This window comes from Poeciliopsis prolifica, unplaced genomic scaffold, assembly GCF_027474105.1.
Source record: "Poeciliopsis prolifica strain line A6 unplaced genomic scaffold, Auburn_PproV2 SCAFFOLD010, whole genome shotgun sequence".
NCBI lineage: Eukaryota > Metazoa > Chordata > Actinopteri > Cyprinodontiformes > Poeciliidae > Poeciliopsis > Poeciliopsis prolifica.
The window spans coordinates 11,634,538-11,849,993 of record NW_026562385.1 but is presented as its reverse complement, the minus strand read 5'-3'; the positions used below and the strand labels follow the sequence as shown (position 1 = coordinate 11,849,993).

The window sequence follows — 215,456 nt, the reverse complement described above, 5'->3', positions numbered from 1 at the left end:
AGGGGTTACTTTTACTATCCTGCGACTGTAATAAAAAAATATGTGACCCTCATTTTGTCTCCAAGTTTGTGAGAAACGTGGGACGACGAATGTCACGTGTCTTGTTTTGTCCTCACTTTTAGGAAACTTGTCCAAGGTCATAGCTGATGTCTTTCCATCACTTCTGGAAGAACTGGGTGACGTGTAATTTTTGCTGATGCACTAGCATTTCACTCTTGAGGTTGACTTGTCCTTACAAGCCTTTCCAGATTGATGGGCAGCAATAATTGATCCTTTGAAGTGATTGCTGATCTCTTCCCATCCTGACTCTGTCATCTATGGGAGGACTGGCTGACTGCATCTCATTTTTGCTTTAGTTAAAATTACATCGTAACATTTTTCACATCGTCTTGTACGTCTATTTTAAGCAGGTTGGTTTTGAAAGGGAGATTGTGACTCAGTGACATTTATCTGCATAATAACGCTGAAAACATTAAATTTCTGATCTCCAGAAAAGCAAACTTTCTACTTGTATTAGATTACAATTAAAGGCAGAAAAGTGAGTTTTTCCCCAGACTTTACTAAATAATAATAACACTTTGCTGTATGTTTTGTTTAACTGATGTTGTATTTTCTATATTTCTTTATATCATCAGACCAGGTGATAATTTGTGGTCATATGGAATAAATTAAGCTAAGACTATGTTTCTGTTGTAAAAATGTTTGTTTTCATTGCTCTGATGTCATGTTCGCTTTAACTGAAAAACCAAAAGTCAGAATTAACAGAAATAAAATCTTTCATCTGTGTGTACTTAATCTGAAATGAATAAACGTCTTGATGATATTCTAAGTCAGGTGGGCCCCGGAGGGCCCGGCATCCTGCGTGTTTTAGTTCTCTCCCTGGTTTAGTGTGCCTGGATCAAATGATGGCTCATTAGAGGACCTCAGAAGAACATCGACTCACTGAGGAGGTTGTTTCTACCACCAGAGGATTTCGGCCCTCGAGGGCCGACTTTGGGCTCCCCTGTTCTAAGTTATTGAATGTCTGAATTCTTTTATTTTGACTGCTGATGAATTTGCCAATCAGGATTACTTTCCCCCATGTCTTTAAGCTTTAAATCATAGCACAGCGCTAATGTATTCCAAGCCAGCGTTAGAATTTAAACCTCCACCTTTATTCATCGTGTAAATGTTCGCAGGCGATACACAAAATGTTGGACTTGAAGTTCAGAAAATATCGATCATTTGGGAGATCTGTAAAACGTGACGGTGCTTCTTTGTGTTTGCTATAGTCCCATGTGGTGAAAATGTATCTGTTCATGCCCAGGCTACAAAAAAATAAAAATAACTTCCCCCAAGCACTTCTCAGTGGTGAGCATCGGCTCTCTTCTCTTCGCGCGTCGACCAGAGGGAGATCTGCTGCTGATGAACCGAGTGAAAACAAACCAAAGTCGTTTTCTCCTGCGGTGTAAACAGTTAGCCGTCTCACATGAGGACGGCATTATTGTGGATTTGTATTTAGTTCTGCCTGTTATAGAAAATAAAAAGGGACCTCTGAGAGGAAAATTGGGTCTGCCCCCTTTGTTTGAGTTCTGGACTCGGTCCAGCGGGACGGCAGATTTTATCTGTCGGTCTGTTTACAGCCGACATGTGATGCCGTCGTTCTCTTGTCTGTCTCTGTGGGTCTGAGCTCGCCGTCTTTGCCGTCTGCGTGTGTTTAGTCTCCGCCGTCCTGTTTGTCTGCAGCTTCGCTGAGAGGCGCTGATAGCTCGTCCAGGCGGGAGCCGTCGGCGCCGCCGCTCACCGTGGCGACCGTTGGAGAGGGTTCTGCTTGAGCCTTCGGAATCAATCCTGTTACATTACAAACGCAAACTTTCACGTGTTTCCGATTGACGTTTTAGATTTCAGGTCAACGGAAGGCAATGTATAATTGTTAAGTGGAAAAATCTGAAAAGTGTGGCGTGGATTCGTCTTCATCACGACCGGCTTTGCACATCTCCAGACTGAGATTTTTCCGCTTTTTGCTTTTTTTCCCCCGACTTTGCAACAATAACATCAGTCAGATCAGATTAAAAGTGGCTGCAAAGATTGTTTTTCCAAGTGTTGTTGCAAATTTTCAATTCGTTTAGACTTTGACTGGGCCATCTCAACACATGAAGATTCTGTAATGTAAACTAATTACAGCTCTGGCTGTACGTTTTGTGAGGTGAACCTCTGTGAAAGTCTTTTGCAGCTTCAGAAAGGCTTTCTTTCACTTTTTTTCTTCTTTTGCTCTTTCATTTATTTTGTCACTTGCTCTTCTCTTCTTTGACTCTGTCACTCTTTCCTTCTTTCCTTTGCTCTTGCAGAAAACGTTTGTGACTGGCTGTAATATGGCTGATAGTGTGAGATCCAGGCAAGACTGACAAGAGTTCCTAAAGTTTAAAAGCACTAGATGGGGGACTCCACAGAATGACCCCAGCTCTATACCTCCTCCTCTTTCTCCCTCCATCATCATCATCATCATCATCATCAGCAGCAGCAGCAGCAGCAGCAGCAGCAGCAGCAGCAGCAGCTTCCAGCCATAAGCACAGGTACCAGATGCCGTACCTGGACAAACTGCAGGGATAGCGGAGTGGACATAACAAACTGCACTATTACACACACACAACAAAACTTCAGATTTTTGTGGAGGAGCTCTTCATCTGTATCTTTCTGCCAACATTGCAAAGGGGCAGCACTAGTTTGTATTTTCCAGGCACATAGAAAGGTTTCATTGCGCAATAAAATGATTGTGCTCTGAATCGCACAGTCATTTCATAGCGCTGAAGGTGACAAAGGTTTTATAAAAAAAATTATGTTTATATCAAACATAATTTAAAAAAACTTGGACTTCCTAATTTGACTCCTTGAAATCGGGCTTTAAAAACTCCTGTTTCTGAAGCTCCGCCTACAGGAAGTCGTCACAACATGGCTCCTCTATTAACCCTTGAAGAACATTTTGAACAGCCTTGTACTGAGAAGTAGCTCCGATATTGAGATCAGCTGATGCTAACTGCTGCAGGCTAGTCTGAAGGAGCCGGGTTTGGGAGGGCTGCTCTGTGATGGAGAAGCTCGGAGCCTGCAGCTCAGAGGAGGAGCTGCGTCTCTCAGGTGGGCCGAGGTCCACTCGGGCGGGCCGAGGTCCACTCGGGCGGGCCGAGGTCCACTCGGGCGGGCCGAGGTCCACTCGGGCGGGCCGAGGTCCACTCGGGCGGGCCGAGGTCCACTCGGGCGGGCCGAGGTCCACTCGGGCGGGCCGAGGTCCACTCGGGCGGGCCGAGGTCCACTCGGGCGGGCCGAGGTCCACTCGGGCGGGCCGAGGTCCACTCACGCATTTTACACAGCAGAATGGTTGCCATGGGAGATTAAAGGATTTCTCAAACATGCATAACAGAAACAAAGCAACACTCCAGGTACGTTTCTGATGAGGGAATAACATTATAACATGATGTGAAGCTCATAAAAGTCGATTGTACGTAATACCGGCCCTTTAAAAACCACCTCTACTTTAGCAGAACAGGCACTGTTAGCCGCTGGCTATCGCTCATAACTGAGAAAAGTTTCTGTTCCTTCGGTCTTGTTGCAATGAAGTCGACTGCAAGAACTCCAACTCTTCATATCTGAGACAAAACCGCGGTTACAGTGGAGAAATTCTGATCATGACTCCCCCAACTCCAAACCGAGACAGGATACGCTAAAATGTTTACTTTCTCCCCCAGGCCCTCTCCTTTCTTTTTCTCTCTCTCACACACACACACACACACACACACACACACACACACACACACACACACACACACACACACACACAAACACACACACACACACACACACACACACACACACACGCTCTCCCGTCGTAATTTGTCTGCCCACTGGTTTCACTTATTAGGTTTCAAAAGGTTTCTGGGCAACGTGGTTTGAGGAGAGGGTGGGGGTTGAGGTGGGAGCAAAAGAACTGGCATTTTTTTGGCACGCTGCTCTGCCCGCCTTGCCCAGAACGAAGGGGGTTACCATGGCATCGGTGGGCACCTCATAAAGCAGACCATTGTTGCAGCCTGTGTGTGTGTGTGTGTGTGTGTGTGTGTGTGTGTGTGTGTGTGTGTGTGTGTGTGTGTGTGTGTGTGTGTGTGTGTCAGAGAGACACATTGAGTTGCATGGCAACAACCTCTGGGCGCCACCAACACGAACGAGACGCTGAAATCTTCACGGGGCAGTGCCATCCTGCAGCGACACGTAAACGCCAACTTTCCTTCTTCCTTTATTTGTTTTATTTCCCCTCGGCACCTTTTGTCTTTATCGGCCCGCCGTTTCCTTTGGATGAGCGCTAGGGCGGACTTTTTTTCCCCCAAAGACAGTAAAAAGTCTGTCAGCACCAAAACTTACAACCGGAGGTCCGATCACAGAGCACAAAGGATGCAAGACTGGCACTGGGCTGCAAATCAGAAATCATGTGCTGAATAATTTGGGTTGGGGTTTTTTTGCCTGTTAACGTAATGATGGGAGTATATACTTATTAAGGCAAGGAGATGATGAAGAAGGAAGAGAAATAAACCAGAAAGAAATCAAGAATATCCTCTCAGATCCATTATCTGATCAGATCAGAACATGATGCATTTCACTTAGAAGAAGGAGCTAAAATCTAAACATAGATTCTGGTTCAATGTTTATGAAACAATTATTTTCACAAAGTGTGAATGAGGGAGGGGAGTGCACCTTTAATGCACGTGGCGCTCCAAAGACTGGAAAATGTGACGTGGCAGATGCGTGTCCTCTGGCACCCTCTACTGACGTGATTGTGAATTACATTAAAAAAAAATTATATGCAGAAGCAAATGGTTGATTTCTTTTTCAGAAATAAAGTACACTCATCATCAAATATGAAAAACCAAATGAAAAAAAGAGGAAATCTATTCATAGACTGTTCATTAATTAGCTGAGCGCTAAAGACAAAGCTAAACTGGCTAGCAATCAATTCTTGTTTTCTTCTTAATTTTAACAGTAGAAGAAGCCAGGTTAAAAAAAAACTAACTTTTTTAAAGATTGATAAAACTAAATGATTCATTTAACATTTGTATCATAAATACAGATCAGGATGGATCCAGTTGAAGCAATTTTGACGTCAACCGTGTTGATTAAACTTCCACTTTCAGTTTGGGAGTCAGATTATTTGAAATTAATTCAGCAACTTTAGTTTAAAAGCTATTAGTTAAATTTAATAAGGCTTTTCTGGTCAAGCTAGCCATTCAAAGCTCTTTGCAACAGAGTTATTCACCCACCCGTATTCAGACCAGTAGGCAACCAGCGCCTTGCTCAGGGGCACAAGGTTTTAAACTGCTGTTTCGGGAAGTACAAACTGTTAAAAAAAAAAAAGAAAAAGAAAAGCATTAATTGATTCAAGCATGATCTACTTTACAAAATTTGATAAAAATGTAAGTGAAGCTTTTAGCCAGACCTATTTTCACTCACCACAAGGAGAAAAGAGACGTTTTAAATTTGTGGCAGATGGGGCTGAAACAAACACGCAAACATGACCAATCTAAGGAGCCAGCCGGCACAGCCATTAACAGAGACTGGGCCAAATTCTTCTTCTGTGGTTGCGTTTGTCGTGTCGAGAACGAACAGTGCCTTTCTGACCGTGGCGTTTCAGCTGCGGGACACGTTTCGCTTTCAGAGCGGCCTTTTCCCCCAGCGGTCCGCCCCGTTTCTCCTCCACAGCTGCGCCTGTGGCCGACGCGCCGCAAACAAAGGCTCTGGAGTCGGGCGGCAAAAACAGCTCGCCGTCCATTTGGACGAGGACCGAAAGCTTCGCGTTGCTGTGACTGTGCTTCAGAGACTCATTTGTCCCAATCTTACGAAAATGTCGCGAAGACGCCATAACTTCTTAATTGGGAGGAATGTTTTAAAAGGGAAACATTTTTCAGGGTTAATTTCTTTTGTGGACAAATCACAGAAATAAAAACAATGAAGGAAAAAAAAATCCCAAAAAAAAATCCCAGCAATCGTTTGGGTTTCTTTAGAAAAACCTGAGTTTGAATGACAAACTGAAACTGTATCGCTCCATAGCTGTGTGAAAACACCTGAATCCGTCAGTATGAGGGGACTGAGCTGACTGCGTGTTTTTTGTTTTTTGAGACATTTGTTGTGAATCGAACAAACCGCACTGAGACGAACTGAGATTAAAACAGCCTAGTTACAGCTTTGAATAAAGCCCATTTTATGCTGTAGTCTGTCAGACAACCTGATTAAAGGCCTCTAAGTCACTAATTTCATTTTAGTTTTTTTACACACATACATCAACGGAAATCACCTTCTGTCTCTCGGCAAATCTGCTGACTCTCCCCTCCTCGCCCTGCTCCCTCCTTCCTTCACTGGATCTACAGTAGCTGCTCTGTTTGTGATGGGAAGTGCCTGTGATTGGCCGCAAACAGCCTGAGACATGTAAAAACACCAGAAGGGTCCTGGTGGATGAGAGTGACCTAAGAGGGTTCAAACTGATTGCAACTTCTGTATGCAGCCACCTGGAACCGAGTTCGTCTCTTGCCAAACACATGCCATGTTTAGACCCGGGTCGGCCTGGCAGCTCAGAGACACAGAGAGAGAGAGTGTGAGTGTGTGTGTGTGTGTGAGCCTCTGCCGTCGTCGAGCATGTGGCCCGCAGATTAAGGCTTTAAATGAGACTCTCTCCTGTTCTGAATGCGCCCTCTGTTTGCTTACAAGGCCCGGGTGAAGCGGCGTGGAAGGATCTGAGAGCGGCTCCTCCCGTTCACAGGGGGCGTCCCATTATGGCCGACAAGCTAAAAGGGAGGGCACAGTCACAAAGGGTTAAAACCAGAGAGTGTCTTTTTCTGGCACGCCGTGCAGAATTGGCTCTTTTTTTCCTCTCTCTCTCCTTTTAAGACATGTGGAAAACAGCTCCAAACAGATTTCAGAGGAAGACAGGTGCCAGCTCCGCCATCTGCTTTCAGTTTTACCTCCCTCACTACTGTCTGCTCTCATCTTTCTGCTCCCCTCCCCTCCCTCGCCGCAGTTCATCCATCCATCTTTTCTCTTTCCGCCGATCGGATTGGATCGGCGCTCTCCCCGTCGCGGCCCGGCACCGTTTAGTGTTCCTGGAAGGATTTGAAAGTGGTGAGATGTCGAATGAAACCGATATTTGTGAGGCTGCGACGCTAAATCTCACGGAAACGGGTCGAAGACGGGTCCGAGTGGATCAACTCCAGAGGCAAGGGCGTTACGCTCAGACCCGAAAGTCACTCACACTTTCAACGGGACTTGGGATAAAAGAAGTGGCGCGTTTCCAATGTCATATGGTCATGGTCAGTCACACAATTGAGCCAATTAATTCTGTGAAATGACAAAAGTACAGAGAAGGAAAGAAAGAAACAGAAAAAGAAGCAAAGAAAGACAGGAAGAAAGAATGGAAAAAAATAAAAATAAAAAGAATTGACAGAAAAAGAAAGATTGAGCAGAAACAAGCAAGCAAATAAAAGAATAAATATGAATTATTTATTCGTTCTTGAAGCAGAAGGGGTGTGTTGCTATGGTCAAAGTCAAATATAAAGTTGTTTATCATCAGCGTAATGAGACGCAACATTAGTCATCACACTGTTACCAGTGCAACAGTGTGATGATAGTTGATTATAAAGTCAACGACTTTATTATATTTAGCAACATTTCAGACAAAAAAAAATTGTATTGGCCAAAATCGGTATCGGCAGGTCAGGCTTGGTACAGATCAGTAATCGCTGACCGGCCAGAAAAGCGCAATTGGTGCACCAGTTGCCAAAAAAATAAAATAAATAAATAAATAAAAATTGAGAGCAAATCAGGTAATTTTTTAAGCTGCCATACAAAAATAGGAAAAAAATGTCAAGCTAAAGTATGGCTCTTTCCATGCTACTATCACCTTGGTGACGATTTTATTAATATTGATATGTTTTGTAGCTTTGGTGCTGCAAAATGAAGCTGTAGGCTGAGGTTCCACTAAAACCACGGGGTCCAATCAGGTCTAAGGACGATTGCTGCAAATTTTCTCATTTTTAGATTAAGAAGTTTGTCCTCCATTTTTTTCTCTCCATTGATTTATTTTGTAGTTTACAAGTGCTGACTTCAAGTGTTTTAAGAAAAAGTCTTTATAGAAATGAGCAATAAAGCAAATTTTAATCAACTTTTGAAATTAATATACGTTTTAAGATACAGCTGATTTTTCAGAGCGTAGTAATTGAACAGAAAGGCAAAACCAAAACTTGGGTTTGACGCTAAAGTCTTTATATGTGTCACTTTTGTATCGCATGGAGCTGCTGCCGTGTTTTCCTTCGCTCTGTTCCAGGACTTTCTCTCTCTCGACCCAACGTGCCAGATGTGGAAGCATCTGGATCTTTTAAAATGATATTCTATGACCCGGTCCTGCTGCTGGATGATTGTTAAGCTTACATTGAGAATGAGCTGAAACCCTCAAAAGGAGGGGGAAAAAAGATCAGACAAGACAAAGCATTTCTACTGACTTTTTGAAAAAATACATTTTCTTTAAAAAATAAAAAAAGAAGTAATATTTTATAAAATCCAACTAAGTGACTGGTTCCTCTCCCTGCAGATTGGCGAGCCTGATTTAAAGGCTGGCGTCGGATCCGCGTGGCTCCGTTCAGAAATGTGTGGCTCTAACCTGCTGATGTAGGATTTTTTTTTTATTTCACTGGAACGTGGCTGCTTGCTGATGAGCCCATTAGGACAAAGGTGACTTCTAGGGGAGAAGAGAGGAGCTTAAACAAGCCAGGCGATGAACTGCAAGCGGTGGAGATGGCGATCCCGTGAACAAATACAAAGTCAGAATAAAACGGGCGGAGGCCGTCTTTGTGTTTGGCGGGAGTCTCGTCGCGCGCAGGTGTTCTTTTCAGAAGCCAGGCCTCTCAAGCAACCAGCTTCCACTTACTGTCGTCTGATTGTTGTGTTTGTTTGGGTTTTAGGTCCTGTTGAGAGTTCAGAGAAAAAGTATTCATGCTCCTGTTTTGAGCCTCCCACACAATTCTATGCATTTGAATGGGATTTTATGGAAAAGTAATGCCTAATGGTGAAGTGACAGCATATAATGCATGATTTTCAAGAATTTAGTAAAAAAATTTTTTAAAAATCTCAACTTCAGCGTTCACTGCATTCAGCTTTACATTTTGCTTTAATCACTCATTTGTAGCTTCGATGGTTTCTTCACATTTGTCTTCGTAAAATAACTCGGGGTTCAGTCAGGCTCATGGAGAGAGACAGACAGACAGTGTTAAAATTGGTTTTCAAGATTCTGAATCAGATTTGGTTGGACACTGACTGGACCACTCCAACACATTTGTATGCTTTGATCGAAACAATGTGTCTTCGGGTTTGTCCAACCAGAAAGTTCTCCACTCCAACTTCAAGACCCGTTCACCTTAAAAAAATCTTCTGCCTGGTTTTCCTGGTGCGTAGCCACATCCATTCTCAAAATCTTCATTTTTGTTGTTGTTCCTGCTTAAAATAAACAAACAAACAAATAAAAAAAATTGCAGAGCCATATCTAGAAAAATAAGGGCCCCTGGGGTGGAGTCAATTTTGGTGCCCTCTGCCAGAAGAATTTTTAAAAAAAATCATGACAGAAAATTGACAGAAAATTAATAGGTAGGCCCAGACATATGCAGTTACAAATTGATGTAGTTGGTTTAAAACATGGCAGATGTTTGTGGTTCTAATGTTTTAAATGGGCAGCATTATGTGCTCTACAGCCACAAAGTCCCATTTTACAGTACAATTGAGTAACTATGTTACCCTCTGATTTTATAAAAATGAAACAAATTTTACTTTGTAATTTAACTCCTTGAAATTGGGTCTCTGTCTCTTTAAAAACTGCTGCTCTTTATGAAACTCTGCCTTAAGGAAGTCATCACAACATGGCTCCTCCCGTAACCCTTTAACAATGTTTTTACACAGAGGACTAGCTCCTCTAACGAACAAACTCACGTTTCACCAGGTGTTTGCTAATTGCTGCTGGCTAGTCTGAAGGAGCTGAGAGGGGGAGTTGCTGAGGAGGGGCGCTCCATGTGGTGGAAGCAGATCCATCTCTGAGGAGGATCTGCTTCTTAAAGGCGGGTCGAGGTCCGTTCATCTGAATGGTTGCCACGGAAGAGTCAAGGATTTCTCAGACATTCATGAAAGAATTGAGACAACACTCAAAGTATGTTTTGATGAAAGGGTAATGTATAATGATGTACAGCTAAAAAAATAAAATAAAATCCCCTTTAAAATGTGAAAAATATATTCGTAAATTGAAACGATGAGAAGTATTTCAAATCTGGAGTCACCCAACATCAGAATGACCTCCTCTGCATCGGAACAGAAGTTTCAGCTTTTCCGCCATGTTGAAACATGTTCCATGACTTTTTTTTTTTGTTGTTGGCCCGCAAGCGTCCGTCGCCTCTGTGTGTGTGTGTGTGTGTGTGTGTGTGTGTGTGTGTGTGTGTGTGTGTGTGTGTGTGTGTGTGTGTGAATTCATTAGTGTGTCAGATGGAGCCCGTGGTGCCAGGCAGCCAGGCAGCAGCGGTGGCCCTCTGTGTGCTCAGGGCACACTGTGTCCTCTCAGCTGCTGTTTTTGGGATCCGCGGCTAACTTTTTAACAGCAGCATCCTTCGCTCTCTTCCACGCGGCAGATGGCACCGAGCTCGCCTGTGTTCGCCCGCTTTCTTTCGGCACGGCAGCTGCAGGGGAGGCAGAGCTCTGTCCAGAAACAAAGATGGGAAACGACAAGCAACGCGAACTCTGGAGAGAAAGAGAGAGAGAGAGAGAGAGAGAGAGGGGGGGGGGGGGGGGGAGGGAGAGAGAGAGAGAAAAAAGGGACGCTTCTTGTTAAAGCTTGCGGAAAATCTCCTGCATCATCCAGAGAGGCTTGCAGCCGGTTTCCTCCAAAGGGTGATCCTTGAGATTACGTCCCCGCACGCTGGACAATGAGCATATTGTTGTCATCTTGCTGTTGTACTCCAGCTCAGCGCCATATGCAGATAGCAACGCTTTCTGCTGCGAAAAAAGAAAAGCTCGTCCAGCTTGTCTGTTAGCGGGTTTTCCTGAGTGTGAAAACATCCCAATGTGCAACAGCCACGCAAAAATCCCACAACAGCAAAAAATAAACTAAATAAAAATATTGTTCCCCAATCTGTATTTGTTCATGTTTCATTCAGCGCAAGCCACTAATTAGACCAGACCGTCCAAAATCTCCTGTAGCCTGAAACAAATCTGATCTCGTTTGTTTTGTTGGTTTTTTTTTTTTTCTGGTCATAACAGCAAGAAGCGGGGAGAGACGGTAGAGATTAAAAACAAGCGAGCCATCTGTTTTGTGGTAGGATCAGACAGATAGAAGAAGAGCAAAAAGAAGAAGAAATAGAAGAAGAAGAATTAGAAGAGTGCCAAAGCTCATAAAGAAGCGGCAGATTCGGGGGCCAAATCGCCAGGCAGTTAGTAGATGAGATGTCATGCAAGCCAAAACATGCTAGACAGGCAGGCGGCGTAGCCTGAGGAGGAATCCTGGGCGACCCAGCTGATTCACCACTCCACCATCCAGTCTAATAGGTTTTGTTCTGGTGAATCACTCCAGGTTTCCTTAATGGAAAAGCCAAACATCCTGCTCTAACATTGGGCGACAAGGGCACCTTGGGTTTGCAGATGTTCGCCCAGATGACAGATGGTGCCGGCGCAGCGAAGGGAGCAACGGGAACGATGTCTGCGCCAGGCTGGTGCCACAAACAAACCCCTCCCTCGTCCCCCCCGATTTTAAATTTCCTCTCCGTAGCAAGCCTCGATTGATAAAATCTAAATGAGAGGACCGGTGAGTGACTGGCTGTGGACCTACTGGTGAGCATCTGAGCGCGCAGTGAGTCAGCATCGAGGCCGCGATTCAAAAATGCTCAGAATTTGTTCCATTATTGATTTTCTGTTGGCTACAGGAACCTTTGGAAAGCGACCGATTGATCAAACCCCATTCAGACTTTGCCTGAATTCATGCCACATGATTTATACCACAATCACAAACAATGTTTCCTCTTACACCGGAGCAGACATACAGGTGTTCAAAAGTCTAGGTGTCAACCAGATTTTTTGTTTTTTCTTATTTTTTTGTCGGCATGAAGGTGGGGTACTTTCTGCATGGTTACGAATAAATCGATGTGAACCTTCTCCACAATGCAATATTTGATTTCATCTTAGTAATTTTACTTATGAAGCATATGGACATTCACTTTCATACTTTGTTAAAAGTGTTCATTAGAAACACGTGATCATCGGTTATTAATATCAACCCAGTTTTAGTTGTGGGACTGACACCAATTTCAAATATTTTTTTTTGAAAACACGTTTAATTTCACTCGCGCAAGAACGCTAACTCATTTCAGTATTGGGCAGCGGAAAGAATCCAGTTGAAATCGCTGAATGAAACCCGACTGACACGTGAATTCCTGTAAGAACGGGTCAGCCATTGTTCAGAAAACCGATGTATGAATCACATTTTCCTCTCCAGCAGCAGTTTTGGCCACGACTCTTGGCCATTTCAGCGACAAATAGAAAGTAAAACAATGAAAACCTTTTCGGTCTGGAAAACTCTCCAGTGAATCTGGACACAAACGTGGCGTTCTTTCGACGGCTGAGAAATAAGACGGATGGGTTCACCAAAGACGTGACGAATCATTTCCCACGTCAAGATGATGAATTATATATATATATATATATATATATATATATATATATAATATATATATATATATATATATAGGAGCCGAAAAACATTTAATGGAGGTGTTTCATGGTGGGGAACCTTTGACCCGAATCGTTCAGGATGTGTGTAAGATGGAAGAAACAAAGACTTACATCACATCCTTCCTTATGATGACGCGTTGCCATGTAAACACTCGACAGTAAGCACACTGTTGCTCTTTTTGTTCTGTTATTTGAATATTCCTGGTGCTTCTCATGCGCTCATGCAGTCATGCGGCACCAGTTTATATGAATCTCTCGTTTGACAATAAAAACTCACCACAAACTCGAGTTCATAAAACTTGTTTATTTGCTCGGAGGGGACAAACACGCTGCCTCTCAAAAGTATTCACACACCTCGAACTCTTTTCTTTTTTCAAATTCTGCCCCGTCGTAAAGTTTTATGTGAAGCAGTGTGGTCGTATCGTCTTTTGCTTTTTTCACTAATAAAGGTCCTAAAAGTGTGGCAGGCACTCGCTCCTGACGCATTGGTGTTGACTGAGATTTCACAAAAGCCTTTGTGAACGGTTGACTCACACTGACTCACGACAGTCTCTTAGAAAATGTTTCCTTTTGTGTGTGTGTGTGTGTGTGTGTGTGTTTGAGGTCCGGCCTTTGACTGGGCCGCTCTAGCAGATCCACCTTGTTGTCTTCGGACCAAGCCGGATGCTTCGGCCGTTGTCTTGGTGGGAAATAAATGTTCTCTGAAGCCGTGGAAAATAATCGCCGCTTATTTCCTGTCAGTTTTATCTTAGTAAAACACTTTAAAAAAAACATGGGCAGCCTCTGACAAAAAATGTTGGAGTAAAACACAGTACTAAGGACTTTTAAGGGACAAATTCAAAATTTTCCATTTTAAGGATGACTGGAACGCATCCCCACAGCATGATGACACCACCACCGTATATTTCACCCCACCATGTTGTGTTCCTGGTCAAACCAAAGGCTATACTTGCGATACTGTGCAGTGGAGCAAAAGCTGGTTATGCTCTATGCGACTCATACACTGAAAAAAAGAGAGAATGGAGCTCCAACTTTTTTTCTTTTTTTTAAATTTGTTGCATGTAATCAAATTAACGTTTGTCAAATTGGACTTATTTACGTTTGTTCATCACGACAACTTAATAAACTTACTTGGATAAACTTGATTTGATGAATTGTAACAAATTAACTTTTTTAAAATTATTATTATTATTTTTTAAATATGTTGAATCACCTGTTTTCTTTTTTTCTGTTTCACACACACTGGAGGCTCCAGTGGAGATGCGTCTTATGATGCGTGCGTGTTTGCAACTCAGAAAGAAAAACAAAAAACACACATTTGTGCTCCTTTTCCTCTTAGTGGAGGAGAAAACGATACATTCTGAGCTGCTTTCTGTCTGTCTGTCTGAAGGGTCCAGTTCTTCGGGGCCCCTCTCTCCCGAAGCACCTCTGCTTGGCCCCCAAAAGTGGAGAGGACTCTAAAGGTGGTTCTGAAAAAGAAATAAAACTGTCAGACTATCTCTAACTGCTCTACCAGGGCTCGGTACTCTGCTAATTTGGCAGCACACTCGGCGCCTCTGGGAAGAGATTTCATGGAAATCGCAGACATTTTCAGCACTGCCAACTGGATGTGCAAACAGTAATAGCCTTGTTAATAGCACTAGTGCTTACAGTGCGACTACATCAAGGCCTGGTGATGACTTCACTCGGTGCCAGTGTGCCGAAGAGAGGCATTCGTCGGGGCACTTTTGTGTCACATGATTGCCACAATACGGCTGCATTAGTATAATGCGAGGTAATCACCCTTCAGACTCAGGCTGAGAGAGAGAAAGAGAGAGAGAGAGAGAGAGAGAGAAGTCGATGCAAAACAAACGCGTTGAAAGTCCTGCAGCTCCGGGACCCGGACAGGTAGAGCCGATAATTACCGCCATTCATCTTCACCGGACCCCGGCTCCGCTTTACGAGGGCCGCATCCGGGTGCCGGCCCCCACGTTTGATGGATCTCCCCCCTTAAATGAGCAGTCACCAGTGGATAGAGGGCCTCCATCAGTCCGTATTTTGCTCCCATCCATCATCTCATTAGGATCCTGGGGCGGGCAGTAAAAAAAAAAAAAAAAAAAAAAAAGGCAGAGAACTGGAAGAAAACCACTTTTTTCACAGCTCAACACTTTGGGGATGTTTGATCGTTGCTGATGACAATCTTTTTTTTTTTTTTTTTTCAAATTGGACACGTGCACATTTGTCACGAGCTGCAATCTGTTCACTCCCCACAACTATTTTATCACTGGCTAACAAGAAAAACATAATAATAAAAGTAAGAGAAAAAAACAAGCAGAAATTTCTCAGGGACAGTTGTTTACCACCAGGGGAATCCCCTGCGCCATTAGAGACTGGGAACATGTGCCCAAAAAAAATCCTTATGCGAACCTGTCGTGTGTGTATGTGTATATATAATGATGGTTTTCTGCTCAGCTGTAAAGAAATGCGATGCAAAAAGAAAAGAAAAAAAAAAACTGCCCCACAGCAGCGGAGGGAGCCCCAGCTTGCCGCTTGCGCCGCGCTCTTTGCCGCAAAGTGAACAGAAATAAAAGCTGACCTCTGCGGCCGGGGTCATCAATCTCCCTGAAAGCCAGCGCTTAAGACAGCAGCTCGGGACACCAATATCTCCTTCTTTCTCTGCGCTCTGCTCTCCTTAAAGGGACAGCAAAAGCCGCGGTGTATAACTGGGACAAATGCTTTTGTTACTTTACTTGCTAAAACGTTCATGGTGTGGTGACAGCAGGACGGCCTGTTTTTCCAACAATGTCCTTGGAAAACAAGAAACTTAGAAACTCAAAAATGGCTGAATCTTTTCTGGGAAATGTCTGAATTTTCAACTTTTCAAACTCTGCAATTTTATTGTTTGTTTGTTTTTGTAGAAAATGTCTTAGATTAATCAAACAATTTATTCCTCCTTTTTCCTATCGACTCCAAAGTCCCGTCACAAAAATGAGACAGGATCTCTACCTCCACCTGCAGCTCTGATAAAAAACAACCAATCAGAACCAGGAGGAGGATGTTAGCGATGTCAATCAACCTCACGCACTTGCTGCTGAATGTGCTAATCAGGGAGAAACTACTTACTGTTACAGAAACAAACGTTTATTCGCATCCGTCTTTGATAGCCATGCTAGCTAGCTTCAGCATTCATGAGAGTGTGCAGGGAGGGGTGACTGACAGAACAAAGACCCGCCTCCTGGCTCTGATTGGTTGTTTCTTAGTTAGCGGCAGGGAAGGCAAAAGATGTTGAATTGTTGCATAGTGCAACTGTTAAAGCTTCATGTGACAGTTTACAGAAATCCCTCTGAAATGTTGACTCCAGAGTTGTTTTAGGATTGTAGAAGTCCAGTTTGGTGTTTATTTAATCAGGAAAACCTCTTTAAAAAAATAATTATGAATATCCTTTTAGAGAGCAGATGTGTCTCCACACCTGCCCAAAAACCCAGAAACTCCTCCAAACCAGACTGCTGTAAAACTGCTTACTCAGTTGGGAAGAATCCAAAGAAACGAAATCAGCACAGATGATCACAGGCGTGAAGAAGTGGGGGAAAAAATCTATGAACTATTCTACTTAGAGCATAAGGATGGCAAATGAAAAAAACACAGCAATATGGGGATTTAAAAAGATGTTCAAGGCCAAAGATCAAACCGTCTTTTGGCAACGAATACCCCTGCTGCCAAGGACAACAGTAGTTACCTTTGGATTATTAATTTCAGTGTGACGCTCCGGCAGATCGCTGCAATTCATCACCAGCACCGTGGAGATTTGTCCCACCAGCGAGGCCCGCCCCAACCCGTCCAGGTGCTGATGCAACAGGAAACGGAGACGCTACTTTAAGGCACTGTTGACTTTTCCTACGGATCTGGATCCTGATCAGTTGTGGAGAAATGCTTACAGATCTGAATTCTGGGCAAAATCCTCTGCTGCTGTTTAGGGCCAACAAAGACAGGCTCATTAAGCCCAGTTAGGGAGCCATTATGGGTTCTTAGTTTCAACGCATAGTAACGCTGGATTGGCAAATTTGCTTTTAATGAAAGAGTGCAAAGAAACCTTGGCTGTGCCGAACTGTGTGCATGTGCAGTCATGTAAATAATAATAATAATAACAACAATAATAATAAAGACAACTGCCCTGGTAGAAATTGATTTTTTGACAAACCGGGACATTAGTTGCTCTCTGAAATGGTCAGTACCGGCAACTTTAGCATATGAAACACAAAAGTAATTATTATTTTGTCGTGTCGACTTCTAAATAGGGGAGAAAACTTTAAATTTGGCCGCATGGGGATGACACAAGCGGGCAATTGGCATCTATATTGTTTATTTTGTGGCCACAATTAAAACGTTCATCCATGAATTGTCCGGTCAGGGTCAGAGCTGGCAGCTGGCAGTTGATTGGGTGAGAGGGGGCGGACACTCCGGACAGATCGCCAAACGCGAATGACAAGCAGTCACGCAGACGCACTCTGAAGACTTAAAATGGTTTTACAGACACCAGCTGACCTAAAGGTCATGGCTCTCAATCTGCACCTTTCTGTTTTAAAACAGGCAGTTGGACTGATGATTTGGGCCTGGTCGGTTTCCTATGAGGGCCAGAACAAGCTAGCAGCGCCAGGTGGGTTATGGTGTCTGAAGAAACTCGGGTTCTGCTTTCATGTCTCACAGTGGACAATGAGCTGAGCCCAAAAGCGTCGCTTTAAAGTGTCCTCAGAGTTAAGGACTAGACCACCGTGCCTCGTGTGTGAACAACATCTCAGTGTAGTCAAAACCGACAAAAACAAAAAGCTACTTTGTTCAAAAAGACCTGTTGTTGACATGTTGATGTCCAAGACTTTTATATTGAGACACTTTTTGATGTCCGATGATTTTAAAAGTTCTTGTCGCTATTAGGGCAGAACCACATTAAACACTTTAATCCCAACCTCTCCATCTTTGATTTGGGTGAATCGGCTCAGACATTTGGCCTAAACAAAACCTAATTTGGACATATAAATTGTGGGAGCCGAGGAGACGTCACACTGTGTGTGACACGGCGCCGCAAATGGAGATTTTTGTTGCTACTTCTCAATGACGACAGAAAAACTCAACACAGTTAAGTTTTAAACCGTCTTCGACATCTTATATATGCAATCATAAATTAGCGGTTTAACTGTAAACATTACCTGTTGAGTTAGTCAACCTTCACCTTTAATTGCTAGACCGCCAATCTTTCCTAAACCAGCAGCAGATCAGTGACCAATAGACTTTACAAAACAATAAGACTCGGCGAATTTGTCAGAACACATTACGCTTCCTTTCATTTGTAAAAATCTGATCTCCAGCAGCTTTCTTTCTAGAAGATTCTTTCAGGTTTTGATGCCGGAAATGACCAACTTTTAGTCCACAGTAACAACGTCCCTGAAGGCTGTAGTTATGGCCACCCGTTAGCTCTTGGAGTTAGTATGTGGAGGAACCAAAGATTTGGATACTGGTGCGTTGCAGCCAAACCTCCCAGTGAAAACATGCAAAGAGTCCTGCAATAAGAAATAGCTTGATAATAATAATAATGCAAATTAATGTTGTTGTTTTTTAATTGATTAGTGAGAAGGACAACCAACATCTTTCTCTTTGTCATGTCATTTTTGTGAAAATGTTTGTTAAAAAGATGTTTTCCTTTACCTGGTGCCTCTGTGTCCCATTAATAAAATCTAAAGTTGCAGAAGGTTTGACTGAATCAGAAAAATAGATTACGTTTGAGCTTTTCGACAGACCGATGAAAACCATTCGCTCATTTCTGGTTTATTGTTTATTAAAGCATTTCTGCTGGAACATCCTTGAACCATAGCTTTTTTTTTCTTCCCTAAAATGTTGTAAATAAATAAACAAGTAGAGTTGTTGATCATTTACCAAGAAAACTAATTCAGACAAACTCCATCCACCACTTGTCATGCTGGACTCTCTACATAACCACAGAAATTTCAACACTTCGATACCACTGGGAGAAACTCCAAATTAATATTACAAAAAAAAAAAAAATTAAAAAAGAGATAAGGTCCAAGAAAACTTTTAAGATTTTTTTTTTCAAATTAAATTTTTTTTTTAAGCTTTGAATGAACGACGTGTTCCGGCCAAAACGTGGCTGTGGTTGGCTCGCGCGCCGAGCCTAATGAGTGGAACCGAAACCCGTCAGCGGGGTTCCCGCAACCAGAACACCCGGGAACAAGCAGCTGGAAACACGTGCGACACAACCGAGTCGCGCTTCCGGTGCTCCACATAACCTCCTTTAAAACGCGTCTCGACGCCTCATCCCTCCCTGCCTCCCACGCCCGCGCGCGCGCTCCCACTCAGAAATAGACCTGTCAACGCGCCACCGTCCCTTATCGCCGAACTGTTAACAAGCCTATTTGCCTGTGACTGACGTTGACGCGATCCCTAAAGCCCCGGCTTGGCACCGCATCGCTCCTAAGCCAAATTAAGCCTCCGTCATGCCCACCCCCACCTTCAGTCTCGAGCTCGGCGCCCTCCTCCTCCACCATCACCACCACCACCAGCAGCAGCAGCAGCAGCAGCAGCCCTCGTGCCATGGGAACCCTAAATCTTTAATGACGACGGAGAGCTCCGCGCGCTCCCACGATACAAAAGCGGTGACATCTGTCTCTGTGAGTGCCGCACTCCAGAGCAACTCCATTTGTTCTCGCCTGAAAGTCCTCCGAAGAAACCAAATGCAGAAGCTGAGAGAGAGAGAGTGGAGACATCTTTCGTCCCCCAAACGCTTCAGTGCGCTAAAAGCTTTTTGTTCCGACGCTCCGACCGCAGCCCACCTGCTCACGGCTACTTCCGGCTCAGCTCGCCGGCACTTACAATTATAATGTAACCGCACCGCTGACCGTCTGATAGAGCCCCCGTGCTTTGGTTTGAGACTGGAATTGTGATGAAAATAATCGTCATAATAATCATAAAAACATCGACTTTTATGAGAGCGGGTTTGCTCAGTGCAACAAAGCAAAGCAACAAGGAAAATGATTGTGATAAACATTTTGCCCTTCCTTCGTTTTTTCCCCCCTTTTTTCTTTTTTTACGTGACATTGAAATGCTTCATATCAAACAAGAAGAAGAAATATCGCTTCGGATCGTAATCGTGATCAAGGCTTTATCACAATATTTTTGTGGTTCCATTGTGATAACGATAAAAGCCATGACAAGAACTACTCGCTTCTTTTTATATCCATTTGTAATTCGCCTCTTTAGAAAACCAGTCACATCAAGAAGTGATTTGCCTCGCAAAACTGCATGCGGCATTTAATCATGTTTTCAAATTTATTGATACTCAAAGTTAATATGTTCCCTAAAGGTTCTGAAAATCATTCATATGTTTTTTTGTTTTTGTTTTTGTTTTTTTTGGCAAGTATATTTTGTTTTTGGTCCATGCAAGCAGTTTTTGACCAGTCATTTGGAGGCCTGTGGAGTTTTAGAGGTTGTTCTGGGTTCTTCCGGGGCCCATCGGGGTCCGTTGTAGGTGTGCTCCTGGAGTTTATGCAGATGAAACGGTTGTTGAGTCATTTTAACAAAACATTAAGTCAAAAACCGCAACTCGGTTTGTTTTGGTCAGAGACAAGAGTGAAGAAGAAGCCACGCCTATCTTTACAGGAAAGAATATGATCTGGTAAAATGATGCTCAAGTTCTCTGAGCATCATTAAGAGTTTAATATCTATCTATCTATCTATCTATCTATCTATCTATCTATCTATCTATCTATCTATCTATCTATCTATCTATCTATCTATCTATCTATCTATCTATCTATCTATCTATCTATCTATCTATCTATCTATCTATCTATCTATCTATCTATCTATCTATCTATCTCTTATATATATTCTTTATCAATATTATCATATATTATTATTATTTTATTATTATTTATGTAAAGCAACCCAGAAACTAGTATTTTGAATACTTCATTCGTTTAGTTTTTTTTCTTTTCTTGTAATATTATTCCAAGTTGCGTGGTTGTGTGTCCTGTCTGTCTCTGTGTTGGTGACCTGTCCAGGTGACCCCTCCTCTCTCCGGACCGTTAGCTGGAGAGGCACCAGCACCTCCTGACCTCGCGAGAGACAAGACCAGGGTGATAGAAAATGGATGGATGGATTATTCCCAGCAGTTGGCGCCATCTTGCTCCAGTCCACTAGGCGGCGGCAAAACGCTGGAAAAAAACCAAACAAATTAAACGTAATAGCGTTTTGGAACCAGAAGAAGAGACCAGAAGAAAAGATGGCGGCGTCCATGCTGGGGCAGAGGACGGCGGCGTTATGTGGGGCTTTAAAGAGAGCGTCCCTGTCCAAAGCCGTCCTTCTTGCGAGCTGTCGCAGCGGGTTTGTGTTGCAGGCTGCGAGCTACAACCCCAAACCGCTGAAGCTGAACCTCCGGGACCCCTACATCCCCGACAAGGAGAGCAACAAAACCCCGGAGTGGCAGAAGACGTCTCGGTATGACAGGAAGCTGTTCGGCCGCCACGGCTCAGCCTCGGGCGTCGCGCCCGCGTCTCTGTGGCCGTCTCCCGAGGAGCTGGAGAGGCTCATAGCGGAGGAGGCAGAGTGGCATCCGCCTTTGGAAGTTATGCTGAAGAACATAAAGACCAGAGAGAAGGAGGAAACCCAGATGCGGCTCGCGAAGTAAGTCACACTACGCCTGCTCTGATTGGTCAGTTTCTCTCCTTCATGTTTATTCTTCACTTTGTGCAGCTTTTGCAGGTTACAGATTCATACTTCATGAATCTTTTCATCCTTCGTGGTTCGGGTTTTATGATGGTACAACCATTCATAAAACCCGAACTTTTAGTTTTGTTTCAGGATACTGTGTGTGAAGTTTGAAATATTAGTTAATAAGTAAAAACAACAACTAAATGAAATAAAATGCCAGTAATCCTTGTTCTGGATTAGTAATCGGACCCTGCGGAGTAGGAAAAACCGATGCAAACAGATCAATTTCTTTTGATATATTTGACACATTAATCTGTGGTGTATCTCGGTGCATTTTTTTTATAATTCGAAACTGGAAATGGAAGCTGGAAAGCTCTTCTCCAAACCTACCCATTGGGGAAGCACGGTGGTGGCAGCATCATGGTGTTGACCAATGCGCGCCACAGTTTTCAGATATGTAATGATGAAAGCAGAACTTCCATTGATGTTTGCGGTTGTGATGTGACAACAATGAAAAGTCAAATATAATTTAAATATACGTTTGTCGGTGTTGCGTGACGAAAGATTTGAAGGGAAGAGAAATAAAAAGTCCGCTCTAGTTCTGATGTTGGCTCCAGCTGTGTTTATTGGGCGGCGCCGGCTGATTTCTGTCATGTTTTCAACACAGGGAGAAGCTCATAGCGGCGAACATGGCCAAGATGCCCAAAATGGTGGAGGACTGGCGCAGGGAAAAGCGCGAGGCCAAGCAGAAGCTGAAGGAGGAGAAGGAGCGGAAAGCCAAGCTCCTGGCCGAGGCGCGGGAGCGCTTCGGTTACAACATGGACCCTCGCAGCCCAAAGTTCCTGGAGATGGTCGCCGAGATAGAGAAGGAAGAGAAGAAGAAACGGAAATTGCTGAGGCGCAGAGAGAAGGCGGAGCAGGCTGCAGTTCCCCCTGCTGCGCCCCCTGCTGCCCAGTCCTAGAACTGGAGTTTTCAGCAAAATCCTGTCAGTAGAAACAACAAAACTAAATTCTTGCTTAATCAGTCGTAGCAGGAATTGTGTTTTTACAAATGTATATAATAAACTGCCGACATGTTGCTATGTTTGTATTTAATGCGCTGGAAAGTGGACTTTTAAGCCAGTGCAGTCCTTCCTCTGTCACCCAATATCATCTTCGATGATGGAAAATAACTTTTTCTTTCTGTTTCTATGTATTTTCACCATCTTCTCATGTGTACAGACTGTAGAACAAAATATAATTCTTCCAAAACACCACTTTGTTACAACTTAAAAAAAAAATGAACAGAAGTATGTCAAATATTCTAATAAAACTTTCTGGTTTTGGGACAGTATTCAAACTCTTATAGCCTCATCACATTTTCTGACAAACTTCAAATTTTTGCATTATTGTGAAGCTGGAGGATTTTTTTTGCCTTTAAAAACATCTAAAAAATGTGGCGTGGATTTGTATTCATCCTCTTGAGTCAATATTTGATAGAACCATCAAGTAGAGCAGCTCTGTAGGAAACCTCTACGAATGATGAAATCGTATGATTTTTTTTTCTCATCTGACCAGAGAAAACCTTTTTCCACATGTTTGCACTGGATTTTATTAAGGCGTATCAACAGTTTCCCCACAATGCATCACACTATTAAAAATAACATGGTCACTTCAGTGGTGCCTACTAGAGTTTACAGAAGCGGATGTTCCCCACCGATTCCTCCCTTCTCTTCAAGATGGACGCAGCACATTTGTTTGAATAAATCTTACAAAGCGTTTGGTTTCTCTACAATAAGCTCGATTGGTGAAGATTCATTGTCATTCTGAACCGCGTAACCTCCTCCGTTGAATAAAATAACTTGCATATATGTACACTCAGGTGTGTGTTCGCCTGTGGAAGGTAGTGAAAACCCCAGCTCTGCTGCGCTCCTCTTTAAGTCACGGTGACGGCACGAAACGCCTTCTTGTATCGACATGTCAAAGTTTGTTGCAAGCGCGCTGCGGGTCAAAACGGCCCGTGACGAGCGGTCTGCTGGGTTCCGTCACATCTGGCTGTCTTCCTCCTCAGGGTCGGCCTTGAGTTTGGCCAGAGCAGCGTGGATCCTGAACAGAGTCCTGGACTCCATGGAGTAGTCCTTGTAGTTGTGCCTGAGGGACACAGTTTAACCAAATATTTTCAGTGCTTAATGTGTTTTTTTTTTTTAATGGTAAAGGAAAAGCCTGACTTGTTTTATGAGGTCATTCTTATGTCCAATATTTGCAGTAACATCATGGAACCATGATGTTATTTTACTTACTTGGCTTTATGGAGTATCTTGATAGCCGCGTCTCTTTTGCCTTGATCGATGTAAAGCAGACTGAGCTCCACCAGAGCGTTGGGAACCAGGTAGTGATCAAACTTAATCTTCTTCTCACTAAAAGCACAGAGAGCAGCAGACAATCTGTGGTAAACAAGAGACTCTCGGCTGCAGGGATTAAAGACATCAGTGGTCATGTTATGTTATGATGGCAGAAGTTTCCATGCATTCAGATATGTCGAACTTTGTCGCATTTTATGACGTTACCGCTGCAAAATTCAATGCAAATGATGTACTTTATGGGCTCAGGAAGTTGGTCAGAGTTGATAGGAAGATAATAGAGGTTGAGAAAAGACTAAAGACTCAGAGAGTCAACTTCCAGCAGGACAATGACCCGAAACATACGACAGGAGACGTCAAAGTCCTGCCTGAGATTCTGGGGCCAGACTCAAGATTTGATGTGACTGGACCCTTTCCAGCCAGTTTAGTCTATTTTTTAGAATGAAAAAAGAAAAAAAGCCTCTTTTTCTACGGTTTGTTTCGTACAGAGGATCCAAACTCCGTACTTTTGAGAAACGATTGCTTCGTGGAGGCATACACTCTGTTGGGAGTTTTAAATCTTACCCAGTGATGCATGCGGCGGCCAGTTCTTTGCTTACAAAGAAGCTCATCAAAAATAGCCTGCACTGTAAACAACAATCCTTCACTGCAAAGAGTGAAGTGCACAGCTGAACCAGACGACTGTTCATGCTAATCCAATGTTCGAAAACGTGGCTGACGCGAGCCGAACGGTTTCACTTCAGAAAATCAACATCAGCGTTCACAACTTCTTCTGTTCGCTGATCAGCTCTGTTGGAATTATGCCAGAGGATCAATGGGAGAAGTGAAGAAAAATAGAGACACACTTTACCGATTTTTATTTCTCGGACAAAAAAAATATAAAAAAATTAAGAGCTTCTTTGAGTTGGTCAACATAAAATCCCAACAAAATAGGTTCAAGTCAGTAACTTGCACGAGATCAAAATGCCTTTGCAAGGCAGTGCTGCTTTTGAAAGCACGAGCCGTCCACGTCAGACATTGACGCCGGGCTAATATTTGCCGGGCAAATATTTACAGTGTGAGAAAATTCAAGCAGGGAAAAAGCTGCTTTCGTTTCTTAGGAGTTCTCTTATCAAATCTGTGAAGTTTCCAAAGGAAGTTGCTCTTGTTCGCACAGTGAGGATCCGAACTGAGCCCACCTGGAGCAGACCTTGTTGAGGCACTCCTCAGCCGCCTGCAGGTTTCCCTGGTTCTTAAAGCACAAACCCTTCAGCATGTGGATCAGGCAGCGGTCGTCCATCAGGTACTCGCTCTCTGCAGAATAAACCAAAAGCGCTACTCAAGTAAGAGCAGCACGTCTTCAACACATTTTTGCTCAAGTGAAAGTAAAAAGTAGCCCTATAAAAAATGAGAAAAAGTGTTTGGCGAAACGTCTGCTCAAGTTCTGAGTGGCCGATCAAATTGTCAGTCGTTTAATGTTTAAAAATTACATCATCAGGTGGAACAAAATATAAGGCTTAGTGGAAATTTAGTTTGTTTTTTTTTTAAGGACGAATATGGTAACAATTCTTAAAATGGAAAAAATAAATTAGGCAGATAAATTTATTTCCAAATCAGTTCAGTTCTTTTGATAAATAAAAAAAAATTTATAAAACTTGAATAAATTTTACTCAAGTAAGAGTGAAGATACTTCATAATAAAATAACTTAAGTAAAAGTAAAAACACACAGTGTAGTAAATTACTCCTAAAAGTACTTTAAAATAAAGTAAATAAATAAATAATTTTTTTAAAGTTACCAAAGTCAATGTAATAGAGTAAATGCAACAAGTTTAATAGAGTAAATGCAACAAGTTTCTCCCCAAACTAAAACCCCAAGCTGCAGTACCTGGAGATTCCAGCAGGGTGCGCTCTGCCTCCACCAGAGTCTGCATCATCCCCTCGGTCAGCTCTGGCCGCTTGCTGATCATGCTGAAGCCGTTCCACATGTACATCATCTCCTGTGGTTGCGCAGGCGTGATGTGAGCCAAACAGAACTCTCCATGTGGGTTTCTCTGATCCTTTTCTGACTCACCAGAACCGGCACCGGCAGCCTGACCGGGTCGGAAGACTTGTAGCGTCGGGCTTTGCGGATGGCAAACTTTTCAGTCGGGGGAGACTTTCCTGCTATCTTCTGCTTGAGGGTGGGAACTTGTCTGAAGAAGAGGGAGGGAGGTTGAAACAGATCGAGAATCAAAGTGTTACTTTAGGTTGGGGGGAAGAAAATACATCTATAGGCCTGTCCTGCCATGAAAGAAAAGCAATGAAAGCCCAACAGGAAGTCATCATTTCGACTTTCAGGGTCATGACGACGAGATTCAGAGTCATAATTTTGAGATTTAAACTCATAATCGCCAGAAAGAAAAATCCTAACTTGAATTCTCAAGGTCATTATTATAAGGTTGAAGATCATCACTTTGAGAAGAAAAGTTTCTCTAAGGAGGAATTCTGCAGGTTCTCATAATCAGAACTTTGATTATACCAACCTCATAATTATGACTTTAAAACTGCAGCAGTGATTACAGAGAAAGATGGTCGTTTTGACTCAGGGGGGCTGAAAACTACGGAGTCCCATAGGGGACATGGAGCATTCTTTTTTTCATTTCTATTTCCTTGCAAAAACGTTTGTGTTCCCTGACAGAAGGTTTTGCGTTCTGCTTCGTTCATGGGGCATAATTAAATATTGAAAGTTTGTTTTGGTGGTCATAGCACTTTCTGTTGTAATGTCAGGCTTTTGTGAGGTTTTTCCATGTATGTTCATATCTCCTTGTGCAATATCTAAGGTTTTATATCCTTTTCTTTAGTATAGAAATGCACCACAAACCTATAAGAAACTTTACGCAAGTAGAAAGAATTATTTATTAGTTATTTAAAAAAGAAAATTCTCACTCATTTCAGTACATGCCATTTCTGTCAGAGCTCTCTGATTGAACGCTCACTGATCACTCTTCCCAACAACAACAACAAAAACAACAACAACAACAAAAACAAAAAACGCAACGCCGACCTGAAGAGCTCCACCTCGTCCTCTCCAAAAGGCCGCGCCTCTTCCTCCGGCAGCATGCTGAGGTAAGCAGCTTTCATGTACACATACATGGCCTGGAGGAGCAGCACAGGAAAATAGATGAAAAATAATATGTATAAATAAAATGATTTGTTTCTCAACAAACGTTTTCAGCCAGAGTCAGACACCTTGGACCAGCGGCTCTCCTGGCTCAGCAGGTCTGCGTAGAAGTAGGCCATCTTCCAGGCGCGCTTGAAGGTGAAGCACCACATCAGCTCCCAGTAGCACATGTGGTGGAACTGCTTCCACGCCTGCTGGGCCTTGCAGCCGTCCTCGAACAGCGCCACCGCCTGGCGAGACGGCGCCACAGAGGAGGACAACGAGGAAGCGGGAAACAATCGAACTCGTCAAACATTAACGTCGAGGCTCGGCGAACAGGACGTCGCCGTAGTTACCGTGTGAAAAGGGCTGCGTTCACACGCCGTGTGACCAGCTGAGAAAACAGGAAGTTAGAAACAAACCTCATCGATGTTTCCTTTGATCTCCTCCGTTCTGCCGGCAAAAAAGAGGAATATTGCACCCTGCGAACAGAGAAAGAGGGGGAAAGAAAACAAATGACACGTGATGCGACTTTAGCTGCCGGTTTGTTTGACCGTTGGCGTCACATCAGTCCTGAAGGATGCGACAATCTTTCTCGGCCGTGTTTGATCAAGACGTCTCCACTCAGCCACGGCACTAACTGCGTCACAGTTCAGTTTGCTCTGTGGGATGGGCTGCCAGGCAGGTGGAGTGGGAAACACAGCTTGTGAATTTACAAGTCAGAGAGAGACAGAGAGAGAGATGGAATGGTTTTGGATTTGTCGTCATGGTTCAGGTTTATTTCATTGTGACTTTTCGTTTGTCTGATTCAGTTTGTTTCAATGAGTTTTCACCCGCTTGCTGGTTGTTTTTAGTTAAATGTTGCTCGGTTTCAGTTTGGTTAGGAGGATACGTTTTAGGTGGAGAATTCAAAAAAGTCAAAGTATTGTATTGTGGTGTGTATAACGAATACTCAACAGAAGACAAGATGATCAAAACATGGATTCAGTTCTTGTCGAACAACCATCTGACTCTGGTGTTTCATCCCAACTTTTGCCGTCAGAGTACGGAGTACTGTAATTTGTCGACAGCTGACACAAGATGCTTGTGTGGAAAGAAAAATCTGATTAATAGATCCATAAAGGTACAAGCCGCTCACAAAATGGAAGACGGTGGAAAAACCTGCGTTGCAGTCAGCAGTGAAGTGAGTCTCACTCTCAGCGTGGAATGAAAAAGTGCAGACTGAGAAAGAAGCGCCTTCTACTCTTGCAGAAATTTGCATCTCCTCACATGAACAAGCCACGTTTCCTCTGGAGAAAATGAACATGGTCGCCTGTGACAGAGATGAGCAGTTTGGTCATAATGACCAGAATTTATGTTTGGAGGAGTTGAGGTGAGAACAGTTCTGCATGCTAGCGTCAGTATCAGGCTACAAGTCCATTCCGCTGCGCATTAGGTATGATTCTGATTAGAAATTTGAATGCTTTTGACATCAGAGGTGGTGGAGTTAATGAAATGAGCTCATTTTCAACTTGTAAGCATCGTTCACAGTTTCAAAGTCCTTGGGGTGGGAGCCAGTCCAGCATTAGCCTGGTCACCAAGCACAGCAATTCGCCACTGGATTTCCAGCTTCCAATTGGAACACAGTGAGAACAGGGAAAACATTTCAAATTTTTTGTTCCAACTTTTCAAGGTGAATGGATCACTGTCTTTTAACTCAATTAAAAGGAAGCCAATCCTTTAGCACAGATTCTCACCCGTGGGTATCGGAGCCGGAAAGGTTTCAGCAGTCGCTCAGCCTCAGAAACTTCTCCCTCTCCCGTCCCTGAGCAGACAAAAACAGGAAAATGGTGCCAAACGGAAAGTCTGACGTTTAATGAAACCGCCGCAGAAATCCAGGCGGCAAAAACCTACCGAGGACGAACGTGAGGAAGGTGTGGTAGCAGAGCAGCAGCAGGGCGCACAGCATGGAGCGCAGGTTCATTCCTGTGGCTCCGTCACAGAGCAGAGAGAGGCCGTGTTCCTGCCACAGAACGCACCAGGAAAACATCGGTCAGATTCTCCCGAGTCAATGGAGCCATGGCAGAAACGGCAAACGTCACACCTTGTCGCCGGAAAAACCCGCAAACTCCAACATTTTAAGAATACGAGGAGGAAACAGAGACAGCGTCTGAAAGTAAAGGAAATCTGATTAGCATTAGAGCACAATAAATGTATTGACATTATAAGTAAAATCCTTGTAAAAATAAATAGGCCATTAATTATTTTTAGCATTATATATTTTAAAACTGGAGTGTTCTTAAACACATTCTTAAAGGGCCAGTTAGAGAATATATTGATAAAACTACATGTTAACAAATTATTATATCTTTCTTTGCATTCGATGAGTACTTCCAATTTACTAATATTTCACGTTTTTACACTGATGCAATTTGGCAGAATAAAAAAATTTGATGTGACTGATAAAATAACGTGAGCACACAAGTGATGCCTTGAAGCTTTATTTCACCAGAAATATTTATGGAGGGTTAGATTTGGAACAATCTCCTGCACAGTTGATAGGAAAGCACTTCATTAATTTTTGCAGCAATGTTTTGATCTATTTATATTTGACCAAGTGTAATGGATAGACGTCAAGGAGGATTTTAAGTAAAAGTTACATTTTAGTCATCTGCGCAAATGTTTTTAGTCCTGCTTGCTAATAATTCAAAGTGACGACAGAAAGCATGGCTAATTAGGCTTCCCAGTTTCAGAAATAATTCATTTGTCTGTAATCAAAGTTCACCAGGACATCAACATGATAACATTCAGGAAGCCAGCGACGAGATTTCAGGCCTGGAGTCTTGGGCTCGTGCTTTATTGTTGCAGCTGAAGACGTCGAAAAGATTTGCATGTGTCATCTGTGAATTATGTCCAAACGTCTTGATTTTGTCTCGACTGTCTGAAGAAGATCGCGCCCTAGTCAAACAATGTGGCTTGTTTGAGAGGAGGTGGAGTTTCGAAAGCCTGGTCGTTGTTTGTTTCATCTGAAAACACTTATGAACGAGGAAACTGATTACGAACGAGGAAACTGATTCGTGACTCTTCACAGATTGATGGGCAGCAAGACGGCCTCTCGCTGAGATCAGTGTGGAAGTTTTTCTGCCTCAGCATTTTAACATGCAAATGAAGGCTGTCAACAAACAATCAAAACACCAAAGTGTCAACAATTAGTTCATGATCATCAACTGGATTAGTTAATAATTAAATAACAATGACTACTTATTAGTTAAATAGTTAACTAATGATGACTAGTTAATGGTTAACAAATCATGAATTAATAAGTGGAACTAAATGACTAGATTAAATAATCATTAACTAATCATAACTTAATGATCAGACTAACTAATCATTAGATTAGCTAATCATTGACTCATCATTCCTTAATGATGAGTTAATCCAGTGAATGTGGTGAGCCAGCATCAGCCAGCAGGTACATGTGCTGATCTTAGCCGTCCGTCTAAGGGGAAAATGTCGCGTTCTGTTTTCTTATCTGAAGTCGTGGCTTCATTTAAAGAACAACTTGAGACCAGATTTTGTTAAATGGTGGAGGGTTCCAAAAGAAAAAAGCCCATAACAATATTCTTTTTTTTTTTTTTTCTCATCCGTGCGTCCTTTGCGCCGTACCAGGTTAAACGCTCCCACTCCGAAAGAAATGCCTCCCTCCAGGTGAATGTGGCTCGGTCCTTTGACGCAGCTGTAAGATTTGATGAAGTTGTGCAGGTCTCTGGGTCATGACAGAGAGGAGAAAGAACTGCTTAGCAACAAACATCTGTATGAATCAGTTACACATCTGTGTTACAAAGCGTATCTCTGTATTTAAATCAGCACTTTAAAAAAAGGCAATGCATTAAAAACAACGTATAATAAATGCAGCTTTTAGTTCACTTGTTTTTTTCAAGCTGTTTAATTCTAATTTCTTCTTCTCTGTCTAAAACCTTCAGTCTACAATGCAGAGGAAGAGGAGCTCACAGTGGCTGAAAGCTGACCTCTGACCTTCGTACGTAACATAAACCGACACATATCAACGCAATATGGTGACAAAAGTATTCAACTTTTATTCTTTCAGTCTTTATGTGATGAAACAACACAAATGAATGAGGAATTGTAAAATGGAAGCAAAATGAAATTTATTTGCTAAATATTGTGTTATTGTGAATCTAAATCCTGAAACAGACTCGGTCAGATTTAGAGCAACGTAATCATGTTTAGAGTTTGATCCGTAAAAAGACAACATATAGATTTATGTACAGTTTATAATGACACTCTTTGTGTCGATCTGTTGCTGCTTTTACTTGTAAAACGATCAAATCTGAAAACAGCTCCACAGTGTGATCACACAATGCAATGCAGCAGCCATGCTGATGAAATACATGTTTAGTATGTCTGTCTTCAACAAGCATATGCTTGTTTGTCAACAACAACAGAAATTAACTTTAGAAAGCATATAGGGTAAAAACATTTTCCGTTTTAAATAAGCACTTACTTGTAAATCATGTAGCTGTTTCTTACTTTCATCCCTCCTTTGATAAAACTCACCATGCTCTCATCCTGAAGGGACACAAAGAGGAGACATTTTATAAAATATAAGCGCACACGTTTACATTAAACTAAACGTATTAAATCTGGTTTCTGGCTTTAACTTCAGCTGCCATGTTTGTATTTATTGTCTGTTTTGATAATTGAGGCACCTTTAGTTTACCTGGAGGAACGTGAGAGCAGCTCTTTGGAGTTGGCACTCTGCATAACACACCTCTGCATGGAGCTGCACTGCAAAAACACACACCAGCACACACACCCGGCATCGTGTGAGACAACTGCTCTCCCTCCGTTAAGCTGCGCTCCCAAAAACCGGACGAGTCGTTTTCTCCTCTGACGACTTGAAATATTCAAACCGCGCTAAAAACGTGTCAGTGAACGTGACGCGGTGAACAAATCTTCCTCCGTAATGTGAAACAGCTGGGAGTTCCTGCATCTCTCACCTTCAGAAAGAGACTCGCCGACCGACTTGTTTGACAAACCCTGGGATTTCCGTCGAAACCTGTGAAGTCATTAAAAAGACACACACACACAAAAAAAGAGCGAATATTCAGCGTACAGAAATGCTACATCATGAAGGATTCAAAGCAAATATGAGCTTATATATTCTCCATCAATCTTTAAAATCAGGGTCAGGTTGTATAATTTTATTTTTTTTTAATATTTGTTAAAATTGTGACAACATGAGATAATCTGTGAAAAGTTCAATCTTTTCCACCTTCTCCCTCAGCTGCTATTGCCATCTGAAGAAAAGCAGCACCGCACCTGGTCAAAAACAACCAATCAGAGCAGGGAGGAGGGACTTAGCGCTGTCAATCCACATCGTGTACATGCTGCTCAATGTGCCTGACAGCATAGAGAAGCAGTGTTCTGGGCTATGCTAATTAGCGTGAGCAGTCACAACATGCTATGCTGGCTGCAGCGTAGCAGAGAGGAAGGAGGAGGGATGAACAGCGCTACGCGGAGGGTGATTGACAGCGATAAGCCGCTCCTCCTGGCTCTGACTGGCAGACGACATAGGAGCTCAGTTTTTTCCAGATTATCTGTCTCACTGGACTGAAACAAATATGCAGGCGACATTGTGTGTCAAGGTAAAAATGCTGGTCTGAAGAGGAGCAAAAATGACAAAGAGCCTGAATGCAGGTTCAGGTTCAGAGCTGTGAGGCATTTCTCTCTCCTCACTGGACAAACTACTGATAATGTTTCAGTTTAAATACAGTTCTATGAATAGATACAACATTTACCTCTGCTCCTCTGTATTTTATTTTATTTTATTTTTTGCTAGTAACTTCTTACTTTTTCTGACAGAACGATTATCCAACAATTTACGCTTATCTCAACAGGGATAAGCACGAATGCAAATACAAGTTTGCATGCACGGTCAAAGCAAAGCAATAAATGTAATTGCACCTCTGCATTACATTGCAGCTTTGACCAAAAGCAGAAACATGAAAGAAGCACCGTAGCGGCGCGAATGTGTGACGAGTGACCCAGGCTGACCTCTGACAGACCTCCTGGGCGCTCTTCATGGTGTTCCCGGCGTTGGTTATGTCGTCGTGCTGAAAGGTCATCATGGCCTGCATCTCCAGCACCGTGGCGTAGATCAGAGCGTGGTACATGCTCTCCTGGACTCTAAAGAAACGGGAGCAGCAGAGGACCGAGAGGATCAGCGGCTCGGCTCGGACGCGGCTCGGCCAGGCGCATTTTCCTGCCGAGGCCTGATAAGAGGCCAGGTGGTTGATCCTCTCCACCCGCTCCGTCTTGTGCAACGTGTTTGCATTGCACGGCTGACGCTCCGCGGCCTTGTTGAGTCAGGCGGGCCTTGGGCGTCAGCTTCAGCAAACACTCCATATCCTGGAGACCTGAGGCCTGTCGGCCGGGCCCCTGAGTGTGACAGGCTCACGCCACAAAGAAAGTAAAAGAAAGACGGCAAGAGAAGCTGAATACTTGCTGACATCATGCTGTCAACACCACCACCACCACAGACGTGGCTTCTTTTTTTTTTTTTAAACGATGAGAGCCGGCCGGCGGGGACCTGACTGATCAGCGTTACCTCGGCCGCAGCCTCTCCAGGCTCTCGTTGAAGTGGTTGTTGAGGAAGAGATCCAGGGCCTCCATGCACTCATCCAGACATGCTTTCAGGGTCATCTCGGAGGAGCTGCAGCACAAACGAGGTGCAAAGATGAACAAGAGAGATATGACTGAAGTGAGACGGGGGAGGAGAGGAGGGGTGGAGCAGCGTATGCACTCATGATGCAGGTCAGCATGGTTATTTAGAACTGTCACAATATGCAATAAATAAATCCATCGCATAATCAATTAAATCGAGAGAAATAATAATAATTATTATTATTTTTACAACAATTGTCAATACCGTTGAAAAACTTTATACTGTTAGCTTAGCCTTTCAGAGGTATGATAGTCACTTCAATTAAAAAAATATTGTTGATTTTGAAGTTCATATTTGATCATATTTGATCATCAACAGTTGATGTTGCCAATGTTGATAGATGTGGGCAGGGAGGAGCTCCTGCAGCAGTCAGTGTTACGGAGGATCCGAAGGAGCCTCTGACTGAAGGCGCGGTCATTTCCTCCTAATTTCCTTGTATGAACGTCTTAGCTTTGGTCATCAGGGAAACGGTGGCCAGGACACTTTGTCAGGAAAGATTCAAAAGGTTCAGAACTGTGTTACAAAATGTTTTGGGCTTTAATTGCAATTTTAATTCAGATTTGTTTGTTGTTTTGTATTTTTGAACATGGGGGCACAAACCAAAGAAGTAACATGACCTGAACAATGAGGATTAAACCAGGATTGAACCATTTTATTCAATTTCACATCAAAAGCGTTGATATCTACGTACCAAAAATGAAATAATTATGACAATTTTAAATTGTAAAAAATATTCCCTCTGTGTCATCGTTCAATTTCTGAAATCTTTGGAGACGATTTAAAAATAGCTTTTGAAAAATCTTGTCACCTTCAGCTTTTACATCCACATTCAGAGTCAAATTTCAGACCTTTGAGCCACTTTAGCCTCAGGAGCCTTTAGCTGCACCTTTTGATCGATCATATCGAATAAAACTGAATCGAAGACTCGCGTGCATTGAAGTACCGCATGACAACAAAACTGCAGGGTCGCGTGCAAATAAAGGAATCACGTTTTAAAACACATCCATCATCTATTCTCTCCAACTTGGTTCTCTTTCCTGTCTTGTTCCTTTTCGTAAACAGTTTCTGCTCCACTAACTAAAGACGCACAACCAGTTCTTGCTTCCTGGAACAGCAGCTCCGCTTTCTGTCTCGTTTCTAGCACTTTAATGAATCGTTGTGACGCGTTCCCGTAGTTCCCTGGCACAGATGCTAGTAAATATTGTCCCTGCATGTCGTCAAAAATGAGGGTCTCTCCCAAAGCTTGGACACAAGACAAGCTGTCGGAGAACTAGAGAGCAGGAAACGTCAAAAACTACCCCCCAAAAAAAGTTTTTCTTTCCTTCTCCAGTGAAGTCTGAACTTACTTTTGCGCAGCGTTTGGGTCTTTCCCATTGGACATGTTCCCTCTGCGCGCCGCGAACACCTGCAGCAGATCCGGTCCGCGTTCAGGAAGAGCTGCGCCGATCCGACCAGACGCGGAGCCCCGAGGGTGACATGGGAACAGGTTTCCTCTCGACCAAACTCTGGCAGCGCGTGCAGCGGTGAAGGCACGCGCTCATCTGTGCGGACCTCAACTGGTGGAGCGTGCGCGTTAGAGGCGCGCCGACTCCTCCTCCACCTGGCTCCACACACACACACACACACACACACACACACACACACACACACACACACACACACACACACACACACACACTAGTTTAATCCAAACTAATGAGAAATTTTTAACAAAAAAATGGAATTCATTCTTTAATATTAGAATCAACTGTGCAAAAATAAATGCTTTTATGTTTCTTGTATTAAACTAATTTTGCTTTCATTCCTGTTGGAATCATTTCACTGGTTGAAGTGAAGTTATGATAGTTCATGTCACGTATTAAGCTGACGCGGCTTCTGACGCCCGAGTAAACAAGGAGGCGTTCACCGGTTCACATGTAATTTCAAACTGCAACCACTTGAGGGCGATGTTGTCACATCGTTGCGATGAGAGACGGAGCCCGGCGAGGCTCTGATCCTGACTCAGTCGATGCTTTTTCATGTTCGCTTTCTAAACCAGGTGGAATTAAATGATTCACGTTTCTGAAGGCCGTCAAACTCTTTTTTATTGAGGGCCATTTATCAAAAATTTGAATGTTCTTAACGGGTCTGTTGTGCCAAAATGCATTGATTAAACCCATTAAATTGTAAGAATATTAATAAATATGGATTTGTGACTTTTTTGTGATTTTTCTTTTGGTAATCAAACTCCCAGTTTTGATGCTAATTTAGAAATAATTGTAAGGATTTTTTATGATATTTGTGCTAATGTATGATGTTAAATGGGACTTTGTATCACCTGTCATATCAGTGACTATGACTTCACTTCAAGTAAGGCCGAGGCTGCAGTCACTTAAACATAATGTTTTTGACCAACTTTGAGAAAATGTTGCAGTAAGATCAGATAGAAAGGTGGGGATCTGTTGAACTTTGTGGGAATTTTGGGGCCTTTTGGCAAAAATAGAGGGGACGTATTAAATCATGATTTAAGGCGTACCAAATGTACTGAAACATGCTTTTTGGAACAACTTCATCTGTTTGTCTTTATCTAAAAGACAAATGAGGATTTCTCAGATTTCTGTCACTTCTGGAGTTATGGGGGAAGTAATTTGTAGTGTGGCAGGAGGAGAAGTCATTCTTGGAAGGGTGCTAATGTAATTCATTTTGTGGTGAATTTCCTGTTACATAATTTGTGATACTATGTTGATTATTAACTGAAAATAAATGAATTATTAAAATGTCAAATCTCTCTTTCTCACTCTCTCTGTCTCTCTGTCGTTCCCCTCAAAAAAAAAAAAAATATATATATATATATATATGTAAATATAAATAGAGGGACGTGTTGAAGAAAGTTGGACTCTAGACTCTAGTGAAAGTAGGTTTGCATACTTGAAGGCACGCTAATCATCAGTATACTTAAAGTGTGTTATTTTGGAACAACTAATTTTGTAGTTAGTGTGCAAAGTGAGCCATATTCACCTGGAAGGAGTTGGATAACCAGTCCCGCTTCCCTGCCGCTGCTACCTGTGATCTGTCTGGGGTTAGGGTTAGTCCCGGGCTTCAACCGCTCAGCTTCCTCTTTATTACCAGCTTCCCAGTCTGCACGCTACAGGGGGCGTGTCCGGGTATGAGTGGCATCGTCACATTAAAAGCGAAACACAATCAGGAAAACATACGACAACAAACCAAAAACGAACCCAAACTAAATATAACAGGAAAAGTAAATTACTTCAAAATATAACAAGCGAATCCAAAACAGCAATGTAAAGAGCATAAACTCAACAAATTAACTCAAAAAAGAAAAAACGAGGCCACATTATCACATATGGACATATGGGTGCTAGTTTCACCCAGAAAGATGGTTTAGGCTGTAAATCTGTGCTTCCTAAACATGTTGTGTTGCAGAGAAGGAAGGTATTTATGATCCTTAAAGACACAGCTAATGAGCTTCACCTGTCCTTTAATTTCAAAATAGATATTTTTAATAATATGATTTTTGCAATGTTTTGGTTGTGGTGCAGAAGGTCATATAATTCAATCGTGCCCAGAAAATCTTAAGATGAATGCTGGCGATGGTGACAGTGCCTCCAAAAATATAGACTACATTTGCTTTGATCCAATTAGATGTAGGGCAATTGATTAATATGAGTTGTTGCTATGTTGTTGTACAGTGTTTTAAGAACTTCTTCAGTCGTGCCCTTTTTTAACTTTGAGCCCCCGCCCCTCCAAAGGTCTCTGCACAGCTCTGCATTTCATTAATATTTTAGACTTAAACATCATTGACTCTGTGTTATTTTGAGGGAAACCACATTTAAAGCAAATGTTTATTAGTTGTTTCCAATGGGGTGATTAATAAAATGCATTATTAGATTTAATATTTATTTATATGCAAGTTGAAACAGGAATTTAAATGTACTAAGTTCAGTGGGCGTCAGTGGGTATGAGTGGCAGCTTTGAACTTTGGTATGTCCCTTTTATGTAAAGATTTGACATAATTCATAGAATTGCATTCCTGCAAACCGGTTATATAATATCCTTTATTACTCTGAATTGGAATTTTTTATAGGTGAAGTCTAAAGTACCAAGTCTTATCATATTGTTTCTGATAAGAGTGTGACAATGCTTAGCAATAAAAATGTCATGATCAACACTGAGGTCCAACAGAACCATTGAACACTTTGACTAGGCCAGTCTCTGTGCTGTGGTGAACCAAACTGGAAGGAGTCAAAGCGGTTGCTTTTAGTAAAATTTCATCGAAGCCATTACTATATTAAAAGCATTTCATCTACATGCTAAATATGTGAGTTTGATAAGACCTATAACTATTTATACATCATCTTTCTTTGGTTTTTCTTCAGCTTCCTATGAAATATTACATCTAATATTTGTTTTTTCTGCAAATTGAAGCAATAAATTAAAACATTTGAACATAAGTTTTTTTTTCACCATATGAACTTTTGAAATAAACATTCAGAAACACGTTTCTATAAACAGGTTATAATATCTTTTTGATCCTAGATTGCATTTTTTTTGTAGGTCGAGTCTAAAGTACCAAGTTTTATATAATTTCTGATAAGAGTCTGACAATGTTTAGCAATAAAAGGTCTGGGCTCTTATTTAAGTGTCAAACATCAGAGTGGACCTCCAGACACACTGAGGATGGAGATGAAAATGTTTTTTCCGTTGCTGCTGCTCGTCTGCTCCGTCTCTACAGCTGAGCTGCAGGCTCAGTCTGACAATGACATCCTGTCACATGTCAGGCAAACTGAGGGCCAAGTGGGAGAAGCAGAGAGTGTGACTGAGCAGCAGACCTGCACACAGGACATCAACGCTGTTCTGAGAGAGATGAGCGCCTGGGTGGCTGCACTGAAGGTGGAGGTGCAGCACCTGCAGAGAGACAATGAAGGTTTGTTCACAGAGAGTTACAGAGTTTGAATCAACTGATCCTGATCAATCAAATGATCCATACGGTTCAGAGTTTTAATTATTTATTATGGTTATCAGTGAAGACGACGGAGCTGCAATCCCTGAACCAACGGTACCAAGGTACTGATTGTATTAGACCAAAAGTTCTAAATAATAATTATTTTGAATATATGACAGATCATAAACTAAAACATTATTTTTGTGTTTACTTTTCTTTAGTACAAGAAACTGAGGTAAAAAAGCTGCAGGATCAGAATCAAGGTATGTAGTTTAAGTTCAATACAAATATTTTCTACAGAGCTTTGCAGAAGTTTTTACCCTCCATGATCTTTACTTATTTTATTACAGTAAAATCACGAATGTAAATTTTTTTAAGTTTTACTTGATAAACTAACTCAGACTAACATTCAATGTGAATTAAAGGAACATTTATTTGGGATTTTAATATTTAATGTGTTTTTTTTAATATCCAAAACAATAATGGAAAATATCTGTGATTATAAACAGTTTTAGAAGCAAGAAAACATTTCTGTTCCAAAACAAATTCAGGTTTTTATTCTAGGAAGCAAAAACTCAGGTTAATTACTGTAAAGAAAAACTTTGAATTGATTTAATCTGTTTAATAATCGTCTTATTTCAGCTCAGGCAGCAGAACTGGCTGCTGTTAAAGTCAAAGCCAACATGACTGGAAACCAAGTGGAGGCTCTGAAGAGAGAAGCAGAAGGTTTGTGAAATCTGAAGGAAACTTGTGATTGCAACACACTTGAGATTAAATAAGTTAACATGAAACTCTTACCTTTAACTCATATCCAGTTTTCTCATGGGAACATAAGACGATCTCCTGAAATGCATTTTCAATCTATTTTATGAAACTGGTTGATCATTGGTTGCTGTGATGCTTCACATATTTAACTATGTCGGAGAAACTCAGGATTCACCTGGGAGCAATTTACAAATTCAGAAAAACAGTCATGTATAAAAAATGTGTTGACATATGATGACAACATGTTCAAGTATTTTGCCTGTTAATATATAAGATGAATTGATGCGTAAATGTTGTTGTGGAGATAATTCAACAAAAAATGGTAAAACACATTTTGAACGACAAGACAAAAGCAAAAGACAATGTAGGGAAAAGCAGAGAAATGTCCATAATCCATAAACTGTAAAATTGAACTAGTAGTTCTGTTCAATTCAGTTCTGTTCAGAGAAATGAATCAGTGACTGAGAAGAACAGCACATTGTTGATACATGTGAATCACTTGGATTTATCAGTCAGTAGAAACATTTAAACAATATGAACTGTGGAAAATATTACAATGTAAAAATCTTTTCTTCTTTTATAACTGCATTTGATGTCCCATGTCTGTCTGTCTGTCTGTCTGTCTTTCTGTCTCTCAGCCAAACGACTGGTTTTCTCTGCCTCTTTGGTGACATCCGGTGCCAGCCACACTGGACCGTTCAACACCCACATAAATCTGATCCTCAGAAATGTTGTTACTAATATTGGAAATGCCTACAACCCAAATACAGGTGCTGCAATTTACTGCAATCATAACTAAAATGTGATAAATTTGTGATAAAAGTGAGAAAAGTGTTTATAATTCTGATAATGATTCTTCTCAGGGCTGTTCACTGCACCAGTGAGAGGAGTTTATCACTTTGAATTCCACATATATGGACATGGAAGTTCTTCTAATCCTACATCTGCTGTGTTGGTCAAGAATGAAGAGCACATCTGTGCATCATACACAAGTCATCCTGCTGGTGGTCAAAAAGCTTCTAATGGCGTCTCACTGCTGTTAGAAATTGGAGATGTTGTATTTTTGCGAATGTGGGCCAATTCAAGGATTTATGACAATACAGATCGTCACACTACATTCAGTGGTCATTTACTTTTCACCATGTAGGCATTTAAAATATATTTTTTTATTACAATATCTGACTGTAGCACAATAAACCGCAAGTACAGCAAAGATTAATCATGAAAACGATTCATTTGTAAAATAAAGTTTATTACAGTTTAGTTCATCCAGCCTGCTGGTTTCTACAGCAGCCATAAGTAACAAATCTGTGCTGGAGATTTGATGTTATTGTTGCTGTAATCTAATTATAAATCACAACTTCAAAACTGAACCAGATCGTCTGAATTAAAGTGTCATTTACAACTTTTATGAAAGCTGGATGAGCAAACTGTCTATTTGAATCACATTGTTTCTTTATTTTCCAAATTAAAAGAATAGTGGAAACAGTAATAAGAGGTTTCTGTCAAATGTGTACAATTCTAGTCTATTACATTAACTGTGTAATAAACGTGTGTGTGTGTGTGTGTGTGTGTGTGTGTGTGTGCGTGTGTGTGTGTGTGTGTGTGTGTGCCTGTGTGTGTGTGTGGGTGTGGTGTGTGTGTGTGTGTGTGTGTGTGTGCGTGTGCGTGTGTGTGTTACCTGAATGAGAATTAGTGTTTCTGAGTTTCACCTTTTAAGTTTAAACAGTTAAAAACATAAATCTTAACAATCATTGGGTTTAATGCTCTGTGGTTTAAATAACTGAGTAAAGTTTGATTTTTGTGCTTCAGTGAGTTTTACTGTTTATTTTTCTCCACAAAAAAAAAAGGTGTTTCTGCTGGACATTTTCATTACATGTAGAAGATTTGAGTAACTTTCACTCTTTGTTCATTTTTATACATTGAATTGTGTGTAAAATATTGCGTCGCTCATTTTCTGGACATAAACAACATTTCTATGTAAGACCCCTGGGGTTCAGTCCAGTGGACTGATTACAAACTAATTAAATCAAAAAACAAACATACCAGTAGGTGGCGCTATCAGTGACAGATTATCATCATTCAGGTTTAGTTTCCTGTTTCCATCCCATAAACTGAAAACAATTAAATTTACAACACCTTCAGTTCAACCCACAAGAAATTTTCTAGAATGAAAATATGATTTGAAAATTGATGAGCTTTTTTGTTTTTTTTAGTTCTAATCTTTAGAGTTTCAAGTTTTTTTCAAATGACTTTGTGGGTTTTGGACTGAATTTCAATCGCAGGTTTATTCTGAAAATATTTATACCTCAACAGAAAAACTATAAAGTTTCATCTGAATCAAGTAAACAACTCATGATTAATGACCTTATTGTAACCATAGATACAGAAAAATCTTTGATATTTTAGCAAAACCTCTTTTAATCCATTTATTATAAATCACTGACACTTGTAACATTAATAGCATTTCATCTACATGCTTAATATGTGACTTTAATAAGACCTATAATTATTTATACTTTGTTTTCTTTTGTTTTTCTTCAGCTTCCTTTGAATTATTAGATCTAATATTTATTTTCATGCAAGTTGAACCAATAAATTAAAACCTTTGAACTTTAACAAGTTTTTTTTCACTATATGAACTTTTGAAATAAACATTCAGAATCACGTTCCTACAAACAGGTTATAATATCCTTTATGATCCTAGATTAGAGTTTTTCCAGGTCAAGTTTAATGTACCAAGTCTTATCATATTGATTCTGATAACAATATGGTAATAATTAATCAGGAATAATAAACTCTATTCCTATTTAAGTGTCAAACATCAGAGTGGACCTCCAGACACACTGAGGATGGAAATGAAAATGTTTTTTCTGTTGCTGCTGCTCGTCTGCTCCGTCTCTACAGCTGAGCTGCAGGCTCAGTCTGACAATGACATCCTGTCACATGTAAGGCAAACTGAGGGCCAAGTGGAGAAGCAGAGAGTCTGACTGAGCAGCAGACCTGCACACAGGACATCAACGCTGTTCTGAGAGAGATGAGCGCCTGGGTGGCTGCACTGAAGGTGGAGGTGCAGCACCTGCAGAGAGACAATGAAGGTTTGTTCACAGAGAGTTACAGAGTTTGGATCAACTGATCCTGATCAATCAAATGATCCATACAGTTCAGAGTTTTAATTATTTATTATGGTTATCAGTGAAGACGACGGAGCTGCAATCCCTTAGCTACATTAATATTGATTTGGATTTCCAAATCGATTCAATTCACGATTCAAATTGATTTTGGATTCATTTAAAGATATCATGCTGTCACAATTTTACTTGGATGTAGAAGATATTCTTAGAACTTAAACTGCAAATATTAGAAGATAATTCAAATTATGGTGGATGAGTAAAAATCAGAATTTTTATATTATAAATTGAACCCAATGAAGTGACATTAATCATTTACTTTTTATTCATCATGACCTGACCAAAAAACTAATAATAATAATTATAAGTTAAATAAATTCAAACCAACAAAAATTTTCAGCATTTTAACCCTTTATATGGGATCTTATTTGTGAAATGTGAGGACAAACAGTTTTTCAGTAACGTTGGGTGAAATATAATGTTTTCACAGTCAATGTTTGTCAGATCAAAGAAGTTCTTCGTAGCCAGAACCATGTAAACAATGAATTTCCAATTTAGAGCACAAAGCGTCCAAAAACAGATGAATTTGTTGCCAAAATAATACAAAGTTGTCTATTTGGTTTCACTTTGGTCTTAAACCAGACAAATGAGGCAAACTGAAGGTTTTCGCCAAAGCGGTTCAATACTTTCAGCAAAGGCCTCAAACATGACGATGTTTTCTGAGCGTTACATTTTCACCACCCAGTGGATTAAACCATGCAAGCGCCAGACATTGCAGCTCCATCGACAAGCTCTGAAAAAGCTTTTTTATAACCAGCAGAAATGGTTGAATTTACAATGCTTTGCTGTAAATATTTCTCAAAGGCAAATTGTTGAGAAATGTTCCCCATTGATGTTACAAATGACAGGAAAATATACCAGACATGCTACATGGATCATTTTGAATCTTCTACTAAAACATTATTTTTGTGGGTTTTTTTCCTTCAGCACAAGAAACTCAGATCAAAGAACTGCAGGATCAGAATCAAGGTATCTCATTATGTTGCAAGAAAAGTTGGATGCAGAGATTTGCAGAAGTATTTACAAATGTTTCTATTTTCTTTTAGATTGTTCTTGATAAACTAACACAAACTAACAAGTCACTGTGAGATAACAGAATATTAACTCAGGATTTATTACTTTTTTGGTTGTAACTGTCATGCATTACTACATTACTGTTATACTTTACTTTCTGTTGAATCAACTAATAAAATCCCACATAAACCTATGGAACATATTTGTGGTTATAATTTGAACAAAGGTGAAAAAACTCAGTTATTGTAAAGCCACTGAAAAAAAACTCATTAATGACTGTATTAAATGAAGCTGATAATAGATAATAGGATTACATTTACCTGAATTATAACAGTTTTAGAAGTAAGAAGAGTTTTGTTTCTCAAAAAAAAAAAAAAAATGTAGGTTTTATTCCACTAAGCAAAACCTCAGATTAATTGCTGTAAAGAAAATTTTTGATTTGATTATTTTCAGCTCAGGCAGCAGAACTGGCTGCTGTTAAAGTCACTGCTGAAAACCAAGTGGAGGCTCTGAAGAGAGAAGCAGAAGGTTTGTTATTATCATTATTCTATAATAAGAATCAGGTTTCAGAATAAATGTGACTATTAATTGTTGAAGTGGAAGTTAACTCATGACTGATATGTGAAAAGGTTCAATTCATTTCCTGTCATGAGACAAGGGCTGGTCCAAAAGGTAAAGAATGTCATGTTCTGTCTGTTTGGGTTTATAAAGTTGGGTAACCCTCCACACATGCATCATATGACCAAAAGTATTTTCTCACCCATTGAAACTGATCAGAATCAGGATCTCTAATCTCTTCCATGGAGACATGTGTATAAAATGAAGCATCTCAGCATGAAGACTGTTTTTATAAACATTTGTGAAAGAATGTTTTGCTCTCAAGAGTTCAGTGAATCAACATTTTCTCTCCATTAGGCAACTAATGACGTCTTGGTGATTCTTTTAGAAAAATTTTTTTCACAACAAATGCTTTGTTTAAATCCAGACAATGAATTTTAGACACGAGAAGACATCAGTAAGGAAACAAAGCAAAACCTCAGAGTAATTTTTATTAATCATGACCTGACCAAAAAATTAATAATAATAATTCCGAGTTAAATTAAACATAGTGTTTAATTTAATATAAATTCTTTGGTAACTTTTTCATTTCAGCTCAGGCAGCAGAACTGGCTGCTGTTAAAGTCAAAGCCAACATGACTGGAAACCAAGTGGAGGCTCTGAAGAGAGAAGCAGAAGGTTTGTGAAATCTGAAATCAACTCTAATGGCAACATTAACATCCAGATCAGTGATTTTCATAACAATCACACTGTTGGGAAAATGTTTGTCATTATGATTATTCTTTGCCATTGACTGAAAATCAAGTTTCAGAATTGTTCTTCAAAAGCAAATGACAACGTAGGGAAAAGCAGCGAAATGTCCATGATCCTTTGCATGTAGAAAAACATTTGCAACTAGTAGTTCTGTTCAATTCAGTTCTGTTCAGAGAAATGAATCAGTGACTGAGAAGAACAGCACATTGTTGGTACATGTGAATCACTTGGATTTATCAGACAGTAGAAACATTTAAACAATATGAACTGTGGAAAATATTACAATGTAAAAATCTTTTCTTCCTTTATAACTGCATTTGATGTCCCATGTCTGTCTGTCTGTCTGTCTGTCTGTCTCTCAGCCAAACGACTGGTTTTCTCTGCCTCTTTATTGGCATCGGGTTATGGACACACTGGACCGTTCAACACCGACATCACTCTGATCTTCAGAAATGTTGTTACTAATATTGGAAATGCCTACAACCCAAATACAGGTGCTGCAATTTACTACTTATATTTTCTTTACAATCATAACTAAAATGTGGTAAATTTGTTATGAAAGTAAAGTGAGAAAAATGTTTATAATTCTGATAATGATTCTTCTCAGGGCTGTTCACTGCACCAGTGAGAGGAGTTTATCACTTTGAGTTCCACATTCATGGACATGGAAGTTCTTCTAATCCTACATCTGCTGTGTTGTACAAAAATGGAGAGCACATCTTTATGGCATGGACAACTCATCCTGCTGGTGATCAAAAAGCTTCTAATGGCGTCTCACTGCTGTTAGAAATTGAAGATGTTGTATTTTTGCGAATGTTGGCCAATTCAAGGATTTATGACAATACAGATCGTCACACTACATTCAGTGGTCATTTACTTTTCACCATCTAAAATAATTATTTTATTACAACATGTGACTGTAGCACAATAAACCCCATCTACAGCAAAGATTAATGATGAAAACGATTCATTTGTAAAATAAAGTTTATTACAGTTTAGTTCATCCAGCCTGCTGGTTTCTACAGCAGCCATAAGTAACAAATCTGTGCTGGAGATTTGATGTTATTGTTGCTGTAATCTAATTATAAATCACAACTTCAAAACTGAACCAGATCGTCTGAATTAAAGTGTCATTTACAACTTTTATGAAAGCTGGATGAGCAAACTGTCTATTTGAATCACATTGTTTCTTTATTTTCCAAATTAAAAGAATAGTGGAAACAGTAATAAGAGGTTTCTGTCAAATGTGTACAATTCTAGTCTATTACATTAACTGTGTGATAAACATATTAAATGGTTTAAAAGATTACATTTTGTGTGTGTGCGTGTGGGGGGAGGGGAGGGGAGGGGGGGGATAGAGAGGGGGGGGGGGTTGTGTGTGTGTGTATCACCTGAATGAGAATTAGTGTGTCTGAGTTTCACCTTTTAAGTTTAAACAATTAAAAACATAAATCTTAACAATCATTGGGTTTAATGCTCTGTGGGTTAAATAACTGAGTAAAGTCAGATTTTTGTGCTTCAGTGAGTTTTACTGTTTATTTTCCTCCACAAAAAGAAAAAAAGTTTTTCTGCTGGACATCTTCATTACATGTAGAAAGTTTGAGTAACTTTCACTCTTTGTTCATTTTTATACATTGAATTGTGTGTAAAATATTGCGTCGCTCATTTATTGACACTTGTAATATTAATATCATTTCATCTACATGCTTAATATGTGAGTTTAATAAGACCTATAATTATTTATACATTGTTTTCTCTTTTTTTTAGCTTCCTTTGAATTATTAGATATAATATTTATTTTCATGCAAGTTGAACCAATAAATTAAAACCTTTGAACTTTAACAAGTTTTGTTTTTTTTTCACTATATGAATTTTAAAATAAACATTCAGAATCACGTTCCTACAAACAGGTTACAATATCCTTTATGATCCTAGATTAGAGTTTTTCCAGGTCAAGTTTAAAGTACCAAGTCTTATCATCTTGTTTCTGATAACAGTATGGTAATAATTAATCAGGAATAATAAACTCTATTCCTATTTAAGTGTCAAACATCAGAGTGGACCTCCAGACACACTGAGGATGGAGATGAAAATGTTTTTTCCGTTGCTGCTGCTCGTCTGCTCCGTCTCTACAGCTGAGCTGCAGGCTCAGTCTGACAATGACATCCTGTCACATGTAAAGCAAACTGAGGGCCAAGTGGGAGAAGCAGAGAGTGTGACTGAGCAGCAGACCTGCACACAGGACATCAACGCTGTTCTGAGAGAGATGAGCGCCTGGGTGGCTGCACTGAAGGTGGAGGTGCAGCACCTGCAGAGAGACAATGAAGGTTTGTTCACAGAGAGTTACAGAGTTTGAATCAACTGATCCTGATCAATCAAATGATCCATACGGTTCAGAGTTTTAATTATTTATTATGGTTATCAGTGAAGACGACGGAGCTGCAATCCCTGAACCAACGGTACCAAGGTACTGATTGTATTAGACCAAAAGCTCTAAATAATAATTCATTTAATAAATTAAGATCATAAACTAAAACATTATTTTTGTATTTACTTTTCTTTAGTACAAGAAACAGAGGTAAAAAAGCTGCAAGATCAGAATCAAGGTATGTAGTTTATTTTTATCACAAGTATTTTCTAAATAATATTTTCTACCCTCCATGATCTTTACTAATTTTATTACTGTAAAATCACCAATCTTAATTTCTTTTGTTTTTTGTTTTTACTTGATAAACTAACTCAGACTAACATTCATTGTGAATTAAAGAAACTTTCATTCAGGATTTTAATATTTTTACGTGTTGTTTTAATAACCCAAATAATTATGGAAAACATTTGTGGTTATAAACAGTTTTAGCAGCAAGAAGACATTCCTGTTTCAATAAAAATTGAGGTTTTTCTTCCACTAAGCAAAACCTCAGATTAATTGCTGTAAAGAAAATTTTTGATTTGATTATTTTCAGCTCAGGCAGCAGAACTGGCTGCTGTTAAAGTCACTGCTGAAAACCAAGTGGAGGCTCTGAAGAGAGAAGCAGAAGGTTTGTTATTATCATTATTCTATAATAAGAATCAAGGTTTCAGAATAAATGTGACTATTAATTGTTGAAGTGGAAGTTAACTCATGACTGATATGTGAAAAGGTTCAATTCATTTCCTGTCATGAGACAAGGGCTGGTCCAAAAGGTAAAGAATGTCATGTTCTGTCTGTTTGGGTTTATAAAGTTGGGTAGCCCTCCACACATGCATCATATGACCAAAAGTATTTTCTCACCCATTGAAACTGATCAGAATCAGGATCTCTAATCTCTTCCATGGAGACGTGTATAAAATGAAGCATCTCAGCATGAAGACTGTTTTTATAAACATTTGTGAAAGAATGTTTTGCTCTCAAGAGTTCAGTGAATCAACATTTTCTCTCCATTAGGCAACTAATGACGTCTTGGTGATTCTTTTAGAAAATTCATTTTCACAAGAAATGCTTTGTTTAAATCCAGACAATGAATTTTAGACACGAGAAGACATCAGTAAGGAAACAAAGCAAAACCTCAAAGTAATTACTGCAGAGACATAATGTTTAATTTAATATAAATTATTTGGTAACTTTTTCATTTCAGCTCAGGCAGCAGAACTGGCTGCTGTTAAAGTCAAAGCCAACATGACTGGAAACCAAGTGGAGGCTCTGAAGAGAGAAGCAGAAGGTTTGTGAAATCTGAAGAAAACCTGTGATTGCAACACACTTGAGATTAAACAAATAAACATGAAACTCCTAACTTTAACCTCTAACTCGCTTTCTCAACCTTCAACCCCCAAAATTTTGCTGTTATATTGGAAACTAAGGCATTATTTTTGTGTTCACTTTTCTTTAGTTCGTGAAACTCAGGTAAAGGTAGAAACATTTACTACAGAAATCTTTGAATTGATTCCTTCTTTTGCAGAAATAAATTGCTAAGAAAAAATCAGCAACATTTGTGGTACAAAATTGAGAAATACCCACAGTTACAAACCATAAAGTCCAAAACTTAATATTACATAAACACATAAGATTACTAAAACTCAAGGAAGCATAATTTTAAGTAAAGTTAGCAATTTTGAACTATCAAAGTGACTGTTGCTAAAATATTTATCATCAAGTCTTGTTCCTACGGCCATATTTACTGCACTAAAATTCTGGCAACCTTAGTTGCAGGCAATTTACTGTAAATTATTCACACTATTTTTACAGTGTTTACATTCCATGAACCTTTACATATTTTGTTACAATACAGTCACAAACTTTAAAACAAATTATTTCTTTTAGGTATTACTTTATAAACGAACACTAATTGATTCAGGATTTTAAATATTTATTTAGTTTTATTTTCCATCCATCCATCCACTTTCTGATTACCCTTCTCCCTAACGGGGTCGGGAGGTGCTGGTGCCTATCTCCAGCTGTGTTCCGGGTGAGAGGCAGGGTCACCCTGGACAGGTCGCCAGTCTGTCGCAGGGCAACACAGAGACAAACAGGACTAACAGCCATGAACCTTTACATATTTTGTTACGATACAGCCACAAACTTTTAAAAAATATATTTTTTTAGGTATTACTTTATAAACAAACACTAATTGAAACAAGATTTAAAATAATTATTTAGTTTTATTTTAATATCCAAAATGCTTCCAACATGGTTATTTAACATTTCCTCTTATATTCAAAATTCACTTTTTAGCTGCTGGACTCATTTTAATTTTCACTTCACTCTTTTCTTTATTATTAAGCAATTATTCACTTTTGTTGCAAAACATAAAACTGCTCCCACATATTCAGATGTTTATATTTTGTAAAATATGACTCAATATGTGCTGGAGATTTACTAGTTAAAAAGAAGGACACAGGATGATGCTGCCACCACCATGTTTCAAAGATGGTCTCCAACAATACATCACATTTTACATGTAACTCAAAAAGTTTTACTTTGAAGCTCCTCACAGAATCATTTATACTGAGATTACACACAGATGAACTTTATTCACTCTTTGTCTTTTTAAAGCAAATGAAAGTTAAGATAAGTCGATAATAATATTTCAATTTGTCAAAACGTATAAAATCCATGACTGATATTGCTCCGCTTGACAATTATACTTCATTGTTGATCTGTCATAAAATTCCTTATAATCCTGTGGAACATGTTTGTGGTGAAAATGTGACAATGTAGAAAAATTCAATTACCGTCAAGCCACTGAAGAAACACTGTTTACCAGTTTAAGAAATAAGAAGACATTTTTGTTTCAAACAAGTTGATTAACTACTACTGTAAAGAAAATCTTTGAATTGATTTAATCTCTTTAATAATCGTCTTATTTCAGCTCAGGCAGCAGAACTGGCTGCTGTTAAAGTCAAAGCCAACATGACTGGAAACCAAGTGGAGGCTCTGAAGAGAGAAGCAGAAGGTTTGTGAAATCTGAAATCAACTCTAATGGCAACATTAACATCCAGATCAGTGATTTTCATAACAATCACACTGTTGGGAAAAGGTTTGTTATTATGATTATTCTTTGCCATTGACTGAAAGTCAAGTTTCAGATTTGTTCATCAAAAGCAAATGACAACGTAGGGAAAAGCAGAGGAATCTCCATGATCCTTTGCATGTATAAAAACATTTGCATCTTTATGAGAAACAGTTTTTTTGATGTGCAGAAGTGACACATTAATTTGAAGATTGAACTAGTAGTTCTGTTCATTTCAGTTCTGTTTAGAGAAATGAATCAGTGACTGAGAAGAACAGCACATTGTTGGTACATGTGAATCACTTGGATTTATCAGACAGTAGAAACATTTAAACATTATGAACTGTGGAAAATATTACAATGTAAAAATCTTTTCTTCTTTTATAACTGCATTTGATGTCCCATGTCTGTCTGTCTGTCTGTCTCTCAGCCAAACAACTGGTTTTCTCTGCCTCTTTATTGGCATCGGGTAGCGGAAACACTGGACCGTTCAACACCCACATCACTCTGATCCTCAGAAATGTTGTTACTAATATTGGAAATGCCTACAACCCAAATACAGGTGCTGCAATTTACTACATATATTTTCTTTACTATCATAACTAAAATGTGGTCAATTTGTCATAAAAGTAAAGTGAGAAAAATGTTTATAATTCTGATAATGATTCTTCTCAGGGCTGTTCACTGCACCAGTGAGAGGAGTTTATCACTTTGAGTTCCACATATATGGACATGGAAGTTCTACTAATCCTACATCTGCTGCATTGATCAAGAATGGAGAGCAAATCTGTATATCATACACAAGTCAGCCTGCTGGTGGTCAAGAAGCTACAAATGGCGTCTCACTGCTGTTAGAAATTGGAGATGTTGTATATTTGCAAATGTATGCCAATTCATGGATTCATGACAACACAAATCGTCTCACAACATTCAGTGGTCATTTACTTTTCACCATCTAAAATAATTTTTTTATTACAACATGTGACTGTAGCACAATAAACCCCATCTATAGCAAAGATTAATCATGAAAACGATTCATTTGTAAAATAAAGTTTATTACAGTTTAGTTCATCCAGCCTGCTGGTTTCTACAGCAGCCATAAGTAACAAATCTGTGCTGGAGATTTGATGTTATTGTTGCTGTAATCTAATTATAAATCACAACTTCAAAACTGAACCAGATCGTCTGAATTAAAGTGTCATTTACAACTTTTATGAAAGCTGGATGAGCAAACTGTCTATTTGAATCACATTGTTTCTTTATTTTCCAAATTAAAAGAATAGTGGAAACAGTAATAAGAGGTTTCTGTCAAATGTGTACAATTCTAGTCTATTACATTAACTGTGTGATAAACATATTAAATGGTTTAAAAGATTACATTTTGTGTGTGTGTTGGGTGGGGGGGGGGGGGGGGGTTGTGTGTGTGTGTGTGTATCACCTGAATGAGAATTAGTGTGTCTGAGTTTCACCTTTTAAGTTTAAACAATTAAAAACATAAATCTTGACAATCATTGGGTTTAATGCTCTGTGGGTTAAATAACTGAGTAAAGTCAGATTTTTGTGCTTCAGTGAGTTTTACTGTTTATTTTTCTCCACAAAAAGAAAAAAGGTGTTTCTGCTGGACATTTTCATTACATGTAGAAGGTTTGAGTAACTTTCACTCTTTGTTCATTTTTATACATTGAATTGTGTGTAAAATATTGCGTCGCTCATTTTCTGGACATAAACAACATTTCTATGTAAGACCCCTGGAGTTCAGTCCAGTGGACTGATTACAAACTAATTAAATCAAAAAACAAACATACCAGTAGGTGGCGCTATCAGTGACAGATTATCATAATTCAGGTTTAGTTTCCTGTTTCCATCCCATAAACTGAAAACAATTAAATTTACAACACCTTAAGTTCAACCCACAAGAGATTTTCTAGAATGAAAATATGATTTGAAAATTGATGAGCTTTGTTTTTTTTAGTTCTAATCTTTAGAGTTTCAAGTTTTTTTCAAATGACTTTTTGGGTTTTTGACTGAATTTCAATCGCAGGTTTATTCTGAAAATATTTATACCTCAACAGAAAAACTATAAAGTTTCATCTGAATCAAGTAAACAACTCATGATTAATGACCTTATTGTAACCATAGAAACAGAAAAATCTTTGATCTTTTAGTAAAACCTCTTTTAATCCATTTATTATAAATTATTGACACTTGTAACATTAATAGCATTTCATTTATATGCGTAATATGTGACTTTAATAAGACCTATAATTATTTATACTTTGTTTTCTTTTGTTTTTCTTCAGCTTCCTTTGAATTATTAGATCTAATATTTATTTTCATGCAAGTTGAACCAATAAATTAAAACCTTTTAACTTTAACAAGTTTTTTTTTTCACTATATGAACTTTTGAAATAAACATTCAGAATCACGTTCCTACAAACAGGTTATAATATCCTTTATGATCCTAGATTAGAGTTTTTCCAGGTCAAGTTTAATGTACCAAGTCTTATCATCTTGCACTGAAGGTGGAGGTGCAGCACCTGCAGAGAGACAATGAAGGTTTGTTCACAGAGAGTTACAGAGTTTGAATCAACTAATCCTGATTGATCAAATGATCCATACGGTTCAGAGTTTTAATTATTTATTATGGTTATCAGTGAAGACGACGGAGCTGCAATCCCTGAACCAACGGTACCAAGGTACTGATTGTAATAGACCAAAAGCTCTAAATAATAATTCATTTAATAAATTAAGATAATAAACTAAAACATTATTTTTGTGTTTACTTTTCTTTAGTACAAGAAACTGAAGTAAAAAAGCTTCAAGATCAGAATCAAGGTATGTAGTTTAATTTCAATACAAATATTTTCTACAGAGCTTTATAAATGTACACGTAAAAGAAAGTCTCCATTATGGAAGTTTATGGAAGAGAAAAAATACCAACAGTTACAGGCTGTAAAATCTACGTTACCATAGAAAATATACAAAATTACCAAAACAGAAATTTCAAGTATTTTTTACATTCCAAATTTCTAATTAAAGATTATTTTTAATGTATGAAAGATAATTGACTAAAACATTATTTGTATGTATTTTTAGTGCAAGAAACTGAAGTAAAAAAGCTGCAGGATCAGAATCAAGGTATGTAGTTTATTTTTACTACAAATATTTTCCACAGAGCTTTGCAGAAGTTTTTACACCCCATTACCTTTACTTATTTTATTACAGTTAAATCATCAAGCTTAAGTTTTTTTTTGGGGGGGGGTTTTACTTGATAAACTAACTCAGACTAATGGAGCTTAGGCGTAAATTCAAGCTGGGAGACAGAACACAGCTGATCTACATCACAGCTGATCCTCTTCAATCACGTCACACCCTGCTGCAGCCAATCAGGATCGGCGCCCTCGCGCGTCCCAGCCAATCAACGTCAAGCGGTCCATTCAAGAAGACGAGCTTCCGGGGATCTGCCTGCTCGTCAGCTGTGCTTCGTCTTTGGTCTGCAGAGCACCGTAGATGTCCTTCCCTTCTTTCACCGCTCAGGTCCAGGAATCATCCCTTGGCCGCCGGCTGCACTTCGTTAATCTTCCAGTGGCTCCTCACAGATCCTACTGCCGCTCCTAGCCTTCCTTCGGCCTCCATCGGCGGCGTCGAAGCGGGACATCTTCCCTTTTCATGTCGTGGTCACATTCCGTCATCCGCCTGGTTCCCTGCTCCGGCTCACGATCGTTCAATTGCTGCGGCTCTCTGACGCTGCCCCGCAGTCGTGCGCAGGTTGTCCCCAAGACCTGCTTTGGTTCCTCCTGCTGTTTCTGCTGTCTCATCATGAACTGGCTCCATTACCTGGACGGTCTCCTCCTGTTCGTCGCCGGGCGTACGCTGCCTCCGGACCACTGCGCTCACTCCGTGTCTTGGCTCCCAGCCGGCTCTTCAGTCTCATCATACCATAACATCTCCCGCCCATCGAGGGCGTTGCCAGGTAAGACGTACCCGCTCCTGTCCGTTCATCAGCCGTTCGCTCAGCTCTCAGTCAGTGCACCAGCACTTCAATGCATGTTCATGTCGCCCCTGGGCGGGTCAATCTGTACGTCTCAGGGACAACCGAACGCTTAGTGCAGTCAGCGAGCTGGGTTCACCTCATCTCAGCCTAATCGGCTCTCAATTCAGCATTTCGTTCCGGCATTCCCCGCCCGGGCCCCGAAGCCCTCGCCTCAGTTGCTGGCTTAGATCGCTCCATTCCGCCAGGAGCCCAGTCGCTCCTCGGCACACCCTGCCCTCTAATCCCAGAGGCCCTCAGGCTGTCTGCCACAGCTTCAGCTTATTTAAACAGGACGTGATTCTTTAAAGTCACGGACGAGTCCGGGTGTTAAGTCTGGTTCGATAAGGGTTTGTTTCTTTGTTGCTTCTTTATATTTAGGGGTTGTGCTGTCTGAGTATCTCGTTTAGCTCCCGTAATTCTGCCTATTTTTCATTTAAATACGCGTAGTTGGTCGATCTCTTGTGCGGCTCTCGCTGGCCACCAGAGAGCGGCGCTTAAGGCAATACATGTTTTCTAAGGCGTCGGGTACGCATCTGCTATTCTACTTCCCGAATTCAGCGCGAACCGGTTTGTCTTAAACTCAAGTTGCCAACAACCTCTGGCGTTAAGAGCCCACGCTCATCGCTAAACAAGCATTTAGCATAATCGCCTAGTCCGAAAATTAATATAAGTCTCACCAGTATTTCAGTAGTTTTTGTATATTCGTGCAATTCGAATGTATTATGGGAATTTAAGTCTCAAGCTCATGATAACGCAGTTCATGGCTTTCTCATGGTCTCCTGCTACCATCTGCTGGACAAATTTAGAAGTGACGATCATGTCAATCAAGATTTATACCTTTCATTCATTTCCTCTTCTGCGTTCCCCGTAGAACTCGCTCAGCCTATGAAAGAAGCCAGGTCTTTGCTGCCTGTCACTACTCACGGCCATTACTCTCCCTGAGCTGATCCATCCTTCTTAGAACCAACGCTCGACTAAATGACACTATATCCCTTCCTGTGTTCAGCACGTAATGGCACAAAATCGGGTTTTGCCCTTCTACTACTTCCTCGTTTACGTCGTCCGGCAATCAGTCACCAAGTCCTGCTCAGTTATGAATCCGTCTCCCTTACTCCTCCAGCTCTCTCAGATACTTTAAGACGTCCAGTTCTCACCTTCATCACTCACCGTCTCGATGATTGTTGATCCAAACTTGTCACGTCCAGTTCTGCCTGTCGGAATTATTTTCTGTGTAGCGCTTCAGCGATCTAGCACATCATCTAGTCTCTCCTCGATCCTTAGTCAAGGTATCTCCGTTACAAAGGGTCGTCTTTCACCAAGCGCCCCCATCATCCGCTTCCTTCCTAGCATCGTTCGAATTTCTTAGTCCGTTCCCAATCCTTCCCTGACCACTACAACCTCCTCATAAGCTTCCCAAACGAAAGGCACTACTATCTTTTCTGCACCCTCAGCCGGTTCAGCATAACCATTGTCCAAGTGTTCCTACAGCTTCTCTCTATCGCTCGGCCATCGGCCATCCCAGCCTTCCATTCCATGTCGGACTGAACTTCAGCTGTGCGTGAAGCTCAACGTTCTTATCCGCTACGTGAGTATCTTTCAAATGCCTGGCGATGGAGCACTGACAGTCTTTAACACATTCTTACCTAGTAATCCGGCAGACCAGCGGCCTTCGGCCTTTAGTTAGCGCTGACACATCATTCACAGCTCAAAACGCGGCTTCCGCCCCTCGGCGGGCCCCCGCCAACGACGCGGCTCGCGCCCCTCGGAGGGCCCCCTCCAACCCCTCCAGCCCCTCGGAGGGCCCCCTCCAACAACGCGGCTCGCGCCCCTCGGAGGGCCACCGCAACAGCAGCGTGGTATTAAAAAAAAAAAAAGTATATACTTTTCTACTTAAGTATTTCGAAGTACAGGGCATTTCAGATACTTTAAGACTTTTAACCAAGTAACATTTCAGTCAGTGACTCCGACTCTACAAAAGTCACATTTTGGAGAGGTTCCTATTCTTTCACCAGAGTGTAGTACTTGTACAACATCGCCCCGCAATATCGCTGCGCCTCAATATTGCAGACAACAGGTCAGCTAGGTCGACCAAGCCCTCTTGCCTAAGCTTCGCCGTACCAACCACCTGCTCGGTGATCCTCAGCCAGGAGCTGTTAATTCTACCTCATACTCTGTCACCATGTCCAACGTCCTCGCCTTCATCACCCACTGTCAACCTTCGTCAGTCAAATCCCCTATATTCTCAGTCGTTCGCAGGAATCAATCTTCACGCAAAACTTTCGCAACCAAGCACAGCACCCAGTCTCCTTTCGAACCCAGCCGCGAAACTTCTACTCTTTGACCTCTAAGCATTCCACCAGGTATCCCAACCGCTGAAGCCTATCACTCTCCCTCTACCCATAAAGCTTATCACCATGCTCCGAGCTTGTACTTTCTCCAACTACGTTAAAGCGCTCCTCTCCTGCGCTCTTCTCCAAGCATCCTATGGTTTCCTCAGGTCGGGCGAGTTCGCCTCAGCTTCTCCAGTCTTCAACCCTCCAAAAGATTTATCAATCTCCGATATCAAATTTTTCCCCGACCATTGCACCCTCCTAATCACGCACTCCAAAATTAAAGGTCTTCGTACTTTTTCTATCGCACGCATAGACGGCCATCTTGCCCCTTCCGTGCCACACTCAAATTCGTGTGCAAAAGGCATCAAATCTATCAGGAAGCTAAACCCCAGTTTATAGCTCCCGTAGGCTTCCCCACGACCGCAGATTCGTTTATCCGCCACCTCCGCCCTATTTTACGAGAAGGCGGCCTTCTCCCCGATCATTATTCAGGAAATCCATTTAGAATAGGCGCTGCTACGTCCGCCCCAGCACAAGGCGTCCCCATCGCTTCCCTCCTCCAGCTTGGCCGCTGGTCATCTTCGGCCTTCACTTCCTACATCAGACCCAATCTCGCAACTGTGCTCGAAGCCCAACGCTCCATGTCATCAGGTGAGCAGTCAGCATGACGATGTAGTTTTTTTTTTTTTGGGCCATTTTTAACCATTAAATTTCAAGGGGAACCGGCCAGACCAGAGATCCTCAGCCTTCAGCCCGGCAGCAACCGGTCCCCCCTCCGCTCCTCATAGCACATCATGCTCATCAGGCCTGTATACGTCTGTCAGTCCCTTGTGGCCCCCGCCAACGATGCGGCTCGTGCCTAGCTGCCCCCGCCAACGATGCGGCTCGTGCCTAGTGGCCCCCGCCAACGATGCGGCTCGCGCCTAACAAGTCTATCAGACTGCAGGCCCCCGCCAACGATGCGGCTCGCGCCTAGTGGCCCCCGCCAACGATGCGGCTCGCGCCTAGTGGCCCCCGCCAACGATGCGGCTCGCGCCTAGTGGCCCCCGCCAATGATGCGGCTCGCGCCTAGTGGCCCCTGCCAATGATGCGGTTCGTGCCTAGTGGCCCCTGCCAACGATGCGGCTCGTGCCTAACAAGTCTATCAGACTGCAGGCCCCGCTTCAGAGCCTGCATACAGTCCGTCGGACTGCAGGCAGCTAGGCCTCGGCCGGCACCCTCTTTTTGGGGGGTAAGACTAGTGAGCTTCGCCGGACTCAGCATCTCCCCCCCGGCGATCTACACTCACTAGTCTTCCGCCGGTTCGAGCGCCAAAGATTTGTTCATTAAAATCCTCTAACTGCTTATTTTTCTCTGTGTGAGTTGATCCAGATTGAAATGGAGCTTAGGCGTAAATTCAAGCTGGGAGACAGAACACAGCTGATCTACATCACAGCTGATCCTCTTCAATCACGTCACACCCTGCTGCAGCCAATCAGGATCGGCGCCCTCGCGCGTCCCAGCCAATCAACGTCAAGCCGGTCCATTCAAGAAGACGAGCTTCCGGGGATCTGCCTGCTCGTCAGCTGTGCTTCGCCCACCTCCTCCCCATCTCCACCTTCAGCCCGATGACCATTCTCCAGGCGCCCTACGCGCTCCTCCATCCAAGGCTCTGCTCCATCATCAGTATTCGGACCGGGGGGGTAAGACTAGTGAGCTTCGCCGGACTCAGCATCTCCCCCCCGGCGATCTACGCTCACTAGTCTTCCGCCGGTTCGAGCGCCAAAGATTTGTTCATTAAAATCCTCTAACTGCTTATTTTTCTCTGTGTGAGTTGATCCAGATTGAAATATTCATTGTGAGATAAACAAACTTTTATTCGGGATTTTAATATTTTTTTCATGTTGTTTTAATATAACAAACAATCATGGAAAATATTTGTGGTTATAAACAGTTTTAGAAGCAAGAAAACATTTGTGTTCCAATATGAATTCAGGTTTTTATTCCACTAAGCAAAATCTCAGATTAATTACCGTAAAGAAAATCTTTGTTTTGATTGTTTTCAGCTCAGGCAGCAGAACTGGCTGCTGTTAAAGTCACTGCTGAAAACCAAGTGGAGGCTCTGAAGAGAGAAGCAGAAGGTTTGTGAAATCTGAAGGAAACTTGTGATTGCAACACACTTGAGATTAAACAAGTAAACATGAAACTCTTAACTTTAACCTCTGACTTGCTTTCTCAACCTTCAACCAACAAATTTACTGTTATATTGGAAACTAAGACATTATTTTTGTGTTCACTTTTCTTTAGTTTGTGAAACTCAGGTAAAGAAACTGCAGCAACTGAACCAAGGTTTGTATTTTATTTGAAGGAGAAACATTTACTACAGAAATCTTTGAATTGATTCCTTCTTTTGCAGAAATAAACTGCAAAGAAAAAATCAGCAACATTTGTGGTACAAAATTGAGAAATACCCACAGTTATAAACCATAAAATCCAAAACTTAATATTTACATAAACATATAAGATTACTAAAACTCAAAGAAACATAATTTTAAGTAAATTTTGACATTTTGAACTATTAAAGTGACTGTTGCCAAAATATTTATCATCAAGTCTTTTACACTACGGCCATATTTACTGCACTAAAATTCTGGCAACCTTAGTTGCAGGCAATTTACTGTAAATCATTCACACTATTTTTACAGTGTTTACATTCCATGAACCTTTACATATTTTGTTACAATACAGCCACACACTTTAAAAAAAGTTTTCTTTTAGGTATTACTTTATAAACGAACACTAATTGATTCAGGATTCTAAATATTTATTTCGTTTTATTTTAATATCCAAAATGCTTCCAACCTGGTTAATTAACATTTCCTTTTATATTCAAAATTCACTTTTTAGCTGCTGGACTCATTTTAATTTTCACTTCACTCTTTTCTTTATTATTAAGCAATTATTAACTTTTATGGCAAAACATAAAACTGCTCCCACATATTCAGATGTTTATATTTTGTAAAATATGACTCAATATGTGCTGGAGATTTACTAGTTAAAAAGAAGGACACAGGATGATGCTGCCACCACCATGTTTCAAAGATGGTCTCCAACAATACATCACATTTTACATGTAACTCAAAAAGTTTTACTTTGAAGCTCCTCACAGAATAATTGATACTGAGATTACACACAGATGAACTTTATTCACTCTTTATCTTATTAAAGCAAATGAAAGTTAAGAGAAATCGGTTGCACTAATATTACAATTTATCAAAACGTATAAAATCCATGACTGATATTGTTCCGCTTGACAATTATACTTCATCGTTGATCTGTAATAAAATTCCTTATAATTCTGTGGAATATGTTTGTGGTGAAAATGTGACAATGTAGAAAAATTCAATTACCATCAAGCCACTGAAGCAACACTGTTTACCAGATTAAGAAATAAGAAGACATTTTTGTTTCAAACATGTTGATTAATTACTGTAAAGAAAATCTTTGAATTGATTTAATCTCTTTAATAATCGTCTTATTTCAGCTCAGGCAGCAGAACTGGCTGCTGTTAAAGTCAAAGCCAACATGACTGGAAACCAAGTGGAGGCTCTGAAGAGAGAAGCAGAAGGTTTGTGAAATCTGAAATCAACTCTAATGGCAACATTAACATCCAGATCAGTGATTTTTATCACAATCACACTGTTGGGAAAATGTTTGTTGTTATGATTATTCTTTGCCATTGACTGAAAGTCAAGTTTCAGAATTGTTCTTCAAAAGCAAATGATAATGTAGGGAAAAGCAGAGAAATGTCCATGATCCTTTGCATGTAGAAAAACATTTTCATCTTTCTGAGAAACAGTTTTTTTGATGTGCAGAAGTGACACATTAATTTGAAGATTGAACTAGTAGTTCTGTTCATTTCAGTTCTGTTTAGAGAAATGAATCAGTGACTGAGAAGAACAGCACATTGTTGGTACATGTGAATCACTTGGATTTATCAGACAGTAGAAACATTTAAACATTATGAACTGTGGAAAATATTACAATGTAAAAATCTTTTCTTCCTTTATAAATGTATTTGATGTCCCATGTCTGTCTGTCTCTCAGCCAAACGACTGGTTTTCTCTGCCTCTTTGGTGACATCTGGTGATGAATACGTTGGACCGTTCAACACCCACATAAATCTGATCTTCAGAAATGTTGTTACTAATATTGGAAATGCCTACAACCCAAATACAGGTGCTGCAAATGACTGGAAATATAATTAAAATGTGGTAAATTTGTTAGAAAAGTAACGTGAGAAAAGTGTTTATAATTTTGATAATGATTCTTCTCAGGGCTGTTCACTGCACCAGTGAGAGGAGTTTATCACTTTGAGTTCCACATATTTGGATTTGGAAGTTCTAATCCTACATCTGCAGCTTTGATCAAGAATGGAGAGAAAATCTGTGTATCATACACACATCAACCTGCTGTTGGTCAAGAAGCTTCTAATGGCGTCTCACTGCTGTTAGACATTGGAGATGTTGTATATTTGCGCATGTATGCCAATTCATGGATTTATGACAATACAGATCGTCACACTACATTCAGTGGCCATTTACTTTTCACCATGTAAAATAATTATTTTATTACAACATGTGACTGTAGCACAATAAACCCCATCTATAGCAAAGATTAATGATGAAAACGATTCATTTGTAAAATAAAGTTTATTACAGTTTAGTTCATCCAGCCTGCTGGTTTCTACAGCAGCCATAAGTAACAAATCTGTGCTGGAGATTTGATGTTATTGTTGCTGTAATCTAATTATAAATCACAACTTCAAAACTGAACCAGATCGTCTGAATTAAAGTGTCATTTACAACTTTTATGAAAGCTGGATGAGCAAACTGTCTATTTGAATCACATTGTTTCTTTATTTTCCAAATTAAAAGAATAGTGGAAACAGTAATAAGAGGTTTCTGTCAAATGTGTACAATTCTAGTCTATTACATTAACTGTGTGATAAACATATTGTGTGTCTGAGTTTCACCTTTTAAGTTTAAACAATTAAAAACATTTAAGAAGTCAGAGATGTTGTATTTTTCCGTTTGCCAAGAAATTCCTAGATTCATTGTTAGGTATTTTCCTCAAACCTACAATAAAATAACCACAGACAACGTATATGAATTAAATATGGTCAGGCTTCTGCAGAAGGAGAAATCCCGATCAACAGCTCCTCCGAGCTGTTCAATAGAGAGTTCTGATCTGCTTTCACGTGAGCTCCCTCTTTATTGTCAAAGACAAACAGTCACATGGTGCAGTCAGGATACAACAGACGTCGTAAAACATTTAACACAAACAGACCAACAACTCAGTTCCAGGTGTGATATCTAATTTACAATCTGAGCCCAGTTCAGCTCTGGGTCAAACTGTCACCTAAGACCGGGTAGATAAACACCAGAGAAGAAGGTCTGAGAACTATAAAGTTTTACTATCTCGCATGAAGACAGTCGTAACCTCCAGGTCAGTTTATACTAAAATCACAATAATACTTTAGACTGAATATAAACTAAAGTAACAACAAAATGATAATATTAAAAAATATCTAACATTCATGATGATCAGAATCATCATACTACATTTAGTGGTCGTCTGCTTTTCACCATTTAGGCAACTGACAGATTTTTATTATGATCTGTGACAGGAGCACAATAAAAAACATCTGCATCAAAGATTTAATTATAAAAATGTTTAGCAGTTGTGGTAAACATGTATTTGACATTTTTGTTGTTGCTGTAGTCTATGACTAATCAGAACATAAAAATTGACCCAGATCATCTGAAACATTTATAACCTTTATGAAAGCTGGATGAGCAAACTGTCGATTTGCACCACATTAGTTCTTTGTTTTCTAGTTAAAAAAATATCGTAGAAACAGTAACAAACGTGTGTGCAATCTATTACATTAACTGTATTACTTGTTAAGAAGTAGAAATGGTGACATTTGTTTTGTTTGTATATATGAAATTGGGTGATTTTAAAGAAACACACAGCAGTGAATCTGCAATAGAGTGATTAAAAATGAGACCAGTCGAGGTTTTGAAAGAGCTAATAGTGGCTGGATCAATTAAAGAGTCTGATATGGGTAAAAAGCATTTTCTCCTCATTATTGAATTGTAATAATCACTGTAGAAACATCAAACAGAACAGTTCTGACTTCTTGCGCCACTGCAGTGCAGAGCTGTGCTGCTGCACCAAGCTGCAGAAATCTACATCTGAAATACCTGAACTACTTAACAAGGAGACGCGCGTCGCCTTTTATGACAGAAAAGAACAAATGCATGTTTATTCTTATACCTGAACAGTTTATCAAACGACTTATAATTTTATGTCGGTATTGTGTGTTTCCCCAGCGGTCGGTGATCAGTTCACACTAACAAGCTGCTCTCTCTCTCAGTGTCTGTGTTCATTCTGTCCTCTGATCTGGGTTCAAGCTGAACTTCCTGCAGTAGGAAGAGTTTATGCACAATATACCACGAATTTGGAACAAACTTCCAGAAAACTGTAAAACAGCTGAAACACTGACTTCCTTTAAATCTTGAATAAAAATGCACCTGTTTAAAGTCTCATTTGAAACGTAATCAATTACAAATTCAATGATTATTGGCTGAAAGTGCTGCAAATATATCTTGTACGGACGGCATTGTCTGCATAAAGTAGGTGAATGTTTATTAACAGAGTTTTTGAAGGGCCCAGTAGGTCAATGTCCATTGGCTGAGCTTTATAGGTTAAATATTAAAAATGTTTTATTTGCATTGTTACGGGACTTGACGTAGTTTTTGATTGTTGATTCTATGTTGCATGACTTTGTGTTCTTGTGTTTATTATGTAAAGCACCAAGGGAGCAGCAGAGAGTGAGGGCAGGAGGTCAGAGTGATGGAGGATCAGTTGATCTGTGACTGAAAACTTCTCTTCCTCCAGCAGCTGCACAATGTGTCGGCGTTATCTGAACGAGAATAAATGTGGTTCAGTTTCACCTTTTAAGTTTAAACAGCTGAAAATTCATATCTGACTGAATGGAGTCAGATTTCGGTGATTCGCTGTTTGTTTTCCTCCACAGAAAAAGTTTGTGTGACAGCAGGACATTTTTCACTGCATGCAGAGAGTTTATAACTTTCACTTCTTGTTCATCTTCATACATTAAATTGTGCGAAGGTTCAGTCGAGTGGACTGTCCTTGCAGTTCACAAACTAATCAGGTCAAGAGTTGGAAGGTAAACAAACATATCAGTGACAGATAATGTGATAATTCAGATGAGTTTGTTTCCTTTTTCAATCCTATAAACTCTAAATAATTAAATTTACACCTTCAGTTTAACATGCAAGAGATTTTCTGTCCATACAGGAATTATTTGTCCAGTTCGTTCAACTAAACATTTTCTCTGGACATTGAGAAGCAGGACAAAGACAACCGAGATTAGATTTTTCACTAGAGGGGAGAAAGAGGACACAGACATCTCCGTCTTAGTCTTTGTCCCCACACTCTAAAGCATTCTCTCTCGAAGTGTCTTTTATTTAATTTATGGTGGTCACTAGTTACATAGACTGACAGCTGCTAATCAGGGGCGGGGCTAAACAGAAACCCAGCTGCCAAACACAGAGTCTCAAGTCTATTCCAATGCAAAGAAAATCCCTGTTGAGGTCTTAAGCTCAGTTCTTGTGCTCCTGGGTCATAAACCAGTGACCCTTAACCTTCCTTCTTCCTGTCAGGAAATCTGGTCCCAATTTGGCACGATCATCGTCTCCTATAAACGTCTTAATCAAAGCACACAAAAAACAGAAATTAATCCTCACAATCCTTAGTATTTATATTTGTAATTCATTTAAACGCATCATCATTGTTATTATTATTATTTATTTATTTGAGAGTTTTGGATTGCATTTAGATTTATTCTAAAAATATTTATGCCTCAACCAAAAGACTATAATATTTCATCTGAATCAAGTAAACAATGTATGATAAGTGACCTGATTCTGACTTTTGAAACAGAAATCTGTGATCTTTAAGTAAAATTTCATCAAAGCCATTTATGGTCAATTACTAAATTAAAAACATTTCATCTACATGCTTAATATGTGAGTTTGATAAGACCTATAACTATTAATACCTCGTCTTTCTTTGGTTTTTCTTCAGCTACTTATGAAATATTACATCTAATATTTGTTTTTTCTGCAAATCGAAGCAATAAATTAAAACCTTTGAACATAAGTTTTTTTTCAATATATGAACTTTTGAAATAAACATTCAGAATCACGTTCCTACAAACAAGTTATAATATCCTTTTTGATCCTAGATTGTAATTTTTTTTATAGGTCAAGTCTAAAGTACCAAGTCTTACATAATTTCTGATAAGAGAATAACAATGCTTAGCAATAAAAGGTCTGGGCTCTTATTTAAGTGTCAAACATCAGAGTGGACCTCCAGACACACTGAGGATGGAGATGAAAATGTTTTTTCCGTTGCTGCTGCTCGTCTGCTCCGTCTCTACAGCTGAGCTGCAGGCTCAGTCTGACAATGACATCCTGTCACATGTAAGGCAAACTGAGGGCCAAGTGGGAGAAGCAGAGAGTGTGACTGAGCAGCAGACCTGCACACAGGACATCAACGCTGTTCTGAGAGAGATGAGCGCCTGGGTGGCTGCACTGAAGGTGGAGGTGCAGCACCTGCAGAGAGACAATGAAGGTTTGTTCACAGAGAGTTACAGAGTTTGAATCAACTGATCCTGATTGATCAAATGATCCATACGGTTCAGAGTTTTAATTATTTATTATGGTTATCAGTGAAGACGACGGAGCTGCAATCCCTGAACCAACGGTACCAAGGTACTGATTGTATTAGACCAAAAGTTCTAAATAAAAATTCATTTCATAAATTAAGATCATAAACTAAAACATTATTTTTGTGTTTACTTTTCTTTAGTACAAGAAACTCAGGTAAAAAAGCTGCAGGATCAGAATCAAGGTATGTAGTTTAATTTCAATAGAAATATTTTCTACAGAACTTTATAAATGAACACGTAAAAGAAAAAATACCAACAGTTACAGGCTGTAAAATCTATATTACCATAGAAAATATACAAAATTACCAAAACAGAAATTTCAAGTATTTTTTACATTCCAAATTTCTAATTAAAGATTATTTTTAATGTATGAAAGATAATTGACTAAAACATTATTTGTATGTATTTTTAGTGCAAGAAACTGAGGTAAAAAAGCTGCAGGATCAGAATCAAGGTATGTAGATTATTTTTACTACAAATATTTTCTACAGAGCTTTGCAGAAGTTTTTACCCTCCATGATCTTTACTTATGTTATTACAGTTAAATCATCAATCTTAAGTTTTTTTGTTTTTTGTTTTGTTTTACTTGATAAACTAACTCAGACTAACATTCATTGTGAGTTAAAGAAACTTTTATTCGGGATTTTAATATTTTTACGTGTTGTTTTAATATAACAAACAATCATGGAAAACATTTGTGGTTATAAACAGTTTTAGCAGCAAGAAAACATTTCTGTTCCAATATAAATTCAGGTTTTTATTCCACTAAGCAAAACCTCAGATTAATTACTTTAAAGAAAATCTTTGATTTGATTCTTTTCAGCTCAGGCAGCAGAACTGGCTGCTGTTAAAGTCACTGCTGAAAACCAAGTGGAGGCTCTAAAGAGAGAAGCAGAAGGTTTGTTATTATCATTATTCTATTATAATAATCAGGTTTCAGAATAAATGTGACTATTAATATTTGAAGTGGAAGTTAACTCATGACTGGTATGTGAAAAGGTTCAATTCATTTTGAATTAAGTTATTTGGGTTTGTAAAGTTGGGTAACCCTCCACACATGCACCATATTTCCAAAATTTATTTTCTCACCCATTGAAACTGATCAGAATCAGGATCTCCAATCATTTCCATGGAGATGTGTATAAAATGAAGCATCTCAGCATGAAAACTGTTTTTATAAACATTTGTGAAAGAATGTTTCGCTCTCAAGAGTTCAGTGAATCAACACTTTCTCTCCATTAGGCAACTAATGACGTCTTGGTGATTCTTTTAGAAAATTCATTTTCACAACAAGTGCTTTGTTTAAATCCAGACAATACATTTTAGACACAAGAAGACATCAGTAAGGAAACAAAGCAAAACCTCAGAGTAATTACTGCAGAGACATAATGTTTAATTTAATATAAATTATTTGGTAACTTTTTCATTTCAGCTCAGGCAGCAGAACTGGCTGCTGTTAAAGTCAAAGCCAACATGACTGGAAACCAAGTGGAGGCTCTGAAGAGAGAAGCAGAAGGTTTGTGAAATCTGAAGGAAACTTGTGATTGCAACACACTTGAGATTAAACAAGTAAACATGAAACTCCTAACTTTAACTCATATCCAGTTTTCTCATGGGAACATGAGACGATCTCCTGAAATGCACTTTGAATCTACTTCAGAAAACTGGTTGATCATTGGTTGCTGTGATGCTTCACATATTTAACTATGTCGGAGAAACTCAGGATTCACCTGGGAACAATTTACAAATTCAGAAAAACAGTCATGTATAAAAAATGTGTTGAGATATGATGACAACATGTTCAAGTATTTTGCCTGTTTATATATGACGAAATTATCCTTAAATGTTGTTGTGGAGATAATTCAACAGAAAATGGTAAAACACATTTTGAACAACAAGACAAAAGCAAATGACAATGTAGGGAAAAGCAGAGAAATGTCCATAATCCATAAACTGTAATAATGAACTAGTAGTTCTGTTCAATTCAGTTCTGTTCAGAGAAATGAATCAGTGACTGAGAAGAACAGCACATTGTTTGGTACTGTGAATCACTTGGATTTATCAGTCAGTAGAAACATTTAAACAATATGAACTGTGGAAAATATTACAATGTAAAAATCTTTTCTTCCTTTATAACTGCATTTGATGTCTCATGTTTGTCTGTCTGTCTGTCTGTCTGTCTGTCTGTCTGTCTCTCAGCCAAACGACTGGTTTTCTCTGCCTCTTTATTGGCATCGGGTTATGGACACACTGGACCGTTCAACACCCACATCACTCTGATCTTCAGAAATGTTGTTACTAATATTGGAAATGCCTACAACCCAAATACAGGTGCTGCAATTTACTACTTATATTTTCTTTACAATCATAACTAAAATGTGGTAAATTTGTTATGAAAGTAAAGTGAGAAAAATGTTTATAATTCTGATAATGATTCTTCTCAGGGCTGTTCACTGCACCAGTGAGAGGAGTTTATCACTTTGAGTTCCACATTCATGGACATGGAAGTTCTACTATCCTACATCTGCTGTGTTGTACAAAAATGGAGAGCACATCTTTTATGGCATGGACAACTCAACCTGCTGGTGATCAAAGCTTCTAATGGCGTCTCACTGCTGTTAGAAATTGGAGATGTTGTATTTTTGCGAATGTTGCCAATTCAAGGATTTATGACAATACAGATCGTCACACTACTTTTAGTGGTCAATTACTTTTCACCATGTAGGCATCTATGCATGCAGTTCTTTTCGTCCGTTAACCATAATTTTCACTCCTCAGCTTTAATATATCTTTTCCTTAATTAAAAACTATCTTTATGTAGACAACAGTTACTGCTTCTTTTTATTTTTAATTATTATTTTAGCTACGCATTAAATTACAGAATTATCAAAGTGATGTGACATCACCTGGTCTGTCCGATGTCGGTGAAAGAATGAAGTTTGAAGAAAAATGACAAAAAAACCTAATAAATCTGACCTTTTCAACTCTCCGTTGCCTTGACTCTCACCCACGTCTCCTGCAGAGAAAATCTTTGGGGAAATCAGGAGTGCTCACTCAGTCCAATAAATACTCTCACGCCTTCTTGTCACACTAATTCAGCGTTCTCAATAAAACAGATTTGTCTTCTGTTCACAACAGACAGTAACTAGTGTTACATAATGTGACATCCTGCATTATGGATGTTTTACTTGAAACATTTTTATTCTTTTGTCAAGGGTTTGAAATTTACTGATCTACTTTCAAAGACAATGGACTGTGTTTTATTTAGACTTTTCTTTTTTTTTTTGCTTCCAATACTTTTAGTTTCATCCAGCACTGATGTGACATTTTTCCTTTAAACAAACTCAACAGCAGCAAAACAATCCGCGCCCTTTACACATAAATATATGATTTTATTGCAAAATACGAATCAATTTACAACAAATAAACAACTATTGCTGGACTATATTTATCAAACAAGAAGCTTGCACACATCATTTGCCCCTAAAACACAACAACCAGCTTTTGCTTCATTATTACAGTAAATTCATCTTGTAATTCCCCAACAGCTGGATATGTGTGAAATGTTTTCGCTCTCTTTCATATGTACACAATGGAAAGTGGGACTTCGTGATGATTTCTCAGACAATGTATATTTTGGATCCATAAATTAAATCTACTTCATAAATCGAGATGTAGTAAAAAAAAAATATCATTCAGCTGTCCTCGATTGCACAAGACCAGACGCTGTGGTCGGTGTTTTCCCCGATGAGGCAGGAAGTAGAAGGACTTCCTGCTCTTCGTCAGGCTCTGGTGGACTTTACTCTGCAGTAGAGCGTCATGGAGACAATCATGGCACAAATCTGAGGAGAGCGGACATAACAATGTGAGTTCACCAACGCTAAATGGATACAATATTAGAGTATTATCGTTACGCTAAGAAAATGTTAAAAAAAAAATAAAGAAATGAAATTACGAGAATGAAGTCAGAAGGTTTTGTGAATAAAGTCATACAACAATAAAGCCGAAATAATATGAGAATAAAGTTTCAGTATTGCAACCTTGTTCTTGTAATATTATGAATTTATTCTCGTAATTTTATTGTTATTACTACTGAGTATGACCCTTATACTACTGAGGGAATAAAAGTACTTAATTAATACTGAATAGATACAACACTGTAGAAGGACCACACTAAGAAAATAATATGTAAAAAATGTAAAGTTATATTTTTCTGACTTTATTCTCGCAATATTGCAACAATTTGCCTATTTATTCTCGTACGAATTTGTTCTCTTATTATCTTTCTTGTCAAAATTCTACAATACCATGACTTTCTTCTCGTAATTTCTTTTTTTTATTATTATTTTTGATTAGCATGGCCCTACTCTGTTGTATGACAGTGAAGTTATCGCCTCTAACCGGTCTTACCTCCAGAGCAGCGATCCCGAGAGCAACGCCCACAATCACCACTGTGTTGCTATCAATCAACTTCTTGATCTTTATGAAGCAGCCATCTGCTTTCTTTTGAAAGTACAACACAGAAGGTTTAATTTACAGCTGACATTGATGAATAGTAACCAAATAACTAAATGTGATATTGTCTCCTAGACTCAAAAGCATTACTTTTGCTTCAGCCGCAGATGCGTTACATGGGGCGTTGTTCACGCAGCAGTGTGGTGGATAGGTATTGTTGGACGCCATATTATACGGGGAACCCGTAAAGTCTGTGTAGTTGTAGAATCCACAACATTTTAACTGCAGAGAGAGACAGAGAGCGGATTAGACGAGCTGATCGGAAACGCCGCGAAGGGGAACTCATCGTGGGTTCAGACGTCTCGTGTACCGCGTCCATGGTGGTATTCCACAGTCCAGTAATGTCAGGATTTCCGCCATAGTCTTTCTGGATGTTCTTAACTGCTGCTGTGCCAACCTCGTCAAACAGTTTATCTGCCTGACAAAGACACGCAATATTAGATGTTACCACCCGTCCACGTTATCTTGTTATGAAGGCCGTTTTGTCTGAACTCCGTCAGTCACTTACCACAGGTCTGAAAACCAGAATGACCACCGCTCCCGCCACCTCAGCGATGAAAACCAGCAAGACGATCATGAAAAACTGGAGAGAAGATCAGATTAAAAGATATAAGCAATGGCAGTTTATTGAAAAATATAGATATACCTATAAGTTAAAACCTGCTTGGAGCAGATATTTTTATGCTGGTAACTTGACTTTTTGAAATAAAATACCCACTCTGGGTTGTAATTGCCTCAGATATTGGAATGACAACATTCCAGTTGAGTTTCATCCAGTTGTGAGTCTGAAATACTGTAGGATTTGCTAATTGTTGTGATGTTAATCACTATTAGTGTAGCTGGCTTACCTTAGCATTAAGATGGAGTTTGGCTGTGTTTTCAAGAACCTAAGCAGCATTGATGACCAGCCTTTTCTGAATTCATTACAATTCTGGTTGTACAACTCAACTAAAACTCAATCTAAATTCTCATTAAGCACTCCAACATTAATTTGCCTGTGCTTTGGTACAAATACAAAATTAAAAAACCCATAATTGATTGTCAATTCTGGTTCTGGTAGGCAGCTGTGAGCAGTTTGGTGGTGCAGATTTGGTACAGTGAAGATACCGGAGTTCTAGTAACAATCACTGCTACCTAAACGTGAGAAAAGGAATATTTGAATCTTAAATTCATTATGTTAATCATGTGTTTGCCTTATTTCCCTGAACTTCATTCGGGTTTTAAACAGACAATACAGAGATTTGTTGAACAGGTGGCTCTAACTTAGTTAAATAGAAGTTTGAGAATGCAAAAAAATAAAATGCAAGAAAGTGGATGTGGAGAGCATATCCGGTGAAAATGTACTGACATATGCAGGTGGTTTAAAAATAATCTCTGTAACTAATTTTTTTTAAATCTAGTAAATATTTAGCAATTATTAAGGCACCTGTGCTTTGTGCCTTAATGTCCGTTTTAAAGCTAGTTTTAAACTTATGCATGCCATTATATCGCCATCTACTGGAAACATTGGTTATTGCATATAGCGATCCACCACATAAAATAAATCAGATGAGGAAATTTCTTGTGAAGGACATCTCTCCTCTAAAGTTTATGAAAGTTGTATATTAATTCTGTAACAACAGGCCAACAAAATGTGTATGAAGGCTACACGGTGGAGAAGTGATTAGCACTGATGCCTCGTAGCCAGAAGGTCCTAAGATCGAATCCTGAACAAAGAGACTTTCTCTTTGGAGAGTCTATCCAATTCTCTTTGCTTCCTGTTACAGTCCAAATACATACATGCCAAAAGTATTTGACTCACTTAATTGCGCTTAGTAATGTGTGTTTGTGTGTGTGCACACGTGTGTGTTTGCGCATCCAATGCTCGACTTTGTTGACCTGGGTGTACCTCTCGACCATTCCCAGTGATGGGCCTGGGTAAGCAGGTATTTGTAATTTGATTTCCTCTACATCTGAAGGGTTTAACTTTCCCCTGTTTAGAATAGGCTAATTATTAACTATTGTTCTTTCTTAGACTGTCAGAGTGAGAAATGAACAGGAAAGTATATCTGAGGCATCATGAGGTAAACTTTACTGAAGAGTTTTATGAAACATAGTTTGAATCTGCCCAAAGCAAAACTGTGCTTATTTTTATGGTTTGAACACTTTTCGACCGCACTTTTTCCTTCCACTAAACCTTCCATTAATATTGTTAGACAAAGAATTCTGTGAAAATCAAGATTTGATTTTTACACAAATCAAAGCTGTACTTATGGAGGCCATCAGTGGCTTTTTGCTGGACAGCTGTGAAGTTACATACTTTACTCATGATTATATTAATATAACTTTTCTATATAAATATTCCACTTTTTATTTGTGTAAAGAAACATGAAGATATTTTAAGAAGCAGAACTTCAGGGCATTGTTAATTGATACGCCAATATCTCAAAGGCAAACACAAAACGTGTCACTTTTTAAATTGTGCTACTGTAATAACAACCTTTTGATGAGATATTAGTTTATCTCATGCACTTGTGTCATTACATTTATCAAATTTCCTCAAATTTGACAAATTTTTACCACTTTTCCGATGGTAAAATTTCACAAATGGGACTTTTGATCTTTTGATTTTTTTGAAACGTCACCATTTCTGAAGTAGTAAAATTTGACCAACGCCTACCAGCAGCAGCATGCACTTGCTCTCCCTGATGGCCCCGCAGCATCCCAGGAAGCCGATCACAACCAGGAGGGCACCGATGGCGATCAGCAGGTATCCCACGTTGAGCACCTGATTAATTTGCGGTGGGACGTTTTCGATTTTTCCGAGGAAGTTGAAAATGGAGCCGCTGTCAACCTTCACCCAGATCCCCACGCCCAGGATGGCGATCCCGGCCAGCTGAACGGGAAAGAAGATGGAGTATTAGAGGAAAACTTAGACCGCCTGAGATAACGAGGGCACAGAAAAAAACAAAACAAAAAAAAAAACATGCAAAATTATTTGAATACTGGAACACTACTGAATGCCCACTGTGTCGTTTAATTTTGTCTGTGAAAACATAAGGGGAATTAAAGTTTCTTACTGTAAGGTGGAGTAATTGTTAGCATCAATTGCCTAAGATCCTAAGCTGCATTGATGACCAGCCTTTTGTGTATTCATTACAACTCTGGTTGTACAACTCAACTAAAACTCAATCTAAATTCTCATTAAGCACTCCAACATTAATTTGCCTGTGCTTTGGTACAAATACAAAATTAAAAAACCCATAATTGATGTATCTTTAAATTGTCTGTATCTTTAAACTTAACATTTTAGATTTAACTCTTTATGTTCTTTGCAAATCATTCTGAATGAACTATCACATCAACGTTATGCACAGTTAAATTCATTAAACCAGAAAATACGTCTGGACGAGTCTCATTTAACAGATCAAAAGTCTCTTTTAAAAATAACGACCTTTCTTCAGATATTAAATATACTTTTCATTTAGCCAAGAGCTATGGTTTTTTAAAATATTTTGTTATCGGTCTGGTGTAATATTCTAATTTAAAATTTCATGTTTTTATTAGCTGTAAGTGGAAAATCATCAGATTTAAGAGGAATGAAAGTTTTCAAACATCCATTTGTGTGCAGTTAATCTACATAATGTGTTTGAATTTGTGATAAAGTCCCCCAAATAAACGGGATTTTCAATAATATTCTAATTTGTTGAAAACATACTGCTAAATGAACAAAGACAAAAAAAACCAAGAAACAAATCCCAAGAATTAAGACATAAACAAAATCCTTTTTTCCACAGAAATAATATCCTGATTAAAAACTAAACTTTTCTGCCACAACACTATTTTTTTCTACATTGGGTAATTTTCCTTACAGTTTTAGTTTCTTTTAATGGATAGAATATGAGATCCATGCATTCTTCAACATGGCCACTAGATATTAGTATTTGCTGCACGCTGCTCCTTTAACTTCCTGGAAACCTGAGAGGATTCGGACCGTAGACACTGTATCTGGCTGACTCAAGCTAAATGTTTGGTTAAAACTCACTAATCCTTTCAGATCCTGTGATGTCCTATTCAAATCCTCGTGGGTGTCTTTCACAAGGAGCTATTGATGAATGCGTGTCAAATATATATGTCCTCTCTCTATATTTGCATAAATTTTTTGTAACAAATAGTTCAGACTGTGGCTTTGTGTGACACCACATGGAGGTCTCACACATGAGGACTTTCCATTGATTTTCATTCACTACAGTTACACTTATCCTATCTTTAAGCAAAACCACACCATAGTCCTAAATAAAACCCCTGACTCAAAAACAGAGTTGCCCAGGCTATGGTCCCCACAATGTAGTATGTGTCTGGGAAGTTGTCCCCACAAGGTATTTAAAAACAAACACACACAGACCTGAGTTTTAGTATGATAAGTCGAAGCTACTTACGAAGATGATGCCATTAAAAGCAATCATCATGGCTTTGAGGAATCCGAAACACCCCATTTTTTCAGCTGATGGTTCCTGTAATGGCAGAAATGAAAGATGTTTTGTCATTACTCAAAGTTTTATTCATAGACTTGTCAGTATTCTCATCACATGACGACAGAATATGAGCATTTCAGTATGAATCATTTCATCTGTGCGCTACATTGTTGAACACTTTGTGATAAAGTGTGTTACATTGTTGAACACTTTAGACTTTGGGAGAGGCTCTTTCTGCTGGGAGGTGGGAGAAACAGAGCAGGGATAGGAAATTATGTCATAATTCTGCTTTTTATACCTTGTTTGTGAGCTTGATAACAATTTTTAGAACTTCAGTCGTTTCTGTAGCGTTTATTACCCTCCCTTACATGTGTGGGGGAGGAAGGATGACGATACAGGAAGTATGCTTCTCTGTTTTCTCATATTTTTTTTAAACAAGATCCTTCAGAAGAAATATATTTTAGTTTTACAGGGTGTTTTTAGTCAATAGGATGGGAAATGTTTGTAACACCATTCTATTTATAGTGATTTAAGTTTTGATCTTTTTAAGCCAGTTAAGTTAGAAATAACAACCTCTTCCTAATACAACCAGATTAGATTACCTTAAGGAAAACAGGAGTTTGTTGTTTGGTCTTTCAGCGGAAAGCCCCGAGTTAATCATGCGTTCACTGGCCGGGTGATGTACAAAATGTAACCGGCTGTTACCTGGACAGCCAGCAACTCCAGCAATGTTTTCCCTGCTCAGGAACCTTTCCTGCTTCCTCGTGGTCAGCATTTGAACTCTGACACCAAGGAATTAGCTAAGTGATTTATTAACAAGTAAAAGTCTCTCAGAGTAGCTCAGCAAAATCTGGAAAGTGACCCACAAGCAGAACCACACACACACACACACACACACACACACACACACGCACACACAACCACACACACACACACACACACACACACACACACACACACACACACACACACACACACACACACACATAGGAGATGCAAAAATGGAGCCGCTTGTGGTTGAACACCTTGAAACGATGTACCAAGAATGAAGCATAGTTTGCAGTTGCTTGTCTTGTATGGGGAAAACCGAACCGTCTCTGACTTCCATCAAAAACAAAGATGGAGAAATCTCAAAGGGCTTCATTCAGAGGCAGGCAGGTCCCTGGAGACAAAGGATCATTGTTGGATGGATCCCTCACCAGGCCACCATACCGACACTGCAAAACCATCGACCGCATGAACCCCGTCCATCCACAAGCCTAAAGTCTCAAAGTTGGGGACTGAGTGACTCACCTGCTGCAGTAGATGTCTGGTGAGAAGCTCTGTGGTTTGCTTCAGTCTCTACCTTCACTACTGAGGCTGGTTGGCTGCTGCTGTGGGAGAACACAGTGAGGTCACAGGAACACAAGATCGCTCTGTCTTCAATAAATGACCCAGAATATGTTCACTGTCTCCTTAGTTTCCCTCTGCCTTTGTCACTCTGTTGCACACAAAAGAGCTTCAGGAGTACTTTCTAAGCAGTATCATGTTATTTGGAGGCTACTGACTGGTTATAGCTACCAGGAAGGGGAGGGTGGGTGCAGTGGGTGTGACCAAAAGCAGCTGAGTAATAACACATCACCATGGAGCTGGACCTTTTTAACTCCTGAGGGAGGGAATGAAGGAGGAAGGGAAAACTCACCTGTGCGCCGCCACACAACGTCACCTGTAGCAGGCAGGCAAATGACCACAGGGCGTGCGAGGGAATGCAAACCATGAAAACATATCTGTCTGCTTTCCAGCTGGTTTCATGAAACACCGCTTTAGTTTCAGTCAGACGTTTTAGGACATTTTAGATTTTGAAAAGAAAAGAGGAGTGTTGGTGGCTGGTGCTCAGTTCCATCTCCACTGGTTGATGAAGTAATGATGTCATAATGGATATTGGATTGGATAGCAAGTTGTCTGTTTTTTTTGTTTTTTTTTTATTACTATTGAATGTACCCACTGTCCTCTGTCTCTTATCTTTTTTTTGTTCAGCTCTCTCAAAACTAGCTAAATCAACTGCCATTTAAAATCCCAATCAAATTGATTTGAATGGAATTTGAATTGAGAATTAAACTTACTGTCCTCAAAAGTGAAAATGGCTTTGGTTTTGAGCTACCGCTATATAAATATTACTTTGAATTCAACATCATGTGTTGCAACAAATACAACATCATCATTGTCTGTATCCAAAACCGAACAGAAGAAACTGGTCAAACCGGTTAAATTAGCAAACACAAGCTGGGATGGGTTTCTCTTTTCACAGTGAGGAAGGGGAGGGGAAAGAAAGAAAGAAAGAAACTGTTTGCCTTAATGACGTTCTGGAGATTTGATAGTACCTCAGGGCAGGAAAAACCTTCTGTTTGATGTTATTATCCACGCCATGAAGAGTTCTGCTCTTTGCTTCAGTGTAATTTTAAATCTGACTGAAAGCTTTCAGAATGATTTAAATTTGCAAAATGCCAAAACAGTGAAACAGTGAGATAAAGAGAGAGAAAGAGAGAGAGACAGAGAGAGTAGATTTGTTTTGGGGATCCTTCAGTGACTTACTGAACTTTAGTCCGTTCCTCCTGACAGAACATGAGTAGCTGAGTTCGGCCGGTCGAGGTTAGAGTTTTGTGACATTGACTTTGTGTAACTAAGACATTTTGATGCCAATTATGAGGGAAACATTTGCGGCCAGTCAGTATCATTACTGCTGGGTTGATGTTCTCCAAAGGGTCATGAAACTTATTTGCATAAACTAAGATTTTTGTTATCTGTGATCTGGCTTTTTTTATTATTATTATTATTATTATTATTATTATTATTATTATTAATGTAATGACTTCTTCATCTCTTCAATCTTTTGTTTTGAATTTACCAAAACATGTTCATGTCTGGAACAAAAAACCCGTTTATTTCTTGGGACAGTTTGGTCACTGGATGCCTCTTGGTTTTTGTGCTTGGATGCGATTGTCGGTACTGATGAAAGTGAAATGTACCTGCATCTGAACCGGTCTCATGGAGGTCCGGCAGCTCTTTGTCTGATTTATTCAGACTTTCTCTTGTCCCATGATGTCACACCAGGAAGCAGCGTTTCACATGTGCCGTCTTAAACACATCAGGCGACTCCCAAGTCGCTTAAAGTCACAGCTGTGTGAAAACGTCTGAATTTGAAGGAAGCAACACATTCAGTCATTTGCAAACTTTTTTTGTGAATCCTAAAATAGAAAAAGATTTAATGGTAGACAATGGGGGGAGGGGGAGGAGTTTGTGTCTAGTTTCATATTTTGAAGTGAACCATCTGGTTTGACTTGGTGAAAAAAAAATAGGCTCTTTAAAAATAACTTTAGCCTCCTGGACTTTAACCTCACTGTTATATTTTAACTTTTTCAACTCACAAATGCCATTGAACTCCATAAACACGACCATTAAACTAAGTGGAAAAAAACCCCCAAAACCTTAAGTTTTATGTCCATGCTTCCTCATCATGTGATGAAGCCAAACAATCAAAACCTGGAGAACGTCACTCACAGAATCATGACTCCTCTTTCAGTGGAGGTGCAGCTGGCCCAGCGCTTCTGTTTTCACACTTCCCTCAATTTAAGGCGTATTTAGAAAGAGCTAATAACAGAAAAGGCTTTTTTTTTTTCTTGGAAGGTATTCCTAGTCCAGCATCTTGTGTTCAGTCGTTTCTCTTTAGCTGATGAGGGCACCGAAGTAGAGCTTACTGTCATCGACTTTCATCCATTTTCCTTCAATAAGTCCCTCCAGTTTCTCACAAAAATTCACGCGAAAAATTCAAAAACAGATCCCCTCATTTTACTGAAATTCTTTCCTCAAAATTGTCCAGAAACATTGGGTTTAAGTGACTGCAGCATCAGCTTTACTTGATGTGAAGTCGTAGTCGTTGATCGATGCAGCTATTAACAAAAAGTCAAAGTGACACCATATATCAGCGCAAATATTGCAAACATTTGTCCCACGCATTTCTAAATTAGCAACACAAAATGTGTGATTTTGATTGCAGAAGAAACACAAAAACAATCAAACCCTGGATGGACTGATCAGTGTGAAAAGATGTTCGATATTTAATTTTAAGGAACGCGTGGTGAATGCTAAATCAACTATTTATCGATAATTTAACAATTTGAATGATTAATACGTTTTGGCACCACTGGCCATTTTGTTGTAAGCTTGCAAAGCATTTTAACTCCAACGTCCACGACTGGTCTTATGATTTCAGGAGTCACAGCAGATTTAATAGTGTTTTTAGTGTCTATAAGGACAAGATGAACACATTCCCAGAAGATTTATGAGATGAGACAGAAGCACACTGCACCATGTAAAGGAAAGGAAAAATATTTAGAGTTAAAACATTTTATACAAAAACTCACAACGTACCGAATTGATGCCAAGAAGCAAAAGTGCATTTATTTAGGTGGTGAAACAGAGAAAGAACAAAACGGATTTTATTGCCGTTTTCCTGAGACGAGTTGCTGAGCTCATAAATTTATGGGATACACCGACGCTGCTCATGTGACCCAGCTCTTCCCTCTAAATAAACATAATGCAACGGTCACAGTGCTGAAATCACAGTCAGGCCCAGAAACAGCCATTGGTTGTTCACCAGACCTTCATCACGCTGCTTTATTGACCAGCCGAAACCTTATCTAGTTGGATATTTAAGAATATTAAAATGATGTTTTAGCTGCTCAAACACAAACAATACGACAAAAAATACAAAATCCTCGAATTTCTAGAAATGCTTAGACCTCACTTCATTTTTGACAATAAGGCATCCCGGCGTGGCCTCAAAAGAAACAATCTGAACCACCCTCCCTGAACGTGATACTTGCTGTCACAGTCAATAAGGTAGTTAGTGGTTATTGAGAACATGTGGAACCTCCTTCACATTTTTTCCTGTGGAGATCCCACAGCGCCTTCTGCTCTGCGACAGCCTGTGTCCCGCACCGCGGCTGGTCCGCCTCATTTCGGCTTCATCCCAGCGATGAGATGCGTTAGCCGTGCGGATCTGAGGAGAGCCTCCGTTTGCCGGCGAGTTGCCACCCCACACAACCCACGATCTCAGGTCGCCTGCTTTTCCGGGTGGCTCTTCAGTTTATGGAACTTAACGCTGTCCAGCTTCTCGAACCTCTTGTCGCAGAACTCGCAGGTGAAGTTGTAAAGCGCCTCGGGTGTGTGCTTCTTCATGTGCCAGTTCAAGGACGCACGCTGGCGGCACTGGTAGCCGCAGATTTCACATCTTCACACAGGAAGGTGGAGGGAAAAGAAAGACAGGACTTATGATCATGTTGGTGGAATCTGAGGTGCTTTAGAAAAGTATTCAACCCCTTCATCTATTCTTTTGACGTTCTGTCACTCTGCTTTAACATTCTGACAGGCTACAACTGTAAACATCCATGTAGTTTATGGAGACACAGAATGTAATAATAGAAACATTATGCTCATTATAAATGTCCCTGTTCAATCATTTTTGGTCTGGATAAAGTAGGAGAGGCAGATTAAGAAACTGAATGAGTATAACAGGAAACATTGAAATATATTGGATCTAAACTTGCAGAAAAACAAAAACCCAAACAAATATCACATCCTCTTTTTGAAGTATGTGTTCCAAATGTTCACTATCCAACACGACTTCAAAGGTCACGTTTCCATATATTGTACAGAGATCGGAGATCAGCCGATGCATCAGAAACTGATAGCTTCAGCCTCGGCTAAGGTCCCTGATTGACCGGCCCGCGTCTGCATGCGAGTGCTTGACTATAGCCACCCAGGTGTTGCCAACTTATTTACTTTGCTATATTTAGTCATTGTGAGACAAAAAGCAATCTGTGTTGGCAAAAATGGGAATCAGCAGGTCAGGCCTTTAGCGACCTGCCAGAGAACCAGCCCTGCCTGGTCGTGTGGCGTTTCAAAGTGTTCACTGTAACAGCAGGATGTGACGTCGGTAACTCACTGGAGCGGCGTTTCTCCTGTGTGTGTCCGCCTATGGACCTCCAGATGATTCTTCCGCTTAAATGACTTCCCACACGTCTCACAGATGAAATCTCTGACCCCTGCAGACACACACACACACGCACACACACACGCACACACACACACACACACACACACACACACACGCACACACACACACACACACACACACACGCACACACACACGCACACACACACACGCACACACAGAAATACATGTGCTGGTCTTTCAGGAAGCAGTTCATCAGGACGTGTCTCTCACGTGTTCACAGCCCACCTGAGTGGATGATCATGTGACGGTGCAGGTGGTTGGACAGGTAGAACTTCTTCCCGCAGCCGGGGTGAGGGCAGACTTTGGTTCTTCCTTTCCTGTGAACTAGATTCACGTGATTCTAGACAACAAATGGTTACTTTTAATCTCCCCAGGGAACTCCAGGTAATCGATAAAGAAACAACGGGTTGTGGCGTTTTACCTGAAAACTGCTGATGGCCACGTAAACTTGACTGCAGCCTTCGTAGGGACAGTGGAACATCTTGAGCATGCCGTCGGCTTCGATGACCGGTCCGCGCCGGTTCCTCTTTGACCTGAAACAGACAAAAAAAACTAAATAAAAAAAACTACAGGGAATCACCTGGACTGTAGGATCCACCAAAGCCAAGAACGTCAGCAGTTTGACCACAACGTACCGGCCGAGACTCCGCTGCAGCTCCCTGCTGCTGCTCAGCTCCAGGTGATCGGAGTTCTGGACCAGCTGCGCTTCACTCAAACCTGCGGAGAATCGGAGGGATTAGAAAACGTTCCACAGAGCCAGAGCGTTCAGCATTTGTCCCGTTCACAAGATTCAGGATTTCACCAACTCAAATCTAAAGTTTTTCTAAGACGTCTAAAAAAAACCGTTATGATATTTAAGACCTGCAAAGAAAAACTGATATTTTATGTAGTAGTGCTTTTGAAAATAATGAATGTAGAATCGTATGGGCTGATAACAGAAGTGAGTCAGAGGTGAAGATGAACGTCAGCCAGCAAATTGCCAATAAATTTACACTTATTTACACTGGACTCCTGTTGGGAGCTAAACAGCTAGCTAGCAAGGGGCTATAAGCTTTCAGAAAACTGCTGAAACACTGAGTTCCTTTAAATCTCCACTAAAAACCCAGCTGTCTGAAGTCGCCTTTGAAGCACAATCGATTAAGAATTTAGCGATGGCGCTTGACTAAATGTAATGTTTTGATTCTTGATTCTATGTTGCATGAGTGTTTATTGTGTTTTTATGACGTACAGCACTGTGTCATATCTTGCTTCAAACTGAAAACATCCCAAAAACTTTGCTTGTCCTTAAAGCATAATAATGTTGCTGATGTGAAAACAGCAATTTGTAGGATACGTCCCTTATTTCTGTCATTCCACCTGCAAGACCTGAAAGCTCACAGAGCCATGATTTGACTACACCGACTGATATGACATAATTAACGTAATGGTGGTTTATGTTTTTGCGTTTATAGTGGAGTCACGATGTGAAAGGGGCAGGAGATTTCTGAGAGGCTTAAATCCGTCGTGTTTCGTGACAGACGGTGGCCGACAGCTCAAATGGAAAATCTGCTGTGATTCGTTCAGCCTTCCTGTTAGCTGTCGAAGGTGTTGATGTCCAACAGCCTGGACAGTTCGGAAAATAAAATGCTTCTTTTAAAACAGCTTCTCACATCTGAGGTTTCTGACTACATTTGGTAACTACTCAGATGAGCTAAAGATGGCTAGCTGGCTCTTCTTTGCTCAGTAATGCCATCCACACTGATGGTTGTTACCATGATTAGATAAGATGCTTTTATCGATCAGAAAAAAAGAAACATCAAAAGGTAGTTTTAAAAACTGAATATTACCAACGTAATGCCATAACGTAGTTTTAATAAAAATACGTTATGGCAAAACTTTGTTTTATTTCAGTCAATCAAGTAATCAATCTATTTGATCGATAAAGCACCCTTCGTGTTGGATTCAGCTCATTGGAAATGCACAATAAAGGGTATTTTTGAGCTCGGTTTGAACCGTCCAAATACCAGAGTTGTGAAGTAAACTGAAACTGGTGGATACTCCTTTTTCCTCCCCTCTTTGTTAGAGGGCTGGTGGATATTAAAAACGTTGTACTTTCTTCTCTTCTTCTCTCCCAGGTTCTGCTGGGAGTCTCAATGGCCATTTTTTTTCTCTGCTTGACCCTCCATTAAAATACAAAGCGTTCGGCGTCATTCTTCATTCGCTTATTAACTGAAACAATGTCTCATATCAAAGTAGGATTCATTTATTTATTCCCTTAACACATCGAGCTGCACTTTCGTCGATTTTGTATTGCGCAAAAACAAATAACTAAATTAATGGCTCAGAAAAAAACTGAACAAACACTGGTCTTTTCCTCAACGGTTTGTAAGGAGCCCAGATTGTAACAACCATGAAGGTATAATTTGCATCCAGTGTTCTGGACCCACCATGAAAGGGGAACCGCTGCACTCTGACCGGCTGGTTCCGGCTGGTTACTCATCTCCAAAGACCCAAAACCAGGATGCTTGCTGCTCCCGGAAAACACGGTGGGGAAAAATCCACACAGATAATTTTTAACCAAAAATTGCAGAGCGCTGGTTAACGGGAAAGAACTGAAACCGTCTGGGCATCGTTCCCCTGATCAAAACCGGAGACTGGCGTTTCATTTTTGTGGACACACTCTTAATTAGAAACTGAGGTAACTGATTTACTAGATGTCGGGAGGGAAGTGCTGAGTCCTCATTCAACAAAATGTAAAACTCTAGATAGAACAATGGATTTTTTTAAGGTCTTTTTGGAAAAACAAAAACACAGAAGCTATTACTTTCTCAAGAGTAATAGTCCAGGCTTAAAACTCCGTAATGTTTTCTTAAAATAAAAGAAATTTCCAGCAAACACTCCATTTTATTTTCTTTACTACCTGTCAGGGAATCTTCCTCCGGCGCGTCTCGGACTTTGAAGTCTGGCGAACACAGCTGGCTGTAGGCGACGCCGCCAATCACAGTGCAGGTGACTTCCTCCATGTTTCCACTGCCCATGTTGAGCTGGACTCCTTCTGACGCCAAAGCCTCATAGCTGGGACCAGTGATGATGATCAGCTGGGAATGGAAGGAGGAAGACAAATCAAAGATGTTCCCACCAACCTACACATTCTGCATTTTATGATCCCACTTTTCCCACTTCACTTTGCAGAGTCATCGGTGTGTTGTATTTATTGGACAAATATCAAATGCTCAAATTTATTTTGATTAATGGAGGATTTGTTTACAGCGGAAAAAGAACGAAAGTCAGAAGGAAATAAATGAGAGAAATGAGAAAACAAGAAAAACAAGACACAAAGAAAGAAGAAGAGGAAGAGAAATAAATAAGAAAAATAAAACATAAAAGAAAGAAACAGAACAAAATTAAAGAAATTGAAAAAAAGACAAACAAGAAAGGAAAAAAAGAATGTGAACAAAGAGGAAAGCAAGAAGGCTCATCGTACGTTGGGGGAAACGCTGCATGGTCCTTAAGTAATAAGCAGTTCCTGACATGAGGTGCAGGCCTACCTGGGAGCTTTCCAACGCCGTCCGCTGGTTGGGAAGTTCGCAGCCGGCCGCCGCCGTCTGCAGAGGCTGAGGCTGGAACCGTTGGGTCTGATCCTGGGCCTGCGCAGGCGGCGGGTCAGACATCCCCAGATGAGAACTCAGAGGGACGGATCCACTCGAGCGTCGATTGGCCTCGATCGCTTCATCGGGTAAAGACGCTTCTGCTGCCGCGCTGCAGGCGTAATCAGGCGCCAAAGTCTTCAGCTTCCCCCCCTCACGTTCTTGCTCCACATCCTCCAGCGCTGCTCCCTCGTCTTCCTCAGCAGAGGCAGAGTGTAAAGACGCCGCGTCCCAGGCAGGCTGTCCTGGCAGCGCAGATGAAGCCTCCATCGTTGGCTGCTGGGTTTGACCTCCATCTTCTTCTGTCTGGTTCGTGGCATCAGCAAGCTCATCTAAACAAAAACGAAACATCAACAGCATTTCCACTAACGATAAAATTGAGCAAATTTAAAGCACCAAAATAAATTTGCTAAATGGAAACATGGCCACTATAATAAAGTGGTTTTTCGCTGTATGGAAATGAATGTATTTCACAAAACTGAGATAGAAACGCTGGATGTTGCTGCTACTGGCGAAACCTCAAGGTCGACGACAGAAAGTGGAAGGAGGATGACGTTTGGTTTTGGCTCTCACCATTCATAAAAAGTCGCGCGTCATCCGAAAGCATTGAATCGGTTTTGCTATTGGCTGAAATATGAAAACGTCTCAACTAATTGCTTACATCCGTCGCTGCCATCATTTTTAAAGTCGTATTTAATGAGGACACCGCAATTCAACATTAGAAGACAGACGGATATTTGCGCACATTTGCAATGGAAGCCAAGCCAATGAGGCAGAGTAGAGTCGATGCACCTTTACACTTTTTGTTGCCTTCCTTTCTTCTCTGTCTGCCTTTAGCCGACGGCGGCTCCGTTTTGTTTGCGGCCTCTCCGTCGCTGTTCCCCCTCTCGTCACTCTCCGAGTCGCTGACCTCCTTCGGCGGGGAGTGGAGGTGCTGCACGAAGGAGTGGTCCGACTCGCAGCGCCACACGGCGGTAGTGGCGAGGTTCGCCTTCGGTTCCAGGGCTCTGAGCTGAGGCTCGTGGGGGCAGGAGGCCGAGTGCTCCCGGTACCAACTCACCAGACCCTGGAGGCTGGAGACGCGCTGCTTCCTACCTGATAGGCAGCAGACACAGCAAAGATAACCACATTTTTCACACCAAAAAAAAAAAAAAAAAAGTTACAAAGTTAAGAAATGTTCTTGTTGGGATAAGATACTTCGACTTCTTCCTACTCCTTTTCAAATTGCAACTGAACTTTTATGTTCTTGTTTTATTATTATTGACTATGACAGGTCAGTTAAAATAAGCAATAAGTCAATTAATTGCATGACGAATATTACTCATTCATCCTTATCAAGGATGAATGACTAATATTTTTTAATGCAATTTCAGTTACAGAGACTTCACAATCTAGTTTAATTATTGTTGTTTTGCTTTTTTTTTTTTGTGGAGATTTACATTTTTCCCCCCAGTTCTAGTGCTTTAGAAATTAGTGTTTTTATCATTTTTGACCAGATATATTTGCATTAATAATATCCCACTATTATTAATATTGTATAAATTGAAAATTGGTTTGTTTATCACAATCCTTTCTGGGATGATTTATCGTCCAGCAACATTTCTTATTGTGTCAGGCCTAATTAAAACACGTTTTTATTTTCTTAGTCATTTTATCATTATTATTCTTTTCCCTCAGACATTTTACTTTTTCAAAATAAAGATTTCATTTTAAACTTGCAAAAATACAAAAGGCAAAGCATAATTGAATTTTTTGTTGTTGTTGTTGTGATATTTAGAGAGAAAAGCAACGGATTTCTGTCTTTTCACTCCAGTTTTATGCAACGCTTTTGAGTCAAATAAATTTAGTTTCCAGTTTTCTGGTCCATCGCTGATCCACTAAAAGTCTGTTCCACATTTCGACTCGGCAGATACCAGTTATTTGGTGTGAAGATTTGCGAAAACGGCAACAAATTTGATAAATTGGCAACAGTGCAGGTGAGTCAGCCCTGTCTCATGGCAGAACAAGAGGGAAGTGGCTTATTTCAGACCTTGCAGAGGTGGATGAGATCGGTGGAAAAGATAAGTTTTTAGATAAAAGTAGCAGATCTTAAAAAAATTTTAAGAAAAAGTGCACCGACGTATTCTTGTACTCCTACATACATTCCAATCAGGTACAATCTGTGCTTGGAATATGACAAAATAGTGGAAGGTAGGGAGGCACCACAATCCCAAAAATAGAAACGTGAAACTAACCTGAAAATATTCCCAGATAAGCAAAGACAACACACACACACACACACACACACACACACATACACACACCACACACACACACACACACACACACACCTCCTTTCTGTTTCCCAGTCATTCCTGCTGTGGTCTTCTTTCTGAAACACAACAACCATCACTTTCATGAGGAATTTAAAAGCAGCCCGCTGTATGTGCGCTCCGTATCCCCGCTCCTACCCGCAGGACTCCTGCCGGTACTTGTCTCCATAAGTGTTGTTGAGCAGGATGAGGTACTCGGCCAGCCCAGCATCACTCAGGCTGGTCCTCCTGCGGAGCTCGCTCCACAGCTTGTGCGACTCTCCGAGGTACACCCTCCTCACGTCGTACTTCTTTCGGGACTCCAGCCGCCTCTGAGCTCGGTCTGAGTCCGTGAGCCTCGGCCGGCCCCGACACCGCCTCGGAACACCTCGGTCCCCGGCTCGGTCGGCCTCAGAAGGACGGTCCGCCGGACAGTGCGCCATCTTGGTATTTAATGCCGACAGCTGATCCTGTGATTACCGGAAGTTGCTTTAAGCCTCACAGGAAGCACGGTATTTTAGTTTTATGTTAATCTTACCATTGAACAGAATCAGCGCTATATATATATAGATACATACGCAAGAGCTCGTGTGAATATAAACCATAGATACCAGAAACAAAATTATTTATATGGTGACAGTTGCTTGTTTTCTATCCGGACCGTTTTCGCTGTAACACCGGTGTGTCATCCGTAAACAGCCGCGGGAAACTTTGAGTGCCAAGTGAATTTTGTTCGGTTTCCGATGACAGACATCCTAACGTTGGTGTTCAGGACCTTGTCGTCACAGACAGGTCAGAACAAGGACCCCGGTGCCGGTCCTCCTTCCCCAGCGGCCCGCTCCAGCACCCTGCTGGTGGGAGAGCACCGCCTCAGCCGCTCCGTGCTGTTGCTGGCGGCCGTCATCGCCGCCTCGGAGCTCGGCATCAGGGTGGCTTTCTTCGCCCGAACTCAGATTCAGAGCCTCCCGGAGTGTCTGCAGAGATGCAGCGCAACCCAGAACCCCGAGGGGCTGAAGGTAAACCAAACTACCCCGGAAAACCACAACGACAGTCGCCGTCTGTTTACGACCTTTGTCACGTTCCAATAAAACCTCTGTGTGTTTTATTGGAATATTTATGTGACACAGATACTGACTTTAAAAAATATCGCACACCCCTAAAAAATAACTCTAGTTCAATGAATTACATCCAAAAGTCCCTGTTTAATAAACGAAACCGGCCTGTGTGTAGTATATTCTCATTTTGAAGCAGTTCCTGAAGGCAGCACACAGTAAAAGCAAGGTGGCAAAACGAACAAGACTTCGGTCTAATTAAAAACAGCGACACCTGGAGGACACCTCAGCTCGTAGCAACCTTCAGGAATAAATAGAAGTACAGAAAGTTGTGGTTTTAATTTGATTGAATCTAGATTAAATCAGTAAAATACCTGAGAAGATTTCAAGCCAACGAGACAAACACATTGGAACAATCGATAAGGTTTGAAGTAAGAATACACTGATCAGCTGTTTGGTTTTTTTTACTTTCGATATCGATATAGGTTTAGTATCGGCTGATGCCGATCTGATGCAGAAAAACAGTGCTCAGTTGACTTAAAACTTTTCTTTAAAAAAGAAAAAGAAAACATTTACATATTTCATACTGAAGTACAAATGTATCTGATAACTCTGCAACAGCGTAGCACACTAAAACCACTGAGAAAAAATGTAGCTTCACGAGTCAAACATGTAAAATCAACACAACTTTAATTTGTTCAGCCAGTGCAATTAGGAGTAGAGCAGATCATGTAAAATAAATTATAAATCATGATGTTTCTCATAGTACAAAACATAGAAATTGACTAAATAGATCTACGCTGATGGACTGGCCACATTATTAACGATACCTGATTTAGATTGTTTTTTAAAATATTGGAGCGATATAGATATCAATATTAGATTGGTGCGTCTTTGGTTGTGATTTGACAAAATGTGGAGAATAAAAAAAGAATGATGTTCGTTGTGGGATTGGATATGTTTGCCAACCTAAAATCAAGAGACTATTAGCAACTTATTCATGACAGCATGTCAGGATTATCTGAGTTACAGTCTCAGCTACTGTGTGACGTTTCACTTTCACTTCATTTGTAACTTTTTCATGATTATTATTATTCTCACTGTTATTTGAAGAAAATCACATTCAGCTACCCCCGGTCCCTGGAGGAGCTACTGCAGCAGGTTGCCAGTCTTCACGAGTCCCCATGCCCGCCCTCCCTCATCATCATCGACAGACTGGACGGCTTCCTGTGGGGCGCCGTCGCCGGCAGCCATGTTGGCTTTCACTCAGGAGACGAGTCTCGCGCTGCCCATCTGGCGGCGCTGCTTTGCGACACCGCTGCCTTTCTCACCGAAGTCCTGGAAAAGAGGGGCTCCAGCTCGGCCCCCTGCCGCGCCATCGCCTCCTTCCTCTCGGACGCGGACAGCAGGCAGGACAGCCGGGACAGCTCGGCAACGGATCCCATTCTGGACGTTCTTGACCGCTACTTCCAAGCTCGCTGCACTTTGGACCAGGACAGAAGCTACGAAGCTGCCGCCGCAGCAGCTCAGGAGGCCTGGCACGTCTACCTGTCTGGAACTAAAATCCCAGATGACTGTGAGGATGGGCCCGCTTGGGCCCAGGAGTGGAAACTCTTCATTTTCCCTGAGGGTTTAATGGAGTTTAAGTTAGTTTGAAAGGCTCCCGATGTTAAAACACTTCATTTTTATGGAGAATTTTTTTTAATGTTTTCTTACATACTAAATACATGTAAGAAAAGCATAGGATTATAATTAACATAATCCTATTTTTAAAGGTGCACCGATCTGCTTTTCCCAGCCAATACTGATTTCCAGTTTCCTTTTACGGTAATGTCTCACCTACAGATTGGATTTAAAAAAAATTAAAAATACTACATGACATAAAAGAGAAGAAAAATATGCACCAGGTTTCTTGAAAGGTCGAGGCATTTCTTCGCAAGCTTTGAGTTTGACTTGACTCCTAAAATGTTCAGGGACGTACACAGTCGATGTGTGCAAAAACAAACACGTGGAAGAAGGTTTGATGAGTTCGATGAACAAGGAAAAAAGATGAAATACTGGCGCAAAATGATGTGTTTTCAACTAAGTACCACTATGAAGTGATCCTTTCTGTCCTCTTCTCCAGATCATCTTGTTTATATCAAAAATAAATGTTGTGCTTTGTAAAGGTTTCTGCGTATCGTTCAAAGTTTCAATTGTTTTATACGAAAGACTTCACAGACAAGTTTTAGGTTGATTTGTTTTTTTTTAATCAAAATATATTCAGAACTTATTTTTAAAGCAAGTATAGCACAAATATCTTTTTGTGAAAATAATGATAAAAAAAAGCTTTTAGGTGTACAAGATGTGTCCAAGTTAGAGAAAATACAAATTTGAATGTTCAAGTCAGTTGTGATTTAAATGCGATCATTGAAAGGGAAACAGTTGCAGATTTCCCCCCCCCCCCCTACAAATCTGCGTCTGTTGCTTCATGCACACTTTTTACAAAAACAATAATGGTTCAGTAATACAATTCAATTTACAATTTCAGCTGCAACATGTTTATCCTTCACAGCAAGCAAATGAGCTTATTAAAAGGTTAATCAGATCTGCAGTCAACTGGAAAATTGTAGTCTGCCAGGTTCTGCTCTTTAGGGGCCAAAGATGTACAACAGAAGGAATTATTAAAATAAGTACAGTTGCCTAAATATAATTATCTTAAAGCAATGCTGCATAGCCTACAGTAATAAGAATTTCACTGAAATATACTTTAAAATTCTGTTTTCGATAAATGATTTTAAAAAATACTATCTGTATCTGAAACAAATTATTTAATATTTCACACAAATATTCTAGATTTAAGATTTAGAAATGACCCGGCAGTGAGCACTATTAATATTATGTAGATTTGGTGTAGTTGGTAAATCACCGTGATGTTAAATGACTCAAAGTGCTTTACACTACAGCCACATTAATTCATTTGGGCTCACAAACTCTTTTTTTACACCGATACCAGATTGGCAAGCAACTGATCAACTTGCCCTTCGCCCACACATCACATCAACGTATGACAGGGGGAAGCTGGAATCCAACCTACAACCTGATTGAACAAAATGAGAGGACAATGTACAAAAATATACAAAATCTCAAGTTGTGATGTAGGCCTACTACAATTCAGCTTAAATGGCCATTTTTGTGTTGCCTTGCTAATGTCAAGATAATTCATGAATATTTCATGAATATTTCGACCACCTTCTTGCGCAGCACCAAATTTCCAAGGGTTGGATGCTGATGACGTTATTCTTTTGAACATGAAAAGGTAAAAACAAAAATTAATTCCAGACTTAACCTCAATTTGTGTTGTGTGCTAATGACAAAATGTTAGCATGCTAACACATTGGATAAACACTGTATGTGAGGTACGTCATAATCTAACAAACTTTAGCATTGTTGGCGGCATAAGCATATTAGCTAACTGGAACTGCTGGCTAGCATTCAATGCAAGCTTTTTAATTCCTAATAAAATGCAAGTGTATAAAACAGAGATTTATAAAAGTATACAGATACAGACTCTCATAACCACTTTAAGGCCCAAAAGTCAGTTAAACAAGTAGAAAAAGACTTGGGGGGGCCAGAGAATGATGCCTGCACCCGGATAGTTCTACAGATTTAGGTTAGGCTACTATAGACAGAATGAAACTGAGGTAATAATAGCTTAATTATGCTTTTCTTAATTAATTTGTTCACAATTAAGTAATTCCAGAGAAACACTTTCTACAGCAGTCTTTCTTTTCACCATGCCTGAGGTGTTGTAGCAATCCTGTCACTGAAGGATAAACAAAAACACAATTATTTCAAATATAAAATCCTGCAAACACTTTTTCCAATCGAATCTGGAAGGTTTGGTGGATAGTGTTGAGTATTCATATGTGCTATGAATCACAGGTGATATTGCTTCATATGGAAGAGTCGTGTCCTTTACAGAATATCCAAAGTGTCATTCTCTTTGAGTCTGTTAGCTGCTGTCTAATAGACTCCATCAGTCTATTAGACAATATTTTCCTAACAGTTGACGAGAGGCCATCATTAGCCTGGAGCGAATATCCATATGCGGTTCTCCAGCCCTCCAATTGAAGTTGGTATCCGCTCAGCCATCATCATGGACAGGGCACTGCCGTACCAGGAAAGGTCTTCTATGAGAGGAAATCTCATTTTCGTAGTCGTTGGCATAGATAACCACTTTGCCAATGTCGTCAGCTCTACTCATTGGGCTGTAATCCATGGAGACCCCAGAGTCTGCAACTGCCATGTAGGTGTATCCAGAATCTTTGGCTATCCAGACATTGTTTGGATACTCAAAGCTGGATTGAGATGAAAGGTTCCCAGAACGAGAGCTTTGCTGCACAGAGCCCAGGTCAGAGTGAGATTCACTCTGGGTTGGCTTTCTGGGGGCAAAAAGCACCCCAAGGGGTAAGGCTTCCTCGAGAGTGTCCACCGTGTGCTCTTCTTCGGTGCGTTTGTTGCCACTGAGGGTGATGTAAGTGTCTTGAGATTCCAGTAGGGAACACTGGGACCTGGGGATGGAGTGTTGTTGGAACTCCCTCAGACGATCCAACAGCCAGTGGTCATGCAGTGGGGTCCTCCATCCGTTTGTTTGAAGGGTATCAACCCTGTCCACCGACTCTCCATCAAGAAGGCCTTTGCTCAAAACCCTGTCCTCATTTTGGACAAGGGTCAAAGCTTTTGAGGCCTTTGGTGGCAAAGGTGGGGAGGACAGCGGAGGACAAAGGTTGAGTTCAGAGAGTACTTCCAATGGAGAAGGGCATTCTTCAGAGAGGATGAAAGGGGAAGTGAGCCATAAGCTTCCACTGGTCTGCCCTAACCACTCCTATGAAAAACAACAGCGAAATTAGAGACCATGGTCATGGTAAGCACACTGCCAAATACCTAAAAAGGTCACAGAACTCTGAGAATTTTAGTCTTGTTCTTACCTTGAAGTCCCCACCATAAACTGTGAAAAGATCTTGGAACTTGCTGTCAGGAGTTGGAATAGCTGGCCAAAGTTTCTTGATGAGGAACCTAAAAAAAAAAAAGAAAAAAAAAAAGAGGTAATACAGTGGTCACTATTGTTTCATCTGATAGCTGTCCATATTTTTAAGAGCAAGCGACATGAATAAGCCACATGATTGTCTTTTCCTAGTGCACCAACCTGTGATGGGACAGAAGCGTGGTGAGACAAAGCAGAACAAGGATGAAGGAGATGATGAAGGTCAGGGACACAATAAGTGGGTCAAGTTCTGTGGGGCACAAAGCAAGATCAGGTTGATTTGTGGGCGACGATGGTAGGAGTTCGTCCTGCAACCGGTGGGTTGTCAGTTCATAAAATGATTGGATTCCTCCTTTTTTTCCCCACCCATCAATAAACCAAGAATATTGATATTCTAATTAAAACAATAACATTGTTATATTCTTATATGTAAGTTATTTTTAAGTCATCTTAAATACAAAACAGAAGGGTTCTGCACATTTTTGGCTTCTTCATTGAAAGGCATCCAATTTTGAAAATATTTTTGGCTCTTATAAAAAAGAAGAACCTGAATTCATTCAACCAAGTTCAATAAATGAAAGCAAACAAACCTGGGTTCATCCAAGACAATTACAACTGATTAATTATTAACAAAAAGTCTCCAAATAGGTAGTTTGTCAAAAAGCCCATCCAGGGGCCACAGAGGCCCCCAGAATGCACTTTGGGCAACTTGTGAATGATGGAAAGATGAAGAACTCCATCCAGCATGATCTTTTTTGGGATTTTCCTAAATATCCTAAAGGCATACAAAACATATTCCATTATAAACACAACACATGTAGATCATCCACCTGCAGGCAAAGTCTCTATGAACACCGGGTCGCTCCAGGCGCTCCAGTACCCGTTATAGGCGACGCCATCCAGGATGGCCCGGACCTGAATCCTGTACTTTGTTCCCGCCTCCAGGCCCCTCAGGATCATCTCGGAGCAGGCTTTTATCGCCTCCACCTGCAGCAGACACAATTCTCCGCTTCAGTACGAAGCCTGAGTCATGCAGTGACAATCCTACAATGTTTTGACCACTGGTGGGGTCACGAAATAGCCGTCATACCTGCCCGACGTGACTGTCTGCCGGAGCGTAGCGAACCTCGTACGTCATGCTGTCGTCCATGTACTTCAGCGTCGGCGCCACCCAGCTCACGTTCAGCTGGCCCGGATGGCCTGTGCTGCTCACCGTCACATTCTCAGGAGGGTCGAGCAGAACTGCCAGGAAAAATCAATAATTCAATGACTTTAATAAATGAAAAGTCAAACTGTTTCAACCGGACAGTTTTTCACTGCTTTGTTGCACACAGAGGGCCTTTGCTATCGCATTCACTCGCCCCGTGAATCTAAAGAGTGCTGTGCCTTTTGGGCCCTACAAGTCGACACTTACATCTGCATGGACAGCAGGGGTCAGGGGGTCAGCGCCTCAAATGATGATACTAAATCGATTTCTGATAACAACGTGACACAGAAGCTGCAGCTAACCGTTCCGTTGGAGCGATTCGGAGTTTTTTTTGTTTTTTTTGTTGTTTTTTTTTACCTTCACTGTTTTACTTTCAACAGTGAATTCAAATTCAAAGTGAATTCAAAAGCTTTCAGTTTTAGCTGAGACGGGATCACATTTTTCATCTGCAGCTCTGCATCTGCACGTGGCTCTGTGGTCTGTGGCTCGCTTAATATGCAAAAAAAAAAGTTTAATATTCCCCTTTAAAAAAAAAATGTTTTCCTTTAGTTCTGTTCCCCTTATGAGACGAACGCTGCCTCCCCTCTTCCCTCTCTTTGTACGTTTGCTCTACATTTGCCACCTGCAGCGCGTTGTTGTGTCTCCGTGCAGCAGCTTTGCAAGACAGTAGATTTAGACTTCGGAGCACCACTTTACACAGATCGGTCAGATTTCATGGAGACGTCACCACTTTTCAAGTTTTGCAACAGGTTCTCTGTTGGATTTGCAGTCTGGGTTTGGACCCGGACACGTGATCTACGCTCAGAGCTGCTCTCCTGCTCAAAAGGAGAACCTTTGTCCCAGTCTCAAGTCCTTCGCTGTTTCCCTTCCGATTTGGAAGGGAAACAAAACTCCATCGAGATGAGAACTGTTACTCAAATTATATTTGTAAAATGTCCCAGGTTTCCAGGGCCGGAATTACAAGGACGCGGGCCCCTGGGCTGCTGGCAGTTTGGGTCCCCTCTCCTCCGGAGGAAAATGTTTCCACTGATGCAAATTACTGCACACGAATAAGTAGATCTATACTGATGCATGGCTTAATATGTCGCAAACAGATCAATATTGAAATCAACTATAACTTAATCAATTTTCAAACACATGAATTTTGTTTTTATTTATAAAAATTCCACAAAAAAAACAAAAAAGTGATCCAGCTCATCAGATACTGGACTTGGAATGTCTTGATCAATAGAAAAACAACAATCAGGTTTCACTCACACAGAAGCTCCACCAGGAGGCTGCGGTTGTGGATCTGGATCCCGTCCCGGTAAACCTGCACGTCCAGCTGGACGAACATCTGGACCCGGTCCAGGCGGCACACGAACAGCCGCTTCCCACCTGCTGACCGCAGGACCCGCAGCGCGCACGTGCTGCTGTTCTCCTTTCTAAGGAAACAAAAAAAAGTGATGAGAGGCCAGAAACCAGACGCATTATTATTATTATTATTATTATTATTATTATTATTATTATTATTATTATTATTATTTGACATCGACTCACTGGTAGGCATATGTGAAGGTGTACTGATCCACGGAACCGGCCCGCTCCTCGTCTTCCTCCCAGAAACACACAAAGTCCTTCTTGCTCTCCGCGAAGCATTTCGGGTCCTTCGGTTCCTCTTTCAGAAGAATAGAAGCTGCAAGACGAGAATCCCGAGTCATTCCTGCGTCCGCCGAGCAGGCAGTGACAACCGCACGAAAGCCGGACTCACCTTTCCGTCTGAAACCCTGACCGTCTCCAGCGGCCGCGGCGGCGCAGAGCGTCAGGTAAAGAGCCAGCAGCCGGACGAGCCGCTCGCACGTCATCCTGCGGTCTGAGGGACTCGGACCGTCCGCCGTCCGGCCTGCATCCCCTGGACAAAGCAACTGTCAGAAACAGGCGGCAGCCAGCAGAGAGGCTTGCGTGTTTTTTTTTGTTTTTTTTCTTCTTCTTCTTTTCCTACTTTTTCTACAGATATGACCGCGATGGCGCAACGCGGCTGCGCGCCTGCTGCGCAGCGATAAGACGGGATGTTTACGTCCCGCAGTCCGGGGGGCCAGAAGGTGGAGCGAAAAACAAAACCGTACGAGAGCAGCTTGATTCAGGTTTTTTTTTTTTTTTTTTTTTTTTTTTTTGCCTCCAATTTTTTGAAGGCGGGATGTCATTGATGTTTACGAGTCTGTGGCCGAGATCCAAACTCAGACGTGGAACGGATGGATGGATGGATGGATGGATGGATGGATGGATGGATGGATGGATGGATGGATGGATGGATGGATGGATGGATGGATGGATGGATGGATGGATGCGAAACTACCGCTAGTCCTTAAGGTTTCATTTAGAATGAGATTTTTACTCGACATGCAAAGTGATCATGGAATTAAAGAGAATGTATTTATTTGTCTTTATTTGTCACAAAAATAAAGACATGTGATCATTATTATTTATTTTTTTATTTTTTTTATCTTGACTCGATTGCCAAGATAAATAAGTAAATAAATAAATAAACACCAGGCGGTTTGCACAGATCGGTGTTTTTGCACCGATCTGTGTAATGACTGAATTGATACAGGCACCGATTATTATTATTATTATTATTTTAGATATAATTTGAAAACAATCTTCCTTTCACTTCACAATGACTTTTGTGTGAAATCTGTCACATGAAAACCAAATGAAATACATAGAAGTTTGGTTTTACAATGTACAAAGAAAGCATGAGCACATAATAGATAGATAGATAGATAGATAGATAGATAGATAGATAGATAGATAGATAGATAGATAGATAGATAGATAGATAGATAGATAGATAGATAGATAGATAGATAGATAGATAGATAGATAGATAGATAGATAGATAGATAGATAGATAGATAGATAGATAGATAGATAGATAGATAGATAGATAGATAGATAGATAGATAGATAGATAGATAGATAGATAGATAATTAGCATACCCTCTGTAGCTTCATGGAGGGGAAATCGCAGCGTGTTCTCAGTCCCAGAAGAGGAACTCTTAAACGGTTCCTTATCTCCTCTCTGCACCCGTATGTTTTCATCGTCTGTGCAGCATTATCAGAGCTGCAGAGAGCCACGTTTCTGCACTTGTGATAGGTGGTTTTGATATGTGTGTGTGTGTGTGTGTGTGTGTGTGTGTGTGTGTGTGTGTGTGTGTGTGTGTGTGTGTGTGTGTGTGTGTGTGTGTGTGTGTGTGAGGGATGGGTGGAGGCGCTGCAGCCCATCCCCATCGAATGCAGGGCATCTTTACATCACCTGATGTAAACAAAAAGCTGAAGCTATTGGAGTCATCAACTTTACACTTAATGCTCATGTCCACATTTTACATGAAATTTAGGTTGAAGTTTTAGAGGAACTCTTTGTTGGAATTGGTTGAAAATGACTCGAGTCCCCGGCTGTGTGTAGGAAAGCCTGGTTGTTTCTGTGCTGACAGGAAGAGGGGACCTGAATTATTGTGGTTTTCTCTGCCATTTCAGATAAAAAAAAATATATGAAAAGGGGGCTTCATGATGTGGACAGAGAGCGAAACAAAAAAATCTGTGGTCATAAATCACATTTGATTTGCTGCCGCCTCGGCGGAAACTGCTGAAGATGGGGGTGATCTGGATTTCCATGTATGATGTGGTGTTTCAAATGTTATTGTTGCATACATATTGCACCAAAGCTCAGTGAATAGGTAACATTTTTATGGTCTGAGCGTTACATCATGCTGATGCAGGACACGTTTGGTCCCAGGCTCATGTTAACAGCAGCATGTGGACTGACCGCTGCTTGAGGGGAAGAGCCCGCTCAAACCAGGGCTTATCATCACACATCTGGTTCATAGTGACAGTTAGCGGCCAGAACATAAGACGGTGATAACAGTTTAGTCACATGGTACGGCACATTGCAACTACTGACCTGAAATGATCCAGGCAAAGGGAAACTGTTTTTTATATATGTATAAAAAATGATCCAGAAACGGGGGGGGAAAAAATCATTGATGCTGCAAAGGATTTTTTTTTTTATTGTGGTAAATATATGGAATGACTGTAGCTAATTTAATTTTCTTCAAACATGAATGAAGTTCTAACAGTAAAAAGGAATTAAGGACACTCACACAGCCTGTTTCACTTTTAGAGGAGAGTAATTATGCCAATAACGACCGAGATCATTTACCGCATTAGTACTCCGTTAATGCAAACACAGACTTGCTTTCCTCAACTCTTTTTAGGGCAGCAGTTTTCACTCGTTGTCACCGTGTGTGGAAGAATATGGTTCCAGTCGAGAACTGGGTCTGCGTGTCACCTCTGATTTGCACCCCAGTGAGACAAGAAGTCCTAAAATCACCAACTGGAAGTTCCTAAGATTAAAGATCAAACTTAAAAATGCAGGTTTGAATTTGAAATCATTTTTCCACTATTTGTTTTAAAGAGAAACTTTGGGAGGCGATTCCTACAACCAGTGTTTTTCTCAAAACTAATCATTTCCCAACGTCTTATTTGTTTTCCAACACTGAAAACATTTTCTTAAAGAGAAGGTTTGAGTTTTGCTGCGATAAAAGATTTTATTTAATTTTTCATACTCAGCTTTACCACAGGTGCCAACAGATTTATCTACATTTGTACAGTTATTGTATTTTCTCCACACTTTTGTAAAAAAAAAAAAAAAAAAAAAAAAAACAGACAAAAAAAAAATCATTGCAAATCTTATATATTGGCAGATGTTAAAATCCACAAGGTAAAGTGACTTTGGTACATGATGAGATTTACATTTTTTTCCTATAAAATACATATTAAATAAAAATGTATAGCAAATATCTCATTGTGGTACAAGTGTTGTTGGATGCATCGATCATTGGATCGGTGTGCAGTGGTTTCCCGATGGTTAGAAAACCAAATCCACAAAGCAGGCACTGGCAGTATTAAATGCTGATTAGCCCAGGATGTTGAAACTTGGAGAAGCTTCAGAACACAGTTATAAGTTATAACACCAAACAAAACAAAAAACAAAAGAAGAGAAAAAGAACAGAGATAGGAAAGAAACGCTTCATTTTAGGGGAAGCGACAGCCCTGTTGGAGAGGCCAAACCAAGATCGTCTCAGGTAGCCACTTAGCCTGTTAGCCATTTAGCTAACTGGCCCTCTAGCACTTTCCACAGTACAGGCACAGAGTGGAAGTTGTTCTTCATATCAGTGTGTGTGTGTGTGTGTGTTTGGAGACGTTCTAGAAAGGCCCGCTGCTTAGCAGGCGCAGGCACCGCCGCTTTCTGAGGAGTCTTTGAAGCCGTGGCTCATGTGGTTGTTTGTGAGGTTGTTCTCTTCCTCCATGGTCTCGTTCATCTTGTCGCAGATGACGTCGACTAGACACTCAAACACCTGCTTGACGTTGATGTTGTCCTTGGCGCTGGCCTCGAAGAAATGGAAGCCTGGAAGCAAACGGCAGAAGTGCCTTCAAAAAAAAAAAAAAAAAAAAAAAAGATTCTACCCATACTAAGTTTTTCACATTCCAGGTGCTCCGTGTTTTTATGTTGTCAATATGTTGCTGCTCATGTCCGGAAAGCACCTCCCACCCTTCTAACCGCGTCCAATGTTTATTTTTGATCCTCACAGGGATGTTGCGTGTGACAGACTGACGCAAAGTAGTGGCGCATCTCTTGCAAATAAAAATGAAGATGTGTGACATGCATGACAATGTTTTTGTAGAACCACCTCCACCTACTCTTGCTGTGTTTCCATTGCAAATGTGCACAAAACCTGATCAATATTCTGATAACATTAAGAGAAAAACTCAACAGGCAGCGACCTCATTGCACAAGCAGAGGATTGTCAAGCCAATGAGACGCTGATGAGGCCAACCTGCACCGTATAAAAGACTCCTGAAAAGGTTTTGTTAAGCTGTCCCCCACCTATTTCCTTTTCACTGCTTTGTGCAATTTTGAGACATTTCTCTTCTTGCTTGTTCTGCTAAACAGTTTGACTTTGGAGAAGTTTGATTTCACAAGCCAGAACCTCATGTTTGGCAGGCTTGGTGCTCCCTTTGTGTGTGTTTTTTCCTCCTTTCCCTTTTGGGTTTTTTAAGTTTACCTCAGACTTATTTGAACATTTTGTAAACTAATATGCACTTAACATTCTTCAGTAGGTTCGAACGTTTTTGTTAAATTGTACTGTGTTTTGGTTTTGTGAAACCATTTGTTTTTTGTAATAAATCTTTTTACATTCCACTTATTTTCTCTGGACACATTTTTATGTTACCGCCCCTGGGGCCCTAGACCGTGGGGGCGTAACAATGCACTACTGCAGCAATTACCGAGCTCCTCAGCCAGCCGCTGGCCGTCCTCTGTGGCTATGACCCTTTCATCCTCCAGGTCACACTTGTTACCAACCAGGATGACCTGAGCGTTGTCCCATGAGTACGTCTTGATCTGTGTCGCCCTGAAAGACAAGATCCCACTAGTCACCAGCCACCGGAGGATTTCAGATGCAAATAAGAAAAGAGGAAGAACATTCAGCAGAGGGACATTTCAGCAAATGCGGGAAATATTAAAGAAACATGAGGATCAGATAAATCCAAAATAAAGGACTGGGAGCTTACATTTACAACAGGTACTAGTCATTCACTTTTGAGAAAGTCGAACAAAAAGGCGAAGATTTAACTTGTTTACTCACCAGTCCTGCACTGCACCGAAAGAGTCCTGGTTAGAGACGTCATACATGAGCAGGAAGCCCATGGCTCCTCTGTAGTACGCTGTAGTGATGGTACGGTAGCGCTCCTGTCCCGCTGTGTCCTGCGGGGACGTAAACACAGAAACACCGTCAGAAACATTCAATCTTCAAAGTCACGCTGTGTTTATTCTGGTCTGAGGTGAAAACAGTACCCAACAGTTATACTCAAGAAAGAGTCCAAGTAAACTACATGTCCAAGTAAAAAGGAGCCAAACAAGAAATGACTCAAGTAAGAGTAATAAAAAGTGCTTTGCAAAAAGGTGACTCAGTTACAATCAGAAAGACCAAAATATTAAGTAAAGTGGAAATATTGGCATGTTCAGGACATTTAAATGACAACATAAGTAACAACAAAAAATGTGGCAAAAGAAAAAAAAATTTCCAAAGCAGTATCTTTCAAAATAAAACTCATAAAACCAACAAACTGCAGGTGTGTGTCTGTGTTTGGTGAATTTTTGGCTAAAACAATCTTGTTCTTCACTCTGTGAAGTTCCTCAGAGTGGGTAGTAACCATAGCTATTCTTCAAAATAAAGTTACTCAATTAAAAGTAAAAACTACAGCGGAGTCAAAATGTCCATCTTTTTTCCAAAAGGTAAATGTAACTAGTTCCTGTACAACTCTGATTCTGGTCAACAAATCAGGAGAATCAATCTTTTCATGTGTGATCAAGTATGTATCAGGTTCAACCACAAGGGGGCAGTGTGGTCAACGTTATAGTTGCCTTTTGTTCCAATAGCAATTTGCCATTGGAAATGCTGGTGCATTTCAACGCGAGTCTTCGAACTATTTAAAACTTGAAATGACCATCTCTGAGAAACTTTCCAAAACACAATTTTTTTGTAAATATTGTGGAAGTATACAGCTATATTTTTCCTAATTTTTCTTTCCTGGAAATTACAAAAAAAAAAAAAAAGAGTCTAATCTTCATCTTCATGCACCTTTCTTCAGAGAAGCCTTTAACCTTTCTATAAAAACTGAACTAAAGTTTTTCTCAGTCGGTAAAACCATCAAGTTGAGTTGAGTTTATCTGCAGATTCAGCATGAAGGCAACTTAAAGTGCTTTACATGATAAAAACAAAACAGTTCAACAAAAAACAACCTGTTTTTACATCTCGTCATGTTACAACCACAAGTTTTCAATGTGTCACAAATAACACTTGAGTTTTGACGAGAGCAGAATTACAGACACATTTTTATTTTTCTATTCTTAGATGTAAAATGTACTTTTGAAAAGTTTTGGCTTAATTACTTTTCTGATTAAGTTGTTCATTCTGCAAGTCAATTTGCCGAATGAACAACATCAATCTATTACTAATTTGGCGATTATTTCAACAATCAATTAATCACAATTCGTCGCAATCAATCATGATTATTCTAGTTAATCACAATTATTCTGATGAATCGCTTTTAATTGTTATCAACCGCAATTAATCTGACTGTCACGATTAATGCTGACTAATCGTTTCAGCCCTAGTAACATTCCAGACTCCTCGGTTTGCAACAGGGCTTTGGTGAGTGTTCCAGTGTTTGTCTGCTGTTTCCCTCGCTTTGAAACCGAGCAGGTCATGTAGGTAACCAGAAACTGAGAAAGGGTTATGAATGTTCTATTACCAGGTGGCGGCCTCACATCTTATCTTTCTACATAATGCATAGGACAGAGCAGCACCTCGTATGGAAACCTTTGAATTCTCCCTTTATTGCTCCAGGATCTGGTTTTAGTGAAACAAGAGTCACTTCAGCTCCCTTGCCATCTCAACCATGCAGAAAGAATCAAATATTAGCCAGCAAGATGTGACAGCTAACCAAACAGAGTGTATTGAGGGTTGCTACAAAACAAACCACAACAGCGGACAGGACCTGCCTCCCTATATGCATGCGTGTGTGTGTGCGTGTGTGTGAAGCAGTTTAAATCAGGCTCCTGCACAGCCGGGTAGTCGGACGTCACTGGGACCCTGCTCCTCAAACATGCGTCACCTGTGTTTAGATTGGCTGCTGACAAAGAAGCAGCAAAGCGCATCCTCTGGGATGACACACACTGACTGCACACTCACCATATGTCTGGGTGTGCTTATGCAAAGTGTATATGAAAGGTGTGTCTGTGTTTACTGTGAGATCAGCGACACGTTTGACGAAAAGACGGGGCCCAAAAGAGAAAACGCTTCGCCTGTTCTGAGGGATATAGTGAAATATTTGCAAGATGAAATTATTAACGGTGAGGACATTTTTACAGAGCTGATGATTAACTGCGCATGAGGACCCGAAAGTAAGACATGCCTGCTGCTTCCACACCCCTTAAACACGCTGCTGCACTGGCACTGCAATGAATCTCCATTGTGTCCTGGTCAGATGCTGATTGGCTACTTCCTCTGCTTCCTGGGCTCAGGAAATACCAGGTTTCTTTGTCATTTAGCAGCACAGTTACTGACTCCACCAAGACCAGGCAGCCACACACAGTTTTATGATGACTTTGGTAAAAGAAAGCTTGTTATATACCAAACAGGGTGTTACACCAAAATACATTAAAGACTTGTTGTCGTTGGAACAGCTTTCCAGACCACTCAGGTCTTCTGATTGTAGTCAACAAGTTGAAGGACTTTACTTCAGCAGACACTCTGTTCTAGATAGCATACTAACATGGCACACAGAGTACGAGAGCCAAATGTTTGGTCAGGCAGGCGACTGGATGTGTGTTTTGGTGTGCTGCTGATTAATGTTGCACACTATTTGTGTAGCATACAGGGGCTCACAGATTGTTAGTTCAAATGAATCATCTGCTGGACTTGCCAATAGGATTGGTTGGTTCCTGTTAGGAGCAGACAGGTGGGTGGAGCAGACATTACCTGAGACTAGTACTGGAGGGGAAAGATGGAAAATTAGTCCAGTCAAAAACAGAAATCTGGACACAACAGGTTCAGAGAAAGGATCATTTTGCTTCTGATTCTTTGTTTTATATGGCGTTTTTCGTTTAAAGGATACTGAAATAATCTGTTTTGGCTGCTGTAGCTAGCTGTCTGTCATGCGAGTATTCTGCTCTGACGTCCATGAAAAGTAGGAACGCGCCCCATAAACCGGTACCAATGTCCTTCATTTTCTCCCAAATTCATCAACTCAAATTTGAGACATTTTAAGACATTTAGGAATTAAATTTCAAAATTCCAAAAATAAAAAACACACAAAATACATTAAAGCAAATCTGCATTTACCCATGATAAACACAAAGAACTAGTTAGCTAGCTGGCAAGGATTTTCAACTAGTCACAGCGCGTAATGAAGACATCTGTGTGTGATTCAAACTTTTTTCTGACAGAAAATTGCACCCAAAGAAAAAGAAAATAAACACAGAATATAGGAGATTAAATAGGCCCTAAGACTAAAATGTAAGACCTGAGATTAACGTATTTAAGGAGAACTTACTTTGTAAATTAATTTAAAATATTTTAAGGTCTTAATGTTAGAAACATAAATTTAAGATGGCAGAAGACCAAAGTACCATCTCAAACCTAGAAAACACAACACACAGTAATGGATGCAAATGCTATTTTATATGAACCTTGGCACTGTCACTGCATTTGCATTAGGTGGTGAAAGAAAAAAACAATAATATATGTAAAAAGTATTGAAAATAAATACTTTTAAGTAAATTTTTACAATCCCTTTGTTTCTTTAAGCTTTTTCACAGGAAGATGATTGGTGTCAGACCTTCTCCTGCCTCCATTCGTCCTGTAAATGACTGATAGATTCTGTATAAATAACCACCCAACACAAACGTGACAATGTCATAAAGGTTTATAAACTCATAAAGTGTTTGCATAAAGTGCTGTGACGTTCTGAGACTCCAGAGCCCTCCTGTAGGTCTGGGTCTCGCTCAAACCTGCCCCTATAATCAGCCCCTGGGGCAAAACCAATCTGGATTTATATCTGGATTTATTCCAAGTCTGAATTTCCCACCGCAAATATGCAAACATGAGCTGGTATGACAATGAAATACCTGAATCCTAATCAAAAAATTGAAAGCGTTATTGTCTTTAGTCTTTGTAAAGTCGTGTTTAAACATGACGTCAAAAACGATTGATTTAAAATAAACCAATAAAAACTTGACAAGTCTTTTAACTCTTTTTAACCTGGGCTTAAGCTGAGCTTTGTCACATGAAGTGCAACTCTGGAAACCTGAAATAGAGCCACACCTCCTTAATCAGCACAACCATCTCCCCAAGCGTCAACCAGGAACTCTCAGCAGATGCCAGGTAAGAGTCGGAAGTAAGTATGTGAAAACTTGAGGAAATCATTCTTCTGCATTTGCATGACTGACGAGAAAAACTTGCTCCAGGGCCAACCCCACAGAGACAAACACAGGCACCCAAAGGTTTCCACTTCTAGTAATCCCTATTGTTAGTGATGTCAGTAACGCGTTACAAAGTAATGCATTACTGACGTCGGGTCACTTTTTCAGTAACGACATGTTATTTCACATCTAGTAATCAGATTACAGTTACTTATCGAAATCACTTTGCGTTAATATCTTCTTTGGGAATTTAATTGCATTTCCTCTATGCGTCTTGTCGAGTGATCGGCGATTGTATGCGACAGTATCAGCAGCGACAAAAATGTAAGCAGTTGAAGGAGGAGAGAGATGTGCATTTTGTTGGTGGAAAAACAGGAATTATTTTGATTTTCTGTTGCCAAATTATTATAAGTGGCTTTGGGCTTGTTTTTATTTTTTTTAAAGTCGCTTGCAAATTTAACGAGTTGCGCGCTGCGCCTTTTTGGGCTCGTTTTTGAACGTGAAGTTACTAATTTGGGCTTGGAAGTAAAGGTGGGGGCTTTAAGATCCTTCTTTGAGTTTTCCAGACAACAGTGGACCACACAAACACACACTAATGTTTTTCTTTTTGTACTGTTGTAACCATTAAACGATCTCCCCTTCAGTTCAACAATATGAGTGGAAATACATTGTTGATGTTACTATTGTAAAATAGTTTGCAATTAAGTATTGGCAAAGCTCAGTGTAATGTTCAGAGGTGGTGGAGTGTTGTTGTTAGCAGAAGCTGAAAGTAACTAAAAGTTACTTTTAAAGTAATTTACTTTCCAAATCAGGTTGTCAATAATTTGGTTAGTTACTTTTTCAAAGTAACTATCCCATCACTGCCTATTACAGACATTCAAATTGCTAGTTGTTCATCCTAAAGTTGGCGTGGCATAACCTCTCAATTCCGGTTTCACTCACTCACCCAAATCTGCAACTTTATCCGCTTGTTGTTGCGGAAGACGGTTTTGACCTTGAAGTCGATGCCCACCGTGCTGACGAAGGCGGGAGTGAAGGAGTCGTCGGCGTAGCGGAACAGGAAGGAGGTCTTTCCGACGCTGCTGTTCCCGATGATCAGCAGCTTGAACATGTAGTCGAAGTTTTGGTCGGCCGCGTCTTTCTGCGAGGGAGGCTGATGGAGCCGTGAGTCGGTAGATGCCATCTGGAACAATATTTAACCGTTCATGAGACGAGAGTCCAAAACATCTGGGAACCGATTCTTAATCCAGATAGAGTTTATCATATATTTCTTCCTAGATTAATCAATCTCCCTGGTTCTACTTTAGAAATATTTGCGGAAAATTTTGTAACATTTTTTCTGATTAAACATCTTCCAAAATATATACATAGATGCAGAAAAAAGTCAATTAACCAGAACTGCTTGTGTATTATCAAATGTCGCAGGGTTTTGATGCTGATCTGAAGGCTTAATTCATAAATTGAAAAAAAAAAAAACACATCAGGAGAGACTGGTTAATTTATGAAAACTAAAACAACAATAAAGAAATGTTCTGGATGACATTATCCAAATTTGAATCATCAATATGTTAGATTAGTTTTGAAGCAGTAAGAATAATTGTTCATTTTCTGTTTTCAAACAGAGCAATTAAATATTTTCATACAACTTTTTTGTTGTATTCTTAGGTCAACGTACCATGAGACTCTCATCCTAGCTAAAGCGTGATACAAAAATGTCACACTAAGTAAGATAGTTTTATCAGCTTTTAAAAGTTTCAACAAGATTACCAACATTGTCAGTAATATTTAGGTTGTTGTAATCTACAACTTGCCAACAGATGTCACTAAAGCCACCATGGAGGCCCTTTAAACCTGTGGTGTCCAAACCCTTTAGCTTGGGGCCACAAATGTTATGAAAGTTACACCAGGGCCACAGAATTTGTAGTATTTTTCTTTTTAACTATAACTGCACTTTAATTCTCACCTGCTAAATAAACTCAATATTTTAATGAAATAAGCAAAGCAGTAAGATTTCTGTAGTCAAGCGATGCATAAATCATTGTAGATTTAAAACAGAGCAAATAAAAAAAAACACACAACCTGGAGGGTAAGACAGATTTAAGAAAGAAACAGCAAACATATCCTACATTTTTCAATACTTTTCTTTGCATCTTTTCAGTAACAAGAACAGGATGTGACTCACTCTTGCTTTACTTTGCTAAGTGTATTAAATGGGCATGTCCAAGTCTGCATTTCAGTAACAGCCACTGGATGTTTTTGGTCCCCATTACTAATAAATAAAGTTCAAGACAAAAACCTGGATGAATGCTTTATGTTGCACCTTGCAGCTTCTTCTTTTTTATATATATATAGATTTTTTTAATTTACCTTAAATTTGTTTTTAAATGTAGATCTGCATCTAGCCCTGTCAATGATACATTTTTTTCTGGACAATAACTTGTCCCAGAAATTATTGAGTTAAATGATAATATTCTTGTTTTGAGATTATTATCAAGTAATAAAATAATGTAATGCTAATGGCACGATAACGCAAGAAAACTTTATTGAGATCAATTCAGGTTAAATTTTAATGAACATTTAGCATTTGAACTGGAAGACATTTTTAATATCCATAGTAAATGAACAAAAACAACAATGCAGAGGCGTCAGAATTCGTTTTTAAACTAAATTGCCCTTCAAAAAAAAAAAAAAAGCGGGTATCTGAGACCAATGAACCAGTCTGAAGACTTTTGTCATGCAGTTTTTGGTAGAAAGAGAGAAAAACGATAAATCATGCAAATGGAACTTATCAAGCCTGTTTAATTCATCATGCGATTAATTAATTTATTGCAACGTCAACTGACCTGGCAAACCAAACTTGGGCTATTTTTGAACTGTGATAAAAGGGCCACATATAATCAATGCAAGTTTGGCAAATGGCACCTGGGTCACACTTCAGATGCCCCTGCTTTAATCGATTCAGAATTTGAGTCCGTTTTCCTGCTTCACGTTGTCCCAGAGGAGGTTTGTGTTTTCAGGAGAAGTGGATAATACACAGTCTCTTACCACACAGTAAAATGTTATTTATAGAAGGAAAAACATACAAAATCAATAGTGGATCAAATAGGAGACAGATGAATATGTGTAAGAGACGACATGTAAAGGTTTGAGAGTGCTGAATAAACAAAGCCCTGCCACCTGCTTTACTAAAAGTGTTAATCTCTGCCATCTCTCCAGAGGGCTGATGTGAGATTACCTGCCATCAGGCCCTTTCATTGTTAGTTGACCAAACAGTGGGAGGAGGGGAGCAGCTGCTCGGCTTTTGGGTATTAAGTGGAGAGCAGTGGGCTGGCCGTCTCTATGCTTTCAAGCACAAGGCTGATCAATCGCCGCAACGCCGCGCCGGCCAACCGAGACCGAGACCCCGTCTCCGTGGAGACCAGAGCACGATTCGGCTGCGTGCAAGACCCATTAGCGGTCAGAGCAGTCAGTTTGTTTGACTTTTAAGTGGCTAAATGGAGGTTTTCAGCATGAGGTGGAGATATAGAGATATGATCTGGTGGCATTATGACGGCAAAGAGATTAAAAAAACAACGCGACTGCACATTTCAGCATGTCACTCAACGCATCAACGCAAGTAGTTGCAAAGTAAGCGCAGGTTATGAGAGGTCGAGTCCCTTCCACACAAGCACCATGAGTCAATTTAAGCTCATGTGACTTTCTATTGAAATGTTAATAATTTTTTCAATTATTTAGCTTAAAAATATCTTGCATATCTGAAAGTGACAAAGCAGGAAGCCAAAGGTTGTCCCCCCCCCAAGTTCATTTTGCTCTCAATTTAAATGTTGGTAGGTTTTACTTTCTACAGTTGTATTCACACCAGCTTAAGAAAAATGTGTAAATTGCACTTACAAAAATAAATTATCCAATTGCAAAAAAAAAAAGAAAATAAAAATTTCCAATTTAAAAAACAAAAAAGTTTCGATGCTAGCATGAGGTGGTTTTTCAGTTATACTGAAATTTGGAAAAAAAAATTTTCGGATTTTAACTGTATTTCTCATTCAGTGGAAACGCGGCAACTGCGAAACTTGGATTGCGTCGACATTATCGGAACACCAACAAATATTGCACACATTTTGCAGCTGTTTGTCTTTCAAACATCTTCTGCTTCTTGTTTAATACGCCCACAGACTTGTGGCGTCCTGTGTGCTGGTTGATGGCGAAACGCTGTTGCTTGTAGTACAAATGACACTCTTTCACAACTTTTGCTCATTATTTAAAAAGGAAGCCAGGCCCATGTTTTCTACAAGCGCAGTCATTTTTCCCCTGAGAAAAGTTTTCTAGGTATTGTGCTGCTGAAAATTAAAAAAAAAAAATGTTACAACTCAACCAATAAAATGAATGTAACAGGCATGCAATTAATCTAACATCACGATTTCAAAATTAAACAAAATGTATTTACTTCAGCTAATACACAGAATTAAATGAAACAGAATATAAAAGTAAACTTTTTAAAATGATTGACAAATTATTTCATCTTCGTTTATAGTATGTTCAGTGTGTTAAAAAAGAGCTTTCTTTGTGATGAAGACATTAGTAACACTTTTAAAATCTATTGTAAGCTAAGACAAGTTAAACTACAATTCTGTTAAAGCAGAAACTTTTAACAAGTTTTATGAGAGTTTTAAAACTTTTAACTGTGTTGAGATACGCTGGACACGTGACACAACTAATGAGAATAACTGGTGTTAATAGGTAATATTAAATAACCTCACATATATCAGTTTTTATGGTGTTGCAAGTTCGACAGCACTGTCACTGAACTAGTTAAATGTTGCTACAAACTTTCAATTTGTATGGCACCTCATGACTTTTACTCAGTTTATATAATATTTAGTCAAAAACTTTTCATGTAAACATCAGGCTTGAATTTCTCTGCTTGAAAGAACAAGTGGAAAAAAGCTCACTGTTTACTTCAAATTCAATGCAATCAAAGTTGTGAATGTTTTACTTAAAAAAACTAACACAAGATTAAAAGTGGAGCAATTTGAATAGCTAAAAATCTAATTCAATTCTGGGATGCATTGATAAGTTGATAATTCCTTAATTTTGGGAGATTGTTCAGTTTCTTTATTGTGCCCCCCTTAAGGGGGAAATTTGTTTTGCAGCCAGGCTTTCGAACATGCAGAACAACAAGCAATGTTAAAGACAGAACGCATATAAGCACCAATTCATAAATATATAAAACGGAATTATACATAGGAAATTTGGCACCAATCGGCAATTGGACAATTGACCACTGGCGACCGCTGTTGCCAACTTAGTCACTAGATTTAACAAATTTAGGACAAAAAAATTAATTAATTAATTTAAAAAAAAACGTCAGCATTGACTAAAATTGGAATGGGCAGGTCAGGCTTTTTTAAAGCTCGGTGATTGGCCAAGAAAAGTGCAGTCGGTGCACCCCTTGCTGAAATGACTTTTGTTTTCATTGTGAGCTGAGGCGTTTCCCCAATCCTCCTCTGTCAGATGCTTAATGTAAACCTGAGGTTAGAAACTGGCTCTGGGATCTTCAGTCACATCATCGCTACGTCAGGGACCCATAGGGGGGAATCTGCATGTACTTACTGCTACAAGTGGACAACTTGAAGTGATCTACTTTTACACTAGGAACCCGAGGAAACATCCCTAGAGAAAGACATTGACCTGATAGATCACCTGGTTGAACAGATCCCACTGTGGTGCAAGGGATGGATGGCTTTGGGAAGGAGTCCCACACCAGCTGTCATATCAGAACAGTGACCTCTCTCCATGCAGCGAAGCTAACTCTGTGCCTCATTACTGTGTTTCAGTGGAACAAACACAGGCCGGTGCTGATGACGGTGCAGCCAGGTCCCTCAGCTGGCACTGTTTGCACAACCAACCAACAGGAAATGGACACTGTTGATTTTCAGCCAGCTGCCTCATCTGTTCCTTGATTAGGAGGAGGGTTCAAACAAGAAGAGAAAGTGATGTTTTCTGTTTGTTTTTTTTTTTTATTTGACAAGGGGAACAGACTCCAAGACGCTTCCGCCTCAATAAATGACGAAACAGTAAAAAATACAAAATATTAAGTGTTGTTGCAAGTAAACAGTGAGAGTCATGCTGCTACACGGTAAGGCGAAAGAAAGAAAAGGAAGAGTGTAGCAAGCAGCCGCCGCCCGGTACGAGACGCTTACCTCTTCAGTGAACGAACCGCCCAACTTGGTTCCCTTTTCGGCTGTTTGGTTCTGCTCTATTCTGCCTGGCCCGGGAGGTACCGGTGTGTTTATCTAGCCGGTGAACTGCTCCTAGAAACCCTCTTCCTGTTCCACTGACAGGAGCGACAGCAGCCGATGTGCTTCCTCTCACAGAACCCTACTTTTATTTTTATTTATTTATTTTTTTTTATCGTCCCTGTGTTGCTGACCCGGAGCCGCCGTCTCTGGATGATGGTCCCGACTGACAGGATGAGTCCACGAGCTGCAGCGCGAGACGCTCTGAGCAACTGAGGGCTGGGCGCGCGCTCGCCTGGGAGTGAGCAGCACGCGCGCACCTTCGACAAAATTCAAGCAACGCTTTATAGTAGGCTATCTCCGCCTTCGAGCGACAGTGAAAGCTCGAAGTACTTTATTCGTGCTTTAAAAGCATTTAGTTCTGAAGTGGAAGAGCATATATACGTCATAAGAAGTCCAACTGTAAACTTTAAGTTCAGTTTACCTAAAGTTAACCTAAAGTTAAGGTAAACTGAACTTGTGACCAGATGGTATGTGACCAGAACTGGACAATGTCAGTTTAAAAAATAAGACTCTGAATATCTGTCAGATGATTTACACTTGGACACATTCAGGGGTTCCAACTGGACATGTTCCTAAACATTGTCCAGTTGGAATGGACAATGTTTCAAACCAAGGTTCAGAAACCAGTCATTTCAAACCAGGATTTAGAAACCTGTCCTGATAAGCAATCAAATATTGAGACAAAATTACCCCTATAGTCTTAAAAATAGTCATTTGATCCCCATGAGTTTTTTTTTTAAACAAGTTTTTTGTGTGTGTTGTTTTAGGAACTGACCGTCTGACGGGACAACGTCCCGCTTTCCCGTTGTCCAACCGTGATACTTTAAGGGCTCCTCCTGAGCGTCCTGCTAAAGCCGTAGGAGAGTTAAAACAGAGCGTCTGATTTTTTGCGGTGGCAAAAAATCCATTTTAAACAGTGAAGAGCACCCTCAGTAGTCTGTTGGAACGGTTAATTTAATTCCTGCTGGTTTTACCGTTTCCTCCTCAGACAAATCAGGCTGCAACTTTTATTTCCTCCCATCTCTGGAATCATGTCACCTCCTGCCAGTCCAACAAACTACCTTCTGGTGCCACATAAACCTTTTTAAGACAGGTTCATGTACTGTCCTAAAACATTTTATGGTCCTTCCGACATACACATTTTTGGAAGTTTTATCAAAATGGTTTCCTTCATGTTTGATCTGCACTGAAGATGGAAACATTTCATCTGAAATCTCTCCTCTGTTCCATCTCAGGTGAGAGGAGTGGATAAACTTGTTCTCTGGCCAAACAAGGTTTACTTCCTGATGGCACTGAGACAGATTAGGGAATGCTTCCCAGAAGGCACAGGATGGGAGGTCAAACTGCTTCCCACAACCAAACCTACCTGTGTAACATGTTACTCTGGTACATAGCGTTGACAAAAACACAATTGTCAGGGAGATTATATATTTACTAGAAAGAAATTTGCGACGCCAAGCTGGAATTAATTCACATTTGCGCAAGCTCATCCTTTTCATAGAAGTCCAACCTTTCAATATTAAGAGGGACTCCATTATAAGCCATTAGTGCTGATAGTGCAATAGGAACAGTGGTTCCCTGTGGCAAGCCTGTAAAGTACTCTCATAACCTGATGTGCATCACATTTCATTAAAAGCCACCAAATGGGATTCCAGTGTGAAAATAAAGGAAAAATAATAATAATACAAGGACAGCATCGTTGTTTAACAGATTCTGCAAGTACACAGGGAAATAATCCATAAATCTATTTATTCTATTATTCACAGTGTTAATTTCAAACTGAAAAACTTCTTACATAATGCAACAATAGAACTGAAATGCAGCATCAACATTGATACGGATTAGGAAATTATGGCTGAGTGTCTCCATCTGCTGGAGAAACAAAGCAACTGCAAAAAGATGCTCGAATTTGTTTCACATTGTTGAAACAGCATGTTCAGCAAACAAGGTATTTGTAATAAAAGCAAAAATATCATCGTATCATTTACAAGAAAAATATCATTTACAAGAAAAATAATGGATTCATAACTTCCTCAGTAAACGTCGGCAACAGGTGCATGTTTGTTCCATAATCTCTGCTCAGATCGACATCGCGCCGTCAGCGCATCTCCGCCCGCCTGTGCTGTGAGTGCAAAAATACATTTCAAATTCTGGATCACTTATGACATAAAGTAGTCTACATCCAAGTATTGTCTCGCTCAGTCTTATTTATACCCTGAACACTTTCACATTCGCGTCATGACACAACCACAAATGTGGCCAACTTTTATGCGGTATGCAGACACAATGTGGTGTGATTGAGAAGTGACAAGAAAAAGAAACATGGTTTTTAATGGAACATCAATACGAGATGCAAATGTTCCACAAACTTCAAAACATTTCTGCATCTTCCTCTCTCTCTACAGAAATAAAACATGATGCTACTACCACCATGTTTCCCTGTGGGGATGATGTGTTCAGGGTGATGCAGTTTAAAAATACTTATATTCCTGAAATTAAACTTACAAGGTCTTTTGGGGCTTTATAAGAAGTTTTGATGTTGACTTTACTATAAAAATTTACTTGCTCCAGTCTCAGACAATAATATAGTGTGGTTGTTATAAATAACTTCTTCTTATTGGAGAAGATTTTGTTTAGACATGCAGGTTCTTTCAATTCAACCCCAACTAAACCATTATTGGAACTTTTCAGTTTAAAAAATAGTTTTCTCCCTTTTTGTTTAATATTTCTGACGGTGGGTTTGTTTTATTAAATGTACTATATTTTATTCTTAAACATCCAAGCGTCTCGCTTGTTTGTTTTTGCATCTTTTTGTTCTATATAGTTAGTTGATGTTTGCATTATGTCCCCCATAGATTTTAAATACCATTTCCCTCTTTAGTACTTTTTTATGTTTGTCGCACTAACATCCCCAATAAGACTTTTTTTCTTTATATAATAAAAAGTGGAAAACTGTGAATACCGCATGAATACCTGCGGACCTGACATGACCGGTGTTTAAATGGTGGACAGCTTGAGAGCGGTGTAGACCAGGTTAGTTGTGACACAGAGGAAGCCGACGAGGTTGCAGAGGCTGGACAGGCCGTGGTACCGCCCAAACGTCTTCCTGTGGGCCCGGTACTTTGGGTCCTGCTCCTTCAGCTTGGCGTAGTCCTCCCTCTGGCTGCCCAGCCCCACCTGGTTCCCCAGACCGTGCTCCTCCTCCACCGCCCTCATCTGGAACATGACCTCGGTGGCCGCTGGGCCGAACCACTGGGCGTTCAGGCCCGCTGTTATCAGCGCCACGAAGAACATCAGCATCTGGGCGACGAGAGGGAGAGAAAACGACGGCAAACCGACAGTATTTATTTATTTTTTTACCGTCAAAGAGGGAGTTATTGATGCTCACCTGCACGCTTTCATGCCAGTCCAGCAGCTCTCTGGGGTGGTACACGGCGTACAAGGCCAGGCTGGTGAAGTTGCTTCCCAGCAGGCAGTAGAAGTAAACAGGAAACAGCTTGCTCTGGACCAAACCGAAGGTATGCAGCGACACCTGCTTCACCAGAGCGAAACCTGAAAACACGGGGGAAGCAGACAGAGTCACCGCCGGAAACGCTTCTGGCGCGCCGGAAACACCCAAACCGGCCTCCTCTGCCGGTTTGGGCCACGCTTACCTCCGATGAAGGAGACCCAGACTTGCATGCCCCAGGTGAAGGCGAGCAGCAGCAGGTGCAGCACTTTGATCGCGTCGGTCGGCTCCCCCTCCGTCGCCATGGCATCGCTACGGACACAAGACGGATAGTGAAAAATGTGGTTCTCACAACCTGAGGAAAGATGCATATTTAAGCAACTTCATCAGGTCCATAACCCGATCATTCCTCCAGCCACTTGGGGTCGCTGTTCTAAAAGGGTTGGCTGTGCATGGCATGACTTTTAGGTCCCAAAACTCGAAAACAAGACATGGATTCAGTGTTTTATCGCCAATATTTGTTTTCAGGTCCCATTTTGTTAATCTTACCAATTCGGAGAACAGAACTCCAGAGTGGAGTTCAGGTATTTTTGTTAAGATTTTGTACAAAACTATTTAACATCCTAAAATAGGACGACTGATTATTTTCAGTTACTGTGTCAAGAGTCCTCAGCAATTCAGGTAAACTGCCATTAACCCATTTATTTATTTGTACGGTGTTTGACAAGCCATTCAGTTATGGGTGCTGAAGTAAACACAAACAACACTTTTTACATTCTAATTTCTAAGTCAGAATAAAATCCAACAATCAATTTATTTTCCTCCTGCCATTTGCCAAGGAATGGAAGCCTCCTGGTCAATTCCTCTGGGAGCTGGGGTCATAGTTCAGGTATCATTTCAGCTTTTGAAATGATAAATAAGCTGCTCCCACCAGTAAAAACAAAACCTTGTAATCGGTTGCAAAATAAATCGTTTTATTTTTATTTTCCCAAACAAGACGTTTGAGCAAAACGAATGGTCTCACAGATAAAAAATGAAAAAAAATTTGGGTGTCACTGACGCTTCAACTTCGCTCATGCAGCAGACAAGATAAGCAACCCAGGTTGAGATAAGAAGAAGGAGGGAGAACAGTAATGTCACTCCATACTTTATTCATGGTAAAATTATATGCAAGCGTAGCAAAGACAATATACTGAGGAGGAAGGTGTAGAAACAATCTAAATTGCAAAGAACAAGAAAAGCTGTTAGCCACTCAGCTAGCACAGTTACACAAGTACAACCACCGAAGCTGCACTGGCTTTATTCTTTATTCTTATTATTTTACTTTTAATAAGTAAGTCGTGGATAAGTAAGTCGCTGAACTTCTTCAGCATGACCCCCCCCCAAAAAAAAACAATGCCTACCTTAGTCCAGAGCGCTTTTAGGAAGGACAACCACCGTTTATCGACGAACCAAAGTTCATAGGGACAGCAACTTCCTCTGTCAAATTTCTGGACTCAATAGCCCCGCCTCTTTCATGGAAAAAGACCAATCACATTATTGGCTAAGCGACCGTTTGGTCGTGACACTGTTTTCAATTGGTTCATTTTCGACATATATTGTCACAGCTTCTCCGCATCTCACGTAGGTGTTTCATTTACTGCAGCACGTGCAGCACAGCACCAGCCTGTTTAAATGACAAACTTCACCACAATATTTTATTTGTGATATTTTATTTATTTTTGCTGAATATAAAACATCGTTCTTTCAGAGTACACGACGCAATTTAATTCACACGTAGCTTAAACTAAAACGCAACCTTCACCTTATATTAAGTAGAGAAATTCTTCATCATTTCATGTATTTCTCTACACAGAAATATCCAAACCAATTCTATTCTATGTTCCGGTAGGAGGCGGGTATTAGAGAAGGAGCGTCACTATTGGACAGTTTGGAGCCAGAGCCCGCGTAATGCCTCGCCTGACCAATGGGCGACGTCCTAACAGATGTTGGCTACGCAACGGGTTGGTAAACGAACTCCTGAGCATCCTCCGCTGCTGTCATCATTTTTGGTGCGATAACGGTAACGATATTAGTCAAATGGTGGAAAGGGAGAGCACGGAGATGAAGGTTCGGCGCGTTTAGAGCCGGACTTTAGTCCGCTTGATAAGCGCTCCAGGCAAACGTCAGTTACCTGTTAGCATATACATGCTAGCATCTGCTAGCTACATCTTTGCAGCATCTCTGTGCCGTTGTTTCTGTCTCAGTCGTTCTGCACTTCGGTCAATAAATGAAGCGTTTGCAAACATTTCAAATGCCGCATTAGCTTTATGTTGGCGTAGAGAACCGTGTCGTAAACTTTAGTAGAAAATATATCCAGTAATTCTGAAATAAACAAAGGTTTTAGGAATGTATTTGCAAAAGTATTGATAGTGTTTGAATTGATTTTAGTCTGAAAAACAAAAACATTATAGGGATAATCTGATTCAGTGTGAAGATTCTCAGTTTTGGAAATCAGATCTTCAAAGTGCGGCGTGCCTGCCTGTGTATTTACTGCAATATAATTTCAGTAAATAAAATGCTGTGGAAGCAGTTATCACTATGTCCAATTGATGAGAACACTGACCTGGTGGTGTTTGTCTCCCCTGCAGGGACGCGATGGGACGCAGGAAGTCCAAGAGAAAGCCACCACCCAAAAAGAAGATGACGGGCAACCTGGACACCCAGTTCACCTGTCCGTTCTGTAACCACGAGAAATCCTGCGACGTCAAGATGTGAGGGTCGCGATGGAGCTGACTTTGCTTTTGAAATGACGCCGATTGCAAAAGAAAAAGGATGTTTACAATATTTTGTGTTTCAGGGAGAGAACTCGGAACACGGGAATCATATCGTGCAGCGTGTGCTTGGAGGAGTTTCAGACTCCTATAACATGTATCCTTTTCGAATGATGAAAGGTGGTAAATCTATTTCAGTTGAACATATTTTACTGAATGAAACGGGGCAATCGCAGGTGCACTGCACAGAACATAAAGTGCAGCAGAGTTCTTCTGGAAGACTAAAGTTCATGATGAAACAACAGAATATTGGAGGAGCTTCCTACTTAAAGCAGATGTCCGTTTTTCAAATAGTTTTTTCCTTATTTCAGACAAAAGCTCTATTGCAAATACATCAACATCACAATGTCAGTGTGTGAGAATATTAATATCATAAAGGACATCTTGGGGCACAGTAACTGTTTTCTCACAGATTCCAAGTTTTATGAACTTGCATTTCACGTGTCTTAGTAATATTTAGCCAGTTGGACAGAGTAATTGGATGCTCACACTGGACACAAACGTCACGGAGTGACCAGTTAACTTTACAGTGAGGTTTTTGCAGTAATCAGTTCTGGGGAGAACATGGAGACTCCATGCAGACAGTTTCCAGACTGATTCCAAAACAGAGCCTTCTCGCTAAAGGGCAACAGTGCCACCAACTGTTCAGATGCATTATTTTATTATATTTCATAGTGAATATTTTGTTGTTTTAATAGAATTGAAATTCAAAAACACTTTGATGTTAAAGTATGCAGAGTGAAAAGAAATGGTGAGAGTACAGTGCCCTGTGGTGCTCCTGTACTGCTAATCACATGTGAAACACAGAAGTGGAAAAACACCAACCGGGATGTCAGGTTTTGAATGGGAAATGCGGCAGAAAATACAAGTTACCTTAGAAAAATCAGCACAAGCAGGATGTTTTTCCTCAGCGGCTCCTCTGCAGATCTTTCTGAACCCGTGGATGTTTACAGCGACTGGATCGACGCCTGCGAAGCGGCCAATCAGTAGTCACATCGACACAACTCACGCCTCCCTCGAATTGTTTTTAGTTCCACTTTTGTTCACCGAGTCACATTCCTCTGGTCGGGTCGGAGTGACTTCCCATTGTAAATAGAAACATGTTTCACGTCTGTACGTAGCCTCCACTTGTTTGGGGTAGATGTTTTATTTTTCCTGTTGATGGACAAAACCGTCTTGGAAATTTTTCCACTGTTAAAGTATTATTTCACCCCCATTTAAATAATCTGCCATTTACTATTTTTAAGTTTTAATTTTCTAAAGTTTGTGTTTTACTGTTTTTATTTTAGTTTTGTTTCTGTAGGACCTGTGTCAGTGATGCACTGAAAAAAAAACAACCCAAAAAAACTTGCCAACTTTTTTATCCCAGCGGTTTTCATAATCGTCTTGTGTTTTCGCGCCACTGTGATGCATTCCACACCGGTGATTAAAGCAATGAAATCACAGTCGCCATTTTCAAGTGGTTTTTTTTTTTATTGCACAAAAGTTTGAATTTTTTTATTTTTCATTTTTAATTTCAGTGAAAGGCGCACAGCGATCCTGGAACAGAATTTTACGGTGAAACCGTTTATTTACAACAAAGCCCACATCAGTGCTGTTGTGGCGACCGGATGAAAACATTCAGTTTAACGCACAATCCAAAAAAAAAAAACCTGTAAATTTAAATCAGTAAATACAAAATAAAAAAAATTTAATTATAAAAGTGGTGGATTGATGTCACGCAAGCGACACTAGATGGCGCACTTCCATTAGTCATACTGCCAATTAATCTGAACTGCAAACTAGTTACAGCTGATTGGATAATATAGCGCAATGATGAGTGGCATCTGCAACCTTACAATAAAGTGACAATGATCATAAACATTTCTTTATTTTGCTGAGTTTTAGCAAGCAGCTTGGCCCAATTTATTTTCCCATTAGTTGCTACTGCTGGTACTCAGCCTTCGTCTATAAGCCAATCAGATTTGAGAATGGTGGCACGTTCTTCCCACTACCTGCTCGTTTTCCTCCAGACATATCCTGACACTGTTGTCCAGCCACTGGCCAATAAACCCTCCAGATTCCACAGAGGACAGCAGGGACAAGACGTCAGTGACTGGGGAAAGTCATCCATCAACACCAAGTTGACTGATCTACGTCTCAAGCAAAACGATGCTTCATAATTATTCATTAGACTGGAGAAACTGTTTTTATGTCATTGGATATTACCAAGGTCTGCGCGCCGGCCTAATCGAGGACCGGTATTCACAGATCCACCCATCAAACAGATTTCTGTTTTCAGGAAACAACCAAATTAATCGGCTACTTGTTGACTTCTTTGTAGAGCACATCTGAGAAATTCAAAATAATATAAGTTATATTTGGTTTTTGAACTATTAAAAAAGGCAGTTAAATTGGGGTGCATTGATAAAGCCGACTGATTTTCAGAATTTTGGGTTATCGGAAGAAAGGTTTGGGTCTTATTTACATCCGTAAAGGCCTAAAAATCAGCCCTTTTCTCCATTTCCCTGCAGTGACAGTGCAGACGGAAATCTGCCCACTCTGTCACATAGGCACTCACGCGCTTACTGTTGCTAACTTAATAACTTTATAGCTACGTTTAGAGGGGGGAAAAAAAGTTGCCAGGCTTCTTAACGGTCGGTGACCGGCCAAAAATATTGCAATCGGTGCGTCCTTGGTGATAAACTTTTGAGAGGAGCCTCAGTTATTCACAGGTTTTAATAAAATGCTAACGGTTGTGGTTCTTTTAACTGCGTTTACCGGGTCGCCACTGTAGTGATACTGAATCATTCGTCATTTCTGAACAATTGTAGCTCGTGACATTCCGTCGCCATTTTCTGCGCAAAACCTCAAGTGCAAGTGAAGCAACAACACCTAAACTAAAACAAAAAGGAAACTTCTGGCAAAAGCACAAAGGGTGACTTAAGTGGACTTGCGTGCAATACAAGAAACTGCTGATAAATTTGTTCTCCACACCTCTGACTACACAACATTACAGACGCGTGTTGCTTTGTGAAAGTGGTGAACAGTCGTGACTGAAAGGCGTTCCGAATGCTTCCCCGGAAGCCGCTGACAAAGCGCACAGGTCCAGCGCCGTTTGACGGCCAACGTCGCTGGATCGGCGTCTGTCGTTTTGCAGCTCAATCCGTGGCGCCGACTTTCACTTCCCAAACTTTCCTTCCAGCCTGCGGAACTTTTAATGTGGCTGGGTCAAAGTTCAACAGCACCGACTTCCTGATTCTACTCCCATCAGTGTTCAAACATGTTTGGAAGGCAACAGCGAGACGTCAAGGGTGTCAAGAGTTAAAATCTGTGAATAAAAATAAAAGCGGTAAAATGAAAAGGAAAAAAAAAAAACTATAAATAGCAAAGATCAATACATCTCAACTTCTTTGTGCGTTGTGGACATTTTCTACAAATAGTAACCACGGCAACAGAAGTCAGCCACAGTATGACCTTTTTTTGTTTTGCGAGGCCAGTGTAAACATTTTATTTTATCTCGTGCTCATGGAAAAGCAAAAATATAAAATCCTTTGCCGTAAAAACATGTTTGGGGAAAAAAAAGAAGAAAGAAACGATCGGGGGAGCTAATGACGCCACGACGTCATTCAGAGTCTGGAGGCTTCGCTCGTCACGGAGACAGCTGTGGAGGGGGCGTGGCTTCTTTAGTCAGAGTACTGGTTGTAGCCGTCGAACTCGACCTCGCTGCCGTTGTTGTAGGTGTCCACGGCGTTGGCGCAGTATTTGGTGTCGTAGACCTGGCGGGGCAGGCCGTAGGTGGTCATGCCCTGCTGGGAGGCCACCTTGTTGGTGCCCATCTGCAGGGAGATGGTGGAGGTGTCGCATTTCTCCAGCTGCAGCTTCTTGTCGAAGATGTGCCGCCTGGTTCCTGGTGCCATCATGCCAGCCTGGAGCGAGTTAGATGAAGGGGTTTGAAAAGAAGCCTTAAGGTTATGAAGCCAAGGCTGAAACATTTCATCAGAATACGTAATCAAAATCAGACTCTTTTTTTTTGTTGTTGTTGCAGATGCATCTACAAATAAAGATGCATCTTAGCTTTAAAAATGCTAATTTGTGAGCATTTTTAATGTATTTCTATTTAATATAAGTTTATTAGGTTATTAGTAATTTGAATGCATTTCTATTGTTGGGGGAAAAAAAGTGGTTAAAAACAAATCTGCAGAAAGTGAAAATTGTCTTCATCAGTAAAATCATGAGAATAATTGACTATTAAAATGAGTTTTTTGTTACTTAGGAAAATCAAGAAATAGTAAAATAAGGAGTTTCCCCCCCTCACCTGACTGGCCCCCTTGTTGGTGCCCATTTGTAGGCTGATGGTGGACTGGTCCACTGGGGTATCCATGGCGATCTTGGCATCGTAAAGATGGCGTCGCGTACCGTAGGAGGTCATGCCCTTTTGGCTAGCGAGCTTGTTGGTGCCCATCTGAAAACACAGAAGCCGTGAGGTCAAACCGTGACGCGTGCAGGACGTGGGCAGAGCGGCGGCGTCCTTCCTGACCTGCAGGCCTATGATGTTCCGTCCTTCCCTGAGCTTCTCGGGAGCAAAGTACCGCTGCTGCTTCTCGGCGTACTTGACGCCCAGATCGTACTTTGAGTGGAAACCTTTGGATTTGGCCTGACAACAAGAGAGACAAGAAACGCAGAGGAAACTTTTAAATGTCTCAACAGTCACACAGTGTCCGTATGGGGCGGAGTCAGCATGCAGACGTACAAGTGCATCCAAAAAAATGTCATCAGAAACGCAATTTATTTCAAAAAGTTAAATTAACTTCCCATTAAAATGCTTGGATTCATAACACATAAAGTGATAGATCTCAAGTATTTATTTATGTTCATTTTGAGGATCATTGCTCAAAATTAATAAAAACTTAAGATGGACTTTCTCAACACATTCGAATATTTCATAAGCCCAATAAAGAGAGGCTTTGTTTCAGTATTACTCTCAACACTGGATTTTCCCGTTAGTTGTGCACCTTTTTCCAACCGCACTTTTTCCTTCCACTTAACTTTAACTTCCCATTAAAATACATGGCTGGAGCTCTCTGAACAGGCAGCTTCTTTAGCGATGAGCTGTGGTGTATCCTCTTTGTGGATGGCTTACATCTGGACAATTGTGATGTTGGGCACATTTTACCCAAAATTTTTCCCTCCACTTAACTTTCTATTAAAATATATAAATTCAGCTTTCTAAACAACCGTTTTTCTTTAAGCAGTGATGACCTTCTGCTTCCTTGTGGAGGGCTTCGATGACTACCATCTGGAAAATTGTAATCTTGTGCACCATTTTTACCGCACTTTTTCCTTCCACTAAACTTTCCATTAAAATGCATGGCCGCAGCTTTTTCAGCGATTACTCGTGGCTGACATGACCACAACAAGCCGAATTGTGGTCGTGTGGTCTCCATTTAACACTTTATTTAAACCTTTTTTCAGCCAGATTAAAATAAACCATTTTTTTTATTATAACATTCTAATTTACCGACATTAATATCGACAGCAGCGTCTCACCATTCCGGCCAGGGCAATGAGGGAGCTCTGAACCTGCGTGTGGTTGACGTTCTCAAACAGATCGTTGGCCTCAAAGATGTCGTGCGGCTTCAGGCCGTATTCCGTGATGGCGCGGACGAAATTCCCAATGTTTTCCAGCTGGTGCCAGTTCTGACTAGAGTGGTTGATCTTCCTCACTGAACCTGGCTGTAGAACATTAATAAGTCTACAAATACAGATGGGGGAAGAAAAAAAAGAAACTTGAGTCAGGAGGAGGACGTTTCCCAGTACGCCTAGGAGAGTTTTGTGCCTCCGAAGCCGGCGGCGCCTCACTCGCACAACAAGACTCCATCCTTCAGACTCTCCATGAAGTTCTCTCCGATTCGTTTGCCGGTCACGTCCTGGATCCACAGCCTCAGCTCCTCCTCCTTGTGTGGGTCGTACTTCCCAGCCAGCTGATGGAGAGAAAGCCGGAAAATCAGTCTCGTAAAATCAGTGAGACTGGAGGTTTACTGTGATCGGTGCTCAGAACACTGAGATCGATGGAATCAATCTGTAATCATGCTACTTTTTGAGACAACTTATTGGTTTTGTTTTGAAATGCATTAAATTTAGGGGTGTGCACCGATTGTAGTTTTCTAGCCAATTACCAATATTTAAAAAGTCTGACCTGCTAATTTTTTTTTCTTTGTTGTTGAAAAGTTGCGTCAAATTTGCCAAGTTAGCAATGGTGGTTTGACTACAACTCTGACTGACCAGAGTTGAAATGTTTCCGTTTCTTGCTGCTCCTGTGAGCAGACTGTAGAGTAGTGGGGGAAAAAAAAAAAAAAAACATTTTATGCCTTTAGAGATTTTTTAATCTTTTTTCATATCACTAATTCATTTTGTTGGTTGGGATTCTATGTGACTGAAGGGGCGGAAACAAAAAAAATAAAATAAAAAAAACAGTTTTTTGCAGTTTTCTGACGGATCAATGACATTTAAAAACAGATCTGCCGATTCTGATTTTAGTCAAATTTGTTTTGGGGTAAAAGTCACTAAATATAGTGAATAAATGCAGCAAATGTAGCCGATTTTCAGACATTTGAGGAGGCAGTTAATATCAGTTTTGCATTTAAATCTCGGCCCATCTCCCAAAATGAAGTAAACTGGTGCCGATTTATCACTATAGCCCTAATTAAGTTACTAACCATTTAAATTCAGGAAGTTGTGTTCGAACCAATAGTTTCTACCTTTTTGCATTTCCTTAAAAAGAAAAGAAAAAAAATTCCCCACCAAACATTCATCAGCTGTTTGCTGCTCTTTTTGTTTTTCCATTTCATTTCACTGGTGACTGAAAATGGAGTCAAAATGAAACAATTTTCAAAGCTGCTCACAGATTGTCAATTGAATTTATGTCTGGACTTTGAGTGGGCCACTCTGCCGCATCATTAAGGTTAAATCTAAAACTTGACCCAATTCAAGTTCCATTGAAAAACATTATTTATTCCAAAATAAAATTCAATTTTGGTCACTGTGCTGCTGCAGGAATCTCTGTTCTTCCCATTTTCAAAGTGTAATTGTTGCGACACGTAACCGTGGCAACAGTGTATTGTTTTTACAACTAGGAGCAGCCAAACGTTTAAAAAAACTCAACCAATACCTGAACTACGATCCCAAAAGGAAGGAGGGCATTAAACCATCTGCCTTTATGGATCATAGCAGATAGCATAGCATAGGCATCTTCCGAAATAAAAGCGTCTCTAACTTTACAGCCAATCAGAGATTTAAAGAGCAGCAGCAGCAAAGGAGGAGGATTAGCAGTATTTGCTAACAGCTGATGGTGTTAACCAGGACATGTTTCTGTGGAATATCCTCTTTTGCATGAGACTGTGGCATTGCAACAGCCTTCAGTCTGAGGCATCCAAAGGCTTGCTGCAACACTGACTGCTGCAGCTTCACCACCCAAAACAACTGGGGACGGTTGTGTGCAGGAACCGTCCTCTGCAGTGGTTTGAGTTGCAGGGATTCCAAAAAAGGTTCTGACTGAGGAACCGCTGCTGTCGTGCTGCAAAATACAGAAAGTTTTTAAGTCCAACAAATGAGGCATTTTCCACACCGTTTGTTTTTTTGTGCTTTGTTAAAAGGGAACTTTTTTTCCAAGACCTGACTTGAGTGTATTTTATTAGGATTTTATGTGTTAGATCAACACACACACAGACAAAAACTGCAAAGTGGAGGGAAAATATTAAATCGCTATCGAAACTCAGCCTTATTTACCCTGCATAAATTCAGAAATACAAGTTTTTCCCTTGTAATCCTCGTTGGCTCCCCCCACTCCGGTTTCCAGGGTTCAGTTCCTAAAATAACTCTGCGTTCGTTCGTTCGTTCATTCGCTCATTCCTGTCCTCCTAACAGACAGCAGACGTCCAGCGTAACTGGAAGTCTTGCAGCGTAATAAGCGCTTTAAAAGCAAGGTGAGGGGCATGACCAGAACAGGAAGTTGAGTGAAAATGAAAAAGGCCTGTGGACATTCCTGCATCCAGAAGCTCTCAGCCTCTCCATGTATTTCCATCCTGGCACAAAAGCTGCTGCAGCCCTAATACTTTGAATTCTGGTATTTGGATTTAGGGCCGTACTCCCCGTGCACGCGCACACACACACACTAAACTGCACACATTTCCTGAATGTTCTGCAGATAAGTCTTCTCAGTGCCGGCCATGCAGCCAACACAAACAAGTATTTCAAAGCAGCAGGGATAGCCGAGCTTCCAGTCCATCACACCAAACTTGGGAGAAACAGCTCTGCTGCTAAACACTCCCCTCCTTTCTGACCCCCACCTCCCCGTCTCCTATTGGCTTTGCTCATATTTCTTCATCTCACACATGCCTTCTCCTCCTCCTCCCCTTCTCTCTGTGGATTTTCCAGAATGTGCCCTTTTACAGTGAAGCGACCAGCCAGGCTGCCCACATCTGACGTGCACAGGCCGCGCCGGGCAGGTTCTGCTTCCAGGAGACGGTTTAACTCCGACTTTTAATTAAAGAGTTGTTGCATCTTTTCATAGCAAAGCTCGGCAGATACATTTGGAACGTTCTCCGGCGTGCAGGCCGCTCCCTCCCCTGAAAGTTTGAACGCAAGGAAATATTGGAGGATTACAAATCGAAAGATACGATTGAAATTTCGCCCTCAGACCAGCTACATGAAGAAAAAAAAAATGATTTGAACTGCGGTCACATTATAATACACTGATCGTAATTTGCACAGGAAGTCACAGTAGGTGATTTTCATGAGTGGAACGTATGAAGTGTTTTCATTTGAAGTAACTGTACAACAGAAAAAGTAAGGGAATATGAAAATTAAATATACAAATTCAGCGAAAAGAAAAACTTAAAAATCAGTGTCCGGGTCCAAATTTGGGTTTATGTGAAATTAAGACTCCGGAATAATTTTCTACTGAACGTATAAAAGCTTCAAAGCCTTTTAAACAAAAAAGCCTCAACATGAAGTCGCTTTAGGCAATTATGTATCTCTGCTGAAAACCGTTCTCTTTTGGTAGTGCAAAAGTTGGCTTCTGCTGATAACATGAAGTCCCTCTAAGGGACTTTCAATGACTTCCTGTTGAAGGTTTGGTCAGATAAAACTCTTCAAGTTACCTGTGATGGGTAAATATTTTCGTCAACCAGATAGTCTGCTCTTAAGCGCCAACATACCAAAGATGATCAGGCAGATTTTTTTTTTCGCCACTGTGCCATCAATAAATATTTGTAAATATAAAATATGATTCAAATAAGTTTCTGTGTGCAATTCAGGGATTCAAGTCACTTTTTGAAGTACGAATTTGAAAAAAAAGTAAAAATGAAGAAGCTCCGTTCAAATCCGAATGTTTTTCCAACAATATTTGTTTGCAGTCGCAGCCATACAATTACCCCCCCCCCCTAAAAAAAGAAAAAAATTTAAATTATTACCACAAAATTTTGCGATTAAAAATAGTCCACATCGCCCACCGGACTCCTAGCTTAAAGCCTAAAGGCCTTTATGGACATAAAGAATCTGTATGATACATATCATAGATGACCATCTTATTTTTGACTCATAGCTGTCAGAGTAAAACTGAACGAAATTCGCCACTCCAGAACGCATGACCAAACCTTCGCTCAAATGTCGTCATAAAAGGAGGCCGTTCTGAAACGTCTCATCATATCCACCCATGAAGTTCAGAATATGTAGCACATAGTTATGCCACACCAAGTAAGGTAAATATCACTCTGAACCCAGAGCAAAAAGTGATTCAGCAGTGGAGATTTACCCCCTCCACATTTTGGATCCAGTGTGGCATTTGCTACAGGCTATCATTCAAAAAAAAAAAGAAAAAGTTACGTTTATTAGAATCTCTCTGATGTTTCTCTTTATCAGCCGACACCAAAACAAGTCAGACCCTTGGAGGACAACCAGACAGCGAGTCTTTCACAATGTTTAACCATTTTATCTGCTCTGTGGTGATTGCTGCACATGCACAGAAACTATTTTATTGGAAGGGAATAAAATGACTAAGCCAAAAATAGAAAGACTGTGGCGCATCTGCTAGCCCACCAGGACGTGGCAGTCCTTTTCCATTCACCTGCTCAGGAATAAATTAAGTACAGAATATTTTAATTAAAGTAGAAAATAAATTCTTGTAGAACCAATCAAGGGTTCCAGATTTTATAGTTTGAATATTAACCTATTGTCAGCAACAAAGATGTGAACTTTCTTTTAAATGTCCTTGCGATATTTTCCACTGAGTTTAAGTTTGCATTTCAGTACCAAAAAAAACAATTCACTGGACATTTAGGACCCTTAGTATGTTAAAATGGAATCAAAACACATAAATAATGAAAGAAAAACACAGTTTTATACCCAACATTTTCCATTTGAGAAGACAAATTTGTTATTAGAGGGACAAACTTGTACCAGTCTCAAACTGTAGTCAAGGGGAGGCCACTTAAAATTATTCACAGGGCCGCAATTGGCTCCAGGACCACGCTTTGGACAGCACTGGCCTAAACTTTAGTCACATTGGTATGACAGATCCAGCCAAAGGCCAATCAGAAGTTAAATTGTATGGACTTAAAAGAAAGTAAGAGATGCTCTTGCTAAAGTTTTTGTATTTTGTAAAAAGGAATTCAATGTGAAGCTTGTAGAGATGTTCCACTATATGGTTGTCTTTCCTCTAATCCATATAAAGCACTTTGAACTGCCTTGTTGCTGCAAAATATGCCATATAAATAAAATGACCTTACAAATGACTGACTCAGGGATTTCTGAATACAAATGTCAACCAAGCTTTTTGTATTTTCATCCATAAAAACCGTCTGAACCCCATGGACATCATTGCCACTATACAATTATGCACCGCTTTGTCTTGGTTCATTATAATATATCCTAATGAGACACATTGAAATGTATATTTATTGAATGGATGTGAATATTTTTGGACACCACTGTACATCGACTGACACCATTTTCCAGATTTGCCTGTGCTTTGCTAAGACGACCCTCTGGTGGCTCGGCTTTTCTTACCTCCTGTGTTCTGTCAGAACATTGTTTTGTCATCCTTGACTCTGATGTAAACTGTTTAGAGAGGGACAGTTTCTCAAATTCCCAGCCAGAGCCTGGCCACTCCTTAAAAGGCCATCAGATGGTTGTGATGTACCCATCACTCTTTTCAGTTGCATCTCTAATCTTCATGTCATCCCGCAGGAACGTAAGCATCACTCTCAGAGCCCATTAACTCCAAACCAAATTGCTGATTCCATTTTAATTCTCAATTACAACTCATGCTACAGAATGGGACACAGGCAGCTGTAAAATGACAGATGGTTTGCACTGAAAGGAATCCGAGCTTAACATGTGACAGCGGAGAGACATTAAGCCAGCGTTGAGTGACGGAGCTGTTGGGAGGGCAGAACAATGGCAGTGACAACAATGATGATGATCTGCATGTTGGAACAGCTATAAGCTGGATTTCTCTACAATTCTAAATGCAGGCCAGTACCATAGCGTATAACAAGCAGAGATCCATTTTCGTTTGAGAATTTTTTTACGCTATTTCTGTCTTTGGCTTTTCAATCCCGTTTATATAAAAAGCTAGCATTACTAACAAAATAAAGTAACTTTACAAAACTATTCAAAGAGAAAAAAAGCAAACATAAAAAACCCTCATCTTCCTATTAGAAATCACCCTAAGTAGTCAGTTTTGCCAACTAAAGTGGCATTAGACATCTTCAAGAGCATTTATAGCCACAAATCAGAAAAATACTTGATTATTAAGGCCGATATGCAATGATTTTCGTAAACGGGTATGAAATGACTTGATTAGCAATACAAAAAGGGAAATAACAGAAAATGATTCTATGAATGACAAAGGAGTAAAGTGAAAACGCCTGATCAGAATTTCCAAGACGACAACTTTCCCCACCAAAGACAAGGACTGTCCCAAATGACCAACTGGCTGAGCACTGCAGCATGCCAAACACATAATGAAATGTTCATTTCAGCACCACAGTACAAGTTCTGAAGCAGTATTTTTTCAAAGATGTTACATAAATGGTCAGGGGTTCGTGAAGGGCTTTAAAAAATATATATAGCAATGACGGCGCTTTGCACCAATCTGATTGAATATCAGATCAAAAGACAAAAGGACATATTTGCTATTGAGCTCATGTTTATTCAAACATCAGCAATAGGGTTTTAGAATTGAAAATGTTGCTGATTTCGTCAATATATGGGTTTTGATTAAAACGGAAATAATTACAGTCTCTGCCATTAACTCGATTAAAGCATTTTGAAGGGAAAAACAAAAATAATCAAAATTAATGGCTGCCACACACACACACACATTACCATCTCTATTCTTCAGGGGTTCAGACCCAGTAAATCATGTGGGATATTTACAAAGTTTTGTCTCAGGAACATCACTTTAGCCAGTTATTAAATTTCAGTTTTCTTCATCTGTCCAAGTTCTGATGAACTCAGTTTACCAGAATTAATAGAAGCCACCTTACAGTCAATTTAAGCCTTCAAGCTGTATTTGGCCTCAACCCCCAAGATCATTACAGCAATATCAAAGCACAGCGCTAAATAATCATCAATCAGTAGGAAAACGAAACGGAGAAGATGGAATCTGGTCAGGGTCGCTGACGGCAACACAACAAGCCGCAGGCATCTAGAAGAGCAGCATGTTCTATATGTGACAACAATCTGCTTTCTCCTCCATATGTAGAGGCCAAGTAACAGATTTTAAAGACTGAAGTCTTCCTTCCCAGGTAAGACATCTAGATCCGTCTAGAAGTACCTCAAAATCCTGAGGGAGAATTATGGGCCGATGAAAACAGAAGCACAAACACAGCATAAAGGAAAAGAACGCCGTGCCTACTGTGAAAGATGGCGGCGGCAGCATCACAGTTCATAAGGGGCTCGGTGAACATTCAGGTGGCACAAAGCTGGACTTAAAGAGGGGAGATCGTTTCTCAGAATCACCTTGATGACAAGTAAACACCAGAAGCCTTTAGGAGAGCAAAAGTAAGAGTGTAGTGTAGTTTGTGCAAAACAGAAAACAAAGTTCCTGCTAAGTTTTTTATTTTTTTGCCCTTATTTGGTATAAAAAAAAAAAGAAGAAGAAAAGAAAAAAGATAGCTTTTACAGTTTGAGGATCAGAAATATATATTTAATCCCAAAGTAAGAACTACACAACTGGAACATTGTATTTCTGTTATAGAATAGTCTAAAGAAAACAGAGTAGATTTTTTTTTTTCGGAGAAAATAATACAATATTCTATCAAAGTATAATGAAGTAAACTGACTCAATTAAGGGCTGCATTATTACAAATATATTCTTTGTCATTATTATTCTTATGTTGCCTGTTTTGTGTTTAAAAATGTCTCCATATGGACAGCTGATTGGCGCTTGTTGCTTGCAGCTTGCTGACCTTTGACAGGACTGATTTTTTTTTTGTCTTCCAACTTTCATTCTAAACTTTTTTTGTCTACATCAACACGTGACATGCTCGTATTAAACAATAAACTAACAGACATATTTTTGCATAAATTGCACAGAGAAGCCCAGTCTTCCCTTTTTCTTTTATTTTATTCTTAAATAAGCCAACCCTTTTACACTTTGCACCGCAATGTCAAGTTTTCCTTCTTTGCCAAAGGCTTGAACGCATCACGACAGAAACCATGGGAGCACGAGCCCACAGTGCGCGTGGACTCTGCTCCCCAAATACTGAGCGAGGACCCGTCTGACCCCACCGGGGGGTCCAGTCCGTCCTGCGAACACATCACTCACGACGACATACCTTACTCTTGACCTCGGCGGAAAGTCCAAAAGCCGGACCGCTCCTGAAATGTGTTGTCATCCTGCAGTTCGTGTCTGTCGGCAGATGGAGCCGAGGGATGAAGATTAAGAAGAAGAGGAAGAAAAAATAAACGGGGGTGTTGAGGGGGAAATGGAGGAAACAGGTTGCGGTGCTCTGTCCGAGTGCGGGGACACGCAGCACGGAAGTCCTCAGGGAACCCGGAGGAGCTCTGCGTGTGTGTGTGAGAGAGAGAGAGAGAGAGAGAGAGTAAACGGGCTGCGTGTTAATTAGCCGCGGTACCGACCAGCTGCTGAGGCTTTCTGACAACCTTCCAACTTTTTTCGGAATCTTTTTAAACGCGTCCCATGTGCGTGCTCTCTGATTGGCTGCAGCCGCTGCCCAATCCGGACGGAACCTCTCCGTCAAAGGGGGAGTGATGTCATCGCTCGGATATTGTTTCTTCTTCTTCTTCTTCTTTTTTTTTTTTTTTTTTTTTTTTTTTGTTTGAATCAGTGTCACATTTTCCACCTTCAGCCCAGGCGGGGCTGAGTTCTGCTCGGGTGTTCGGATGGAATGTTCTGTTATCGCTCAGAGCTCAAAAACACTTTAGTCTGTGTTATTTTAGAAACATTGGAGTTTATAAAACCGAAACGTGGACATCTCTTTTAGAACCATTTTGTTGACTGGAGGGGGGAAAAAAAGCTATGGGAACAACCACGAACCGGTTTGAAAATGGAATTCAATAACTCGGGGCGGAGCGATACCGGTAAATCGGCCGGCTAATAAATCGGATTGGCAGATGTCTTTATTTATATATTTTTTTAAAAATGTTCAACATTTTCCTGTTATTGAACATGCGTTCATTTTTTCTGCCCTTATATAGGCTACTGTATTGTATGATCTGTTTAAGACACGCACACTACGTCCATTCTAAGAAAACTCATCAATTGTACATATATGACAATGACGATTACGATATTTCTAGACTAATAACTGCACCGTATTTTATTATTATTGATAATCTTTTTTGTTGTTGTTGTTTTACACTTTTGAAACTTTTTTTGATTGAAATTATACACCTGACAGGAGATCAGGACATTTTCAGGCAAATGTGAAGGTTTTCATTTTTTGGTTGTTGTTGTTTTTTTTTTTTTTTTTACATAAATCAACAATAATTTTGGACTTGGAACTCTTTCCATCTGTGCCTTTTTTTCTCAGAACTCTGAGTGAGAATAAGTGAGTTTATTTTTTATTTTTTCACTGGCTCTGGTCCTCTTCCATGAGGTCCTCCATTTGGCCCGCAAAGAACTATTTTTTAACTCTTCTGAGTCTGGCAAATCAGCGAGTTTCGAGGCATTTTGAAGATGGATGCTGTTTCGTAGATGGACTCTCAGTTGAATCCAGAGACACACAGCGGTGTGTGTCCCCGGCGCTGTGGGGCCGGTGGCAGCGTGTCCAGCATGTGCTCCACTGTGCGTGAAAGCCACTGCAGAATGCCTGACGTCATGCTGGGAACAATGAGGTAGTTCTCCTCTTTTATCCCACTGCGCCCCCCCCCCCACCACCACCCTCAGTTCCCTCCACGGACCAGGACGGACAGAGGAATGCGGCGGGATCCCGGGGAACCGGGGACGCTGCTCCACAGGCAGCATGATTCATCCACTGACCTTTCTGTGGCTCCAGCCTGTGTGTCACGGCCATGTTGGGCCTATTGTCAGGCCTGGAGAGGAGCAGACCGAAAACCTCCTGGATGGAAGAAAAGGGAGTCATTTCTGCGTCCACTGTACTGCAGGTGCATTTCCTATGAATGGCTGGATACATTCTGCAGTAAGACAGACGGTTTTGTTCATTTGCACGCACACAGCTGAAAACAGCTGGTGCCTGAACAGTGGAAACGTTTCCACTTTGGTGACACATTTCAAGCACTGGAGTAGAGTGAAAACGTAAAGGTGATGGTCAAACCAGAACAAGATGCTGGAACGCTTTTTCTGCAAAGATTCATGAGATAATTCTCAAATTCTCTCAAGCAAAATTTGACGTACATTTTTTTTTTCAAATTGTTGGGTTGGATTTTGCAGGACAGACTGGATAAAAAAATAAGCAGCTTTCCAAAATTAAAAGAAGAAACACTGAAAGTTGAGACACTCGTTTGTTTTCTGTACTGATTTTCTCAAAAAAACAACCTGCATTTTGTAAGTTTAAAAAATATATATATTGGAATAAATTAAAAAATAAAAAATCTACAAAGTCATGGACATTTATTGAGTTTGAAAAGTCAAAACTCTGAAATTTTGAGGTGAATTTCAGAAACTTTCCATAAAAAAAGTAACAGAGATTTCTGTGTTTCCAAAAAAATCCCAGAAATTTTGAGATTGAGTGTTTTTATAGAAAATTTCTGAGATTAATCTTCAAATTTCGGAGGTCTTTCAAACTTCTGACTTTTCATATGCAGAAATTTTCTGCTTTTTTCTTGAAAATTCCTCAGATTAATCTCAAAATTTCAGAGTTTTTAGGCATAAATTTACCAGCCTTCATTTTGTATTTAATACAATGTTACAGGTTCCAGTCGGTGTGCAGCGACTGCAGTTTTCTGACCAATCGAGGATCTTTTAAAAAATATATAAAATAACAGAGGCCGCACAAAATCACTCATAGGTCCTCTAAAGGCCCTCTCGCCACACTTTGAGTGCTTAGAGACCTAAAACAGAAAAATGTCTCAGTTAGCAGATGATAAGAAATTCAGCATTTTGCTAGAAGCTGCGATTCCTCATTAAATCTCTGAAGATTAAACACAAAGTCCAAAGATTTGGACTATTTACTTTTAAATGTGACATGTCTTAGAGCTGGTGGAATAAAAAGAAAGAGGCACAACATTGAACTCTGACCATTTGGTCTCATTCGCTAAAGCCAACAGTGGCTGGAAGCTTTAATGCTCAGGAAAACCTTCCAGCTATAGGAATCAGGCTAATAATAAACTGAAGCCCGGTAGATGATTGGTGGCTTGATGAGGAAGTAAATAAATGTGCCTCACACAATCTGTGAGCTGCACTCAGCCCAGCCTGCGGGACCAGCAGGTCGGCGACGGACAAGTGAGCCGTTGTTCTCGCCGCCGTGGCGGAGCGAATCCTAAACTTGGAATGCGTTTGTGCATTCACCTTCGTCTTAAACGCACAGCCCGGCACAGACTGATGCAGTAAGCGGTCAGGAAAGACAATAAAAAAGAAGAAGCAGGAGGTTCACTGACGCTTCCTGTAGAAAGTACGCCTGGGCTTGTGCTTCTGTGTTGAGCAGAGAGCTTGGATTTACTGAACCATGACGAGCTTGTTGTTCAGAATCACTGTTGGCATCATTGCCAGCTTTGACTGTGAGTTCTTTCTTTGAGTGTGTGTGTTCACTTTTTATAGAAAGTACTCCCATTTGCTCCCTCACTGTGTGTGTGTTCACTTTTTATAGAAAGTACTCCCACTTACTCCCTCATTGTGTGTGTGTGTTCACTTTTTATAGAAAGTACTCCCATTTACTCCGTCATTGTGGTCCGGTATTGACTGGCTCCGGGGACAGGGGCCCTTTCTGCGTGTTTTCTGGCGAATTTCTGGGTTTTCTTCTCTCTTCTGGACTGAACCGCCAGCGGCTTTTATTGCTACCATTATTATGACTCCTGGCCGCCTGCTTCTGTTCTCAGCTGTCCCGTCTGTCCTGGACGTTCACTTACTGCATTGGTAGCAAGTTATTTCACAGCACAGTACAGAAAATAACATAAAGCTCATTTCCGCTGCTTCACATTCTCTCTCGCTCACACAGGCGCGCAGTCCAAGCGAGGGTCTTGTAAACATCTCGCAGAGGGAAGCAGCAACACACACATGGAATTTGGACACTTTATTTGGGCATTACGGGGGAATGGAGCGGGCTCGGCTAACCGCGAAACAGGAATCCCTCACAGCAAAAACAACAGAACCACGGTCAGGCATTCACGCCGGTTCCGCGTCATCCGACACCCAGAGGGATCGGGACGCAGTGGGGAAGACGCTCTCCCGCTGCGCAGCGTCGAGTCCGAGCGAACGTGGCGAGCTTCCCCCGCCCGGGAGGATCGTCGAGTGAATCACGAAGCGCTTTATTGGGATCCGGTGAGACGGAGCGAGGAAAGGAAGCGAGGCGGAAGGGGAAAGAGCGCGTCCTTCCTCGAGCTGCGAAAGATTGGCTGGAGAGACACGCGAACATCATCGTTTACCACAGATTTTTTCCCCCCACAGATTTCCAAAAGGTCAATGGGCTGATCGATTTATTGGTATGAAATGGGAACGTACGACGTTGTTGCGGATATACGAGATTCAGCGGAGCGCCAACTTCCAATCGTAGGCCTGCGACGTCCCATGATGCAGCGCGTTCTTGTAAAATCGCATTGATATTATTTATTTGAATACTTCATTGAGGTCTGAGAAGTACAGAGGTCTGGTTTTCAAGTAGTTTGAGTCAATTTCACGCCACGCACGACTACGAAAGGTGTTTTGTTAACCAGCTCCGGAATCTTTCCTGTTCAATGAACGTAAACAGAAAACCTTCATTTAACATGACATCAGTTGTATAAATGTATTTTGGTATACATGACTTAGATGACTTATTTGAGATTTTAAGGTCATTAAAATTATGAATATGGTGACACTAAATCTCAAAGGCTTTTAGAGCGCAGAAAACAACTATTTTTTATACATAAAAATGAGGAATACAATAAAAAGAAAACTATATGAATACACACATATAGTCATAAAAACCTAATGTTTGGGCTTTGACTAGGCCGTTCAAATGGCATATGCTTTCATCTAAACCACGACAACGTAGCCATTTTAAAACCTTCAACAGCTCTCCTTACAGGATCCTCCTGTTTCTATCTTCATTGAAGAGAAGAATCCCCACAGCATGATACTGCCACCGCCGGTTTCTCCAATACGGGAATTCCGGGTGACGAGACTGGTTAGTTCTGCACTTCGACCAAGGAGTCCAAATCAGGTACCGACCGGGTGAACCTTATTCAAAAAGAAAAAGAAAAAAGGCTGACTACAAATCTGCTCCACACTTTTCAGATTTTGATTTGTTAAATGTGTCGACGGGCTTTTTCTTCACCCTTCTCCATCATTCACCGCTTTACGTTGGTGCATTATGCGACACACGAGTAGAATACACAAAACTTAGTGGTCGTAATGTAATTAGAAAAAGTGGAAGTCATAAAATTACTTTTGTAAAGCACTACTATAAGCCCTTAAAAGATCATAAGCACCTCCCAGATCAGATCTTTGTATATCCATCCTGATATAAAATGACTATCTCAGATTTAGATTGAGTACAGAGACCCTTTCTTACAGCAGGAGGGCTCGTTTGTGGGCTCAAAGGATGGAAAGTGAGATGGATGAGGAGGGGAAGGGGAATGGTTCGCTCCGAGGAACGCTGAGGTGCATTTCTGCTGAGAGCCAGTCTTCCCTCTCTACCCCAACTCTGGCTATTTATGGTAGGAGGCCTCTCAGCCCGGAGCAACTCAGCAGAGTTCTGAGTTCATGGCATCATCGTTCCAACTTGTAGCTGCAGAACGACGGGAAGCTTCAAACAAGCCTGGGTTTGGTCAGTTCAGCTGCGCTCCAACCACACACTTCAGGGTGTTTATTCATGCGAGAGACAAAGACAACGTAGGATGTGACTGTGAAGTTGTTTAAAAGGGTTCTGTGGCGGGTTAGACCCCTTTGCTTTAAGACCCCAACTTAAACTCTAATACAAACAACTGCCTTCAGTTGTGACTTAAGAGGTAAATAACGAACCCTAATCTGCAAAACAGTCGGTTGCCAGGGCAACTATAGCGGGATAGACCCAGCCACCTGAGACGAGGAAGGAGCAACAGGTGGACGGTAGTTCGTCCATTGCAGAGCGACGAGAAAGGCAAAGTAGTTCAGTTTTGAGAGGCCAATTAACCCAACAATCATGTTTTTAGACTGTGGGAGGAAGCTGGACTTCCTGGAGAGACCCTCATGCAAACTCCAAGCTGGGATTCAAACTCAGGACCTTCTCGGTGAGAGACTTCTCGCTGTCCCACGAACATAAAAACCTGATGAAATCAGTTGCCTCCCAAAAAACAGCCCTGAAAAAAAAAATGACATGACATTCATGTTTGTGGCATAGAGACATACGGTTATGTAAATGCAAAACCCCCAAAAATAAATAGTACATGTAAAAGTACAAATTATACATACACATAAAATTACATAATTTTTTTTAAAGTGGCTCCCTCCTTTTAGTGGCCTTACAAAACCTTTCTGGGGCCGCCACTGGATGAAACGAGAGTTCACACAGAAAGTTGCTTCTGTTTTCTGTCGCAACTGGATGCGAAACCGTTTCAAGTTCAGTTTGGGTCGAAAGTGCTGACTCACACCGTCGAGTTGTGCTCCCACAGGCTCGGCCCGGGTACCGGGCGACGTTAAGCTAACAGGCTAGCTCCAAAAAGCCATTACTAGCTGCTGCCTTGTTGAGCGGACGCCGGTTCAAAGCTCCCGCAGAGCCTGGAATGCGGGCTCCTTTCCTCCCTCTCACATCTATTTGTGTTTCTTTCTAAGTCTGGGGAAAGTCTTGTGGATGAATTCCTCCTGAAATAGACATATTTCTACAATCTGCTTATTGTATTTATTTAATTTTTTTTGCACCGCACTCACCGACTCGTGATTAGCGTGAAGCATTAGGCCTCTTAAAGAGGAGACCTGACTTAGCGCTCGCGAATTCGTGTCACAACGTAAACATAAAGTTTGCGGCGCGCGAGCGCGCGGTATTGTATACCGTGTGTGTGGCGCCGATGCGGGTGATGATGGACTGTATTTACCGTGACGTAAGGGCGTAGCCCCCCTCTCCCCCACAGCCCTTCTGAACATGCAGGTGATGACGTGGAGCTCCTGCTGTGCTGCTGCAGTAGCTGGAGGAAACCTTCATGGAGTCTCTGCTATGTGACCATGTTTGGTAAAAGCTGTTCAGGAGCAAGCCCCCTTGACCGAGTGCCGCTCGCTCGCTCACGCAGGAGATGGTTTCAATCAAAGGCCTACTCTCGCTCAAAAAAGAAACTGATCGTACCCCCATCCCTACTGCATCCTTTACTGCACTCATTTTCAGACTTTGGCCAGAGGTTGACGAATGACTGGGTCCCTTCAGAATGCTGAGGAGGGATTTGGCTTTAAGTTTGATCTTTCTGTTTTTGTTTCGTAATGCATTTTTATCAACAAGAAGCATCTCCGGACCACACTGAATCTGGTTTTTCAGTCAGGTTGGACTGGACACAATCTGCTCTACAAGTATTTTTTTTCCCCACTAAAACTTCGCTGAGTAACAAACAAGCAATTTATAGGATGATGTGTGTAAAGTAAGACATAAAACATAAAAAATCACAGCAGTATTTTTATTTTATTCACCCTGAGAAAAGAAACGATTAGTAATTTCCAAACGTTTATTTTCCAAACTATTAAACTGGCACTCAAAAAATTTGGCAAGCTATACATTTAGTTCCACAGTATTTGTTTACTTTGGAATTAAATATTTAGTGAAGTAAAGAAATGCTTAATTTGGATCTAAATATTTAGTTTGCCAAATAAATATGTAATTTGAAACCCAAGTACTTAGTTTGCGAATTACACGTTTGGTCTGAAAGGCTGACATTTACAAATGTACAAAAAAATCTGACTTTGAAAATTAACACCCACATTTGTTTCGTCCACGACAGACTAAATAAACCCCAACATTTTCTGTCAATTGTTTTTCTGCACAACTTTACAAATGGAGCCCCATAGCAGTCGAATGAAAATGATACAAGGCTTTCGAAAGTTTGGCGTAAATGTCGCTGCACTCACCCCCTGGAGGTTCTTTGGTGTATATCTCCACCAGTTATGCATGTCTTATGACTAAAAGTTCAAAGCTTGTCAGACTTGAGAATAGCATCAGCTTTCAAGTATTGCTTCAGATTCTTTGTTGAATTTAGGTGTGTACTTTGACTAGGTCATCCTAACAAATGCAGATGCTTTGCTCTTAAACTCCAGTCCTTGAAGCCTAGTGTCCTTAGATGCGTCTATCAAGCTGCACCTTGATCGTCCAACGACTTCCTGCCGTCGTCTCCTTCAAAAAACAAACAAACAAACAAACAAAAAACACACCCATTTACAAGAAAAACAAAACAAAACCGACCAAAGCCGCCAATAAATCTTTTTCTGGTCTTTAAACTGAAGGAAAGATGAGTCTTCCGTCAACTTTTCGTGTTCATCTTTATTGAAGAACAACACTTTCAAGTAATTCTCAGCGTTTTATCACTACAATTACAAGATAATTAGTAGTGGTCATTGTAGAGAACAAAAGTCTGAGTCATGTGGTAAAACTCAGGGACCCAGTGGGCCTTTTCGTAGTGTAGGCCGTTTCACATTAAAATCGAGAAAAGTAAGAAGGTCGTACCGATTGCATCGCATTAAAAGATGAAAGAAAGAGGAAGGAAAGCCACACTGACAAACTTATTCACTGGAAAACAAAGAAAATAAATTCCAGGCAAGACATTTGATTATTATTATTATTACTTTTTACATTCAGTTTCCACTATCGAACAAATGCCGTCATCCTTGAGATGTTCAATTGATTAGCTTTCATTGTGTACAGTTCATCACATTTGACATCAGAGAATGAAAAGAAAACAAAATAGTCGCATCAAAGTAATGACTTTGTCATAAGTTGCACCGAAGAGGTCAATCATTTTGATCAGTTCAAGGTTTTACATGATTCATATACATTTTCAGTAATACGTTTGTGTTTAAATACTGTAATTCATTCGTCAACGAGCAGCTTTCTCCTCGCTAATCCGAGGCCATCGTGGTTGTTCCAACCTGACGGTGTTGATTACAAATCATAGTCAGACGCCACATTAATTCACTGTCACATTCAGTTTTTTGCACAAAGCCCTGTGCGAGAGACCAAATTGAGATACCATTTTCATCAATTGTCAAAGTCCTCCTGTATGCAGATGATTAGATGGTTTCCTTCTCGCCTTGTGCGATGAGTGCTGCGTCAGAGAGCAGCCTCTGTCTAAACTAAAGGAGATCCAGAAAAATTCTCGGATGATTCATCTCAGCTTAGCCACTCTCAGAAAATCTATGATTTTTCTCAGATTTTTTTTTCTTTTCCCTTAACAGGCCAAAGAAATGAGTCGGAAGTTGTTCCGTAAATCCCGTCACGCCGGAATATTCTGATTGCCATTATCATCTGAAATCGCCCTAATGCCACTAAATAACACATCCCAGCATTCACATTGTTAAGCCCCGCAGATAAACCGTCACAAAAAATAAAAAAATAAAATAAAAAGCGGGGTTTCCGTATGAGGGATCAGCTTTGGGTTAGGATACTCGACTGGATAACTGTTGTGCAGGCAGGTTTAGAAAAATATACACACGGCATGTACACCAGGACATAATCATGCTTATCCGAATCCGACTGCAACATCCACTGTTTGTGTAAAAAAAGGCACACGAGACTGTAGCCCCTCCTCTGTAAGTGGCAGACAGAAATAAGGGTCATCCCAGAGATAGGGAGTGTGCTTTAGATTTCCACAGTGAAAAATACAACCAGACCGTCCCGGACGGCCAAAACTACTCATACATTCACGTTTACACAGGCGACTTTTGCAATGTGTGGAGTTGAGTGGTGCCGTGAATGTTTGAATGAACCGAACAGGTCACATCAATTCTTGTTTCAGGGTCAATAAACGGCAAAGAAAGTCAAGCTCGGTTTGAAAATGACTGTCGAAAACGTGAGCCTAATGCTCAAGCGCTACCCGGGTTGCCCTTTGCCCAGAGCAGAGTTCGGCATCACTATTTGCAAAGTGGAGTTGAAGGAAGGGAAATGAAATGCAATAGAGAAAAAAACAAAACAAACAAAAAAAAAACAGTAGTGAGCCTGAAGCAAGAGCTGCTGGCTACATGTTGCTGCCTCTCGGATCTGGAAATAATATCAAACTCAACTCCACTGTGCCCCGGTGCCAGAGTGTTAACGCGCTGATGATTCACGGCGACCGTTCTAAATGCTATCAGCTTTACAAGCTAATAACAATCAGAGATCCAAGGAAGCTGGCGAGGGAAACGTTTTCTCTTTTACACACATAAGAAGGGAAACTATTTTTTTATTGGAGCTGGCTGTCGACCGAGTCGGACGTCTGGAAGCTGTGTGCATTACAGCAGAAAGTGCTTTTTATTCCTTTAAATAGTCCAGTTGCATCGATTGTGTTGGACTAAAAAAAAAAAAATGAACGGCCATTTTTGGGAAATTTCACAGTTAAGGTAGAGGTCTAATGATACACACAGAGGCTGCTAGTGCTACTGTGAATATAAGAGGCTAAAGACAGTTTAACCCTGGGACCCTGTTATCATTCGTTAGATTTTAAATAATAAAAATCCCCTTTAGTTGTGGAGGCTCCGTCTGTTGAGAACGAAACGGAGTCTCTAGTTCTAACATGAACAGCTGATAGTGATGCAAAAAAAAAAATAAAAAAAATAAAAAAGGAGAAAGAAAAGCAAATAAAAGAAAGCAGTATGAGCTATATAATCTGCCATAACCTGGGCAATATCCCAGTTCTTTTTTGTTTTTTCTAATTTTGGATTTATTTAGAAGAAAATGTTGTATTTTGCTATTGGACATTCATTCTATTGTTAGGACAGGCAAATTTTGAATTGACCAAAAATGTGAGTTGAAAAATCAGAAACTGTTGAAAAGAAAAAATAAAACAATCATGTGTCTAATACTACATTTCTCCGTATTTTGAACTTTCCAACACTGTCCTCACAAAAAGACGCTTGTACATCACTACCTGTGTGTGAGAGAGAGAGAGAAACTAACTTGACACACAAAAACTTAAAAGTTTGAATAAATATCTTTTCTTTTACTTCATATTGGATTTTGAGGTCACCCTCTTAATTGTGACTTCATGTTTATTTTAAAACATAAGTACAAACGTGAAAAAAAAATGTCTAAGTTCAGATCATGTGATGGAACTTGTGAAAAAGACTTTAGAACAACAGGAGTAAACAGATCTCATCTCACACAAGCAGGGTTTGACCATCTCGCTGCTCCCTCTTGTGTTCACTTCATGAACTACTCTACCACAGCAAAGCACGTTAGAAACATTCAGTCGTTCTGCTTCCGGGGTGCATTTGGTTAAGGTTTGTGCTTATACAGGAAGCCTTGGCTCGGACCAAGAGTGATGATGTCGATACCTGTCGTCGTCTTCTTGTGAAACTAAATCGGAGAGATCCCATGTTTCTGTCTGCCAGTTTGTGGTTATTAGCAAACCTCTTACAAAGAAATCTCTCTGCATCTATAAAAAATAAAACAAAACAAAATACAAGTACTGGCAACTGGCATATAGAAGATGTGTTAACAATTAGAGAGTTTACCGCTATGCAGAAGGCACCTGCATAGATGCTGAACGTGTAAATACTGTAACATGCACAGCAAGGAGAAATCATCAAAAGTACAAGAAGTTCATGCTTTGACTATGCTCTGTGTTGAAGGAGGTGGAGAAGGGTGGGGAGGGGGCACATTTTGGAAGACAGCCCCTTCCCCCTACCCCACTCCCGCCCAGCCCACGATTCGATGGTGTTCATCTACCTTGACAGTTCACTAAGGCATCACAGAAATATGTCAGTCTTACCATGCTCTACAATGAAGATCTACAGTTTATACCACGGGAAAAACTGGGCATGCAGAATGCCGGGCCGCTTCTAGCAGCATGGCGTTTCCAAATCAATCTGAGTCATGGACAGAGAGTGAGAGGGAGGGAAAAAATAAAAATAAAAAATGAGAAAGAGATTTCAAGCAACTCTACTGCTGACATTCTGTCAAATAATCAGTGATGCTTTCAGGAAGGTACCGGATCTCAGGATCAGCCTGCAAAATGCTTCGCAAAAGTCTTCACGCCACTCTTCCTAAAGACTCTCGCAACTGCAGAATGACTTTGTTTAATGATAGGCCAACACGTAGCGGCTCTAAAATGTGGAGAGATGATATGAAGTGCTTTGTGTTCTTGGGAACTGGTAGCGAATTCCTCAATTTCAAAAATGCTTAAACATTGTTGCGGGGAAACAAATGTGTTTGAATGGGTTAGACAAAATTCCATCAGAGATCTGGAATAGATTCATAGATTATTTCCAAAGACTTGCAGTTGAAACTGCAATGAAATGACATGCACATCACACTTTTTAGGTGTTTATACGTGAGAAAATGTGAAATTCCTAATTTCATTTTCCCTATCCGACTGAATTTTTGCACGCTTTTTTTTTTACGTCGATCTCACACATAAAATCCCAATTAAACACATTGAGGTTCATAGATGAAGCGCGACAAAATGAAGCTAAAAATGGGAGTCGGAAAAGAGAGGCACTGATGATTCGTTCTGAGGACACGGAGCGATGGCGCTGCGTTTCGGTGGATGGACCGGGGTGACCGGAAGAAATGGGAAGTCCCTCTGAGATTCCGATGTCACGATCTTCACGGATAAACTCTCTCCTTAGTTAAAAAAAAACTACGCTTCTGAGTAAATCATGATTATTTACAAAGTCTGTAAGGCAGGGGGGAGAGGTAGAACAAAAACATTCCAGCTGAGGCAGAGGGTTGTAATGGATGTTGTACTGTCACAGCTAATGATATTGGCGTAGCAGCAAAAAACAAAACAAAATAAAAATCCTGGAGAGTGTCGAGTTCTTAAATGAGATTTGGATGGAGAAGCATGGCTGGTGACGCAGAGAGGCGCTACTTATTATAAGGAGGCCACAGCAGGTAAAAACTGGGAGAGGCATCCTGGTGTTTTTTTTTTCTGTCTCTTGTTCTGAGGTTTGATGGATTTAAGACAAGAGCCCTGTAGGTTGACCACATCTCTTCCGCCGTGGACAGGACATGAGCTCCCAGCTGTTCATTGAAGGGAGGGGTGGAGGTGGTGATGATGGGACGTAGAAGGGATGTGGGGGGGGAAAGAAACCTCAACTTTGTTATACCTCCACTATTATTGCTTTCCTGTTTTTCCACAGGCACTTCAGAGGATTAGGCTTTGGCTGAAGTTGAGCGCTGAAGAGGAGGCTGGGGATGAAACGGCGAGAGATGGGAGTGACAGATGGTGCTAAAAGTGTGCTTGTGAACTCTAATTTGTTGTCTGCAACCGAAGAAAGCTACCTCCCAGCAGTAGAGTAATCACGCTCACTGGGGGAGAAAGGGGCGACAAACAAAACAAAACAAAAAACAGTGAGGTTGGGATCGCTGGTGCTTGCGTGAGTCAAAGAGTGCTCTCCTCGTCGGAAACCTGAGGACTCCGAGACCGAGGGGCGGGCGGGCGGGTTGGGAACGCCTCCGCTCCCCGCGTCCATCATGCGGTCGAGGGTTCTTTGTCCCCACGTTAGTCCGTGTGGTTGGTTGCGTGCTTCTCGTCCGTGTCGGCCTTGACCTTCCGCCCGCCTCTCCCCGTCAGGACTTTGTAGCAGCCGCGGGCGATCTTGTACATCCAGATGGTGTTGAGGACGTCCAGGGCGATGCACGACGTGATCCAGGCCACCTGCGCTCCCAGGCCCAGCCGCTCGAACTCGGCCGTGCCGAACGTGGCGAAGACGCTCGCCCAGTAGGACGGCATGACGGCGATGCGGACGGCGAAGAACACCACCGCCATGGCGACGCCGTTCAGCACCACCAGCCGGTGTGAGCGGGGATACTTCAACACCTCGTAGAACCACCTGAGGGACAGAGAGGTTCACGTCTTGAGCACTGTTGGGTCACAGATTAGGATAGGCGACATTTGAAGTTTCATCGTGATATTTTGTGGCGCTATTGTGATAGAGATCAAAGTGACAATAAGAATTACTTGGTACTTCTATTGCAGGAAACTTTAGGTATGTTTGTAACATACTATGATTGGTAAGTTACGAATCATAACGCCACAAAAACTTCACTGCTCTTGAAAAACAAAACTAATATGAAGCACTGAAGTTTGTGGTTTCAATTTGACCCCAAACTTAATCACAAATTTGGAAAAGCTCAAGACTTTGTAGGTAAATTTGAAGGAATTTGCCTGACACGCCGTCTCACCTTTGGTTCACGAACGGCGTGGACAGCTCTGAAATGAGACGGAAATTGGCGAAATAAGGAAGCACCCCACGTGTCTGCAAAAGCCAGATGGATGCATTAGTCGGAGAAACACGGAAAGAGTTTAATCTGGTTTTCTCCTCCTGGGGAACGGCATTCTCACCAACACGTATCCATAGGCATACAGCGCCGCCAAGTGGTGGCAGACGAAAAAGCTGTCCCCCATTGTGCTCCAGTTACATGCTAGCAGGAAAAGATCTGCGGACGAGAGGTGAAGGTGGAAGAACTACTAAGATTATGATCAAAAGGACATTTTGAGGTTGAAAAATGCCTCAATATTAAATTGTAAATAGTTTAATAAATGTTTGGGTTAACGGGCATACAATGAGCGGTAATTATTTCTCTGGGTATAACAAAGGGAACAAACATACATTTTGTCACATTACAGCTAAAAACTGGAAATTATTTTGGTGTGTGTTTATTTAATTTGTTGTAAATAAAGTAATTAAAATAATGTATTTTATATTTAGTCCTTTGAAGCAAAGCATAACACTACTACTGTTTGAGGTATTTCTTAACTTGCCTTGTTCTGTTTGAGATGTAATTTTTTGCTTACTTTCATTTTCAAAAGAACTGGCGCTCTACTCATTGGATTAGATTTAGGTTTTGACTTTGACTAGGCCTTTCAAACACGTGATTATACCTTGACCATTCTATTGCATTTTTGGATGAATGTTGATGGTTATGGAGGTAAAGCTGCACACCAGGTTCTTGATTTAAGAATGTTGTGATGAACAGGGATTTGATACCGATGGACAGTTTGTAATTTTTAGGCTGAAAGGTTCCTAGACATTTTCAGTCTTCTTAAAACAGAAAAGGTTTGGTACAACATTATTGCGTGTGGTATCCCCGCAACATGCTTCGATAAGATATGAAGATATTTTTCTTCTTCTATTATAATCTCACAAAAGCAGGCAGCACCTACGTCCAACAAGTTTCACTGCAAAGTAGATCTCGGCATGTATATTAATTAAACTTGCTCAATTATAGCAAGCTTTTATTCAAAGGAAAGACTGACTCATTCCTTTCTTGTTGACACTTAAAACTTTTGTTTTTTAACCGACAAAATAAGTAAATAAAATACAAGACTGACTCGGTTTTATTAAAATACTGCTTGTAAATTTATTGCTGAGCAGTTAAATAAAAAAAAGAGAGTGTCTAAAATTATGTGGTGAAGGGAGTTTACCACACTTTTCTTATTTCTATTTATTTAAAGATATTAAGAAAAACCACCTATCTGGTTGTAACGTGACAAGAGGTTCAAAGGATAGCCACACAGGCTAGAAGAGTTAAAGTAAGTTGCAAAAGTATTGATAAGGAAACTAACAAAATGATGACTGCCACGTCCCGTTAGGTCGGGCACAAAGGTAAATGATCAACAGAGGTCGAGGAAGGCGCTTACCGTAGAGGAGGTAGCCACAGGTTATGGCTACATTTAGTTTGACCAGATTAGGATCACCCCTGTGGAACAGCAAACAAAGTTTAAAGGTACTTGCAGTACAACTGGGACGTTACTACAATCAATGTCAGCAAACCAGGAGGGGGATCTGCTGACTCGTAGGGCAGCTGAGCGCTCGGATCAAAAATGCACAGCATATATCTGAAGACTAATTAACAGAATCATTATCATTCATGCTTGGTGGTCATTCAAGATCATATCTTATCCGTGTGTAGCTATGTTGGTTAAAACCAACATGTTGATGGGAAAACGTCTGGGATGAGGAGAGACGTCCTCGTTATGATCCGGCTATTAAATCATAACGGAGGATTTTAAGTGTCTGTGAATAACGTCGAGTCACAGCAACAATGGAGGACATGCCTTTGCTTCAGTTTACATGTGATGGTGGGATCAGTCGCAGGTATCGTGTGACACATGGCTGCCTGACGGTTCCTGTAATAGGACCTCACATTACTGCACATGTACTGTAAAAAAAGAACATTCACACTACAAGGGGCCAACACTCAAACACACACACATATGCTCAGTCAGGGTCTCCTCCAGTTTATTATAAGCCTGGCAGGCTTACGAGCCCCTCACCCCTTCCACCAGGCTGAGTGTCGTTTATTTTAAATCAAGTTTTTTTATACACCAGTAACAGTGACAGAAAAGATGAATTAATAGATTTATAGTTGATGCATTAATTTGCGCCATCTCTGCCAGTTGGCCTCACACGCCATTATTTCCAAATTCTAATGTCTGCTCATGCGCCTCCAAATTTTTGTAACTTTTAACATTTTTCACCACAAAAACACGGTGGGCCACTTGTGGTCTGCGCTAGCGCCCCCTACCATCAAACTTAGCAGGTTTTCTGGGGGAAACCCTATTCAGTTGTCATGTAGGGACATAGCAATGACTACCTAACTCAGTACAGACCTTAACCTAAACACAGCTGAGTGTCCACTATCATGGATCATGATGAGGTCAGCCATGATTTTCCTGTCATCTTTCACCCTTGCATTAGTGACCACTAATCTCTTATTCAGTTCTTGTTCTATACTCTTCATACGTTCCCGGGCATAAAAAAAACAAACAAACTCGGAGGTATAATTGTAATCAGTCGTCACAGACATATTTATAGCATGTTAGTACAAGTAGCTGCATTAATACCAGGAGTCATGTTTCGGCCATAAGCCCAGAGCTTATTAAGAAATCATATTTATTAATTGAGAGCGCATTTGCTAGAAAATTGAGCATGAACTCTGTTTAGTGGGCAAATTAATCAGTTGTGGGTGGTAACTATTCTGTTGGCTCAGATTGGCTGGACAGATGACCTCCACTTTAACGCAATCGCATATTCTTCCCAACATAAATGTGAAACTTCTAAACACTACTAGGCAAAAATATTGGGAGCAACAACTATCAACCAAGGACCATACTAAAGAAGGACTAATACAATATTGTTTTCTAGGTCTCTGATATTTTATGTCCCTTTCACTCCCATTATTTTTTTGTCGTCTTGACTCCTTTTTAGGAGACCAGAAATGATCATTTTTAAAACGAGGTCCCAGAGTGGACACATTTTTAAATGAATGCTTCACGTTTACACTGAGTTGTTTTGTTTCTTTTATTATTATTATTATTATTATTATCATTATTATTAAAAGATGACACCGTTACACCTCTCTTTCTCTCTCTCTCTCTATCCCACGTCCGGTGTTTGTTTTTTGTGTCACTCTGTGGCAGTGTCACAGCGCCACCGATTGGCCCGGCATGCCTACTACTGAGCTTTCAGCGTTCATTTCAACAGTTTACAAAAATTTACCACCGTCGTCTCCGTGTGTACGGACCTTAAACAGACTGCAAACTACGACTGTAAAAGATGAGGACAATGTTTTGCAAATTTCGGTCTTCGGTCTCGCTGAAATTTGGAATAACAGCTGCGATTAACTCTCACTGGTTTTTCTTCACACAATGTCCCCATCAGTCTCCACGAACTTTTGAAAAATAGACATCGAGTGGTCCATCAGGAGCAATTAGAATCCATCCAACTTTCTCAATACACCATTGATTTTCAAAATTGAATGCATTAGACTTAAAACAAGCATGATGCTATTACAACATAAAATCAGTCCTTTGCAGTTTTTCTGCTCACACTGATATTGCAGTGATTGCAGTTCATTACGTTGTGCAGCACTAGTTTTAAGATGTTTTTTTTATGTGTTTACACTAGTTGGCCAGAAGGTGGCAGTGCACTGCGTATTTACAGTCAATATTGGACACAGTGTCTTAATGTTTTGGATAGCTGCCCACTACAGTAGGCACAAAGCATGAACGGTTTCTTTCCCCGCACCATAGTATGCAGTTTTATCACATTTTGGTCGCAGATATTGAATCATTCAGCATTTTCTCTTTTGCTCACATTCCATTAACGGCCATTTCAGCCCTGAGCTCCTCCCGTTAACCAATCTGCTGTATCGCCTTACTGCACTTGCACTTAGACACATTGAACAAAGATCAGGTTGACCAGAACCCAATCTGAACGGTGGTGAAACAATCAGGGGTCCTGCAGGCTGCTGCCGCCACAGAGTCCAAAGTCTTTTCCATAATCACATCAATGTGATTCAGCTGCAGTTAATCAAATGTACAGTAAACCTGCGTTTCTAATTCAATACATGAATAACTGACTGGAATACAGCAGACATGGATACCTTTTATGTTTGGAGGGTCATGACAGCATCGTCTCAAAGAACCTTACGTTAGCTGTGTTCAGACTGTGTGTGTGATCTACAATCGGACATATTTCTGACAATTCCAGATGTCCATACTGGAAAGTTTGAGCTACTTTTGCAGGCGGTTATGCAAGAGTAGAGTGAATAGGTATTCTAGACAGGAAACAGTCTAGGATACTGTTTCCTGTAGGGAACCATCTTATAAACAGATGTGTTGTTGTTTTTAAATATTGATTAGGATTCTACAAAACTCAATCAGTGTATCAGACTATATGTCAGAAAGATTGAGTTCCTCTATTAGATCGTAGCAGCCTGTTGTACTCTCCAGCTCATTCTGGGGGACCACAACCTCTTCCCATGCCAGAGCGAATTTATATGATCTCTTCCCAGGAGTCTTCTCCTTGTGGTACAGAAAACGTCCTATTCAGTCCAATCAGAAGCCAGAACCATATCAACTAACTCCTGATCCAGAGGAGCAGCAGCTCTGCTCTGAACTCCCACAGGATGCCTCCACACCCCACCTCTAAGGTTGAGCCAGGGCTCAGTCTCATTGGACACTCAGGTTGGTGGTACAAATACAATCGCAAATTTATCAGTGGTGCAATATGGAGGGACAAGACTGGAAGTGTAGTTTTAGAGTGAAACTAAAAAATTGACGCTGATTAACCATCTCACTAAGAAAAGTGTGAGATGGTCAGAACAAATTATAATTATATAATTATAACAAATGCCTCCACATAGCAAATTCTAATTAGCAAATTAGAATTAGAACTTTCAGCCATTATTTACGTTCAGGTATAAATCCGAACACGAAAGCTGGACGAAATGGGACATGACCGTTCAGACTGTTGGATACGCATTCGATTGTAAATGGACGTGGAGCAGACTGGATATTTTGGGGGTCAAATGATCTGAATTGAGTCATTCAGGCTGTCATGAAAAAGTTGGATATGGATTGGATTTGGACAAAAAGGCAGACAAAAAAATAGATTTGGGTTGCATTTGCCTGCTGTGTAAACTTAACCTTAGTCAGGGATTGGCTTAAAAAAAGTAACTTGAGGTAACATACGTGCCACCAACATCTGGCTGCAGAAACATATTCTGGATTCTAACACCATCAGAACATGTGGAGACTGTGTCTGCAGACAGTGGGAACTTGGATGTGACATTAGGTTTAAATAATCTGCTGGTCGGGTTCAACTATTTTGGTAGCTGCTGTGGATTGTTGGCAATGCCATCAGCTTCACTGCTGCTAAGCAACACACACAACATCTCAGTTCAATTCCTAGAAATTTCTTTGGTGAGGTTCCAACAGCTGAGTCTCCATAACTTCTGAAAGCTTATATGTGGTCCAATGTCTTTAACCCTGAAGCCTCACCACGTCTACAACACGCTGCACACACCTACTGAGTTCAAGTCCATTCAAGATAGGCAGCCCAGGCGAGGCCGTCAGAGTTGCTTTGTGTTTACTTGACGAATTATGATAAGAGCTTGAGCCGGCTACAAAACAATGTGGGCGTCTGACAGTTTGGCTCGGGCCTCTGAAGCCAGCAGAGGACGGCGCTGCAGCTTGACGTGTCTTAAAGTTGCGACACAATCGGGCTGACTGGAGAGTTCATGCATGCAGAATAGCAGAGCGGCCAGGAGGTTAGCCTTAAACCCATTAGGATCATGCGGTGGGTCGGGTTAATTCTAGAGGGTGGAAAGGATGAGCTGAGAAAAGAGGAGTGAAGGAATAAACAAATATATTCACAGTGCCATGGGAAAGTATTTTCAGTTGTTCTCCACATTACTTACACACCTGAGAGATCTAGCTTTAAAGTGACTTATTTTTCTTTGGCGTGAAAGGAACATTAGTGGTTGGGAGAAGAAATTGTTCACTTTAATCTAGAAACTTTATGGAGGGAGCTAGAGATTAGGGTGATGGTAACAAGCCCTTCTGACCTCTGAACAAAATAGTCAATATGCTGGTTAGGAGTGTACTGATAAATCGGGACAAATTTGGGCGATCAGTCGATACGTCTATGAGAAAAAGCTTTTATCCACTGATCTTCACTACATCTGTAAATGTCTGAAAATCAGTCACTGTTTCCATTTGTAAGAGACGGTTGACAGAGAACTATCCACCAGCATATGAGTGCAACAGTGGTTAGCAATAATCACCCCACTGTTGCCAACTTAAAAACTTTGTCACTATACTTAGCAACTCTTCAGACAAAAATATTTTTTGTGTCAACCGGAATTGGCAAGTCAGGCTTTTTAGAGATTAGTCAGAAAACTGCAATCGGTGCATTCCTGGTTTAGATTAAAGTACTAGCATATGTTAGAATGGGACAAAGTACAGATGTGAATTGTAAAGCTATCTTGAGGCTCTCACTCCAATTTGACTGTTTCTTTTTTTTTCGCAAAAAATAAAAAAGGACCAAAAACATGCTAATCCCTCATGCATAACTGCCAGCAAAAGTAGCTAAAAAAACAAAAACAAACAAAAAACACGTTTAAGGTCATGTGACAAAATGTTTTCTTTTGTACAGTGTGTGAATACATTTGCAAGGCAGTGGAAGAAACAAAAAGAACAAAACAGGTTATGGAAACAAAGCAAAGGGAATTGTGCAACAGAACAGTCCATTAGTGGGGTGAACCACCGAGAACCTGAACAGAAACTCTGCAACAAGGAGAACAGAGGCGAGTGAGCCTCCATCTTTTCTCCTTACTCATAACCCCAAGTCCCCCACTTCAACCTGATCCCAACTTCCACTTCCCTGCTCCATCACCAAAGGAGACACTGAACACAAGTGAGGCGTGCCTTCAGCCAGAGACGTGGGGTACAACGGGCAGCTGAAAGCAGGAGGACGCTGATCGGGGCTGGATGAGGCAGGCTGCCGTTCCACAGCTATGAAAAGGAATCTTTCTGGTTGGGTTTATTTCTAAAGGACAGCTAGAGGAAGTGAAACAGACTCTAGAAATCAGAAGAAGGAAGGAGTGCTGTAGGAGCGCTAAGACAAAAAAAATCAAAAACAAGAAAAAAAATATCTAGAAGATGGATATAATAATAATAATAAAAAAAGAGGAGCTGGGAGGGTAACAATTTGTGCAAGTGGAGGAAAAAAAAAGTTGCAGCGGAGAGAGGGGAAGAAACAGACCGGAGAATAAAAGGCCAAATCCAGTGAATCTACAACCCACTGGAGACTCCTCTGACATGTTAGATCTGCTCTCTCCTCTTCTCTCTCTGCCTGTCTAAAAGAAATGAACGCCATCTTTGTCAGCCCAGAAGGTATTACATTTCAACTCAGTCTATCCTCCACCATTTTTCAGCTTCAAATTCTTGATCCCCTGCCAGTCTGATACTTGAAAACGAAAGAAACCGTTCCCTTTTTTTTTTTCCCCATCCCGCCCTGATAGGGTTTGTGCTTCAGCTGCATTTTAAAATAACGAGGCAGAGGAATTTCCAGAAGTCTTACCAGACGGGGTTGGCGTTGACGGCGTCGTCGAACCACAGGATGTACAAACAGAAAAGCCCCACGATCAAGGCGTGCACAGTGGACACCAACCTGGGGATTGACAGTACACACACACACACAAGATGACCACGAGTTTTGTCCACATAATGAGGAAGCTTTAGTTTGACTTGATAAATAGCCATTTGTGCCTACGGGGACATTTAAATTATGCGTGTGTGTTAAATTAGGCCTGAGAGAGCCTCTCCTCTGACCTTTGGAGTGGTTATCTGGGTCACAGAAGAACTCCTGAGAGCCAGCAGCTCTTATCTCCCTGTTACCAGGATCACAATTCTTGCACTATCACTGTTCAGGCTTTGGGACCGTCCACAGGCTGCAGATGTTGGCCCAAGCTGGCTCTACAGTCAGCTAACCATGCGGCTTCTGAGAGCGCTGATAGAAGAGCAGCGGCTTGTGGTGCCTTTCAAACACGTTTTAAAATTGTCAACTGCAAGTGTTACAGTTGGAGCAGGTCTGCAACTCACAATTATTTTAGTAATTCATAACGCTAAAGATTATTCTGACAATTAATCAAACCAAAATTGCCACATTCTGTAGATTCTTCATTTACAGGGGCAACATTATTCATTTTCCAGGCACATAGTGCCATTTCATAGTACGACCAAGAAACTATGTTACCTTCAGTTGTTATAACAATGCTGTATAAATCAAATAAGACATAGAAGAAATTTGCTTTTGTCATTTAAGAACAAACTTCAGATAAAGTGAGGTTTGTTCAAATTGTATTTTAAGTGATAACATGTTTTCTTATTAAAAAAAAGGAACTGAATTGTTTATTTACAAGTGTTTTCTCTCTTTTTTTTATTAGCTTAAGTATCTACTGCAGAAGGAGAAAATTTTCATATTCAATTACAAATCAAAATAAACGATAGCTTACTCAATTACTAATATAATTGTTCACAGCCCTAATTTAAACCATTGTATTAAGGGATTCTGTCTATAACATTTTACTTTTATGTTGTTGTTCATCTCTTTGTCAAGTGCTAAACACAAATAAGCACTGCACTATCATAAAATCCCCATCGTCATAAAATGTGAAAACAGGAAGACGTGTGAATCCTTTTGTTGATTGAAAACTCTGCACTTTTCTTAACTTTACTAAAACATTCTGTTCTTCCTCTTCGGAGATACTTTCACACTTGTCTCCTTGCACTTAAGTCACTCTTACGCAACCAACACTGACACACTCGGAGCTGGGTCTTATGCAACGGCGAAGCACTCTGAAGCGAAGCCATTAGTAGATGCTTTGCCTCCAACTTGTTTGGGACTACTTGGCCGAGGCACTCCGTTCTTTCTCCTAGGGTCAAACAAAACTGATGCCAGCCACGGCTGGGCAAATGAAAGGGAGCGGGGCTGACGGCAAACAAACGGGCCGAGAAGACGCACGCATCGGGGTCAGCGGGGGCAAAAAAAAAAAGTTGCACAACAGACAGTTGCCCTCTGAACCATAACCATGGGGTTTCCACTTGAAACATTAAGCCTCCCACTGCGGCGCACATGTGCAGGACGATGAGTTTGCTTCAATCACGACTGGACCCGACTCACGACAGCGTCAATATCAGCAACGCTCAGGGGTCAGTTTGGTGAGGATGTCCTTTCACTGTAACTCTATACAGTGAGGACTTGGCATAAATGTTTGTCCCTCGCGACCGCTGTATGTAAACTCTTTGTTGGGAGGAAGCTAGAAAAACTGAAGCAGCAGTTTGATTGGTCGACTGGAAACATTAGCGGACTGTCGAAGCCTTCAAGATATTTTGAGAGAGCTATTGTTTGAAAAGAGTGAAGATACTCTTTGCTGAAATCCAACTTCTCTCTGTGAAGAACGTAGACATTACACAGAGTCGCACGGTTTATGGAAGTAAAAATAGCCGCCGCCTGTGGATCAATTTTAATGTTTATTCAGCAATGGGAGCTGACAGTAACATCACAAGATCATAACAAGATGAAGGAAGCTAAGAAAACCACAACTGCCAGTAACAGCCTTTTGTGGAGCATTGACTGCAACTTCTGTAGAGAAGTTTGTTTGGTGTGGTCAGAGCCCAGAGTGGTGGGACTGTGATGTGATGCACTTCACTGACACAAATTTATTTCATAATTTCGTAATTATAAATTTTAGCCATAGTTTACGTCCGGATTTACCAAGTCAGGATTCTTCTGTGGCAGAATTGTGATGGATGTTTCACATCCGCAACATAAAAGCTGGATGAGATTCGACATGACGGTTAACACAGCAGTTGCTTTGAAAACTGTCATGTATTCATTTCACTTAGTACCGCATATGGAAGTGACACAAATCCAATTTTTGGGGTGAAAAAATTCGAAATGAGCCGGTCAGACTGCCATGAAAAAGTTGAATATCGGCACAAAGAAAATTGGATTGGAGTTGCATTTGTTAGCTGCAGTGCCCAGACTGTCAGCCAGCACAGATTTCTACAAAGTGGAAACTGAAAACAACAATACCTACAAGTTTCATATCTAGAAAGCAGATCGCAGATATTTTTACTCAAAATTATAACTCCACTAAATTGTAGTATCTATAACTGCATTATTGCTGAACCAAATGATCATATATCCTCCTTTGGTTTTGATAATTTTTGACTATAAAAAGACAAATAGGCTTAATTTCCTTTTATCGTCTGACCTTTTGTTAGATTAAATGTTTCCTATTTTGTTATTCCTCTTGTTAAACCATTTGGGAAACCCCAGATGATGATGTCATGGTTTTAGTAAGTTGGGTTGATGAGGAACCGCTGTGGGTGAATTCAAAAGCTGTACCTTAAACACGCTGCTTCCTGGTCTGTCATAACAAAAAAAAAAAGAAAAAAGTGTACTGTAGAAGTTTAGTTCCTTTTCCAGTACACTTTCCAGATGGCTGTAAATACAGCGGCCATCTGTTCAAACAACTATATAAAAAAGCATAAGCAGCATGGGAGTGACCAGCCATTCTTCAATTCAGGACGGATGTGAGACTTGTGTCAACAAACATGCTGCTTCCTTGTGTGACATCACAGGGAGATCACAAAATATCAGGAAGTTTGGATTATGGCTCATCAAAAATATGATTCAGCCTTGTGTACAACTTGCAGATGCCCGAACAAATTAATTTATTTATTTAAACACGTGTAAAAACTCCAATGAGCGTGCTTTTCAGATTTTTCTTTTTTTTTTACTATTGTTATTTTACTGTGAAAAGTCTGCATCAATTGATCAGGCAATTAGTTGATTCTGGGATTTAGAAAATAGAAGAAACTTTGGCAATACTAAATGACCTTAAGCAGGAAATGGTTAGTCTGTAAGCAAAAATAAAAGGAAAAAAAGAGAATATTTTTGCTTTATGACAGGTTCTCACTTAAGATTCCATGAATCTCAAAAATAAAATAAAAAAATCTAATCAAAAAATTGTAACCTTGTTTATATTGTATTTTACGACTGCAATTCAGTCTGTCACAATAAATTTTGTTTGACAATAAATTATCTCAGAAATGATTGCAATAAACGATAATAGCGTTGTTTTGAGATTATTTTAAAGAAATATAACGGTGATGGAATGATAACGCAAGAACACTTTCTCAAAGATCAAGTAACTTTAAATTATAATGAACATTTGAAACAGGAACTGGACGACATTTTAATTTTGTAAAATAAATGAAACAAAACAACAACAAAAAACAACTTAAATTCATTATTAAGTCTCTGTAAACAAAATTATCCTTCAAAAACTAGTTGAGCCTAAAGCACTAGACTGAAGCCTGTTATTATCCAGTGCTTTGGTAGAAAGAGCGAAAAGAGAAAGATCAAGCAGATGGAAATTACTGAGCTCGCTTCAATTTATCATGTGATTAATTGGCGTAGCATTATTTATTATTACGCCAAAATGGACAGGCAAAAGATAAATGTGTTCACGGTGTAAGGTTTTCGTTCCTACGCACCTGGAGTTCCATTCGGTGAGCTTGGTGGGAGGTAGCTGTTTGTAACCCGTAGCGACGGCCAGCGAGAGCCGCGGACTGGCCACCGAGAAGAGAAACTGGAAGCCCACGAAGCTGCCAGCCACTACGCTCAACTCTCTCATCTCCATCACTCACCTAAACACAACAGAGAGGGGGGGCAGGAAGGGACAGGGACATGGAGTGAGTGATCCACACGGACAGGTTGGGTCGATCACTGTCAGTCATCCCGGACGGCGGCGGCGGAGACGGAGGAAACCAATGTGACAGTGGCGGTGGGAGGCTGCATATTCATCAAGTCGCCCAAACCGAACAGGAAGAGGAAAGAGACAGAGGGGAAAATAGATAAACTGAGAACAAACGCCGTCTAATGCAAGTGACAGGCGAGCTTTAGCTGAGCCTCGCTTTACAGACGAAACAAACAGCAGAGTAAAGGGAAGCAGAAGGAAAAGACTGACAGAATCTATAGGAAAATGAGTCTGAATACAGTAGGCAGCACAGGAGCTGAATTTGGAATAAAAGGTCTCCATTATGCGTATTCTGCAAGCGGATTACCAGGAACCCACCAAAAAACAATCCCTGAGAAGAAAACAAAGACTCTGCATGCAAAGAAAAGAGGATTTTGTTTTTTTTAAATGAAGCAACGGGTGATGAAGCTTATGAGGCACAAGCAGTTTTCAAAACGAGTTTACTTCAACAATGCAGCTCGTTATTCCTACAGTCTATTTTTTTTTTATTTAAATCAGCTGGTCATTACAGCGCCTTGCTAAACAGTGTTCATATGACTCGGGCATTTCGCCACATTACAATTAAAAAGGCTTTTAGGACACGGTCAGGAGCAGAATAGAGAAACTTTTAACAATTAAATCTCCAGAAAGATTTGGCTTGTACTGTACTCGTACTCTGAGGAGTAAAGTATGAAATGCATCTGTCAGAGTAGGGATGCACCGACCCACTGTATCCGATACTGATACAGATATCTGAGGTCCAACATCGGCCGATATCGATCCAAAACAGAAAAACACGCTGAATTGACTTAAAACGCTTCCTATTCTGAAACACAAACATCATTACAAATTTATTTGATACCTCTGCCCCCGTACAGAACTCTCACATTCCCTGGTTGCTTTGCAGGCTTGGTCAAAACGAGTGAAAAACACCACAACTTTAAATTTGCTCATTTGATGCGATTGGGAGTAGAACAGATAATTCAAAATAAAATTTGAAATTTGCTAAAATTTTGCAAGGAAGAATGGGTCAATATTTCCGTCTCTACTTACACTTAGGCGGTTTAGGTCTAGTCCTGCAGCTTGCAACAAAAGATGATTCTAAATGCACTTGTACATCCGACTTTATAAGTCTACATACAAACATCCAAGTTTGTGGCTGTAATTTGTGCAAAATGTGAAAAACGTCAAGAGGTATGAAGACTTTTACGAGGCAATGTGCATGTTTTGCCACCTTTGGTGGCTATTTGTCAGCAAATTTCTTTCAAAATGGAGTATAGACGCTAATAAAACCCAAAATTTGTAGAGCTGGAACAGCTTCAAGTCATTCACCTCACTCCAAACCTCCAAAGAAAAAAAAAAAAAAACACGGTACTCATGTATACTTCCTGTGTATCATTTGTTGTGAAATACTGCCTAGTCGGTATTCTTTATCTCGGCTCTAATGTATGTAAAGAGTCGAGTTACAAAAGGCAAACATACTGTGAGAGTACACATCTACTAACAATAAATACATCAAAGGTTGCTGGAATTACCATCGAGCTTGCTGGGTTATGGTTGGAAAACGGATCAAATTCCCGTCTTGTGTGACGATTGCGCCGTTTGTAGCCTGTGCTAGCTCTGTTAGCATTTAGACAACCGTAACGGTATCTAATCATGCAGATTTTCCTACAAGCGCCTTCTCCAAATGTTAGATTTACTACAGATTTGGGTTGAAACCGTGCAGGTAGGTTATGCTTTTACATTGAAGCTGAGACTTTGACTGTTTGTCTCCCATCAAAACATTCCCATTGCACCAAGTCAGTTTTTACAGCCATAAAAAAAATTATGTTCAACTAAAAGACTTTTGCAATGGTTAGCTTTGCTTATTGAACAACTATTTTAGAATACATGTTTCAGTATCTCTGATACATTAGCTTTAATTTACTATGTTATAGATTTTTCGTCGCCTTTTTTCTTTTTTTTGGTTGGAGCATTGCATTTTGGGACATTTATTCCCTCTGGTTTTGTATGTTGTGCAGCTGGAAGAATTTTTGCTTTTATTTATAAAAGTTATGATGTACAATCATGGCAACAAGATCAAATTTTTACAACTGAGAGCAGCCGATTAGCATCTCAATACGGCCAGACAGAGAAATAAGGGGGAGAACCAAAAGCAAATTAGGTGGATAAGCACTGCTAGCTTGCAACTGACAGTGTCATCCAAGACATTTTACTCTGGATGGTCATCGTAGGACAACTCTTTGGAGACACTTGAATGTTATGACATTTAATTTCCCTAGGAGCTAAATATAAGGTTTTTTAAAATTGAATTATTACGGCATACGAATTTTACACACATATGAACAAGTGATACTACGGTGTCAAACCACACTTTTCTTATTCTGTGTCCAGATTGCTCACCATCAGCTTTAGCAACCCGACTACTATAAATATACATGAGGTGTTGACATCAAGAACGGTTGGAGATCATCCAACAGGCCAAGTACATTGTTCACATGCAGAGTGTGAATGTAAGGCGCCTTCATTAAAGCACCCCGACAAATATTCCATGTGAGCCATTTTGCTATTATGATATTGTACATATTGCGATTTGATAAATTGTGTGGTTTGTCATTTGACGTAGTCATCGGCTGATCACTCAAAATGAAGAAAATCGGTGCCGATCGATCAGTTCGCTACATAATACAGACTTCTGGATAATAAATAAACTTCTTTTGTGCAACAGTTCAAAGGTAATTTAAAGCACTTCTATCCTTCTTTTGTAACAATCAGTGAACAGCTCGTTTGAAAAGTGACTTCTACTGGGTTCAATGCATTTTTTTTGTCGTAAAGTAACTCTTTTCTCTGTTTGGAGTAAACAAACAAAAAAAAAGCTCTCTCTGCAATGAGCTAATTTGATTTTGATCACTCCGCCAGTGAATTGTCTCCACATGAACTGCACACCACAGAGTTTTTGCTCATCAGCACTCTGACTCCTTTTGGGAAATCTGGTTCCCTTCACTGAGGTCAACAAACTGGATGTTTGTCTTTGCAAAATTAAGACAAACACCAAAAGACGCACTGAGAGGACAGCGCTTGATCTTGTGAACTTTGATGTTTTTGAAAGGATAGTGGTGGAGGTTATTGATCCTCTGCTCCCTAACACTGACACCGTGCTCTCATCAGTTTTCTACAGCTGCTTATGTTCAAGAACAAAACTATTGATTCGCCAGACGCGTCAAGTCGACTTCCTCTCAGCTCTGCTTCCCAAAAACACAGCAGTCCTTAACTTGTGTTAGCCGATGAATATATGGACACCGCTGGAAACTTTTTTTCATTTTGACATTTATTTATTGAACAAAATCCTCATCATCTGAATGGTAATTTTTTTTTTCTGCTTTCTGTTCTTGGGTTTGTTGTAAAGTAAAACTCTAACTGAACAAAAGGCAGGAAGCAGAAGAGGCTGTAAAGTTAGGAAAGTACAGGTTACTACAGGTAAAGGCTAATTATGAGCTTTCGCCTGCGTCCGGTGTTATTATCTGTTGCGAGCTCCTGCGTCAGCGCCAGTCTGGACCGTCACCTGCTCTATACCCTGAACTTCTGATTAAATCCAGAGAATTATGTGAGTTATGCAAACGCTAATTACTGCTGGCAAGATTACATTGTGCAAGACAAAGGTTACTGAGAGTCGGCAGAAAGCAGTGGAAATCTGATACGGTACCGATATGTGGAATTATTCTGTTTGCACAGCAATCTAAGTGGGTTAACCACCAAGCCGCACATGACACCTTGGGTATGTAATGTACACACATCTACAGTGATTTGGAGAACAGTTCAGAAAGCCAAAGACATCCTTACATTTTACTGGGATTTTATGTCATAGACCAACACAAAGTAATCCACACTGGCCAAAAGGTTCGATTAGGTCTCGTCTGACCGTAGCACCTTTTTCAACATGTTTGCTGTCTCCTACATGGCTCATGGCAAATATTATACAAGACTTTCGCGGCGTTTGCAAAGTAGCCGATCCAAGAGCTCCATTTATTTTTCTTGGCACTGATTGATTGTACACCAAGACGGGAAATAAAGAAGACTGTTGATGTTAGCTTCTGTGGTAGTGCTAAGACAGTGAAGAATGTTTATCGCGTGGTTTTAAACCTTATTTGTGAAGATTTTTATTTATTTAGGTATTGCTAAAGGGGGAGAACAAAAATACATGCCACACTTTTCATGTCGGTTTTCAAAAAAGAAATAAATAAAAAATTAGGCTCCTTTCATTTGACATTTAAGATCTATCCTGTGTTGGTCTACCACACACAGGATTCCTACAAACTTTTCTTCTGGACAACTTTAAATTCAACTTGAACCAGGCCTGTGGTTCTTAAGAGTAGTTTTGGGGAAACAATGCACTAAAGCTGATAGTCTTTGGGTTTGTTTATTTAGTTATTGTTTAAAGAAAAACAAATAAGGTACTAAAACTCTCAAACTGTCCTTACTTGACAAGGTTACATTTTTCAAATATGGCTGGTCTAAGTTACACTCCAAAAATCAGGAGTTTCGATCTTGTTCTACGTAGTTCCAGCTGACTATTTTATTTTACTTAATGGACATTTATCGTATTGTTTATCGTAATAAGTGTCTCATCACAATAAGTTATTTTTGACACAATAAATTCCAATTACTGATGTCGGTTAGTTCTGCCATTTTCTCCACTGCTTGTTCAATAAATATCAATACATTTGAAAAGATGACTAAATACAGTTACTCTGTGCATTTTAGTGACATAAATCACACTTCTGTTTGTGACCAGTGTCCTAAAGAAGCACATTACAAACATGATCGTTTTTCAAGAGCAGTATTTGTTTGTGGCGCAATGATTATTGTGCCAGTCAGTCACAGCCCTACCTAAAGTTGCTTGAGTAGTTCTTATAGTCACTTTTATCGTTATCACAATAGTACCACAAAATATCGTGATAAAACTCTTTAGTCCGTATCGCCCGCTCCTATTTGAAGTCACCAGGACTAAACACACTGATCAAAGGCTTTTTAAGCAGTGCAAATCATCATTATTAAAAACAACAAACTATCAGGTTCTGCAACGAAGCAGAGGAAAAGCTCCACAACACCCAGTGAGCCCATTACTCCCCACATGTATTATATGCAGCTCGTGCCTGAATAATTCAGCATCCTTCACCTGGCAGGCTGGTTCATATCCCGCCCAGTGGGAAGAGAGGAGACGGCCCGCGGAGCCTCCTCACTGCGGCTCGCGGCCCCCGGAACAGGAGAGACCGCTCTGTCATCCACTCCTGACCTTCTTCCGCAGGACCATCCTGCTGCTGTCAGCAAACCGTGACACCCCCTCTCAGCCCCCCACGGACGTCTCGACCAAACATAAATAATAGCGCTTCAATTTCCCTCCCACCACCACCACCATCACTTCTACCCCCACGACTCTGTTTGCGTGGAAATCCAAACCGATCCCCAGTCTACCGCATTGCTACACCAAACCTCTGGGCTTGGACTTGCACAATAACCCCCCACCACCACCACCACCTCCTTCTGCTCTTCCTCCTCCTCCTCTCTCTCCCCGCAGAAGCCTGATCGCACCGTTCTCCTCCAGCATGCTGGATCCTGACATGAATACTGATGCATCACGGCTGATCGGCGCATCTCGCACACAGACCCTATAACAATACCTCCACCTCCCTCCTCCACGGTGTGGAGGGACCTGCACACACCGTGGAGCGGCTCGCGCAGTCCGGGGACGTGCAGCAGGGGCGAGATAGTCTGCAGACGCTCAGCGCGCGCCGCTCTTTGGATGCAAGCGAGCAACAAAAAGCGTTGCAGGCAGCCGAGAAAATGGCGAGTTTTGGCGAGGAACGCGTCGGCAACAAGACACGTAGCTTGGTTTATTTATTTATTAGTTGTTGCCTCCCTCCCTCCCTCTTGAACCCAGACAGGTGGAGAGCGAGTTGTAACAAGCAGACCCCCCGTTATCAGGTGCGGAGAGTTAAGCGCGAGCTGGCGACAGCGAATAAAAAGGAGGACAAAAAGAAAAATCCGAGGCAAAATGCAGACAGAAAACATCGGTGCAAAGCGGTGGAAGCGGAGGAACGAGGTCTGCTTTACCTGCTAGCCGTCGCATAGGGCACAAGTTGGCGGACAGAGCCCCCCCACCAGGTTCGAGCGCCGGTGTTGTTGTGGGCGTCTTCTCTCCACTTTCCTTCAACTTGACGTTAGCTAGCGGCTCGGCTACAACTGAAAGCAGCCCGGCTGGCCCCCAGGATGAGCCGAGGAGCAGCTCCACAGCCTTCCTTCCCCCGCCACGAAGACAAGCGCCGCGCGTCCCGCGAACAAGGAGAGCAGTGGCTCCTCTCACCGCCTCATGTCGTCGCTTTCGGGGCTTCTCGCACGAGAGGGACCCGACAGAAAAGTTTTTTTTGTTTTGTTTTTTTTTTTTTTTTTTTTCGTTTTATTTTGACTCTTGACAGAAAGCGAGCGAGCGAGCGAGCGAGCGGTGACGTCGACACGTACCCGCCTCCGCGTGCACACGCCCCCCTGGACGCGGGTAACACCCACGAGAGGCAAAAGGCCTGCGTTAATATGATTTATGGCATGAGCTCGCAGGGCCGGCCTCAGGCTGCGTGGGGCCCCGAGCACAATTTGATTAGGGGCCCCTCTTCCTTTTAGGAATGTCACAGCTACCGAACAGCATTTCAATGCAGATTTATTGGAAACAATAAAACAAACAATAAAAAGTATTTTCTTGCCAATTTTGCTAATTAAATAGATACGTTTCATTACTGTTTCACGAGATATGTCTGCAGAAAGCAGAATAAATAATATGCATGGCATTCATTTTGATAAATAACATTTTGAAAAGTCAGAAGGTGTTTGGTTTGATATGACCAAATTAGGAAAAAAAAAAGTAAATCTTGATATCTTAATGTGAAAGATCAAGGCAAAGAAATGTTTGAGCGGAACTATTGCACGTGTACTCCAAATGTATTGAATGAAAACAGCATCAGCAGTTGGGTTTAGGTTTGGGCTTTGACTGGACCGGCGCGTCTCAATTCCAGTCGTCAGCCCCTCTGCTCTGCATGTCTTAGGTGCACATCTATTCCAGAACAGCTGATTCAAATGATTGCATCACCATCATGTGGTGCAGAAGCCTGTTGATCACCCACATATTCAATCCAGGTGTGTAGCAGAAGGGAAACACATTCAGGGCAGGGGGACCAAGGACCAGAATGGAGAAAAACTGCTGTAGACAGATGAGCTTTCAATGAAATCCCTCCATGTATGTTCAGGGTTGTGCCCTTGCCACATCATGATGCTGCTACCACCCTACTTCACACTAAAATGACCATTCACAGAACAGCTACATTTGGACTGAATATTTATTTGCATAGATTCATAACTGCCTGCCACACTTTTCAGATTTTTATTTGCATAACACTTCGAACAGAAATCGCTGTCCTTCCGCCTTTCTGGTTAATCAGTATATAAATGTCATCCAGTATATATATTTTTTATTCAACAGCAAATGTAAGAAAGTCTGCAGAAGGTACAGGAATAATAAAAACATTTTTTATTAAAATTTCTTTGATCAATTGCTACAATTGTTTGTCAGTGTATTATAATGCACAGTAAGCATTAGCCGAGCTCAAACTTCATTTGTGAGAGGAAGCATTTGAGGAAACTCTTCCTCAGGTATGCACTTTCTTTGGGAGAGCGTTCAGTTCATTCTTGTCGCAGAGGTTCATTGAAAAGGCAGCAAAACAAACACCACAGTTTCATAATTAAAGATCCTTAATAATCCACACAGTCTGTTGGTTCTTTTCAAAGCGGAACCGTCCGACCTGTTCAGTAGAAAGGCTTCACTTTACGGTTTGACTGCTTTGCTTTTGAACCTGTCAGTCTGGTTCTACGGCACGTTCTGCTGCTGAGAATATTTCGTTTCATTTCTATTTGTTCATTCATAAATTTGTTGCATGTCATTTGAAGGCACTTCACACACGCAAAACAGAACCATAACCATAATGCAGACTTGCGTCGATTCTCATTGGTCCCAACCACCAAACAGTACATCAAGATCTTTTCTTTTGTCAAATTAAAACGTTTCCTAAGGAACACAGCAGATTGCATGAGTGAATGACTCCTCCATTGGACAAATGGACAATTCTTTCCTTTGCGTTGTTGACTTCAGGCGAATATAGCGACAGCAGAGACATTTATCTCTAGAAAACCTCTCCCCCAGTATGATGCTGTCGCTTCCTGCCAACTCCTACCGTACACATCTTAACTCCACCTCTTATCTGCCCCCAGCTTTAATCAAAAACAAGCCCCAGCCTTGAAAGTCTGAACTGTCAATGGCCTTCCGCTGATAACATAATGCCCTCATTTGGAGAGCTTGAGCACGCTCAAATTATACCTGCAACCCATGCTAATATTTTTGCTGGACTGGCTGGCAGAGAGCTACAAAAGAATACATTTACTGCACTAACTATTCTTTGTGAAAACGTGTTTTCTGACAATGTTTTCTTTCAAAATATTTGTTTGCGTATTTATTAAACGTCTTGACATTTGATTAATGTTGTATCATGTCTTATAGATCGTCTATAAAACATAAACGATTATATGTGGAAAAGAAAAAGAGAATAAAAATAGAACTTCTCTGCCTCAGTCAGAAACAACCAATCAGAGCCAGGAGGAGGGTCTTAGTGCTGTCAATCATGCTTGTGTACTTGCCGTTCACATCAGCAAAAAATAAATAAATTACATATTTGCCCCTGAATACATTTTGAAAAAGTTTCTTGGCTTTTTTGTTTTTATGTCGCTTTCCTTCTTGTGATAAAGGAACTCAGAGTCAGACTGGAAGACTCAACAACAACCATTAGCAACAGTCTAATAGAGTTATCCGGAGGTGGAATTCAAAATTCGAAGACTTGATTACAGTCTATACCTGTGACCGGAAAATATCACTGTTGCTTGTGTTTCAATCTAAATGTAAAGGCAGTTTGTTATGGCGTGAATAATTTTCAATGGTCATTTTTGAGAGCAAATAAAGGGGCACAGTGAATGCCTGACTCAGTGAGAGCATGGAAATGCAAGCACAAGAGGCGCAAGAAAGATTTTTGTGTCGACTGGAAGGGTGAGTCGAGACGAGATTAGAGATCAATCTAATCTGACACCTAACTGCCAGCCAGACCAGATCAGACGCCACTCGAGGAAGCAGCCCTGAAGAGGACAGAGACCATGTTGCAGGAAGTGCATTTCTATATAATTAGCTGAAATTAAATACTTTTCTCGTTCACATGAATTGAGATCCCCAATGAGAGAAGAAATATTTTCATTTGTTTTGGATCGGGATTGGTTGCCAATTCCTTGCACACCTATTCATGTTACAGCCACAAACGTGAATGGGTGCCAGTGGGATTGAATTAAACGCACATGAAGACACGTCGTAGCATGTTCTCAAGAAAGAGCAGCTCTACTTCAACGTATTTATTTGAAGAGTAAAAGTAAAAAGAGAAAAGGAAATTTATCCAGCCAAGAAATTACACAAATAAAAGTGAAAACAGGATTTTGTGAAAATACTTCCAGAGTAACTGAATGGAACATCTAATACAAATGATGAAATCAGGGAGACAACAAATATAAAGTAAAATAACCAAATTACAAAATAACAAAAGCAACCTGATGAAACACTTTTTCTTCCCTACAAAAGACTTATAAATCCTTACAGTAGGTAATGCACGCACGTTAGAAAAGAATAAGACAATGTCTACAGGACCCGGACATTTTACTCAAGCAAGAGTTGTGATGCCTCATAATAATATTACTAAAGTAAAAGTAAATTATTATTTTAAAAAAAACAGCAGTAACATTACTCCTAAAAGTGCATTTCTTCCAAAAAGTTACTCAACTAAATGTATCTGAATGGTTGCAGGCGAGTCAGATTTTTATCTGCACAACAAATGGAGAAAGAGAGGAGATGAGACATACATGTGAAAGTGATCTGGAATTCAGCCACTCTTGAATGTCCTCATTCTTGCTCTGCTGGTCATATTTAAAAGTGTAATGTTCAGTTAAACAGTTGCTGTTGTTCAGCGTTTTCAGTGCAATATGACAGGGACACTGAAGTTGTCTTGACGGTGTCAGTTATGAAAATACGATTTTAAAAAATTGGTACTGGCCAAAATCAGAATGGGCGGACCAGACTTTTGAAATATCGGCGATCGACCGGGAAAACTGCGATCGGTTCACCCAACTTCATTCCTCCGGCTCTTAGAGAAGCGGTTTGATTTGACACTAATTTATGTCTTGTTAGTTAATTGATCATTATATTAATGTGATTACTAACTGTTGATTATTGATTCTGGGGATGAATATATTATTATAATCCATTCATTTCAGACTTTTCTGAAAAACAGTGATTCCACCCCCCTTCACACAAATGAACTTCAGACTGATAAACATAATGAATGTTTCTCTGATTTGAATTTTACTGCATCACGTTATTCATCTTTTTTTTTTTTTTTAACTTCTGGTATCAATACAGATATCTGTGGTTTTTGTATTGGCAGATACCGATCCAACACAGAAAAAACAGTGATGAATCGACCTAAAACTAAAACGTTCATGTAATGTAAAATAACACTTTCTGATGACATAACTATGTTAAAAAAATATATCTACACTCAATTTGTTTTAAAATTTAAAAAGTAGAAATACGATCACAATGCACAACAGTTATATTTATGTAAAACAAAACAAAGCAAAGTTGTTATTTTCCTTTTATGTGTCAATTGTGTGCAAACCTGTGACTCGCGGTTCCAAAAAATAACAATTTGAAGGAATATACCTGGAATGCACCTTATGCGACCTTGAATGTGCATGCAAACGCCTTGCCTCGCCGGATACAAACTGCTAAATTGTTACTCTGCGTCTTGTTGGCGAACTTGACGGAGATCAAATTCTGCGTTTTTCTTTTGCGACGCTCGTAGACGCACGCGGTGTTGCTTTGCGTGCATCTACAACAACAACAAAAAACAACCGGGTTGAATAAAGGAGTAAATCCGACTATGGCGCGCAATAAAACCTGCCAGGTCTTGCATGAAGGGATTGGTGAGCAGTCAGTGTATGAGAGTGCAAACTGTTGTATAAAATGGTTGTAAAAGCTAGCCTAGCGCTGACTTTAAAAGGTCAGATGTTTATTATTGCAGTAGATTTTAAGGATTTATGTTAAACATTTATTTGCCTGCGCCGAAAGCCCCAATTGTTATTTTTATGTGTCCGCCTAAGAGGCTAACAGGGTTATCAGCGTTTTATGAATCGCATGTCTCATCAGAGCCCCATCCCCAACCCCAAAGAGCCGTGTTGACGTTTTGCTCTCTAATAGATGTAATTAATTTACACCGGTCTTGCTAAGCTAATCCTTTATTTACAAGGTCCGGCTGGGAAATTTCCTGTCCCCTGATGAATTCCTCTAAGTGACCTGTAAAACGGTAATAATGAGAATGAAAGTGACATGGTTTATCACATTATGAGCGATTATCCACCTCACAGCAGGGCGGACCGCTTCCCTCACCGAGATTAAAGACGGGACGGAGGCGCGGTGACAGCAGGGCAGGCGAGATTTATTGCCAACTTCTGCGGCCGGAGCTTGTGAAAGCAAGCCTGGCCAATTTGATCCAATCTGGGAGAATGAAAGGAGTTGACCTGAAGGTGAATGTTAAATAATAGGAGGAGGGGAGAAGCGTGAGTGGAACACTGTAGCTAGACCTTAAGGAGAGCAGAGCAAGTGAGCCGTAGTTCGGACCTTTGCCTAAGGTGGGACAAACCTTTGCTCCTGTTCTTTGGCACAGAGCAGGAGAGATGAAGAACTGCACAGTGCTGCTCCTAAGAGGTGGTTAGGTTAGGGTTAGAATTTACTGATTCTTTACAATCAGTAAATGAAGTTGATTTGTGTAGAACTTTTCATTAACAAGGCGATTCTGAGTGCTTTACATCATAAAAACACAAAACTTCAAAATCGTAGAAGCAAAACTATTACTTCTATGATTCTATTGCGTCGCGAAGCTGAAACTTATGTTTTTAGAAGAAAAGCAGAACAAATGTCACCCTTTTCCACTCAAGCAGTCCCATTCATGAGTTAAGGCTCCAGACTCACAGGAAACGTCAGCGCCTTTGCCCTGAGGTCGGGGAAACACGGCGCTTTGATTGGATCTTCCCCCAAGACTCCCTATAAAAACCCAGGGACGATTACATGAGTGCGCGCGTAAACAGCCAGCCGAGGAAAGACGGGAGGCGACGAAGATCAACGGAATCTCACTGACATTTATGAAAACGCAGCAGAACAAGAAGCCGTCTGGTTTCCTGCGTGTCCGCAGCAGAACAAGCATGGTACATGTGCATCCATTACCCATATGTATATATACACACATGTGAGCTCTAATGTTGAATGTGTGGACAAAGCCATAGCCTGCAACATGCCATAGTTGGTTGTTCACAGAATATTAATGAGCTCTTTCTCTACGGTTTGCGTTTCAGAAAACAATTACGAGGCAGAAATTAGTTGTAATCCCAAGAAAACACTTGGCAGAATAAATCATGGCGCCGCCGTCTTCAATTGGTTGCAATAATTGCGAGCCTCCCTTGAGCTCTCTGAGCAATGTTTGAACTCACCAAGCCCCGAAATATTTAATTATCCCAGGAGGAGGCTAATTATTACTTTGTTGCAGGTAGGGAGTCGAGAACGGCTATTATTCAAACAAACAAACGCGCAGTTTAACCGAGTCTTTAGTTTAATTACTCGGTTTCAGCTGTGCGGGCGGGTCAGCGTGGACGAGCAGTCCAAAGAGCTCAAAGGATTTGAGGAACCCCACAGAAGATTAAAAAAAAAAAATTATGGCATTAAAACACAGAGCCATGAAAATATTTCCTCATATTTTGTCAAGCCAAATCCACAAAATGAATACACGCTAGAAATGTTTTTCCACCTCCAAATTCCACAAGGGCAAAACTACGACGCCATGGGGATTTATCTGCATTGCAAGAATGGACAATAAGAGCGTTATTCAGAGAAGCAGCTCTGTGATGACTCGGGAGGAGCTGCAGAGACTGTCAGCTCATGTAGCAACATGAGCTAGTTTCGTACTAGTTTCGTAAACTATTAGTTGCAATATTACAAGTCGTACGAGAAAAGTTGTTCCACAAATCTGCCCATTATGGAAAAGATCTGAGCAGTACAACGGAGTACTTGAGGCACACTAAGAAAAGAAAAATTAAGTTGTAATGTTATGAAAATACAGTCAAAATAATACAAGAATAATGTCATAGTAGAATGAGGTTGCAATATGACTTTATTCTCGTAATATTAATCCAAGAAAATAAAAATAAGTAGAATTATTTAATGTGGTCCTAATACTCTGTTGTATAGAAGAATGCTAACTTTTTTTTTTAGCGCCGGGACTTTAAATTTTCAATTAAGTGTCACATTACTCCTGGCCAGAAACTTTGTATTCGCCCATTTCTGGTACGCCCTTAAATCTGACGCACAAATGACCTCCACGCATCGAGATGGGCCATTGAGCCGCTTCTCGTGTCCCACTGGTGGTTCATTTGTGCTTCACGGAAAACGACCCAACTATTTTTGTGTTGGCGTTGGACTAAAACGAAACTCTTCAAGACTGAAACAGCATCTCAACGGCAAACATGTTGCAGCAGCGCGGACACTCCCAATGCTAACGCCCACAGTCCACATTTCTAAACAAGTTCCATGAATTTCCAGGGATTCCTGAAACACTTGGAAGCTGAATGGGTACTTTTGAATTTCACACCAATGTGACGGCCGAATAACAACACTTTGCTGTTCAGCTCATGTGCAGCTATTGGGTCTGCCTCAAATGTATCTTGAAGAGCTCCGCCGGTCCTCCACATAAACAGTTTTAGCTGTGGGCCTCCGAGTTAGGATTCTTCCCTTTAGTCCTTTGGGAGGACTTCCACTGCAGACCAAGAACCAGCAGTGGAGAGACTAATCCTTTCCGACATGGAAACACTTAGGGATCCCCATGAGGAGCTGGATGGTGTCATGGAAAGGGCTTCCCTCCTGAAACGGTTACCTCCACAGATTAGCAGAAGCAAAAACATCCTCTTTTTTTCTTTTTTTTTTTAAAGATTTTTGACAACCATACGTTTCTAAATATGCTGTATCTTGATAAAGGGTGCAAATCTCTTAAGCTTTTCAGAATCCATCAGTCACAGGCGTCAAATCCATTTCGGTGGGATTTTAGGATGCAGTGTCATGGCGGGCTTTGCGGCACGAGAGAGCAGGCAGTCACCTCTGAGATGTATCCTGAGGTTCATTAAAACTTGCGCGTGGAAACACGGGATTTAAACAAGTGGGCGCAGGACATAAAAGCAAAGCAGTGGAGTCCAGGGAGAAGACGGTGGAAAATGACAGGCTTAAATACGGCAAAACAAGTGAAGACAATCAGGCCAGACACAGGTGGATACAATGAAGCTGATGAGCAGAGGAAAACAAAAAAAACAAAACAGAAGCAGGTGGGCAACAGTGGTATATGAGCATGAAAACAATATGAGCATGAAAAGCTTGAAGAAAGGTTGAAGAAAACAAAAAACAGTATACAAATTTAGGTAACATAAGTATGCAAAACAAAAAATCCAACAAATCTAAAATAAAAAGGAATGAACTTAATGTGCACAGAAAAGAACCAAAACAGGAACTCTACAAGGTCTTGACAGGAATAAAAACTACAGACCTATTCATAGTTTTTATCATATTATCATATCTGGGTATGATAAATCATCATGGAACGTGCAGCAGAACAATGGAAGCCGTCTTACCTGTGTAATGTTGTTTCCAACAATCAAAAAACTGAGCAAAGGATAAAATGAGCGCGCAAACAGGGCAACCATAAATCAGAACCAAACGAATACATAAAGTTCTTCTTCTGTGATTTTATTTGTTTAATCTGTTGCTTTTCTAATTGCAGCAGAAGGTGTTGCTATGAGGCACTGACTCCAGGGGGCTGGAATACAAATGCAGAATATTCATTAAAAAAAAAAAGTAAAAAACAAAAACCCCGATCGTCATTATATTATAAATAAGGCCACTGTTTTTGTCTAACACATAAAATATGAATACTCTGTGGGTCTGGGTGTGAATACTTTTGAAAGCACGTTGTTGACGCACCTTTGTTGCCAAACCTCCTGTTGATTTGGACTAAAATAAGTTCACAAGACCCACTAAAATCACCCCAAACAACTGAAACGGAGTGGAAATGTTTCACGAGTCAGTAGTGACGAGTTGGGTTCTGAATGTGCCAGCAGGCCGTAAATGAAATAAATAACTCCGAGCTTCAGCTGCTGCAGCGTTTTGTTATGCTAATAACGAACACAAGATGGCGGACAAGACGCAATCTTCAAGTGAGAGTGTCCAGAGCGAGGGAGCTTTCTTTCCCAGCCGGTGGCCGTTACATCACGGCAGTGCTCCAAGCATAAAGCCAAGCATTTATTAAACGACAATGAAATCAGAAAACTTTGAATCCTGCGGAAGAGAAGCCGCCTCCCGCAGGAAGCTTTGAGGCACACTGTGTAATCTTCATGATACTAATGTAAAGTGTTTGGCCTGGAACGAGGCTGAACAGCCTGTGCCAGGTCCCAGTATGGGTGTGTGTGTGTGTGTGTGAGTGTGTGTGCGCGCGCGTGGGCGTGTGTGCGGAGGCGTCAGAAACGGGAGGGGGGTTCAGTCTGGGGGGAGGGAGAAGGAGGGTGCCATAAGTTAGTGTGGTGCCATGTGCAATTCATTCCGCTCCACACCCACACAAAGAAACCAACTACTGCAAGACGGAAGAAAAATGCAGAGAAAGGCTTCTTAAGATTAAACAAGATGTTCGGAAAGGCAGTCGCGCGCACACACCCGCACACACGCTCAGCTTCACCTGTCATTCCTTACTTCCAGTGGAAGTAAGGAATGACAGCTGTTGTCAGGACGCGTTAACCCCACTTGTCCCACCATCTTCCCCCCCTCCCAAATACCGTCCCCGGAAGTTTCATGAACGCCATCAGCCCAGAAGACCTGGTCCTCCTTCTTCTTGACATGTGAACAGCTGGGTCCTTCTGTGTTATGACTCCGGCTGCCACATCTGGTGTATGAGCGCGTGTTTATACGTGTGTGTGTGTATGTGTTCCTATGACGATTTGAAGGCACCCCTGCCACATCTGGGAGGCGCTCGAGCCGTCCGGGCTCCCCCTCACACGTCTGGACAGCGTCGTGCCGACACCTAGCCTGTCACTCCGGCTTACCTGAAAGCCCACCTCACGATGAGAGGTGAGATGCCGGCTGCACAGTGCGCCGCGTGGCCGCTTTTACCCGCGGTGGATGTGCGCAAGCCCCGGGTCTCGGCCCAAAGTGTGGACGCGCTTCGCGTCTGCGTGCGAAGTGAGAACCCGAGTGTCGGCAGTGGTGTGCACGTGTAACACTGGGCACATGTGTGTCCTTGGGGCCAGAGGCTCCAGTCTTCACACCTTTTAGTTGAAAACACCCGGAAAGACACACTGGCCTCTGCAAGCCGGAGATTTTATGCAGGTCAAAGACTCTGCTTCAAGTGGGGGCACTTTAAAGATGACCCTGTTGAAATGTAGCAAACCTGAACAACATATTTCAGACTGCTTTATCAAAGAAAAATTTGATTACTTTCAGACAGTTTGAGGTGTCAAGCAGTTATATTAAAGCATTTTTCCTTTGGTTAGCTTCAAATGTCTGCTGAAAACTGTTCATACCTTTCGCATTTTTTTCCCGTCGAAACCACAAGTTTCAGTTTATTTCATGAAACTTTTTTTGTGAGCTTACAAGAAGTATTACATAACTATGAAGTGGAAAGTAAAGTTTTTTTTACAAATAAGAAATGAAATACATTCATATTCATCTGGCCCACCTCTACCAGACTGTACTATTTGGAGGGACGCTGCAGTCACCAGTGGCGATCCTGGCCTGCTTGGTTCCCTGGGTGGACCCTAAAGTCGTGTCACGTTTACAGGGAGGTGTCCTCCGTCCCGTCTCATCACCAGGGCTCGGTTCAACTATTTCACATAGATCTCTTTGTGGTGTATTGTTGAAGTTTGAAGGTGTGTTTTTTATGCAGAAATGTTGATATTTCACTTCAACTAGTCCACATCCAGTATCCGGTTCTTGTAGGCGACATGAATACTTCAGAGGAGCATTTGTCAACGAGGAGATTCTTCGAAAAATACCTACAAAGACTGCCAAATGGCCAAAAAATTTACTCCTGAATGGAAATCGCAAAAATCATTGTCCACGGAGGAGACTGTCTCCAGAAAGACATGGCGCTCTTCCTGTGACTGTTTTGTTAAAGCAAAACGGAGGATACAGAGACAGAGTGTGAACCCCGCTGTGATGTACACCGAATCGGGAAGGACGTCCCCAGGTGTTTTTATACCGCAGCTGGACTGAACATTGCCTGAACTGCAGGAGAAGGTGCCCAAGATGCTCTGTGAGGCCCGTGGTGTAGTGTCACGGTCTACCACGGCAGGCACGGTACGCTGTACCTGTATTGCACTTTATCAAGTCCTTAGGACTTCAGAGTGCTTCACACTATATTCAGTCAGTCACCCATTCACATGCTGATGGTGGCAAGCTACTGTATTGTAGCCCTGTGGGGCCTTTGACCACCAGCAGTTGGTCAAACAGCATGAAAGGCAGTTGAAATGTCTTGCCCAAGGACACAAAGATAGAGGCAGACGAAATGGGAATCAACCCAACAATCCACTGATTTCAGGATGATCTCCTACCATAGTCCCTTCAAGTCAAGTTAATTTGTATAGAGCATTTCAGCAACACGCCTGTTCCCACGGCTTCATCATAAAGTATTAAGTCTTCATCTGCTTCAGAGGATACCTTAGTATTTGTTCCAACTCCATCTTCTTCAACCTGTGCTATTGCTTGAAAGCTATCCATCCCTCACATCTTTAGGAATGCCGCTTTTAATATCTGCAAAGCGTACTTTCAGTTCAGAGCACTTGTTGTGGGGAAAGTCTTTGTCTGAGGATTTGTCGCTCAAACATAAGCAGAGCATTGAGCGGCGTTGTTTATTTATGCGCAACACCTTTATCTCTGACGTTATCCGCTTCAAAATCCATCACTGGCTCGCATGCCTCAATGAGTAAAAAGCCTGTGGAGTGCAGTAGTACTACAGTGTTTTCTGAGCCTGCGACTGCGTCCCTTTGTCTGAGCCGTGGAGTGCTGCCAGTTCCGAAACCTCTAGATCAGCGCAACATGCATCTCTCCCGGAGCACTCCACCGCTGAAGAATCTCCACTCTAATTAAGTGAGATTACAGCAATTAGCAGACCATTAATCACACCCTTATTAGTTTAGCCAGGCAAAGAGCGGGATGGAAAGATGGAAAGATGGAAAGCGCAGTGGAATGGAAGCAGGAGGAGGAGAAGGAGGAGGAGGGAGAAAAGTGGAAGATAGAGAACAGGGAGGAGAGAGAAGGGTCTCCTCTTGGCGACGTGGCTTCACACTGCCTTCTGTGTGAGCTCCAGGAGCAAAAACAAAGTCCAGTACGTGTCTGAACTGTATCATGTGGGAGGGCTTTTATTTGCGCTCGGGATGTATGGAAGGTGTTGGCTGGGCTTTGCAAACGCCGTCGTGCCAAGTCCAACACGCCCTTGTTCAGGCTCTACATGTGACAGGCGGAAGTGGAGATTTAAAGTGTAATGTGTTGAGTCCTGGAGACAACTGTGTGCTATGATGGTGGGTGGCAGAGTGTGAGTTCGGGTTGGCACAAAGTGTATGTGTGTGTGTATGCATGAATCTATGGTGTTACTTTGTCAGTGAGCGTGTGTTTGTGAGCCAGGGGGAAGAGGTTTTATGAGTGTGTGTGTGTGTGTGTGTGTGTGTGTGTGTGTGTGTGTGTGTGTGTGTGTGTGTGTGTGTGTGGGTGTGCGTGTGTGTGTGTGTGTTTTAAGGAGTAAGAGTTAGGCAGCTTCACTGCTCCTGTCTGATCCCAACCTCCATGTATTCACCCCCCCTTCTACCCCCACCCCAAGTCTCTGCCCCCACCCCTCATCCCCAACCCCTTCAACACGCCTCCCCGTAGTCAGCGAGCGGGGTCAAATGTTATTCCCTCCTCGTTGTCACGGTTGCCAATCACCTCACATTCTGTAGCAACTGTTTCCAAGGCAACGGAGAGATCCGGTTGCCAGGCACCCAGAGCAATGCATGTGATTGTTACTTTATTTATTTAATTCTATCTTTATCTATTTGTTCATTCTAAATGCGTCCGTGCCTTGCCTTCACGTGCGCACTCGAAACACACACAAACCCGCACGGGCGCTCCCTCGCACACACCCACACACACACATCTGCAAGCCTGCGCTCAGTTATCACCGCTTCACACACACACACACACACACACACACACACACACACACACACACACACACACACACACACACACACACACACATGCACTCCCTCATACAGTTACCGTTTTATGCTCACACACACGTCTGACACGACCTGGGCGCTAACTAAGTAGACCATCTGCATTTACCACAGGTGTGAAATGTGCGCGGCGGATGACAAACAGTGATTATCATAGCAATAAGGATCCTAATCTGAGCCGTGCTCTCCTCCTGGCCTTCTGTTCCCTCCTCTCATCTGCCACATCTCATAGGAGCCGCGCGGTGATAAAGACAGGCCCTAATGAGAGGGCTCTTATTGCACTGTGATTTCCTCCCTCTGTCCCTCGGTCCCCTGCTCTCCCTCCCATCCTAATTTATCCACAATATCTCCTCTGTCTCCTTCCATCTATCCGTCAGTGGCCCTGCAGCCTGAACCCCCATCCCACCCCTTCCTATCACCTACCCCACCCTCCCCCCAAACCCCCACCCTCCACCCTGGTCCCCTAACACTACCCCTCCCCTCCTGCACGAACCAGGACTCTTTGTTTGTCTGGATAAATACTACAAGGTAATTGTAATGGAGTGACCCATCGGGGACGAAATTACCGCTATCACAGCATTCAGGACACTCTTGTTCATTCAGACTCCATTGTCTCTCTTGCTTTGCTGCTGCGGTTAATGGAGAATTTGGCATGTGGGGGAACATGCAGGCAGAGCCTCGCAAAAGTATTCAGACGCCGTAGGAACTTATGGCAGCTTTGTGTGACAGACCCCGCGCAAAGTAGTGCAAAGATGTGATGTGGAAGGAAAATGATGAATGGATTCAATGTTATTATGATGATGATGCATATTGTGTGCACTTCAAATCTGGAAAAAAAAAAACTTCCTTAGAACTGCAAAACAGCTGAAACACTGAGGTCCTTCAAATTCAGAGTAAACCATAATGAATAGACAGATTTGATGTGTATTGACGATTTCAACGATGGCAGTGACGTCAAAACTGTTGAGTGCATGATGGATTTATTACGGTTTTTATTTTTGTCAAGAAATAAAACCCGTTTTTTTTTAAATCAAACAAGCTGGTAGGTTATTTCTCTCATAACTAGTTAGTTATGAGAGTACATTTTCATCAAGCAAGGAGCTGAAACGTTATTTGTAAATTAGTTTTGTCTTTTTCCACGTGTACTAAGATATTTGCATTCAAAAAAGTATTCCAAAAAATATGCAACCTTTTCTTTCCACTTCATCTTTATGCTTTATTTTCTTGTCGTCCATCACATACAATCCTAATAAAATATCTGAGAGGTTGTGGTTGTAATTGGAAAAAATGTGGCATTGCGTGACCAGGGCCACGATGATGTCAGGCTCACACGTGTAGGAAACATGCTGTTGGCCGTTTCACTGTGTTTTTGATAACTTTTAGAGCACTGAGGCAGTTGATTAATCACTCTCACCACCATCAGCCCTATAGGAAGGAAGAAAAAACAAAGAAGTAAGATTGATGTGAGTGTTGGGTGTGTAGGCAGGCTTACTGATTATACAGCACTTTACATACACAGTGTAGGCTATTCGCTCAAAACAGGATCTGTGTGAGTGGAAGCAGGCTCAAAAGCCCAATGAGATCCCGATTTAGAGCGGGAATGTTACACCTTTTTGCAGCAATCAATTTATGGATTTACAGCGGCAGAGCTTTCCGACCGTTTGGCAGCTCCGTCTCCGCGGACTAATGCGCCGAGAAGGTTCTTCTGCAGGCAGCGTTGGTTGCCAATGGAGATCTTCGCTGCAGGAACGCGTGATGAAAGTCTTCACGAAAAGTTGCCATTTTTGGAGTGTAGGTTGCTGCATCTCCGCCGAGGGTGGCATGAAAAAGAAGTCAGCATGAGGTGCGGCGAGCTGTTTGAGCGCCCGGCTGGAATCTTGCGACTATTTGATTTGAGAAAAAGAGCAACAACCAAAATATTCCAGTTAATATTCATAGAGCAACTTCAGGAGTTTTCTGCAACGCCCAAATATGTCAAATGATTGTGTGAAGCGTTTGCTGTGCAACCAGCAAGAATGCATCAAGTGGTCTCTGGGTGGTATGTCAACAACAAAGAAAATACTTGTCTTTTCCAGCAGCCATTGTACAGCGGTAAAACAAGTTTACCAAACCTACTGCACGTCTGGTTGGGTTGTGTCACGAGGGATCGTCTCAGATAACCAAGAAAGCAGAGTTAAATTCAACCATCCAGTTTAGCAAAGCAAAAATATGTCATAGCAATACATGGAGACAACAGAGTTATAGTTCAACATTACAGCGCTGGACCAGAGCCACGAGTCATCGCTGGACAACACAGAAAACCTGTCCAGTTTCTTTTCACTCTTGCTTTAGCTACACCCTAAAGAGCAGAGCGTTCCGCTGTGAGGCAATTTTCTGAACCTTATCTGAATGTGAGAGTGTGAGTGTGTATGCACAGGTAAAAGCAAGAACTTTCCAAAAAAATAAAACCATTGCAACACATCATGTGAACAAAAAGCTGTCTGATTAAAATAACAAAAACTTGAGAAAATAACAATCTAAACATGCAAACCGAAACCTGTAACAGTTGCTAGGTGACTGTGCGGGCTTCGTTGGGGTTGCTAGGTGACGCTCGGAGCTATCTGATTTGTGACTTTACATTACAGGTTTTTGAAATAGCTCATTTTCCAAATTCCAAAAGAAAAAAGAAAAAGAAGTAAAATTAACTTAATGTCCAAATTGTGAGTTTTTTTTTTATTTCTTTATTAATTTTTTTTTAAGTGTTTGGGGTGTTTTTGGAAGCAGTAAAAACCCACATGGAAGATCAAAATATGTGTAAAGTTCACATGTTGCGTAATTCATACCCTTGAGCAACATCTGACATTTACAGCTCTGGAAGAAAAAAGTAAGAGACCGCAGCAACATGATCAGTTTCTCTGATTTTACTTTCTATAGGTATATGTTTGAGGAAAATGAACATTGCTCGTTCATGAACTACTCACAACATGTCTCCAAAATTCCAAGCAAAAGGTTCGAATTTATGTGCAGAAAATGAGAAACGGTCACAATAATGTAAAAGATGCAGCTCATGTTCATTTAGAAACAACAATAGTGATGTTTTAACGCAGGAAAAGCTCCAAAATCAAAATCTGGTGGAATAACCAAGCAGGTTTTCAATGGGGTTCAGTGCAGTGGGCTCTCTTCTTTTTTCTTGTAGTTTCTTCCAGAGCTGTATACTGACTCGACAGAAAATACTTCACAAACAACCAGTTTTCATATATCTATAACCCTAAGTCAATTTAATGGATCAGCGTTCTTATTTCTTCTCTGAGACAGCGCGCAAAGGGCACAAGCGATGCTGCCACCACTGCAAACCATGCCAGTGTCTGGCATGTGGAGTTCCCTCCCAGTGACACAGAGCCGAACAACATCTGGCTTCTTTGACAGCCGTACGCTCCGCAGTTGCAATAACAACCCAGCATCTTGTAAATCAGCCACTCCAAGACTTCCTCTGTGCTTCGGAAATCTTGGTATTTTGACCGGCTGTCAGAGGCTCCAGAAACAGCGAGTAACACCACCGCTTGACTCACGATCCAATCCCTCCTGCCCCATGGTGCCTTTTCTAGGCCGCCTCCTTTGCCGATTTGCATGTGTATCAAATCGCAGTCAAATCTGCGCACGTAGCTGTTTCAGTCAGTGGGCGTTCTTTGTGTAACGTAGCTGTTTACCACGTCCATCTGAACGACATGAAGCCCATTCAGCCCAGTCTGTGAGCTCCACACTATTGAGGATTGTTTTCATGTGGATCTGTTTTGCCCACCCCGCCTTGAAAGTTTGAGCTCTTGGGCGAATCTGACTGAGATCTGCTTGCAGGGTTGAAGTGTCGGCTCGATACAAAATTTCTGAAAAATCCCCGTCAACATAAAATGAAAAAAAATCTTAATTTCATTGGTCGTACCTGACACATTTGCGTTAACTCAAAGACTAAAGGTAACTAATGCACATTACAGTGCATTAAAAGGTTTGCCGACACATCAGCAGTTTAAAATGTCCCCAGTGAGATGGCTCCATGCTGGCTCCAAATATTTGTTCAATTATTTGAGCATTCTTTACATTTTGACTATAGCAAAACATCACACTTAATATGGTCCGTTGAGTTTCACATAAGGTAAAATGTTTGTAAGTCATGCATTCATTACAAAACCACCCAAAATCTCTGCCGCCCCCTGCAACAACAACAAAAAAAAAACCCCACACAGTTGGTGCCCTGGGCTACTGCCCTTTTTTAAGTCTTTCCTAAAGCACATTTGTAACACATGTGCAGCTCTGGAAAAAAATTGAGAAATCACTTAAAATTATCAGTTTTTCTTGTTCTTTTATTGTCTGGACTACTGACAACATGTCTCTCAAATTCCAAGCAAAAATGTGGGATTTATTTGTAGTAAAATGAGAAATGGTCAAAATAAAGAACAAGATGCAGCACTGTCAGGCCTCGAATAATGCAAAGAGAACAAGTTCATATTCACTTAGAGACGACAACTCAGGAAGAGATCAGGAGTCAATATTTGGGTTCCAGTGGGGAGCGGTGCAGGGGGGTTCGGTGCAGGGGGGTTTGGTGCAGGGATTCGGTGCAGTGGGGTTTGGTGCAGTGGGGTTCGGTGTAGGGGGTTCGGTGCAGTGGGGTTCGGTGCAGGGGGTTCGGTGCAGGGGGGTTCGGTGCAGTGGGGTTCGGTGCAGTGGGGTTTGGTGCAGGGATTCGGTGCAGTGGGGTTCGGTGCAGTGGGGTTCGGTGTAGGGGGGTTCGGTGCAGGGGGGTTCGGTGCAGTGGGGTTCGGTGCAGGGGTTCGGTGCAGTGGGGTTCGGTGTAGGGGGTTCGGTGCAGGGGGGTTTGGTGCAGTGGGGTTCGGTGTAGGGGGGTTCAGTGCAGGGGGGTTCGGTGCAGTGGGGTTCGGTGCAGTGGGGTTCGGTGTAGTGGGGTTCGGTGCAGTGGGGTTCGGTGCAGGGGGGTTCGGTCATTGTGCTCCAGAGCTGTGTATGTGTCTTTGGGACAGAGATCATTTTTCCTCCCACTCTGATCTACCACACGCAATTACATTAATGAAAAACTTCAAAAAGGTAATCATAAAAGCACGAGTAGATCTTATTTTTTTATTATTGTTAAACAGCTCATTTATTTCCATACATCAAGCCCAGAGAAGTTACAGTCATTCTCAACACGCCCTTTCAGCGCCGTCTCACTGCCGGAAACAGCGGAGGACGTCTTTGTGTCACTTTTCCAGCATCATCATCATCAGACACTGCAGGGAAACGAGACCAGTGAAGCAGGTAATCGGTGTGGGCAGGGAAATCGATGGCAGCTTAAATTACAGCGTGGAAGAAGGGACCGGGACGTTGCTCTTGACGCTCGTGCGCGGCGGCGGTGGGCCGGTGGAGTCTCCGGGGAGTGGTGTGGAGAATCCTCTGGGCCGTGGGGAATCTCCCGGGGGTTCCAGCGCGCGGAGCACAGGCACGGTTTCCGTTAAAAAGGGTGGGAGGGCGGGGAGGAGGCTTTTACACGGATGAGCCCCGGCGTCACGTTCGCCCACTGTGAAATAGAGGGATTTGAATAATCTTATTACACCCTATTACAATAACACTAATATGATCCAGCGCCTCGCGGGGCAGACAGGGACGTGCCCCCCTTTTGCCCCCACCACCACCGCACCGCAAAGATGTGAGGATCGTTTTGTTCCTTTCTGTTTTTTCCACTCGTGGTGATTTAAATCACTTTGAAACGTTTTCACACGACTAAAACCGTCATTCAGAGGTTCATGTCAAATGAAGAAAATGTCAGATCTGTAAAGCAGGTCTGTGAAGGTGCATTTTGCAGTTCTGTACGGGTGGATTGTTTTCGCTGTTAAAGTGTGATGTTAAACTGAAACAAAAAAGTCACAGAGGAAAAACAAAAATCCAGTATTTAAGTGGCGTACATCCATGCAGTGGGGAAATAATTCCATGTCAAAAGCAACAGTAGCTTCTTTTTTTTTTTTAAACTTAATATTTATTTACCAATCACTGCATACAAATCAAGCATTGCAGACTAACAAGCAGAGGTATCGATCTTTTAACATAACAAATAACAAATTAGATAATCATAGAACAAACAGAACAACGACAGCGTTCACAAAATCTGTGTCGGCGCAATTTCACCTGTTCATTTTCGTGTTGGATCATTATCTTGATGAAAGAATCGAGGTCGGCTCATTTTCCGTTCTCTGGTGAAATCCGACAGATTGAAGAAAAACAAAGGAAAACATCGAGCTTGTAAGTGATGTCACAGGATTCCCAGGGTGGCTGGAGGAGAAACAGGCCCGCGGCATCACACGTCTCCCACCGTGCTTGGAGGGTCGGCTTTTGTCTCATCTAACCAAATTCTTTGCCAAAGAAGAAATTTGCTTTTGCCAACATGTATTTCCTTTCTGCGGACAAACAGACGCAGGCTCACTAAAAGCTCATCCAGAGCTACTAAGGCTATGATAAAAATAGGTTTTTAACTAACAAAAATGAGACAAAACCGAAAGTTGGTCTTGTAAAAATACGTGACGAGTCTGAAAAATGGCCAGTGTGACTTGATTTCACACTGTAGGAAGTGAATGAAATGATTTATTTGGCATCAACATGGTGCTTGTTGGAAAAGTGAAAGAAGTCTTCCTGTTTCATTCATCAAATTTATTCAGATCAAACACATCTAATAGTAATACTGCATGAACATCGAAGGAGAAAAACAGCTTTTGAAGGAATAAAACTTGTTGCACTGAATTCACGTGTTAAATTGTCTGTGATGCGTAGGGGGGAGGGGGAGCATTTCCCATAACAGCAGGATGCCGTTACGTGAAACAGCAGAAGTAAATCTCTGTGCGACTTTAACTCTGTTTTCCTCCGGGGATAAATGTTTGACGCAGGTATGAAGGACGGCTTTTCTTCAAAGATGGAACATTCAGTCTGATCAATTTACCACTAAATCAAACTAAAACTAGAACGACTTTTTCTCCCCTCCTCCCCAGCAGCATTAAGCAAACGTCACATTTAAGCAGCTCTCGACAAACTAGGTAACCCCAAGACCCCAGTCAGCCGCAGTCCTCTAGCGTCCGTCTGCAGCCTCTTTCAATACTTTCAGTCGACTCAAACGTTTGGGTTGCTGATGTGGACGCGGGTCGGCTTCAGTGCAGCGTTTTCCGGACTCAACGCAGTCACATGCTGACCAGCACGCTCTGCTTGTCTGTCTGGTTTTGAGGAGCAGCTGAAAGAAACGAGCGTCCAAAACTTGTGAGTACTGAATTAGAAGGTCTCTGTGTGGTTTCCCAAAACGCAAAGCGTGCATCAAAATGGGTTATTTCCCTTTATTTGAAAGAGATCCTGCTTGAGGATTTCACAAACAGGAGTTCATGAAATATTCAAAGTGTTCATGCACTTTAAATATTTCACCGGTAATGAGTGGAGGAGTGACTGCGAAACATCACCAGTCCCATTTGTCAGATTAAAAGTACCTTCTGTGCATGTGCTTATCATTAAGCCCACGTTTCTGTTTTTAAAAATGTGTGCGTGTTTTTTTTCCTGTTGTTTAGTGTTTGAATTTGAAATGCCACGTCTTCTTTAGACTCTGGCTGAAAATCATCGTGATTAAGAGAAATGAAAGTGTTAAAACATCAGTCTGTCTAATTGATCATTTTATAGCGCAGTGACGTATCTAAGGTGCCTCAAGTTATGAAAACGCGATAACATTTTTATAGCAGCTATTTCTGAAACTCCTAAACAGTTTTGGGAGTAATACGCCGAATTTCTGCAACTCCGCCTCCAGGAAGTCGTCACAACATCGCTCCTCTATGGTTCTATTAACCCTTGAACAATGCTTTTACCAGTGTTGCTGAAAAGGAGCTCAGCTGTCGTGTGGCTCCACCAGGTGCTTGCTAACTGCTGCTAGCTAGTCTGAAGGGGCTGAGTGGAAGGTTGGACGCTGCAGCTCAGAGGAGGAGCTTCGTCCTTGAAGGCAGGGCCGGGTCAGCTTTTACACCACTGAATGGTTGCCATGGAGATTAAATTCGTTCTCAAACATGCATGAAATAATCAAGGTAACAGTCCCGCTATGTTTTTGATCGAGGAATAACACCGTAACGTGACGTAAAGTTCAAAACAGTTGATTTGACACAATCCTGCCCCTTTAACTCCTCAATGTCAGGCTCACATTCTGTTGAGTCGACGTCTCTTCTCATCTTGGCAGAAAACCAGAGTCGGTGGAGCAAAGTTTACCTGCTAAAAATGAGCCTCGGAGGCACATCTGGACGAGCGTCCCCCTCAGGGACGTTCTGCCTGCTGGTCCGTCCCCCTTGTCCCCGTTTCTCCTCCTCTGCCTCTCCTCAGGGCAGTCTGGGAGAAAACAGCTGAGAGTGGACTGAGATTTATCTGCTCCCATCTAAATGCGCTCCCGCCCCGTGGCCCCTACCTGCCCGCCAGCTTGTTTGCCTCCCCTCCCCCCCCCCCCCCCGTCCCTCAGCCCCCGCCGGTCTGTCTGGATATTGGATTTGCTCTTTGACTGTGACCTTATACGCGACGAGCCACAGGATCCAGTGCGACTGCGTTTGGGCCCTCTGTCCTGTCGTGCAGAGTCATGTCTCGCTGTCGTCCCCTCCCTCCGCCGCCACCCCGTGTGCACTTATTGGATTCTCCCTCTTCTCTTGCACGCTGATAAGGGCATCTGTCAAGCGGATGAACAATCAGAGCTAAAAAGGTGTGTGATGCACGCTTGGAAGGAGCTTACTTCCCGCTGAGAGGCTGAGAGGAGGACGCTGTAAGAGAGGTGGAAGGACTGAGGAGGGGAAGGAAGAAGAGGGGACAAGTTTGGGTGAGGATCGGGGGGTGGGGTGGGGTGAGGGCGCCCCGCACCGGGGTGAAAACACATCCGAGGACGATGGCTTCCGCTCAGCTACGCGTATTCTCAAGCAATAACATCGACATCTGTATTATCAACCCAAGAATACCCGTGGTCGAGACGGGAGCAAGCGGTCACTCCCCTCCACCGTCTCTCCTGCCTCCCGTCCCTCCATCGTCCCCCACACACCCGCCCGCTCGGCGCCGCGGCAGGAGAGAGCTGGAGGGGAAAACGGGTGGAGGTTTCCAGAGCCGCTCCGACCGCCCAGGGTTCTGCAGGGAGGAAGCAGAGAGAGGACAAATCATGTGGGACTGGCTCCTCAGTTAATTAGGCCTCAAGGTATTGTTCTTCAGATTGAATGTTAATTAGGAAACAAGACAGAAAGGAGGAAAGAAAGAAAGAAAGACAGAAAGAAAGAAAGAAAGAAAGAAAGAAAGAAAGAAAGAAAGAAAGAAAGAAAGAAAGAAAGAAAGAAAGAAAGAAAGAAAGAAAGAAAGAAAGAAAGAAAGAGAGAAAGAAAGAAAAAGAAAAAACAGGAGAAAAGGGCAGACATTTTTAAAAACTGGACATTTTCTCAAATGTTTTCAGCCTGCAGGGAAAGTAAATGACATTGTGCTGCAGGAATTTGCAAAGATTCTTACACTACAGAGATTAAATTATACATTTTTTTCTCTCTCTCTTTCTCTCTCTTTTTTCTTGCTTTATCTCTTTAAAGTCAAGCACTACCAATTCATCACTATGGAAACATCGCTCAGCTTTATCTGGATGCAACTTAGAAGTGGTGGTTCTGGTAAAAAAACACACACACAAAAAAACACTCCCTCTGGAGCCTCGAAGCATAAGAAAAGCATCACGGTTTTCTCAGTCTGCATATCGAAGAATCTTTTCTCAGTGTAAAAATGACCTGAAGCGTCTTTAGATCAGTCTGGACCCGACCCAAAGTCCAACATGAGGTGAATTAGCCCTTTAGTGTAGCAGTAACTTAAAATTGAAGAATCAGAAGAAAAAAATAGATTTGATCTAAATTAGCCATTAGAATCGCTGCAACCAGAAAATGCAGCGATTTTTTCAACATTTTTTTATGTCCGGTCAGTGAACGCACCGTCCCAAAGCGCGACCAAGAGGAGGGACAACGGCCACACTCTTCAAAGCGGATGCAGCTACTGATTGGGAGATGAAGACGTAAATCTAGCTGGTTTCGCTATCAACAAATGGCATAGAAATAAAGTCAGAGGAAAAACAAAACTGTTTAACAGGAGCAAAACACTGGGGTGTATCAATAAGTGGAGTCAAACTGAGAACCACTCAACTCAGACAATATCCAAACATAAAACATTTCAGATTCTCATATTAACATGTGATTTCAATGGATATAATATGTATAAGAAATACTCAATTATCATTGCTGCTTTTGCTGTTGACATTTTTGTTCTTGGTGAAATTTGGGGAGATAATTGTTGTTCATCCACTCCAGTTTAAATTGGATTCAACTGTTAAATAACAGTTTCTTTGTATGTATCATACATGTAATAACTGTAAGATTATGTAGGTTGATAGGTTTTACTTCCACCCACTCTCTTGAACACGTCATGATGTAAAAAAAAAAGACAAAAAAAGACAAACAAACACATCGAGATGTTAATATGTTTCGTTCAGGCTGCGAGAGAGCGAGAGAGAGCAGAACTTTCAGCAGGCAACAGGACGGCTGGATGTATTAAAGAAAGACTATTTTTGAACTTTAAGCCTCCGGACTTAAAAATGTTGGAACCATTTCAGAAATGTCCCTGTTGAAAGAAGGATCTTGATTCCCCATAATGCAGACAAGCTGCTGCTGTGCTAAAGCTAGCCGCACTCCTGGATCTAACTGCTAATACAAGATGCTAATGGCAGTTTAAATGTCAGCTCTGTTGTTGTTCGTTGCTGTGACTACTGACTGCATAGCGTGGCTCATAAACAGAAATCGGAATTGGATGAAACTGATCTTGGCAGCTTTACGGACACCGGACGTTGGAAGTCGACGGCGAAACGCAGAACGTCTAAATCAAAATCCATTTGGTGCAAACGCCTCTTTTCATTTTGGCAGCTGTTGCTGTGTGTTCCGGTCATCTCTCCCTGCTGGACCTTTTCTCCCGCAACACCGACCGGATCTACAGCCTGCAGCAGGCGAGCAACAACGCGTGAGAGAGAGAAACAGAGGAACAGGGAGAGGAGAGAGAGGATGTGACGGACCTCATGCAGTAAGGTTACTTTTCTCTATTTTTTTTATCCCCCATCGTTCTCTTCCTTTCACTGAGTGCTCACGGCCCCCGTGGCCACAGAGGCCCACACAGGAGCCGCGTTTTCGTTGAACGTGTAACTGCGCAAACCGGAGTTACGAAAAGAAAGTCACTTCATTTGAAACAAGCCAACATTCTGGAGAAATCTGGTTCTTGGACGTTTTCGAGCTATGTTCCCCTCCCGGCCTTATCGTGCATTTCACAAAATAGCAACGTAAACACTTTGTCACGTCGCACCAGTCGCGATCAACAATCGGACATTGCTGGCCGATGGAAAAGACGAAGAAGAAGACGACAGGAAGTGATTTTTAGTAACTTATTTGTAAACAAGCTTATTTTCATGTGATTTTTGTTTTGCGTTTTAATTCATGGAGACGCCGCCGCGGCGAAACTGTGGTTTATCGACGTCGACGGAATGCTTGGACAACGCTTTGTGCGCATCTGCAACGAGAACGCAGCCGCGGTGCCACAGGAAGCAGGCCTGCTATATGCTAAACACCAGGGCGCCGCGGCAGAGGGGGCGCCAAAACAACGACATGGAGAATGGTTTCCAGTTGTCATTTCCGTATTTAACAGCTGTTTGTGCTTTGAAAATGCGCAACAAGGTGTCGGCATGCACCTCAGACAGGAGCTAGCTGCATCCTGGCAGAGACACAACCTGTGGGGGGGCCAGGGGGGCGCGATGAGGTCAGCCCTTAAAGGAGGGAGAAAATTTAAGCTTTGAAGAAGACAGAAAAGGAGGGGAGGAAGGGAATAAGAAGGAAGGGAACAAAGCAAGGAGGGAACGGAGTACGTAAAATGTCAAGGAACAAAAAAAAATAGAGATGAGAGAGAAGAAATGGATAGTGAAGGGGGATGGTGGGGGGTATTGGCTGGGCTCGGACTGTCGTTCAGCGATACGATTGGTTGTGTCAGGGGCAGATAAGCACCCCTCACATCCCTCACTCTGCCCCTCGCATCTTCAAGGCTTCCGGAATCAAACGGAGACGGGATAAAAGGAGAGATTCCTGCTATTATTCTAAACACCTCTGCATGAGAAACACCACACTTTCCTCAAAGGCTGCTTGGTGGAGGGAGGTGCAGCGATGTGGGGAGCTGAGAGGGTGAGGAGGGGGGCTCGATGGAGAAATGGGGAGACGTTCGGCCGGTTCTTCGTTGGAGGTGCCAGTGGGGCCCTTTGTAAGGACGTGCCGAACCCCGAGGTTCTTCACGACTCTTTCCCTCTCCCTTCCCCTCTCCTCCTCCTCAAGGTAAGCTGCTCCCACATTAGACGGCATTAAGGCGGAGAGCGACTCGAGGATCATCTCGTCTTCCAGCTCTTCTAGCTGCCCCAAAGGGCCCCACCAGACCCCCCACTGACCACTTCCCCTGCGTCAAAACTAATCCTTCACCCATTACCACAAGCCCCCACAACACACTGGATAGATCTGCAGGATTATGAAATAGGCAGGTATTATAAGGCATTAGTGGAGCTTAAACCCTCCCATCTGATGAGAGCCTGGAACTGTTGCTGCTCCGAGACTCGGAGGATGATGTAAAGACTCGGATCAAAGATGCGGCGTAAAGCCGGACATATTGAGGATTGATCGAGCGGATCTGAGCACGCGCCGGGATGAGTGGAGCGAGCGTGTTTTAACACCCCGGTGAGGATACAGAGTAGTAGAAGAAGAAGAAATAGGGGAGAAAAAAGAATCGCACGCGCAGGGGCCTCAGATTCAGACAGACTGTCTGCATGCGCAGGCTCCCAAACAGCTCCCCGCCACGCACCGCATCAATTATTCAGCATATTTATCTATGCAATTTGACGGATCTCCCCCCAGCACACACACACACACAATACCTCCCCTTTCTCCTTTCTCAGCTCAGAACAAATTGCGGAAGCGGCTAATATCGCCCGAGGCTCCGCGGCTCGAATCGCTGCGCCTGCGGACCCAGGAGGCCGAGAGCGCAAGAGGCTGTAAACAATCACTTGACACTCGCCACTTTCTGCGCATCTCCTCTTCTTCCTGATTCGGTGGGGTCCACAACGGAAGCGCACGGGTGGGGGGCTGTGGGGGGGCGGTGGATGGAGGGGGAGGGCGAGCCCCTGTTTTAACGGGAGACCTGTGGAGCTTTTCAGAGCAAAGCTAAATAAGCATCCCTTCCTCCCCCCATTAATACATACACACACACACACAACAGAGGAACACGCGCACACACCTCATTTCTTCCCTCCAAACCGCCATTTAGCATGACACACACTGAGGAGCCAGGGTAGCCAATTATCAAACAGATGTCAATGTATGCCTTACAATACTAAGGGGAGCCCAATTACCACACAGATGTTTTGTTTTCCTTCTTCTTTCCACCCAACATCCTCCCTGTTCCACGGTCTCTAAGGACGAACCCCCACCCGCCCCCGCTCCCACACACACCACACACACACACACACACACACACACACACACACACACACTCCCTTCACACTGATGGAGATGCACTCCCTTCTTCTTTTATTCCAGACAGAAGTTACCCTACAGCCACTGAAAATCCATGAACAAACTTTCTGTTTGTGTGTTTTTGCAATTCAAACAGATAACAGATGAGGAACGAGGTGTAGCCTTTAAAGGGGAGGCATCATGTGAAGCCGACTTTTTCTTGTTTTAGCTTTACATCATGTTATCATGTCGTTGCCTCATCAAACACATTCCTTCATTCTTTGTTTGAATTATTTTTTTTTTAAATCCTTTATTCTCTCCTGGCAATCGCAGAGCGTCTCCAGCTCAGCTCCTCCAGACTAGCGGCAGCAGCAGATAACATACAACTAGCAGAACTGCTAGTTCATAGTGTGAGCTACTAATCGGCGCAGCGCCGTGAAGGAAACATTGTTAAAAACTTAACTTATTGTGGAATGTTGCTTCTCCTCCAGACTAGTGGCAGCAGCAATTAGCAGAAACGCGGTGAGCTCGTCATGCAAACTACTTCTCAGAGAAACACTGGTCGAAAGCATATTTGAACGCTCTACAGAAGAATATTGTTGTGATGATTTCCGTCACAAAAGAACGGGGGCTTCTTAAAGAAACAGAAGCCCAATTTCAAGGTGCTAAAATGCGAAGTCAGATTTATTTTACGTCATGTTTGATTTATTCAGCATCTTTACAACCGGAGATAATGTAGTGACTGTATTGTGCTCTAAAATGATGCTACGTGTCTGGAACATAGAGCTGTGCCTCTAAGTTCATGAACTGTTAATATTCTACAGCACAAACTCTGTTTTTCTCTACATGGTCAGAAGTCGGATTTTCTTAGTTCCTAGACGGAAACAAACTGGAGATGGAATTTCAGCCCAAAAATTTGCAAGTGAACAGCCTGAGTTCACATCCTGCAGGCTTGGATGTATGTAACATGAGAAACGTTTACTCTCCTGTTCATAATCTCTGATCAATTGGTCCAGGAGGCAGAAGCTAATTGCTAATCAGAGAGGAGCCAAAAACCAGAACGGATCGTCATGGATGAGTTCAACGTCCACAACGTCCGAGACGTTTACACAAACTCAATTTAGCGACTGTCAAAACCGTCCAACACTTCGCTTGTACCAGTTATTTACAAAGAAGCCAATGATCACAAAGAAAGGAAATGAAGGCTGCGCGCCGACAACAACCTTCCTGTTGGAAACGCAAACTGAAAATGGGACTATTCTTCTCCCCGTTTTTTATCATCTGTTTTAGCTTTTTCCAATTTTGTAAACTGTTTTTGCATTTACAAAAAAGAAGTTACGAAATGAATGTTTCGCACTCGCATCATTTTGTAGTTTTGATTGTTTATCATTTTTTTCTCTTACCTTAGCTTTCGGAGTTTAAATTTTAACCCGCTCTCATCCTCTACCTGGAAGTTCATCCCCCGTTTAGGAAGCGAAGTGGATTTCCTGTAACCTGACCTCTGCCGGCTCTGAAGAGGTCGCGTGACGGTCGGATCAAATTTCACAGCGGCTATGAGGAGTCGAAACGCGGGTCAGGAGAAAAACACGCAAACAAGTCGACAGATGCACAGTTTGCAGAATACAACAGCAGAGGCAGAATCACCTCTTCTCCAGACGAGCTGGTCTGGGAGATGAAGTCGGTGAAAAGACCACCGAAGACCACCGTCTTCAAGCGTCTCCAGTGCCGCTGTCACGTTAGCACTGGGTGGTCGTTCACAGGGAGGAGACGACGTGCCGCCGATGTCAACCATCTGCCTCATTTTGTTTTCTTCCTTTTTCCGCCCTTTTCCAATTTCCACCACTGTGCTTCTGCCCCTAATTGCCGCTCGAGTCATTCCTACTTCCATTTTGTGTCCGCACCAAAATCACTTCATAACCACGTACTTAAATCATTAAGTATTCATTTTCCAGCATTATGCCATCCAACTGATTTTTCATATAGATTTTTTTCACTCCCTACTTACATAATTTTGGTTCTTATCTCCGGTTTAATCGGATGACAAGTGAAGACTCAGAACCCCTCGGGTCAGAAGGATCAGTCCGGGACGTTCGGCTCAGATGTTTCACAGTAAATTTTCACGTTTCGGTTTCAAAACGTGGACAAGAAACAAGAAGGACTAAGAAGAAAAAAAAAAAGATGCGATGACCAGCGGCTTTATTTTTTCTCTCTCTTTTTATCACTATAGGAACGATGGTTTTCCTAATTCTTTGTTTGTATGTTTGAGTCTGATGCGATCTGTTGAGCCATTTCGTCAATATGTTCACTCACGCGTCATTTCAGTGTTTTGTGCAGCGTGTCTAACCCCACACTGCAAGGCAGCCAAACCTGCTCTATTGTTTGCCAAGAGAGGAAAAGATATGTTTGTGAAAAATGACCAAAAACAACAACAAAAAAGCAACAGCACAGCACCTCAGACTGCAGCTACAGCCTCAGAGAGCAAATAATCTGGATTTAAAGTGAACATAGGAGTGAAGAGAGTCATCTGCTGCAGGTAAAAAAAAAAATAAAGAAAGAAAGAAATGAAAAAATAAACACCTTTTAGCAGAATTTCTTTTGAAAGTCCAGAGCTCGAACCTTTGAGCTCGATCAGCTCAAAGGTCGCCGATTTATTTGACCCCGGACTTTTTCACCCCAAGTTCAGTGTCAACAAAACGCTTTTGGTCACTCCATCAACCTCAGCCATGTTTCCGTGTCTTCATGCCAACTTTTACAAGACGAAAAAGGAAAAAAGTTGTATTTTTTTTTCACCTTTCGCTTTTCCGCATTGTTCACACAAAAGGCGACATGACTTTCTTCTGAGTCTACGCAGTGGAGATTTGCTGGGGGGGAGGGGAGAAGGCAATGTCACTCAACAGGGTGGAGGGAAGTGTGTGTGTGTGTGTGTGTGTGTTTTAGCGACGGGCGGCAGAAGCAGGAGGAGAAGGAGGAGGCTGCGGATCAGGACCGAGGACAGCTCCCGGTGGACGTCTGCGTACTCGCTTTGCCGAGTTGCTAAATGGAAGTCCGCTCTTGTTCAAAACACACACACACACACACACACACACACACACGCACACACACACGCACGCACACACGCACGCACACATGCACACACACCAGCTCTTTACGCTAAGGCACACATTTTAGTGAGTGTACGAAAAAGAAATGGTTTCAATCAAATGCATCCAACCACACACACACAAACACACACACACACACACACACACACACACACACACACACACACACACACACACACACAGAAGCATGATTCTTGTCCAGGCTCTAACAACAATTTAGTAATCAGCTATTAGCTCAGTCCCATTTCCCCTCTTCATCCATCTCCACTAATGGATTCCCAAGGCTTCGACCAAGCTTTGTGTATTTCCTCCTCCCTCCTCTTACTAGGGGCGGGAGGAGGAGGGGCGGGGGACAGAAGAGAGCCTAAAAGAGGGAGAAAGCCCACATGAAACCGAGGAGATAGAGAACTTTACGTCTCTCTCTCTCTCTCTCTCTCTCTCTCTCTGCTGCTTGATCAATAGGAATTTAATGGACAAGGATTGAGTTCAGGGAGTTCATGCTTGCCAACGTGCCTGAGGGGCTGAGCACATGCACGCTGCGAAGCAGGCAGGGAGGCACACACACACACACACGTGCACCCACACACACACACACACACACACACACACACACACATGCACTCATTCAATTTCATGTTCTTTCCCCATGGCACACACGAACACTCACACACACGCAAACACGCTGGCGCACCTCATGCTGCCAAATGCTCTCACACAAAACACAAGCTGTGAAAAAAAAAAAAAAAAAAAAAAAGCTACCAGCTGAATTGCAAATGCTGTAAAGTCAATGGATTATAAGATCCAGGCTGAGTTTGCTCTGATACAGACTGAAACCGTGATGCACTGATTATTGAATTACACACAGAGAGAGAGAGAGAGAGAGGGTTGGCATTAGGGTGGGGTTGGGTGGGTGGGTGTCTGGATGCAGGAGAAATCTTGAATATTTCATTGATGCGAAGCTAAAACAGCAATCAATTGAAGAGGACATCGCGTTCGAGGAGCACAGCCTCCCTCCCTCCCGCCCGCCCGCCGGGCTGCTGCTTTAGAAACGGGTCGGCTTAAAAAGGCCGTGTTTACATTTCTGGGAAAAGAAGAAAAAAAAAAGAAGAAGAAGAAAAAAATAGAAAATCAGATTGAAACTTCTGCTAGAGGACATGAGAGGGGATGGTACAGGAAGGCCTGCAGAGCCTGACTGGACGTCCACAAGCAGATGGATCTGGTGCCGATATCATCACATCAACGTTTGATTATAAAAATGAAACAAAGAACTTTTTTTTAAAAATAAATAAATAAATAAAACCTTATCTCACTGTAGGACTGCAGTGTTCTGCACTGATCAGCTGCAGAAACCGGAGCAACACTTTGTTCCCACTGATGTAAAGTTTGAAACCTTTCCTCCAGCTGAACCTGTTGATCCAGTTTGACGTGGAAGCCCTTCCCCATGACAACCGCGGCGAAGGCGCGCCGTTCTCATGGCAACGACCGCCTCGGAGCCAAGGAGCTCAGCTAGCTAGCCAGCCCTGTTGCTAAGCTACCCGAACCTTTAAAATCTCCATCAAGTTTTCGGCGATGCTCTGGAACTGTTACTATGGCGACACGTTTCATCGGAACGCAACCGAAACAGCAACGAGCTAATTGCTAACAGCTAATAGCTAAAGAATGAACCAAGCTAATGGAATAAGAAAATTTTTTAAAAAGTCGCTCAAGCAGTTTAAAGGGAATTTAGGTGCAATAAAAGATACAAATTTGATTGATATTATTTGATAGTTAATTTTTGATAATTGTTTCTTTGAAAGCGTGTGACCAATGAGAGCAACAATAGAAAAAGAAAACATTTTATCCTTCCTTCCTTCCTTTTCTCTTTCTCTTCTGGGTTTAAAGTCCATTTCAAGGCCAGCGGAGCTTCTGGACCACAAAGCTGCAGAGGAGAGACACGTCTCGCCTCCGGTTGTCAGGGAAACGCCGACATGCCACGTTGCACTGATAGACGTTAAAGGAAAAAAAACAACAAAAAAAACAAAACGAAAACACACCAAAACAACAACAACAACAACAACAACAGCAGCAGCAGCGTGTTAATTCTGTGACAGGCTTTAGTCGCGTCTTCTGTTCCTCTCAGCTACCGAGAGAATCGCAGCGGAGGAATTTATGATGCGAAATGAATGAAATGTGGTTTAATCAGCAAATAACAGGAACTGATCGGAAATGAACGTGATCTGTTGCATTTTGTTAAGTGTCACATGTTCCAGACAGACAACCGGAACCGAAGATGTTCAGGTAGGCCTATTTAAAAAATAAAAAGTCGTTATATATATATATATATATATATATATATATATATATATATATATATATATATATATATATATGCATGCCTATAGCCGTCTATTTAAACTCTGAAGTCACTCCCATCCGCAGCGCGAGAGCACGAGCCGCTGCGAAAAAAAAAAAAAAAAAAAAAAAAAAAACGTCGAGCAGCAACAAGCGTCCAACTCTTTGCATCCGGCAGAAAGTCTGGACGGGAGGCGGCGGAGGGCGGGGAGGGGAGCGGGGCGGCTGGGGGACAAGTTGGAAAACAGTACTGGAGAAAAAAAAGAAGAAGAAGAGGAAGAGGAAGGCTTCGCCATGACACCGGTCATCTGACTCGACTCTGGCGCTGGATTATTATTATTATTATTGTTATTATTATTTTCCTCCACCAGCGATGATCCAGCATTTGAATAAAGCCATCCGCGTGACAGGACTGACGGCTGACCGTGGCGCGGCGCGGCGCGCTGCGCTGGAGCCATATTGGCCCCACGCTTAGTGCCTGTGGATTCATTTTTGTTCCACAGCAGTCAAGTCAAACGGACTGCGGTCAGAACGGCAGCGTGGAGCATCATCATCATCACCACCATCCCCATCATCATCCTCATCCTTATCCTCAGCAGCAGCAGCAGCATCTTCATCTCTGGAGGACTCGGTCCATACTCACCCCCCTTTGTTGGTGGAAGTCTGTCAGTTCCTCTCCGCGCAACTCAAGTCGACGGCTGCGTGTTGGCAATATCTGGAAATCACACTGAACAGAGGAAAAGAGAGGGAGAGAGAGGAAAAGAGGGGAAACGCCCCCTCGAACTCTCTCTCTCTCTTTTTGCTTTCCATCCTCAGAAAAAAGAGAGAAAAGAAAAGAAAAAAAGAGCCTGCTCTTTTCCCTTGCGATTAAAGAGAAAGTGAAGGGATAACAATAGGAACAGTTAAAAAAAAAAATCAGAGAGGTTAGATGTACACTCCACCCTTTAGATCCTCTGGCTCTGCTACTGCGATCACACCTCTCTCTCTCTCTCTCTCTCTCTGTCTCTCTCTCTCTCTCTGTCTCTCTCTGTCTCTCTCTCTCTCTCTCTCTCTCTCTCTGTCTCTCTCTCTCTCTCTGTCTCTCCCTCTCTCTCTCTCTCTCTCTCTCTCTCTCTCTCTCTCTCTGTCTCTCTCTCTCTCTCTCTCTCTCTCTCTCTCTCTGTCTCTCTCTCTCTGTCCTCCCATTGTTGCGAATCAAGCGTGGTCAAAGGGGCGCGGCGGCGGCACGGAGGAGAAATGGATGAAGCCTCCCTTGTTCCCTCTCTCGCTCTCTCTGTCTCTCTCTCTGTCTCTCTCTCTGTCTCACTCTGTCTCTCTGTCTCTCTCGGTGCCGGTGGAGGGGATGCGCACTGATCAGGATGTGGAGACAGTTCAGACACTGGCTCAGCTTCTGGGCGTTGGTCTCATATTGTAGTAATAGTAATAATAATAGTAGATAAGTGAAGTCATTCGCTTGTGACACAAGCTGACAAAAAGGGGGGCGGAGGGGGGCAAACATCCAGGGGAATCAGAGGGAGAATCAGCAAAACCCTCTTCTGATCCATTTTCATACGTTTCTGTCGATTCAATAGACTAAAGACACAAATGAGTCGGATGAGATTCGTAAAGTGTACAGAGGGAGGGAGGGATGAAGAACTGACACAATGAGAGAGGAAAGGAAAGGGGAGAGGAGGGAAGGACAGAAGCAATCTTGAAAGAATGAAAGAAAAACAGGAAAGAAAGAAGGATGGGAAGAAGAAAGGAAAAGAAGGGGAAGAGAAAGACACGAAGGATGAATAAAGACAGAACAAAAGAAATCAAGGACAGAAACAAAGGAGCCTGGGAACAAGGAAGGAAGGAAGGAAGGAAGCGAGTATAGGCCTCAAGAGGACGAGAAGGAAGGACACAAAGTACGAAAACATAGGAAGCAAAAAAGGAAAGAAGGCATGAAAGAGAGGAAGTGATGGGACAAAGGAGGACTGGAGTTAGGCCACAAGGAAGGGAGGAAGGATAGAATGAGGATAGGCAAGGAAAGGAAACACTTCATGAGATTGTCTGTGTTTCGCCTAATGAACGTGGAAGAAAATGTCAGGAAACGTCTTCCACTCCGCGAGTGCTTGGCTCTTCGCCTCCCATTGGCTGACGGGGGTCTCATGATGACTCTGTCCCTGTCAGGTTGGTCCCCAGAACCAGACAGAGGGAAACAAAAAGCCGTGGAAAAAGTGTCTCCCGATACGACAGAGACAGGTGTGACCGTTTTGCCAGATTCATAAACATTGTTTCCTCCTAGAATAGAACCGAAATGTTCTTTGTCGACCCACAGAGGAGACGTTCTGCTGTAAAAGCAAAAAAACAACAAAAAAACCCGTAAACAACCAGTTGGATTCAGAGTCTGCCGGCTGCTGGGGGGAAGGATCCGCGGCGGCGCTCCTCTGTGCACCCAGGATGCAGCAGCGCCGCGTTTCTGTTCGCGTCGGCCGCTCCAGCATGAAGAACCCGCTGGATCAAGTTCCTCTCTCTCCCCCAAACGTCACGTTTCAGAGACGTCGAAGCCGCAACGGCCCTTTCAGGCGAAACCTTAGACGACACAGTGGACGCTCAGAGGTCGCCGCCGTCTTCCGCTTCATCTCGTTGTCTTTCTTTCTTTCTTTGTTTCTAAATTAAATTATTAGGAAGTAGACCTTGGTGTGATTTAATTAAATTCCTTAATCATGTTGATTAGTAGATCTGGATGGTTTAATCAATGAAGTAATAGTAAATACATCTTAATTCAACGGGAAGGGGAATAATTTACCCATTAGAGACATTTTGATACATTTATTAGGAAGCTGATTTATGATGCACATCGAAACAGTTCAATGTAGCTTTTTAAATATATTTAGGGTTTTTTCTTTATATATGTACATGATAAAGCTTCAATGGACTCGAGGTTCCCTCACAACCAGGATGTGTGTACCGTCAGTGTTCCTCCGTCTTTGTCGTCTGGTCTTAATTCCATTAGGATACGATGCGCACATTAAACAATGTCTCTAACCGAGGCTTGGAAATTATTCAAATGTAACCTTCACCAAAAGTGCTCGGATGATAAACCTGCGCACCGGGAGACACTCATTAGGCGGTGGCAGGCTGCCCTGCGCGGAGGGCTGCGCTTTGGAGCCGGCTGCCCCGAACATGACCGCGTTGCGCGTCGGGCTAATTAACTTTTCACAATTACAGATGGTCCTGCATTTAAATTCGAGCCCCGCATGATCGACATTCTCTCTGATTAACTCCGGAGGCCGCCTCCAAGAAAAAGGAAAGAAAAGAAATCCTGATTTTTTTTTTCTTTTTTTGGGAGGGTGGTGGTGGTGGGTGGGGGTTTGTCTCTCTCCTCTTTCCTCCCACTCTTTTAAAAAATGTTATTCCTTATAAAAAAAAAGAAGTGTTTTTCATCAGAGGCGCGCGGTGGGAGCAGCTGTTGCAGGTGAAGGTCTTCCTCTTTCTCTCCTTTGTGTTCCGAGTTTGTAGGAGGTGAAATGATAAATTCCGCAAATTTCTCGCCGCTCTTTGCGAGGCAAAACTTGATTTTTTTTTATTTGGGATGGAGGGCCTTGCAGTGTTTCCCATTATCTGTGTCTCCATCAGCGTTTTGTCACGTGCATTTTGAAGGATCACGTTAGAAAATGTTGATGGAAACGGCGAAATTCAAACTGACTTCCTGAACGTTGCTGAGTCTTTACGCTCGCCTGAGGCGGTTTTTGTCATTTCTCACAAAAGAGTCAAAGCAGCAACATGTAACTTTTGTAAAAGAAATGTTTTCTTCTTGTTCGATGAATCAGTCACTCCATCATACGGTATGAAATGGATAATCTGTGAAAAGCTTGAGCTCTTCTGCCTTCTTGCAGCTCCTCCAAAGGTAACATAAAATTCTAACAAAATCCTTTTTCTTTCCCCATTCTCTTTTTGGAAAAAAAAACAAAAAACTTCTTTGTTAATAAGACAAAAAGCTTAAAGGGTGTGAACACTTTTGCCATGCAGTCTAAATCAGATTTAATCCTTCAGCTCACATGTTAAGGTCATTACAAGCAGTTTGTTATGAATACCATCAACTGAGAGTGCTGACAATCATGATGATATGACAAGTTTGAGTTTTAGTGTGTGTGTGCGCGCGCGCACATGCATGTGTGTGTGTGTACAGTGGCCCACAGTGTGCATGGCGGCTCCCTGACAGCGCCTTCTCGGTGACTGGCTCCGTATCCGTCCTAATCCAATCCCATGGGATTTCCAGCCATTGAATTTCCCCCCCAGCAAGCGGACCGGCAGCTTCAGTGGGATCTGCGCTTCCCAAATCTCCAGCAAACCTCGCCTTATCCGCCGAGGGATTACACAGCTCAGCTCCCAGGGCAGCCGCGAGAGCAGAGGTGTAGTGCACTTCCAGAGGAGTGGAAGTGGGAGTGGAAGTGAGACGGGAGGGAGGGGAAGTGCTGCTGCTGCTGCTGCTGGAAGCGCGGTGCCTCGCAGAAACGTTCAGACCTTCGGCCGCGAGCGTCAGAACAATTACCGGGGCTTTCTGCGACACACCGCGCACAAGGCAGTGTGTAATTGCAATGTGATGTTACATTTAGTGAGAATTGAAATCTCAAAAGTGTGGCCTGCATTTGAATTTAATTCTTGCTATATAGATAAAAATAATTCACCCAACAATCCCCACACGAAAGAATTAGTGCGTTATTTCACGCTGATGCACAGTTGTGAGTTTATTGTCAGTTTTTCTGCAAAAACGGTTAAAATGGTTGGGATTAAGTGACTGCTGCTAGCTACCACCTGCAGGTGGCAGTATTTCTTACTTCTGCTACGCTGGGATCAATGTGATGCTTTACAAAAATGTAGCTGCCTAAATGGGCAGTTTAATCTAAAATCAAGCTTTTCGAGACTTACATTGTGCTAATATGTTATTCCCTCATCAAAAACAAACCTGGAACGTTGCCTTGATTTTTTTCCTGCATGTTTCAGAAATCCTGTAATCTCCCACGGCAACCAGTCAGGGGTGCCTAAACGGGCTCTCACCGAGTGCTGCCTTTTCCATACTGCAGCTGCTGCTCCTCCTTGGAGTTGGGAGTTTCCAACCCAAGCTTTCGCCTCGCAGAGCGCCCCTCCTCCACTCAGCTCCTTCAGACTAGCCCGCACCAATTAGCAAACACCAGGTGGAGCTGCACATCTGCTGAGCTCATTATACGAGCTAAGAAGCAGCTCGTACAATGCTGTTAAATGTTGTTGAAGGCATAACAGCGAAGATGGAAATGGCAGGAGTTTCTTAAAGAGACAGAAGTCCAATTTAAGCCATTGAATTGCCATCATGTCTTGTTTACTGAAGGTATCATATAGTTATTGGACTGTGTTATAAAATGCCACTCATGCCTGGAAAATACAAAATGCTGTTCCTTTAAGATTGTGGTAGAGGCTCCCTTCCACCTGGACAATGACCGTAAACACGGTGCAGTTATTCCTCAAAGAGGCTGGAAACAAATTGATGCTGCACTTTTCAGTTCTCTATTTGAAAGAAAAAAAAAACCCGTCACCATCTATCACTTTCCTCACTCTTCACAATTATGAACTACTTTTGTGTCAGCCGGTCACATAAAATCCCCCTGAAAAGCATCGACGTTTACAGTTTCCAGCATTTAAAAGGTACGAAAACGTTCCCGCGGCGCCGTGAAGCCTCAGCGCAGCCGCGTCACCGGACTGCGCCGCCATTTATCACGCTTTTATTATTTGTCACATGGTATCAGGTCGCAAGATTTTTACAACTGCTTCGTAAGGACAAGGTGGAAAAAACACACACACACATACCGATACACATGGTCAAACCTGACCGTCTTTGCCTCTGCAGCTTCAGTATTACATAACGCTGCTGCAAGTTGCCTGTCAATCATTGAAAAAATAAATAAACAGAAAAAAAAATGTCATTATGCACACAGTGTGGGCAAGCCAAGTGGAACTGGGGCCTTCTTTTGTCAACTCCCAGGTTCTGAGGTCACTTTTTGGCGTCTCTACCTGAAGTCGTGACACATCGTGGGAAGAACTCAGAAAGGAAGGCCGAGTTGTAAAACCCGCCTCTGTCCCGTCGCTGGCCGCTGCTGTTTTTTGTTTTTTTTTGCTCTTTGCTTCCCTAATTTCTCCTCTATGTCTTGCCTCTATCTCTCTCTCCCTCCCTCTTTTGCAGTCTGCTCAGATCCCCGCGGTATGAGCACATTTCTCATTCCCTCTCCTCTTTCTCCCTCGCCCCGGCTCCCTCAAGATTGCTGCTTTATTAAACAGACTCTCCCTATCTTTCATTTGCCACTCTCCCCACTGTGATACCCACTGTAAATCTCTCCATATATATATATATATATATATATATATATATATATATATATATATATATATATATATATATAGCTGTCTTTGCATATGTTAGCACACTTCTCTGCAGACGTGTGTGTGAGTGTGTACTTCTAGCCACTGTATTCACTCTAGTGCAGAATATGGTATTTCTCATCTCCTTTGTTTTCCTGCACCCAGAGCCCCCCACACCCCCCCACCCTACCGTCCTCTCCCCAGTACTCCATCCCTCTCTGACCCGGGGCAGCTATATTTAGCGGCAGGTTAACTGCTCCTGTCAAAGGTCTGATTTGTATTCTCGGCATGGAAGTCTGACTCGGGCTTCGCCGCAACACAAACAAAGGGCCCCGGTTTGAATATGCACTGAGCCCAGTGGCTCAGCAATCAAAGCCCCCTCTCTCTGCCCCTCTGCCAGTGGCGCCACCTGCCAGGGAAAAGGGAGTTTGGGGGGCATGGGGGGGGGGGGGGTTTGGTTGCGCCGCAGTGGTGGGTTTGTGGGTGGGGGTCACAGGGAAGGAAAGCCAGACTCAGTTGGCTCCAAATACACACATTTATGCAACGGGCTGCACCTGTAGCAGCCAACCTGTGCTGCACCGTCCACATATCGACCAGTGTCCACATATCGACCAGTGTCCACATATCGATCAGTGTCCACATATCGATCAGTTCCCTAAGATAATTTCAAATGAGAAAGGTGGAGGTTTTGTGCTTGGGACTCAAAATGTATTTCAAATGATTATAAATATGAAGTTTTATGTCAGTATCATGTAAAATTTACTTTTTTGAGATTTACGTCACGGTCTAATGTTCTTCCCGCATCAAAAACATACCTGGAGTGTTGCCTTGATTCTTTCATGCATGTTTGAGAAATCCTTTAATTTCCATGGCAACCATTCAGTTGTGCAAAACGTCTCCGTCTCTTCAACAACGTAGCTCCTCTTCGGAGACGCATTTTCCAAGATTCCGAGATGCCGCCTCGCAGAGCACCCCTCCTCTGCCGCTCCGCTCAGCTCCTTCAGACTAGCCAGCAGCAATTAGCAAACACCTGGTGAAACTGGGCATCTGAGCTCAATATAGGAGCTGCTTCTCAGTTAAATGCTGGTTAAAAACGTTGTTAAAGGGGTAATAGAGGAGCCATGTTGGGATTACTTCTTGAAGACGGAGTTTCAGAAAGAGCAAGAGTTTCTTTAAGAGACTGAGAATTTCCATTGACTGACCCGGCGTCCCTTTGAGGCTGCTTGGGCTGAAACAGAGAAAAGACACTAAAATTGTTCACGTCTGATTAAGACCGGTGTTGCTACACGTCACATGGGCTGAATATGCGACCTTTAAGCGACAACAACACAGCAAAATAATAAGGTTGCATCTTCCCTGTCTTAACAGCCAGACTACGGGACAGCAGGAAGCAGGAGCAGGATGGGAAAACGGAGAAGAAGCATCAGAATAGAAATCTGCCCCAGGCCTTAAGTGACACGGGAGATTAAATCAAAGACAACATACATTACACCCAACTGTAGATGCTGAGACACATGGGGAGCTCTCGGAGTCGAGTTGGTGGAGAGGTGCGATTCTCCCCTGCTGCTTGTTTCTGCACTGCTGATGCTTGGCCTCATCTGGAACGGCAGCAGGCAGCGGGTGAGAGGTTCGTCCAGTCTGACCGGGCGCTCCGAGCACGACTTGTCCCACACACCGAGGCAGCCAAAGCTAAGGTCCGCTCATCCTCATCAGTGTTACCCCGACTGACGGTCAGGACTTTCCATTCTCACATGGGACATTGACGTAAATGAGGAAAACACAATTAAAATGACTTCTGATTCTAGTTGGGCTTTTTAGTTTTGCTATTTTTTACTGAAATGTCTTTTTGTTTTTTTGTTTTTTTAAACAGAAGTGACATTGTCTCTATTTCCAGAGGCGAAGATCTTGCTAACCGAGTTTGTGGAGCCGCCGGTTACTCCGATTCCTGTAAATCGAACGCATTTCACGTTTCCGTCAAGTAGTACGGGGTTAACGGGTCGTGATGCTTCCTCGTCAGCGTGCAACACGGGGCTGTCATTCCGAGACATCGACTGTCAAACTGCTCAGCTTGAAGCTTTGTTGAAAACACAAACTTTAAGGAACTTGTTTCTAAAATGAAGGTCTAGATGCATGCAAACAGAAGCAGCAGTGGGTTTTTACACAGGGGGCACGTGGCTTTCTGCCAGGGCAACAGTCCATCAGGGGGCAGCAGGACCACCCATACAAGGAGGATGCTGACTTTGAAGCAGAAATTTGAGTATTTGAGTAGAAGAAACATTTTATAGAATCAGTTTTTCTTGTTTTCTTGGCGTTGAACTCCAAAAAACCCCAAAATGAACCCAAAATGTCTAATAAAGTTTTATCAAGAAAAGAAAAATAGGCATAAAAAAGTATATATATATATATTTTTTGCTGATATTTTCACCTTTTACTCACTCACCACAGTAAAGCCAATCATTTATTGCCACATTGTTGGTGTTTGGAATCCAGTCGGCGTCCGTCGCCATGACCAGCGATTTCAGCACTGGAAGTGGAAACTCATCCAATCGAAACCAAAGACGTGACAAGCAAACACTTGACACAGCCGCGTCCGCGCTGTCCGCCAAGTCCGAGTGACACCTGGCTCTCAGACCAGTCAAAATGTGGCCCGGAAAACATGACGGACACAGAAATGTAATGAATACATTCCCCGTTCGGCAGGAACGTATTTGAATCCAATTTCTAGCGAGCCGCGGTACACTTTATATTTTGTTCACTGTAAATAGCTTTGAAAATGAATGAATATTACATCAAGCAATTCCTTTTCCCTGCAAGTAGTGAAAGGGCTTTTAAAAACACAGTATGACATTTTGTTCGGGGTGGCTGTAGAAATAAATTATAGTCCAAGTATATTCAAATTACTTCATTGTGTCTATTTTAAGATTACATTGTTAAGGAAGCAGGAACTCCTCGAAGGGGATGGGGAAAAAAAGTGACGAGAAGGTAATCATCGCTGTGATTTAACGTGTGGCGTAATTTCTTCGTCCATGCCCTTTTTTTTTCCTTTTCTTTTTTCTTACATTATGCTACATCGTATGTCTGGATACGTCTTTGGAAAATTGCATCGTGAACGACTTTGAAATTTTCTCTTTGAAAGGAAGGAAAGAAGAAGCATCTCTCTGGAGCTCCAAATTTGTTACGCAACCTATCAAACATCACATACATACCAAACATGTTGTGCAGCGTTTGGCTCGCCACAATCTTTTACATAATTCCCTTTTTATTTCTTGTCCTAAATGTCATGAAAAAGATGATAAAATAACCAGTTGTTGAAGGATTTTTTTATTAATCACGAAAAAGTATTTGAAACATCATTTAAATGCTTCTGTCGCCTTTAAGATGTGTTTGCCAATAGGTATTTTATCACCCTTTTGTCACAGCTAGAGTTGCTGCTGACGTCCCATGGAGTCTTTCATTTGACCACAGATGCATTGATCTGATGTTATTAGTCAGGAGTCACGGTTTGGGGAATGTTGCCTCTTTCTCTAAATTCTTTACAATCCATCATTCAATACGCAACCAGAGGCGTCTTGAGGTGACAGGCATTTTCATGTTGCAATGGCAACATTTTCCAGATGTTTCTCTGCGATGGGAAATTCGTCATCTTCCTCCCGCCCACAATCCTTCCTGTCTGCCTTTATCAGTCCGTCCGTCTGTCTGGCGAGGCCAAAATGCGCCGCGGAGGCAACAGCCGTAAACACTGAGCGATTTTCCCATTTGCAGCTGTCTCGGGCGGACTGGGAGGTGTTTTGCAGTTTTATGGATATTGACTCCTTCTCGGCTCTTTGATCCCAGCCGTCCGCCTTCGGACCGGAGCCTCGCGGCGGCCTGTGGGGCCGCTGACAGCTCCAGACAAGCAGCGCTGACATAAAAGTGTGGCGCGAGTATTGTTCAGGCCTGGTCGGACAATATGTAGCTCTGCCAGTCAATCAGTCAATCAGTCAGTCGGTCAGACAGTCAGTCAGTCAGTCAGTCAGTCAGTCAGTCAGTCGGTCGGTCAGGTGGGCTGAAAGGCCTTTGTTCACAGATGGGCCGAGCGTACAGCGGCATTCGAAGCATGATTAAACACAATTAGATTATGCTACCTGCATTTCATTCATCCTGGTAAGTCAGAATGAGCAAATATGACAGCTGGAGACTCAGACGCTGACGCTTTCTCTTGTCTCGACGGTGCCTGCACCTATCAGCCTGGCCCTCTCTCTCAACGGCTCGCTCAGGAGAAATGTCTCTATTGTCTTATGGGCATTGTGTCCATGTGTTGATGTGCGAGTGTGAAAAAGGTCCTGAGCCTGTCAACGGTCAGATTTACTACAGCAGAGGCAGTGTGGATGTGGCAGGCAGGCAGGCATGGATGAAACATGCTGAGAAAAGATGTGAGGTAGCTCAGCCTGGCTGGGTCCCTCCGGTACAAGTGTTATTTGTGAGAATGCGCGCGTATGTGCGTGCGGTCTGTGTGTGTGTGTGTGTATGTGCGTGTGTGTGTGCTTCAGGTCAGCACCTCGCCCACAGCCCCACTGATGATGTCCATGCCTGATGATGTCATGGTATCGATCAGCAGGGCGTCTGTTGTGGGATTTGGTGTCAGTGTCTGGAGAGAAGAGAGGGGAGAGCAGAGCAGAGGAGAGGGTGAGGTTAGCGTTAGCTTGTGAGCAAAGTGGAGAAGGGGAAGAGGAGCGTTCGGCATAAAAGACGGAGGCGTGATTTAAATATCATTAATAACTCAAGGAAAATCTATAGAGAACAGGCACGTCTTTGTCTGGCGAAAGTTAGTTTTAGGAAAAGGTCTGTATGGAGAGCCTGTATGGAATCGAGAGCAGAAAAGAAAAAAAAATCACCCCAGGCTGTGGATTTACTGTGTTCCACAGTATATATTATCTCAGTGTGCCTTACCAGTTTCTGCTACACACTTTCCACTTTCTTACAGAGAGCTAGTCAAGGTGTATGTGATACTGTCTTGGACCAAAAAAGATCCTAAATGAGGAACCAGAGGCGCCTTCTTTTTCCAACTGGATCCCGAATGGAAAGGAACGCATTGAAGAAATGATTGTGCCAAAGCACAAAAACTGGTTAGGTCTTTACATGAGCTAAAAGAGGAATCCTGGCGAAACCTGCTAAAATGTACATCCTTGTTCCAAAGCCCCCATGTCTCAGCCAGGTGGTTTCCTCCCTCAGGGAGGCAAGTTGAGGCTTGGGGATCCGTAACACAGGCTAAAGATCTGCACAAGTTCTGAATCCGTCTTCTATCATCCATCCTTCATCTTCTGCCTCTTTAAGATTGAGTTACAGATGGAAACCCAAGTCTCTTCCCCCCAAAACAGCTCTTTTTGAACTCTATGGATTTAGTTGACTTGGAGGTTTGAAGTTGAATGGCTACCATTATGCCTCTGAGCAGCCAAGCAGTGCAGTCCCAGCCAAGTAACCTCTGACCTACGTAAAGATTAGCCGGCCTTGTGGCTTGAGGATATGATGCAGCAATGAGAAACAACTACCTGATAGATTTAAGTAAAAAATCGGGACGGTGCTTCATTTGATGGATGTCATTTCTTGCCATTAACACACATTGGATAGGTTGCTGTGAAGCGTGGTGAAACAGAACCGCTTACTGGATTTCAGCCATGGGTAGTTTCTTCTGTAGCAATGCCTGAAAACAGAACATACTGGATAAGGCATCACACACCACTGATGTGTGAAGCCCTTTGGGACACATTTTATGTATTAAACTCTATATTAACAATATGTTCCACTCTAGGGCAGCTTTGGGCCCTTGATTTTAGAAAGCTTGTGTGCGAGACATGGCTGGGTCGATTAGAGATTTATGAATTGCCCAAAGCAGCCTAGAGATGGGTGGGTTTATGGCAGAAGTGTTTTATGCTCAATCTTGAGGATCCCTAAGCATCCTTAGGCCAGTCAGGATATACTGTATAGCTTCCTGTTCTGGCCATATGGTCTGCTCCTCCCCTGGCATATGCAAGGGAGAACTTTCAAAATCAGGCACCAAGGTAAAGTTTGGACGATAGACGGATTGCTATATCGGGTGCTTTGCCTTTCTGCTCATCTATATCTTAACTATAACTCCAGAGCAGGACCGTAATTATTGTACACAGGTCCCTGTTCTCTTTCTAACACTAATGAAGGAAATACTTAAACAGTTCTCTTAACACTAAGTCTGACACCAGACATCTTTTCTCAGCTGAGAACCACTGCATTGCTTTTAGGACAGTGGTCTAGGCTTGGGATAAGAGAGGTTTATAAATATATAGACTGATGAGAACTTATCTTCGTTGCTGTACTAAGCTTCTTCACTTCAATAGCTGCTATCCTGCTAACTTAGCACAACCTATCTAAAGAGTTGTGGGTTGCTTGTTCGTTACACAGAAACAAAGGAGACTACAGCTGTTTGCTGGTAGTGACCATTTAATTCTGTAGAGAAAATGGACGTTTGAGGTTTTATGAGCTGTCTCTAAGATCTTGTAAAACATACACCAATAAACTTGACGAGGAGAGCTCAGTGTGGTTTGGTACACTCTTTTCTGATCCTGTGTATTGAGGGGAGTGTTTCCACCGCCAGTTGGACTTTCACCGGGAAAAACAAACATGACGCCTTGAATATCTTGTGCTCGTCGCAAGCAGAGACGATTTTCTGTACCCGAGTCAACGGACCGTGTCATTGCGCTATGGACCTACAACTAAAGGGGGCCCAGGAATGTGAGATACAGGTTGGTTGTATGGGCCGCTTTGATTATGAAAACAGTCAAAATACTGAGTAGTACCCAACCTGAGGCATTAAAGAACTATAAAGCCCACCAGCAGGTTACAACTAACCGGTAGATGTTCAACGCTCATAAAAGCTCTTGTGAGGAGAAAGCATCACTTCTTTTCGGTTACTTGCAAACTGTTACCGCCTACATTTACCACTTACCTGATTGCAGCTGCTCCTGCTTGACTCTGCTCAAACACTCTTGATTCTTCGGGTTGATTGCATTATCAATCATCTCATAGAGTGTTTCTAATGTTAAAGAAACCAATCATCCCTCGATAAGTTGACTCCTAATAGCTAAAATCCACAGGGAGAAAAATAAAATGATGTAATTTTAAAGTGGAAGGAAAATGCTGTGTGGTTTTCAACGTGTTTTTACAAATATCGCAAAAGTCGAGCATACATTTTTTATTCAATCCCTTCTCGTCAGTACTATGTAGAACCACAGAGTAGGAGAATTAGGTCTTGACTTTGGAGCCATTGTGACGCATGAACAGGCTTTTATCTAAATTGCTCCAATGTCGCTCTGGCAAGAGGTTTACGGTTGTTGTCCTGTTGGAAAATGAACCTCCACCAAAGACTTTGCCTGCCTCTATATGTGGGCTATAAATGTCTCTAGCAAGTCCTTAGAGATTCTCCCTCCCTCCACAGGACTTGCTGCACAGACGCCTCCTCCACTCCATGCACCTTTCAGATGTTTTATAGCACCAGATTACCAAAGACAGCCTGGTAAATACCAGCTCCTTGTTCGACGCATCGTCATATGACGCAAGGCAAATGAGAAACAATTGCTTGAGGGAGGTGTCGACTCTGAAAGTTTTAAACGACTGGATCTGATTGTACCCAATCTTTAACGTTTGGCTGTCACGTACGCAATGTGCTAAATTGAAGTGAAGGAAGCTACGCTGTGAAGTTGTCGGCACTGTGAACAACTTTCTTCCACTGTGCAAAGAGTAGTGCCAAGCTGGACATCTATTCCATCAATAAAATATCCTAAACATTTCTCTGGCTCCGACTTTAAATCGATCAGTATTTGGAAGCGTGGCCAGCACAGACTGAATGACGTCATTCACCTCCTCCACTGCCATTGCCAAACTACAACAACAGACAGATTACAGTTCTGGAACAGCACAGAGAACACTGACATCGTCCTTTTCAACTCCTCTTCCTGCTGGAGCAATTTCAGATGAAACAAAGCCTGCAGGGTTTGAATAGGGATCCTCCAGGTCTGTGACCAACTTACTCTACCACCAGAGCCGCTTTTCATCTTCTCGGCCCCTGAACACCTCATCTTCAGGGTGATGGGTAGTGTTATTTCTTTTTTATCGACAACGGTTTTTGTTTTGCATCAAGCAAAATCTTGGATCACCTTCTTCCATGTTTGTCGCATTCCCATCAGATCTTGAGGCAAACTAGAAAACGGAGCTTGTTGTTGCAGCCATTCGACAACCTTGTTTTTCACAGCATTGCTTGGTCTTCACGATGCTGCAACCTAGTGCTTACTAATGAGGTGTTTGCAACTGGCTGCTCTGACCAGCATGGTTTCTGTTTTTATGTCGATCCAACTTTCTCTTCCATCTGCTTGAGCTTCGCTTTTCGTTTCCATTCTGGCTGTTCTTACGTGTTACACAGGTAGCACTCAGTGTATCAGAGAGAGATCCTCTTGTTTGGGCTATAAACGTCTCTTGGCTGTCAGGATCAGCTGTGGGTACGAACGAGGTGAGAATAAAGCATTAAACTGGCAGATATTCAAGAAAAAAAGAGATCCCATAATAAATAGGGAGAAAAAAAAGTAGCAGCCGCACAAGTAGCTTTGGGATTACAGTTGTTAATATAAGCTTTATGGGCAGCGAAGAAAGCAGCCCTCGGTGACTTACAGTGGAGCGAACCAAGGCGAGCTGCTGCCAGTAAAACACGGGGGACGTGTACAGGAGGCAGATTACAAACCTTCCTCCCGGCTCCAGCCATCATTTAAACCCCACTTCAGCGTCTCGTGAGGTTCGGTCCAAACGTTGCCAAGCATGCGGCCGCATTAAGAAGGAAAGGGACACGATATAGACTAAGGAGACATTGCGGAGGAGTGAGCAAAAGCACCATCACGCTGCTGGTAATTGCTTTAATGAACATCCCTTGTGTGCGTGTGTGAGGCATTTTATGATGGTGAGATTTTATATATATATATATAAGTGGGCTCCTGTTTTTATGGATTTCTGGGTGGTGCCTCGGTGTTAGTGCGGCACCTCCATCCCGCTGACAGCGTCAGCCTGTATTGTTTCAGCCTCGTTTGGTACAGTTAAGCTACAGCCGCTGCAGACTCCACTCTGAGCCGCGCAGAGGAAGGAGAATACGAGAGGGGAAGCTTTCCTTCCTTCCTACTTTCCTTCATTCCTTCCTTCCTCCGCCCTCCTCCTCCTCCTCCTCTATCTCTCCTTCTATCCACTTCCTGGAACTTGCCAATGCAATTGGATTTTGTGTTTGTCTGTGTGTGCCTGGCTTCTCTCAGAAGCCTGGCACTTTTGCTCCTCTCTCTTTTTTCCTTTTTTCTTTTTTACGGCCCTCCTTGGCTCGTCTCTGAATCCTAATAGCATGATAATGCAGCCGGTGTGGCTCACATCTACAACGTGTGCGCACGGCGACAATAGAGCCCCTCCGGCTAGCTCCTGGCTGCGTATTGGCGGTCTGCTTGCTTTTTTTTTTTTTTTTGTGCGTATGTGCGATTCTTGGGTTTTCCTTACAGTTTGTGTTTGGATAAGAGGCCCAGCAGAGGCAGAAGGAGAGTGGGGAGTGGAGGGGAAGTGGATGGAGAGACGGACTCCTCATTGTTTACCATTATTGATTGGGCTCTCTCCGTCTCCCTCTCTCTTTCTCTGCTGCATCTGTGGCTGCTTGCATCTGTATCCTGCTCTTCATCTGTCCGTCTCCTCAATCTGGACCCTCCTTTACACCTCACCCTCTGCACACTTATCGCTGCACCCATTTGCTCCGCGCTGTTCCCTCTGCATCTGCGAGTTGGGAGCGGTGAAGGAGTTCCAGGGGGGGCGGCGGCCGAGTAATAGCCGGCACAAACGGCCTAATAACATTACAGCCGCCATGAGAGCGGGGAGGGGTCAGGAAGGGTGAAGCAAAGGGGAATGGGGAGGGTGGTGAGGCGTACGTATGAACTGCAAGGGGTTTGTGGGGGTTTTGGTGTAGGTGGGGTGGGAGGGGGGGTTGTGGGAGAGGCAGGGGGGGCGGGGCAGGTGCATCACTAATGGCTTTTTAAAAAGGTTACAGCATGTTGCTCCCTCTTCATAATGGGGCCCTGGCTGTGCTGGAAATGCAATTTCCGGGAAAGATAATGCAAGTAGTGTAAGGGCTGGTGGTGTGTATGTGGAGGGAGAAAGATGAGGGCGGAGGCATGGGTGTTTGGTGTGTACCTAGTGCTTATGTTCAAGCAAAAGAGAAAAAGAAGAAAGAGAGAGGAATCTGGAGAAAGCATTGGGTGGGGGGTGAGGGAGGACACAGAGAGGAGGGTAAAGTAGAGGAGGAGTGTAAAACCAGAAGGCAGAATGGGCGGCGGGGGGAAAAAAACGGTTGCAGATGTGGAGGGGCTATCAATACTTAATGAAGACATTATCTGCGGCCACTGCAGCCATGTATCTAAACAAACATTATCCCTCAACCTTTCAGCATCCGGCACGCTTGGTTAAAGCCAAGTAGACTAATTAACCTCTGCTCACCGCTGGATATGAAGCTCAACTTTCGCCTGATTGAATCCTCCCGAGTTTTCAGAGGGCATCGGTAATTGCTCGTCGTGTTTGGGATTGGTCGGGGTGGAGGTGGGATGTGGGGTGGAAGCGTGTAAGTTAGGGTTCTTGTCCGTGTCCAGCGGCCGTACTAACGCTTTCAATTTATTTCACACCTTCTGCACAGAACATGAAATCGATACCTCACAGTTTTTTGTTTAATTTCATTGTGTGAGGTCTGTTGTTCTGCCTGAACAATTATGATTTAACTACATTAATAAAGGGCTGGCAGCATATTTTTTCACTTTACAACAACAAAAATGGGTTCGTTTTTTTAGTAGGTTTTCACATATTGGACCAACTCAAAGCAGTGTCTAAAGATAAATTTAGAATTTTATTTACAATTAAAAATGTAAAAAGAGTCTTTGTGATTAGCTACCCCTAAATAAATATTTGCCTTCAGAAGTCATGCAGCACATATAAATCCAGCTGTTCTGTGGAGACAGCAGAGGTTTGTTAGGGTTCATTCCCACCAGCCCTGTTTAGTAGGATTTAATCAAACTAGTTTGTTTGCCTCCAACGTCCAGTTTGTTTCGAGCTAAAAAGCTAACTCTGCTCTGCCTACAAACCTCGGGTCCCGGTTTGATGGAGGTGAGCTCTGCCGCGATTCAAATGCATATGTGAACGGCAAGCGGAGTGGAGACAACTCCAAAAGCAGGAAGCGGAAAGTACAACTGAAGCAAACATGCTAATCTACCACTGTTGGAATAAATGGCTCAATCTTTGAAAGAAAAAAAAAAAAATCCTACAACAACTAAAATTTGACGCCACTCTATTTTTAGTTCCACGTCTTGAAGACGGAAGTTGCGCTCAGTGTCTTCTTCAGATGTTTTTCTGTTCTTCCGTCAGTGGCTCTTGGTGGAGCGCCACCACAAGTGAGGAGGGTGAACAGGTTTCTCATGAGCAAAGAAAAAAAAACCCAGAAAAAGTAAGTGCAGACATACAGCCGACTTATTCAAGCCTCTGCAACAAGATGATCCAGATGATAGATTCTTGCAACATCAAGCTACAGTAATGAGAAGACAGGCTGGGTCAAAAACTAAAGAAATAAAAGAAGTATGACCATAATTAAAGTTATTATATATTCCAATGAAATGCGCTGCAGGTTACAATTGTAACGAGATGCGAAAAAGTACAAGGGGTCTGAATACTTTGGCAGGCCTCTGTATGTGTGGAAGCCTGAGTGCCTCTGTGCATTAGTTTCATTATGAAAGGAAAACCCAGAACAACAACAGGAGCAAGAGAACTAATAAGTTTTCTCTGCATCTGCTTTGTAGCTTACAGTGCACGGTATACTAATTCAATGCCAGCATCTTTCTGCCTCTTACACACACACACACACACACACACACACACACACACACACACACACACACACACACACACACACACACACCCAGGTACACGTCCCTTCCTCTGCCTGTTTCACCATGACTCATCCGGCTCGCCTCTCCGCCGTCGGCCCACTTAACCGCGATGATGACATGTGCACCTTCCTCAGTGGAGCCCCTCAGCCGGCTCCACCTCACCTTTGACCCATCGAGGGAAAACCGATTGGTGCTACTGCATGCGAGCGGGGGGCAGGACTGAGCCTGAGATGCAACGGGGTTTTTGTTGTTTGGTGTCTTTGCTTTCTCTGAGACAAAAAAAAAAAAAAAGGGAAGGAGTACAAAAGCTCGCTCGCTCAGGAACAAGCACATATATCATGGTTAAGATAATGTAAGATTCAAAATGAACCGACCACAAAGGAAATCAATATCCTCTTGAAATAATTATTGTAAAAAGAGATGCAATTGTAGTTTTGGTGCTAGAGCGGCGCGCGGCAGACAGCCCGGCTATTAAATAATGAAACTCATTCTGTAGTTCAATTTTAATGAAGAAAATGACATTTCGGTTTCTTTCCCCTTCATTATATGAGTATTAGAAACAGCTTGTAGAGGCACACTCAGCCCCTCTCTCTGAAGCAATTTTAAAATGAAAAATGCCTTGCAGTGCTTTAATCCCTCTCTCCATATTCACCTGATTCAGATTCAGAACAACGCCGCTTCATTTCTTTTCCATAAAAATCACGCCGGCGCTCGGAGTGAAGACGTTTCATGCCTTGTTGTGAGTTTTAGAAGGAGACATCTGACATTGTGACACAGCCGAGAGAAGACACACAGCGCTTTAGCTGGACTACAGCGCAATTATTTCTACATGCAGAGAAGTGATATATATATATATATATAAAAAATAACCAGAGGCAGAAATCTCTTCTTTTATTGGTTGGAGCTTCTTCGTAATTTTAAGTGATAGTAATGGAAAATTTTCAGCTCATTAAACTTGTGATTTATTTTTTTTTTCTAGGGATGTGTCCTTGGCTGCAGACAAAGCAGATGTCTCTTTTTCCTGGTAGCTCCGCACTCAGAAAAACGCAGCTGAATCTGGCTGCAGCAAAATGGCGGCACACAATGCCTGGCAAAACTATTCACACCCAGAGAAGTCGTGTCCTGTGACAAAAACGCATATGGTGAATGTAGTTGGGGCAGTGGAAGGAAAATGATCAGTGTGTTTTCAACGTTTTGTTTCGCAAATAAGAGTCTGAAAGATGTGGCATTACTTTTTTTGTGTGTTTTTTCTTCTGACAAGTCAGGTGTACATTTGAAGCTGCAAGTGTTTTGGAGTTTGATTGGTTGCATAAAAGTTTGTTTTCTAGGGAGCATTCACACCAGGCCTCTTTAGTACGCTATAGTCAAACTCTAGTTCATTTGGGAAGATCTGAACTCTGATGCGGACCAATAAAACGATCTCTGGTTTGCCTAAAAATCTTGGTTTTGGTTCTTGAGGTGAAATCTGGGGCTGATTGAACGCCAACTGCACCGGCGAC

General features: G+C 41.7%; 15 protein-coding genes across 25 annotated transcripts; 7 read left to right on the top strand and 8 right to left on the bottom strand.

Annotated features, from left to right (window-relative positions):
- Window positions 1–20,829: 20,829 nt before the first annotated feature.
- Window positions 20,830–22,792, top strand: gadd45gip1 (growth arrest and DNA-damage-inducible, gamma interacting protein 1). Its single transcript, XM_055036055.1, has 2 exons — window positions 20,830–21,432; window positions 22,127–22,792. The coding sequence occupies exons 1-2, from the start codon at window positions 20,900–20,902 to the stop codon at window positions 22,419–22,421; spliced, it is 828 nt and encodes a 275-aa protein (XP_054892030.1). The 5' UTR covers window positions 20,830–20,899; the 3' UTR covers window positions 22,422–22,792.
- Window positions 22,793–23,034: 242 nt separating this feature from the next.
- Window positions 23,035–35,172, bottom strand: zgc:158403 (tetratricopeptide repeat protein 39A). 2 transcript variants are annotated; one of them, XM_055036053.1, is made up of 18 exons: window positions 34,991–35,172; window positions 33,528–33,632; window positions 32,975–33,106; window positions 31,918–31,976; window positions 31,638–31,705; window positions 31,422–31,486; window positions 30,563–30,662; window positions 29,001–29,066; window positions 28,811–28,919; window positions 28,654–28,721; window positions 27,340–27,399; window positions 27,007–27,168; window positions 26,822–26,913; window positions 25,850–25,970; window positions 25,664–25,775; window positions 24,977–25,091; window positions 23,739–23,855; window positions 23,035–23,589 (listed from the first exon to the last, which is right to left on the bottom strand). In XM_055036053.1, the coding sequence occupies exons 1-18, from the start codon at window positions 35,023–35,025 to the stop codon at window positions 23,484–23,486; spliced, it is 1,692 nt and encodes a 563-aa protein (XP_054892028.1). In that variant the 5' UTR covers window positions 35,026–35,172; the 3' UTR covers window positions 23,035–23,483. The 2 variants fall into 2 exon arrangements, with proteins under 2 accessions (XP_054892028.1, XP_054892029.1); XM_055036054.1 differs by lacking the exons at window positions 32,975–33,106; window positions 33,528–33,632; window positions 34,991–35,172 and having other exon boundaries at window positions 31,627–31,705; window positions 31,918–31,929.
- Window positions 35,173–38,256: 3,084 nt separating this feature from the next.
- LOC129363348 (complement C1q-like protein 2) lies at window positions 38,257–41,162 on the top strand. Its single transcript, XM_055035404.1, has 6 exons — window positions 38,257–38,568; window positions 38,667–38,708; window positions 38,808–38,849; window positions 39,229–39,312; window positions 39,990–40,121; window positions 40,215–41,162. Exons 1-6 carry the CDS (start codon window positions 38,322–38,324, stop codon window positions 40,496–40,498), a joined length of 831 nt encoding a protein of 276 aa, XP_054891379.1. The 5' UTR covers window positions 38,257–38,321; the 3' UTR covers window positions 40,499–41,162.
- Window positions 41,163–42,193: 1,031 nt separating this feature from the next.
- LOC129363347 (complement C1q-like protein 2) lies at window positions 42,194–46,176 on the top strand. Its single transcript, XM_055035403.1, has 6 exons — window positions 42,194–42,449; window positions 43,470–43,511; window positions 44,010–44,084; window positions 44,709–44,792; window positions 45,230–45,361; window positions 45,475–46,176. The coding sequence occupies exons 1-6, from the start codon at window positions 42,389–42,391 to the stop codon at window positions 45,756–45,758; spliced, it is 678 nt and encodes a 225-aa protein (XP_054891378.1). The 5' UTR covers window positions 42,194–42,388; the 3' UTR covers window positions 45,759–46,176.
- A 728-nt stretch (window positions 46,177–46,904) lies between these two features.
- Window positions 46,905–68,511, top strand: LOC129363345 (kinesin-like protein K39). Its single transcript, XM_055035400.1, has 12 exons — window positions 46,905–47,194; window positions 47,293–47,334; window positions 47,432–47,473; window positions 47,831–47,905; window positions 48,482–48,565; window positions 50,213–50,296; window positions 58,765–58,839; window positions 59,006–59,047; window positions 60,243–60,326; window positions 66,955–67,038; window positions 67,722–67,853; window positions 67,967–68,511. The coding sequence occupies exons 1-12, from the start codon at window positions 46,948–46,950 to the stop codon at window positions 68,122–68,124; spliced, it is 1,149 nt and encodes a 382-aa protein (XP_054891375.1). The 5' UTR covers window positions 46,905–46,947; the 3' UTR covers window positions 68,125–68,511.
- Window positions 68,512–68,889: 378 nt separating this feature from the next.
- tspan34b (tetraspanin 34b) lies at window positions 68,890–76,037 on the bottom strand. Its single transcript, XM_055035401.1, has 8 exons — window positions 75,785–76,037; window positions 74,456–74,530; window positions 72,697–72,912; window positions 70,546–70,620; window positions 70,348–70,455; window positions 70,128–70,259; window positions 69,933–70,025; window positions 68,890–69,364 (listed from the first exon to the last, which is right to left on the bottom strand). Exons 2-8 carry the CDS (start codon window positions 74,510–74,512, stop codon window positions 69,305–69,307), a joined length of 741 nt encoding a protein of 246 aa, XP_054891376.1. The 5' UTR covers window positions 74,513–74,530; window positions 75,785–76,037; the 3' UTR covers window positions 68,890–69,304.
- Window positions 76,038–78,902: 2,865 nt separating this feature from the next.
- On the bottom strand, window positions 78,903–86,994 carry znf653 (zinc finger protein 653). 3 transcript variants are annotated; one of them, XM_055035617.1, is made up of 10 exons: window positions 86,623–86,994; window positions 86,503–86,543; window positions 84,965–85,267; window positions 84,074–84,504; window positions 83,446–83,623; window positions 81,182–81,263; window positions 80,968–81,079; window positions 80,772–80,886; window positions 80,475–80,574; window positions 78,903–79,760 (listed from the first exon to the last, which is right to left on the bottom strand). In XM_055035617.1, the coding sequence occupies exons 1-10, from the start codon at window positions 86,904–86,906 to the stop codon at window positions 79,583–79,585; spliced, it is 1,824 nt and encodes a 607-aa protein (XP_054891592.1). In that variant the 5' UTR covers window positions 86,907–86,994; the 3' UTR covers window positions 78,903–79,582. The 3 variants fall into 3 exon arrangements, 2 of the variants coding, with proteins under 2 accessions (XP_054891592.1, XP_054891593.1); XR_008606322.1 differs by having other exon boundaries at window positions 79,739–79,760; window positions 80,475–80,870; XM_055035618.1 differs by lacking the exon at window positions 78,903–79,760 and having other exon boundaries at window positions 80,478–80,574; window positions 80,772–80,870.
- Window positions 86,995–87,206: 212 nt separating this feature from the next.
- swsap1 (SWIM-type zinc finger 7 associated protein 1) lies at window positions 87,207–89,682 on the top strand. Its single transcript, XM_055035619.1, has 2 exons — window positions 87,207–87,479; window positions 88,629–89,682. The coding sequence occupies exons 1-2, from the start codon at window positions 87,207–87,209 to the stop codon at window positions 89,169–89,171; spliced, it is 816 nt and encodes a 271-aa protein (XP_054891594.1). The 3' UTR covers window positions 89,172–89,682.
- A 58-nt stretch (window positions 89,683–89,740) lies between these two features.
- epor (erythropoietin receptor) lies at window positions 89,741–96,968 on the bottom strand. Of its 2 annotated transcripts, XM_055035614.1 has the most exons (9): window positions 96,728–96,968; window positions 95,499–95,639; window positions 95,288–95,423; window positions 95,006–95,172; window positions 93,632–93,783; window positions 93,372–93,528; window positions 92,704–92,791; window positions 92,486–92,573; window positions 89,741–92,382 (listed from the first exon to the last, which is right to left on the bottom strand). In XM_055035614.1, exons 2-9 carry the CDS (start codon window positions 95,590–95,592, stop codon window positions 91,642–91,644), a joined length of 1,623 nt encoding a protein of 540 aa, XP_054891589.1. In that variant the 5' UTR covers window positions 95,593–95,639; window positions 96,728–96,968; the 3' UTR covers window positions 89,741–91,641. The 2 variants fall into 2 exon arrangements, with proteins under 2 accessions (XP_054891589.1, XP_054891588.1); XM_055035613.1 differs by lacking the exon at window positions 96,728–96,968 and having other exon boundaries at window positions 95,499–95,718.
- A 1,340-nt stretch (window positions 96,969–98,308) lies between these two features.
- rab3db (RAB3D, member RAS oncogene family, b) lies at window positions 98,309–111,259 on the bottom strand. 2 transcript variants are annotated; one of them, XM_055035616.1, is made up of 6 exons: window positions 110,972–111,259; window positions 110,472–110,726; window positions 105,721–105,957; window positions 100,435–100,553; window positions 100,076–100,200; window positions 98,309–99,194 (listed from the first exon to the last, which is right to left on the bottom strand). In XM_055035616.1, the coding sequence occupies exons 3-6, from the start codon at window positions 105,955–105,957 to the stop codon at window positions 99,010–99,012; spliced, it is 666 nt and encodes a 221-aa protein (XP_054891591.1). In that variant the 5' UTR covers window positions 110,472–110,726; window positions 110,972–111,259; the 3' UTR covers window positions 98,309–99,009. The 2 variants fall into 2 exon arrangements, with proteins under 2 accessions (XP_054891591.1, XP_054891590.1); XM_055035615.1 differs by lacking the exon at window positions 110,472–110,726.
- A 1,541-nt stretch (window positions 111,260–112,800) lies between these two features.
- On the bottom strand, window positions 112,801–116,033 carry tmem205 (transmembrane protein 205). Of its 3 annotated transcripts, none has more exons than XM_055035759.1 (5): window positions 115,922–116,033; window positions 114,724–114,830; window positions 114,459–114,622; window positions 114,044–114,370; window positions 112,801–113,192 (listed from the first exon to the last, which is right to left on the bottom strand). In XM_055035759.1, exons 2-4 carry the CDS (start codon window positions 114,821–114,823, stop codon window positions 114,068–114,070), a joined length of 567 nt encoding a protein of 188 aa, XP_054891734.1. In that variant the 5' UTR covers window positions 114,824–114,830; window positions 115,922–116,033; the 3' UTR covers window positions 112,801–113,192; window positions 114,044–114,067. The 3 variants fall into 3 exon arrangements, with proteins under 3 accessions (XP_054891734.1, XP_054891735.1, XP_054891733.1); XM_055035760.1 differs by having other exon boundaries at window positions 114,052–114,370; XM_055035758.1 differs by having other exon boundaries at window positions 112,801–114,370.
- Window positions 116,034–116,471: 438 nt separating this feature from the next.
- Window positions 116,472–118,779, top strand: elof1 (elongation factor 1). Of its 3 annotated transcripts, none has more exons than XM_055035755.1 (4): window positions 116,472–116,569; window positions 117,149–117,271; window positions 117,358–117,428; window positions 118,257–118,779. In XM_055035755.1, the coding sequence occupies exons 2-4, from the start codon at window positions 117,156–117,158 to the stop codon at window positions 118,319–118,321; spliced, it is 252 nt and encodes an 83-aa protein (XP_054891730.1). In that variant the 5' UTR covers window positions 116,472–116,569; window positions 117,149–117,155; the 3' UTR covers window positions 118,322–118,779. The 3 variants fall into 3 exon arrangements, with proteins under 3 accessions (XP_054891730.1, XP_054891731.1, XP_054891732.1); XM_055035756.1 differs by having other exon boundaries at window positions 116,490–116,580; XM_055035757.1 differs by lacking the exon at window positions 116,472–116,569 and adding an exon at window positions 116,600–116,682.
- Window positions 118,780–118,990: 211 nt separating this feature from the next.
- On the bottom strand, window positions 118,991–131,488 carry cnn1b (calponin 1, basic, smooth muscle, b). Its single transcript, XM_055035754.1, has 6 exons — window positions 131,155–131,488; window positions 123,173–123,294; window positions 122,861–123,065; window positions 121,851–121,967; window positions 121,629–121,775; window positions 118,991–121,239 (listed from the first exon to the last, which is right to left on the bottom strand). The coding sequence occupies exons 1-6, from the start codon at window positions 131,212–131,214 to the stop codon at window positions 120,997–120,999; spliced, it is 894 nt and encodes a 297-aa protein (XP_054891729.1). The 5' UTR covers window positions 131,215–131,488; the 3' UTR covers window positions 118,991–120,996.
- Window positions 131,489–139,411: 7,923 nt separating this feature from the next.
- On the bottom strand, window positions 139,412–163,627 carry tlcd4b (TLC domain containing 4b). 2 transcript variants are annotated; one of them, XM_055035587.1, is made up of 7 exons: window positions 163,297–163,627; window positions 156,944–157,096; window positions 152,958–153,047; window positions 146,729–146,787; window positions 145,430–145,524; window positions 145,270–145,343; window positions 139,412–144,917 (listed from the first exon to the last, which is right to left on the bottom strand). In XM_055035587.1, exons 2-7 carry the CDS (start codon window positions 157,087–157,089, stop codon window positions 144,587–144,589), a joined length of 795 nt encoding a protein of 264 aa, XP_054891562.1. In that variant the 5' UTR covers window positions 157,090–157,096; window positions 163,297–163,627; the 3' UTR covers window positions 139,412–144,586. The 2 variants fall into 2 exon arrangements, with proteins under 2 accessions (XP_054891562.1, XP_054891563.1); XM_055035588.1 differs by lacking the exon at window positions 163,297–163,627 and adding an exon at window positions 162,362–163,290.
- Window positions 163,628–195,028: 31,401 nt separating this feature from the next.
- LOC129363514 (uncharacterized) lies at window positions 195,029–200,074 on the top strand. Its single transcript, XM_055035637.1, has 5 exons — window positions 195,029–195,598; window positions 197,807–197,878; window positions 197,955–198,261; window positions 199,516–199,526; window positions 199,899–200,074. Exons 1-5 carry the CDS (start codon window positions 195,562–195,564, stop codon window positions 200,072–200,074), a joined length of 603 nt encoding a protein of 200 aa, XP_054891612.1. The 5' UTR covers window positions 195,029–195,561.
- The last annotated feature ends 15,382 nt before the right edge of the window (window positions 200,075–215,456 follow it).

Excerpts from the sequence above, each read along its gene's own strand:
- gadd45gip1 (XM_055036055.1), top strand. The coding sequence starts at position 20,900 with ATGGATGGATTATTCCCAGCAGTTGGCGCCATCTTGCTCCAGTCCACT. Across the intron at positions 21,433-22,126 it reads ACCCAGATGCGGCTCGCGAA|GGAGAAGCTCATAGCGGCGA; the intron begins GTAAGTCACACT and ends TTTTCAACACAG.
- zgc:158403 (XM_055036053.1), bottom strand. The coding sequence starts at position 35,025 with ATGTCCAATGGGAAAGACCCAAACGCTGCGCAAAA. Across the intron at positions 30,663-31,421 it reads AACAGCTACATGATTTACAA|AGACCTGCACAACTTCATCA; the intron begins GTAAGTGCTTAT and ends GTCATGACCCAG. Across the intron at positions 27,400-28,653 it reads TCCGGCTCCGATACCCACGG|GGTGCAATATTCCTCTTTTT; the intron begins GTGAGAATCTGT and ends CTCTGTTCGCAG.
- LOC129363348 (XM_055035404.1), top strand. The coding sequence starts at position 38,322 with ATGGAGATGAAAATGTTTTTTCCGTTGCTGCTGCTCGTCTGCTCCGTC. Across the intron at positions 38,709-38,807 it reads CCTGAACCAACGGTACCAAG|TACAAGAAACTGAGGTAAAA; the intron begins GTACTGATTGTA and ends ACTTTTCTTTAG. Across the intron at positions 38,850-39,228 it reads GCTGCAGGATCAGAATCAAG|CTCAGGCAGCAGAACTGGCT; the intron begins GTATGTAGTTTA and ends GTCTTATTTCAG.
- LOC129363347 (XM_055035403.1), top strand. The coding sequence starts at position 42,389 with ATGAGCGCCTGGGTGGCTGCACTGAAGGTGGAGGTGCAGCACCTGCAG. Across the intron at positions 44,085-44,708 it reads TCTGAAGAGAGAAGCAGAAG|CTCAGGCAGCAGAACTGGCT; the intron begins GTTTGTTATTAT and ends TTTTCATTTCAG. Across the intron at positions 44,793-45,229 it reads TCTGAAGAGAGAAGCAGAAG|CCAAACGACTGGTTTTCTCT; the intron begins GTTTGTGAAATC and ends TCTGTCTCTCAG.
- LOC129363345 (XM_055035400.1), top strand. The coding sequence starts at position 46,948 with ATGGAGATGAAAATGTTTTTTCCGTTGCTGCTGCTCGTCTGCTCCGTC. Across the intron at positions 47,335-47,431 it reads CCTGAACCAACGGTACCAAG|TACAAGAAACAGAGGTAAAA; the intron begins GTACTGATTGTA and ends ACTTTTCTTTAG. Across the intron at positions 58,840-59,005 it reads TCTGAAGAGAGAAGCAGAAG|TTTGTGAAACTCAGGTAAAG; the intron begins GTTTGTGAAATC and ends ACTTTTCTTTAG.
- tspan34b (XM_055035401.1), bottom strand. The coding sequence starts at position 74,512 with ATGGGGTGTTTCGGATTCCTCAAAGCCATGATGATTGCTTTTAATGGC. Across the intron at positions 72,913-74,455 it reads CTTTTAATGGCATCATCTTC|CTGGCCGGGATCGCCATCCT; the intron begins GTAAGTAGCTTC and ends TTTCCCGTTCAG. Across the intron at positions 70,026-70,127 it reads CATCTGCGGCTGAAGCAAAA|AAAGCAGATGGCTGCTTCAT; the intron begins GTAATGCTTTTG and ends TACTTTCAAAAG.
- znf653 (XM_055035617.1), bottom strand. The coding sequence starts at position 86,906 with ATGGCGCACTGTCCGGCGGACCGTCCTTCTGAGGCCGACCGAGCCGGG. Across the intron at positions 85,268-86,502 it reads GACTGGGAAACAGAAAGGAG|GTAGGAAGCAGCGCGTCTCC; the intron begins GTGTGTGTGTGT and ends GCTGCCTATCAG. Across the intron at positions 84,505-84,964 it reads AGGCAACAAAAAGTGTAAAG|ATGAGCTTGCTGATGCCACG; the intron begins GTGCATCGACTC and ends GTTTTTGTTTAG.
- swsap1 (XM_055035619.1), top strand. The coding sequence starts at position 87,207 with ATGACAGACATCCTAACGTTGGTGTTCAGGACCTTGTCGTCACAGACA. Across the intron at positions 87,480-88,628 it reads AGAACCCCGAGGGGCTGAAG|AAAATCACATTCAGCTACCC; the intron begins GTAAACCAAACT and ends TGTTATTTGAAG.
- epor (XM_055035614.1), bottom strand. The coding sequence starts at position 95,592 with ATGACGTGCGAGCGGCTCGTCCGGCTGCTGGCTCTTTACCTGACGCTC. Across the intron at positions 92,574-92,703 it reads ACGCTTCTGTCCCATCACAG|GTTCCTCATCAAGAAACTTT; the intron begins GTTGGTGCACTA and ends TTTTTTTTTTAG. Across the intron at positions 92,383-92,485 it reads TTTATGGTGGGGACTTCAAG|GAGTGGTTAGGGCAGACCAG; the intron begins GTAAGAACAAGA and ends TGTTTTTCATAG.
- rab3db (XM_055035616.1), bottom strand. The coding sequence starts at position 105,957 with ATGGCATCTACCGACTCACGGCTCCATCAGCCTCCCTCGCAGAAAGAC. Across the intron at positions 100,201-100,434 it reads TTCGGTGCAGTGCAGGACTG|GGCGACACAGATCAAGACGT; the intron begins GTGAGTAAACAA and ends CTTGTCTTTCAG. Across the intron at positions 99,195-100,075 it reads GCGGCTGGCTGAGGAGCTCG|GCTTCCATTTCTTCGAGGCC; the intron begins GTAATTGCTGCA and ends GTTTGCTTCCAG.
- tmem205 (XM_055035758.1), bottom strand. The coding sequence starts at position 114,823 with ATGGCGACGGAGGGGGAGCCGACCGACGCGATCAAAGTGCTGCACCTG. Across the intron at positions 114,623-114,723 it reads CTGGGTCTCCTTCATCGGAG|GTTTCGCTCTGGTGAAGCAG; the intron begins GTAAGCGTGGCC and ends CCGTGTTTTCAG. Across the intron at positions 114,371-114,458 it reads ACTGGCATGAAAGCGTGCAG|ATGCTGATGTTCTTCGTGGC; the intron begins GTGAGCATCAAT and ends CTCGTCGCCCAG.
- elof1 (XM_055035755.1), top strand. The coding sequence starts at position 117,156 with ATGGGACGCAGGAAGTCCAAGAGAAAGCCACCACCCAAAAAGAAGATG. Across the intron at positions 117,272-117,357 it reads AAATCCTGCGACGTCAAGAT|GGAGAGAACTCGGAACACGG; the intron begins GTGAGGGTCGCG and ends TTTGTGTTTCAG. Across the intron at positions 117,429-118,256 it reads GTTTCAGACTCCTATAACAT|ATCTTTCTGAACCCGTGGAT; the intron begins GTATCCTTTTCG and ends GCTCCTCTGCAG.
- cnn1b (XM_055035754.1), bottom strand. The coding sequence starts at position 131,214 with ATGACAACACATTTCAGGAGCGGTCCGGCTTTTGGACTTTCCGCCGAG. Across the intron at positions 121,776-121,850 it reads GGAACATCATAGGCCTGCAG|ATGGGCACCAACAAGCTCGC; the intron begins GTCAGGAAGGAC and ends CTGTGTTTTCAG. Across the intron at positions 121,240-121,628 it reads CCAACAAGGGGGCCAGTCAG|GCTGGCATGATGGCACCAGG; the intron begins GTGAGGGGGGGA and ends AACTCGCTCCAG.
- tlcd4b (XM_055035587.1), bottom strand. The coding sequence starts at position 157,089 with ATGGAGATGAGAGAGTTGAGCGTAGTGGCTGGCAGCTTCGTGGGCTTC. Across the intron at positions 145,525-146,728 it reads CTGTGGCTACCTCCTCTACG|ATCTTTTCCTGCTAGCATGT; the intron begins GTAAGCGCCTTC and ends TCTCGTCCGCAG. Across the intron at positions 144,918-145,269 it reads ACGCCGTTCGTGAACCAAAG|GTGGTTCTACGAGGTGTTGA; the intron begins GTGAGACGGCGT and ends TCTGTCCCTCAG.
- LOC129363514 (XM_055035637.1), top strand. The coding sequence starts at position 195,562 with ATGTTCCAGACAGACAACCGGAACCGAAGATGTTCAG. Across the intron at positions 195,599-197,806 it reads CCGGAACCGAAGATGTTCAG|GTTGGTCCCCAGAACCAGAC; the intron begins GTAGGCCTATTT and ends TGTCCCTGTCAG. Across the intron at positions 197,879-197,954 it reads TCCCGATACGACAGAGACAG|AGGAGACGTTCTGCTGTAAA; the intron begins GTGTGACCGTTT and ends GTCGACCCACAG.